This window comes from Saimiri boliviensis, chromosome 9, assembly GCF_048565385.1.
Source record: "Saimiri boliviensis isolate mSaiBol1 chromosome 9, mSaiBol1.pri, whole genome shotgun sequence".
NCBI classification, from domain to species: Eukaryota; Metazoa; Chordata; class Mammalia; order Primates; family Cebidae; genus Saimiri; species Saimiri boliviensis.
Window position 1 is genome coordinate 99,303,224 of NC_133457.1, and position 254,454 is coordinate 99,557,677.

At 45.5% G+C, this 254,454-nt stretch overlaps 6 protein-coding genes, 1 long non-coding RNA gene, 2 other non-coding genes and 1 pseudogene across 20 annotated transcripts; 2 read left to right on the forward strand and 8 right to left on the reverse strand.

Moving 5' to 3' along the window:
* The first annotated feature begins 4,541 nt into the window (after positions 1 to 4,541).
* LOC101054285 (metallothionein-1G pseudogene) lies at positions 4,542 to 4,736 on the forward strand (annotated as a pseudogene).
* A 2,655-nt stretch (positions 4,737 to 7,391) lies between these two features.
* LOC141585692 (uncharacterized) lies at positions 7,392 to 26,217 on the reverse strand. Of its 2 annotated transcripts, XR_012519340.1 has the most exons (3): positions 16,703 to 26,217; positions 12,800 to 12,917; positions 7,392 to 8,823 (listed from the first exon to the last, which is right to left on the reverse strand). It is a non-coding gene; the product is annotated as an uncharacterized LOC141585692 (long non-coding RNA). The 2 variants fall into 2 exon arrangements; XR_012519341.1 differs by lacking the exon at positions 12,800 to 12,917.
* A 503-nt stretch (positions 26,218 to 26,720) lies between these two features.
* MMP24 (matrix metallopeptidase 24) lies at positions 26,721 to 78,250 on the forward strand. The gene is made up of 9 exons (XM_039479314.2): positions 26,721 to 27,383; positions 47,026 to 47,174; positions 52,940 to 53,056; positions 55,331 to 55,635; positions 65,610 to 65,771; positions 68,655 to 68,869; positions 70,932 to 71,070; positions 72,833 to 73,099; positions 75,537 to 78,250. The coding sequence occupies exons 1-9, from the start codon at positions 27,144 to 27,146 to the stop codon at positions 75,872 to 75,874; spliced, it is 1,932 nt and encodes a 643-aa protein (XP_039335248.1). The 5' UTR covers positions 26,721 to 27,143; the 3' UTR covers positions 75,875 to 78,250.
* A 52-nt stretch (positions 78,251 to 78,302) lies between these two features.
* Positions 78,303 to 80,071, reverse strand: MMP24OS (MMP24 opposite strand). Its single transcript, XM_039479315.2, has 3 exons — positions 79,633 to 80,071; positions 79,269 to 79,357; positions 78,303 to 79,193 (listed from the first exon to the last, which is right to left on the reverse strand). Exon 3 carries the CDS (start codon positions 79,188 to 79,190, stop codon positions 78,975 to 78,977), a length of 216 nt encoding a protein of 71 aa, XP_039335249.1. The 5' UTR covers positions 79,191 to 79,193; positions 79,269 to 79,357; positions 79,633 to 80,071; the 3' UTR covers positions 78,303 to 78,974.
* Positions 80,072 to 80,161: 90 nt separating this feature from the next.
* EIF6 (eukaryotic translation initiation factor 6) lies at positions 80,162 to 85,443 on the reverse strand. Of its 7 annotated transcripts, none has more exons than XM_010342670.3 (7): positions 85,328 to 85,411; positions 84,949 to 85,060; positions 84,744 to 84,829; positions 81,885 to 82,060; positions 81,199 to 81,375; positions 80,822 to 81,003; positions 80,162 to 80,447 (listed from the first exon to the last, which is right to left on the reverse strand). In XM_010342670.3, exons 2-7 carry the CDS (start codon positions 85,053 to 85,055, stop codon positions 80,438 to 80,440), a joined length of 738 nt encoding a protein of 245 aa, XP_010340972.1. In that variant the 5' UTR covers positions 85,056 to 85,060; positions 85,328 to 85,411; the 3' UTR covers positions 80,162 to 80,437. The 7 variants fall into 7 exon arrangements, with proteins under 7 accessions (XP_010340972.1, XP_003932078.1, XP_010340971.1 ...); XM_003932029.4 differs by having other exon boundaries at positions 85,293 to 85,375; XM_010342669.3 differs by having other exon boundaries at positions 84,949 to 85,090; positions 85,293 to 85,369.
* Positions 85,444 to 86,255: 812 nt separating this feature from the next.
* FAM83C (family with sequence similarity 83 member C) lies at positions 86,256 to 104,435 on the reverse strand. 3 transcript variants are annotated; one of them, XM_074406429.1, is made up of 6 exons: positions 98,061 to 98,190; positions 97,739 to 97,848; positions 93,126 to 93,268; positions 89,647 to 89,814; positions 89,328 to 89,452; positions 86,256 to 88,436 (listed from the first exon to the last, which is right to left on the reverse strand). In XM_074406429.1, the coding sequence occupies exons 4-6, from the start codon at positions 89,803 to 89,805 to the stop codon at positions 86,990 to 86,992; spliced, it is 1,731 nt and encodes a 576-aa protein (XP_074262530.1). In that variant the 5' UTR covers positions 89,806 to 89,814; positions 93,126 to 93,268; positions 97,739 to 97,848; positions 98,061 to 98,190; the 3' UTR covers positions 86,256 to 86,989. The 3 variants fall into 3 exon arrangements, with proteins under 3 accessions (XP_074262530.1, XP_074262529.1, XP_003932077.2); XM_074406428.1 differs by having other exon boundaries at positions 93,126 to 97,848; positions 98,061 to 104,435; XM_003932028.4 differs by having other exon boundaries at positions 93,126 to 104,435.
* A 99-nt stretch (positions 104,436 to 104,534) lies between these two features.
* On the reverse strand, positions 104,535 to 214,194 carry UQCC1 (ubiquinol-cytochrome c reductase complex assembly factor 1). 3 transcript variants are annotated; one of them, XM_074406430.1, is made up of 11 exons: positions 214,088 to 214,104; positions 199,015 to 199,084; positions 195,570 to 195,674; positions 183,215 to 183,310; positions 181,067 to 181,174; positions 173,173 to 173,245; positions 165,843 to 165,900; positions 148,269 to 148,377; positions 116,354 to 116,431; positions 108,659 to 108,772; positions 104,535 to 106,056 (listed from the first exon to the last, which is right to left on the reverse strand). In XM_074406430.1, the coding sequence occupies exons 2-11, from the start codon at positions 199,063 to 199,065 to the stop codon at positions 105,922 to 105,924; spliced, it is 927 nt and encodes a 308-aa protein (XP_074262531.1). In that variant the 5' UTR covers positions 199,066 to 199,084; positions 214,088 to 214,104; the 3' UTR covers positions 104,535 to 105,921. The 3 variants fall into 3 exon arrangements, with proteins under 3 accessions (XP_074262531.1, XP_003932075.1, XP_074262532.1); XM_074406431.1 differs by lacking the exon at positions 104,535 to 106,056 and adding an exon at positions 114,579 to 114,704 and having other exon boundaries at positions 108,700 to 108,772; positions 214,088 to 214,111; XM_003932026.4 differs by lacking the exon at positions 199,015 to 199,084 and having other exon boundaries at positions 214,088 to 214,194.
* On the reverse strand, positions 188,893 to 189,028 carry LOC120367988 (small nucleolar RNA SNORA70). The gene has a single exon (XR_005582220.1). It is a non-coding gene; the product is annotated as a small nucleolar RNA SNORA70 (small nucleolar RNA).
* Positions 214,195 to 232,420: 18,226 nt separating the features above from the next.
* Positions 232,421 to 232,503, reverse strand: LOC120367998 (small nucleolar RNA SNORA49). Its single transcript, XR_005582229.1, has one exon. It is a non-coding gene; the product is annotated as a small nucleolar RNA SNORA49 (small nucleolar RNA).
* Positions 232,504 to 236,980: 4,477 nt separating this feature from the next.
* Positions 236,981 to 242,051, reverse strand: GDF5 (growth differentiation factor 5). The gene is made up of 2 exons (XM_003932025.4): positions 241,144 to 242,051; positions 236,981 to 238,404 (listed from the first exon to the last, which is right to left on the reverse strand). Exons 1-2 carry the CDS (start codon positions 241,772 to 241,774, stop codon positions 237,530 to 237,532), a joined length of 1,506 nt encoding a protein of 501 aa, XP_003932074.2. The 5' UTR covers positions 241,775 to 242,051; the 3' UTR covers positions 236,981 to 237,529.
* Positions 242,052 to 254,454: the final 12,403 nt, after the last annotated feature.

The following is a 254,454-nucleotide window of genomic DNA, read 5'->3' on the forward strand; positions in this document are numbered from 1 at the left end:
CAGAGTCCCACAATACAACAGTCAAGATGGCCAAGATACAATCCAAAAATACTTAACATACCAAGAACCAAAAAACTGATAAATGTTTAAGGGCAAAGAAAACATATAGATGTTAATCCCCAAATTACTTAGATGTTAGAATTATCTGACAAAAACTTTAAAGGAACTATTATAACCATCCTCCATGAGGTAAAAGTAAAATATCCTTGAAATAAATAGAAAGGTAGAAGTTCTTAGCAGAGAAATAGAAATTTTGAAAAAGAACAAAAGAGAAATTCTATGAAGTAAAAATATTTGCTGCAGGGGTTCAGTAGTAGGATGGAGATAATAGATGGATGAATGAGTGAATCCAAAGATAGATCAATAGAAATTATTCAATATGAAGATCACAGAGAAAAAAAAGATTTTAAAAATGAACAGTACAAAAAAAAAAAAAGAACAGTCCACAGACATACCAACCTGAATGCACCTAATCTTGGCTGATTTTTGAAGCTAGGCAGGGTCAAGCCTGGTTAGGATTTGGATGGGAAACCACCTGGGAATACTCGGTACTATAGGCTGTCAATTTTTTTTTTAATGATCAGACACCTACTATGTACTGACAAAATTTTTTAATAAAAAAAATTTAAAAACTAAATGAGAACAAATAAGAATAAAGAACATGACATTGGCCAGGAGTGGTGGCTCACACTTGTAATCCCAGTACTTTGGGAGGCCAAGGTGGTGGATCACCTGAAGTCATGAGTTTGAGACCAGACTGACCAACATGATGAAAGCCCATCTCTACTAAAAACACAAAATTAGCTGGATGTGGTGGCAATTGCCTATAATCCCAGCTACCTGGAAGGCTGATGCAGGAGAATTGCTTGAACCCAGGAGGCAGAGGTTGCAGTGAGCTGAGACTGCACCACCACACTCTAGCTAGAGTAACAGAGCAAGACTCTACCTCAAAAAAAAAAAAAAAAAAAAGAAAGAAACATGACTATATATATATGTGTGTGTGTGTATATTTTCTTATGTATGTATGTGTGCATATATATATATACACACATATATAAGAAAGAAAGAACATGACTATATATATACACATATATATGTATATATGTGTATGTGTGTGTGTGTATACATATATATATATATATATATATATATATATATATATACACATATATGAAGTAGTCCAGGTGCAGTGACTCATGACTGTAAGCCCAAAACTTTGAGAAGCAGAGGTGGGCAGATTGCCTGAGTTCTGAGTTTAGGAGGTCAAGACCAGCCTGGGCAACATGGTGAGACTGTGTCTCTACTAAAAATACAAAATATTATCAGGATATGATAGCATGCATCTGTAGTGCCAGCTACTCAGGAGGCTGAGGCAGGAGAATCACTCACTCAGGAGGCAAAAGTTGCAATGAGCCAGGATCGGGCCACTGCACTCCAGCATGGGAAACAGAGCGAGACTGCCTCAAAAAAGAAAAGAAAAAAAAAAAAAGGAAAATTAGTAGAACCTCAGAAACGTGTGGAAAAATATCAAAAGGTCTAATATTTGTGTCATCAATACTTCTGAAACAGAGGAGAAAGAGACTGGTGTGGAAAAATATTTGAAGAAATGATGGCTGAAAACTTCAAGAATTTGATTAAACACATAAATTTACAGAGTTGAAAAGCTCAGTGAACCCCAAAAGCGTAAAAGCAATGAAAATCCCACCCACCCTAATGGGTTTGGGTGGGTGGATGTGTGGGTTTTCCTTCTGAAAACCAAAGATTAGAAAAAATAATGTTAAGGGTAGCAAGCAAAAAATGACATGTTACCTATGGGGGAACAATAATTCTTATGACTGCAGGTTTCTTATCAGAGACCATGGAAGCCAGAAGACAATGGAATAACACCTTTAAAGTGCTGAAAGAAAAGAACTGTCAACTTTAAATTTTCTATCTAGTGAATATTCCCTTTGAGAATAAAAGTGAAATAAAAAACATTCTCAGATTAAGAAAGCCTAAAATTATTTGTTTCCAGGAGACATGCTCTGAAAGAAATGCTAATAGAAGCCCAAGTGAAATGATACCAAAAAGAAATTTGGAACTACAGAAATGAAGGAAGAGCAACAGAATTGGTATATAGCTGGATAATGATAGGTTATTTTTCTCTCCTATGTAAAGTTATTTATGATCATTGAAAGAACATACCTCATTTTATTCATTTTATTGTGCTTTGTAGATATTGTGATTTTACAAATTGAAGGTTTGTGGGGCAAGTCTGTCAGTGCCATTTTTCCAATAGCATATGTTCACCTCCTGTCTCTTGTGTCACATTTTGGTAATTCTTTTTCAAGATATAAAAATTTCAAAAAGACAAAAATATTTCAAACCTTTTTTTTTTCTTTTGCAGAGACAAGGTCTCACTGTGTTGACCAGGCTGGTCTTTAACTCCTGGCCTCAAGCGATCCTCCCACCTTGGCCTCCCAAAGAGCTAGGATTACAGGTGTGAGCCACTGAATCCGACCCAAACTTTTTCATTATTATTATAATATCTGTTGTGGTGATCTGTGATCAGTGATCTTTGATGTTACTATTGTAATTAATTGCTTTGGGGTATCACAAATCACACCTATATAAGATGGCAAACCTAGTTGATAAATGGAGTATGTGTCTGACTGCTCCTGATCAGCTATTCCCTCACCTTTCTCCCTCTTCTTGGCCCTCCCTATTCTGTGAGGCACAATACATTGAAATTAGGCCAATTAATACCCCTACAATGGCTTCCAAGTATTCAAGTAAAAGGAAGAGCCACACACACCTCTCACTTTAAATCAAAAGCCATAAATGATTAAGCTTAGTGAGGAATATATGTCAAAAGACTAGATAGATCAAAAGCTAGGCCTTTTACACCAAACAGCCAAGTCATAAATGCAAAGTAAAAGTTCTCAGAGGAAATTAAAAGTGCTACTCCAGTGAACATATGAATGATAAAGAGAAACAGATAGATCATATTCTGAATCATAAAATAAACGTTAACAATTTTTAATAAATTGAAACCACACAAAGCATGTTCTCTGGCTATACCAAACTTAAACAAGAAATCAGTAACAGAAAACTCCCCAAGCCTGACCAACATGGTGAAACCCAACCTCTATTAAAAATACAAAAATTAGTCAGGCGTGGTGGTGGGTGCCTGTAATCCCAGCTACTTAGGAGGCTGAGGCAGGAGAATCGCTTGAACCCAGGAGGCAGAGGTTGCAGTGAGCTGAGATCGTACCACTGTACTACAGTCTGGGTGACAGAACAAGACTCTGTCGCAAAAAGAAAAAAGAAAAAGAAAAAGAAAACTCCCAATTTGGGAATTGTTAGTATACTTCTAAATAACCCATGGGTCAGAGAGAAAATCTTAAAGGAAATCAGAAAATATTTGAACTGACGGAAAATGAAAACAAAACATATCAAAACCTATGGGCTGCAGCTAAAGCAGTGTGTACAGGAAAATGTACAGTTTTATATCCTATAACAGAAAAAAGAAAGACCTCAAATCATACTGAAAGCTTCTACCTTAAGAACTAGAAAAAGAACAAATTAAACCTAAATCAAGCAAAAGAAAAAAAATATAGAAAAACAGAATTCAATGAAATTGAAAACAGAAAAGAAATAGAGAAAAATCAATAAAACCAAAAGCTTTGAAAAGGTGTATAAATTGATAAACTTTTTGACAGACTTACCAAGGGAAAAAAAAGAGAGAAGATATAAATTACTAACATAAGGAATGAAAGAGGGGATGTCACTTCAGACCCTCCAGATATTAAAAGGATAAATAAGAGAATATTACAAACAACTCTATGCTCATAAATTTGACAACTTAGATGAAAATGAACCAATTTCTTGAAAGACACAAATTACCAAAATTCAGTCAATAAGAAATAGAGAAGAGAAATAGTCCTAGATGTACTAAAGAAAACTGAATCCATAGTTTAAAACCTTCCAATGTAGAGAAGAAAACTCCAGGCCCCAGGTGGTTTTTTTTCTTTCCCTCCCTCCCTCCCTCCCTCCCTCCCTTCTTTCTTCCTTCCCTCCCTTCCTTCCTCTCTCTCTTTTTTCTTTTCTTTCTGGCAGGAACTCACTCCTGTTATTCAGGCTGGAGGATAGTGGTGCAATCACGGCTCACTGCAGCCAAGACTTCCACACAAGCTAATTTTTTGTATTTTTAGTAGAGATGGAGTTTCACAATGTTGCCCAGGCTAGTCTCAAACTCCTGGCTCAAGCAATCCACCTGCCTTAGCTTCCTTCTGGGATTAAAGACATGAGCCACCGGGCCTGGCCCCGGATGGTTTCACTGGAAAATTCTACCAAACATTAAAGAAAGAAATAGTACCAATTCCACATAAACTCTTTCAAAAAATCAAAAAGAAGTAACTCATTTTATGAGGTCAGCCTGGACCTGATGCCAAAATTTGAAAAAGATAACAAGAAAACTGTAACAATACTTGACCACACCTTCCATGTGCCTCATAGTCTCAAACTCTTGCTTGGGATCTCCAGCCTCATCATGGCTCAAAATGGACTGTAACTGTTCCCACGTCACTGGTGACTCCTGCAGCTGCCCCAGCTTCTGCATCATCTGCAACTGCAAAGAGCGCAAATGCACCTCCTGCAAGAAGAGCTGCAGCTCCTGCTGCCCTGTGGGCTGTGCCAAGTGTGCCCAGGGCTGCGCCTGCACAGGGGCATTGGAGAAGTGTAGCTGCCATGTCTGATGTGGGGACAGTTCTGCTCCCAGATGTAAATAAACCAAATGCACAAACTTGAATTTTTTAAAAATACGACCCTGAGCCATTATAAAAGCAACGTAACAAAATACCTTAGACTAGGAAAAAAAAAAGCAACAACAATACTTCACATGAACATACACCCCAAAACTTCAACAATCTATTAGCAAATGGAATCCAGAAATATATCGTTTCTTAAAATAATACCTCACTATTAAGTGGAGTTTATCTCAGGTAATTTAATGGTGGCGTAACATTCAAAAATAGCCAGGCACGGTAGCTCATGCCTGTAATCCCAGTACTTTGGGAGGCTGAGGTGGGTGGATCACCTGATGTCAGTGGTTTGAGACCAGCCTGGCCAACAAGGTGAAACCCCGTCTCTGCTAAAAAATTAGCCAGGCATGGTGGTATGTGCTGGTAGTTCCAGCTACTTGGGAGGCTGAGGCAGGAGAATTGCTTAAACTCGGGAGGTAGAGGTTGCAGTGAGTCGAGATCATGCCACTGCACTCCAGCTTGGGGTACAGAGCAAGACTTCATCTCAAAATAATAATAATAATAACAAATGAGCATAATTCACCATATTGGCAGACTAATATGAGCAATTGGAAAACAAAACTAAACATCATTTACAGTAGTTCTAAAATAATGAAATACTTTAAGGATAAATCTAGCAAAATATGTGCAGAATCTTTACACTGAAAACTACAAAACACTGATGAAAGAAATCAAGGAAGAGCTAAATAAATGGAGAGCTATAACATGTTTACTGACTGGAAGGCTCAATTTTGTTAAGATATCAGCTCTCCCCCGATTGATATGAAGATTCACACAATCCCGATAAAAATTCTAGCAGGATTTTTTTGTAGATATTAACAAGTTGATTCTAAAATTTACACAGAAAGGCAAAGGAACTAGAAAGCTAAAACAATCTTGGAAAAGTAGAACAATGTTGGAGAATGCACACTATCTGACTTCAAGACATATTATACCGATATACGAATAAAGAACTACAGTCTCGGCAAAAGGATAGACACATAGATTAATAGAATAGAGTCCAGAAACAGAGTGACACCAAAATGCCCAATTGATTTTTCTACAAAGATCCAAAGGCAATTCAATGGAAAAAGGTTGTCTTTTTAAGAAATGATGCTAGCCGGATGCAGTGGCTCACGCCTGTAATCCCAGCACTTTAGGAGGCCAAAGCAGGCAGATCACCAGGTCAGGAGTTTGAGACCAGCCTGGCCAACATAGTGAAACCCCATCTCTACTAAAAATACAAAAATTAGTTGGGGGTGGTGGTGGGTGCCTATAATCCCAGCTACTCAGGAGGCAGAGGCCGGAGAATCACCTGAGCCTGGGAGGTGGAGGTTGCAGTGAGCCAAGATCATGCCACTGCACTCCAGCCTGGATGACACAGCAAGACTCAGTCTCAAAAAATAAAAATAAATAAAATAAATGGTGCTGGATGGGCCAGGTGTGGTGGGTCATGCCTGTAATCCTAGCACTTTGGAAGGCCAAGGTGGGCAGATCACCTGAGGTCAGTAGGTTCAAGACCAGCCTGGCCAAATCAGTGAAACTCCATCTCTACTAAAAATACAAAAATTAGCCTGACATGGTGGCACATGCCTGTAATCCCAGCTACTATGGGAGGGACAAAGTGCAGTGTACTGGAGTGCAGTGGCATGATATTAGCTCTCTGCAACCTCTACCTCCTGAGTTTAAGCAATTCTCCTGCCTCAGCCTCCCAAGTAGCTGGAACTACCAGCGCATACCACCACCATACCACTCTGGAGGCTGAGGCAGGAGAATTGCTTGAACCCAGGAGGCAGAGGTTGCAGTGAGCCGAGATGGTGCCACTGCAGGTGCCTGGGCAGGTGATAGAGCGAGACTCTGTCTAAAAAAAAAAAAAAGATGCTGGAAAAATGGGACTTTCATAGGCAAAAATGTAAACCTTGACCTATACCACATACCTTCTATTTAAAAAATTTAGTTGAAGTGGATCATAGACCTAAATATAAACTCATGAAACTTTTAGAAAAAAGCATAGAAGAAAATGATGATAGACTGGACAGGGAAAATGTGGCACATATACACCACGGATATTACGCAGCCATCAAAAACGATGAGTTCATATCCTTTGTAGGACATGGATGAACCTGGAAACCATCATTCTCAGCAAACTGACACAAGAGCAGAAAATCAAACACCGCATGTTCTCACTCATAGGCTGGTGTTGAACAATGAGAACACATGGACACAGGGAGGGGAGCACTACACACTGGGGTCAGTTGTGGGGAAATGGGGGAGGGGCAGTGGGGGATGGGGAGTTGGGGAGAGAGAGCATGGAGAGAAATGCCAGATATAGGTGAAGGGGAGGAAGGCAGCAAATCGCACTGCCATGTGTGTACCTATGCAACAATCTTGCATGTTCTTCACATGTACCCCAAAACCTAAAATGCAATAAAAAAAAAAAAAAAAAAAGAAAAACCTTTGTCACTTTGGGTTAGGCAGAGTTCTTAGATGCAACATTAAAGTACAGCTCATAAAAGGAAAATTTAATAAATTAGATTTCATCAAAACTAAATTTTTTTTGTCAAAAGGCATTGACAAGAAATAACCTTGGAGAAAATATTTGCAAATAACTTCTTTTTTTTTTTTTTTTTTTTTTGAGATGGGGATTTGCTCTTGTGGCCCAGGCTGAAGTGCAATGGTGCGATCTCTGCTCACTGCAAACTCCTCCTCCCGGGTTCAAGTGTCTCCTGCCTCAGCCTCCCCAGTAGCTGGGATTACAGGTGTCCACCACCCTGCCTGGCTAATTTTTATATTTTTAGTAGAGATGGAGTTTCACCGTGTTGGCCAGGCTGGTCTTGAACTCCTGACCTCAGGTGATCCCTCCCAAACTTGGCCTCCCAAAGTCCTGGGATTACAAGTGTGAGCCACTTCAACCTTGGCCTCCCAAAGTGCTGGATTACAGGTGTGAGCCACTGCGCCCAGCCACAAATCACATTTCTAACAAAGGACTTGAATACACAATTTATTTTTAAATATGTTTTCTAATTTTTATTTTATTTTATTTGTGATAGAGACAGGATCTTGCTATGTTGCCCAGGCTGGTCTCAAACTTCTAACCTCAAGTGATCCCCCTGCTCAGCCTCCCAAAGCACTAGGACTACAGGCATCAGCCACTGTGCCTGGCCTAGAATTTATGAAGAACTCTCAAAACTCAGAAATAATGAACAATTTTTTTAAAAGGCAAAAGTTTTGAACAGGCACTTCTCCAGAGAAGATATATGGACAGCAAATAAATATTTGAAAATATACTCAACATCATTTGTCAGTAGGGAATTGCAAATTAAAACCACAGTAAGGTATGTCTATATACCTGTTAAAGTTGAAAAAAATCCCTGACAATACCAGTTGCTGGTGAGAAGGCAGAATAACTGCCACTCTCATATATTGCTGGTGGGAGTACAAAATGGTACAGCCCCTCTAGGTTTCTTATAAAGTTAAACCCATACTTACCATAGAATCCAATAATCCCTCCTAGAAATTTGCCTATAAAATGAAAATTTATGTTCACACCAAAACCTGTATGTGAATGTTTACGGAAGCATTATTCATAATTGCCCAAACTAGAAACAACCTAAATATTCCTTAACTGGGAAATGGAGTAACAAACTCTGGTACATCCATACAATAGAATACTACTCAACAATGAAAAGGAATTAACTATTGACACATGCAGTGACATGAATGAATCTTAAATCCATTATGCCAAGTGAAAGAAGCCAAATTTGGCTGGGAGTGGTGGCTCATGCCTCTAATCCCAGCACTTTGGGAGGCAGAGGTGGGTGGATAACCTGAGGTCAGGAGTTCGAGACCAGCCTGACCAACAAGGTGAAACCCTGTCTCTACTAAAAATACAAAAATTAGTCGGACATAGTAGTGTGTACCTGTTGTCCCAGCTACTCAGGAGGCTTAGACCAGAGAATTGCTTGAACCCAGGAGGCAGAGGTTGCAATGAGCTGAGATTGTGCCACTGCATTCCAGCCTGGGCGATGGAGCAAGATTTCGTCTAAAAAAAAAAAAAAAAAGCCAAATTCAAAATACTACATATTGTATGGCTTTATTTTATATGACAGTCTGGAAAAGACGAAACTATAGGCATAGAGAACATATCAGTGTTGCCAGGGCTTACGGTTGGGGAAGGCTTTGACTACAAAGGGGTAACAAAAGGAAATTTGAGGAGGTGATTAACTGTTTTTTGTGTGTATGGTGGTGGTTATATGATTCTTTGCATTTGTCAAAACTCACAAAACTGTACACCAAAATGTGAATTTTACTGAATATAAATTGCAATTAAATTATATATATTTGCATATCTATTATGTGTATGTGTGTGTATATATATAGATATATAGATATATATATATATGAACACTTTTAAAAAGTTTTTTTTCCCTTCATATCACTATCATGTCACATCTCACTGATTTTCTATTTTACAATTATTCTTTCCTAAGCCTGAAATTAGTTAGGACTGTCTTTTTTTTTTTTTTTTTTTGAGATGGAGTTCTGTTTTTTTTTTTGAGACGGAGTTCTCCAGCCCAGGCTGGAGCGCAGTGGTGTGATCTCGGCTCACTGCAACCTCTGCCTCCCAGGTTCAAGTGATTCTCTGGCCTCAGCCTCCTGAGTAGCTGGGACTACAGGCGCACATCAACACGCCTGGCTAATTTTTGTATTTTTAGTAGAGATGGGGTTTCAACACGTTGGCCAGGTGGTCTTGAACTCCTGACCTCAGGTGATCCGCCCACCTCAGCTTCCCAAAGTGCTAGGATTTCAGGAGTGAGCCACAGGGCCCGGCCAAGTTATGACTGTCTTCATTTCTATTAACCTTCCATTTCCTCTCCTTCCACAAATCCTAAACTTTATTATTTGGAACTTATAATTTCTGAGTAAGTTATTCCTTCTGTCTCAAGAAGGCCCAATTCTTGTTACTGAGAGAGGTAAAATAATACACTATCTGCCCTGGGCACTTTAAGTGAGAATTCATTTATCGGGTTAACTGGTTGTCACTGTGGATGGCAGTGAGCATGCCTCTGAGTGGCTAGGACACAAGATAGATGTGCTTTGATGGGAGAGAAGGGAAGCAAAAGCTGACAGCACCGCAATGGGAAACTAGAGGCCAGAGGTAGAGGTAGAGAGCGGTGATCAGGGAGCAGAGATGAGAGCATGCCAAGGACATCCTGTGCTGACTTCACAGCGCTGGCTCTGGGCATAGGCCAGTCTCTTCCGGAAGCTTTCATTTTCTCTCTTCCGAATCTGTCAACTCTCTACTGCAATCTGTTTCACAGTTGAATAGCCAAAATCCTCTTCCTCTGTCTCTATTTATTCAACAAATATTTATCTTAACTGACTCTAATCACACTCCCTCTTGTTTCTCCTGCAGTGCAGCCCTTTTACATCTGCTTATCTCTTTTGATCCAAGGAAAGGAAGGAGAATTAACCCTGACTTCCAGAGAAGGAAATAGTCTCAGAAAGGTTAAGTGATTTATCTCAAGTCGCCCTTTTAATACCGAGTACTGGACTCTTTCATGATCCATGTACTCTGCTGCCCCCTACAGTGGATATAGAAATAGGTGCTAAATAACAAAAATAAACAACAGAACACTACACAACACTAAAGACTACACGACACTATAAATAGTGCTTACATTTGTTCATTTAACAAATATTCGGCTAGGAGCAGTGGCTCACACCTGTAATCCCAGCACTTTGGGAGGCCGAGGCGGCTGGATCACTTGAGTCCAGGAGTTCAAGACCAGCCTGGCCAACATGGTGAAACCCCACTTCTACTAAAAATACAAAAATTAGCTGGGTGTGGTGGCACGGGACTGTAATCCTAGCTACTTGGGAGGCTGAGGCAGGAGAATCACTTGAACCCAGAAGGTGGAGCTTGCAGCGAGCCAAGATCACGCCACTGCACTACAGCCTGTGTGACAGAGCAAGACTCCATGCCCAAAAACTAAATAAATAAACAAATATTCATCAAGAGCCTACTATGTGCCAGAAATAAGGCAGGTGTTGTCTTTGTGTTCATGGAGCTTATGATGTAGAGGGGGAGATAGAATTATACAAAATAATTACTTAATTACTATTTGAATAAATACTATGAAGTACAAGGTACTATGTAGGCTGGGCGAGGTGGCTCAAGCCCATAATCCCAGCACTTTGAGAGGCCGAGGCAGGCAGATCATGAGGTCAGGAGTTCGAGACCAGCCTAGCCAATATTGTGACACCCTGTCTCTACTAAAAATACAAAAATTAGCTGGGCATAGTGGCGGTCACCTGTAGCCCCAGCTACTCAGGAGGCTGAGGCAGGAGAATTGCTTGAACCTGGGAGGCAGAGGTTGCAGTGAGCCAAGATTGGACCACTGCACTCCAGCCTGGGCAACAGAGTCAGACCCATCCTAAAAAAAATAAATAAAAATTAAAAAATAAGGATATGTAGCCTAGTCTGGAGGCTTAGGGAAATCTTACACAAAGAAGAATTCATAGAAATAAATTATTGGTTGGCTATGGGGGAAGTTAAGGAGATATCAAGAATTCCTTCCAGGTCTCTGGCATGAACAACTGGGCAGATAAACTACGATTACTAAGTCGGGGAAGCCTAGAGGAGGAAGAGATTTTAAACGGAAAGAATATGAACTTGGCTCTGGCTTTTTGAAGTTTGGGAATCCCATGAGCTATTAAGGTATAGATGTGGAGTAAGTAATTGGATTTAGGAGTTTGGGAGCAAGGTCTATGCTAGAAATATAAATTTGGGAGTTGTTGGGATACAGATTGTATTTGAAACTGTGGTAATGGATGAAATTTCTTAGTGAGAAAATAATAGAGTAGAAGGCTTATAACTTCCCTGAGAAACTCCAGCATTTAAAAGCTCAACTGGAAGAGATGGAGCTAGCAAAAACTTAGGATAAGGGGCCAAGGAGAGGAAAATCAGAAATGTGTGATCATGCCAAAGTCAGGGGAAGCGTATTTCAAAAAGGAGCCTGGTCAGCTGTGGTGCTGATTACAAAAAAAATCAAGTACAGGTCAGGGCGGTGGCTCACGCCTGTAATCCCAGCACTTTGGGAGACCAAGGCAGGTGGATCACAAGGTGAGGAGTTTGAAACCAGCCTGGCCAACATGGTGAAAACCCATCACTACTAAAAATATAAAAATTAGCACGGCGTGGTGGCAGGCACCTGTAATCCCAGCTACTGGGGAGGCTGAGACAGAAGAATGGCTTGAACCTGGGAGGCAGACGTTGCAGTGAACCAAGATGGCACTATTGCACTCCAACCTGGGCAGCAAAGAGCATAACTCCGTTTCGTTTTCTTGGTCTACAATGATTTTCTTGGTCTGCCTGGTGAAATTTAGATTCAGTTTCAGAGGACTAGAGGTAGAGACCAGGCTACTACCTCCTAGAAGCCCTCCTAAAGGCCACCATAACCTATGGTCTTGAACCAGTGGTCTTCATACTCTTTTGTTCATATACCACTTAAAATAATTTTGATAAATAATGTCAGCTAGGCACAGCAGCTCAAGCCTGTAATCCCAGTGTTTTGGGAGGCTAAGTTTGGAGGATCACTTGAGCCTAGAAGTTTGAGACCAATCTGGGCAACATAGTGAAACTCCATCTCCACAAAAATAAAAAATTAGCCAGGTGTGGTGGTGTGTGCCTGTCGTCCTAGCTATTTGGGAGGCTAAGGTGGGAGAATTGCTTGAGCCCAGGAGTTCAAGTCTGCAGTGAGCTATGATCATGCCACTATACTCTTACCTGGGCAACAGAGCAAGACCTCCATCTCTAAGAAAATAAATAAATTAAATAAAAATGTTAAAAAAAATTAGGCCAAGTGCAGTGTTTCACACTTGTAATATCAACACTTTGGAAGGCCAAGATGGGAGGATTGCTTGAGCTCAGGAGTTCAGGACCAGACTGGGCAACATAGTATGACTTCATCTCTAGGAAAATTTTTTAAAAATTAGGTGAGCATGATGGCACCTACCTATAGTCTCAGTTACTTGGGAGGCTGAGGCAAGAGGATTTCTGGAACCCAGGAGATTGAGGCTGTAGTAAGCTACGATTGTGCCACTGCATTCCAGCCTGGACTATAGAGCAAGACCCTGTCTCAAAACAAACAAAAAAATATATAAAATTTTACAAGATAAATAATGTCACTCATAATTGAAGGATATTTTCTGAATCTTGTATTTTTAACTGTCCCCAAATATGAGATTTTTTTTTATTGCCCCAGGCAGTGTAGCATTCAGGGTGGGCCAGAGACATGCCTCTGTTTTTTCTTTTTTCTTTCTTTCTTTTTTCTTTTTCTTTTTTTCTTTTTTTTTTTTTTTTTGAGTCTCGCTCTGTTGCCCAGGCTGGAGTGCACTTGTGTGTGTGATCTGAGCTCGCTGCAACCTCCACCTCCCGGGTTCAAGCGATTCTTCTGCCTCAGCCTCCCAAGTAGCTGCAATTACAGGTGTGCCACCACCACACCTGGCTAATTTTTGTATTTTTAGTAGAGCCAGGGTTTCACCATATTGGCCAGACTGGTTTTGAACTCCTGACCTCAGATGATCTGCCTGCCTCTGCCTTCCAAAGTGTTGGGATTACAGGTGTGAGACACCACACCTGGCCGAGATATGCCTTTCTTATGAAGACTAGCAGAACTACATTAAGAAGAAAAAGTCAGCTTGGAGCCTCAACCCCAGGAACTTTCTCAGGTGGAGTACACCTGGACGTTGAGGATCCGGAAATGAATTTCCTTGAAGATATCCATGCATGAGTACCCCTTACCAAGTCTCCATGTACTTTACGGCTATTGCATACCTCATTTGAAAACCAGTGTTGCAAAGGACTGGGGGCAATCTGAAGCTACTGGGTTCCTGGAACCTGGCAATGATTGACGGGGCCAGTGGGCCCTAATGAGATTAAAGCTCCATTTTAAAAGGCTGAGAGGTATAAGGAGATTCAGAAATTGGTATAAATGGCTTGGGGAGCCTCCAAAATTTTCAGGTCCAGGTATCGGCCACCCCTTCAAAGGACTGCTGATACTACTCCATGGCTCCTGGAATGAAGAACCAGTCATCAGGACCTGCCGGCCTCTATAAAATTAAGAGTCCAATCAGATTTAACGAACTGAAGATGAGGTGTAACTGTGAAGCAGTATATGGCCGATTTTTTAACACACCCATCCAAACACATCCACTCCAGCTCATTCATTCTCTCAACTCCCATATGCTAGTAATGTATGAGGTGCCAGAGCTACCCAAAAAACAAACAAAGCATAATCCATAGGCCAAGACCTGCAGAAGCTCTAGGAGAGAAACTTTTAAACAAGTAATTATAAAAATGCTGTAATCAGCTAAGTGTGGAGGCTCACACCTGTAATCCTAGTACTTTGGGAGGCTGAGGCAGGAGGATCACCTGAGGTCAGGAGTTTGAGGCCAGCCTGGACAACATGGTGAAACCCCATCTCTACTAAAAACATAAAAAATTAGCCAGGTGTTGTGTTGCACACCTGTAATTCCAGCTACTTGGGAGGCAGAGACATGAGAATTGCTTGAACCCAGGAAGCAGAGGTTGCAGTGAGCTAAGATCGTGCCACTGCACTCCAGCCTGGGCAACAGACCAAGACTCCATCTAAAAAATAAATGGAGCAGTGGCTCACGCCTGTAATCCCAGCACTTTGGGAGGCCAAGGCGGGTGAATCACGAGGTCAGGAGATCAAGACCATCCTGGTCAACATGGTGAAACCTCGTCTCTACTAAAAATACAAAAAATTAGCTGGGCATGGTGGTGTGTGCCTGTAATCCCAGCTACTGAGGAGGCTGAGGCAGGAGAATTGCCTGAACCCAGGAGGCGGAGGTTGCGGTGAGCTGAGATCGCGCCATTGCACTCCAGCCTGAGTAACAAGAGCAAAACTCCATCTCAAAAAAAATTTAAAAATAAATAAATAAATAAATGAGTCCATTTATATTTCTGTTTGCTTGAAGCCCATTTAGTCCTTTGCCACTTTTGAACTAGGTTATATAGGTCTTTTAGTCCTTTGCCACTTTTGAACTAGATTATATAGGTCTTTTTTTTTTTTTTTTTTTTTTTTTGAGACAGAGTTTCGCTCTTGTTACCCAGGCTGGAATGCAATGGCGCGATCTCGGCTCACCGCAACCTTCGCCTCCTGGGTTCGGGCAATTCTCCTGCCTCAGCCTCCTGAGTAGCTGGGATTACAAGCACCTACCACCACGCTCAGCTAATTTTTTGTATTTTTAGTATAGACGGGATTTTGCAGTGTTGGCCAGGCTGTTCTCAAACTCCTAACCTCAAGTGTATTGCCCACCTCAGCCTCCCAAAGTGCTGGGATTACAGGCATGAGCCACCTCACCTGGCCTCATGATTTTTTTATTTTTTATTTTTTTTTACAGACAGAGTTTCTTTCTTTTCTTTTCTTTTTCTTTCTCTTTTTTTTTTTTTTTTTTTTTTTGAGACGGAGTTTCGCTCTTGTTACCCAGGCTGGAGTGCAATGGCGCGATGTCGGCTCACCGCAACCTCCGCCTCCTGGGTTCAGGCAATTCTCCTGCCTCAGCCTCCTGAGTAGCTGGGATTACAGGCACGCACCACCATGCCCAGCTAATTTTTTGTATTTTTAGTAGAGACGGGGTTTCACCATGTTGACCAGGATGGTCTTGATCTCTTGACCTCGTGATCCACCCGCCTCGGCCTCCAAAGTGCTGGGATTACAGACGTGAGCCACCGCGCCCAGCCACACATGTTCTTTTTTCCCATTATTACACAAATAGTAGCCTACAATACCCAGGATGCTGTACCTTGCCTTTTTTAAACCACTTAACATTACATTTTGGAAATAATGGCCTATTTAAAAAAATCATAAGTACTTCCTCATTGTAAAAAAAATGGCTGCATAGTGTCCCGATGTATATATTGTTTTGAATATGCTTTTAAGGGAAAAGCCTAAGTGAGAAACACTCCCAAGCCATTTGGGGCTGGACATTGAGATTGAGTTGAGGGATTGGTCTGGGGACTTCTGTAGATTCTAAACAATCAGACCTTTTCCTTCCTCCATGCCTTTACTCCTCATTTTCTTTCTTCCTTTCTTTCTTTTTTTCTTTTCTTTGAGATGAAGTCTCACTCTGTAGCCCAGGCTGGAGTGCAGTGGTGCCATCTCAGCTTACTACAACCTCTGCCTCCCGAATTCAAGAGATTCTCCTGCCTTGGCCTCCCAAGTAGCTGGGATTATAGGCGTGCACTACCACACCAGGCTAATATTTTTGTGTTTTTAGTAGAAATGGGGTTTCACCGCGTTGGTCAGGATGGTCTTGAACTGACCTCAAGTGATCAGCCCGCTTCGGCCTCCCAAAGGTGGTAGGAATACAGGTGTCATCCATGACACCCGACCTTTTACCCCCCATTTTCTGCCAATTAAAACTTCACACAGTTTTCCATTGCTTATAACTTTTAAACACATGTGTGGTAATGTTCCATGTATATTGCATACAAAACCATTAGCTTTGAAAGTATTATCAGTTTATTTAGGCTCATCTCAAATGCTATTTCCTTTTACAAACCTTCCTTGGTCTCCCTGATATCCCCAGCCAGAGTAACCTCTCTCCCCTCTGAAATCCTATAGAATGGTGTAATGTTTTGTGGTTATTTGTCATGTATTTTATGTGCTCAAATCTTAGCTTTTTTTTTTTTTTAACCTGAAGACTGTCTCATTTGCCACAGTACCTTCCAGAGTGGCTTTTTAGTAATGTTTACAGAATTTTTGAGGCAATTAATGAATAAACAAAGGCACCAGTGGTTAAGGACATGAATTTAGTGTCAGACACTTGGGTTCTGCCCGTGGGTTTTGCTGTTTTTTGGGTGTGTCATAGGGGTAAATCACTTCTCTCACCTTTTCCTTAGAATCCACTTCACTTCACAGAATCACTTCACAGTGATGAGGATTAAGTGATCTGATGCAGGTAAGTTGCTTTTCATTGACTGTTAGCCACTGCAATAGGAATTCAGAGGAAGGAGGAAACAGGTCAAGGAGACTTCCTAAGCTAGATTGTGCTTTCCAGCTGCCCTCCCATTTATATTTCCTTTCAAATCTCTACTAAGCACGTCATTCTTCTTTGTTCCTGTATTTTCTTTATTTTCATGTCTTTATCTTTTGGGTACATTTGCCTGGCTTCTGCAGATTCTTATGACCACTCAACTACTTCCTTCCTTAATAAGAAACAAGCAACTCTACCCTGTGGTTCAGCCAATGTGTCAGTTTCTTCCTATCCAAATAGATGGCATTCTGACAGCTGCAGTGAGAGGCCAGTGCGATTCGATGGGAGTAGGGGTAAGGGTGGGGGAGTTTTTCAGAGCAGAAAGAGCACAGTATCTTGGATCTTCAGCAGCTTCAGTTCTCAACTTTTCTTGCCTCATTACAACAGCCTCATAATCCACTTCCCTCTTATGTTGAGAACTGTTGCAGTCAGGCATAGTGGTTGTTGCAGCCTGGGCAACATAGTGAGACCCACATCTTTACAAAAAAAGAAATTACAATTAGTCAGGCATGATGGCATATACCTACAGTCATAGCTACTCAGGAGACCAACGTAGGAGGATCGCTTGAGCTTAAGTTTTTCAAGGAAAAAAACTCAGTTTTTTTTGTTGTTGTTGTTGCTGTTGTTTTTTTTTTTTTTGCCTTAAAAGCATATTCAAAACAATGCATACAATGGGACGCTATGCAGCCCCTTTTTTTTTTTTTTTTTTTTTTTTTTTTTTTTTGAGACATCGTCTTGCTCTGTTGCCAGGCTGGAGTGCAGTGATGCAATCTCGGCTCACTGCCTCCTGGGTTCAAGTAATTCTTCCACCTCAGACTCCCAAATAGCTGAGACCACAGGCGCATGTCACCATATCCGGCTAATTTTTTTTGTATTTTTAGTAGAGACAGGGTTTTACCACGTTGGCCAGGATGGTCTCGATCTCTTGACCTCGCGATCCGCCCGCCTTGGCCTCCCAACATGCTAGGATTACAGGCATGAGCCACCACACCCGGCTGCAGCCATTTTTTTTAAAAATGAGGAAGTACTTAAGAATTTATGAATAACTAACTTGGGAGGAGTTTGAGGTTGCAGTGAGCTATGATCATGCCACTGCACTCCAGCCTGGGTGACAGAGTGAGACCCTGTCTCTGAAAAGATAAAAATAATTAGAAAGAATGGTTCCAATATGGTTGGAAAAAAATTAAAATAGAATAAAAAAGAATCGTTGTGAGGAAAGCATCTAGCATAATGCTAGACAAAAACTAAGTGACCAGCAAATGCAAGCTCTCCCTTTAAGCTCTTCTCCAGAAAGTCCTCTTCTCTCCTCTTATTGTGGAGGAATTACCCTAGCTCCTAGCCAACCTCCCCACTCGTATACTTGCTTACCCAAGGGCATGGCTGCAGCAGTTCTCTCTCTCTCCTGCACCAACAGTTCTTCCCTCTCTACTGGATCGGTCTCAATCAACATACAAATGTTATGTTTCCCATCTTAAAAACAAACAAAAAGCGTATTTTGACTCCATTACCACTTACCACATTTTCTCCTTCTCCTTTGTAGTAAAACACCTTGAAAAAGATACATCCTGTATACTCAACATTTTCAACTCCTCTTGAACCTACTCCGATCACATTTTTGTCCCCTACGCTCAACCAAAACATCTCAACATCACCAATAACCTCCACAATGGGGAATTTAATTACCATCTATTCGTCTTCATATCATTTGATCTCTATGACATAGTTGATTATTCTCTCAACCATGGAGAGAGTAAAACACTTTATTCACTTGGCTTCCGGAGTTCTCACTTTCCTGGTTTCCTTCTTTTTGACTTTTTCTTCTCAGTGTCTTTGGCTGATTCCTCTTCCTTTTCCCAACCTCTAAGTATTAGAGTTGCCCCAGGATCCAGTCACTGGAACTCTTTGCTTTCCTATCTACATTCATTTCCTAAGTAATTTCTTCTGGTCCCTGGGGTTTTACATATTATATTGATTCTGAAAACCTCCAAATTCATACTTGGCTCTCAGCCTTTTTCCTGAACTCAGATCCAAATATCGAAATGGCGTACTTGCCACATCTACTTGGGTGGTTAGTAGACATCTGTCACTTAATACATCCAAAACTGAGCTCTTCACATTTCTACTGAAGCCTGTCCCTCCTGCAGTCTTCTTTGTGTCACATAATAGCAACTCCGTTCTAATTGCTGAGGCCAAAGAGTTTGGTAATTGACTCTCCTCTTTGTCTCATGCCTCATAGCCAATCCACTGACAAATTCTGTCAACTTTACTACTTTCAAAACCTATGAGAATTAAAAAAAAAAAAAAGCATAAAGAAAAAATACAAAAAACAAAATATTAGAAATCGAAATCTATGAGAATCCAACTACCTCTCAGTATCTCCACTTGGACCCTTGGATTATTATTGCAGTAGCCTCCTAGCTGGCCTTTCTGGTATGGCCTTTAAACCTTTTCCCAGCCCAGCAACCAAGGTAGTTCTGTTAAAACATAAGCCAGAAGACGTCACTTCCATTCTCAGAACCTTTCATCAATTTTGTTTGTTCAGAGATGGGGTCTCACTCTTGCTCAGGCTGGAGGGCAATGCAGTGATGATCCTGTAGCTCACTACAACCTCGAGTCCCATGCTCAAGTAGTCCTCCCACCTCGGCCTCCCAAGTAGCTAGAACTACAGGTATACCCCACCATTCCTGATGAGTGAGAGTATCCGGAGATGATAGATGATGATCAGCTGAGAGTATCAAGAGACTCTCCTACCTCAGCCTCCCAAAGTGCTGGGATTACAGGCATAAGCCACCATGCCCAGCCCCATCAGTTTTTAATCTTGCCCTTCCCTCCCTAACCCTCATCTCCCAATGCTCTCACTCTTCTTCCACTCCAACCACACTGATTCTCACCCTGTTCCTCAAACCTGCCAGGCATGTTCTTGCCTCAAAATGTTTGCACTTGCTGTTCCCTCTGCCTGGACTAATTTCTTTCAGATATCTACCTGCTTCACTCCCTCATTCCTTCAGATATTTACAAAAAACTCACTTTCTTTTTTTTTTTTTTTGAGACGGAGTTTCGCTCTTGTTACCCAGGCTGGAGTGCAATGGCGCCATCTCGGCTCACCGCAACCTCCACCTCCTGGGTTCAGGCAATTCTCCTGCCTCAGCCTCCTGAGTATCTGGGATTACAGGCACGCGCCACCATGCCCAGCTAATTTTTTTTTTGTATTTTTAGTAGAGACGGGGTTTCACCATGTTGACCAGGATGGTCTCGATCTCTTGACCTCGTGATCCACCCGCCTCAGCCTCCCAAAGTGCTGGGATTACAGGCTTGAGCCATTGCGCCCGGCTAAAACTCACTTTCTTACTGAGGCCTTCCCTAGCCTCTCCATCCAAAATTTCTCTCTTTCACACACACACACACGCCATTCAGATTTCGAGTTCTAAATCCTGCTTTTCTCAATAGAAAAAAAAAAAATGCTACTTAACTACATATGCATTTTAAAATCATCATTTTGTTTATTGTCTCTAACCCCCAATTTTTTTTTTTTTTTTTTTTTGAGAGTCTTACTTTATCGCCCAGACTGGAGTGCAGTGGCACGATCTCAGCTCACCGCAACCTCCACCGCCTGGGTTCAAGTGATTCTTGTGCCTCATCCTCCCAAGTACCTGGGATTACAGATGTGCACCATCATACCTGGCTAATTTTTAGTATTTTTAGTAGAGATGGGATTTTGCCAAGTTGGCCATGCTGTTCTCAAACTCCTGACCTCAGGTGATCTGCCTGCCTCGGCCTCCCAAAGTGCTGGGATTACAAGTGTGAGCCTGTGTGCCCAGCCTGCTCCATTATAATTTAAGTTCCATGAAAGCAGGAAGTTTTGTTAGATTTATTCAAAGCTCTATCATCCCAGCACCTAGAATAATGTTCAACACAAATGAGGTATTTCATAAGTATTTGCTGAACTTGTTTGTTGAGTGAAGTCAAATATTATCATTTTGCTCCTCTCTTTTGGGTCGTTCTGCCGAGAACAGAGTCCTCAAGCCTTTTGGTCTCAGGACCCTCTTTACACTCAAAAAATTATTGAGGACCAGGCACAGTGGTTCATTCTTGTAGTCTCTGGTACTTGAAAGGCTGATATGGGAGGATCACTTGCGCTCAGGAGTTTGAGGCTACAGTAAGCTACGGTTGTGCCACTGCACACTAGCCTGGGTGACAGGACAACACCCTATCTCAAAACAAAACTAAACAAAAAATCAGGCCAGGCGCAGTGGCTTATGCCTGTAATCCCAGCACTTTGGGAGGCCGAGGCGGGCATATCATGAGGTCAGGAGTTTGAGACCAGCCTGGCCAACGTAGTGAAACCCCATCTCTACTAAAAATACAAAAAATTAGCCTGGTGTGGTGGCGGGCTAACCTGTAATCCTGGCCACTTGGGAGGATGAGGCAGGAGAATGGCTTGAACCCGGGAGGGAGATGTTGCTGTGAACCAAGATTGCACCACTGCACTCCAGCCCAGGCAACAGTGCAAGACTCTGTTTCAAAAAAAAAAAAAATCAGGACTCCAAATAACTTATTATTTGTGTGGATTATATCTATTGATAATTATCAACTAGGAATCAAAACTGAGAAATTTAAAAATATTTATATATTAATTCATTTAAAATAACAATAATAAACATGTTAACATAAATAACATTTTTTTTCTTTTCTTTTCTTTCTTTCTTTCTTTCTTTTCTTTTTTTTTTTTTTTTTGAGACAGAGTCTCCCTCTGTAGCCAGGCTGGAGTGCAATGGCACAATCTCAGCTCACTGCAACCTCTGCCTCCTGGGTTCAAGTGATTCTCCTGCCTCAGCCTCCCAAGTAGCTGGGATTACAGGCATGCATCACCATGCCCAGCTAACTTTCACATTTTTAGTAGAGGTAGGGTTTTATCATGTTGGTCAGAATGATCTTGATCTCTTGACCTCGTGATCTGCCCACCTTGGCCTCCCAAAGTGCTGGGATTACAGACATGAGCCACCACGCTCCGCCATAAATAACATTTTTATGTTTAAAATAGTTACATTTCCCAAAGCAAAAAAATTAGTGAGAGGAATGCTATTGTTTTACATTTTTGAAAATTTGTTTTATGTCTGGTTTAATAGACGATAACTATATTATCCTATCTACTTCTCATTTAATCTGTTATAATGTGCCATGAAGCCCTAGAAAACTACCCAGTACTGTCATGAGAAAATGAGAGTTTAAAAAGAAAATAATGTCTTCGTTTTATTATGTAAATAGTTTTTGTCTCCATGTACATCTGTGTCTTTGTACATAGGGTTCCCTCCCATTCTATATAGCAAAACTCCTGCTGGTCACTCAAGGGCTGTCTCAACAACTAAGTACCACATAAGGTACTTAGTTCTTCCCTCCTCTCTACTCCCATGTCTCTAATATGGCACATATGATGTTATCTGGTTGTTATCTGTATAACCGTCTATCTCCCAATGGACTGTCTTCCTAAAGAAAGCAACTATAACTTGATTTTCTTTACATCCCCAGCCCACTCACAGCATCTAGCACCAGAAAGATGTTTGATAAATATTTGTTGAATAAATAAAAATGACGCTGGGCGTGGTGGCTCACGCCTGTAATTCTAGCACTTTGAGAGGCCGAGGCAGGTGGATCGCCTCAGGTCAGGAGTTCGAGACCAGCCTGGCTAACATGGCGAAACCCCATCTCTGCTAAAAATACAAAAATTATCTGATCATGGTGGCGGGCACCTATAATCCCAGCTACTCAGGAGGCTGAGGCAGGAGAATTCCTTGAACCCAGGGGGCAGAGGTTGCAGTGAGCCAAGATTGCACCACTTCACTTGAACCTGGTCAAAACAGCAAAACTCCGACTCAAAAATAAATAAACAAATATGAAATAAGGTGAAGGGAAGAGGGGATCCAGTTTCTCTACAGTGAGCTTAGGTGCTGATAAAACATTTCTTTTTTTCTTTTCTTGAGACAGGGTCTAGCTCTGTTGCCCAGGCTGAAGTACAGTGGCCTGATCACAGCTCACTGTTACCTCTGCCTCCTGGGCTCAAGTGATCCTCTCTCCTCAGCCTCCTGAGTAGCTGGGACTACAGGTACGTGCACCACTCCCAGCTAAATTTTTAAAATGTTTTGTAAAAACAGAGTTTCACCATGTTGCCCAGGCTGGTCTTGAACTCCCAGGTTCAAGTGATCTGTTCTCCTTGGCCTCCCAAAGTGGTAGGATTATAGGTGTGAACCACTGTGCCCAGTCGATATAATATTTCTTTTTTCTTTTCTTTTTCTTTTTTCTTTCTTTCCTTTTTTTTTTCTTTTTCTTTTTCTTTTTTCTTTTTTTTTTTTTTTTGAGAAGAATCTCTCAAAAAAAGAATCTCTCTCTTGTCGCCCAGGCCAGGTGCAGTGATATGATCTTGGCTCACTGCAACCTTCGCCTCCTGGGTTCAAGCAATTCTCCTGCCTCAGCCTTCCAAGTAGCTGGGATTACAAGTGCCCACTAGCATACCCAGCTAATTTTTATATTTTTAATAGAGATGAGTTTGTTTTTTTTTAAACAAAGTCCAATTTTACTCACTCTTAATATCCTTGCAGTCCATTGTATTTCACCATGTTGGCCAGGCAGGTCTCAAACTCCAGACCTCAGATGATCCGCCTGCCTTGGCCTCCTAAAGTGCTGGGATTACAGGCATGAGCCACTGCACTGGCCCCAACATATTTCTTGTTAAGATTATCAATGTCAAAGTTTTCCCTAACATCTGGTCAGTTTACCATATAGTTCATTAACTGAATCCCATTCATGTGGTCTTTTCCATGAAGTGGAGAAGGCAGAGGTCATTCATTTCATTTTACAAATGAGGAAACTAAAGCCTAAAGAAATGAAATGCCTTGCTCAAAGGCACACTGGAAGTCAGTAACAGAGTCAGTGCTTGAACCAGGTATCCCATACTAAGTCAAGTGCAATTTCCATTTTATCCCATGCTCGTCATGGTGACTAGAGGCTGAGAAGTCAGAGTTCCAGTGATTCCATGTTCAATTTAATAGTGTTGCTTTGAAACCTTCTAAACCTCCTCTTGAACTGATTTCACAGCAGTCTCTGGACCGTCCTCTTACTAAGGACAATCTTAGGGATCCATTTTATAAGTAACCATTAACTTCTGTCAGCCTCTTCTTTCCATATTATCAATACCTACTACCATCCACATCCACCATTCTTGGGAGCTAGTCAAGGTGGACCACCACAGTGCTATATCATCATTGGCAGTTCCATGAGCATTTGGCATTAGAAGAAAAGAGAGGAATAAGACAGAGCTCAGTCCGGTCCAGTCCCTTTTATTCCTTGAATATACTATTTCCTCTTTCTGGAACATATCCCCTCCCAAACCTTCCAACTTGGGGCAGTTTGTTGCTCTTTCCTCAATATTTCCACAATACTTTGTTCTCATCCATGTCATAACTCATCATGTGACCACAATAATTTGTCTCTATCATCTCCCTACTGGGACTGTGAGCTATTCAATTCAATGGTGCTAATACAGTCTTCAGTCTCTTTGATTTCCCTGAAACTGCCAACTCCTTCTTTCTCTTTCTCTTTCTCTCTCTCTCTCTCTCTTCTCTCTCTCTCTCTCTCTGCCTCTCTCTCTCTTTTTGAGACAGTCTCACTCTGTCACCCAGGCTAGAGTATGGTGGCTCGATCCTGGCTCACTCCAACCTTTGCCTCTCAGGTTCAAGATCCTCAGGCCTCAGCCTCCCAAGTAGCTGGGATTAAATGCATGCACCACTACACCTGGCTAATTTTTGTATTTTTTGTAGAGTTGGGATTTCACCAAGTTGGCCAGGCTAGTCTCAAACTCCTGGACTCATATAATCTGCCCGCTTTTGCCTCCCAAAGTGCTGGGATTACAGGTGTGAGTCACTGTGTCCAACCAACTCCTTCCCTTTCTTTGAACCTATCCTCTTCTTTCCAGTGATACTCCATAATCCTGATTCTTTAGTCTTTTTGGACAATCTTTAGACTCACTTTTGGCTTGACTTTTCTCAGGCCCTGAATATGTATGTCTCAAGACGGAACCCTTGGCCTTTTATTCTCTTCAACTCTTCTCTTTCAGCTTCAGCTACCATATTTATCCGAAGGTGTCCAAAGTATCCATTCTCCACCCTCTTCTGAACTCATTCCCATACCCATCTCACAGATCTTGTGGTCACCCCAGTTTCAGCAAGTCTAAAACCAAGCCCCTCATTATCTCCTTCAAGCCAGTTCCTCCACATTATGACTTCACATTATGATGGCGAAGATGCTGCCATCCATCTTTCTCGATTTGCTGTCACTCCAAACTCCTTTCCCTCTTCTTGTATGCCCATTGTCTCTTAAATCTCTCTCTTTTCCCACCCTCATCCTAGAAAAAAAAATGGGTTCTAAAGTCAAATTGATTCAGCATTATCATTTATGAATCACACAAGTTTGGCAGACTTATTCAGAGCCTTCTACTTTCTTAACCTAAGTTGGGGGTAATAATGGCATTTATTTCACAGGGTTTATCTATAAAGATTAAATGAGATATTGTGCAGGAAAGTGCTTAGCCCAGTAACTGGTATGTATTAGGCACTCAGTAAATGTTAATTATGCTTGTTATCCTTATTTCCTTAAACTTAGACAATTACACTAGTCTCCTAACCAATCTCTCTGCTTCCTCTAGTCATTATTCTCTCCACTGGGAGGGAAACTAACATGGAATATCAATTGTCAACCACCTCATTCTTACAGCAATCTTATACAGTAATACTAGCATCATTTTATAAAAATGGAACAGAGCCAAGATATGAAGATAGGTCTGACGCTAAAGCCTGTGCCCTTTTTACATCTCCAAATTACCGGGTAACCATAAAATACTATTTTTCACACATCATCTTGCTTAAACACACACACACACACACACACACACACACACACCCCTTTAATCACCACCCCTCCCCATTTTCCTTCAGAATACAACTCAAATTTATTATCCTAGCATTCACTGTCTTGTACTATTTCCCTCACTTCCCAATACTTTCCTGTAGGAACCTTGTGCTCCAGAGAAACGTATCTGCTGCCTCAAACACATCCTGTACACCCTCAACTTCCTACATGAAATGCCCTCTCCTCTACCCTGCCCTTGTTTAAATCCAGCCTTCCCTTCAGGGCCTAGCTAGAGTCCCCCCTCTATTACACCTTTTCCTGACTTCTCCAGCCCCTCATCAGGTCTCCCTGGACCCCTGGAGCAGCTTGCGTGTATCCTTGTTAACACGTGGTGTTTGCCATCCCGTTTTTCTTTGCGTTTATGTTTTCTCATCAAGCTGTAAACCTCTGCACTTCAGGAAATTGGCCTTCTCTTTTCTGTTTTTTGTTTTGGGGTTTGGGGTTTCTTTCTTTCTGTCTTTTCTTTCTTTCATCTTTCTTTCTTTCGGTATCCCAAGTAGCCCAGAGCCCTACAAATAGAAAGTGCTTGATAAATATGGGTTGTTTTGGATGAAAGATGATCTTCCCAGCTGGGTGAGCTCTCTCCCTCTAGGGGATGAGGGACTGAGCCTCACCTCAACTTCACCTAATGTCTCCCAGGATTGCCTCCTCTTCAGCACTCCTCAGGTCTATTCTTTCGTCTTCTCTATCTCCTTCCCCACCACCCTGGCCTAGGAGAGCTGCTCAGAGACCCCCTCCGGTGTCACCCTCTCAGACCCAGTGCTATTTCTTTAGCTTGCTCTCCAACCCCGCCTGTACCCCGGGGCCGCTCCTCAGTCTCCTCCCCTAGGCTGCCTCTCAGAGCCCCTCTCCTCTGATGCCACTTCCTTGGACCCTTTCCCCAGGTCTCCGGACCCCCAACCCCAGATATGCTCCCCCAGAGCCACCCAGCGGTTCGACCTCTAGAATTACCGATTGAGTCTCTTCCCCCTCCCGCTCAGGGCTGCCCCCCAGACCCGGACCTCCAGTTCCACCCCTTCGGACCATGCCTCTAGAGCTGTTCCTTTAGCCTCTGCGACCCCTCCCCAGCGCCGCTCCAGGGTCGCTGCCCTCTCAGGTCCCACCTGGGTGCTGCCCCCGCGCCCCCGGCCGCCCCCCACCCGGGGCGGGGCGCGCGGAGGCGGGGGCGCGCTGGCGGCCGAGGCAGCCGCGGCGGCGGCGGCGGCGAAGGCAGGCGGGCCGGGCGCGTGTCCGCGGCGCCGTGACTCGGCGGCTCCGCAGCGGCTGCAGCGGGAGGACCCGGCCGGAGCCGCCGCCGCCGCCGCCATCGCAGCCGGGCGGCCGGGCCCCGCCACGGGGATGCCGAGGAGCCGGGGCGGCCGTGCCACGCCGGGGCCGCCGCCGCCGCCGGGCTGGGCCCCACGCTGGAGCCGCTGGCGGGTCCCCGGGCGGCTGCTCCTGCTGCTGCTGCTGCCCGCGCTCTGCTGCCTCCCGGGTGCCGCGCGGGCGGCGGCGGCGGTGGCGGCAGCGGGGGCCGGGGACCGGGCGGCAGTGGCGGCAGCGCGGGCGGCCAAGGCGGAGGCGCCCTTCGCCGGGCAGGTGGGGCTGGCGCGCGGGGCCAGGGGGCACGGGCTCGGGGCCTCTGGGCAGGGTGGGGGGCGGCGCCGGGGCCGGGCCCGGGCCCGGGCCGGGCCGCGCCTGCTGCTTTCGGGGTCGCGGAGGTGGCGCGCCGGAGGTTCGCGCCTGGGGTTTGGGTCCGCGGCCCAGGGCGGGGGCCGGGGAGGGCCGCACCGAGGGCCGCCGGGCCGGCAGTGGCTTCAGCACCGCGGACAGCGGCAGCGGGCGGGGGCCAATCTCGAGGGTCCGGCTTGCGGTGGTGACGGTGGGGTGTGTGGCCTGCATGACTATGTGTGAGGGAAACCGTACAACGCCTCGGAGTAAATAGTAAGCGCAGCCAGTCTGTTGTGGGTTGGAAGAAGAAACCCAGGATGTTCAAGCTGGAAAAGGGGGAGGGGGGAAGGCGGAGGAAGGACTCGATCCCTGTCTTCGTAGCTGAAGGGCTGTCAGGTGGAGGTGGGATAGACTTTTCTAGCTTGGCCCCACAGGGCAGAACTGGGACCAGCAGGAGTGGGGGTTGCAAGAAGACAAATTTGAGCTCAATATAGGAAGAAGTTTGTAACAATTGGAGCTGCTCAACCAGCTTAGGAGGAGGCGAGCTGCTCATCACTGGCCTGTGCAAGTAAAAGCTCTCAGAGGGGATTGGATGGAGGCATGCATAGTGCTTGCAGGGATACATGCATCATCACAATAATGCCAGCTAGCATTTACTGAACACTATGTGCCAGGCCTGGTGCTATGTTTTATACGAATGATCCAATTCAATCCTCGTCACTACTCTATGAAATAGTTCCAATTATTATCCCCATTTTACAGATGTAGGTACAGACTCAAAGAGCTTAAGTAACTTGCCCAAGGTCACCCAGCTAGTGAGTGATGGAGTTGGAATTCTAACCTAGGCAGGCTGACTCTAGTCTCCTCATTATTTACATATGACCTTATCCTGTATCTCATGGAGGGGAGCAGTTGGACTAGGTAATTTCCCTAGTATCTTCCAACCTAGAGGTCTGCAATTCTAATAAATGATGTTGGGACAACGGTATTTTGCTGAGGAAAATCAGAATGATATCTTCAGTCATCCTAAGAGGTGGAGTGTGTTTGTTGAAGCAGGCAGTCTGTTTGTTTAGAAGAATCTGCCTGAAGAGAGATTCTTAATTGGGCATGGAGCTCAGGGATCATACATGCTCTGAAATTATGTACAAATTTGTGTTTGTAAGTGCAAATGTGTGTATTTCTAGGCAAGGACCCATAGACTTCTTCAGTCTCTCAAAGGGTTACAGGTTCCACAAAACAAAACAAAACGGAGTGTGTAAAAGAACCTTTAGGGCCAGTTGGCCGTTGTCCGCCAAAGATTTTAGAATTGCCGATTGACTTTTTGTGGACTTTCCATAGCCTCTTTGTGTTTTCACATGTGTTTCATCACATGTTAAAGTAATGCATTTCCTAAGTTTATACCCTAGAAAAAAGAGCCCTTTAGACTGCCTGAGTGCACAGGATGAGGTGGAAGTACCCTGGCCTGGGATTAAGGAGGGCTGGGCTCTGATCTGACCTTGGCCCCCATTGGTTTACGTGACCTTGAGCCATTTCCTTGCCCTCGCTAGGCTTGAATTTCACCATGTCTAACATAAAGAGATAGTGCTAGATGATGTCAACTCTGACATGTTTTTATTCCTATGATATTTCAAGCATTAAGAGGAAGCTATATTCACATATTCAGAATTTGCAGAGAAGATTATGTTTCCCTAGTCCTTACCCTTATCGCTTTTACAGGCTTTGATTATTCAAGTTTCCCCCTATGACACAGGACCCCTAGAATAGCTACACTCATTCTCTGGGTCATTTTAGTTGTCCTTTATCTAGGGCCCTAATTTTCAATAGATGTCAACTTGACCATTGTCTCCAGATGTAGGACCCTATGGTTTTGCATAAAGGAGGGTTGATTTCTTCTTTGGTCTCCAGGTCCCATCCTGCTTCCTCCATCCCTCTGTCAGCTTTCCTGACTTCAACTGTCTTTAGGGAACAATCTGTAATAGCTCCCTGATCCTTTTCCTGGGTCAAAACTGATAGCTTGGAACACAACACCCTGCCTGTGGATTATTTTTATCGGAGTGCATTACCTTATATTTCTCCACATTGACGTTTGTCTGCCATCGTGCATTGCACTCAGTAACTTCCTTCAAGCATTGCTCACTTGCTCTTTCTCTCTCCCTCCCTCCACCCCTTCCTCCTTCCCTTTCTTTTGGCACGGCATTTCCATGTCTGTAAGGGCTTAACATGATCTGAAGTCCTGAAATGTTCACTTTGTTCTACTTCTTCTGGATCACTTATAAAAAATTTAAGTGAGACAGGTCCCAGCATGGTCTCTTGGGGCCCCCTGCACTCTGAATCCTCTTTCATTCACAGAAGTGACCATTTATACCTATCTGTTATTTTCTAAGTGACAAAAACGTCACCCTTAATTTGACAATGACTCCATTTTAAATGTCTAATACATTGTCCAAAACTTTCTGAAAGACAGACAAATTATATCCACTGCTTCTCTCAATAATTTGTGCCTAATTATCCTTTCACTGAACACTAGGGAATCACTTGATTGAAACCTTATAGAAATATTGTTGCTTTTAAGCCAGCAGATAATGTTACTTACTCCTCTGTCTTTCAAGCCCTTTGGAGTCTGACTCCACCCTACCTCCCCATTAGCAGGCCATATTCCCCACTACTTATCAATAATATATCCTTACTTCAGACAAGCTCATCTCTCCTTTACTCTTAGACAAGCTGCCCATGTTTCTCTGGATATTGTCACATGTTGTTTACTTCTGCACCCCTGCCCATTTATTTGAACCCTTTCGTTAAAGTTTCAGCTCAAGCCCTGCTTCTCCAGTAACTTTCCCTAATTTCTCTAGTTGCTATTTTCTTCTCTCTTCTCCAGGAAACACTTTAAAGCAGCCCCACCCAGTCTGTCATTTACTTACTTACTTATTTTTATTTTATTTATTTATTTTTGAAAAGGAGTCTCACTCTGTTGCCCAGGCTGGAGCACAGTGGGGTGATCTCAGCTCACTGCAACCTCTACCTCCCAGGTTCAAGTGATTCTCATGTCTCAGCCTCCAGAGTAGCTGGGATTACAGGTGTGTGCCACCATGTCCAGTTAATTTTTGTATTTATAGTAGAGATAGGTTTTCACCATGTTGGCCAGGCTGGTCTCAAACTCCTGACCTCAAGTGATCAGCTCGCCTCAGCCTCCCAAAGTGCTGGGATTACTGCCATGAGCCACTGCACCCAGCCCTATTTATTTAATATTGGGGAAAGGGGTGTTGGTCCTTAGGCAGATCTTTTTCAACCAAAATGTTTTATCTTTTTACATTGAACAAAATCCCCAACTCTCAATGCTCACCATTAAGTATTCAATGAGCAACCAATGATTCTACTCTTTATCCTTTATCTCAAAAAGTTACATGGATCTGAAACAGACACTCATGGGCATGTGGGTCCAAGCTCCCTTCTAAAACCCTTCTTAGAGGTGGGACTCATTGCCAACCTGTACATCCTTCACTGGAAATCTAGGTTATTCATTTTGGCAGTGGTTCCACAATCTCACCCTGGAGTTCTTTCATAACTCTTTAGGTAGTCATCTAATGGTAGTGGCATCAATAGAAAGAAACTGAGAGGTAACCATGACTTTAGGGATCACCCAGTACCCACAGCAGAACTTACTAGATACTTCTTGAGTTGCCCAAGAGCACAGAACTAGTAGGTGATTTGGAACTACTATAGAATTTTTCCTAGTTCTCCTGATTTCTAAGTTGAGTGCATTTTTCATTACTCCTTATTCCAAGATTTTTGATTTCATATCTATGATTTTTCATTACCAAGCCAAAAAAAATTTTTATTCAGTCTATCTTCACCTTTGCTTTCTTTCTCTCCACGTTTCCCAACCCCTTGAAGCCCAAAAACCAAGATCCTATGCTTTCTTTAATCTTTCTTTTGTACCTTGCACTTCAGGAAGTCCCACTGATTCTCTAACTGGGTTCCTTCATTTGATTTATCAAAAGCATCACTTCTCTTATTCTTCACTGAGTAGAATGCTACTTAAATACTTTTCTGGCCTTCCTAGTTTCCTACTTGATTCTGAGGAAGGTCAGAACAGGACGAAAGAGGCAAGTCAGTTATCACAGGCCACATGAATAAGTAACGGAGTGTGACTCTTAGACCCAGGGCTTATGGACTCCTGCCCTTGAGACTGGTTTTGAGTGACTTGTGCTGAGGAGATGGAGAACAGCTTTTGGTTTGAACCTGTAGTCAAGGAAGATTGAGCCCGAATGATTGGAGGGGTGGGGAGTGACCTATTAAGAAGCACCAACATATATACTCTTTACTCACCAAACCAAAATACTCTTTCACCGTGATCATGGCCTCCAGTATATGTGTGTGTGGCCCTATTTGGTCCTGGCAACAATATCATGAGGTAGATAAGGAAGATATTGTCCTCATTTTCTCGGTGAGTAAATGGAGACTCAAAGATAATGTGAATTGCCTATCATCTTGTCCAAGGACCCAAAGATAGCTCATAAACATTAAAGCAGGCCAGGCGTGGTGGCTCATGCCTGTAATCCCAGCACTTTGGGAGGCTGAGGCGGATGAATCACCTGAGGTCAGGTTTGAGACTAGCCTTGCCAACGTGGTGAAACTTCATCTCTACTAAATGTACAAAAATTAGCCAGGCGTGGTGGCATGCACCTGTAATCCCAGTTACCTGGGAGGCTGAGGCAGGAGAATTGCCTGAACCCAGGGGACAGAGGTTGCAGTGAGCTGAGATAGCACCACTTCACTCCAGCCTGGGTGAAAGAGCAAGACTCCATCTCAAAAAAAAGAAAAAAAAAAAAAGCAAGAACAGAAGCTAGGTTTTCTGTTCTTGGGCTCAGCACTCTGCCCACTGCACAAGTTTCCCTTTCTGGACCATTATTATAGCCTTTTAGCCAATCTTTTCTACTTTCAAGTATGTCCTGCTCCAGTCCTTGAAAGAAGTATTTTTAGAACTAATAAATTATAATTGTAAATTATAATTGTACCCAAAAGACTAATATTAGGAAATGCCTAGCCCTATAGTATGGTATTGTTTGAACTCAAAACAGGAAGAACAAACCACAGCCAATATCTCCTCAGTACCTAGCACAGTGCATGACACATTCTGGACCTTTGATAAATATTTTAAAATTAATTTTGTTATCTAATCCCAACAACTTCTTTGAATGGCGCTTGGTACCCAAAAGTCAGTCCCTTTTTTGAAAAATAAATGAAAGTAAAATAAATGAATGCATGCTAGAAGTATAACAAGGTGTATGGAAGCACTGAAGAGGGAGGAGATGAGCTTTCCCAAAGAATGCTTCAGGAAGGTGGTACCTGCGATGAAACTTTGAGGGAGGAGAATGATGGAGAAGGCTGAATGGGACAGTCCAGACAGAATGAAAACTATGAACCATGGCCCTACAAAAGTGCATGGTATGTTTAGGGAACAGTGGATAATCTGATGTGCCTGGAGCACCAAGTTACTTGCTGTTTCCAGTAACAGTGTCTAAAGAGAAGAGGCTGGAGAGGGAGGTTAAGAGCAGATTGTGCATTTGGCTTTTCTCCAAAGGCTGAGGGGAGTCATTAAAGGTTTCTGAGCAGAGAAGAGACCTGCTCAGAGCCATGTGGAGGAAGTGGAGGAACTGGGGCTTGTTCTTGAGTTGTTCGGGCTGCTGGCTCCTGCCCTGAATTCTTTTAAGCTTTCTTAGCACAACTTAGGGGTAAGTACCCATTTTAAGGACTTGAATATGGATAAAGGTGTGAATTCCCCCCTGTGGCCCTCCCCTACTGAGAGATTTTGCAGCGAGACACTTGGTTTCTATAGACGTCAGGGTTAATCTATTCAAGTCCTTCACTAGTTTTTCTTCATCATTACTCCATGCATTTGTTTTTGTTTTTTGTTTTTTGTTTTTTTGTTAAAGGCAACTTTGAATAGGCTTTAGTGACACATAGAATAACAGCAAACTCCTATGTATGTGTAAAGATAACATTTTCCCAAAGATTATACATGTTGTTAAACAAAGTAAGTAGAGGAAAGCAAGGCATTATTAACCATGTATGTATATATATATATATTTAAATATGTGTGTATATATAATTAACCATATATATAATTAAATATGTATATGTGTGTGTGTGTGTGTGTGTATAATTAAGGCAAAGAACACAAGCTAGGTTTTCTGTTCTTGGGCCCAGCACTCTACCCACCTCACAAGTTCTCTTTTCCTTTCCGGATTATTATCTATCTCTCCTACCAGACTGTAACTTCCATGAGGATGAGTTCAAAGGGGACTACAGGCATGTAAACCAACATTTATCATATAATACAAACTATGCTATAAATGAGGATATATATCATGCCATTGGGAGCACAGAGACAGTCCATTTAACCCCAGACAGATAGCCCCCACGACGAAGTGGCATTCAAGTTGCATTTTGAAGTAGTACACTGGGGGAGGCCAGAGTACATGTGGGAAAGGAATTCTAGGGAGAAGGAATGAAATAAAGGCACAGAGGTAGGACTCTGCAGGATGTGTCCAGGCAACACAATGAGGTCAGTATAGCTAGAGGTTGCGGCACCTGAGGTGAGCAGTAAAGGGTGGAAGGTACAGGACAGAATATGAGGCTGGTAGAGCCGGGCACAATGGCTCACGCTGGTAATCCCAGCTACTCAGGAGGCTGAGGCTGGAGGATTGCTTGGGACCAAGAGTTTGAGGTCATAGTGAGCTATGATTGCACCACTGCACTCTAGCCTGAGCGACAGAGCAGAACCCCATCTCTACAAAAGAAGAAGATAGGGCTGGAAAGGTGCGTTGGCATCATATTGTAAGGGCTGGTGTGTCATACTAAAGAATTTGGACTTTAAGACTGGCAGTGAGGAACCAGAAGATCGGCTTCACAGTCCATCCACTTAGGCGAAAATATTGGAACTTTTTATCATTACTTATGTGTTATTTAGTTCAACCATCTCCCTATTGTAGCTAAGAAACTGAGACTTGGTCTGGGTGTGGTGGCTCACGTCTGTAACCCTAACACTTTGGGAGGCCAAAGTGGGAGACTCACTTGAGCCGAGGAGTTTGAGACCAGCCTGGGCAATGTGACGAAACCCCGTCACTACAAAAAATACAAAGATTAGCTGGGTGTGGTGGCATGTGCCTATAGTAACAGCCACTTGGGAGGCTGAGGCAGGAGGACTGCTTGAGCCCAAGAAGTTGAGGCTATAGTGAGCAGAGACTGTACCACTGCACTGCAGCCTGAGCCATAGAGTGAAACTCTGTCTTAAAAAAAAAAAAAAAAATAGGCTGAGCATGGTGGCTTACACCCTGTAATCCCAGCACTTTGTGGGGCCAAGGCAGGTGATCTCCTGAGGTCAGGAATTTGGGACCAGCCTGGCAAATGTGCTGAAACCTCATCTTTACTAAAAAATACAAAATTAGCTGAGTGTTGGCGGTGGGTGTCTATAATCTCAGTTACTCAGGAGGCTGAGGCAGGAGAATTGCTTGAACCCAAGAGGCGGAGGTTGCAGTAAGCCAAAATTGCGCCATTTCCAGCCTGGGCGACAAGCGTGAGACCCTGTCTCAAAACAAAACAAAACAAAACAAAAAAACAACTCTGAGATCTGGCCACTGGTCTGTCTTCACTTTTCCCTTTTCTTCACTCATCAAGAAGTCAAGCCTCAGGGGACAGAAAATTGGCAGATTTGCAGGAGGGCCTTGGAAAGGGCAAGGAAGACTAAGGCCCCTCCTTTTCCAGAGAGTGAATGAGACCATGGCCACACTCCTGACTGTGGGCAGAGGCCTCCCCAGAAATGCAAAACTTGGACATCTCAGTGCCGACCCAAAACCCCAAATGTGCCACCTTCCTGGGTATGGTGATCATCTGGCTTGTGGTGGCCTCCTGGGAGTGGGCCAAGGACATTCTGCGGAGCGCCAGGGAATTCCCGCTATTGCACTTACCACCCACTCAAGAGCCGATGGCAGCCAACAGGCAATGCTGCGCCATTAAGGTGTTTGTCAAGAAGCTAAGCTGGGCATTGTGGGCGATCCTGAGGGCCCTTTTTAGATTGGCTGTTAAGTGAAGAAAAAAAAAGAAAAGAAACAGCATTTGGAGGCAAACTAGAGCTAGTGCAGAGGGTGTAGCATGACAGAAAATGCTCTGAGAGGCAGAGAAGCTTGGCTCCGTTTCTGGCTTACTTATCAACTTGCTCTGTGATTTTGAATAAGTCATTTCCCCTCCCAGAGTTTTCTTTCTCTCTTCTGCAAAACAAGCATGTTAAAATGGATAATCTCTAAGTATTGTTGACCCATGCATTTTCTAGATACCTGAATGGTTATGCCTTTAGTATGAAATTTTACAAATTAGTTGTAATCAGGTGGGCTCAGCAGCAAGGCTTGGACCTCAATTATATGGGTAGAGGAGGAGCAGGGTTTTGGTGGGACAAGAGATGGAGGAAACTTACACAGTGATAGGACTGATCCCTGAGGAGTCACCACAGAGACGCAGTGACTTGCTCTGGCAGCAATAACCAAAGATGGTGGTCAGGGCAGGGGAGATGGCTTATTCAAAATTACCAAGAGTCAGGCACGGTGGCTCACACCTATAATCCCAGCACTTTGGGAGGCTGAGGCGGGCCAATCAACCGAGGTCCGGAGTTTGAGATGAGCCTGGTTAACATGGTGAAACCCCATTTCTACTAAAAACACACAAAAAATAGCTGGGTGTGGTGGCACATGCCTATAATCCCAGCTACTCGGGAGACTGAGGCACGAGAATCACTTGAACACAGGAGGCAGGAGTTGCAGTGAGCAAAGATCGCGCCATTACACTCCAGCTTGGGCAAGAAGAGCGAAACTCCATCTCAAAAAAAAACCACCACCATCACCAAGAGCAAGTTGATAGGGGAGCCGGAAATGGAGCCAAGCGTCTCTGCCTTTCAGTGGGTTATTTCCAAGGAGTATGGGAGCAGGAATAGACAATAACATTGTAAGAACACTTACTATGTGCCAGAATCTGCAAAATGCTTCATGTGCATGTGTTAGTTTCCTATTGCTGCTATGACGAATTACCAGGAACTTATGTCTTAAAGCAACACAAACTTGTTATCTTACATTTTGGAGGTCAGAAGTCCGAAATGGGTCTTACTGAACTGAAATCAAGTTACTGGCAAGGCGGCATTCCTGCTGGAGTTCCAGGAGAGGATCCTTTCCTTGCCTTTTCCAGTGTCTAGAGACCACCTGCGTCCCTTGCCTTGTGGTCCCTTCCAGCAGCAGCATTGCTATAACCTGTGTCTCCCAACACCTTCTCTGACTCAACTCATTTGTCCCCGCCCCCGCCCCCACCCCACCCCCTTATAAGGATGCTTGTGATTTCATTAGACCCACCTGGATAATCTGGGCTAATCTCCCCATCTGAAGATCCTTAAAGTAATCACTTCTATAAAGTCTCTTTACCATGTAAGGTAACGTTTTTATAGTTTCAGAGATCAGGATGTGGATGTCTTTGAAGGCTCATTATTTTACTACCACAGTGCATCACCTGATTGAGTCCTCCTAACAACCCTTCTTTAAGCATCTGTTTAACAGATGAGGAATGTGATGCCTAGAGAAGTTAGGTCATTTGCCCAAGGGCACTCAGCTGGAAACAGAAAAGTTAGGTAATATTTGGTACTATGTGGTGGCATTGTGGTTTCAAGTGAGCTGTCTTTTTAGATAGGATCCCATTCAGCTCCCAGGTGTATTGGGAATACATAGGCCTTCATGGAGAAAAAATAAAAGAGAGAGAGAATACAGTCTAACTCTCTGAGGAGGCTGTCTAAGAACTAGGCAGGGAATCTGAGACCCTGAAAAACAGATTAGGCTCACAGCAGTCTCAGCTTAGAACCTGAATGCCAGAGAGAGAAACTGAGGCAAAAACCCAGTTGTAAGCATTAAGCCAATATAGCAATGGATGGCCAAGAGTGGTCTGAGGCCACCCTTCATACCTATATACAGTGATGCAATAGTATCTCAGTGAGGGAACTGAAGCTGCTGATGGAACATTTGCTCAAGTCAGGATTGACCAAGGAGATGGGCAAGGTGAGGGACCCAGAAGTAATAGCAGATCCAAGACACAGTAGGCAGAGGCTGGCTACTGAGCCAATGCTAATAGTCTTTTCTAAATGGGTAACATAGTTATAAGTGACACTGAGCATAACGTGTCCATTTCATCATGGTTATGGCAGGCCCTGTGCTAGCTGTTGGGGTGGCAATGATGGGGAGGACATGTATGTATTTTATAGTCAAGAGGAAGAGACAGATAATTCAACATGTGGTTACAATACAATGTGATAAGAATTGTGGGCCAGGTGAGGTGGCTCATGCCTGTAATCCCAATGCTTTGGGAGGCCCAGGCAGGTGGATCACAAGGTAAGGAGTTTGAAACCATCCTGGCCAACATGGCGAAACCCCATCTCTGCTAAAAATACAAAAACATTAGCTGGGCATGGTGGCAGGCACCTATAATCCCAGCTACTCAGGAAGCTAAGACAGGAGAATCGCTTGAACCCGGGAGGTGGAGGTTGCAGTGAGCTGAGATCGTGTTACTGCACTCCAGCCTGGCAACAGAGTAAGACTCCATCTCAACCCCAAAGAGAGAGGAGGGGAGACAGAATAAAAGGAACAATGCATGTAAGGGCCTGGTGGAACTAGAACTCACTAGAACACAGAGCACTAGGTGGAGAAAGATAAAAGGGACTGCAGAGGGAGTCAGGGGCCAAATCATAAAGGCTGTTGACTGCAGAGATGGAAAGGCCTTGAAGCCATCTCAGGGTATTCACAGGGATTGCATTCACTCTTACTGTCCCCTCATCCTGGAACACTCTTTCCTAGTAGCCACAGGGCCCACTCCCTCACCTCCTTCAGATCTCTCGCTTACATGTCACCTCCTCAAAGAGATTGTCTCTGATCACCCTCTATAAATAGCTGTCCCATGACTCTCCATCTCTCCAACCTGCTCTGTTCTTCACAGCACTTATTCCCACATGGTTCTTCCACTAGTCCGTAACTGCTAGAAAGGAGCTAGAATGCTGTTCTGAGTTTTTTTTTGTTTTTGTTTTAGACACGGTCTCATTCTGTCGCCCACAGTGCGCTGCAGCCTCCAACTCCTGGGCTCCAGGATCTTCCTGCCAGAGTCTCCAGAGTAGCCAGAACTATAGGGGTGCGTCACCATGCCTGGCTAATTTTTTCAATTTTTGGGGTAGAGAGGCATCTTGCTATGTTGGCCAGACTGGGATTAGAATGTTTTTGTTGGCTCTCATAGCCGTAGTGCACTGTACCTGGTACATAGTAGGTCCTCAATAAGTATTTATTGAATGAATGGACAGAAATAAACATTTGATGTTTAGGAGGTAGGACCAACAGTTCTTTGGTAAAAGATTAGAGTGCCATGGCTCACGCCTGTAATCCCAGCACTTTGTGGGGCCAATGTGTATCAGGTGTATCACTTGAGCCTAGGAGTTCAAGACCAGCCCTAACAACACAGCGAGACTTCATCTCTACAAGAAAAATCAAAAAACACTTTTTTAACAATTAGCCAGGCATGGTGGCAAATGCCTGTAGTCCCAGCTACTCAGAAGGCCGATGTGGGAGGATCGCTTGAGCCCAGAAGTTCAAGCCTGCAGTGAGCCAGGGCTGAGACTGAGACCCTGTCTAAAAAAGAAAAAAACAAAACCTGGATGTGGGCAGTGAAGGATTGGAAAGAGTCGTGGGTCATATGAGGCTGCTGATTTGGGCACCTGGGTAGCCGATGGTGCCATACCCTGACATAGCATAGGAGTATTGTGCTCACTTTATCTGAGATAAGACATTGCACTCCAGCCTGGCCAACATGGTGAGACCCTGTCTCTACTAAAAATACAAAAAATTAGCTGTGGTGGCGCAAGTCTGTAATCCCAGCTACTCCAGAGGCTGAGGCAGGAGAATCGCTTGAACCCAGGAGGTGGAGGTGGCAGTGAGCTGAGACTGCGCCACAGCACTCTAGCCTGGGCGGCAGAGTGAGACTCCATCTCAAAAAAAAAAAAAAAAAAATTGTAATAAGGAGACAGGAGTGTCTCCTTACTCCTGTCTCCTTCCTGTATGTCCAGGAGTGTGAGATATAGGAAGGCCTGGGAAAGTGGGGCGCTGTCTGTCCAATACTCTGACCATATGGAATGCCGCTTCTTAGCTTTAGGGCTCTGAATACAGTCATCCCTTGATATCCACCAGGGGTTGGTTCCTGGACCCTCTCAGATACCAAAATCCATGGATGCTCAAGTCCCTTATAGCCTGCCATATCCGCAAGATGGCCACGGATATGGAGGGCCAACTGTAATTAAAACCTCTTAGAACCTGTTTCTTCATCTGCAAATCGGAGGTCACAACTCCTCCCCCATGGAGTCGTTGCATTCTAGGGTGCTTAGCACAATAGAGCGCGTGTGCCGGGTACATAGTGGGCATTCTAAAGACGGTAGTCAGTATCACTGTTGTTATACTCAGAACACCTCTGATTGTTCAAAATTTGTTGTTATTTTTTTCTCCCCAAGGAATAAACCTGTTTATGAGCCTCCAAACAAAAAAGCAAAGTAAACAAAACCTTGAAAAATGGGTTTCAAACTCAGGGATATCTTTGGGGTCACAGGGCCTGTAATTTCTTTCTTTCTTTTTTTTTTTTTTTAATTTATTTTACTTTAAGTTCTGGGATACATGTGCTGAATGTGCAGGTTTGTTACATAGGTATACACATGCCATGGTGGTTTGCTGCACCTGTCAACCCATCATCTAGCTTTTAAGCCCCACATCCATTAGGTTATTTGTCCTAATGCTCTCCTTTCCCTAGCCCCCCAACCCCGACAGGCCCCAGTGTGTGATGTTCCCCTCCCTGTGTCCATGTGTTCTCATTGTTCAACTCCCACTTATGAATTTGGTTTTCTGTTCCTGTGTTAGTCTGCTGAGGATGATGGTTTCCAGCTTCATTTGTGTCCCTGAAAAGGACATGAACTCTTCTTTTTGATGGCAGCATAGTATTCCATGGTGTACACATGCCACGTTTTCTTTATCTAGTCTATTATTGATGGGCATTTGGGTTGGTTCCAAGTCTTTGCTATTGTAAATAGTGCTGCAATAAACATACATGTGCATGTGTCTTTATAGTAGAATGATAAAAGTTGTTTCTTATAATGAGTCAAGATCTCTGTCCTATAATCTTTCATTCTGGTCTTAGTTTTGCCCTCTGTACCAACCAGAATGTTCTCCTTCACGCTCCTCTTCTCCTTAATGCAGTCTCCCTTCTTCAGCCTACATACCCCTCATCTGTCCTCCCAGGACATGGTTCCCGGTCCTCTTACTCTCTTGGCCATGCTCCCTTAATCAAGCTCCAGTTTGTCACAGTCCCTCTGCACATAAAACCTCCAGAACTCTCCCATGCATGCTGAGGCCAGTGCCTGGCTCCTGCTGCTCACCTCATCACCCTAGATTATGACCTCAGTTGCCCAAACTCTTCCATGGGGGTCTTTTATTCTTTCTTCCTCATTCTAGCCCCTGCTTCCAAATTTGACTTCTTCCTTCCTGGTCCTTATTACGTCTGGCCTTTCTGATAATACCTCCTAGCCCCTTCACTTCTGATCAAACACCTAATTCTGATCATTTTCGCCACTCCTTCTCCAGGCCCATGTGGTCTGGTTCAGGCTGCCACTAAGGTGTGATGCTCCCAAATCTGCCCTGGAGACCTCACTGTTTTAAATGACCCACCTTTTCTCTCCTTCCCCATGGCCATCTCTGTTTCTAGGAGCACTTGCCAGCACTGCCAGAGATCTGCCTCTTGCCACCCCCATCGCCACTTCTAATCTCACCACCACCTCTGCTGTCTGCCACTCTCTTTCCTCTTCTGTCCACATTTTTTTCTCCTTGGTACTCTCTGCTCTCTCCTTTCACTGCCACCACTCCTGGAGTTCTCAGCTTTGGCTTCTGAGGAACCCAACTCCTGCCTTTTGGCCGGCAGACTAGTCACACTGTATTGCCTATGATCTATACGTCTTTGGCTCAGCCCAGCTATTTTGGTCTCTGCTTGCACCCTGAGATTTTTCTCACTTTCCTCTGGGTTTACACATCTTCCCGCACTTTAAGGGTGACAGACGTCTTAAGAGTTGGCTAACTGACTTCTGACGTGGCTGGTGATTGATTAATGGATCCAGGTGTAAAAAGATGAAAGCAAGTTCATTCTGTCTAAAAGTGAATGAGACTTTTTTCCTTTAGTGGATTTTGTCTTTTTTTCAAATGGAGCAATGGAACCTATTGCCTCATCAAGCAAGGAAGTCAAACCACAATAGATTGAATTTCAGCAAGTGTGTTTTGAAACTTCTAATAGATACCAGGACTTGTGCTTGGTGCTTTAATGTGTATTACTCATTAAATCTTCCCAAGATGAAATCCCTTCCTTGATATCCAGACAGTGCCTCCTAGATCAACTGTTCATTCATTCATGAACTCAGTGATTACTTCTTGTGTCAGACACTGTGCTAAATACTATAACAGATACAAAAATAAATATGACACCATCTCTGTTCTCCAGGAACTGAATCTAGTGGGAAAAACAGACATATCCATGACTGGGTGTGCTACATTGTGGTAGTTGTGTGTATAAAGTACTGCAGGAGTAAAGAGGGCACCCACTATCTATGACAGGGAGGGCCAAGGAAAGTTTAACAAAGGAGGTGGTATTTGAGCTAGACCTTGAAAGATGAGTAGGAGTTTGCTAATATGCATAAAGAGAATGGGCTTTGGAGGCAGCAGAAACAGCCAGGAACTGAGAAAGGGCAGAGAGTGCTTTGGAGTTACTATGACCGGTGTGTAGAACCCTTGCTGTAGCCTCAGAGTTCTGCCCAGAGAAGGCAGAAGATTGTCTGGGTTGCAGAGCAAGTGAGTAGCAGAGACAGGAATAAGCAGCATGAATTGGAATTGTCTGAGCCCTGATCCATCTTCCTTAGCCTCCTACTCTCTAATACACACATGAACGCATGCATACACACACACACACACACACGCACACATGCACACACACGCGCACACACGCACACACTACCAGTCCAATCTCATGCCCTGTTCCCTGGTTTAGATGCTATCATGCGACTGCCCCCACCCCATTTCCCCTCCTAGGAGTCTGCCCCTGGGCTCTGAGGATTGTCCCCAGAGGACCTGGGAGGGAAACAGAGCCTAGAGAATTTTAGAGAATACACTAACGCTAGCCCACCCCACCATATGTCTGATCCATTCCAGTGTTTAGTCCTGACCTAGACATTTGCCTATACGACCTGAGTCCGGAGATCCTAACTCCTGATGTTGCCGGGATAGACTCTGTCATGTTCATAACGGATCCCAGTGGGTTGTGAGATGCTCCTTGCTTGAGTATCCCAGAAAAGGAGCTGTGTAAACCAGGTTGCCAGCTCTTTACTTAGGAGGAACTACTTTTAATTCCCCAGAGCACTGGAACGCAAGAGTGGGCTTATGCCGAAGGTCCCCTGTTCTTTACCTCCTACCATAAGCAGAATGAGGATTTTTAAACTCCATGTTAGCTTCGAAGTAGATGCTCAAAAAATACTCCATTGACTGTCTGGTTTGTCAGTAGTTATCTGTTCAGAGGTCTCTAGCTATTTTACAAATGCCGTAATTCATCTTAGTCATATTTTTAGAGAACTAATAGAGTCCGTTGGCAGATAGGGAGGCATTGAATCTATTTTAGATTTGTACCACACCTCTTTTAGGGATGACTTGAGGCAGCTTACAGATTAAAACATAATGTCCTGTGGCACTACGCCTGTAATTCCAGCACTTTGGGAGGCTGAGGCGGGTGGGTCACCGAGGTGTGGAGTTCACTGAGGCTACACCAGCCTGACCATTATGGAGAAACCCTGTCTCTACTAAAAATACAAATTAGCCGGTCATGGTGGCACATACCTGTAATCCTAGCTACTCAGGAAGCTGAGGCAGGAGAATCGCCTGAACCTGGGAGGTGGAGGTTGCAGTGAGCCGAGATCTTGCCATTGCACCCCAGCCTGGGCAACAAGAGAGAAAGACTCTGTCTCAAAATATATGTATACATATATACAAAAATTAGCCTGTAATCCCAGCTACTCGGGAGGCTGAGGCAGGAGAATCGCCTGAACCTGGGGGTGTGGGGGTGGGGAAGGAGGTTGCAGTGAGCCAAGATTAAGCCAATGCACTCTAGCTTGGGCAACAGAGCCAGACTCCATCTCAAAAAAAAAAAAAAAAAAAAAAAAAAAAATCCGCTGAGAATGTGACAATGTGCCATGCTCTCCAGCATTTCCAGGCAACTGCATATGCTGTATGCTTCAAGGCTCAGCTTAAATCCCATCTCTACCTAGAAGCCATCCTGGAGTTCCCCTATCTGTGCTGCCCCCTCCCCACCATGGATAAGACAACCTTCTTTTGTACTCCCTTAGAACTCTGTGCACACCTGCTTTTTAGCATTGTATTTTTATTTCGGGTTTACTTGTCAATCTCTATGTTCCTTACACAATGCCTAGCTGGTAGTAAGTGCTCAGTTAATGATTTTTGAATGCAGATAATGAGCAGCTACTGTGTCCAGCACTGTCCTGGGCAATGGATGAGTAAGCTACCGCCCCTTCCCTTGAGGAGGTTAAAGTCTGGAGGAGACTGATATGTAAAGTAATGATTTGAGCCCAATCTTATAATATCTATAATAGGGGATTCGGGGAGCACAGAAAAGGGAGAAAATAATTGATACTGATGAGTCAGGAAAGTCTTTCAGAGGTAGTAATTTATGAGCTGAACCTTAAAATATGAAAAATTTTTTGCCATCCTGAGAAGAATATTAGGCAGAGGGGGAAACATGTACTAATACAAAGGCAGGAAAGAGAATAAATATTTAGGGAACTGCAAGTATTGGTGTTCTGTGCCATCATTTGGAATGAAAACCATGTTTTAGATCCGACTGTGAGAGACAGAGGCTGTTACCGTCTTATGCATGTTTCGAGCCTTTATTATTCTGACAATTTTGTTTTCATCATCAGATGGATTTTATCACAAGGCAGTAAAGATGTTATAGTCACCTTTGGTGAAGCAAATAATAACTTATTTATAGTTTCTGGTCTGCTGCCTTCTGAAAACTGTTTCATTTGACTTATAATAAAAGACACATCCGTAATTAGCCTGTTCATATAGACACATGAAACAAAAGCTTTAGCTAGGAAGGGAATAATGCCATTTCTGCAGCCTTCTTTCCCTTGAGTGGCTTACTTGGCGTTCAGGATGATCCTCTGAGGATGGGAGACGGGGTTATCTAGCTTCGAGCCCAGCACATAGCTCCTGAAAGTGCATGTGGGCTCAACAAATGCCACAGATATTTCCTGGTGCTCTTGTGTCCCTGGGTCTCCATCCCCTCATGCTTTTGGGTGGGAATAATCTTTTTTTTCTTTTTTTTTTTTTTTTGGAAATTAAGTTTCTCTCTTGTTGCCCAAGCTGGAGTATAATGGTATGATCTCAGCTCACTGCAACCTCAGCCTCCTGGGATCAAGTGATTCTCCTGCCTCAACCTCCCGAGTAGCTGAGATTATAGGTGCCCACCACCACGCCAGGCTAATTTTTTTGTGTTTTAGTAGAGACGGGGTTTCACCATGTTGGTCAGGCTGGTCTCAAACATCTGACCTCAAGTGATCCACCTACCCTGGCCTCCCAAAGTGCTGAGATTACAGGTGTGAGTTGCCAACGCCCAGCTGGGAACAATCTTTGCTTGCTATCCTTCAGAGTCATTGCTTGTTTGAGTTCCTTCACCCAAGCTTCTTTCAGATTATCTTGCCCTTTTAATGATTTTCACCTCTTTAAAAAAATTACTCCACGCATAAAACGTAGAAAACAGGAAAGCACAAAAAACAAGTGCCCCGTGATACTATAACCAAAGGGTACTCAGTCAATTCTTTTTTTTATTAAAAAAAAAAGTTCTGACATTATTTCAGACTTTAGAAACATTTTCAAGAATAGGACGATTTCTCTAAATATTTATTTATTTACTTATTTTAGAGATGAGGTCTCACTCTGTCACCCGGGCTGGAGTATAGTGGCATTATCACAGCTCACTGCAACCTCTTACTCCTGGGCTCAGGCGATCCTCCCACCTCAGCCTCCCAAGTAGCTAGGACCATGGGTGCACACCAGCATGCACAAATAATGTTTAACTTTTTTGTAGAGATGGCATCTTGATATGTTGCCCAGGCTGGTCTTGAACTCCTGGCTTCAAGCCATCCTCTCACCTCAGCCTCTCAAAGCACTGGGATTAGAGGCCTGAGCCACCATGCCCAGCCAACAAAGAATTCTTGAATGCCCCTCACCCAAATTCCCCAAATGTTAACATCAAACTATACTTACTTTATCTCTCTCTCTTCTATCTCTGTCTCTCTCTCTATATATATATATATATAGAGAGAGAGAGAGAGAGACATATATGTATATTTCTTTTTTTTTTTTTAAACAGCCTTGCTCTGTCACCCAGGCTGGATGGCACTGGCACGATTTTGGCTAACTGCAGTCTCTGCCTCCTGGGTTCAAGCTATTCTCCTGCCTCAGCCTCCTAAGTAGCTGAAATTGCAGGCGTGCGCCACCACACCCAATTAATTTTTGTATTTTTAGTAGAGACGGAGTTTCATCATGTTGGCCAAGCTGGTCTCAAACTCGTGACCTCAGGTGATCCTCCTGCCTTAGCGTCCCAAAGTGCTGAGATTTTAGGAGTGAACCATGGCACCTGGCCATATATGTATATTTCTGAACCCATTTCAGAATAATTTGCTAGCCAATTGTCACCTGGGCCGATGAAAAAACAAAAAAAAATAAGTTGCAGATATTGTGCACTCTTATGTCAGCCTCAATACTTCAGTGTGTAGTTCCTAAAACTCAGGAATTCTCCTACATAAACATTAACTTTTATATGTGCCTTTCTATATTTTTTCTATGCACACATTTATTTATATCTAAATAAGATCATGCATTGTTTTATTTATGCTTCTTTATAGTGGCTTGCTTTTCACAGCAAGTTAGCAATAAATATTGTATATAATCTCCTGCCAATAAATATTCTACAACATGATTCATTGTCAGGCTTTGACAGTAGACACAATGGGTTTCTGGGTGGTACAACATTTTCAAAATACCACTCTGCATCACAGAATTAACTGAGCTGTGCTTTTTTTGTGTCTAGTCCAATGTCAGTGGAAAGCACTGAATAAACAAGTAAAGAGGCAGGGCAGGAGAAAACGCTGAATTCAAATTTAGTCTTTATTCCGTTGCCAGTAGAAAACCAATGAAAGGTTCCTAGCAGGAGAGAAAGCCAGTAAAAGCTGCTTTCTGGAGATCGATTTGACAGCGTCTGCAGGATGGAGTGAAGGAAGACGAGCTCAGAGCATGAGTCCATAGGTCACTGGGGTAAAGCGACCCCTGGTTTTAAGGGCACAGCTCTGCCCAGGTAGAGCAGAGCCTTTCCCAGCATAATGCATCCTTTTCTCTCACATGTCTTTCAGAACTGGTTAAAGTCATATGGCTATCTGCTTCCCTATGACTCACGGGCATCTGCGTTGCACTCAGGGAAGGCCTTGCAGTCAGCAGTCTCCACTATGCAGCAGTTTTACGGGATCCCAGTCACCGGTGTGTTGGATCAGACAACGATCGAGTAAGATTTGCATAGGACATTGTGCTTTTGAACTTCCTGGACTTACATTTGGGTTCACATTTGTGATGGCCTGTGTCCACCCCATGCCCATCCTCCCTTGTCTTTCATTCCTGCAGGGCCATTCTGGGAGAGAAAACCCCAAAGTGCCCTTTCCGATGTGAATGGGAAGGGATGGAATGGGAGTCCAGCCCTCCCATTAACTTGCCAAGTGACCTTGGAGACAAGTTGCTTAACCCTTCTGGATCTCAGTTTCCTTATCAGGACAATGAGGGGTTGGCTTATAGATGGGCTCTTTGGGTCATGCTCTGGAGTTCCCTGCAATGCACACATCTCACAGGATACAGAAAACTCTTGAATGATAATGAGTTGGCTCCACTTTTTCCATTTCCCAAACATTTGCTGGGTGCCTGCATGTGCCTGTTATCCGGCCCTCCAGAGGCTCACCATTTAGTGACAAATACAGTCATCTAGCCACACCAGTCTAGAGCTCAAAAGGAAACACTGAGTTTTGGGGAGACAGGAGGTAGAAAAAGTCATGAGGATGGTCATAATCACTCAAGGAGAATATAAAGATTCATGGGCAGGGTGCTGGGGATGGAACCCCACAAAGCCAGCCAAGAAGGGGAGCTGGAAAGGAGGAAGCCTGATGTGATGATGTGAAGCAGTGTTGTGATGTCACATGGTGTGTGGTGTCAATGGGACCAGCCGCTGCAGAGCTGTCCAACAGGAGCATGGTTGAAAGTCATCAGCAGAGTTTAGTGACAAAAAGGTTGTTGCTAACCTCAGCAGAATGGTAGAGATGAAGTCAGACTGAAGTGGGGAGAAGCAGAGGTGAAGAATAAAAGTGGCAAGTAGAGGGAAAACATTCAAGAACCTTGACAGGGAGGTAGGAATAAATGGGTAGCAGCTAGAAAGGATGAAGTTTTGTTTTTTTAGTTAAGACGGGAGAGAGTTGACAGGCTTAAACTTGCTTAAGAAAGCTATGAGAGCTGTTTAAGAAGAGCCATTCACATCACTAAAGCATGGAAAAGAGCAGGAGAGAGTTTCCTAAGGAGGTGGGAAGGGAGGGGAGCCTGAGGCAGGTGGAAGGAGCTAGCAGGGCTGGGTGAGGATGCCGGGGAGTTGGTGTGGGGAGGAACAGGAAATGCACCCAGTTGTGGATCAAGGATCAATTTCAGGTAAGTCACTCCTGGACAGAATCATCTCTCTGGGTCTCAGTGTGTTCATTTGCAAAGGGGAGTGTTGGATTATGGCTCTAAATTTTAGATACCACTTTTTTTTTCCTTTTCTTTTCTTTTATTTTTATTTTTATTTTTATTTTTTTATGAGATGGAGTCTCACTCTGTCTCCCAGGCTGGAGGTCAATGGCGTGATCTCATGATCAGAGGCGACCTTTGCTTCCAGGGTTCAAGTGATTCTCGTGTCTCAGCCTCCCAAGTGGCTGGATTACAGGCACACACAACCACGCCTGGCTAATGTTTTTGTATTTTTAGCAGAAATGGGCTTTCACCATGTTGGCCAGGCTGGTCTCCCAACTCCTGACCTCAGGTGATCTGCCCACGTTGGCCTCCCAGAGTGCTAGGATTACAGGCGGGAGCCACCACTCCCAGCCTAGATTCCATTATTTTAAGCATATAAGCTTTTAAACCTTGGTGAGTCTGGGTTTTAGGATCCTAAAATTCTGTATGAACATTTCCCATTCCTAGGATTCTCTGATTATAAGAGTGTGAACTTCTTGTGATGCTGTGAATACCGTGGACTCCTTGGCCCTGTGGCCTCCAGAGTGGGCTGGTTAAAGACAGCCCTGGTTAAAGGCCGGCCGCCTTTCAAAGGGGAGGTTATTTTGAGGGCTTTGCACAGGCCTCATGGCAGTGCATCCTGGGGCAGGAGCTCTGGCGTCTCTGCTGTGGCACCACCTGGCCTCAGGTTTTACTCTGTTCCAAAAAGCCCCAGGCCTGTTGGATGGTGCTCAGAGAGTGGCAGGTGGACAGTGAAAGGAGAAGGCAGAAGGAACGATCTAGGGAAAAGGATGGCCTTTCCTGCTTGCAGTTGTGCCCACACCTCCTTGTATGAAGGCAGGGGAGTTGTGTTCTGGAAGCAGGGGAAGGAGGAAGCAAATCACACTTCTTAATCCAAGACCTGAGTTGGGGAGCGTTCGGGGTAGAATTTGGAGACCTGAGTTGCAGCTCCAGCTTTGTGACCTTGGGCAATGGCTGCCTTTCCTTCCCTAGGTGCCTTCCAGCTCTAACTTAGCCAGAGGTGGTTCTTGGTTCTTGTTCCAGGGACTGTTAATGAAAGGAAGTTAGATTAGCCATTTTAAGTACTGTGTTGTTGGCCAGGCATGGTGGCTCACATCTGTAATCCCAGCACTTTAGGAGGCCAAGGTGGGGGGATCACAATGTCAGGAGTTCGAGACCAGCCTGCCCAACGTGGTGAAATCCCATCTCTACTAAAAATTCAAAAATTAGCCGGGGATGGTGGCACACGCCTATAATTCCAGCTACTTGGGAGGCTGAGGCAGGAGAATCACTTGAACCCGGACAGTGGAGGTTGTGGTGAGCTGAGATCGTGCCACTGCACTCCAGCCTGGGCAACAGAGTGAGACTCCATCTCAAAAAAATGAAGTACTATGTTGGAGAGTCTACCCTGGGTAATGTCACACATCTATTCATTCACTCATTCATTTGTTCAACAACATGTAGTTCCTCTAGCTCAGCCTTGTGTAAGCACTGACAGAAAAAAAGAAAAGCCCCAGGCTTTGTTAAATTGCATTAATTAATACCTCATTTTTTCATTCAGCTAAGTTCCAGTCCTGCCTTGCTGATTTCTATGTTTTGCAAGGTACTGGATTTATCTGTGGATCTTTTCTCTCATCTGGCTACCTCACAGCGTTGTTTTGAAAATCAAACTTTTTTTTCCTTTTTTTGAGACAAGGCTTACCCAGGCTGGTGTGTAGTGGTGCGATCTTGGCTCACCATAGCCTCAACTTTCCAAGCTCAGTTGATCCTCCCACCCCAGCCTCCCTAGTAACTGAGACTACAGGAATATGCCACCATGCCTGGCTAATTTTTTGTATTTTTAATAGAGATAGGGTTTTGCCATGTTGCCCAGACTGGTCACAATCTCCTAGGCTCAAGCAATCTGCCTGCCTCAGCTTCCCAAAATGCTAGGATTATAGGCGTGAGCCACTGCACCTGGCCAAGAATCAAATGTTTTAAAAGAATGTGCTGGGCACAGTGGCCCATGCCTCTAATCCCAGCATTTTGGGGAGGCCAAGGTGGGTGGATTACCTGAGGTTCAGAGTTCGAGACCAGCCTGGCCAACATGGTGAAACCCTGTCTCTACTAAAAATACAAAAATTAGCTGGGCGTGGTGGTACTGCATGCCTGTAATGCCACCTACTACTCAGGAGGCTGAGGCAGGAGAATTGTTTGAACTGGGGAGGCAGAGGTTGCAGTGAGCTGAGATCACACCACTACACTCCAGCCTGGGCAACAGAGCAAGACTCTGTCTTGGAAAAAAAAAAAAAAGAAAAGAAAGAAAATCCCCAAAACTGGGTAATTTATAAAGAAAAGAAGTTTAATTGGCTCAGGGTTCCACAGGCTTTACAGGAAGCATGGCTGGGGATGCCTCAAGACACTTTCAATCATAGCAGAAGGCAAAGGGGAAGCAAGTACATCTTCACATGGCAGGAGCAAGAGTAAGAAGGGCAAAGTGCTACACCCTGTTAACCAACCAGATATCATGAGAACTCACTATTACAAGAACAACGAGGGAGAAGTCCGCCCCACATGGTCCAATCACCACCTACCAGGCCCCGCCTCCAACACTGGGGATTACAATTTGACAGGAGATTGGGGCAGGGACACAAAACTATATCACCTGCTGTAAAGCAGATATCAGGATTTACATAATTTCAGGCACTGGGCTACCTTCTGGGGACATGATGATGAACAGGACATAGTTCCTGTCCTCAATTTACCATTTATTAGAGGAAACAGACCAATAGATTTTAAATCACAACACAATATATAAGTGCTGCAGAGAATTATGTTCCACATCCCACAGTTGTTTAGCCACTTCTTTTTTTCTTCCTCTGAGACAGCATTTCACTCTTGTTACCCAGACTGGAGTGCAATGGCGTGATCTTGGCTCACTGCAACCTCCGCCTCCCAGGTTCAAGCAATTCTCCTGCCTTAGCCTCCCAAGTAGCTGGGATTACAGGCGTCCACCACCACACCCAGCTCATTTTTTGTATTTTTAGTAGAGATGGGGTTTCACCATGTTGGCCAGGCTGGTCTTGAACTCCTGACCTCAGGTGATCCACCTGCCTCAGCCTCCCAGAGTGCTGGGATTACAGGCATGAGCACTGCACCCAGCCTGTTTTAGCCACTTCTTGAACAAGTCTAGTGAAAGAGAATTTCCTGTCTTCCATGCTATACTATTTCTACTGTTGGACAATTCTGATTCATTCATTCCATCAGTTAGTGGACAAAAATTATTGAACCCCTTCTATGTCAGGTACTGTGCCAGCCCTGGGGATACCAGCAAAGTTCCTGTCCTTATGGAGCTTAGAATTTGAGGAAAGAGACAAAGAATAAATAAGAAAGCAAATGCATACTCTAAGTTCACGAGTGATAAATCCTGTGAATAAACATTAAGCAGGATAAGCAGATAGCAGTGGACTGGGGACAGGGAAGCTATTTTAGATAGAGAGGATGAGGAAGTCCTCTCTGAAGGGGTAATATTTGAGCAGAGACTTTAATGAAGTAAGGAAACAAACCACATGCAAAAGAAGAGTGTTGCAAGTAGAGGGAACAGCAATGCAAAGACCATGGCATGGGAATAGGCTTAGCATGTTCAAGGAACAGCAAGAAGGTTGCCATGACTAGAGTAAAGGATATAAGTGGAAAAGGGTGACGATGTTCTTGGACAGGTATGCAGGGGCTGGATCACATGGAGTTTTGTGCGCCAGGATGATGGAGTCTTGCTCTGTTGCCCAGGCTCTAGTGCAGTGGCTCAATCTCAGCTCACTGCAACTTCCACCTCTCAGGTTCAAGCAATTCTCCTGCCTCAGCCTCCTGAGGGGCTGGGATTACAGGTGTGAGCCACTGCAGCTGGCTAATTTTTTTTTTTTTTTTTTTTTTTTGTATTTTTAGTAGAATGGGGTTTCACCATGTTGGCCAAGCTAGTCTTGAACTCCTGACCTCAGGTGATCCACCCACCTCAGCCTCCCAAAGTGCTGGGATTATAGGCGTGAGCCACCATGCCCAGCTAAAGAATTTGAATTTTATTCTGGGTGTTCAGGGAAGTCGTTGGAGGCTCTTAACCAGGGCATGCTGTGCTCTGATTGCATTTACAGAGCATTTTCACATGTACTTCATCCCTGAAGACTCACTGCCATCTAAGAACAACAAGAACTATAGTTCTCATGTTGCAGATGAGGAAACTGAGGCTCACAGTGGTTCCGTCACTTGCCTGGGGGGGTCCTATGACTAGTGGTGGAGCTGAAACTTATCAAGCCCATGTATTCTGATTCTCAGTCTTTATACAGCTGTGTTTCCTCATATGATTGTGAGCGCATGAATGAATGAATCAATCACTCAATCATGTTCCTGTTGGGGTCCATCTGAGCCAGGGTCCCAGAGTGTAGGTTGAGGATGCACATTGCTTTCCAGACTGGAGCTGGGGAATATGCAATCATTTCCTAGAGTGTTCAGTGACCACAGTGCATATGGATGTGTGTGTGTCCTCTCTCTGCCCAGGTGGATGAAGAAACCCCGATGTGGTGTCCCTGATCATCCCCACTTAAGCCGTAGGCGGAGAAACAAGCGCTATGCCCTGACTGGACAGAAGTGGAGGCAAAAACACATCACCTACAGGTGCTTGGACTCCCTCTCTTCCTCCCTGGCTTTGGTGCCACCCTCACTCTGTTTTTCCTGGTCTGAGTTTCAAAGGCTCACAATGTAGGTGGGCCTGGGGAGGAGGCTCACAACATACGCCAAGGGCCAGGCATGTGGGCACCAGTACCAGGTGCTGAGAGCCTGTGACTTTGTCCTCCTTGTGGCTTCCACAGGATGCTGTGACTCAAACCTCAGGTTTATTTGGTCCTCTGGGGGCTCCCAGTTGTGTTCTGTTTAGATGCCTGTAGTTTTTAAGTTACAGAAAGTGGGGTACGAATGGTTTAGTAACTTTCAGCTGTGATAAAGAACCACGGCTTGCAATGAGCTGTGGTCACGCCACTGTACTGCAACCTGGGTGACAGAGTGAGACTCTGTCTCCAAAACAAAACAAAAACCACAAAACAAAACACACAAAACCATGGCTTAATTCATTCTCCTTATTACTGCCTGCCAAACCCCATTCCCTCTGATCTGGATCCTTCCACCCAAAACCACCTGATGGACTTCACCTGAGATTCCCAACACAGAGTTCCAGTTGTGTCTTAAGGAATATAAAGAACTGGGACCTGAATCATAATCGTGTCATCCTTGATTGTCTAGGGGAACCAAGGGCAGAGCAGGATTCATCTCCAGGTCAGACCAGTGGCCCAAGAGCAGAGATGATGCAGCCCATCACAGCAGACTTGGGCACTGGAGTGGGGCTGGGGCAAGGGCCAGGCACTGGGAAGGCTCAGGAGGGTGCTGGCTAGCACTTCTCAAGGCTCTCCTGTCATCTCAGGTGGATCCCTTGGATGTAGAGGCAGGATCTAAGACAGAGATCCTTAGAGTTGAACTAAGGGCTCTCCTGCTGATGAGTACTCCCTACAGAAAGGGAATTTTTTTTTTTTTTTTAGAAATCTGACAAGAGAAGGGAACTTAAGAATCTGGGTTAGAAGCGGAATAGACTCTTGGGTCTTTTGAAGGGGGAGAGTGGACCAAGAGAAAGAAGCATTGGGTTCTAACCCAACGTTGACCTTAACTTCTATCACTCAGCCTCTCTGGGCCTTGGTTTCCTTATGTATGGAGTAGGTAGAATAATCCATGCCCCAACATGAACACAGTAACCCTAAATAGCCAAATCTGTAATGGATTAAATCAGATACCAGCCAGCTTCTAGGTAGACAAGCGGTAGTTGGTACCAAACTTTTTTTGTTTGTTTGTTTGTTTTTTGAGACAGAGTCTCACTCTTGTCCCCCAGGCTAGAGGGCAAAATCTTGGCTCACTGCAACCTCCACCACCCAGGTTCAAGTGATTCTTCTGCCTCAGCCTCGTAAATAGCTAGGATTACAGGTGCCTGCCACCATACCTGGCTAATTTTTGTACTTATAGTAGAGATGGGGTTTCGCCACGTTGGCCTGGCTGGTCTCAAACTCCTGACCTTAGGTGATATGCCCACCTCAGCCTCCCAAAGTGTTGGGGGATTACAGGCATAAGCCACCATCCCCAGCCAGTGCCAAAGATTTTTTAAAGAGATTTTTCACTTAAACTCCTCTCCATTATTTGAATATTTTTATAACTTTTATAAATGAACATATTTTGTATGGAAAAAAACTTAAAATTCAGAAAATTCTATCTACCAATTTATTTCTTTTTCTTTTCTTTTTTTCTTTTTTTTTTTTGTTTTTTTTTTTTTTTTGTTTTGTTTTTTGAGACAGAGTATCACTCTGTTACCTAGGCTGGAGTGCAATGGTGCAATATTGGCTCACTGCAACCTCCACCTCCCAAGTTCAAGCAGTTATCTTGTTTTAGCTTCCAGAATAGCTGAGATTATAGGCACATACCACCATGCCTGGCTAATTTATGTACTTTTAGTAGAGACAGGGTTTCACCATGTTGGCTAGGCTGGTCCCCAACTCCTGACCTCAAGTGATCTGTCAGCCTCGGCCTCCCAAAGTGCTGGGATTACAGGCATGAGCCACTGCACCTGGCCCTAATTTGCTTTTCTCAACAAACTGGAGTGGAATCCTTTACTCAACACAAGTTTTGCTGGAGATCAAATGGAAAACACTGAATAAAGCAAAGCCATCTGACTGAGGCAGGGTGGGGATCCAGAGCTCTGCCTACTCAGCCTCTTTTTCGACCCCTGGGGCAGCTCAGCAGAAGTCTAGGGTTCAAAATCAGATCACTGAGCCACATTGTCTCAGATTACCCATTTTAGCTCTGCTAGTCTCTGACTCTCTGATCTTGCCTAATGACCCTCCCCTCTCTCACCAGCATTCACAACTATACCCCAAAAGTGGGTGAGCTAGACACGCGGAAAGCTATTCGCCAGGCTTTCGATGTGTGGCAGAAGGTGACCCCACTGACCTTTGAAGAGGTGCCATACCATGAGGTCAAAAGCGACCGGAAGGAGGCAGACATCATGATATTTTTTGCTTCTGGTTTCCATGGCGACAGCTCCCCATTTGATGGAGAAGGGGGATTCCTGGCCCATGCCTACTTCCCTGGCCCTGGGATTGGAGGAGACACCCACTTTGACTCTGATGAGCCGTGGACTCTAGGAAATGCCAACCATGACGGTAAGGCCATGAGGGGACAGGGGTCAGTTTTGGCTGCTCAGTTGCTGGGAAAGAACTTGGAAGACACCTTAGATGAGCTTCCTGCTTTCTGGAGCCTCTCGTCCAAAAACTGAGACCATAAGAGGGTGGGAACTATGATTTATGATAATATTCAACATTCGATCCACCAGGGCCAGGGCCATGGAGATGAGTCAGATCACTTAGAAGATAGTCCAGTTGGCAGGAGGAAAGTAAGGTTAGGCCATGAGTAAGAAGAGAAAATAATGGACCAGAGGCTGAAGGAAAAAGTTAAAAGGGGCCAGGCACAGTGGCTCACACCTGTAACCCCAGCACTTTGGGAGGCCAAGGCGGGCAGATCACCTGAGGTCAGAAGTTTAGACCAGCCTGACCAACACGATGAAACCCTGTCTCTACTAAAAACACAAAAATTAGCTGGGTGTGGTGGTAGGTGCCTGTAATCCCAGCAACTAAGGAGGCTGAGGCATGAGAATCGCTTGAACCCAGGAGGCGGAGGTTGCAGTGAGCCGAGATCACACCATTGCACTCCAGCCCAGGCGACAAGAGTGAAATTCCATCTCAAAAAAAAAAAAAAAAAAGTTTAAAAGGCGTTAAAGCTGAACGTTTGGTCTGAAAGTAGTAGGCTCTGGCCTGAATGATGAGGGCTCCAAAAGCCATCTTATGAACAACACAACTGGCTCTCTCCTTTGTCAACCTGACAGGTGAGTAGTGGCCCCTGCAATTATTCTGGCATCCCTGGATAATTTGCTCTGCACCACTATGGTTCAATGAATATTTATGGAGGCATAGTCAATACCGTGCAGCAATAGTAATGATACCTTGCAGGTTGCCAAAGAGTTCCTTGTCAGTATTACTCACAAGGCACCTGCTTAGTGAGTAGGAAAGTGTATATCATTATACCCATTTTTAAGATGAAGAGTTGGGGCTCAAATGGCATAGCTGAAAGGTGGCATCAACCCCAGGTTCAATTATTGGCTCTTGTGACACGCTCAGTCTCCTCATCTGCAAAGTGAGGGGCTGGATTAGGTGATTGCTAAAGCCCTTCCAACTCTAATGAACATGATACAAAGTCTTACAAAGAGCAGGGGGAGCTGACGTTCAAAAAAAATGGTACGATTTAGTCAGGCGTGGCGGCATGTGCCTGTAATCCCAGCTACTTGGAAGGCTAAAGCAGGAGAATCACTTGAACCTGGGAGGTGGAGGTTGTGGTAAGCTGAGATGGTGCCACTGCACTCCAGCCTGGGTGACAGAGTGAGACTCCTAAAAAAAAAAAGGCGATCTCTGTCCTCTGGCAGTCCAGTGTCAGTCTAGCAGGGGAGGTAGGTGTGCACATAAGTAACCCTGTCACAGACAGACTCTATCCAAGGCTGTACCAAGAAAACACAGTAGGAGTTTGGAGGAAAGAGGGACAGAAGAGTCTGGCTTTTGGATTATAATAGGTGACAATTAGTGGGTATGCTGGTGTTCTAAGGCTCGTGCCAAGTGCTTGCCACACATTATGTGTGGCAATTATTATATCTATTAAATATATTGTAATATTTAATTACATTTATATATTAATATATGTATAAATATATAAAAATGTAAAATTATTATAAGTAAATATTGTTATGTTCATTTTACAGATAGGTAAACTGAGATATAGAGAAACATCCAGTAACCTACCTAAGGTCCCATAGTTGGTGAATGGTGAAATGAGGCTTTGAACCTGGGGACTGCGGCCCTGGAGCCCATGCTCTTAGCCATCATGCTGAGCTTCCATGGTTCTCAAACTGAAGGGGACATCAGAATCACCTAGAAACCACTTTTTAAAATGCAGGTTCCAGGCCAGACATGGTAGCTCATGCCGGTAATCCCAGCACTTTGGGAGGCCAAGGCAGGCAGGTCACCTGAGATCAGGAGCTTGAGACGAGCCTGGGCAACAAGGTGAAACCTTGTCTCTACTAAAAATACAAAACTTAGCTGGGTGTGGTGGTGTGCCCCTGCAATCCCAGCTACTCAGGAGGCTGAGAAGGAGAATTGCTTGAACCCGGAAGGCAGAGGTTGCAGTGAGCAGAGATCGCACACTGCACTCCAGCCTGGGCAACAGAGTGAGACTCCATCTCAAAAAAAAAAGAATGCAGATTCCAGAATCCTAATCTTGTCATTCTGACTCTCTGGGTCCAGGATAGGGCCTGGGAATCTGCAACTGGTCTAATAAATTCCCAAGGGGCTTCTGATGCAGGTGTTCCATCACCATGAGAAATGCCATCTTAATACCTAGAGTTTTCCTCCCTGGCCTGATCATAAGAACCAGCGGGGGTTCTTCCTATAAATGTGGATTCCCAGGCCCTTCCCACAGAGCTCCTGACTTAAGCTGAAGTTCCATGCTTGGGAAACACCAGGGATCCTTTTTTTCCCGCCCAGCAGCTGCTCCAGGCTGAGAGCACACTGTCAAAGCTTGTGTCCTCAGAGGCCACATTTGGTGTCTAGTTGGGGATGACCCCCTTGAGAACACTTCATATCACTGCATGGATCAGGGGTTATCTGTCAACGGTTAGACCTTTGGCAAAGGTGGTTTAGCCACAGCTCAGCCTAGGCAAAGTCATGAACCTGTTAAATTGTTCTTGGTCCTCTTCATTCTTCAGATTTTTGTCCTCTTTCCTATCAAACTCCATTTCCTTTGCACTGGTATCTCTCCCGTTGTCCTGCATGTATTTCCTGGCTCTCTGAGTACCTATTCTTTATCTCATTCTTATTTTTGGATCAGTGTCAATGAATGGTTCTCTGCGCTAACTGATATGATGTGAGAAGAAGAGAACTAACAGTTTTGAGGCCTTGTTACGTGCCAGGCACTGTTAGCAGATAAGGTTTTAGTTATATTCCTGATAGAGACAAATGAATGTTCAAAGAGTTGTTCAGAGGAGGCACCGGGAAGACACTCCCACTCCTCTGCCCTCACCTTCTGCCCAGCACTGGGGCTGTGCACTTCCCACACCTGCTCCTCATTTTTGCAGAACTTGCTGGACCCAGGCCCCAAATCCCAAGAGCTGGTGGTGTGTGTGGGAAGGACCTGGGACCTGTGGACGGGCACGATCCCAGCACCTCTCCCGTCTGTCCCATCCCAGCTTTCATGAGAGACTGCAAATCCTGATAGAAATTCCAAGATGGCTAATGTCTTCTTTGGACAAGAATCAGGGCTCTGCTCTGTTCTGGAAAGCCAAGCATAACCTATCCAGACACAGCTCAGGATCACAGCGATCAACCCCGGGCTCGTGAACTGGAATGCAGTGAAGGCAGGTTTTGGGCAAGAGGAAAGGAACCAAAGTTTATCGAGCATCCATATATTATCTCGTTTAATTTCCACATAGAGTCAGCAAGGGAGTGGTGTTTCCTGGGAACTTTTTGAACTTACAAGCTTACTTCTTTTTTCTAAACTCTCATCATGGAAAATTTCAAACTCACAAAAGCAGGAAGAATGATTCTATGATCTCCCAGGTACCCATCACCTGCCTCAGCAATTATCAACATTGTGGCATTCCTACTTTATCCACCGTTTTTTGGCTGATGTATTTTAAAGAAAATCTCAGGCATAATATCATTTCACCTTTAAATACTTTAGTATATACCTCTAACAGATAAAGGCTATTTTTTTTTTTTTTTTTTTTTTTTTTTTTTTTTTGAGAAGGAGTTTCACTCTTGTTACCCAGGCTGGAGTGCAATGGCACGATCTCGGCTCACCGCAACCTCCGCCTCCTGGTTCAGGCAATTCTCCTGCTTCAGCCTCCTGAGTAGCTGGGATTACAGGCACGTGCTACCATGCCCAGCTAATTTTTTGTATTTTTAGTAGAGACGGGGTTTCACCATGTTGACCAGGATGGTCTCGATCTCTTGACCTCGTGATCCACCCGCCTCGGCCTCCCAAAGTGCTGGGATTACAGGCTTGAGCCACCATGCCCAGCCAAGGCTAGTTTTTAACATAACCACACAATCATTATCAAATCCAACAAAATTAACAATAATTTTTAAAAATCTAATACCCAGTTTGAGTTCACTTTCCCAAAGTACTTCAGAAATATCTTTTTTTTTTTTTTTTTTTTTTGAGACAGAGTCTCACTCTGTTGCCCAGTGCTGTAGCACAATCTTGGCTTACTGCAACCTCTGCTTCCTGGGTTCAAGGGATTCTCCTACCTCAGCCTCCCAAGTAGCTGGGATTACAGACACACACCACCACACCCAGCTAATTTTTGTATTTTTAATAGAGATGGGGTTTCACCATGCTGGCCAGGATGGTCTTGATCTCCAGACCTCGTGACCACCCACCTCAGCATCCCAAAGTGTTGGGATTACAGGCGTGAGCCACTGTGCCCAGTCTCAGAAATGTCTTTTACAGTTGTTTGCTTGAATCAGGATCCAAACAAGATCCACATATGAGACATGGCTGATGTGTCTCTTAAAGCCCTTTTTATTTAAAACACCCCACCCTACACACACATTTCCCTCCATATATTTGTTGAAGAAACTGGGTCATGTGTCCTGAGTATAATCATTTGGCTTGACAAGAATCAAGTTCACTTTTAATATGTTTCTCTTCCCCATAATTCCTAAATGTTGTTCATTAGATCTACAGGCCTGACTAGATTCAAGTTCAATTTTTTGGCAAGAATACTTCATAAGTGGTGCTGGTACTGCCTATTCACCGCATCAGCAAACACATATGATGCAGACTGTCCCACTTTTAGCGATGCTGAGGTCAAGCATTTGCTTCAGGTTGTGTCAGCCTGACCCAACCATAATACAATTCACCTGGAAAACTTACCAAAAAGAAAAGAAAAAGAAAAAACATTTCCTATGTCCCATCCCAAACCTCCTGAATCAGAATATCTTCCCCATTTCCTCCATGTATTTAAAAGGCTCCCCTGGGCCAGATGCAGTGGCTCACGCCTGTAATCCCAGCACTTCAGGAGGCTGAGGCGGGTAGATCACCTGAAGTCAGGAGTTTGAGACCATCCTGGCCAACACAGCAAAACCCTGTCTCTACTAAAAATACAAAAATTAGCCAGGCGTGGAGCCATGTACCTGTAATCCCAGCTACTTGGGAGGCTGAGGCAGGAGAATCGCTTGAACCTGGGGGCTGAGGCTGAGATTGCAGCGAGCTGAGATCACGCCACTGCACTCCAACCTGGGGGACAGAGTAAGACCCTGTTCTCAAAAATAAATAATAAATAAAAATAAAAGGCTCCCCTGGAGAACCACTGGGTCATTGAGGTGGTTCTGCTTCCCCACTTAGGTGGAGTCTGAGTGAAGGGGCAAGCTAGCCCATCCCACCTTTAAGCTGGTTCCTGGGGCTACTTTCAGACATCTTCTGCCCTCATTTCTTTCAAATGAGTCAAGCAGTGAAGTCAGCAGATAGTCACTAAGCTCTGCTGGGGAGGGTGCTCAGCCCTGCCTTGCTCCTGCGTAGGGGAAGGTGACAGGACAAGAGAGTCATCCTGACCCAGACCTGCTGCACAGAGTGGGGCCCTCCACACTGACCTCACAGACTCTCCCCATCCCTGCCATGGAAGGCCAACTGGCAGGGATTATCATCACCACTTTACAGATGAGGAAAGTGAATTTCTGAACCGGGTGCACCCTGTGGTCCAAGTACCTGGGAGGATGAGGCAGGAGGATGGCTTGAGCCCAGGCATTTGAGACTAGCCTGAGCAACATAGCAAATAGCAAGACCCTGTCTTAAAAAAAATACAGGCTGGTGAGGTGGCTCACACCTGTAATCCCAGCACTTTGGGAGGCTGAGGCAGATGGATCATTTGAGGCCAGGAGTTCAAAACCAGCCTGGCCAACATAGTGAAACCCTGTCTATGAAAAATACAAAAATTAGTTGGGTATGGTGACATATGCCTGTAATTTCAGCTTCTTGGGAGGTTGAGGCAGGAGAGTCGCTTGAACCCAGGAGGTGGAGGTTGCAGTGAGCCACTACACTCTAGCCTGGGCAACAGAGCAAGATTCTGTCTCAAAAAAAATAAATAAATAAAAATAAAAATAAAAAATAAAAAAATAGGAAATTTACCCAGTTGGAAAGTGGCAGAGCCAGGTGTGACCCCAGGACTCTGCATTTTTATGTCACCCCAGGTGGTTCTGCTGCAGGTGGTCTAGGTGTTTCCCTTGGGAAAATATTGTGCTTTTGGCACTCTTCCATCTCAGGTGCTGTCACCTTTCTCTTCAACACAAGCTTACCTTCAAGGAACCCACAGTCCTGGGTGGCAAGCGTGTGCACTAGTGGCGATCATGTGGGGAGGAAGTGGTCAGTGCCATAAAGGCAGTTCAGAGAAACTGTCGGGAGGGCACAGCGGCAGGAACACTCACTGCCAGCTGGGAGGTCAAGGAAGGCTTCCGGGAAGATAGGAATGGAGCTGAACTTTGAAGGAATCTGGTTATTCCAAGTGGAGGGGCAGCACTGGCAAAGGGAAATACTATCGCCTTTTGTGGGGCTGGTGGAGTTAATGGGATGAGAACCACCAAATAGGGAGATCCTAAGAGAAAGAAATGAAGTAAAGACAAGGCCCACTTGAGTAGCCAAGCAGACTGCTGGGGACTTGCTCAGAGGCCCAGGATCTTCCAACCCTATCAGGGTTGCTGGTGCTCACACACAGCTCAACAGGACGCTGCTAATGAAGGGTAATACTTCTATGCCAAGAGCCAGTATGAGTGCATTACACACTCTGCCTCATTCATCTTCACCCCCATCCCTATGACCAAGGTGCCATTGTTCCTTCTAGCTTCCAGAGGAAGAAATTTTAAATGTCACACTGCTAGGACATGGCAGAGCTGGGATTCAAAACCAGGCAGTCTGGCTCCCAGATACTGCACTCCTGACCACTCTGCTTCCCTGCTTCGCACCCACTTTAAGAGTGAAACCCGGCTGGGCATGGCAGCTCATGCCTGTAATTCCAGCACTTTGTGAGGCCAAGGCAGGTGGATCACGAGGTCAGGAGATCAAGACCATCCTGGCCAACATGGTGAAACCCCGTCTCTACTGAAATATAAAAAATTATCCAGGCATGGTGATGTACGCCTATAGTCCCAGCTACTCAGGAGGCTGAGGCAGAGGAATCGCTTGAACCCAGCAGGCAGAGGTTGCAGTGAGCTGAGATCATGCCACTGTACTCCAGCCTGGCGACAGAGCAAGACTCTGTCTCAACAAAAAAAAAAAAAAAAAAAAAAAAAAAAAAAAAAAATGACCCTAATGGCCTCCTGCCCATGGAGCATGGGGTCCTCATCTCCTGCCCGTGGAGCATGGGGTCCTCATAGCAGGCCTCTCCTTCTCACACCTCTGCCTTCACCTCACAAGCTCAGGAAGTCCTGCCCCTGCCCTACTCCCTCCCAAGGGGTCTCTTGGGTTTCTGTGTGGCAGGATGCTGGCTCTCTGGCTCTTCCCTTCCCTTTGGTTCCTAGACCCAACCCACAGGCCTCTTTCCTTTAAGCGGTTACTCCTGTTCTCTGCAGACCCAGCACAGGGGTTAAAAGAGCAAGAGACAAGGCTGTGGACAAAGGTTTCGAGTCTCCCACGGTGCTCAGAGCCCTGTTCCCTGGTTCCCAGCTGAGCTCCCTGTGGACAGCCCCTGGGGAAGAGCCTGCTCAGGAGACAGAAGCCCTGACCACCTTGTCCCAGGTCATAGAACAGCCCAGGAGCAGAGCCAGGACTGGACCCCAGGAAGCAGAGCGGCCTTCCGCTGGCTCTAGCAGTTGCCTTTGTTTGGGCTGGAGCTCAGAGATGAGCTCACCCTTCCCTGCTGCCAGAGGGGCCAGGACCTGAGGAAGGAGCTGGGGGCGGCCTGGCCCTCTCATGCCAGCAGAAGGCCAGCCCCAGGCTTTTGGCCAACCTTGCACTGATCTTGCCCATCCCCATTCCTTTCCATTGCTCAAAGTCGGCTTCACAGAAGACACAGGTGATGTCAGTATTGTGGCAGGCATGTACTGCCCTTGGCCTGGGTCTGCTCCATGGGGTTCTTCTCTCTTCCGGAGACCTAAGCCAGGAAGACCAAATAATCCTCACCCCCATGTGACGCTAGGCTAGGTTGGGGTAGAACAACTTGCCAGTGACACTTGGGCCAGAGTGGGCAGTAGGACTCCTGACCAACTCCTAGGCTCCTAGCAGCCTCCCTGGTCTTAAGAGGTGGAATGGGCCAAGCCATGCCTTAAGGCCAGGAGATAAGAGGCAGGGCTCACAGGGCTACAAATGCCAGAGGTCAAGGCAAGCAAGAGTCTGAAACTGGGCAGATGGGAGTCAGGACTGTCGGTCCAATGGCCTATCAATTCCCTGTCCCCTGCATTTTTTTCCCCAAAGCTAGTCACTTAATCCCCCTAAGTTCAGGCCTCCTTGTCCTGTCCTAGGCACAATAAGGGAGTTGGCTTTCAGAGGTTCCTGGTGCTCCACTGGTCTTGTGCTTCCTTTCTGGTCATGGGCTTCTTCCAGTCACCCAGCTTCTGTCTGATACAGGATTACAACAGCTGCCCTTCTGTGCTATGCCACATACTTCGCGTGTATCTTATTCAACCTCACATAGCCTGGTGAGGTAGGTCTGATGCCTCCATTTTATAAGTGAGGACATTGAGGCTTAGGGGTAGAAGCCTACTGGCCATATTCACAGACTGGCAGGGGGAATGAAGGTGATCTGTCCCACTCAGGGGCCTGAGCTCATACCACAGTGCCATTGAGCTGCCTCAGTTCCACCCTCGGGATCCTGTGTCCCATTTCCAGACCTGGATTGTGTTTTCACCTACACTCAAATCCCTGCCTTAATCTTGGCCAACAGTTCCCTTCCTTCAGAACTGAGGTCCTACAGAGAGCTGCCCATGCCCAGGCCCCACCTGCCCGGAGTCTCCTGAAGCTGACTGCCAGTCTGCCAACCCTAGGACTTGCTCTCTTTGTCCCCATTCCCTCCACCTGCGCTCAGGGCCTTTTAATTATTATTATTTTCTGAGATGGAGTCTCATTCTGTTGCCCAGACTGGAGTGCAGTGGCACAATCTCAGCTCACTGCAACCTACGCCTCCTGGGATCAAGCGATTCTCCTGCCTCTGCCTTCCAAGTAGCTGGGATTACAGGCACGTGCCACCATGCTTTGCTAATTTTTTGTATTTTTAGTAGAGATGGGGTTTCACCATATTGGCCAGGCTGGTCTCAAACTCCTGACCTCAAGTGATCTGCCCGCCTCAGCCTTCCAAAGTGCTGGGATCACAGGCGTGAGCCACCGTGACTGGTCAGCCTCAGCACCTTTTCATCTCTCACCTGGACCCCAGTTTCCAAACGGATCCCCCTGCCCCAGCTCTTGTTCCCACTAATCCTACCTCCAAATGCAGCCAGAGTGATTTCATTGTATCACCACCCCACTCCGGCTTAAACTCCCCACTAGCCAAGAAGCTGATCCAAATTCCTTTGTATGGCATTAAGCACCCTGCTTGCCAGCCTGGCTGACCTCATCTCTCTCCAGCCCTCCCCTCATGCTTTGTTCCAGAGCCAGGTGGAACGAAACTGCTTGTCCCTGGACCTTGTTTATCATATTCTATCTGCCAAGAATGCCACCCCCACCCTTCCTCTCCTGCCCCCTGAATCCATTCTTCTGACTAACTTCTGATCCTTCAAGACTCAGCTTCAGCTTCACCTTTGTGAAGCCTTCCCTGAACATTTTCCCCCAAGTTTAAATGACCCCTCTCTCCTCGGAATCCCCACCCGACCCTTCCAGACATTCCTAATGCCCCCAGAGCCCTCTGCCTCACTGTTCTCTCTCTCCTTGTCCCCATGCTGCAGAGAAGCCTGGGAGGCAGGAGTTGTGTCTGATTTCTCTGTATGTCCCCAGTGTCCAGCACGGGGCCTGGCACAGGGCCTGTGGTTGGTGTTTGCTGAGGTAATGGCTTGGCTGACTGACTCACATCTAAGCGGGTGCCCTGAGCACCTCCCCATGCTCCTTTCCACAGGGAACGACCTCTTCCTGGTGGCTGTGCATGAGCTGGGCCATGCGCTGGGACTGGAGCACTCCAACGACCCGAGCGCCATCATGGCACCCTTCTACCAGTACATGGAGACGCACAACTTCAAGCTGCCCCAGGATGATCTCCAGGGCATCCAGAAGATCTATGGTGTGTGGCAGAGAGATGGGTGACTGCTCCTTCCTCAGGGCTGGGCTGTGACTGCCTACCTGTCATGGGGCAGGGGACGAGGGAGGGGATGTTGCTATCATCAACATTGCTGCTGTTTCTCTGACTGTGTGAGATCTTTACAGACTTCCAAGGGCTTTGCCTGGCCAGAGGGCAAGGCTTTCCCTGGCACACTTGGGAAACCTAGGGGAGGGTCTGGGCTATAACTGAGAGGGACAGAAGTGAGGTGAGGGCCACCCATTCCCTCTTCCTTACCCCTCCCCTTCCATACTCTTCCCTCTCCCTTCGTGCTTCATTCCATCCCTGCTCCACCAGATGGTGACTGAGCACTCCCATGGGGTCCACCTCTAGCCAGGCAGGTTAGCACATCTGCAGGAGTAACAGGGATACAGTGTGATGGGTACTATAACCAGAGCTTTGTTCTTTAAAGTGAAAAGATAAGGGCCAGGTGCGGTGGCTCTCGCCTGAAATCCCAGCACTTTGGGAGGCTGAGGCAGGTAGATCACTTGAGGTCAGGAGTTCGAGACCAGCCTGGCCAACATGTTGAAACCCCATCTCCACCAAAAATCACAAAATTTAAAAAATTTGTTGAAAAGCCAGGCATGGTGGCAAGTACCTGTAATCCCAGCTACCTGGGAGGCTGAGGCAAGAGAATCACTTGAACCCAGGAGACAGAGATTACAGTGAGCCAAGGTCTCACCATCACCCCAGCCTGGGCAACAGAGTGAGACCCTATCTCAAAAAAAAAAAAAAAAAAAAAAGGAAAAAAAGATGAAAGATTAGAAGCTGGCCTCTTACATGCCTCTCTCCCAGTTCTGTTCACACTAGTATATGAGGTTCTTGCTCTGGTCAAATCAGGTGAGATAGGGAGACCAGTTTACTTGAGCAAATGCTTGTCAAGACAGCACAGGCACCCATAGGCCTCAGGCTACAGAGCACAGGAGGAGGGATCCCTATGGAGGAGATGACCCAGCTAGAGCCCTGGAGGACACCTCCACAGGTAAAGCAGCTGAGACCAGGTGGAGGCTGCAGGTCCCAGATGCTAATCCAAAGGTAGAACAACAGGTTCCGCTGACAGATCAGATGTGGGGTGAGAGGAAGGAGGGAGGGTCAAGGATGACCCCAGAATTTCCAGCTTTTCTAATTGTATAGCAACAGGGTCCACCAGTCTGCAGCTCAAAAATCTAGGCTGGAGGCCAAGGCATGTGGATCACCTGAGGTCAGGAGTTCAAGCCCAGCCGGGCCAACATAGCGAAACCCTGTCTCTACTAAAAATACAAAAATTAGCTAGGCATGGTGGTGCGTACCTATAATCCCAGCTACTCAGGAGGATGAGGCAGGAGAATTGCTTGAACCCAGAGGTGGAGGCTGCAGTGAGCTGAGGTCACACCTTGCACTCTAGCCTGGGTCAGTGAGTGAGACTGTCTCAAACAAACAAACAAACAAAAAAACTAGGCCGGGATATTTATTTGGCATCTTTGGTGCCCAGTACAGTAACCACTAGTCATACACAGTAATGACATTTAAATTTAAATTAATTAGGCCGGGTGTGGCGGCTTACACCTGTCATCCCAGCACTTTGGGAGGCAAAGGTGGGTGGATCACTTGAGGTTAGGAGTTTGAGACCAGCCTTGTCAACATGGTGAAACCCCATCTCTACTAAAAAAAGAAAAATTAGCTAGGTAGGGCAGCATGCACCTGTATTCCCAGCTACTCAGGAGGCTGAGGCGGGAGAATCGCTTGAACCTAAGAGGTGGAGGTTGCAGTGGGCCGAGATAGTGCCACTGCAGTCCAGCCTGGGGGACAGAGTGAGACTCCTCCAAAAAAAAAAAATTATGTATATATATAGTTGGACAGTTGGCCTGGTGCTTCTTGAACATCCAGAGCAGGCGTCCCCAAACTTTTTACACAGGGGGCCAGTTCACTGTCCCTCAGACCGTTGGAGGGCCGCCACTACTGTGCTCTTCTCACTGACCACCAATGAAAGAGGTGCCCCTTCCTGAAGTGCGGCAGGGGGCTGGATAAATGGCCTCAGGGGGCCGCATGTGGCCCGCGGGCCGTAGTTTGGGGACGCCTGATCCAGAGTTTGAAAAGCTCCTCCAGGTGATCCTAATATGCGCACAAGTGGAGAAACACTGACCTAAGAACAAAAATGTAGAGAGAAAAAAGAAGAGGACTCAGGGGCATGCCAGCCTTTACAGTAGAGCAGATGAGACAGGTGGCTAGCAGAGGAGGCTGAGAAGGAACAGCCCATGAGGCAGGAGAACCACGAAGAGAGTGTTTCAGGGAAAGTGTTTCTATGAATCTTGCTGCTCAAAGTGTAGTCTTCAGACTAGCAATATCAGCATCACCTGAGAGTGTGAAGCGATACAGAATCTCAGGCCCCACTCCAGGCCCTCTAAGCCCTCATCTGATTTTAGCAACATCCCCAGATGAGGCATGTGCTCATCAAAGTCTGAGTCAAGCCTCCATTGGATGATCTTGGCAGAGCGGTTGGAGTGGGTGGTGGGTAGAAGCTGCACTAGAGTGGGTTAGAGAATGAATGAAGGGGGTGAGAAGTGGGGCCAGTGTGTGTGAAGGGGGCAGAGAGGGAATGGGACACTGACCCTAAGGAAGGACATGATTGCTCTGTAACAGAAGAGAGAAAAGAGAAGATACCAGATTCGGGGGTGGGAAGATGAGAGTCTCAATATAATGGCTATTTTCATCCCTTTTCTCAAAGACTGGGGGAGTTAAACCGGGGAGAGGGAACAGGAGGCTGGACTGGGTCAGACTTGTCTCAGAGCTGCCTGGGTGAAGCTGAGACAATGGCAGTGGGAGGCAGGGAACGGCTGCCCCCCTCTAAGATGCAGCCCCTCTCTCCAGGACCCCCAGCTGAGCCTCTGGAGCCCACAAGGCCACTCCCCACACTCCCCGTCCGCAGGATCCACTCACCATCGGAGAGGAAGCATGAGCGCCAGCCCAGGCCTCCTCGGCCACCCCTCGGGGACCGGCCATCCACACCAGGCACCAAACCCAACATCTGTGATGGCAACTTCAACACAGTGGCCCTCTTCCGCGGCGAGATGTTTGTGTTTAAGGTAGGGCCAATGGATTGGCGCCCCTCAGACGCCCCAGACCTATCCCCTTCCTCCCCCACAACATGGAGCTGGGGAAGGCTCCCGATTTGGGATTCAGTTACAATGGGGCCTGGATGGGAGCTGGCCCAGTGGCCAGGGCATGGGGTCTCTTCCTGGTGCTGCTGAGTGAATCAACTTGTTTCCAGGAGGGAGAGGGAAAGATGGGTGATCACTCACCTCCCTAGGGGTTAATGCTGGGGGAAGTGTGGATGCTGGCTTCTGGTCTGTGACCTTGACTGAGTGAGTCACCTCCCTTCTCCGGACCTCAGTTTCTCTATCTGAAACCTGGGGGAGTCATTCCTTTAGCAAAGAGTGTGTGAGGATCCAGTGAACGCCTGGCTGTGAAGATGGCCAACCTGGAGTAGGGGCTAGGTCAGTGGTGGCTGAATCTGACTCCAGACTCTGCCAAGGCTTGAGAGGCTGCTCCTGGCCAGGCTATAACTTGTCATCTGTCTTCCTTCAGCCATGGACTGACAGGGTGGCTGTCTGCTTGACATGTTGTAGGTTGGGTTCTGAGGGGAGCGAACTCTGAGGTGGGGTCTAGAATGCAGGATTTCGATTAGGGAGGACCTTAGGAATTGACATCTGTGGGAAGGAAGAGAAGGAAACAGGACAGGGAAGAGGGAGAGGTGGCAACATAGGCAGGCCCATGGAAGCCTCAGCCAACCCCGCAGGGAGCTCTGGAGCTACGGTGGCCTGCCAGTCATCCTACGCTGGGCCCAAAATATCTGGAACATTATAACCCCTCCCTCATTCAATCACAGGATGAGCAAGGGCATCCAGTAATTGAGGGAGGCTCTCTGGAGCAGAGGACATCCCCAAAGGGGCTAAGAGTTGAAAACTGCCTGCTGGCTACACTCCTAGCCACTAGGGCAAGAAGCCCTTCTCTGAAGGGGATCTGGGCAGGGCGTCTCCATCACGCCAGCTGGTGGAGAAGGCTGCCTCACTCCCCTCATGAAGTTGTCCCAGCACACGCTGAGCACCTCGCAGGAATCAGGCAACGTGGGTCATCCCCAGTCCGGCTTCTCACTGAGTGGCTCTAGGCAAATCTAGGCCTTTCTTAAGACTCCGTATATCTCAGATCAACTTAACAGAGACATAAAAGTCAAAATAAGGTCACACACCTGGATGTGAAAGTACTTTGTCAAACACCTTTTAAAACTACTGGCTTTTATACCATCTTTTACAAATCATGCTTCTTCTTCTGCACTCATTCTACTTTGATCCAACTGAACTGTTCATAGGCAGGTCTGGGTTTTATCATCCCCATTTACACATAAGAAAACAGAGGTCCTGGGAGGCTACAGGCCTTGCCTAGATTGCTTGCTTACCAGCCTGAGGCTGCAGTGGGGACAAGGCGCCAGTTAGAAGAGGCATTTTTACCAGACTCGGACTATTTAGCTGCCATTTACTCAACATGGACTGTGTGCCCCGTACTGTTCTGGGCCCTTTGCCTAGAATCTCTCATGATTCTCTGTTATAACCTGCACTTGCAGATGAGGCCCTAGGTCATGTAGCCACAAGTGGAGGAATATCAATTCATGCCCAGGTCTCAAGGGAATTCCCATGGCTTGGCTCCCACGATCCTTGCCCTGCTGGATGGAGCCAGCCCCATGAAGAGCACTGGGCCCAGCATCAGTGACCACCCCAGCCTCCTGCTCTCCTGAGGACCTAATGTCAGTGACACTCCGCTGCCCCCATGTGGCCACTCCAGGTCCCGACCTCATCCTTTCCAGCTCCCTCACACCTCCCTTCCACACCAGGCCTGTCTACTGTCTGTCTCATGGTCCACCCACCACAACAGTCAGCAGGAGGCTGAAATGAAGAGAGTGACAGGGGCATCCTGTCTTCCTCCCAAGGCTTTAAAAGTCCGAAGCAGCTAATGGACAGGCTCTGCGGAGGGTTGCCAGGCTGGGCCCCAGGGAAGGTGTTGGGCTGCTGGGGCCTAAACCCCAAGGCTGAAATCACTGGGTTCAGAGGCAGGGCCCGACACACCTTTCTCCCCATCTCCGCTTCCTCCCAGGATCGCTGGTTCTGGCGCCTGCGCAATAACCGAGTGCAGGAGGGCTACCCCATGCAGATCGAGCAGTTCTGGAAGGGCCTGCCTGCCCGCATTGACGCAGCCTACGAAAGGGCCGATGGGAGATTTGTCTTCTTCAAAGGTAATGTGCTGCAGGACAGCTCCCTGCCCAAGGTCTTGGGACCTCCTTTTTCCCATCTAAACTGGAAGAGGCAGGGTGGGAGGCAGATGTCCTCAGAGGGCCCTTCTAGCCGTAACAGAGACACTGATCTTTGATAAATCAGGTCAGAAAGTGATGCCTGAGAATCTGTATGTGCCAAGGTTGGTGGGGTGACCAGCTCCGCCCACATGAAGTAGAGCGTGCGACAAGCAAGTAAAGACCACCCAGTACCCCATGGGAGGCCATCTGGTCAGTTCTGTAAGAACCCAGAGGGAGGAGGTCACTCAAGCTGGGGAGGTCAGGGGAGGGTGTGGGAGGGAGCTAAGGTGCCCACCCTGTGCCCAGCACTGTGCTTGGTTGTTTCATGACAATTATCTTTACTTGGGCCAGGCCTAAGATGGGTGAGCTACAGACAGTGAGAAGAAAGGAAAGCATTCCAGAGGGACAACAGCTGAATAAAGGAGTAGGGTTGGGATGTGTATGGATGTTCACAGGGCTTAGAAAGTGAGAAGCAAGAAAAACATTCCAGAGGGACAACGGCTGAATAAAGCAGCAGGGTTGGGAAGGGAACAGATGTTCACAGGGCTTAGAAGGCCCACCTCATGGCCACAGAAGCCCCACTTTGGAGAGCTGTGAGAAATGGCCCAGGAAGGTCATCTGGGGGCAAATCCTGAAGAGCCCTTATTGCCGGGCCAGAATGTGGTCTTGATCCATTAGGCCAGGGCTGGAAATCCATGGAACCTTTCTGAGCAGCAGAGAGCCAGAAGGCAGGAGGTGACAGACATGGCAGGGGCAGGGTGGCCATTTCTGAGGCGGTTCTGGAGAGCGCCATTCATGAGGCCCAAACCAGGGAGGAGCTGTGCAGCTGGAGAGCAGGGGACAGCTGCCAGGAGAGTCAGAGGGCCTCAGAAGTGGCTAAATATTCAGCTGAGTATGCTGGCTCATGTCTGTAATCCCAGTACTTTGGAAGGCCAAGGTGGGTGGATCACCTGAGGTCAGGAGTTTGAGACCAGCCTGACCAACATGGTAAAACCCCGTCTCTACTAAAAATATAAAAATTAGTGGGGCATGATGGCACAGGCCTGTAATCCCAGCTACTGAGGAGGCTGAGGCAGGAGTATTGCTGGAACCTAGGAGGTAGAGGTTGTGGTGAGCAGAGATCATGCCATCGCACTCCAGCCTGGGCAACAAGAGCGAAACTCATCTCAAAAAAAAAAAAAAAAAAAGTGGCTGAATACTGAGAGGAGAAAGAGAGGGTCAACAGTGAAGTGAGGACTCCCTGTTGGGGACCTGGCAGGCAGAAGGTGATGAGGAGGGAGCCCTTCTTGGGGTGCAGATGAGGAACTCTGGGAAGCCCTAATGTGGAGCTGCCCACAGGACAAGGGAGGTCAAGGATTCTGGGTCTGCTGCTCAGGTCCAGTGGGAGAGCCTCGGAGTAGGGGTCACTGGTGGAGGTTTGAGGGGTGTAGTGCATGTGAAGTTGTGGGAGTGGCTGAGATCACCAGGGAGGAGAGAAGAGCAGGTCGCATGAACAGAAGAGGGTGGGACTCGGAGCCCAGGCAGCACAGGGAAGTAGTCCATGATCTGTGACTGGACTCAGGCTTCCTGCCCTTCCAAACTCAAACTGGGCCAACGGGCTGAGGGGATCAGGCAGGCCTAAGGCTGTTTTCACCTGACACCCTGAAGATGGGCAGGCAGCACTAAGTGACTGGAGAAGCTGATCCTGGGCTTCTCTTGGCCACAGGTGACAAGTATTGGGTGTTTAAGGAGGTGACAGTGGAGCCTGGGTACCCCCACAGCCTGGGGGAGCTGGGCAGCTGTCTGCCCCGTGAAGGTATCGACACAGCTCTGCGCTGGGAACCCGTGGGCAAGACCTACTTTTTCAAAGGCGAGCGGTACTGGCGCTACAGCGAGGAGCGGCGGGCCACGGACCCCGGCTACCCCAAGCCCATCACCGTGTGGAAGGGCATCCCACAGGCCCCCCAAGGGGCCTTCATCAGCAAGGAAGGATGTATGTAAAGGCCGGGGTGGGGTGGGAATGGGGAGCTGGTTTTATGTGGTCCTCATCAGTGCCCATGGGCATCCTCAGTGCCCATGAGCCTCCAGGCTTGAGAAGACACCTGAAGGGAGACAGTTGTCTCCTATCTCCTCACGTTCACATGGTCCATTAGTTCACTTACCAGCTGCCAAGTCACTCTTTTTCATCTGCAGGAATGATTCACAACAGAGAGATGTCATAGGCTGACATGACTCCTTCAGACAGCGTCTCTCAAATAGTTATCCTCAGGTGTACTCCAGGGACTCCTTGAGTCACCAAATCTGAAAAGCAATGATGGGCATGCATGTTTCAAAGGCACCTTTTCACAGGGCTTAAGGGCATGAAGATGAAAAGAAAACCTTAAAAAAAATTTTTTTTTTAATTCTAAGAGATAAGGTCTCACCCTGTCGCCCAGGATGGAATGCAGCGGCACGATCATAGCTCACTGCAGCCTCAACCTCCTGGGCTCAAATGATCCTCCTGCCTCAGCCTCCTGAGTAGTTGGAATTATAGCCACATGCCACTGTGCCTGGCTAATTTATAATTTTTGTAGAGACAGGGTTTCACTCTGTTGGCCAGGCTGGTCTTGAACTCCTGGCCTCAAGCAATCCTCCCACCTCGGCCTCCCAAAGCCCTGGGATTACAAGTGTGAGCCACTGCATCAAGAGAAAAACTTTTTACATTTGTGTTTCCTGAACTCCTCCTAGAAGCCATGCTGGCCACCAGCCCCCACAACTGCCATCAGTCACTCACAGCCTGTCTCCCCACCAACCTATGAGCTTCTCAGGAGGAGCAGCCAGCCTGGCCAGATGCTGAGTGAGTCTCCAGGACTGTATGTTAAGTAGATCTCCATTGATATGGTCAAAAGCACAGCCTCTAGAGCTGGAATGGCTGGGTTCACAACCACTATAGTACCACTCACTATGAATCTGAGCAAATCTCTAATTTCTGTTTTCTCATTTATAAAATGAGGATAATAATGGGACCTGCCTTTATATAATGGTTTTGTGAGGATTAAATAAGATAAATTACATGGCATACTTAGAAATAATGCCTAGCACACAATCCATGCTATATGTTTTAGCTGCTATTGTAGTCATCATCATCATCTTGTGGGTTTCGGTTTATGTGGATTAACAAGATTCATTCATTCACTCCATAATAACAAGCAGCTTGTGTGGTGGGAGCTGGGGGCGTGTCAATGAACAGGACCTGCATAGGTCCCAGTCCAGGGGCATAAAGCTAGGTAGCAACAGATGCTATAAGGGAAAGACTCCCAGCACTTTGGAAAGCCAGGGTGGGAGGATCACTTGAGGCCAGGAGTTTGAGACCAGCCTGGGTAACATAGTGAGACTCCATCTCTACGAAAAAAAAAAATACAAAAATGAGCTGGGTGTGGTGACATGTGCCTATAGTCCCAGCTACTTGGGAGGCTGAGGCCAGAGGATTGCTTAAGACCAGCAGTTTGAGGCTGCAGTGAGTTTTGACTGCACCACTGTATTCCAGCCTAGGCGATGGAAGGAAACCTTGTCTTTGAAAAAAAAAGAAAGAAAGAAATGCTGGGAGAGAGCAGTGAGCTAGAGGGGGCCATGTTAGAGACTAGAGACAGCTGGGAAGGGCTCTCCGAGGAGGCATCACTCATAAGAACGCCAATGGCCACAGCCACTATTTGTTGGCTGTTTTGTATACCCGATGCTTTAAACACAAGATCTCCCTTTTTGGGGAGCCTCAGAGACAGGTGACATCAAGGACCTAGACCAATGAAAGTCCTAGCCAGGGTGGGGAGCCGGCCAATGAGGACAGCCTGAGCAAGCTGCTTTGCCCACTGGCTGGGCTGCTCAGGCTGTTGCTGGAGCCATGGGGTGGCTGCCCAGGGAGTGACTGGCAGGGCTGCCCGCCCCTCCCCCATAAGACTCACAAAGACCCTGCATCTGCATTGTGAAGTGATATGTGCCAAGCCAAAAAAATCCGTAATTGCAGAGAGGTAGTGTCTTGCTGTCAACAGAAGGAGAAATCTTGCCCCCTGCCTCTCTTGGCTCAAGCAGGAGCTGGGCCGAGGCCTAATGGGACTCACATGGGCAGGGCGGGGGCGCCTGTGGGCACAGAGTAACAGAGCTATGACCCAGGCTGCATGCAAAGGGACCTGTCTGGGTGGCACAAAGTGAACCAAGTCCCAGTTCTCCCTCTGGTTTCCCAGCACCTGTGAGATGACAGGCAAGCCACTCCAGGTCCCTGGCAACCCCATCTGTAGCTTCACACTCCATGACTCAGTCAAGCACTGCACCCTAAACCTCCAGGTGTGCCCACCTTGCCTCCCCTGCCACAGCGCCTGATACCCTCCCTCTCATACTGCCCCAGAGCAGGTGCAGGAAGTGTCTGGTAGTGGTGACGCTGGGCTGTATTTCTGCAGATTACACCTACTTCTACAAGGGCAGGGACTACTGGAAGTTTGACAACCAGAAACTGAGTGTGGAGCCAGGCTACCCACGGAACATCCTGCGTGACTGGATGGGCTGCAACCAGAAGGAGGTGGAGCGGCGGAAGGAGCGGCGGCTGCCCCAGGACGATGTGGACATCATGGTGACCATCAATGATGTGCCAGGCTCCGTGAATGCCGTGGCCGTGGTCATCCCCTGCATCCTGTCCCTCTGTATCCTGGTGCTGGTCTACACCATCTTCCAGTTCAAGAACAAGACAGGCCCTCAGCCTGTCACCTACTATAAGCGGCCAGTCCAGGAGTGGGTATGAGCAGCCCAAAGCCCTCTCTGTACACTCGGTCTAGCCAGCCAGGCCCTTCCTCACCAGGGTCTGAGGGGCAGCTCTGGCCACTGCTCACCAGGGCCAGCAGGGCCCTAGGCTGGGGTCGTACAGCTGAAATGGTGGGTGCATTGGCCGAGGCTGAGTGTGGGACAGGGAATTATGGGGGCTGTGCTCCAGGGTGGGTGTCTGGCACCCAGCTGCCAGCCTTCTGTCCTGGGTAAACTACTTCCTACTTAAGGGAATAGGCCAGGTCTCCATCTGGAGACAGGGACCATGCCAGGAGGAGCCCCTGTGGTCACGGCTTCCCGTGGTGTCCATGAGGCACCATAGCTCCATTCCTGACTAGGACTCAGCACCCTCTGTGGGAAGCCAGCACTAGCTCTCAGCCCCCATCTGGGAGATGCCACCAGTCCTGGTCCCCTTTTGCCAACACCTGCTGGTCAGATGTCCCCCCACCCCCACCCTACTGTCCTCCAAGGCTACAGGACCCCTGCTTCTGACACAGTGGGCAACAAGCCTGGGTTTCCCTGCTGGCAGACAGCAGATCCCTCAGGAAACCTGCTCCACCTGCCAGGGTCTCTTCTGGGACCCAGGATTTAGGGTCACATGCTGCAGGCAGGGCTGTGGCCCAGCTGGGTCTGACAAGGACCCAGCTGTCACATCGTGAATATTTTAATGTCCTGTCACTACTGTTTAAAGTCCCATTTTGCAAAGGCTGCTTGAGGCTTTAGGTGAACTAGAGATGACTGTCTTGGTGATGAGGCCAGCATAGCGGCCCTCTCCCAGGCGACAAGGACCAAGGTGCTGCTAAGGCCACTCTAGCGCCCAGACAACCCAGTAGCTGAGCCCTGCTCCTGAGGCTACAGAGCTGGGGCAGAAGCTGACCCCATCTCTGGAGGCAGATCTGAGTTTGTGACCGTCCTCCACTCCCCTCTGTTGTCCCCGTCCCCAGCTTTGCTCCAGCCTGTCACTTGCAGCCTGGGGCTCAGCCTCACTAGTTAGGTGAGGTGGAGACAGCAGCAGGGCCAACAGTGGCAGGGCCTGGGAGTCCTTTGGAAGTGGCCCAGGGCATTCTTCTAAAATGCTTAGTGCCCCTACTCCCAACTACCCCGAGGCCGATTCAATGTCTTGCCAGAAGCAGTGTTTTCCCAGAGCTTGGCCCTTGCTGACCGTGCTCACTGGGCCTATTTTCCCATTCTGCTCTTAGGAGAAGGGCACCCCTATTGGTAGCGGCCCCAAGCTGAGGGGCCTCCCTTTTTGACCTTCACTGGCTCACCCTTCATGGTCTCTGGCAGGAGTTCCTAGGGCTCGGCTTGCTTGGCTCCAGTGCAGCGGAGGCAGCCCTGCTTGTCACTGAGGAACCCCAGGCAAGACCAGTGGGTTCAGTGACGCTCACTGGCTCTCTGCCAAAGCCAAAAAGAGGTGTCAGGCAGTCTCCAGTGTGCTGGCCAGGTATTGGATGCCACCCCTGCTCGCTGAGCCTGCATGGGCCTTGCCCCTGACCCTGTGGTCTCTGGGATTGGGGTAGGCTTACCCTGTAGCACAGACAGGGACTCCTGCTTCCCTGGTAGCTGTCTCAAGCAAAATCTCTTGTCCCAGAGGTGCCCATGTGGGTCCGCTGTGTCCCCTGTCATCATCCTTGTTTTTTTTCATTTTGGCCAAGGGCAGGCTCCCTGGGACAGGCAGGGAACAACTGCGGAGATATTAGTGATTCATAGGTTTGTACAGTGTTTTATACTTTGCAAAGCACTTTATTAGCTCACATCTGTCCACTCACATGAAACTCGTGTAGGCCCTGGGAGGCCAACGGTAACTCTCACCGTGCCCTCAGATGAAGCACAGAGAGGTTGTTACTTGCCCGGGCCATCCAGTGGGCTGGCTGGGCCTTGTGTCCCCATCTGTGGACCCCTCTAGGGTCTGAGATGAGAAGTGTCTCCTGTATCCACCTCTTCCTGGTCTCCTTTCCCCCACTTCCTGGTCCCTGTCCACTCCTCAGGTTGGTGCTCTCACTTCTTGAAAGCTCTAGGCACCCCCGCCTCCCACCAGGCGTTGGCTCCTGGTAGGCCAGCTGAGAATGAGCAGGAGATGGAGGCAGGCAGTCCAGGCCGCAGAGGTGAGGGATGTGGGGCCAGGCCCAGAGGGCTCAGCCTAGAGGCTTCTAATCTCAGATTCTCCTGCCTATGGTCATCTGTTTGTCCATCACCCCAGGACAGGGTGGACAGAGGGGCAAAGAACTGGGGACCCCAGAGCCTCAATTCCCCTCAGCCTGGGGGACATCACAGCATTTCAGTGTCAGTCACATTTTAAACTGATCAGCCTTTGTATAATGTTTTTTAAATCATTTCTAAATAAAACAGAAATACAGAGTGTGTCATTTCCCTGGGATGAGGGAACAAAGATCAAGTTCCAAGAGTGACCTTAAGAAGTTTCTGGGAGGAAAGCCAGGCGGTTTGGGGTATCTGGGAGCTGCCCCATGCATTTCATCAGCCAGACCGGCAGTCAGATATCCTCCCTCTACAAAAGGCTGGCCCTGGAGGCCCAGGGTTATTGGGGTTCCGGGAACACAGCCTCATGATGCCTCCTTAGGATCCAGGATGGGGAGCAGCGCCCCTCAAGAGTATGGGGAGGGTTGTTGTGGCACGGGATTCTCAGAAGTCAAGGCCCCTGATGCCATGACCTGGGACACATAGTCAAGAACACGGTTCTCAGCAATAAATATATTAATGAAAGCAGGCAAGGTCAGGAGGTCAGCAGCTTTGCAGGCTTACCAGGAGGCCTGCCCTGCTGCCTCTGGAGGCCAGTGACAGAGAGGGCTGCCCCGGACCCAGCCAGCCGGAGAAGGGATGGGGTGGGCACGAAGGGATGAGCTGGGTCTGGCTGCAAGCTGGGAAGCAGGCTGGGGTCGAGCCTGCGAAGGTGGCCCTGCCGGGACTTCATTCCAGTCCCCGGCAACCTCTTCGAATTCTCTGCTGCCTCTGGGGAGCCGCGGGAGGGAGTATAAGAGACAGAGACGTGGGGACAGGAGACCAGGCAGACAAGAACCACAGGGAACGGCGGGCAGACGGGCGGCATCCTCAGGAGGGCGCCGTCAGTACCAGGAAGTGCAGGCGATGAGGAAGCGCACATCGTCCAGCGGCCCCCACGGGCCGGGGTCGGGCTGGGGCTGGGGCTGGGGCTGGGGCTGGGGCTGAGGCTGAGGCTGAAGCCGGGGCCGCTCCGCGCCCTCCGGCACGGCGGGCTGGGGCTGGGGCTGGGGCTGCACAGGGTCCGGGTCGCCGCGGCCGCCGCTCAGCTGAGCCCCCATGGTCTGCAAGAAGAGAAACCCTTCAGGTCTGAGTCGCCGGTAATCTCCTCTAGGGCCCCGCCCCGGCCCTGCCCTCACCTGGTACGGCCACACCCGCGGGCTTCCCGGAGTCCACCTCGGCTACGGGAGGAGCTGGCGTCGTGACGTCACCGCGCACCGACCTCGCCCTTCGCGCGTTGGAGCGAAAAGTCAGGACTCGATCCCGGGCTCCGGGGCGGGGCTCCACGAAAGCACCCGGCCAATCCCGCCCCAGCACTTCGAGGCCCCGCCCCACCAAAGGGACGGCCTGCGCAGCCGCTCCCTCTAAGGCGCCCAGGCCCGGAGGCCTCTGGGAACCTGCTGTCCCGACCCACGCCCACCCAGGTAAGGACCTGCAACCTCCATCCTCCATAGACAGAATGCCCAGAAGCTGGATGCCCCAGAGCTCTCACGGGGGCCTCACCTTGCTCCGAGTAAAGTCGGAAGACTCTCAGGCTTTCAAGGACAGAGAAGACTGGAGCAGAAGTCGGGGGCCGTGGCTCACGCCTGTAATCCCAGCACTTTGGGAGGCTGAGGTGGTGGGTAGGTCACTGGAGCTCAGGAGTATCAGACCAGCCTGGGCAACAGAGTGAGACCTTGCTTCTACTAAATAAATAAATAATAGAGATAGATAGATAAATAATCGCTTGAGCCGAGGAGGTCAAGGCTGCAGTGAGCCATCATTGTGTCACCACACTCCTACCTGGGTGACAAGAGTGAGACCGTGCCCCAAAAGGAAAATAAAAACGTGAGAACTGTGAGAACTGTAGTGGAGAGTGTTTCTTGCTCCAAGATGAGGCCTCCCATCCTGATGGTGAAGGGAATGGCGTGTGTGGAGGTGGGGAACTGGGTATGTATTGTGGCCATCCCACCCTATCTTCCCAGAATGCTGGAGCAACTGGAGAGTGCGGGGATTGTACACAGGCTGAGGGCCCCAAACATAACATTCAGAATGGCCAGAGGAAGGTGCACTTTAATGGGGTGGCACAGAACAGCAGAACCCTCAGCCAGCAGCCACAGGGCTTGCCAGCCAGCACAACAGAGCAGGTTTTTGCATGATGATAAGATCCAGGCAATGAGCACAGGTGGAAAAGGGTTGGGTGCCCAGCCACTCAGTCCCAGTGAGCTCTCTGCCACCTCCCTGCCAGCATCCAGTACAGATTGGGCGGAGCATGGAGAAGGTGCCAAAGTCCAGAGCCAAGAGCCCACGGAACAACTTGGAAAGTGACTCAGGTGAGGCTGAAGAAAAAGGAAAGTGCACAGTCAGTAGCTGTTTCACAGAGCCTGCCTCACCCTCGAGGTGCCTGCCTCCGCCCTCACCCCCAGATCAGCTCTGAAAAGCTGCTCAAGCAGCTACAGCTCTAATATCCTAGCCCTGAACAAAGCCACAAAGATGAGGATTAGCAGATGCTCAATGAATTTTTTATTATCATGGTGAACTGAAAAAAAAAAATGTGCTGGCTCTATCTGCTCAGCAGTATGCAGATATGCTCTCACACTCAAGAAGCTACCAGAACAAACTGGTAGGCTCCCATTCTAGATGACATTTTCCCCCATACTCGAAAAAGGCAAGTTAACCCCCAGCCCTGGGCAGAAGGGGAAACCCCAGGTACCTGTCAATAAGGGAATCCCGCATGCTGGTAGCAATGGTGCTAGGCTGGGCTTCATTCAGCTTGAAGACACTCTCCACCACTGACAGCTCTGTGCTAGTTGTGTCCAGGCCACAGAAGGCACACCAGTCGTTCACCACCATCCCAGCGGCAATCACCTCACTGCCTCGGTTCACAGTGCCTGCCTGCCAAGGGAAGGGCTCAGTGTGAGTCATGGCACCAGTTTCTCCCTCCTCACTGAGGACTCTCCCCAAACCTTGCTCCTCCCTGACCTGCAGCTCCAGTCCCAAACTGCAGCAGGTAATGACCCAGACTCCTGAACACAGGGCAAAAGGATCTGCCTCAGCAGGAGACGGGGTTCAGAGAACAGGAAGGCTTACCACAAGGGGGACCTGAAGAAGAGAGGACAGCTCATCCTGGTCTTCAACTGAAGTCTTGGGATGCACCAGCCCTCCCTGATTGCTGAAGACACAATAGCTTCCTACTAGCACCTGGTCGGCCACTGTCTGTCTGAAGACTTCCACCTTGAGCACATCTGCCAGAATTTCTTCTGTCTCCTACCAGTTAAAGGTACTGTGTTCAGGGTCCAGAACTTACAGCCCCAGAACCGGGGCTCTCCATGCCCAGAAGCACTCAGGCCTTGGCTCCCTGTGCCCCTCATTTCTCCTATGTTATCTCATTTGAAAGCCTCACCCAGAGAAAGGAGGAAGTACAGCTTAGAGCAGAGTCAGGGCCAGCTGTGAAGCCCCTAATACTCATGCATGGAGGCTGGTCTCCATGTCACTTTTTTCCCTCTCACCTACAGTCAAAAGTTCAACAGTCAATCACCACAGGACTGGATGGTTCAATCTCCTGAATCCTTCAGGATTCATACCCTCCCCAGCTTCTTTCTGACACTGAAAAGGCCTCTGTTACCATTATTCTAATGAGTAACTGAAATTCAAGGACCCATATATAAAAAGAAACCACAAACGAGACCCCTAATTCCTGCCTGTTAGGAAAGAACAGTGACAGACCAATGACTAGGATGGCCCTGTGACGCTTGGGTCAGGTTGGGCTGCCTCACCCTGTCCAAGTCTGGGTGGACCAAGGCCACGTAGTCGTTGCAGGTGGTGACATTGCCCAAGGCTGAGAGCCTCTCCTCCACCCGCCGAATTTGCACTGAGTCTGGGAGGCTATTTCGAATGTGTTGCAGCTCCTGGTCAGTGGTATTGTTGGGCACCAGGAGACCGTGCCTGTTCCCTAGAGAAAACCAAATTAGAGTTGGGGGCAAAGGTGAACCATGAATACACAAGATGCCTGCTGAGCCCTAGGAGCTGAGGATACAACCCAACAGCCCAGCCCAATCAGCTTTCCCAGGAAAGCTTTAGGCCCAGAGCCCAGCCCTCCAACCCACAACCCACAACCCACAACCCATAACCCACTGATTCGTACAAAACCCAGGAGTCCCAACAAACACTGCCTATTTCACCATCATCAACTACAGGGGTGGGGGCGGGGGTGGGGGGGGTGCAACAGGAAGAGCTCTTGGCATTAGTTGTGTATTTTGCTACTTAAAAACTGAGATAACACTACACACATAGCAGAATGGATACTTTTTTTTTCCTGAGACAGAGTCTCACTCTGTCACCTAGGCTGGAATGCAACAGTGCAATCTCAGCTCACTGCAACTTCTGCATCCCGGGTTCAAGCAATTCTGCTTCACCCTCCTGAGTAGCTGAGATTACTAAAGCACACCACCTCACGGCTAATTTTTTGTGTTTTTGTAGAGACCAGGTTTCACCATGTTGGCCAGGCTGGCCTCGAACTCCTAACTTCAGGTGATCCACGTGCCTCGACCTCCCAAAGTGCTGGGATTACAGGTGTAAGCCACCGTGCTGCCAGAATGACTAAAATTTTTACAAGTCATCAATTCCAAGTGTTGGCAAAGATATATGGAGCAACTGAACTCTCATGCACTGAGACAGGAGCGTAAGATGATCAACCACTTCAGATAATTATCCGGCATCATCTACTATTAACTAAATAGTCATATAACCTGTGACTCTGCTATGCCACTCTTAGGTATTGTATATCCAGTAGAAATACGTTTGGGTTCACTTGAAAAAAAAACACAGTATCACTATTCCTACTAGACCAAAGTGAAAACTGCCCAAATGTACTGTCGATGGAATGTATGAATACACTGTGGTATACATACACAAAACACACCATACAGCAACAAGAATGAACAAACTACAAATACACACCTCTTAATTTCGAAATTCCAGGTCATGCCCATCATCTAATACACCAACGACCAAGCTACAGTCTCCCTTGTCACAACTTGCTCAAGTCCTAAGGGCATAGCTAGAGATCAGAGTGTTTTTTGGTTTTGTGTGTGTGTGTGTGTCGGAGTTTTGCTCTTGTTACCCAGTGGAGTTTTGCTCTTGTTGCTGGAGTGCAATGGCAGGATCTGGGCTCACCACAACCTCTGCCTCCCGGATTCAAGCAATTCTCCTGCCTCAGCCTCCTAAGTAGCTGGGATTACAGGCATGCACCACCACACCCAGTTAATTTTTGTATTTTTATAGTAGAGATGGGGTTTCTCCATATTGGTCAGGCTGGTCTCGAACTCCTGACCTCAGGTGATCCACCAACCTTGGCCTCCCAAACAGGCTTAAGATTTTTTTAAATTAAAATAAAATTTAAAAAATAAAGAAAGACTTTTAAAAGTGACCTCAATGAGCAAAACTAAGAAACAACGGGCAGTAGTAATGGGAGACAGATGCAGCTTAAAGAAAGGACCACGATGAACAGTGCAACAGGTAGGAAGGTAGGGTAGAGATGTGGTGAAGGGAATTTAAGGTTTCAATGTAACTGACCGCAAATCTTGGTTAATCTTTAGAGAGACAGAAATGGATGCTTAGAAAGAGAAAACAACTGCCTACAGTGGCAGAAAGAGATGAGACACAAATCCTCGGCTGGGTACAGTGGCTCTCGCTTGTAATCCCAACACTTTAAGGGACTGAGGCAGGAGGATCACTTTAGGCCAGGAGGTCAAGGCCAGGGAGGCCACGTGTCTACGGTCAGGGCCCTTGTATTTAAGTATCAGCCAGGTGTGATGGCACTAGCCTGTGGTCCTAGCTACTTGGTAGGCTGAGGTGGGAGAATTGAGTCTAAGAGGTTGACGATGCAGAGAGCTATGATCTTGCCACTGCACTCCAGCCAGGTCGAAAGAGCAAAAATCTTGTCTTAAAAAAAAAAGGGAGAAGCCGGGCGCGGTGGCTCAAGCCTGTAATCCCAGCACTTTGGGAGGCCGAGGCGGGTGGATCACGAGGTCGAGAGATCGAGACCATCCTGGTCAACATGGTGAAACCCCGTCTCTATTAAAAAAGTGCAAAAAATTAGCTGGGCATGGTGGCACGTGCCTGTAATCCCAGCTACTCAGGAGGCTGAGGCAGGAGAATTGCCTGAGCCCAGGAGGCGGAGGTTGCAGTGAGCCGAGATCGCGCCATTGCACTCCAGCCTGGGTAACAAGGGCGAAACCCCGTCTCAAAAAAAAAAAAAAAAAAAAAAGGGAGAAAGATAAAAATCCTCCTCCACATTAGGAACTAGGCATGGAACTTAGTGAGTCAGTTAGGCTGTCTCAGCTTCCTCATCAGTCAAGTTAGGCCAGTAATTCCTACCTTTCAGTGTCTTTGAAAAGAAGGAATAGAAGGAATGAGAACAAGTGAAAGCACTTTACATTATTTGGTATTACTCTTATCCAGTAGCCTTTGCGAGAGGGTTGCCCCCGACCTCCTGACGCTTGGCCTAAGAGATTCTACAGTGCCCAGAGATAATAGATGATACCCTGGGAATCCCTGGGTCACTCCGGGTTCCCTCCGGGGGTGTGAGTAATGGTGCTTGGAGACCCTCCCTCGGCGTCCTCCACCTGCCTTACCCACACACATGCGCCCGATGATGCGGCAGCCGGCGATAGACGCGTGCACCACGGGGATGGTATCGGAGAGCTCGCCCTCGAACACACTGTAGGGACATGGACTCGGTGGTCGCGGGGCGGAAGGGCCGGCACCCTCACCCCGCCGGAGCTCTTGACTCCCAGGTACCCTTCCCCGCCACCGCGAGCCCCGGGGCTCCCGCCGCACCTGTAGAAGTTCTCCGAGCCTCCGATGGCCACCAGGCAGTAGGTGTTGGTGAGCTTGGCAAAGCAGCCGATCTCACAGTTGTTCTCGAACGACGCTCGGACCGCCATGAAGCCTGGGGGCGACGGAGCCGAGAGTTCAAGGCCTGCGGATCCTTTCCTAAGTATGCCAGCCTCCGCCTCTCAGGCGCCGCCGCGACCCCGCCCCTGTCGGCCTCCAGGCCTCTCTGCCCTCAAGTCCTGCCCACTGGGCCCCGCCAGCCCCTCCGGCCCTGAATCCTCAGGCCCCCACCCCTCCCGACCCAGGACGGGAGCTGACCCTTCCAGGCTCCCCTCACACCAGCTCACCAAATAACCGCAAGTTCCACACGCGACGACTGTACCTTGGACTCCCCAAAAAGATTTCCGTTTCCACTTCCGCCCAGGGAGACTTCCGGGAGAGCTAGGCGCGCCCCGCCACGCATGCGGCTCTCCTACCTCCGGTCTCCGGCGGACTCTACGTTCGCCAGCACTATGGGTGGTGACCCCGCCTGGCCCCACCCCCAGCCTGTTCGCGTTCACTTACTCATTATTCATTCAGGAGCGTTTTAGGAGCTGTCATCGACCTAGACCTCTGGCTGCTCAGAGGTGAGGCATGAGGGAGAGGAGGGGCCGGGGATGGCTCGTAGAAGAAGGGTTGATGATGGAGGTTTTGATCGAAATGAAGCCGCAGGAAGGGCAGGTCTGGGGAAAGTGATGAGTCCAGCTGTGCCTTGCGTGACAGAAGTCTGGGTCTGGAGCCCAGCGTGGAAGTGGAGAGCTGAGGAATGAGATGAGGGGCTGAAGACTGGGATGGACTAGAAGAGGCTACCCATAGAGAGAGTTCCAGGAGGGAGAAGGAGGCGCAGCGAGAGAAGGAAAGGCAGCTAGGCTGCAGGTGCTGGAGAGAGAGGGGAGGACGGATCAAGCAGGGGCTCAGGGAGAGGGTGGAAAGGGGTCCAGTGTGGACAAAGATGTGGGTGCTGGTTGGCTTCCACGATGTGCCTCTCGCACGGGCTCTGTCACTCACTCAGCAGCCAACTTCTGTCCCAGGATAGTGACGAGGACCAAGGGCCCTGCTGCACGCTTGGACAGGATGAACTTGCCCCACATTTTGTAGAATCTGTAAAAGCCCCGGGTTCTCTCAAAATGTCACAGTGGTAGCCTGGAGACCCTGGACTCCCCCAGCTCCTCCTTCAGCATTCACCCTCCTCCAGGAGGCTCCCCATTATTGGCCTGGAGGGTGCCCTTCCCATAACCCCGCAAAGTTCAGGATACACCAGGCACTGTGAGTCACAATAAAATCTGACTTTATTGATGTACATCATGTTTACTGTCCTGGACAGGTGGTAAGTTCAGGAAAATGGCCCCTGACCTGTCAAAACCTGTACTTCAAGAGACACTCAGCAAGATGATGGCGACAGTGATGATGATGATGACGATGATGCGTGCATGTGTGTGTGTGCGCATGTGTGTGTGTGTTTGGGTATCCACATATGCTGCTCCTCCTCCCTCGCTCACCTCAGACCCACTCACTCAGTCCTCTCTTGGGCATCTCTTCCCCTGATTCCCTCCACCAAAAATTTCTCTAACTCCTCCCTCTGTCCAAAACGTCCTCATCTTTCAAGGCCTGGCTCAAAGGCCACCTCCATCTCCTCTAAGAAACTTTGCTGACTACTCCACCTTCTCCATGAGTCTCTGCCTTTTGTTTCCTAACACCTTCTGTCACTGGTTAACCTGTTCTCCAGCAGCTTGTGCATTTCATCTCTGTCCCCAGATCAGAGTCTGATCCACCTGTCAGTTCTATAGTATGCCCAGCACAGGGCTGGAAACACAGCCTAGCTGGTCGGGTGTGTGTGTGTGTGTGTGTGTGTGTGTGTGTGTGTGTAAGAATCTTGAGCCCAGAGAGTGTGTCTGACCTGGGCTTCTAGACACCTCCCTTCCCCAGTCTGGGTGCCGAGTGTCCAGAGTCTCAGTGGATAGAGGAGGGGCCTGCCCTGGCCAGTGCAGTCCCACACACCCTCCGGCTAGGACTCAAAGCGGCTTCGGAGCTGCCTGAACTTGGACTTGTTGTACTTAGTGATGAGGTCCAGTTTGCTGTGGCCCAGGGTCATCCGTTTCTCATCCTTCACCAGGTCATTGTTACCACCATTGAGATGGCCACCCTTGGGACCCCCAAGGAGGCCAGGCTCAGGTCCCTGCCTGGCCCCCTGCAACTGATGATACTTGGTGATGAGGTCCAGCTTGCTGTGGCCCAGGGTTAGCCGTTTCTCATCCCCAGACCCCACCCCAGCTGTGCAAGCAGGGCTTGGTATCGGGAGACCACTGGGCCCAGGCCCCTCACCCCGGAATGGGCCGAACTTTGTGATGAGGTCCAGCTGGCTGTGCCCCAGGGTCTGCCGTCGCTCATCTGGATTCTGTCTGGCAGGTCTGGCTGAGGAGCTGGCTTCAAAGGGCACTCTGGAGCCCTGGGCCTTGGGGTACTGCACCAGGAGGTCCAACTGGCTATGGCTATGGTTTAGGGACAGCCTTCTGTCCTCCAGGGCCCGATCACCAGGTCTAAGGGAACCTGCCTCAGGCGCACCCCCAGTACCCAGGGCTCTGGGCAGGAGATCCAGCTGGCTGTCTGCCTGGCTTGGCGATAACCTCCTGTCCTCTGGGGCCTGCTCTCCAGGCCGAAGGGGGCCTGAGTTGGGGGTAACCCCAGAGTGATGGTCTCCCACTTCTCGGGCTCTGGGGAAGGGGACAAGGAGATCCAGCTGGCCACAGCTCTGACTCGGAGATGCTTTCTTCTCCTTCTCCTCCACTGTCTCCAGGGCTGTGCCAGGTACCCATCGACCCCGCAGGGGGATAGGGTCTTGGCTTCCTGGGAGCCCGTTCTCTGGGAACCGGGACAGAGCTGGGACACCCCGATGGAATTGGAGGAGGGGCCGGGAGCGAGGAAGCACAGGTGACCCCACTGCCAAGGTCAAGGGGCTGGTACTATTATGGTTGAGGGCAGGAGAGGATTGGGACCATGGGTATGCACCTAGTTTGCCCAGGTTGGCCCTATAAAGCCCAGGAGGGGAGCCATGGTTAGGGTCTGACAGCTGGCGATGCAGGGAGGGCTGGCCACTGGCCTCACGGCAGGCGGGGCCGGGGGATGAGGACCCCATACCCGTGTCACTACAACCACCACCTCCTGGTAGAGCGAGGTAAGAGGAGCGGCCCATAAGTGGTGACCGCTTGATGCTGCCGAGGCTGCTGCTGGAGGGCGGGGAGGATGTGGGGCTTGGGATGCCAGGCCCAAAGGCCAGGGCCACAGGGGGAGGACGCAGTGCCCGGGGAGACAGCAGGTCCTCACTGCCGCAGAAGCCCTCCACAGGCTGTGACTCGGCGTACAGACAGCGGAACTCCCGGTCAAAGTCTTCCACGATGCGGCCCCTCAGCTGCAATACCATGCTAGTGTGGGCCTGGCTGCAAAGCCAGGTGAAGCTGGGGGCAGAGGTACAGGGGGGTCAGGAGGCAAAGTACAGGACCCTGGGAGTCGGCAGGAGTCACAGCCAGGGACACATACCAGGTCCAGCATGCTGGACCTAAACCCCACCACCGTGAGGGCTCACAGCAAAGGGGCAGAGCTTCGACTCCAGAGTCTGTGCTTGCCCTAGCCCTGCTTAGTGGGCCTGGGCACACAGCTGTCCTCAGAGCTCCAACTTCCCCACCTGTAAAATGGACGTGGGGGAGGTTCCCTGAAGTTGCTCCAGTTCAATGTGCAATAGTCATTTTCTTTTTCTTTCTTTCTTTCTTTCTTTCTTTCTTTCTTTCTTTCTTTCTTTCTTTCTTTCTTCTCTCTCTCTCTGTCTACCTCTCTTTCTTTTCTTTTCTTTTTTTTTTTTTTTTTGAGACAGAGTTTCCCTCTGTCTCCAGGCTGGAGTGCAGTGGCATGATCTCAGCTCACTGCAAACTCTGCCTCCAGGTTCAAGTGATTCTCCTGCCTCAGCCTGCCAAGTAGCTGGGACTGCAGGAGTGCACCACCACGCCCAGCTAATTTTTGTATTTTTAGTTGAGAGGGTTTCACCATGTTGGCCAGGATGGTCTTGATCTCTTCACCTCGTGATCCGCCTGCCTCGGCCTCTCAAAGTGCTGGGATTACAGGCATGAGCCACCACACTCGGCCAATAGTCACTTTCTATCCAAGGGTATTAAAGTGATCATTCCCCTAGAGTGAACTCCTCCGGGGCTGACTTGCCCCACACCCTCCCCTGGCCCAGCACGATGCCTGGCACATGACAGTTGCTCAGTCTGGGTCCCAAGGGGTGGGCGAGTGGAGGGGAGCCCACAGCTGCCAGCCCGTGGTGCAGCCCCAGGCCCCTCTCGTCTGCTCACCTGTAGCTGCCCACCACCACCTGCTCACAGTCGATGAGGACGAACTTCTCCAGGGCTTGCCCAGTGAAGCGACGGCCAGCCTTGCTGCAGTATGTGTCCCCACACGTGCTCCGCACACGCATGTTCTGGGCGAAGGGAGGCTGGGGTGAGCTTGAGAGAGTGAGGCTCAAGCCATGTCTCTGCTCCATGGGGTCTCTAACCCCAGACAGCTAAGGGAACCCACCCCCACTCCCCCAGTGCTGATGGCCACCCACTGGCTCCTCCACCCTCCCTGACTCCCCGCCCTCACCCCCAGTTACTGCCCTTGGTCCTCACTTACCGGCAGGTGCCCCCCATTGAGGTCCATCTTGTAGCACATCTCCAGGAAGTGCCTCAGGTGCTCCTGGGCCAGGAGCAGGTACACAGGGACACCACGCCGGCTGGAGGCCTCCATGAGGTCACACAGAAGCTCCATGTCGGTGAATATGTCCATCACCATGGCAATCACCTGGGTGGGGAGAAATGCATGAAAGCTCAGCGCTGCCCAGGGCACTGCCCACATCCAGCCAGGCTTGGGGTAGGAAACTTTGCCCCCGAAAAAGAGCACAGGACTGCGGCCGGGCGTTGTGGCTCAAGCCTGTAATCCCAGCACTTTGGGAGGCCGAGGCGGGTGGATCACGAGGTCGAGAGATCGAGACCATCCTGGTCAACATGGTGAAACCCCGTCTACTAAAAATACAAAAAAATTAGCTGGTCGTGGTGGCACGTGCCTGTAATCCTAGCTACTCAGGAGGCTGAGGCAGGAGAATTGCCTGAACCCAGGAGGTGGAGGTTGCGGTGAGCCGAGATCGCGCCATTGCACTCCAGCCTGGGTAACAAGAGCAACACTCCGTCTCAAAAAAAAAAAAAAAAAAAAAAAAAAGAGCTGAAAATCAGGAGGCCAGAGCCTTCAAGAGCAAGTGAACCCGAAGGGCTCTTAGCAGTGACCTAGCCCGCGGCTTCTTAACTTGGGCACAGGGACATTTGACTGTCTTCTTTTTTTAAAAAAGTCAGTGTCTGTCTTGCTCTGCTACCCAGGCTGGAGTGCAGTGGTGTGATCATAGCTCACTGCCGCCTAGAACTCCCAGGCTCAAGCAATCCTCCCAACTCAGCCTCTCAAGTATCTGGTATTACAGGCATGTTCCATTATGCCTGACCTTTTTTTTTTTTTTTTTTAAGACAGAGTCTCACTCTGTTGCCCAGGCTGGAGTGCAGTGGTGCAATCTTGGCTCACTGCAACCTCTGCATTCCAGGTTCAAGTGATTCTCGTGCCTCAGCCTCCTGAGTAGCTGGAATTACAGGCATCCACCACCATGCCCAGCTGATTTTTTGTGTTTTTAGTAGAGATGGGGTTTCTACTATGTTGGCCAGGCTGGTCTCAAACTCCTGACCTTAGGTGATCTGCCCACCTCAGCCTCCCAAAGTGCTAGAATTACAGTCAAATCAAATTACAGTGCTAGAATTTGGCTGTCTTGAACCCCTAGCTGTTTGAAAGCATTTCTGTGAATCTGTCCATGCACCGAATATTATCTGTCATCAGATTCTCAAAGATGACTGTGGGCTGGGTGTGGTGGCTCACTCCTGTAGCCCCAACACTGTGGGAGGCTGAGGCGGGTGAATCACCTGAGGTCAGGAGTTCAAGACCAGCCTGACCAACATGGAGAAACCCTATCTCTACTAAAAATACATAAAATTATCTACGCATGCCTGTAATCCCAGCTACTCAGGAGGCTGAGGCAGGGGAATCGCTTGAACGTGAGAGGCAGAGGTTGCAGTAAGCCGAGATTCCGCCATTGCACTCCAGCCTGGGCAACAAGAGCAAAACTCCATCTCAAAAAAAACAAAAGCAAAAACGAAGATGACTGTGGATTGGCTGTTAGTCCAACGCCCCCTCTGCACTGAGCCCCAGATGGGACAGCAGTGAGGCAGTGAGCAGCAGAACCCAGATTCCGATTCCCAGGCAAGCTCCTTGCACTCCCCCCACAAACTCCAGCCCAGGGACTGTCTGAGGCTCCCTTCTTCAGGGTCAGAGCTACAGGCCACTTACTGGGGTCTTCACTGCCCTTCCCTAACCCTGCCTCAGTTTCCCTGTGAAGCCACAGAGGTCTGTTGTCCCTTACACTGCAGACCCCTTTACTTGCACCCACGCTGAATGGATCCAAGTTTTCTGCTCAGTTGAGGGCTCGGCTGGGCCTTGTGCTTCCATTCCATATAAAGGGCTGCCTCAAAGAGCACCCTGAAGCCCTCCTGGCACCTCCAAGCCCCCAGCTGGCCTTTCTTCCCATGGCATATATCTGCTGTGAGAATCTCCTCTCCCAGGCAGAGTGGAGAGGCAGGAGGTACAGAGCACAGCACTCCAGCTCTGGAGCCAGACAGAACTGAGGTCAAACCTGGACTCTACCACTTCCTAGAGATACAGCTTTGGGTGAGTTGCTTCACCTCTGGAAGCCTCAACTTCCTCATGTTAAATGGACATAATGATAGCCATGTCTCAGAGTTACGGGGAACTAAATGTGAAAATGCTCAAGACATAACAGAGCTCTATAAACACTAGGCTGCAGGGAAATGCAGCATTTCCCAAGGTTACTAGGAGTTGTGACAGCCCAGTGCTTGAGCCTGGCTCCCGGCCCAGCATAGAGGGGTCTAAATCGGGGCTGAGGAGGCAGGGCACTGGGGGATGCCCTAGTTCACAGCACAGGCCCGACCAGGAGTGGGGGAACAAGGACGGGCAGGAAAGATCAAAGAGGCAGGGGTGAGGACAACAACAGCAACAGCCTCACTAATAACCCCATTCCCGATGCCAATCAGGCCTGGCCCTGCCCTGCCTGGGGCACAAGCAGGCTTGTCAGGGAGACTCTGGAAGTACCAGTGGGATCCCAGCATCCTGGCTTCCCATCTCTGCAGCAGGAGCCTAACCCTACCTCCAACCCTTCCGGGCGTCATCCTGTCCATTCCCTTGTCTCCTGAGCTGGAGGCCAGGGCTCCAGAAGTGAAGCTGTACTTGTGTGTGGCCAGAGCCTTCCTGGGTGCTGACCACCCTACCTGCCCTCCCAGTTCTCTTTCTCCTGAGCTCCTGTTCCCCATTACTGAGCCCAGCAGCTCCTCTCCTCCTTCTTCCTTGGTTCCAAAACCCAGCCCTCAGAGCCATGAAGAAGAGGCCCACACGCCAGCCCCCTTCCTGCTTCAGGCCCAGCTGCAGATGTGGTACAGGAGGGCACGTAGCAACTGGGGACCCGAGCCAGCAAGGAGGGCTGCGACTGCTCCCCAAGGCCCGAGTTGGAGACCTCTGTCTCCCTGAGCCCTGAGCTCTATGTCACCATCTGGACCTCCCTGGGCAAGTCCCAAGCCCATCTCTGGGTTCAGTTTCTTCTTCTATAAGTTAAGGAGGTGGCTCAGATGTTCCCCAAGGCTGGAATTCTTAGTGTAGGAACCATAAAACTTTCTGGGAATCTGATAAGGGAGTGGACCATCTTCCAAGGTAAAGATGCAGCGGGACTCCTCCCTCCAACCTGCACCATTTCACGTGCATTTCAGGAGAGCTGTGGAGTCCCTGACGCCCATGCCCTGTTCTATGCTCATCCATACTACTCCTGGGTACCAAGCACTTGCCCAGGTAAATATGGGGTGCCCCCTTCTAGGAGCTTGCGATCTAACAGTGCCAGAGGTACTGGTTCTCATTCTGCCCCTAAGTCACTGCGTGGCCTTGGGCTGGTCCCTTCCCCTCTTTGGGCCTCAGTTTCCTCCTCTGTAAGATGAGCGATGAAGAAATGAGGCCCTTACCGTGCGGGCCTGGCTGAAGAGGAAGCGCAGCAGGTCCTTGATGTTCTTGGCCTTGTCCCTCTGAAAGTGAACCACGGCCTGGGTGGGGCTGAAGCCCGTGGCCTGTGGCACCTCCGGCCAGCCTAGGTCCAGATCCGGGGGATCTATATCAGAGGCCATGGGGAAGTAAGTGCCTGAGGTGACTTCGGAGAGCAGGCTGAGACGGTCTGGCCCCGAGGCCTCCTGTCCCTGCGCCTCGCTGAGCTCAGGGCCCCCGTGCACGTGGCTGGTCATGTAGTCCACATCCAGGGCGCTCAGGAAGGGCAGCTCACGCTCCTCGGAGATGACCTGCAGGTAGGCAGCCTCACCCCTCTCCAGGAGGGCGTCAGCCGCCAGCCGGGCTGCCTCGCTGTGCTTCAGCACCAGTGGTGAGCTCTCCCGCCACCACGGCCTCTTCAGCTCCTCCACCCGGCCCCGCAGGGTCCCCGCCATGCCCTGGGCTCCCAGGCCCCCTGGCACTGAGCCTCCAAACATGCCTGCCCTGCGGCTGCCTCACCCACTGGCAGGCCCCATGGCCTGCATGCTGGGCTGGCTGCAGCAGGAAGAAGAGAGCAGCAGAACCGCCTCCTGCCTGCCCGCCCGCTCACTCCGTGTGTGGCAGGGCCCCCAAACTGTTGCCACCCTAAGTCAGAGCCGCGCTCCGCCCCATTGCCCCTGGCCTCTGGAACCTGTCAGGTCAGCCCCACCTGTCTGCCTGTGTTGGGACTCGCCTGCCCAGGAAGCGGCAGTGCCAGGCCCTCCATGCACACTCCTGCCTCCCTCTCTCTTCCTTCCCCAGCAATGCCTCCCCGTCCCCACCAGGCTCCTTAGCAAGTCTCCAAACATTGACTTCCTGAGACCCACAGAGGTTGAATTATAGCCGAGAGGGGCCCAGGTGTGCTCAGGAACACGCACACGAACACACATGCACACACGCATACACACTCCAGGGGGCTGAGCGACTCAAGACACCCAGGAGAAGACGAGAACACACAAGCAGGTATGCAGACGGACACACTGACAACTGTCTCACAGGCAGAGACTGCGGGCTGACACAGGCAGACCATGGATTTTCATCAAATCCACTTGCATAAACTCACCCAGATGCTGATTTAGAGACCGGCTATGACCATAAATCACCCAAATGCTGATTTAGAGACCATCCACTTACCATGGTGTATAGCACGTGCCTTGTCTCACGTGCGCAAGGCCCTAAATGAGAGCTGAACGAGCATCACATGGAATGTCCAAGGACATCACACCTATCTGTCCCGCAGCCAGCCCTCTTTTTGCTCCTATAATCGTCCTGCTACTCTCCACCATCTTAACTGTGGTGCTCACAGCCCCCAGCTCTCTCCCACTCCCACTTGGAACTGTCCTGCAGGAACCTTGGCTCTCACCCTGACCCCAGGGATGGTGAGAGGTGATAAATTGCAGATCGGTGGGCTCCACCCGCCTGGAGATTCTCATCCAGAAGGTCTCCGTGGCTTCTGGAACTTTTTTTTTTTTTTTTTTTAGACAGAGTTTTGCTCTGTTGCCCAGCCTGGAGTGCAGTGGCATGATTCTTGACTCACTGCACCGGCTCCCGGGTTCAAGCAATTCTCCTGCCTCTGCCTCCCAAGTAACTGGACTACAGGCACATACCACCACACCCGGCTAAATTTTGTATTTTTAGTAGAGACAGGGTTTCACCATGTTGGTCAGGCTGGTCTTGACTTCTGACCTCAGGTGATCTACCCACCTTGGCCTCCCAAAGTGCTGGGATTACCAGGAGTAAGCCACTGAGCCCGGCATCTTTTTCTTTTTGAGATAGGGTCTTGCTCTGTCACCCAGGCTGGAGTGCAGTATGCAACCACAGCTCACTACAGCTGTGCCTCAGTTTCTCTGGACTCAAGCGATCCTCCTACCTCAGCCTCCTAAGTAGCTAGGATTATGTGGGCTACCATGCTTGGCTAATATTTACATTTTTGGTAGAGGTGGAATCTCACTATGTTGTCCAGGCTGGTCTTGAACTCCTGGACTCAAATGATCCTCCTGTCTCAGCCTCCCAAAGTGCTGAGATTACAGGTGTGAGCTACCACATCTGACCATTTTTCTTTTTTAATTGAGACAGGATCTTGCTCTGTCACCCAGGCTAGAGAGAGCAGTGGTGTGATCATAGCTCACTGTAACCTAGAATTCCTGGGTTTTTAAACAAGTGCCTTATAAGCAAGTGCTCAGTGTACTGTGGGCAGTGGACTAAGGCCCACCCGAGACACACTGTTCCGGATGGCTGTGCTTGCAACGCCCTTGACTCCAGGGTGTTCTTGGCCTGGTGGCAGCCAGACCCCAGCCTTCCTCCCCTCCTCCAAGGCTATGAAAATGGTTGAAAGCTTATTTCAGAAACTGCAAGGCCAGGAGGCAAACAGGGCAGGCAGATTTCTGACCCCTGCCCCAGCAAAGACCAAAGTCCCAGAGCATGTACTGTGTGTCCTTGGGAGGACGGTGAGCAGCTTTGCTCTGGGGAAGAGGGTGAGCAGGTGGCAGCTGCAGCTGGGGAGCCAGGCTAGGCAGAAGTGGTCACCACCTTTCTACAGAGGTATGAGGTCCAGCGAGGACAGCGGGAGTGCTGGAGACCTAAAGCCATGTCTTGCAACCCTGTTTAGCACTAAGCATACTTGGTTCATCTGGTCTGCGATCATGTCCAGAACACAGGGTCTTCTGTGTCCAAAGAACTTTACACATGCATAGTGGGAGGGAAGTTGGTGGGATTTAGAGGCTCCTCAAGTTGAGCCGAGCCCTAGGACCAAAGATAAACAGGACTTGGGCTGTGTCTTTGAGGACCCTACAAGTGAAGGGCCTGGGGAGGTGTCGGGGGCTACAGGTCAGGAGTTATGGCCCACGCCATCCTATCCCAGGTGCAGGAGCACCGGGCACATGAAGGAGGCCCTTCCCTGGGGGTGAGGAGGCTGCAAGAGGGGTAGGAGGTTGAGTAAACAAAGCCAGATCGTGTGAGGGTAATGAACTGCGGGGGCAGCTGAGGTGGCAGGGCCCTCATTAGGGCCTTATCTCCAGATTTGTTTGAAGAGGAGGACCAACCAGGGCCTTATCTAGGTGGGAGAAGTGCTCCCAGGAGGGAGGGAGGCCTGTTTGCATGTTGCTGAGTTAGTTGTGTTTATCCCGCAGTGAGTGTGTATACATCTATTTCAGCTACATGTCTTTGGCTTTGTATCTTTTAATTGCGGTAAAATACACATAAAATTTGCCTTTAAAAAATAATTAGTGGCCCGGGCATGGTGGCTCATGCCTGTAATCCTTGCACTTTGGGAGGCCGAGATGGGCAGATCACCTGAGGTCGAGGGTTCGAGACCAGCCTGGCCAACATGGTGAAACCTTGTCTCTATGAAACATACAAAGATTAACCAGGCATGGTGGTGAGTGCCTGTAATCCTAGCTACCAGGCGACTGAGACAAGAGAATCACTTGAACCCAGGAGGCAGAGGTTGCAGTGAGCTGAGATTGCACCATTGCATTCCAGCCTGGGTGACAGAGCAAGGCTCCATCTCAGAAATAATAATAATAAAAATGAACTAGAGATGGGGTCTCTATTGCTCAGGTTACTCTCAAACTCCTGGCCTCAAGTGATGCTCTTCCCTCCACCTCCCAAAGTCTTGAAATTACAGGTGTGAGCCACTGCACCAAGCCAAAATCTGCTATTGTAACCTTTTTTTTTTTTTTTTTAAGACAAAGTCTGGCTCTGTTGCCCAGCCTGGGTTGCTTCCCTTCGGCTATTGTAAATAAGGCACAGGTGTACAAATTTGGCTCTGTATTTGTATATACCTCTTCCGACGCCCAAGTTTGTATTAGATTCCATTTTTGTACCTAAGAAACCACTGAATATTGTCAATTTCATAAGGTTTGACTAAATATATATAGGTGTACCTATGCATAATCGTACCTGTGCCTGTGTGTGCACATCCAGCCTGTGATGTTTGTGTCCCTGTGTGGCATAGCAGTGTGCGTGGACCTGTGTGTGCATGTGTGTCTGGGCAGTGGGATAGTTCTTGAGTCAGACTCTGTGTTGCAGTGCTGGGGCTGCGTACAGGGAGCGCAACAGAGAGGGACAGGGGCAGGAAGACTTAGTTGAAGGGCAAAGGGTTCCAGTGGATCCCTGACATCTGATAATACGTTTGTGCAAATCAAATACAATCCCCCAGGGCTGTGGGACCAGCTGCCCCTCCCTAGGCAGCCCCTCCCTGTGAGCTGAGTTTGTCAAGGGCAATGGGAGGGCAGACAGGTGGCTCCTGGCCTTGGGGCTGAGCCTAGAGGTGGTGGCCCAGGGTGAAGGGAGCTGTCCAGACAGACCCAAGCCCTGCCCCTGGCTGCGGTGTCTCAGGTGCAGGCCCTTAATGACTGTTATTAAGAGGAAGGAAACTGTTTTCCTGTAGGAGGTGTGCCAGGCGCCTGCCTGGCATCACTCAGCTGTCCTGGGGGCCACTTAGCCTTGTCTGCTGTCTCTCACAAGCCAAGTGGCATCTGGGCCAGTGATGTCGTGTGGGTGTGGGAAGCAGAGGCTGGGCTGCAGCCCTCCAGGTGCAGGCGGCTCTGAGACATACCTTTCCTCTGGCGCCCCAGGTCAGAAGGGACAGGGTTCCCGCAGAGTAGCAGCTGGGACTGGTAGGGGAGCCAGAATGCGCCCAGATCCCTTGAATCAAGGTGAAGTGACCTAAGAGCCAAGGATGCAAAGGGACACGTGCTGAGGAGTCCCTGAGGCTGGCTTGAGCTGGGTGGCAAAGGGTGAGAAAGATGTCAGCTGCAGAGTGGCACACGTGCCCAAGGAAGGCAGGTGGGGGCCGTGGTGCAGAGGACAATGTGAACAGGAAGGCTGGAGCTGCACTAGGACGAGCTCGAGGGCCTTCTAAGGTGCTGGTTTCTTACCTAGGAATGATGGTGCAGAGGCTGGGAAGACTCCAGAGCAGTATCCTAGGATAACGTAGAAACAGCTCCAATGGGGAGAATGAGCCAAAGCACCAACCCCACAAGCCACCCGGGTGGGTTGAACCCAGTGTGGTTCACTGTTCACTGAGTGTGACAGAGGTCTTAGGAGGTCGCCGTTCCGAGCTCTTATCTCATCCTGACATCCCAAGGGCTGGGGACACAGCACTGAGCTGTTTGTGCTACTGGACTGAGTCAGACCCCCTGGCAGGAACACAGGCTCTGCCACTTAATGGGGGAACTGAACAATCACAACTTCTCTGAGTCACGGTGGCTGACTGTAGAGTGGGATCCACGCCACCTCCTTTACAGGGTCATCGTGAGGAATATACAGGCTCAGCTACTCCAAGTGTCTGGCTGAGGGTGGCTGTGGTCGCTCAGTACATGCTGAAGTCCAGAGCTTTCCTGGCTGTGAAAGGACAGGGGCTCCGTGAGGGCTTGACCACCCACAAGCCACCAGGGGAGGCTTCCTGGTCACTCTCCCGCCCCTTCTAGATGAAAGGCTGGCACCAAGGCCAACATGGCCCCAGCCGGGTCAGTGGGGTGTGGCTGGTCACCGCTGCCTCTGAGATCTGGCCTCTTGTCCCACCCCCACTCACGTGAGTCAGGGTGTCCATCTGTCTGTCTCCTGTGTTTGATTTCCCCATTTGTTCCGAACTTGGGAGGGAAGAAAGAGGTACATCTGCTGACCCCTGGAGCCCCGTTATGGAGGCATCCTCCGCTTCCCAACCGCCCCCCGCCCATCGCATCCTCCCAGTATGGATTTAGTGCCCACCTTCAGCCAGCACTGGGAACCCAAAGATGAGTAAGAGTTTGTCTCTGCCTGGAGGAGCTCACAGTTCAATGGGGAAGCCAGACTCATAATTATAAACCACAGATTAGGCTGAGGTATAAACCAAGCACCTCGGGCTTAGAGCTCAGACGCATCGAGGAACCCCAGAGGAACCCACGGCCCCACCTCCCCGCTTCAAGCAAAGCACAGCGCAGTGGCAGGCCCTCTTCCAAGTGGGAGGCAAACGCTGTTCCTGGCCACAAGGAGAGAAAAAAGGAAGTGCACCAGCCCAGGCCCGTGGGTGCTGGTTCCTGACTGAAACCTGCAGTGAGGCCTTGCAGGGCCTCAGCCTCCCCCGTCCACCGCGCTGGCTGGGTGGGAGGTCTCTAGGCGCGTCTGGCGTTATCGCTGGAGTCCATCACTTGTTGATGCCATGGGTCGGTGCTTGGAGCTCCCTTCCTGGAAATTCCCCAGCCAGCGTCTCCGGGATCTTTTCTCCTTATTCTCCCCTCCACACGGAAGAGGGGAGCCTGTGGCCTGGTCAGGGTCTGGGTCCTAGGCTCACCAACGTCACTCCAGGGAAGTCCCCTTATAGCCACGGAGAACCTGATGGGAGAGCGGGGAGCGTAGGGGCCAGGGGTCTGAGGCCTGGCCTCCCCCTCCCTAAGGCCAAGCCCAGTGGGTAGGGTGGGCGAGCAATGGTGGGTGCAGTGGGCAGACTAGAAGTGGGAAGGAACCAGGGCAATAGGTACAGGAGGGCTGCTCCTAGGGAAGAGTTCAAATACCCCTACCAGCTCTACTTCGCTCCCACTCCGCCCCTATGACTGATCAACTCCAGATGACCAGCTGGCACGAGCTCTCCTTTCCCCATCAGCCCTCTCCTTAGAAACTCCTTGTCTCCCTGTCTGTCCTCCCAATTGCTGGTCTCAGGAAATGGTTCCCTTCCCCACCTCCAAAGCCAGGCACTTGTTCTCAAGACCAGGCTTCCGTCTCCAGAGGGGTCTCATGAGAGTCCTAACACTCATGGCAAGTTTCTTGCTTCACTAAGTGCTTAGCTGCTCATCAGAGTCCTCCCAGCCCCAAGTACATCTTAGGCGCGTTCTGCAAACCCCCTCATTCCATCCCCTCCTGCCTCCTCCCAGTTTCCCTCCATTTCTTCTCAGCATGCTGCTCTGAGTCTCCTCCTTCTAGAAGCTCTCCTCTGGCTCCACAGTCTACCTTCTGCACCGCTGCCTGCTCTTCCGGCCACCTCTTGTGAATGCTCCTTGTACTCCCAACCCAGTTTTGGGGCTGCCCTCACCTCTGGAAGCTCATTCAACTTTAGGATTTTTTTTTTTTTTTTTTTTTTTTTTTTGAGATGGAGTTTTGCTCTTGTTGGCCAGGCTGGAGTGCAATGGTGCAATCTCAGCTCTCCGCAACCTCTGCCTCCTGGGTTCAAGCGATTCTCCTTCCTCAGCCTCCCAAATAGCCGAGATTACAGGCATGCACCACCATGCCAGCTAATTTTGTATTTTTAGTAGATACGGGGTTTCTCCATGTTGGTCAGGTTGGTCTCAAATCCTGACCTCAGGTGATCCACCCACCTCAGCCTCCCGAAGTGTTGGGATTACAGGCGTGAGCCACTGCATCCAGTCCAACTTCAGAATTTCTATACCCAAGACAAGGCCAACATCCTTCGTCCCTGGGGTCCGTCCTGAGGTTCCCCCCCCGAGGTCCTTACTGCCCCATGCCCTTGCCCTCCCTGAAGCATCTGTAGCATTTGAAGTCCATCTGCCACCAGATAAACTCCCCAATACAACGAAGGTGCACCAATGGCAATGGAGTGGAGCCCAGAAAAGACTGCCCAGCTTTGCTGCAGGGTCACCTTGCCCAGCGAGCGCTTTCTTCTTGGTGCACTTATTTCCCTGGTGCATGGTGGGGGCAGCAATCCCTGCCCTGCCTAGCTCATAGGGTGCTGTAATTTCCACTTGAAAAAACACAACACGGAAAGAAAAAATAAAAGTAAAAGAAAAGAAAAGAAAAAACACAACACAAAGAGGATTCTTCTTTTCCAAAGAGGATTCTTCTTCTGCCAGACATCGCCATCCCTGGGCCCCAGAGAGCTCCCTGACTGCACTGTCTTCAGGCTCCACGTGGCCTCAAGTCCTGGTGAGATTTTTTTTTTCCGGGAAATGTCTGGGGTTCCAGTTTACCTTTGAGTTCCATCTATCATCTCCAGCATTTCAAGCCTGGATGGCTAGACTCCCCTCCTGACAGAGCCAATCCATCCTGGTACTGCTGTCTCTCCACTGCCATCACGCCCGTCTTTACCCAGAATTCGCACAGTGGCTCCCTGCTGCCTGGCAGCTGATGTGTTATCTGTGCTACCCCCACTCATGGTCCCACCTGATCTCTGCAACCCTTCCTTCCCTTAGCAGCCGACTCAACAGCTGTTGCAGTCTGAAGAGCTTCCTGTTCTGTGCCTTCACCTGGGCAGCTCCTCACTTCCTGTGTCCCAGCCTCCCTAAGCCTCACGCTTCATGTCCCGAAGCAGTGGACTGGGTAAGAGCCACCTAAGTCTCCATGCAGGGTATGTCTGGGTGTTTCTCTCTTGGAACATAAGCTTAAGAATCCTCACCTGCAAAGTGGTGAGTGAGGTGACAAGTGAAAATACCAAGCAAGCCTGGCACAGAGGGAAAACAAAAAATGCTAGCTGAAGTGCGACCTGGGCTTCAGCTTCAGTTTAAGATTCACCCCATCTCATTGTAGAGATGAGGTGAATTTCTTCTTCTTTTCTCATCAGAAGAAATCTCGATGATTTGTTATTATTTTCTTTTTCTTTTTTTTCCCTGAGACTGAGCCTTGCTCTGTCACCAGGCTGGAGTGCAGTGGCAAAATATTGGCTCACCGCAACCTCTGACTCCCTGGTTAAAGCGATTCTCCTGCCTCAGCCTCCCGAGTAGTTGGGATTACAGGCATGCACCAACCTGCCCGGCTAATTTTTGAATTTTTAGTAGAGATGGGGTTTCACCATGTTGGCCAGGATGGTCTTATCTCCTGACCTTGTGATCTGCCTGCCTCGGCCTCCCAAAGTGCTGAGATTGCAGGTGTGAGCCACCACGCCCAGCTGACTTATTATTTTCAAATTTTTAGGTAAAACAGAAATCTCAGGTGTACTGTTCACTACACTGTTCAGTGTTTCTCATTTGAAAACCTCTATAACAATCTTCTCTGAAAAGTAAAGATGTGTTTCTTCTGATGAGAAAGTGCACTTCCTTTTATGTGACAATGGGAACTCTATAACCTTAGGACTTTCCATTTTCCACCTTTGATCAGCAAGCTCTCAGCAAGGTCTGATACTCAACTGCAAATCTCCTGGCTGACCTGGGGGAGGGAGGCAGTGAGACATGGGGACAAAGCAGGGGCCGCGGGGTCTGCTGTGGGCTGCAGCACTCTTGGCCCCTTCTCACCCTCGATCACTTTCTCTCTAGGCCCCTTTAAGCCTTAGTCCCTTCACTTGTGTCAAAGGGATAATAAAAATGGTAATACCTGTTTTACCTGATTGTTGTGAGACAATGCATTTACAGTATTTCATAAAATTTTTCCAAAGTCATATGAAAGTTGCTCATTAGCAGTCCAGGTTTTCTAACGTAATTATTTTTCCCTCTCTTCCCTCCGAAGACTTGCCTATGATCTTTCAACTTTGTTTTAAGGCTTTTTGCTTTGTTTTTTTCTGAGACAGGATCTCCCTCTGTTGCCTAGGCTGGAGTGCAGTGACGCAATCTCAGCTCACTGCAACCCCCACCTCCCGGGCTCGGGTGATCCTCCCATCTCAGCCTCCTGAGTAGCTGGGACTACAGGCTCATGTCACTACACTCTGCTGGTTTTTGTAGAGACAGGGTCTCACTATACTGCTGAGGCTGGTCTCGAACTCCTGGACTCAAACAATCCGCCCACTTCAGCCTCCCAAAGTGCTGGGATTACAGGCATGAGCCATTTCGCCCAGCCCCAGCCTACAGTTTTATTATAAACAGTGTCTCCTAATTTGCTGTGATCTTTTCTGGAAGAACACAGAGTACAAATATTAATAAATGACAAAATCATTCCTACAGAGCAGTCTCCTTGAAGGCAAAAAATTGTGTCCTTCACTTGTTTTTACAATAATGATTTACATTATTAAAACATTTAGCTGCTGGGCGCGGTGGCTCACGCCTGTAATCCCAGCACTTTGGGAGGCCAAGGCGGGTGGATCACGAGGTCAAGAGATCGAGACCATCCTGGTCAACATGGTGAAACCCCGTCTCTACTAAAAATACAAAAATTAGCTGGGCATGGTGACGCACGCCTGTAATCCCAGCTACTCAGGAGGCTGAGGCAGGAGAATTGCCTGAACCCAGGAGGTGGAGGTTGCGGTGAGCCGAGATCGCGCCATTGCACTCCAGACTGGGTAACAAGAGCGAAAGCGAAACTCCGTCTCAAAAAAAAAATTTAGCTATGGAAAGAACTTTCAATTTTGGTTCCTATGCTCAGACCAAAGGAAGTACTTAATATTAGGTTGTTAAAATAAGTGGAACTGTATGGGTCACACTGAGAATGGTCCAGAAAGGGGCTTTTTGGTTGGGGTGGTACTGATAACGACTGGTGATTTAGTCACACATTCATTCTTTCATTTATCCAATTCGGCTGAGCACTGGAAAAGCAACGGTGACCAACACACACACAGTGTCCACTCCATGCCGAGGCAGCTCACAGCACAGAGTGGGAGGTGGGTAAGTAAAAAAATCATTGCAACATGGTAAATGCCACCAGGTAAGGTAAGGGCCAGGTGCAATGGCTCATGTCTATAATCCCAGCACTTTGGGAGGCCAAGGTGGGAGAATCAACATAGTGAGAAACTGTATCTACAAAAATAAAAATAAAAAGGTAAGTGCTACCTGAGTAGAGAACCGTGTGGGGAGCTTCACAGATAGTATGCCTGTACCTGGGGGTGCGGGGGGGGAGGAGGGGGGATAGGAGAGGGAGGGACAAAGGTTCTAGGTAGAAGACACTTACATGGGTCTCTCCAGGTAACCCCAAGAGGTTCAGTGCACTCAGAGAAGAAATGGGTAGACTCACAAAAACAGGACTGGAGGCAGGGGCCAAACCAAGAATCCTATAGCCTCCCAGGAACCTGGAATTGATCTTGAAGGGGTCGGGGACTGGCACAGTCAGGTGCTGACGGCAAAGAAGTGAGGGCTCACCAACATCAGACATGATAGATCCAATCTGGCTCTTTCAAAGGCAGCTCCACACTGCAAGTTGCTGTGTTTGACGATGACAAGAGTCCTGTGTAGACAGGACTCACCTCTCTAGGCAGAGGCCATCAGCTGCTGGGGGGTTCATCCAGGGCCTGCAGGAACACTGGCGGACTGGGATGCTAAGAAGAGAGTCAGGTTCTGGATCAGGGCTGGACCAAATGACCTTTCAAGTTCCTTCCAAATCTAAGGTTCCAGGGTTCTAAAGCAAGCCCGGTAGCTGAACTGGTGCCACGGGCTGGGATCTGTGGCTGGGGAGCTGCCCTGGGCAGCAAATGGGTTAACGCTCAAATAACTTTTATATATGAATTAATGTGTAGAGCTGGGAGCCAAAATCTGTTCCATTAATTTTTCCATCCATTCCAGGAGCAGTTAGGTACACACAGTAAAGTTTATTTTGGTGCATGGTATACTTCACTCCATTAAAAATAAATTAATCAGCAAATTCCTGCCTGGCTCAGCTCTGGTTTATGTAAATAGTGCCCAGCTGTAATGAGTTACAAGGTGTTATTATCTCACACACACAGGAGGCTTCACTCTAGAGCTCCGCTCGCAACAAAAGCATCTTAAATAAACTGAGAGAAGGCGGTTTGATTTGTAATGTTTTCACAGAAGTGGGATATACCTCACCCATATAGAGTTTCTTTATATGACTCATTTTATAGCAAGTTAAATGAAGGAAGTTTGATGGGGGGAGGGAGGGGCAATATGGTTCCCCACCCCTTTCTTCACTTTAAGAAAATCCCCCAAGAGATGACCGGCACTGAGGGAGGAGGGGCTGGTCCTCAGGTGCTCAGACCAAGGTGGCTCTGAAGCAAGTGGTTCAGAAGCTGGGCGGGGCCCGAAGCTGGGCACAGGTCTGGGTCTGGTACAACTAAGCCAGGAGGAATGGTCTCTTCTCCCCAGTATCTCATGAAAGGGGAGGCCAAGAGAGGAGACAGCACGTTGCTCATTCAGTTCACTGGAGTGACAAAGGTGACTTTGTTCTCAAGGCCTCCTTCCAAATGACTTAGTATGTGACAATCCTTTGGCCATCAGAGGCCTCCTGGGTCCCAGACGAGGGGCCTGGCTGAACAAAGACACATCTCCATGAACACGTGCCTTGGCCTGAACAGAGACACATCTCTATGAACTAGAGGCAAGGGCAGCAGCAGAGACCCCCCCACCCCAGCCCCTTCCCTTTCTCTGTCTCTAACTGAGCTGGGCGGCATCCTCACTTCCAGCATCCACCATCTTGGGTAAGTTTCTAAGACCCTGGAATAAAGAAGGGTCATAGCAGAGAGGTCTCTGTTTCTTTCGATGGCCAACTCGACCCCATGTCTGAAAGCTGAGGGACAGCACAAAGTTGCCCTCCGGACTCCACAGTGTGACAATCTGCTCCTAAGCCACAGCAGGCCCTGGTTGGGGGGTTTCCCTTTTGAGCCTATGCCATCCCTTCCTCGGGCTTCGGGAAAAGCTGTCAGTCACTTGTGGTTGCTGGAGGGGGTTGGGGAGTGTGTACTCCGGAGTTCTCACTTGGGGCTTCCCCTGAGGGAGAGGACACCCTGGGAGAGCTAGGGGTTCTCCTGGCCCTGTACCCCAGCAGATCAGACTCCTGGGCACACTAAGAGGAAACTCAACACAAATGGGGCCAGGTATTTGACAGATGCTGTTCGGAGGTCAGTTTGGGCCACTTTCTGCAGGGTCCCGGACCAACAGGCACTTCTTTCCTGGCAGTTCCTGGAAGCCAGCTGGCGGGCCATCCAGAGGGCCCAGCCCGTCAAAGTCCTTCATCGTTGTAAGTGGGGGAATGGGGCTTCAGGATGCTCTGAGGATTCTTCTCCACTAGAGGGCGCCAGCTCACCTCCCCTGTCAGGAGCAGATCCTCCCCGTTTATGGAGTCCAGGTACTGCATCTGCAAGGAGAGCGGGACCGAGGAGGCGAAAGAGGCAGGACAGACATGAGGAGGCAGCATCAGGAACCAGTCTCCCAGGAGAGGAAGGAAGGGGACGGGGCACAAGGGGGCTTCTGACCATCCCAGCTCCCAGGCCAGCCCGTCTGTGATCTAAATAATTTCATTAAGGTGGCTGGGAGAAAGCAGTCACTGGGGGGCTTGGCGGGGCGGCAGCTAGGAATTCCCTAGCACGCCTCAGAATGGAGAAAGACACACCTCCCAAGGACACCTCCCTACATGCCCTCCCTAGACAGCTCCTGCAGGCCAGGAAGTCAGGGCTTGCAGTGCACACAAGCCATGCTGTCCACCCCAGTGCTGCAGCATGAGAGTCCCGATTCTGTCTCTTCCCTGTGCTGCTACCCAGGGTGGCCACTTTCCGTCGCTGAGACTTAAGTTCCCTTGTCTGAGAGAGGGGATAGAAACAGGTACCTCACAGGACACATGAAGAGATTCAGCAATATGCACATATGCAGTGCTTGGCACTCACACTTTCAACATACGTATGCCTCTCTTGTCTCCTAGTGCACCCCTGGTCCGCGGGCCCGTGTCACCCCTCTAGGACAGTAAGGGCAGCCTACCCCCTAGACAGCTCTGCCATTAAAATGGTCACCATTGAGAGAAGCCACTGCTGCAGGGCCAGGCTTCATCTTAGACTTTAGGTCATTCCCCTTCCAAGAATCTACCACTCCGGCTGCTTCAGCTTCCAGCTGCTGATGCTTGAACTCAACCCCAGGCTCTCACACGTGCCTCAGCTCTGGGTTCCCATCTGCCCTGCCATCTCTTCCTTAAGCCCACTCCTCCTTATAAGTGACTCCATTTCTGTCCCCAGTGTCACCGCTCTGCCCACCTCCTGGGTTGAAAACCTCAACAGAACTTCTGGTTGGCTCTTGGGCCATCGGCTTACACCAGTCAGTACTGTGGGTAGGACTGGAGTCTGCTCAAGGCCCGGCTCCTGCTCTTCCTTTCCTGGCCTTCAGCACTCTGGCCTCCCTGCATCACATTACAGGCTGGATTATTCCAGGGTCAGCCGTGTGCCTGGGCTTCCTCGCCAATCCATGAGCTGGCTCCTCGAGGGCAGGACTGGGTCTTATTAATTGCTGCTTTCCCAAGACTGCCTGGTACAGCAGGTGCTCAAAAGGTTTGCTGACAGAACTGGGTCCCCACCAAAGCTCCCTGCTTTCCCAAGAGCCCCATCGCTGTTTTCCACTGCCTGACTCCCACTGGGGCAACACAGTACCTCTTGTAGGGACAATGGTTGTGGCAGCCCCTTCCTTGAGGGCCCTCGGAGAAGTCCCAGCTGTGTCTTGTTATGGCCTCTGGCACAAGCCCACCACGGCAGATGGAAACGTTAGGCAAGCCTCTGAGAAACAGCATTTGCTTTGCCAATTGCTAATCCTGTCTGAGGGCGAGTCCAGTCAACAGAGAGAGTCTCAGAATTCTCCGTGGGTGGGGCCCTCTAGCCATGCCATGCCTTCTCCCTGGCTCTGGCAGATTTGAAGAGTGGTCAAACAGAAGTCCTGCCTTCTGGGATTCACTACCCTGTGGGTCTGCAGAGCCCCGGTATGTGGTTTTTCCCGCAATGAACAAGCTAGTCCTATTGGCCCTGTCTTCTCAAGAGCTGAAGTCCAGCCTTGCCTTTCCTGGTTGTTGGAAGCTTGAAGACCATGGATACAAGTGAACAAGAGAGTATCTGTGGGGTGACACCCCTTCAGCTCCAGAGGCCAGGCCATGAAGCAAAGATGTGACTCATGGGACAGCCTGAGCTGTCTGAGGCAGCTGAGACCTCAGTGGCCACATGAATCACGCAGCTTGGGGCCCTAGGGCAGCTGTGCAGGCTGACTCACTGGGAGGCCCTGAAGAAGCCTCATCCCCTTCCCTGCCAATCAGCTCACTCATCTATCAAGCATGAGTTTCACATCAATACAGGAGCTGAGGGCTGAGGGCAGAGTTAATTCCCCGGGGACCCAGGAGAGCTATGTGGGTAAGCACCCCCCACTGTGGAGCTTTCTCCTAGAAGCTTTGATGTCAGGGAGCCCTGAGGAGCCAGAGGGGTGAGCAGCTGAAGTGGGGTGGGGGACCCTGCTTAACCGTGGAGAGCATCTACTGGGAAGAGGCTGAGGGGTGTCTGTGGAATGTTGCCTGCTTCCCTGTCCTCCTGAAAGTCAGAAGCAGGAAACAAATCCAAGTGGGTAGAGAAGGGGCCACAGTGGACGGCTACCACTACTCCCCATGCTCGTATCTGCCAGGACTCTGTGGGTACAGTTGTTAGCATAGCACCAGGTGCACAGGAGGCAATGAGGTACGTAGTGAATGAATGACTCAAAGTTCCTGAGGGCAGGAGACTACTCGGTGCCTCTTTCTCTCTTCCCATTTCCTGCTCCCTGGTCCAGTTCATAGGTGGACACACAGAAGGCGCTCCTCCTTCAGTGTCTGCCACTGCTGTGATCTGGTCAGAATTCTCTCATACTGGTCCTTGGTAACTCAACCACTCACGATCACCTGAAAGCCCAAGAGGACGACCCGCCGTTGCCAGAACTTCATGGGGAGGGAAAGGGCTGCTCACCTGTTTCCTCACATACTCCACCAGCAATTCAAGATGTCTAGGGTCTTCACATTTCCGGTTGAAGAAGGTCCTCCAGAGGGCAGCGGCCAGCCCATGATCATCTGAAAGGATCCCCTGAAACACACAGCACAGCTTTGGTCTCCTGAGGGGATCTACAGAACCAGCACACAGACCAGGGACACTGTGAACATGCTAGCAACCATGGACTCCCCAATGCATGGGATAGAAATGGGGCAGCCACACAGTAGAGATGGAATGTCTTATAAGGGTATCTGCCCAATCGCTTCATTTTATTACATACAGAAGGAGAACGGGGGTCCAGACGGGCCAAGCCACTGGTCAGGTGAGGCAGAGCTGGGACTCAGGCATGGCTCCTTCTACTCCATACTGTGCCTGGCCCGGGCAACGCCTGAGAGGCCAAGAAGAGAAATGGTAGCAGCAATGCTCCCCTGCTGTCCAGAGGGCACAGGCTGAATACTGTGAATGTATGTTTCTCCCAGGAATGGAGGTGGGCATGGACTGTGCCTTCTTGCTTGGTCCAAGGACATACATCTGCAAGGCAACTGGCTCTTTGGGGAAGGGAGTCAGCTATCTTGTCTTCACTGTTACCCAACTCTGGGCCCAGCCTCTCCCTAAGTAGAAAAACAGGCTGTTTAGCAGGATTGCTGGGGCCACAGTGGAGCAGCCTCAGAGCCTGCACATGTGTGTGTGCCTAACACTGCCTCTTTCGGCACAGAGGAGACTTCTGTTGAGAAGCTCAAAGATTACAGAGGCGAATAAGAGCCCCAGCCACCAGCTAGGGACATTTTCTAGCTTGGAGCTCTGGGAGGGGAGGGCTGAGAGTCTTGCTTCTTAGGGTGAAGGTAATTGATGGAACAGGCCCTCTGTCCAGGTGCCAAGGTAATGTGTGGAACCGATGTGCTGACTTGGAGTTAGAAGGCAGATCAGGTCCTAGTTCTGCCTCTGCCAAGATCAGTGATGGTGGCAATTCACTAAACCAAAGTCTCAATCTTCTAATTCTTAAAAACAGATAAAGTTACCTGCTCTACTTACAGCATTCTTGAACTATTTGTTAAGTGTGATCTGTTGGATACAAAGATTAAGAGGGTGCTTTGGCAGACAGCTGGGATACAGTCAAAACAATGGGATCTGGGAACCAGAGCATCCAAGTTCAAATGCCAGCTCTGTCACTTGATGGCCATGTGGCCTTTGAAAAGCTATTAGCCCTTCCTGAACCTCAGTTTCTCATGGGCTAAACAAGCATAACAATACCTATCCCACAGAGTTGTTGTGAGAATTAAGAGATACTGGCCATGAATGGCTCTGTAAGTGGTAAATATTACCCAAAGACCCAGGATCACTTTATTGGACATTATGCTGTGGTCAGTCCTAGTGGGCACTGTGGTATATGAGGTCTGGCTCCAGGCCTGCTGCCAGGAAGGGCCATGTCCAGTATGGGGTGCTGACAGTTTGGTGGAAAAACATTCCACCTGTTCCAAATGCCCTCTGATAAACAGTCCTTACAGTTCCACAGCTTAGGACTGTCCTGGCACAATGGCTGAGTCAGGGAAACTGGCTTCTTCTGACAAATGCAGACAAGAGCTGAGGACAAGCTCAGGCACATCACCCTTCTCGGGACGATTTGCTAGCACAACAGCGTGCCTGTGTCTGCTGTGCCTGCGCATGAGCCAGAGTGCTGCTGGCAGCAACCCACATGTACTGTGCAGAAAGGAATGGAGGTAGGAGCAAGTGTTATGGGGACCTGGAGAATGGGCAGAGTCTAGGACGGGAAAATGGCAGCATTAGCAGCAGGGCAAATGGCTGGGAAAGGGCAAATCCATAATCAGGAATTCCTGACCCATCAAAAGGAAAAGGATGACTCAGTACTCACTAATACTGAGAACAACCCAACTGTTTCAGACTGTCAGTGTTCCCTCACACACCTGGCTCCTAATGGTATGTATACCAAGTAGAACAGATATTATATTCCCATTTGATTCACTTTGTTTTGTCTTGAGATGGAGTCTCTATCACCCAGGCTGGATTGCAGTGGTATGATCTTGGCTCACTGCAACCTCTGCCTCTAAGTTCAAGTGAGTCTCTTGACTCAGCCTCCTGAGTAGCTGGGACTACAGGCATGCACCACCACAACCAGCTAATTTTTTAAAAATTTTTAGTAGAGACAGAGTTTCAGCATGTTGGCCAGGCTGGTCTCCTGACCTCAAGTGATATGCCCACCTCAGCCTCCCAAGTGCTGGGATTACAGGTGTGAGCTACTGTGCCCAGCCTATATTCCCATTTGAAAGATAAGTAAACTGAGGCTTGCTATCTAGCTAACTGGTGGCTGAACTAGAACCAGCATGCTCTGATGAGGTGGGAGATGGTGACTGACCAGCTCTAGTCGGAACACAGAACCTGACATAGAGTAGGAGAGCAATCAGAATGGCTGAATACCCAGTGCTCTGAGAGATCAAGCTGGGTGGATCGCTTGAGCCCAGGAGTTCAAGACCAGCCTGGACAACATGGCGAAACTCTGTCTCCACAAAAGATAGGAAAATTAGCCAGGCATGGTGGCACACGAGTATAGTCCCAGCTACCCAGGAAGATGAAGCAGGAGGACCACCTGGGCCCGAGGAGGTCAAGGATACAGTGATCATACCACTGCACTCCACCTGGGTGACACAGTAAGACCCATCTCAAAAAAATAAAGAAAGAAAGAATAAATCAACGAACCCAACTTCAGCCTTCTTCCCAACACACTGCTAGCATAAGGCAGTGAAAGCAAATGAGAGACTAATCTGAGGGTGCACATTTCTTTTTTTTTTGAGATGGAGTTTCGCTCTTGTTACTCAGGCTGAAATGGCGCGATCTCGGCTCACCGCAACCTCCGCCTCCTGGGTTCAGGCAATTCTCCTGCCTCAGCCTCCCGAGTAGCCGGGATTACAGGCACGTGCCACCATGCCCAGCTAATTTTTTGTAGTTTTAGTAGAGACGGGGTTTCACCATGTTGACCAGGATGGTCTCGATCTCTTGACCTCGTGATCCACCAGTCTCGGCCTCCCAAAGTGCTGGGATTACAGGCTTGAGCCACCGCACCCGGCGAGGGTGCACATTTCAAACTGAGAAAGCAGAAGAGAAAGAAGGGTCCTGGGAACCAAACATTAAGGTGAGCTGTAATTCTGCCCCTATCTAATCCGGTGCCTACTTGTTTCCCCACAGGACACAATGAAGCATCCTTCAGAAATTAAGACACCTAGGTCTAGAGTACCTGAGAGGAAGCCAAGGGGACTGTTTTGGCTTTAGAGGGTTCTGGTTCTGATTAAGGGTTTAGAGTGGCAGAGTTCCACTCAGTGAAGCTTAATTTGACATTATTATGTGTTCAGCATGATGCAAGGAACATAAGAGTCACAGCAATATGGTCTGAGCTCCCAGGAAACTTGCAATCTAGCTGAAGGGACAAAATCAGTGCACATCTAAATGCAGCACAGAGTAAAATCCTGGAGAATGAACACATGCCAAGCTGCAGAGTGAGACTCAGCTATACTCTGCATGGCTGCCTCCCAGTTCTACAGTCTTAGCTTTTATGACAACTCCTCAGAGAGACCTTTCTGGTCCACATTAAGTCATTCCCCCTGTTATTCTCGCTCACTGCACTCTACTGTAGTTAGATATTTATTGCTTGTTTATCTGCTACTTGTTTACTGTGTCTCTCAATTAGAAGATAAACTACAGCTGGAAAGAGCCAGACTACGTTTGCTTTATTCACCAATATATTCCCATGGATCACGCATGGTAGACACTCAAAAGGTACCTGTTAAATGGGTAATGAATAGATGGGAAGGGTGTTGAAATTCATAGTAAAAACACAAGAGATCCTGAGAGGTCAGGGAAACCTTTGTAAAGAAAGGGGCCTCTTAAGAAATGGGAGGATTTGGAGAGCTGCAGATTATTCTAAGCAAGAGAAAATATTCAAAACATTTACAGAGAGAGGGCCTACAAGATGCACCAGGCCCTGAACCAGGCCCTAAAGCTGACCAAGACTCAGCTACAGCCCTCAACCCCTCATTCTTGGGTAGAGTCTGGGGCACAGCATGTTTAAGGGGCAGTAAGGCAAATGGCCTCACTAAGACAGACAGCAAGAAATATAAAGGCGGATAGGGCACATAGCAATGGGGACAGTTCACAGAAGGCCTGGAAGTTCAGGGAGCAATTTGAACCTTATGTCATAGAAAACAGGGAGGTTCCCAAAGCATCCAGTGACGGGGGACAATCGAGCAAGATGCTAGGAAAAGCTTGCTGTAGAACAGCGCTGTCCAATAGAACTTTTTGTGATAATGGAACTGTTCTTATCAACACTGTCCAAGACGGTAGCCACATATAGTAACTGAGTACCCGAGGATCTGAATTTTCAATTTTATTTAATTAATTTAAATCAAAATAGTTGCATGTGTTTAGTACTGAACAGCTCTAGAACCTTGTGATTCCACATGTGGTCTGCAAAAACGGCTGCACCCCCATCACCTGCAGCTGTTAGCAATGCAGAATCACAGGCCCCACCACAGACTTGCTGAGTCAGAATGTGAATTGTACCTAAGTCCTCTGGGTGACTCAAATGCACATTAAAATATAGGAAAAACCTCTAGAATTGCACATTAAAATCACCTGGGAACTCTTACAACTACAGATGCCTACCTCCACCAATTAAATCAGAATCTTTTGGGGGATAGGGCCCAGACACTGATATTTCTAAAAAGTGCCCCAGGTAATTAGTAGATTTCCTAAACTTTCCTACTCCTTTTTTTAATTTTTTTAACTTATAACACTACCTGAGAACAAACTTTCCTACTCTTAAGAGTCATCTTGGGGTGACTTGTTGAACCACCAGGCAGCACTCCTACTGAACTGGAATCTTCAGAGAGGTGATCAAGATTTCGATTTTAAAAACACCCCAGGTGACTCTTACGGTGAGGCATAGTTGGGTAAAATGGCTCTGCCAGAATGGACTGGATCTGGGACTGGGAACAAACACAATTCAGTACATTATATTATTAATATTGCTGAAAGGACTGACTGAGCCAACAGAGCCACCTACAATAACGACATAAACACATGTGAATAGAGAGGTGTACTTCTTCACTCCTAAGCCTCATCCTTTTCTATATTGTAAGGCTTCTACAATTTCAATTTGTCCAATTTTATAACTGATATGTACACTTGAGCAATGATTCTCAATTCCCATCCCATTTCCCCCCAAAGCTCATGTTAAATTAACGATGTGTATAGTATGCAATCTAAATGCTCCCTTATAATTCAGGATACCTAGTAGACCAGGAATCAGGAGACCCTATTTTAACTGGTCCTATGACCCTAACCAAATCATTTAACTTGATTTTTTTGTTAAGCTTATCTCCTGGTTGTAATTATTATCTTCAGGCTGGTAACATTTCCTCCAGTCTGAACTCTAGTTTCTTACTTTTGTTCTTTTGTGCATTTCTCACTCTTTGACCACCACATGCCAAGCACTATGCCAGGCCATGGAAATGTAGAGTAGACACTGCTACTACCCAAAAGACATCCCCATCCAGCCAAGGTGACAGATAATGCGAGTGTAGTAAGCACTGTGAGAGTGCAGGGAGGATGGAATGAGCTGAGCCTCAGGAAGTTCAGGAACTGCTTCCCAAGAGGGGTGATGCTTGCATTAAATCTGGAGGTAACCACAACATCAGTATAAAAGCATATGGTTAGTTTAAAATATCAGGTGTTCATTACACCATTCTTTCTACATGCTTGAATCTCCACAATAAATGCTGGGGGGGAAAAAAGATAAGATAGATACTACAACATGGATGAACCTGGAGGGCATTGTGTTAAACAAAATAAGCCAGTCACAAAAGGTCAAAAATTGTACGATTCTACTTACATGAATTATCTACAGTAGTCAAATTCACAGAGGCAAAAAGTCAAATGAATGGTGATTGCTAGGGGATATGGGGCAGAGTTTCAGTTTGGAAGATGGAAAAGCTCTGGAGATGACTGGTGATGATGGCTGCAAAGCAATGGGAATGTACTTTATGCCACTAAACTGTACACTTAAAAATAGTTAAAATGGGTCAGGAGCAGTGGTTCATGACTGTAATCTCAGAACTTTAGGAGGCCAAGGCAGGCAGATCAAGTTCGAGACCAGACTGACCAACATGGAGAAACCCTGTCTCTACTAAAAATACAAGATTATCCAGGCGTGTAATCCCAGCTACTCAGGAGGCTGAGGAAGGAGAATCACTTGAACCCAGCTACTCAGGAGGCTGAGGCAGGAGAATCCCAGCTACTCAGGAGGCAGAGGTTAGAGTGAGCTGAGATCACACCATTGCACTCCAGCCTGGGCAACGGAGTGAAACTTTGTCTCAAAAAACAAAAGTGGTTAAAATGGTATATTTTATTATATGCATAGTTCACAATTTAAAAAAAAAAAAAGATGAGCTAGATACAAATGTCCTGATGTGGAAGGGCACCCAATACACAGCTCAGTGAAACAAGCAAGTTGCAGAATAGTGTGTATAATGTAACTCCAGTTGCATAAAGAAGGAAAAAACCGCCGGGCGCGGTGGCTCAAGCCTGTAATCCCAGCACTTTGGGAGGCCGAGGAGGGTGGATCACAAGGTCGAGAGATCGAGACCAACCTGGTCAACATGGTGAAACCCCGTCTCTACTAAAAATACAAAAAAAATTAGCTGGGCATGGTGGCGCATGCCTGTAATCCCAGCTACTCGGGAGGCTGAGGCAGGAGAATTGCCTGAACCCAGGAGGCGCAGGTTGCGGTGAGCCGAGATCGCGCCATTGCACTCCAGCCTGGGTAACAAGAGCGAAACTCCGTCTCAAAAAAAAAAAAAAAAAAAGAAGGAAAAAACAAAGGTGCTTGTCTATGCACAGATAACATTTGGAAAGACATCCGATAAACTATGAATAAAGTTTTCACCTGGGGCAGGATAGGAAATAGGCCTTCTAATTTCTACTTCAACCACTTGGTACAGTTTTACAAACTTTTATTTTTTATTTTTATAGATGGAGTCTCACTCTGCTGCCCAGGCTGCAGTGCAGTGGCACGATCTGAGCTCACTGCAACCTCCGTCTCCCAGGTTCAAGCGATTTACCTGCCTCGGCCTCTGAAGTAGCTGGGACTACAGGTCCCACCTTCATGCCCAGCTAATTTTTGTATTTTTAGTAGAGACAGGTTTTCACCATATTGGCCAGCATTGTCTAGATCTGTTTGCCTCCCAAAGTGCTAGGATTATGGCGTGAGCCACTGCACCTGACCTGCTTTTATAATTAAAGCAAGAAAAAAGGTGTGTACTTTGCCTGGCAGACCATGCTGTTCACATGAATGTCCTCCTCTCTCAGGGAGCACATATGCCTCTATCCCTCCATCCAGCACCCAGGAGCCGCTCAACAAATGCTAACTAGTTGAATGGTTTGACCATATTATATACTGCTTTCTTTCCCAAACATGTGGCATGTTTCCCAAACATGCTGGGCACATTCATTCTAGCTGCCCAGTCAATGAATATGAAGAAATAAATACCACAACATGGTGGCAGCCAGTGCAGACAATAGTGCTTGCAGCTTCCCTCAGAGGTGCTCATCAAAAGCCTTTGCTGGGGAAGGCCACTATCCTGCCTAAGCCTTGGCAAACAATCTTACCTCATCATATCCCAAGATTGCAGAATAGAAATTATCTGTCATGAGGATCATGTTCTTCTTCAGGATATAGGGATTAACCTACAGAAACAAATGGCAAAAACAAAAGTATGAAAGAAAGAAAAAAATCCAAAAAGTAAGATCTTTGACTCAGCTGTTACAGACTCTTAGCAGCACAGAGAGAGGGCCACCAACTAGTCAAACTGCCAGTCCATTCCATTCTCAATTCCCTGACCTGTCAGGATGCTCCCCAATTTGCCAATTTCTTTTAGGTTTTGATCTCAAATTACACAAGTCAGTTTAATGAACTGAGCCCCAACCACGTTTGATTTTGTGCTAGATCCTATCCAAGCATAAGAAACAGTTTCGTGATTGGAGGAGCACACACCAATGTAGGAAAATAGGACATAAAAAATAATTACGCTGCAACATGTTGCCTCAAATCCTATGCCAAACATGCTGAGTGATAAATGGGTTTTAATGCAAACAGCCTCTGCTTGAGGGAGCTGGTTAGGGCTCTTTAGGAGGTAACACTTAAGTGAACCTTGGAGGAGGAGGAGTTTGACAGAGGAGAGTGATGGGGAGGAGGAAGAGAGGGCATTCTAGACAAAGGGAACAAGGTGTGCAAAGGCGCAGAGGCTGGAAAGAAAAGGACTGGTGCAGTCACTTTTCTGGGTTCAAGTGATAGTTTTGCTATGTACACAGGATGTTATCTTAAGCAAGTCAACCTGAGTCCATTTCCTTTCCCTTCTTTCTTTTTTTGAGACAAACTCTTGCTCTGTTGCCCAGGCTGGAGTGCAGTGGCGCGATCTCGGCTCACTGCAACCTCTGCTTCCTGGGTTCAAGCGATTCTCCTGCCTAAGCCTCCTGAGTAGCTGGGATTACAGGCACCTGCCACCACACCCACCTAATTTGTTTTGTATTTTTAGTAGAGATGGGGTTTCACCATATTGGCCAACTGGTTTTGAACTCCCGACCTTGGGTGACCTGCCTGCCTCAACCTCCCAAAGTGCTGGGATTACAGGTGTGAGCCACTGCACCCAGCCCCTTTTCTTTTAAATGTCCTACACACAGGGCTGTTTGGAAGAGCATGTGAGTTAGCATGCATTCATTCATTAATTTAATAATATAGGTATGCTGAAAGCCTTGGTAAACTGCAGAATGCTCTGCAAATATAAGGAATTATAAGTAATAACTTCCAGTTTGTTTACATAAAACCAAAACCAGTTCCAATGCTTTATAGTCATGGATAATTTTCAAAAATGAAAGAATTGTGAAGCTCAAGGCTGGAAAATGGGAGACTGGATGTAACTAGGAATGGAAACCATGACCTATCCCACACACCTTCAACCAGGGCCACATTAGCCATCCATATTTGGTGTTCTCACAGCTCTCTGGGCAGACTTTTCGCCCTGGGTACACAACATGGTTTAGAGCTGCTTATGTACCTGTCTCTCCCACTAGCCTGGAAGTTACTCAAGGGTCATAGGAACCATGTCTGATTAATCCTGCCCCCTCCCCTTCCATCATCTGGTCCAGAGCCTAACCCAGAGCAGGGGCTAAGACAGGCTTGCTGGCAACTGAATTTTTACAAGCGCCTGAGTACTACGTCACGGACAGCATGTTCTATCCAACTGATTGGGGGCGGGGGAGTGGAGTTCTTCTTCTCCTTTCTTTCTCCCTACTGAATACGTTCTGCATTTCTGGAATTTCAGAAATATATATTGCCAAACTTCTACTGTCCCATCTTCCAGAAAGGGCTGGGGTAAAGAGAAGAGTCAAGAAACAGACCAGAGCTAGAGTTCATTCCTGTTGTCATGTGAGGATAAGACTGCAACTCAGACCTCCTGATAGCCACTTTAAGGCTTTCCCTACTCCCACGAGTTGTGTCCAACACTGAGGCAGAAGCATCTCTCAGAGGAAAACATTCACTGAACCTGCCTAGCAGAGCTAGTTTATGCCATGTATCACACCATTAAGCTTTGGAGCTGGAGGGGCCCTCAGAGATTACCTAGCTCAATACCCTTGAGCAAAAGGCCAACTGAAACCCAAAAAGCGACTTATTCAAGGTCACACATCGAGTTAGTGTCAGAGCCAGGATCGGAACCTGATTTCTGGGTGAGTGCTTTTCCTACTTTACCATCTTCAGGGTATTTCCAGAGATCATCAATACATTTATCTATAAATCTCAGTTCTTGCTTTCCAGCAAGGCCCACATACATACAAAAACATTTTCTCCTGTTGGGATAAACCTGCATTCTGGTTGGCTACTGCCCAGGAAAAACGGAGCGCAAGAGTAGAATTCCTTATTAGCAAGCCTCCTTGACCTCCTGGTCCTATATTCTAACTCTAGTGACCTGTAAGCTGCCTCTCCCTTCACCTCTAGCTGAGACAACGGCAAGCTGCCACAGCTAGAAATGGTTTTCAGATATCATCACCCAGGCTGGATTAGATTATGAAAAGAGCCCTTCCTGGAAGAGGGAGGAAGTGCAATCAGTACAGACACATGATCTGCAGGCAACAGGTGAGGGCAAGTGACAGCAGCTTCCTCAACTACCAGATTCACTCAGCAGGGCTGGCCCTTCTAGCTAGTCCAGCAGCCAAGGGGAGCAGGATAGTCCCTCTGGTGAACCCTGTTGGATTTTATTCCCTCATCTAAGTTTTTGGTTTCTGGTGTGCAGGTTCCCTGCCTCTCCACTGCCAGATCATTCTATATGGAGCACTCTGCCCACGACTACACAGCTGTACCAAGCAGAAGAGAAACTCCTTCCAGATAAAGTTGGGCCGTTCTCTTATTAAACTCATCCTTTCCATAATGCTTTGCTTTTTATAAAAACCCATACATACAGCACCACAAGGAAAAGGTTCCTTTTATATCAGTTACTCATATTTTCCCATTTATTTAAGCCATTAAAATTCATGCAGATATTTTATAAGCCATCAGGATTCAGAGACTGGTATTACTGAATGTTTAATAATAAACTAAACAGAAGAAATCAGAGGGTTAAATGATGACTGCAATTCCTGTAATGACTTAATTAAATTTTTATTGAGTACATAAACTATGATGTCACTTCTAGCCAACCATGGGCCTGCCTTCCCAGCATATCACAGGGAGGGAGCACTCAATAGGAGGCTTGGCTAAATGAGCAGCAGGTCTCAGCTGAAATGGGGAGGGGAGTGAGGCTCATGTAACACACTCAATAAATTATCCGTTCATTTTTAAACAAAGTCCATGAGTTATAATATATTTGCCATGCACTTTTTATGACATAATAAAAATGTTACCTTAAGGATTACTTAACACATACTACAAATGTTATAGCAGAGGCAGGCACAAGGGGCAAAGAAAACAAACATGAACAGGCCAGGGACGGGTCCTGGAGTTTATGTCCCAGGGGAAACAGCATAGCATATTAAAAAGGGAACGCAAAAAAAAGAAGGGGATGCAAGAGTTCAGGGTTACTAATCAGCAAATTAATGAATGAGACAACCAACAGGGAACACAAGTAAGGCAATAATGAATCTTGCAAGCCACGTGTTTAATTAAAGTAGCATTCTCGAGGACGAATATTAGCTTTAAAGAGATGCCAGTTCATTCGAGGCCAATTCGCTGCTCTCTTTCCCCTTTTCACTGTTGCTGCTCTTAAAGACATTTATGTGACTGCTTAACAGAGGAACCAGACTATGTGGATACAGGGACTGATGGGAGATCAAGTTTTAACTCTTGTATGAACTCTACAAGGCTTCTAGTGATCTGCTCTTGGTCATCTTTCCTGCCTCCCCTCCTCTTGCCTCCCCACTTTACCTCACCCTGCAATCACTGAAGTATGTGCACACATACATCATGCTCTCATCTATTTCTTAGACATACTGCTGCCAGGAATCCTTCTCTTCTTTATCCACTGATGGAAGGGATGCTAACTCCTTATCCTCTACAGCTTAGCACACAAATCATTTTCTCTACAAAGTCTGCCCTCTCCCCAGTCTACAGGTGCCCCAAAGCGATTCAAGTCTGGAGACAGGTCCCATCACTCATTTTTTTTTACCAACTGCTGTCAGCCCACTTAATCCCTCCCAAAGATGCTAAGAGACAGGAATAGTTACTGTCTCTACTTTAGAGAAGAGGAATCTGATGTTTGGAAAAGTTAAAGTTAGACAGCTAGGAAATAGGGGGGTCAAGATAAGAATACAGAGCAATCCAACTCCAATGCCTACCTGTGTTGGAACAGACACCATAGGAATGTAGCTGCCCCTTTCTGTGCCCCACAGCTCAGGCTATCTGCAGAGGCAGAATTAAGAAATGCTAATGTGGTCTTGGGTAAACACAACTCAGAGATTCCAGTTCCAGTGGCAGCTAGAGACAAGCCACCAGATGGGTCTTCAGTGGCCAGTTACTAACATATCAGTTATACCTAGTATAGCCAAGATCCACTCGTGGGAAAAACTGATGTTGGGAGTGGGTGTAATTACGGTGGGAGGATGGGAAAATAGAAGAAAGTTAGTATGGAAAACACTGATGAGCATGAAGGTGAGAATAAGCTTTAAGGTTACTAGCTTGAGGCAAAGTTCCTAACAAGGCAAAGCTGCAGACTAAGAATTTGTTTGAATGAACGACAAAGGACAGCTAGAGTTGCTGGCTGACATCTAAGGACTGTATCGAATTCATCATAAGGCGGCAACACAACACAAGATTGTAGGTCATGTTTTAGTTGTGTTTGTAGTGGACAGTAATGCCACCACCAACGCTTTGCAGTGCCAATGCCACGTTCTACAGTCATTGTGCGGCAACAGGCTGATGTGCACTGAACATCAGCTAGCCTATTTAAAGTTCAGGTTAGAAATTAGCCCACTGTGGAATATTGTGTGAGATACTTAGAAACAGAGTAAGAGTAGATAGACAATAGAGAAGGGGGACATGGAGAGACCAAATAAAAGTCTACCTGTTACCTACGTACATTATGACTGAAAGATCTACTGAGGGTCTTTTAGTAATGATGACAAAATACAAACAAAACTCTGTGTGTGTGTGTGTGTGTGTGTGTGTGTGTGTGTGTGTGTGTGTGTATACTGAGCAGTTCCAGAGAAAACTGTTAATATCAAGAATAAAAAGAAAAATATTGTAAATGAAAGACAATTTTTCTCTTTTTAGAAAATAATGTGAACATTTAAATAAAGTATGTTCCCACTGGGATGAAAGGCCAACTTAAACCTGGCATGAGGAAACCTGGCATGAGGAGATCCATTTTAAACATTTCAAACTTTTAATGTACAAGGGAATCTTACTATATGATGACATGCTTTTTAAAAATTATTCCCTTCTTGGCTGGTCAAGGTGGCTTACATGTATAATCCCAGTGCTTTGGGAGGCCAAGACAGGAAGATCACTTGAGGCCAAGAGTTCAAGACCAGCTTGGGCAACACAGTGAGATCCTGTATCTACAACATAGTAATAATACTACAAATGCCTTTCTTATTTATTTTGAAAATACCAGTTTTGCTGCTTGGGATCTACATGTTCAAAACTGCACAGCCTGACAATGTCCTGAAAAAACAAGGGATATGGTTGGCACAAAGAATTGCAGAATCAGCAACCCTAATTTCTACATAGTCACGAGGTACAGGAATTCTTCCCCCAGGCTTGGAAAATAGCCAAGAGAGAAAAGATGCATGTCCTCTTTGTCCTTTTGAGGACACATATGTCCTCAGAAATTCTAGTCCTTTGTCCAGCTGAGAAAACACGCGAACACACAGTAAGTCCACAATCATTTTCAAAAGGAGCTGATGAGGTTCATTAAGGTTTTGGGATGATCAAACTACCACAGCAATTTACTTTTCTTCTCTTTTAGGGCATCTGAGTAAGGGAAATATAGCAGCAATAATCTACTTTGGTTTCTGGAAGCTTTTTATAGTGTACCACATGACAAGTCTCATGCATACTCATTAGAGAAACCAATACCTGGCTTGAAAGAGTTGCAGTTTTAACCACAGCACTGATGGTGCGGAGACCTAAAGGAAATAATCCTGGGGCCATCTAAAATCCATACTGATAATGATGACAGTGATGGTAGTAACAATGATTACAAAACGTATTTGATAATGTTTTCATTTTATGATCTTATTTGTGCCTCATAACCACAACCCTGCCCTCAAGGAGCTCACAGCCAAACTGCTACTATTGTCCTGATTCTATAAAAGCAGTTCAAAAATGTTAAGTGACTTGCAGCCAAATCACACCCTGCTTCTAAGTGGCAGTGCTGGGACTTCTAACTCTGATGGCCAGTCTCTAAATCTACTGTCTTTTCTAAGTGATTACACCTTTCTACTTCTAATGAGTCATATGAGAAACAGAAGAATGACACAAGCACAAAGCTAAAACTGTTCATTTCTGAATTTTGGAAAACAAGAGTAAACTAGACTCCTTAAATTTAGAAAAACTGTCCTAAGAAGATGAGATTCAACAAGGTCGAATGCACAGCATTATATTTATACCCCCCAAAAAAAAGAAAAAAAAAAAAAAAAACAGGACGGAGCAAGGGTCTGACCAAGTAGATGCAGATGTAATAGCATCCCAGAGCAAATCTCTCACAGATAAATTAGAAACGTGAAAAGGTAATTGTAACTGGATATATTAAAGGAAAAGCTATGTGCAAAGGTAAAAAAGGTTTTTTTCCTCATTTCTTTCAATAGTCAAAAGTTTTTGTCTTAGCTACCATACTTAAGAATGAACATGGAGAAACCAGAGAGGTTTCAAGGAAGAATGTCAGATACATATGGTCACAATGAGTTGACAATAGTCACAGGCCAGGGTGTTCAAGATTCTATGGCCAATAGAAACACCCAGGGGCTTATTCCATGGATTGGTCAGGTTGCCTCCATCATCTGCCTCAATCGATCAGTAGATCTTAGAAGTACTCTGACACTGAGGTCTCGCTCTCTCTCTCTCTCTCTCTCTACATTCCTTCCTTTTGTCCAGGACCTACTCTTCTCCACTTCCATGAGTTGGCAGGCTGTTGTTGATCCTGGAATACCGTCCCCTCATTGCAGAGATGGGCACAGAGCCCAAGCTCAGCTAATCAGACTCTTGCTTCTGAGAGTAGAAACAACCAAACATAAAAAGAAGCTAAAGTTGGATCACCCTTGGCAGAGCATGGTGGCTTATGCCAGTAATCCTAGCACTGTAGGAGGCCATGGTAGGAGGACTGCTTGAGGCCAAGAATTCAAGACCAACCTAGCCAACATAGCAAGATCTCATCTCAAAACAATAAATAAATAAAATAGTACAATTGGGTCACCCCAAAGAGACTACAGATAAGTTCCTATTGCTTAAGATCCCTTTGCCGCCCTGTGTCTTTCCTTCTTGAGGTCTGTTGTTAAACTCCCCATTCTGTGAGCCTTAGTTACCTTCCAATAAATCCTTTGTTGCTTAAATTAGCTGAAGTCAGTCTCTGTTGCTTGCAATCAATAGATATACCATCTTTCATCAATTAGTTAAAAACTAATGAGGCTGGGTGTGGTGGCTCATGCCTATAATCACAGTACTTTGGGAGGCCAAGGAGGGTGGCTCACATGAGGCCAGGAGTTTAGACCAGGCTAGGCAACATGTCGAAACCCCATCTCTATAAAAAATACAAAAATTAGCCAGGCCTGGTGGTGTGCACCTGTAGTCCCAGCTACTGCGGGACTGAGGCAGGAAGATTGCTTGAGCCCAGAAGGCCACGGCTGCAGTGAGTCAAGACTGCACCACTGCACTCCCACCTGAGTGACATACCAAGACCCTGTCTCAAAAAACAAAACAAAAAACTAACGATATCAGCTAACATTTCTTACTTACCATGTGCCAGAAACTGTATTAAAAGTTTTATGTGTTATCTCTTTAATCTTCACAATTCCTAAAAAGGGAGTGTTACTGTCCTCATTTTATAAAAAAGGCTTCATTTCATTTTTCCTTTTTTTTTTTTTTTTTTTTTGAGACGGAGTCTCATACTGTCGCCCAGGCTATAGTGCAATGGCACAATCTCGGCTCACTGCAATCTCTGCCTCCTGGGTTCAAGCAATTCTCCTGCCTCAGCCTCCCTAATAGCTGGGACTACAGGTGTGTGCCACCACACCCGGCTAATTTTTTTGAATTTTTAGTAGAGATGGGGTTTCATCATGTTTGCCAGGATGGTATAAATCTCCTGACCTTGTGATCCACCTGCCTTGGCCTCCCAAACCGTGCCCAGCCTTCACTTCATTTTTCTATGAACCCTTTTAAGTCTCCCCAAAGCTTGTTGTTTTTTCCTTTACACATGGGTTTTAACACGTCTAGCAGGAACACTTACTGTACTATTTTAATAATCTGCTTATAGACTGACCCCTACCTTCAACCAACACACAGACACACTGCATTAGATTGGGAACTTCTTTTTTTTTTTTTTTTTTTTTTTTTTGAGACGGAGTTTCGCTCTTGTTACCCAGGCTGGAGTGCAATGGCACGATCTCGGCCCACCGCAACCTCCGCCTCCTGGGCTCAGGCAATTCTCCTGCCTCAGCCTCCTGAGTAGCTGGGATTACAGGCACGTGCCACCATGCCCAGCTAATTTTTTGTATTTTTAGTAGAGACGGGGTTTCACCATGTTGACCAGGATGGTCTCGATCTCTTGACCTCGTGATCCACCCGCCTCGGCCTCCCAAAGTGCTGGGATTACAGGCTTGAGCCACCGCGCCCGGCCAGATTGGGAACTTCTTGAGCAAAGATGGCACGCTGCTCAGCACACTTTAGAAGCATAAATTAATATAACACTGCACTGTCTGTTATAACTGCCTTGTGTGGCACTGATGTCCATGCACTTACAAATTTCAAGAAAACTCCAAGTATAAGGATTTGGGGAGGGGCTGAGCAAGTCTGTGTACCTATCACTGCTGTTTCCATAGTTTTCCAACACAACTCTAGCCTATGGAGGCCCAACTCCCATCTTTTCAGTCTATCCCTCACATGGCCTCTGAAGCCCCAAGCCCCTCTCAAATCAATCTTTTCTACTGAAATAAGTTTCAAGACCACCTCTAGTTCCATTACAGTCAGGCACCACATAATGACATTTCAGTAAACGATGCATGTACAACAGTAGTCCCACAGGATTATAACATGGTTTTTTTTTTTTTTTTTTTGAGACAGTCTTGCTTTGTCACCAGACAGGAGTGCAGTGGCGCAATCTCCGCCTCCTGGATTCAAGCAATTCTCATGCCTCAGCCTCCTGAGTAGCTGGGAGCCACCACACCCAGCTAATTTTTGTATTTTTAGTAGAGAGAGGGTTTTTCCATGTTGGCCTGGATGATCTCCATCTCCTGACCTTGTGATCCTCCCACCTCGGCCTCCCAAAGATTACAGGCATGAGCCACTGTGCCTGGCCTATAACACTATTTTTACTGTACCTTACTATGTTTAGATAAGTTTCGATAGACAAATATTTACCATTGTGTTACAACTGCCTATTCAATACTGTAAGATGCTGTACAGGCTTGTAGCCTAGGAGCAATAGGCTACACCATATAGGCTAGGCATGTAGAGACTATATCATATAGGTTTTGCAAGTATTAATACACTCTATGATGTTTGCAGAATGACAACATTGCCTAATGACACATTTCTCAGTACGTGTTCCCAGAATTAAGCAACATGGCACTATGCTACTGTTTGCTAGAGTTCTGGATATAGAGTCAAAATACCTATACAGAAGTTTGACTAAATAGAGAAAGAACTTCACAACTATCAGGGTAAGAAAATATGAAAGTAGCCAACGAGTGTCTCTCTCTTGCTGGTATCTCCAACAGGATAAAGCCCAACTAATGCTCCTGTGAAAACACAAGATTTGGAAGGTGAAAACAGTTTATCAGTTGCGACTGATGGCTAATAATCAAGGTAGAACAATTAGCAAGGTAATTCCATTTACACCCACTAGGATGGCTGTAATTAAAAAAAAAAAAAAAAAAGGCATTGGCAAAGACGTAGAAAAACTGAAGCCTCATGCGCTGCTGAAGAAAATGTAAAATGGTATAGCCACTGTGGAAAAGAGTTTGGTGCTTTCTTAAAAGGCTAAACATAGAACTACCCTATGGCAGCAATCCCACTCCTAACTATATGTCCAAAAGAACTGAAAGCAGGAATTGGAACCAATATTCGTGCACCAAATTTCATAGTAGTATTATTTATGAGAGCCAAAGGGTGAAAACAACCCAAGTATCCCATGATAGGGACAAACAAAATGTGGTACATGCATACCATGGGATATTACTCAGCCATAAAAAGGCATGAAATTTTGCTATATGCTATAACATTGATAGACATTAAAAATGCACTCATAAATACATTATGCTTAATGAAGTAATCAGACACGGAAGGAAACTATTGTACAATTTGATTTATATGAGGTACTTCGGTACCTTCAGAGACAGAAAGTAGAATAGTCTACCTGGGGCTGAGGGGAGGAAGAAAGGGAAAATTATTATTTAATGGGCACAGAGTTTTTGTTGGGGATAATGGAAACATATTGGGTATAGATAATGATGATTGTTACACAACACTGTGAAAGTACTTAATCCCACTGAATTGCACATTTATGAATGGTCAAAATAATAGCTATTATGTTATTTATATTTTACCACAATAAAGGAAATTCCATTACAAACAGTTCTTCTCAGACAGGCATTTCAATCTGTGACTTAACCAAGTGTTCTCTTAGAATACTTTAATCCACCTGGCACAGTGGTATCACGAACTAACGGATGTTCCTCACCAGACTATAAACTGTCTTGGAACAGAATTCTACATTGCATTGTACGTGTTTGATAAGCATGTATTGAGTACCTACTGTATTCTACCGTGGTAGATGCTGGAGGTAAAAAGATCCATAAAACACAGTACTTGTCCTCAAAAAGTTTATAATCTCATGTGGAAGACATACCTAGCATGTTGTATGTAAAAATGGCAATGGTATGGGGGAGCTGAAAGGCTTTAGAGAAGAGGCAACATTTATTATAGTGCGTATTAAAGGGTGAACAGGTATGTTCAGACAGAAAGAATGGTATGTGTAAAGCCACAGGGAGATGAACAAGTACAGCATTTTCAGAGGAAAGTTTGTTTTAAAAAAAAACCAAACACCACAGCAGCTCATGGTGGCAAGAATCACAAGGTAGAGCTGGAAAGGCAGTTCGAGTGAGATTGTAAATGGCCCTGCATGCCACATGAAGGAAAGAACAAGGAAGGGGTCTAAGCACAGGGAAATTGCAGGAACAGATTATTTTCTAAAAGTACACGTAGATCACAAAGTTGGGGGAAGGTCCAGAGGCAGGAAAACCAGAAGAGGCTGCTGCAATAGTCTAAGTGAGAGTTGGCAAGGAACTGAAACAATGTTAAGTGACAACAGAACAAAGAGGAAGGCATGCTTTCAAGAGAAATGACTACAGCCAGAGCAACGGGATTTGATTATCAAGTGGATGAGGAGGAAGAAAGGTGAGGCCGTGACTTGCACGTAATCAGACCTCACTGAAGAAAGTGGAGAGAACAGAAAGATGAAGACAGAATGCAAGTTATATGCAATCATACATTGACGACTTTCTGACCCTGGCAACACGAAGTGTAGACAACTAGTCTTGTATGATTTTAGCAATCGCCATGCCCTTCATGTCTCTTATGTTGTGGTAATGGAAAATCTTACTTGGATAAGATGTAATATGAGCAAGATGTGTATTTAGTTTGAGCCCGGCAGGCGTCTCCAGTGGAGCACGCGCATAACACACCAGGGCCTAGGAGCCTGAGCCCCTTTTCCAGTAATTTGTTCACTACATGTCGGTCAGTATCATTCCTCAGGGCCCTCTGCATTCTGTCTGTAGCCATGAGGTCTGATTACTGTCAGCAAGAAGATGCTGACACACTCAGGTTTCCAGAGACACTTGGAGGCCGCTAATTGCACCCTGAGCCTCATGACTGCATTTATGAGCACAGAAATGCTGCAGGCACTACTTGGCTTTTTTAATGATTTTCTATTAAATTTAGGCAGACTGGGTACAGTGGAAAACTACAGGATGCTTGTTCCCCATCACTATCAACCATGTCAACTGCATAGACACACAAGGCAAATAGTGAATACAGATCAACAAATTAGTTCTTTGCTAATAAAGCTGAGCCACTGTCACTTATCATGGATGCTGAGGCCCTGAACAACCTAGAGGATCTAAAGGCAACACTGAGATCACTGACCCCCAAGTCCTTTCCCAGTGATCCTAAAATAGGTATCATACTGCCCAGATGGCAACATTTTCTCAGAGGACCCAAACTTTAGCCGTTTACTGATCTTCAGGTTCCTGCCCCTTCATCCAACAGCTCTACCTTCTTCTTCTCCATAGTGATAAAGAGTGAAAGGGTGGGGGCCACCCTAATGAACCAAATCACAGGAGTTAACTGGAGACTCCACCTGGGCACAATGGGTCAGACCAAAGTCTAAAGCCCCAAACAGTAAAGCAGACATTTGACTGTTTTACCCAGGTCATAGAATGTTTGTCTTTCACTGCTGTGTCCTAACTACTCACCGTTCAGAGATGTACAACTGCCAAAATACTGACCCAAAGGTAATCTGAGAAAGAGGCCGTTCCCTGCTGAAGAGATGAGGAAGCAAAGGCTCAGAAAGTTCAAGTGACTCACCCAATTATCACTTGGCTAATAAATGGTCAAGAGGTTCACAGAAACAAGGTCTTCTGGCTCCTAGTCCAAGTTTTTTTTGTTTGTTTTAAGGATCAAACAGAATTGCCACTCAGCAGATAGCTTGTACATTCCTATAGAAAAATCCTGGGAATGGCTGAGCCCAGATCCCAGGTAGAAGCCATGTGATCATTCTCACTCAAGTAGTGAGGAGGTCAAGGTTGAGCCCAGGAGTGAGATTCAGATATCCCTTAAAACGGAACTGACACGGTCAGGTGCAGTGGTTCATGCCTGTAATCCCAGCACTTTGGGAGGCCAAGGTGGGCATATCACCTGAGGTCAGGAGTTTGAGACCAGCCTGGCCAACATGATGAAACCCCGTCTTTACTACAAATACAAAAATTAGCCGGGTGTGGTGGTGGGTGCCTGTAGTCCCAGCTACTAGGAAGGCTAAGGCAGGAGAATTACTTGAACCGGGAGGCAACAGTTGCAGTGAGCCAAGACTGCACCACTGCACTCCAGCCTGGGCAACAGAACAAGATTCTGTCTCAGAAAAAAAGATGGAGCTGACACAGCCTGTGAGTTCTGAGAGTCACCCCATCTCTCTACAGGGTACTTCTCTTTTGTCCTCTTTTTTCAATAAAATGTTCTTAGAAAGGTATTTTATCCAAAGGAAAGCGACAAACTCAGTTAGAATGTTGTATGTTAAAGAGATGCTCTCTTTGGTGATCTGTATTTAAGTCCCAACTCAGGCCTAGGAAACACACTGAAATCTAGGTAAATTTTGGGCCCCAACAACCCTGTTTCCTCACCTTGTGAGTCTGAAAGATTAATCACTCCGAGCCTCTGGTTTTCCATCACAACTAGGCGAAACTGCCTTTCCTTTTTCTTTTTACATAAACACATGAAAATGCTTAGCAGTAAGTAAATTAATAGCAGCAAACATCTATTTCACTCTCAGGCATTATTCAAAGACCCTCACATGTGACAACTCATTTATCCCTCACAATGCTACAAGCGATGTTAAGGTGAGTATTAGAGTTATCTCTATTTTACGAAGAGAAAACTGAGGCATAGAAAGGAAATAGGCATAGAGACCTTGCCCAAGGGTCACATAGCTAGGGCAGGATTTGAGTCCAAACTGGCTTCAGTGCATGAGCTCTCTCAACTACTCTCTGATAACTGCATTGGAAGGCTATTAACTCAACCCAATCCCCCACTTAGAGATGAGGCCTGGAGGTCTCTGAAGCTTCTCTCAGGACCTTGGGGCTTACCTACTCTCCTGCCTCATCCTCCCATCACACTCAGCCCTGCTCCGGGATAACTCCTGGAGGAAGCCTGCAGTGAACACAAAACCAAAAAAGCAAGTGAACTCCTATCTTTCTCATTCATGTATTTCATGTGGAAGTGAACTCAGAAAAGATTCAACTTCCTTTCTCAGCATAAACTAGATTGTAAGCCCTGTAAGATCACTTACCTCTGACATATTCTCTACCAACTGCATTCAGGGATTAGCATGTGGTGAGAGACAAAAATGTTCCTTGAATAAATGAATGAAACAATCCTTAATAAAACCATACAAATTAACAATGGCACTGGATCTAGAGGAAATACATTCAATATTGCCTTGATCAAATGTATTCAGCACTAACCAGGCATAAAGCACTGTTTTAGGAGCTGAGGCTAGAGCGGTAAACAAGAGACAATTCCCAAACTCTGGGAGTTTGGGATGATTAGGAAGGCTGCTGAACTAATCTGAGATGAAGAGAGTCAAAAGGCAGGAGGTTCAGTGAAGAAGCAGCTGACAGTGTGTTTAGGTGAGAGGTCAGGACTGGATCTGAGCATCAGCAGGACAGTTGAGGCCCTGATAGTAATTTTTTTTTAAAAAGGGCTCCTTATAGTTTCTCCTGCTCCTTTGAGAACCAGGCATGTCACACTGATGGCAAGGATCACCGACATTCAGAAAGACCAGCTAAACAGAGGGCAAAGAACATGGAAAAACAAGTCCCTCTGCTTCGCTGGGCCCCTTCAGTTCCAACCAACCTCATAGTGTCATTCACCCAGCATTTTAAGGAGACAAAGGGAGAAAACAGTGTTACAGCTGCCTCATCCATGGATCCAGAAGTGCTCATGGCACACCCAGGAGAGCTGCAAGAAATATCTGTCTCTACTGTATCCTGGGTCTGACCCCAGAGCCTCGAGAACTTTTTTACACAGCCCCACCCAGATCCTGGCAGAGCCACTGCCCTCTGGTGGTACCCGATGCAGGGGATAAGCCCACAGGAGAAAAGAGCACACAGCTGCCCACCATGTGGTAGGACATGGAGTAAGAGGCATAGTCAACTCCAAGAGCTCGTCACAGTGCCTGTATGTCTTAACTACTGCAATCACTCCTTTTTACAAAGATGCTATTTACAGAAAACTCCCATTAAAATGCAAGCATTATCTGGGACCATAAAACAGATCCTATTGGCATCCATTAACAATCTGGCAAGAATTTAATCGGGTGAAGTGCAATGTAAGCATAGACCTGATTCTAAGAAGATGGGGTTAGGAATAGACTCTGTGAGTTCACTCACTCATCCACCATTCAACTAACACTGGATGAAGGCTTATCATGTGCTAAGCACTGTGCTTGACACTGGAATGCTGACCTTAAAAGAAAAGGATCAAGAAGTCTTTGAAAGGAGGCTTTTCCCAGCAAAACAAAATGCAGTGTGTGTGTAGTGGCTCTAGAGAACAGCAAAGATGATAATATTATGTAAAGAGCAACAGAATGAATCCAGAGAAGCAAGTTTTAGTCTCTGCTCTGCTACTACTACCATGTGACACTGACCAAGCCTTTTTCCTACCCAGGACTGGGTGTCCTCACTTGGAAAAGATTGAATTAGGATCATTTTTGTGGCTGTCAAGCTTCTAGGAGCTTGCTGACCACTGAAATGATTAGGAGATGGTATAAAATATAAACACTGACTGCTTGGCAATTCTGACCAGTTTGGGCTAGCCCTGGTTGGGACTTCCTGCCATTATCAGCCAGGGCAGTCTAAAATTCCTTTACATAGTTTCTAAGGATCAACACCAAGTGGGATGCTTCTGACATCCATACTCAACCACTGTGTCAGACCAGATACCCCTAATACGTTATGAACCCCACATTTGTCCCCAACTACCCTAGTCTCTTCTGGTCCCTTTGAACTGAGGCTTTTAGCAGTGGAGCCAGTTCTTCCAGTGCTACAGGGCAAGAGAGGCCTGGAGAACAAGTAGGAAGTTTTGCAAACTGCTGTTCAGTCTTGTAAATTCTACGATGTGTTGGAAAATTTTGATCTCATGGATTTTTTCCAAGCAGGAAAAGCCCTTAGAAATAATCTGGTCCAGGCTCTTCATCTGAGCCTGCTGGTTAATTGTGAATTATGTCTAATTCCCTACTCTTCTAACTCCGAGACTAGTGAGTGTTTTTCAGCTCTCCCATACTGTCCTTCCTCTAGCAGGAGGCTCTTCTCTGACAGGTAACTCACCTTGGGACCTAAAGCACAGGAGACGATAAACACCTTCTGTCTTTGAAGAAGGAGTATAGCCACAAATAGCTATCGAAAATGTCAAAGACAACAAGGTCCATTTGAAATCTGAACAATCTTAGCAAAAGGGCATGGGACGGGGATGCAAAGGAGAAGAGTGGGAGACAGAAGGCCACTCAGCGCTTAACAGGAATCATCTCCTACTTGTCCCATAACCATACACATACCAAGAGCCAGCTGATTCCTAATCCCGGCAGCTAAACTGCCCAAGGCCTAGGAAAGGGGCAACATACACAGTTTACACCTTTTATTATTCTGATCAAAATTTCTCTCCTGGGAGCTGAAAGGGGTCAAAAGTCTAACACCAAAAATATATATCTTTATAAGTCATGAGCAAATAAGTATTACAGCAGACAGTTATTAAAAAAAAAAAAAAAAAAAAAGCCACAGTGAACAGAGCAGAGTAGGAGGTGTTAGAAAACTCACTCCAAGTAATTTATTCACTGGGAACCACAAAGGGCTTTCCCAAGAACAGCAAAAACACCATTAATTTCTCCAGTACCCTCCTTTCAAAGGGCTCCAAACACTTCACACATATAGTTTTAAATTGTCCTCAAAGGCTCCAAAATAAGGGGTTACTATTTCCCCAGGTACAGATGGAGAAACCAAAGCATTTATGCCCACCCTGCTCTGCCCAAGTCATCCTAAGAGATTCAGCCAACATCAACTGAGTACCTGCTATGTGTCTTACTCATGCCAGGCAGAACAGAAGACAGAAAGTTGAAAGATAAGATCTTTGTCCTCCAAAAAGTCAGAATTCAGTGAGGTGTCACAGATGCAACTATAAATCCCTTCAGAAGACGACCACTTATGCTAGGTGCTATTGAAAAGGTCCAAATACAGTACCCTGATAGCTCCCATTTATCAAGTGCTTAATGTGTGCCAAACACTGTGCTAAGCCATATTGTTTAAGTTACGTAACTGTGCATGACTTACCTTATAGAGGACGGAATGGAGACAATGAGAGGTAAAGAGACTTGCCTAGGATCTCAAAGCAACATTGTGGCATTGCAGTAGTTAGAACCCACGTCTGTCTGGCTCCAAAGCCCATGTGATGGGAGGTGAACTGCTTGGGAAACTGGGCACTGGCCTCTCAACTCCTGGCACTGAATGCCACACCTTAGAGGTGGATAGCAGAATACACAAGGGCCCTCACTAGATTTTGGGGGAATGGCCTATTTCCTGGGCCCAGAATTGCATGTGCATGTACTAATCAGGATTCTCCATTATAGGGACATCTGAAGCCAAAGGTAGGTGTGTCTTCCAAAAGGGAACAGAGCTCTCTCTGGGTAAAGAAGAGCAGAAAGGTCCTGAAATCTTCTTGCTCCTTTGGTAGGCACTGAAAATGAAGCAGGTCTAGAGGGCATGGGATCCCCAGGCTGGCTTTAACAGAAGGTCCACAGCCTGCAGGACAGGCATGGTGGCTGCAGACCACATGCAGCACAGCATCCTTTTCTCAGAGCCAGAGTGGAACTCTTGCCGGGGAAGGAGTCCTCTGCTGGAGAAGGGCCTGGCTTACTGACAGCTCTGCAGAGCTCACCTGGTGGCAGCAAGCCCTGCCTCTTTTGCCAAAGCTCCATTTTGGAGGCCAAGGAAGAAAGTGCCAGACTTGGAAAAAGGAGAGTTCCCCACACCAGACAGGTTACAAAGAACATGGTCAGTCCAGGGGAATGCCTAGGTCTTAATAAGGGCTGGACTAATAAATCGCTCTATTTTAAGCCCACAGAACATGAGACAGAGAAGGTCTTCTAAACTCTGGGAGCAAAGTTGACCCTGGAACTAAGAAGCCTAATCCCCAGCTTGGCATTCTTCCCACTTAACTCATGGCATCCTTCTGTAATTGTTTCAAATCTTAATTTCAACCTAACAAAACAACAAGAATAAAAACCCTTAGATGGAGCCAGAAACTTCTGTGTATTATTATCTCATTTAACATAAGTGATTTGTGCTTCTATCAATGGGCCAGACAGTCCATCAGTTCACTCATTAATTATTACTTATATTCTACCTATTTCCAAAAAAAGGTTCAAGTTGGATTACAACAAAAGGCACATGTTATGGCCAAAAGAGCCAATTTTTTTTTTAGCAAAGATTTTGAAATCAGTCAGATCTGGGTTTGTGACTTACTATGGCGGCCACAGCCAAGTACTTTAACTTTTCTGCCCTTCGGTTCTCCTCAGTTGTTAATATGGGGTCACTCCCAACTCTATCAAAAGGTAATTTGTAAGGATTAAATGAGATGATGTCTATAAAATTCCTGGCACAGAGTCTGGCCCATAGTATGCACCTCAACCAAAATAAGACTAAAAGAAAAGAGTTAAATAATAAAGTCTGTGGGGGGGCGGGAGAAGAAAGGGGATAATGAATATGTATATCAAAATATCTAAATAAGGAAAACTCTGTACTTTTTGGCAGTCGTGGCAAAAGGAAAGTGGGACTGCTACACCATTCTCATTGTTTAATAAAGGGAAGCATGGAAATTCATCAGGACAGAGAAAATTCTTAATTCCCAATGCAGAAGGGTACATATACACACGAGTGACTATGTATCTTACACACATACACATGCTTATACCATTTCTCTCTCCAACAAGAACAGGGCAAATGGCTCTCCAGAGTCCTGCTGCCCCTCTGACACCACACTACTGCTGTGTACAGAGAAGTACTTCAAGAGTTAAAACATTTTTGTGCCAATATTTTAAGAGTGTAGAAGGTTCCAAATTACATGTAAAATAAACAATGCCAGACTGTGAAAACTCTTGGCTGCAACGTTCTCTGATGTTAACAAGAGTTTCTTTATTACTGTAACCTTTCAGAAGTGAATAAAAATTATTTCTCTGCCCTAGTTTTGCCCTCCAGTAAAAGTGAAGAGAGCAGTGACCATGGAAAGAGCTGTACAATGACCTCTCATGAAGGCCGGGGGCTGGGAACACGGCAGTTTAGAACACAAAGCCTTCCATATATGCTTCTAGGTTAAAGGCTAGAAATTTAGTTTGTGCTGTGCTGATCATATTGTAAAATTTTATATTCCCAAGATTTTTATGTAACCAAAACTCTTAGAGAGAAAAGAAGGCATTTTTGAGATCCAACCTGAGGCTGGTGCTGCAGAGAAAACCCAAATCTGGGCCGGGACTCCTCAACTACTCAGTGAAGCCCCTTACTCAGAAATCGAGTCTGAATTGTCCCTAACAAAGACGGAAAAAGTACTATGTGTGACCAGTACTGAAGACAAACCATGTTACTTCTCAGACCCTTGAGTGGATGAGTCTATAAATATCAGACACACAGAAGGATCTCAAAACAGAACTAGTTTAGATAAAGAGAATCTGCTTTACCATTGCAGGAAAAGGAAGAAAGTCACCAAACAAAGCCAAACATTGTTTGCCCTCTCATATCAACTTTATCTATACTGTTCCTCTGCCTGGAATTCTCTTCTTGTGTAGCAAACACCTACTTATCTGAAAAGATTTAACTCAAATGTCATCTATTCCAAGCCTGTCTCGTCTGGACATTCTCAGCAATTTTAAAATATTATAATTTCTTAATACTGTAATTATCTATTTATGTTTATCTTCTCCTACTAGACTAGGGAGTCATGGAAAATGTCTTAATCATCTTTGTATCTCCAGTGGTTTTAGCACAGTACCTGGAAGCTAACAGGCCACAATAAAATGGATGGATAGATGGGTAAAACTTTGTTTGTGTCTGGGAACAGAAATCAGACAGAGAGTGATGAACTGCTAAAAAAACAGAACACAAGCTCTGGGATTTAACACAAGGCTAGCTTTTCAGACTTCCAGAGAGTTGCAGAATGTTAAGTCTGGAAGAGAATGTAGAAATCATCTAACTCTCTTCCCCAGAGAGGTGATGTGATTTGACTTACTCAGGCTTACCCTAAGAGTGGCCAGGCTGGCCAGAACTCATTCCATTATGCCACACTGTCCCTTCTTATTACTGTCTAAAATTGTAGGTAAAATAAGTAATGAATAAGACCACATATCTCATGTTTTTTTCATTATAAACAAATGAACAATAGAAATCGCCTAGGAATTCAAACAACTTGATAAAAGATACAATATCTGAATTCCTCAAAAAGTTTACAGAGTGTCACCATATGATCCAACAGTTCTACTCCTAGGCATATCCCCAAGAAAGCTGAAAACGTATGTTCAGACAAAAACTTATATAATGTTTACAGAAGCATTATTCACAAAAGCCAAGAAGTGGAAAGACCGTATGTCTATTAACTGATAATAGGTTTTAAAAATACGGTATAGCTACACAACAGACTATCCACAAAAAGGAATGAAATTGGGTCAGGGGAGTTGGGAGAAAAATAAATAAATAAAAAGAAGAAAAAGACAAAAAAGGAATGAAGTACTGAAAATATGCTACAACATGAGTGAACTTTGAAAACATTCTGCTAAGTGAAAGAAGCCAAACATAAAAGACTGCAAGACTGCATATTATATGATCCTATTTATATGAAATGTCCCAAATAGGTCAATCCATAGAAACAGAATGTAGAGTAGTGGTTTCCAGGGGTTGGGGGTAAGGGGAATGGGTGTGACTGCTGATGGGCACAGGATTTCTATCTGAGGTGATTAAAATATTCTGGAATAGTGGCAATGGGTACACAGCACTGTGAATTTACTAAAAAGTAAGCTCACATTTTCTGGGATATGAATTATATCTCCATTTTTTAAAATGGAAAAAATGGAATATCTGCCCTCTAGAAACCAACTAACTGGAGAAGCTAGGACCAACATATATAATTTACTTGGCCAGGTGTGGTGGCTCATACCCAGAACTTTGGGATGCCAAGGTGGGAGGGCCACTTGAGCACAGAAGTTCAAGATCAGTGTGGGCAACATGGCGAGACCCTATCTCTACAAACCTCCCCCCCCCAAAAAAAAACCCCAAGATGCTTAAGGACTAAAAGGTTCAATGCCACAATACAAGTGGATACTGTGGAAGTCAGGCGAAGAAAGAAAACAACACTTTGGTTAAAGATCTTAATGCCAACGCTAGAGCCATAGTTTTTAGTTAAGTACAGCGTAGTGATTAAAAGCACAGGCTCTAGAGTCCAGAAGGTTGGCGTTCCAATCCAGGATCCCATATTTACTGTGTAAGTCTAATTAAACTGCCTAACAGTGGCAGGCTGAATTTGGTCTTCCAAAAGATATCCATGTCCTAGTTCCTGGAACCTGTGAGTGTTACCTTATATGGCAAAAAAGGATTTTTGCAGCTGTGATCAAATTAAGACACTTGGGATGGGGAGGGAATCCTGAATTACCCAGGTGGACCCTAAATGCTATCACACATATCCTTTTAAGAGAGAGGCAGAGGTAGATTCAGCTCAGATAGAAGAGAAGGCAACATGACTACAGAGGAAGACACTGGAGTGACACAGCCACAAGTCAAGGAACATCGGCAGTCACCAAGAGCTGGAAGGGGCAAGAGTCTCCCCTAGAACCTCCAGAAGAAGCGCAGCCCTGCCAATACCTTAATTTCAGCCCCATGAAACTGATTTCTGGCCTCCAGAACTATAAAAGAATAAATTTTTGTTGTTTAAAACCAAGCCACCAAGTTTGTGGTAATCTGCTGTAACTGCTATGGGAAATTATCTCTGAGCCTTAGTTTCCTCATCTGTAAAATGAGGCTAGAAATGTTACCAGTCTCACAGGTAAGACTGCTGTAAGATGTTATAAAATACAAATGGTGCTTGTAAAGTGCATGAAAAAAAGAAAGTACTCAATAAATGTTAGCTATTACTATTGGGGAACTCTGCTTCTGAATTATGCTGAAATCCTCAAGTTGCACATGTCGTTAGCCCATGCCTAGACCCTGCTCCTCTTAGCAAGGAGAGCAGTAAGAGTGTAACCAGGAGACCCCAAGTTCTACTCTTCAGTCAGTTTCTAATGTGTTTGCAGCTTTTCCAGAGCCAATTTCCCAATCACCTAAATGATAGAATCAGTTTAGGAGCAGTGGTTCTCAAACTAGAGGGCTGGTGAAAAGACAAACTGTTGGGTCCCACTCCAGAGTTTTTCAGAAGATCAAGCACATGCCCTAGAGCTAGCATTCTTAATGAGTTCCCAAGTGATGCTGAGGCTGCTGGTCTGGGGACCACACTTAGAGATCTCTGGATCAGATTATTTCAGCGTTCCTTTCCAGTTTAGTCTAAGATTCCCCAGTAACATCCAACAGATGCAGCACTCAATTAAAAACCACTGCTGTACCATGCTGAAATAGCCTTAAAACTAAGTTCTTTTCCTAAGTAACAGTGGGCGGGTGAGAGGGTGACTCTGAGGTACATGTAAAGACTAGTTTTAACTTCTGAACTAAGCAGATTGAGAAATCTAAAGCAATGGTGGAAATGGTGGAAACAGGAAGAGACTGTCCCCTTATCCAACATGCTGGCCCCATTTTAATTTATCTTAATCCCACCTTTGTGCCTTTTCACCAGGCCCCTCCCCCTCACGCTCTCCTCTAGAAACACATCTAGGTGTCTCCTGAATTCATTTATTGGCTTTGCTGTGCACAGTATAATACCGCCTTTGTTAGTCTCCTAGCCCAGCCCCTTCACGGTGTTCCTCTACCCTTAAAAAAAAAACCACCAAGGAGTCTCTGAAAAATAATTGTAAAATCAACCAAGGCAAATTCAGATGATGTAGAGACATTCAGACTCTAAATGATGGAAAAAGAAACAAATTCAGAACATTGTCAGCATTCTCATGTCTTTTTTTTCTCCCTTAATCTCTGTTGAGTAGGAAGTCTCTGCTGTATTGGATTAGAAATTGAGTAAAGAGGCCTCAAGCTTGGGGCTGCAATGAAGAAATAAACGAATGCCTTTAGATTCAAGAAAAGCTGTCCTCTTAGTCTTTGGCAGTCCTTGGTAATAAAACAGGAGAAAAGGTTTCTTTCTTTCAGTTGGTAGGTATCATGGTATAGTAAAGAGGACATTGGACTGGAGATCGGCATAATCTGGTCTGGGTCCTCATTCTCCTATTCTCTAGCTCAGGCGTCCCCGAAGTATGGCCCGCGGACCGCATGCGGCCCCCTGAGGCCATTTATCTGGCCCCCCACCGCACTTCAGGAAGGGGCACCTCTTTCATTGGTGGTCAGTGAGAGGAGCACAGTATGTGGCGGCCCTCCAACGGTCTGAGGGACAGTGAACTGGCCCCCTGTGTAAGAAGTTTGGGGACTCCTGGGAGCTGTATGACCTTGGGCAAATCAATGAACTTTTCTGGGCATCTATTTCCTCAACACAGAAATGAGAATGTAAAACCTTAACCAGAAATATGTATCAGAAATCTTCAGAAATTACAGGCGTGGTGGCTCACGCCTGTAATCCCAGTTCTTTGGGAGGATCAAGTGATCAGGAGTTCAAGACCAGCCTGGCCAACATGGTGAAACCCCGCCTCTACTAAATATACAAAAATTAGCCAGGCATGGTGGCGTGAGCCTGTCTTCCCAGTTACTCAGGAGGCTGAGGCAGGAGAATCACTTGAACCTGGGAGGCAAAGGTTGCAGTGAGCCAAGATCATACCACACAAAACTGCACTCCAGCCTGGGCGACAAGGCAAAACTCCGCCTCGAAAATAAAAAAATAAAAATATTTTGGGAGAGATTTTTCAAAATGCATAAATGCATATATCTGAGCCTCTTCACAGATTCCAAACCACTGAATTAGAGAACCTCTGAGGCACCCGGTCTAACATTCCAAGGTTCATCCATCCTATAAAGCAGATTTTAAGTACAACCAGGCTTAAATGAGAGTCAGGGAACTCATGGGGCAGGGCAGAGAGAAAATGAACCTTTTTCATAAGGGGAGGGTGGTAAGAGAAATTGAATCCAAGTATAATCAGAGGAGATCATTGTTAAGTCAGTATCTGGAAGACAGGGCTAGCCAGATACTAACAAAAGAAGCAAGTATTTATCTTCATCCAACACATATTTGAGTAGTGACTACTACAATAGGGTTTAAGACACCAGAAATCCTAGAATCTTTATCCCATCTAATAGAAGTGACCTACATAAACCATGAGCACACCACGGAGGAGGGAGTGGTCAGATATATTAACATTATTGGTGAGTGCCGGGAAAAGCTTCTTGGAGGAGGTACTATCCAGCTTGTGTCTTACAGTGCCGTAAGCAGAGTAGACAGGGGATAAGACCAGATCAGACGGAATAGCATAAACAAAAGCCTAGAGACATAAAAGAACGCAGCACACTTATGGCACCCGTGAGAGTCTGGCATGAGAGGAACAAGTATTTGTGTGCATGCACTTGAACTTTTTTGGAGGGAAAGGGTATGATTTGTTGGAGATTAGACTAAAGAATGGACTAGAGCCAGAACATGAATACTTCTTTTTCCTCCAATTTTTTGCTTTGAAGAATCTCAATTTTTTTTTAAAGATATATGAGTAATACACACACAAAAAAAACTTGTATAAGTTATTTTGATATCTGCAACTTCAAATGGTTCAGCAAAAGGGTGTGTAGGTGTATGGGTAGAGATAAAGCAAATGTTGCAAAATATTAAAAATTTTGCACAATCTTGATGCACAATCTTAGATGCACAATTTTTAACTTTTTTTTTTTTGGGACGGAGTTTCGCTCTTGTTACCCAGGCTGGAGTGCAATGGCGCGATCTCGGCTCACCACAACCTCCGCCTCCTGGGTTCAGGCAATTCTCCTGCCTCAGCCTCCTGAGTAGCTGGGGATTACAGGCACACGCCACCATGCCCAGCTAATTTTTTGTATTTTTAGTAGAGACGGGGTTTCACCATGTTGACCGGGATGGTCTCGATCTCTTGACCTCGTGATCCACCTGCCTTGGTCTCCCAAAGTGCTGGGATTACAGGCCTGAGCCACCGTGCCCGGTCAAACAATTTTTAACTTTTTATGACATTTGCATTATCTCTATCCATACAACTACACATCCTTTTCTTTTGCCAAACTATTTGAAGGTAAGTTGCAGATATCAAAACATTTTACCCTTAAATACTTCAACATGTATCTGCAAAGAACAAGCACATTCTACTACATAACTACAAGGGTTCTATATGCATCCTTACCCAATCTAATAGGAGTGATCTACATAAACCAACAATTACAGCACAGCATGGTAAGTTCTATCTCTGAAGTTCGTGTAGTGCTACAGCAATGCCGAGTCCAATGTGTCACTCAAAAGGACAGGACTGGCACTGTGACTGTATGTACCCATGCATCTGACCAGTTGTAAAACTGCCTGAGGCACCTACTCCTTGAACTCTTACTACTTCTTAAGGCCTAGGCGTAGGACACGTGTGTGAAGAAAGGCATGTGTCTACCACAGGTACATTTTCAGTAGGACCCTGCTTAAATTCATAAGCCAATCCCAAAATGGAATTAGTCTGACTTCTAAGAATTTAGCCCTCTCTCCCCTAATAACTGACTATCCACTCCAACAGCTCAGGCCATTTTAGAAACTTTCAAAAGAACAACTGGTATCTGAGAATATGTATTCTTATTTTCATGGCCTCAAGCCCAAGGGACTGTCCCTTAGTTACACTCACACCTTTTTTTTTTCCCCACCCATGCTGGAGTGTAATGGTGCGATCACAGCTCCATTGCTACGCTCAACTCCCTGGTCCCTGTGATCCTCCCACCTCTGCCTCCCACAGAGCTGGGACCACAGGCATGTGCCACCATAGCCAGCTAATTTTATTTTTGTAAAGATGGAGTCTCACTACACTGCCCGAGCTAACTATACCTTTTAATGTGCTCCTTGTCTTTAAAAACAGTACCTTTGGCATGAGTTTTAATTCTGACCTGGAGATGCAAAACAATATAATTTTTTATCTCGTTGTAAAATAGAAGAGATCTGGAAATTTTTGTAGGGAAAGAGAGAGTAGATTTGGCGGCAGGCGGTGAGTACAGAGGACTGAAAGGAAATTTTCAGAAAAATTAAAGCCTCTTAAAATGTAAAGCCTTTGTTTAGAAATATAAAATACCAGCCGGGCATGGTGGCTCAGGCCTGTAATCCCAGCACTTTGGGAAGCCAAGAAGGGGGGATCACCTGAGGTCAGGAGTTTGAGACCAGCAAGGCCAACAAGGTAAAACCCCATCTCTACTAAAAATACAAAAATTAGCCAGGCTTGGTGGAGGGCGCCTGTAATCCCAGCTACTCGGGAGGCTGAAGCAGGAGAATTGCTGGAACCCAGGAGGCGGAGGTTGCAGTGAGCCAAGATCGTGTCGTGTCACTGCACTCCAGCCTGGACAACAGAGAGAGACTCCGTCTAAAAAGAAACATAAAATACCGTATAAAATGGAGCTTTAAACAATTAATTCCATTAAAAGATGGGAAAAGTATGAGAAAAACAAACTGAACAGTTGATGGTGGGGGAAACAATTTCTTATTTCCTTTTCTTCCAATATTTAAGACTAACACAGCAAGCAAACATCCTTAGAATAAAAAAGGGTATCTCCCTGCCCCACTTTTTCCACTACTTATTCTGGGCCTGCAGGGCTGTCTTCTTCATTCTTCAGATAGTTACTGGGCACCTATTCAGGAAAGGGGCAGTTAACAGGCACTTTGGAGGCAGAGGCATGTGATCCTGCGCTGCAGGAATTCACCTGGAAGACAGTCAACATATGTGAATGACAATGATACAAAATAGAAAGAGTAAGAGCCGGAAGAAGGGTAGATATAAATCATTAAAGTGGAAACTGGGATTGGCTTCCAGTTAGTTGCGAAGAAATTGAGGCTGGGGTATTCGGTAGGGCAACTAGGCGTATGTACCGAGTGAGCAAAGACACAAGACAGAAAATAGCAAGGAATTCTGCTTGGCTGGAGTGAAGGGTATGTGAAGCAAGGATAGAATGTGATGTTCACTGAGTGCTTACTAAGTGCCAGGTACATGTGCTAGCAGAAGGTTTCACATATTTAAGGTTAAAGAAGAACTAGCAGAAACAAGTTTGGAGACGTAATCTGGAGTGTGATCACAGAGGACCTTACAAAGCAAAATACTGGTTCTAAGAAGCAAAGGAGAATTACACAGGAGTCCAGTTCAGCCCACAACTCGTCTTTCCTAGGCCATCTGTACCATCAGATCAAGCAGCTCTGCTATAGAGCGAGCAGGGGACCATGAGGTGACAGGAGGTGCATTCTTATTTCCAGAAGTCTCGCTGAGGCAACAGGCAAGCCAGGGACCGCTGATAAGGGTAAACTGTATTTCTCAACTAAAGCCCACTTCCACCCCTTCTCATCTCTGTCTCCACAGCTTGGAAAGCTTGAGCCTGCTCACTGTGAGCCACAAGGTGGAGATGTCTGGCAGGGCAGAACTGAGAGGAAGTCGTTTAGCCAGCCTAAGGTTACCATTAACACTTTGAGCCACTGCCGTGAGCTAATTTTTATGTTTGTTTTTTAAGTTTGGTTGAAATGTCACAAATGGAAAAATTAAGTAAAGCGCCCCGGTTAGCCACAAGACTGGACACACCTGGCTGCAAACCCAGCAAAAGAAACTTACTTCATTAGTAGGAGAGGCAGAGAGTGAAATTTACATCTGAAATCTGCCTGCACCAGGAGAAAGTGCTGAGGCCAAAGGCGCTGTCTGTTTTTACAGCTGTGTCAGGTCTTAGTTCTTTACTCTTACCAACACTCAGGAGTGCGGCAAGGGCCCAAGGAAAAATGGTCTCCAATCTCTTCAGCTGTAACTCAGCTCACAAAGATTTTTAAGAAGCAGTTAATGAAATAAAACAAGACCAGATGAGGTGATATAATGAACTTTATTTCCACAGCTAATTTATAAGTTTAAATCCCAAATAATGTTTTTTTTTAAAGTCAGAACACTCTAAATTATTGATGTGATTTTTGTAACCTCAAATTTAACACCTGCTTTTTGTACCAACTTCACCAGTGATGAATGAGTCTGCTCCATTTTTCACAATAGTTGGACTCCAAAAAGTTAGTGCAAAGCAAATTTTTATAAAATAAAAATTTTCCCACCAAACGAGACTGGAATTCTAATTTCAAAGGAGTTCTGGATGGAAATTTATGATTCGTCACTAATTCAAAAGTGGCTCTCTTACTCCTTGATCTTCCACACACCAATCCACTCAAAGCAATAGCCTCTAAGTTTCTGGCATGAGAAAAATCACTACCACATTGATCGGTTTTATAAATTCTACTTTTTATATGAGTTTTCTTACAGAGGTACACCTGGGATGCCAAATAACACAGAGATAGATTTGCAAATTACCACCTTCAAATCACAGATTTTCAAGCTGAAAGATGAAAACTTGGGGCTCATGTAGTTAGGCCTCCCCTATCCCCACCTTTCTTTTAATACAGAAACTGAAGCACAGAGGAGGAAAGATTTGCCAGTCAGGGTGAGAACCAGGCCAGTCTGGCCCTACACTGCTTATTACTTCTCCCTAGCCACATGTCCCATTACAGGTTTTCTATACACGGAAGACTGAGATCCCCTCTCACACACGCACATACACACACACACACACACACACACACACACACGTACTCACACTCATCCATGCATGCACTCACAACTCACTGGTTAATATACAACTGTCTTGCCTATATAAGGCATGTCTGTTTATGCCATGAGGTTAGAAAGACGGTATTAAGTCAATTATAGCAGAAAAGAAATAACAGTAACTCCCAAACTCTTCCAAATCTTTATTATTTAAAAATCATCATCCTTTAAGTACAGTCTTTGTAACTAAACAGGAATTTGGGCACTTCTCCTCATGAAGGCAATTTAAGAGCCTGTATTGGGGGACCACTTAAACCTCGCTATTGTCCCCTACCCCACCCTGCGTCACTAGCAACATCCACATCACCTGGAAGCTTTTCAGAACTGCAGACTTTCTGGCCCCTGCCCTGAAACTTACTGAATCAGAATCTGTATTTTAACAAGTGCCTCAGGTGAACCGTAGGCACATTAAAGTCTGAGAAACGCTGATCTAAAACACTCCTTAATAGGGCAGCACCCTATCTACAACAATCCAAATAGAAAAAAATGGATGGATAAAATGAGATAAGGGAAAAGTCCCCCTAATTCCTTCAGGGCTGCACTGATATTGGATCAGAGACTGATAAATGTTAGCTTAAAAAGGATTCCAAAGGCTGGCATTCAATACATTCATTCATTTGGCAATTATTTATTCATTTGACAATTATTCATTCAACGTTTACTGCATAAGCAAAAAACTGAATAAGATGGTTTTCTGCTTTTATAAAACTTACAGTTAAGTGGAAGAGACCCTGCATAAGAAGTAACATGGGAGAAGGCTCAAGTGTTGACTACTGTGATGAAGAGATATACAGAGGTCCAGAAGGAAATTCATTTGCAGGGAGAGGCAACTACAAGATTCCTGTGGTCCAGAAGTCAGCAGCCTATGGCTCACTAAGCTATTCAGGATAGGGACAGCTGTGGCCCATATGGCTCTAGTCAGCCAACTTACAGCAGACTTTAGTCAACAATGATAAGAACAACAGTTTCACTAAAGGAAGTGCTACTGCATAACTGCCTGGCAATCAGCCAGGGCTCTGGCTGACCAGGAGGTATCTCTGGCCATCATTAAATGGGAATGAGATTGCCAACAGCACCTTATGTCCTCTCTGCGCTGCCGAGTGGTATGGAAAGTACTTGAGGGCATGGGCATGTGGGAACACCCAGCTGGATGAATACCTTAAAGGCTGCTGATGTCACTCTGGGCAGCTGTAACATTGTGAAATATATATTTGGTCTTCAACTCCTTTCCTGGCATACAACTCCTAAAATCTTTGGCCTCTCCAAAGTGGTGTCTTTTTGTATGCTAATGATTGACTGGTGGCTGGCAGCCCTTAGGTAGCTTCAGGGTGCTGGCTGGTCACTGGAAAGGTATCAAGGGAGGATTAGAAGGTTAGGACTTTCTGTCCCATCCCCCAACCTCCAAGGAAGGGAGAGAGGCTGATTGATTTCCAATGGCCAGTGGTTTAATCAGTTGTGCCTAAATAATGCAGCTTCCATAAAATCCCCAGAATGACTGGATATGGAGAACTTCCAGATAGCTGAACAGGTGGAGGTTCCTGGATAGCTGCACAGCAAGAAAGGCATGGAATCTCCTCACCCCTTCCCATCTCTTGTCCTATGCATCTCTTCATCTATATCCTTTGTAATGTCTTTTAAACTAAACTGTTAATGAGTAAGTACTTCCCTGAATTCTGTGAGCCACTCCAGCAAATTAACCCAAGGAGAGGGTGGGAAACCCCCAATTTATAATCAGTTGGCCAGAAGCACAGGTTAAACAGCCTGGAGCTTGCAACTGGTGTGGGAAGTTGGGGGCAGTCTTGTGGGCAGAGTCCTCAACCTGTGGAATCTGATAGTATCTCTAGGTACACAATGTTGGAATTGAATTGGGTTAGAGGACACCCAGCTGGTGACCTCCCTGAAGAATTGACTGCCTGCTTGCTTTGTGAGGAGAAACTCCCACAAATGTGTCACAGAAGCCTTCTGTGTAATTGTAATTGACAGAGAGAACAGAAAAAATACTTTTTTCCTCTATATTACACAGCAGCTAAGACAGCAAGAAAGCGTCACAGTGAGAAAAATGAAAAAGGAACCAAAGAGGATGATTACAAAGATATTCAGCAACTCAAAAATGGTTACTTTTCTCCTTCCTGGAAGGAAAACAACATAAAAAATAAAGACGTTACTTCTGGGGAGTTAGACCCGGGTGGGGCGGGGGGCGCAGGGCAAGCAGGACAGGATGGGACACTTGGTTTTTACACTCTTACTGTTTGATTTCTATTCTATTAACATATGTAACTTTTATAACATGTCTATAAACTTTGTTTACTTCTCAGTCCACAGGGAGAACTTTGCCCTGTAATGAAAGAAACCAAATTAACCCATTTCATGACCCAGTCATGGTTCTACTTTGAATGCTCCCAAGCTAGGAGGCAATGAAATGAGAAGTAACAGGGAACTACAATCTACTAAAACATGATCTACAAGCTACTAAAACACAAAAACTACACAATAGAAACAAAGGAAGATACTATGATCTGTATAACCACATATATTCTAGTGTTTTCGTTTCATTTCTCTATTGTCATCAGATTCCATGTGACATACACACACACACACACACACACACACACACACACACGATATATTCCACTTTCTCAGGTTAATTATTAAATGTACCAATGTACATTTTCAGTAGGTATCTTACCAGACTCTTCCAGGTTGCTAGTGATCAAGGAGCTTGATTTCAGTGCAGGCCCCATACCAGGGCCTTCCATGAGAACGAATTTACAGGACTGGTTCAAATATTGCATTGGTGTTAAAAGGATAGTATCCTTAACTGGATTATCATTTGATTCCCTCCATTCACCAAATCCATCCCTCCTATCACCATGATTTGGGCTTTACAATCCCATCTCCATACAAGATGACGTCACACTAGCAAATCACAATAATGTGTACATATAAAGTATCTGGGGAGTATCAGTCTCCACAGAGGCAGAAAAAGTGACTTTAGCTGAACTGCCACTTGATATCAGGCAGCATTTCATGGAAATCTAAAAGCAAGCCCATTTTAGAACAGATAGAACTCCAAACTCAAACCCTTCACTGGAATTGTCCAGGAACAGAATCTAACAGCATTCACTTACCCCCATGACTCTGCCACGCTGCTGAACATCCTCCCACATAAAATGAACTATGATACGACACATGTACTTCCCACTCCGGCCTTCCTGCTTCATTCGGACTAAACACATCCTGGGTGGGAAGAAGACAAAAAGAGTCACTGGCTGTTTGCCTTTTTCATATCACACATTTCCACTGAAGTTCTCCTCATGAAGGAGTCAGTTTAGCAAAAGGCACCAAATCAAACTGGAAGTGAACTTATTTTAAAAAACAACAACAACAACAACAACAAAAACTTTTACTGAGATATAACAAAGATACTATTAAGTGCATAAATCTTAAGTGTACAGTCTGATGAATTTTTACATATTATACATACACCCACCACAACCACCACCCAGATCAAGATAAAGATTATTAAGGGCACCCCTAAAGGCTCCCTCATACCTGGAAGGAACCACATTTTGTTGTTAGAAGATAAAAAAGTCTGAATCCTTCATTTTACTGATGAAAGCAGGAGTCCTAAAGAAGAAAAGTAATTTGCCCAACACCAGTCTATAAAACTGGGTATAGAAGTGCCATCCAATATAGTGGCTCCCTGTGGCTATTGAGCACATTAAATATGGCTAGTCAAAGCTGAGATGTGGCACAAGTATAAGATTTCAAAGATTAAGTTCAAGAAAAAGAATATAAGATATCTCATTTATTTTTAATACTGCTTTCATGTTGAAATAATATTTCAGATCTACTGGGTTACATAAAACCTATTGTTAAAATTAATTTGTTACTTTTTACTTTTTCAAATGTAGATACTAGAAAATTTTAAATTACATACATGGCTTGTGTTATATTTCTGTTGGATAACACTTGTCCAGAACACAGATCACAGAAAGTAATTGTCAAATTGTTTCTCCCACTAGAACGTAAGCTCCACTGAAGATAAAGATCAAGTCTGGTTTTTATCAACATTTTATTTGCAAGGCTTAAGTACAGTAGGCATTCAATATACATTTGCTGAATAAATAAATGAATAAACACCACAGGGCCAAGTTTAGGACCTTTCCCCTATACCATATTGCCTCTAGTCAGTTCAAAGGGCTTTCTGCTCAAGACCTCACATAATCTAAACATATAAGAATTATATTTTATTATATATAAGAATATAAGCAGCATCCCTAACTTTTTATAATTGTTCCTAATCTCATGACCATCATTCATTCTTTTTTGTTTGTTTTCTCCTTTTTGAGACAGGGTCTCATTCTGTCACCCAGGCTGGAGTGCAGTGGCACAAGCACAGCTCATTGCAGCCTCAACCTCCTGGGCTTAAGGGAGCCTCCTGCCTCAGCTTCCTGTGTAGCCGGGATCACAGGTGTGCACCACCACACCCAGCTAATTTTTTATTTCTTTGTAAAGACAGAGTCTCACTTTGTTGCCCAGGCAGGTCTCAAACTCCTGGGTTCAAGACTTCCTCCCACTTCAGCCTCCCAAAGTGTTGGGATTACAGGTGTGAGCCACTGTGACTGGAAGACCATGCTTATTTTTATTGTCTCTCATTAAATAGCTTAGTAAGCAGCTACAATAGGATTACTCATCTAAAAGACAATTCCTGTCATAATTATGGAACAGTTGATTCAACCTGACAATTCTACCTCCATACACAATTGATCTTGCCAATTAAAATCTACCAGCAATGGTACAATGAAATGATTACAGCTTGGTCTGTTTCAACATCTCTGTTAATAACTAAGATGGAGAAAAGAAAACATATTTATCAAATTTGCAGCTGACAAGAAGCTGGGCAGGAGAACAAATGTGCTAGATGACCCAAACATGAACCAAAAATACTTCAACAGATTGAATCTAACAAGATCAACTTAACAGGGATAAATTCAGGATCCTGCATTTGGGTCTAAAAGAACAACTGTAAAAGTACAACACAGATGAGTCATGCCTACTTATGTGTGAAAAGCGTTACAGGCTTGGTATTATGTGCTCGGTAGGAATCAAGAGGATAACAATGTTGCCTTCCAAATTAATGTGATTTTAGATACATGCAAATATAATATCATCCATGTATAAAGTGAGACTTTTGTTCTACTCAACACAAACCAGAACCTATTTGGAATACTATCCAAAATTTTGAACATTATTTTTTTTATTTTTTCCTTTCAATGTTATCCAATGAACATTACATTTTAAGAAATAGGAGGACCAGACGTATCTTAAGAAGACCAGAAGATATTTAACCTGGAGAAAAATAGGAAAGTTGCCTTAAACATTGTAGAAAAGCGATTAAACTGTTTACCAAAGAGAATCAGGCCAGGCCTAGTAGCTCACACCTATAATCCCAGCATTTGGGAGGCCAAGGCAGGAAGATCACTTGAGTCTAGATGTTTGAGACCAACCTGGGCAATACATTGGGACCCCTGTCTCCACAAAAAATATATATATATAAATTAGTCAGGTGTCATGGTGTGTACCTGTAGTCCCAGCTACTCAGGAGGCTGAGGCAAGAGGATCCCTGGAGTGCAAAAGGTCAAGGCTGCAGTGAGCCACCATGGTGCCACTAAACTCCAGCCTGGGCTATGGAGTGAGACCCTGTCTCAAAAAACAAACAAAACCTAAGAGTCAGAATCAGAACCAATGGGCAGGCCTTAGAGGGAGAAAGATTTACTCGACATTGAACAGCAAAATCAAAAGCTTACTAACAGGAATGTCTAAAGGATTTTTTTGTTTTATTTTGTTTTGTTTTTTAAGTTTAGAGATAGGGTCTTGCTCTGTCACCCAGGCTGGAGTGCAGTGGTACAATCATAGCCCACTGTAACTTCAAACTCTTGGTCTCAAGCCATCCTTCCACCTCAGCCACCCAAAGCCCTGAGATTATAGGCATGAGCCACTGTACCTGAGCTGCGTGTCTGAAGATTTGATTAATGAAACTGACAACCACAAAAAGTAAGGAATTTGCCTGTCACTGAGAGGTAAATCAATACTTGGTGGGAACTCGGGTGTCTGACAGAAGGTGGACTACATGGCCAGGTGTAGTGGCTCACACCTATAATCCCAGCAATTTGGGAGGCCAAGGCGGGCAGATCAACTGCGGTTAGGAGTTTGAGACCAGCTGGCCAACATGGTGAAACCCTGTCTCTACCAAAAATACAAAAATTAGTTGGGCATGGTTGCCTGTGCCTGTAATCCCACTACTCCAGAGGCTGAGGCAGGAGAATCTCTTGAGCTCGGGAGGCAGAGGTTGCAGTGAGCCAAGATCTCAATGTTGTACTCCAGCCTGAGCGACGGAGTGAGACTCCATCTCAAAAAAAAAAGAAAAAAAAAAAGAAAAAAAGAAGGCTGACTAAATGACCCCTAATGAGATGTTTTGATGTGATTCAAAATCTGTAGGCAAGGCGTAGTGGCTCACACCTGTAATTCCAGCACTTTGGGAGGCTGAGGTGGGTGGATCACCTGAGGTCAGGAGTTCAAGATCAGCCTGGCCAACATGGTGAAACCCCAGCTCTCCCAAAAATACAAAAAATTAGCTGGGAGTGGTGGTACACACCTGTAGTCCTAGCTACTGGGGAGGCTTAAACAGGAGAATTGCTTGAACCCAAGAGGCAGAGGTTGCAGTGAGCTGAGATCAAGCCATTCACTGCACTTCAGCCTGGGAGACACAGCAAAACTCTGTCTCAAAAAACAAACAAACAAACAAACAAAAAACCCCTGTAACCTCTGACCCCAGCTAATGTTTAAGAAATAGCACTTTGGGCCGGGCGCGGTGGCTCAAGCCTGTAATCCCAGTACTTTGGGAGGCCGAGGCGGGCGGATCACGAGGTCGAGAGATCGAGACCATCCTGGTCAACATAGTGAAACCCCGTCTCTACTAAAAATACAAAAAATCAGCTGGGCGTGGTGGCGCGTGCCTGTAATCCCAGCTACTCAGGAGGCTGAGGCAGGAGAATTGCCTGAGCCCAGGAGGCAGAGGTTGCGGTGAGCTGAGATCGCGCCATTGCACTCCAGCCTGGGTAACAAGAGCGAAACTCCGTCTCAAAAAAAAAAAAAAAAAAAAAAAAAGAAATAGCACTTTGTAGGCTGGGCATGGTGGCTTACCTATAATTCTAGCACTTTGGGAGGCTGAGGTGGGTGGATCACTTGAGGTCAGGGGGTCAAGATCAGCCTGGCCAACATGGTGAAACCCCATTTCTACTAAAAATATAAAAGTTAGCCAGGTATGATGACACACACCTGTAATCCCAGCTATTCAAGACACTGAGGCAGGAGAATCACTTGAACCCGGGAGGCAGAGGTTGCAGTGAGGCTAAGATTGTGCCACTGCACTCTAGCCTGGGCAACAAGGCAAGACTCTGTCTCCAAAAAAAAAAAAAACTCCCCCCCCCCCACCCCACACACACACACACACACAGCACTTTGTGACAATAATGAAACAGGTCACAGAAAAAGACATGGCTACTTTACAGGACATACAGCATATTCTAAGGCAGAAACAATCTGGGGAAAAGTTCAACAGTCCTTTTTCATAAGACTTTTCTAAAAGTTAATCAAATCCGTTATGTCAGCCTCTCACCTGAAAAGACGCTGTGTTTTGATGCTTAAGTGTCGTCAGAGGCCAATTCATCAACAGTAATAGTGAGGTAATGGAATTCTGAAGTTTGTTCATACACCTGCCCTCTGAGGTTTAAAAGGCACAGATTTTCTCAGACCATAAACTTTCTAACTGTATTGACATGGGATGAAGTGTTTTTTGTTTCACAGCAGTTTGTTCTATAGCCCTTACAGATAACAGTGGGCTCAAATGGTTATCCAGTTGAAAAGATAAGGCAAAATGAAGACACTTTCAAAATGGTGACTGACAATTTTCACTCAACGAACATAGGAGTTCCTATTGTGTGAAGGCGTACAGCTGGATGCTGTGGGGATTAGAGTGATGGCTAAAACCAGAACCCAGCTTTTAAGGAGTAGTTTCCTCTTGGGGAGATAAGATATGCTACACATAAACAGCCCTAAAACAGAATGCCATAGATCTCCCAACAGAAGAGTGCAATGGAGTTTGAGAGGATGAGTTTTGGCAGAGAAAGCTTCATGAAAAATGAAACACTGTACCTGGATCTTGGAAGAATAAGCTGAAGTTGAACAGGTAGAGATAAAAAACAAAGGGAATGTCCAACTGATGGAACGTTCTAAGCAAAGGCAGGGCCATGGAAGAGTTCAGGATGTTAAGGTAACAGTGAATTGCTAGATTGTGGGGAGGGCAGGGTATAGGATGCAGAAAACTGAAGCCAGAAAGGTCATGAAGAGCTTTGAAATGACTTGCCAAGAAAAAGTAAGGACTTTACTCAGCAGACAGCAGACAGCTCCTGGGAAGAAGATTCGCTCCTTAGCACTGAGAGCAGATGAGTCGCTGAGAAGTTAACCCTTTAAATATCATCAGGGCTGGAAAAGGAAAAATTTGGTGAATACAGTCATGCATCACACAACGACATTTTGGTCAACAACAGACCACACATATGAGAGTAGTCCTCTAAGATTATAATGGAGCAGAAAAATTCCTGTCACCTGGTCTTGATGATCCTGACCTTGTAGGCCTAGGCTAATGTGAGTGTTTATGTCACAGTTTGGTTTTTGTCCTTTTTTTACAGACACACGGTTTTACTTTGTCGCCCAGGCTGGAGTGCTGTGATACAATCATAGCCCACTGTAACCTCAAACTCTTGGACTCAAGCTACCCTCCTGCCTCAGCATCCCAAGTGCTGGGACTACAGGTGTATGCCACTATACCCAGATAATCCTTTAATTTTTTTGTAGAGACAGGGTCTCACATTCTTGCCCAGGCTGGTCTCAAATTCCTGGGCTCAAGTGATCTACCTTGGCCTCCCAAAGTGCAAAGATACAGGCACGAGCCACTGCGCCCAGCTTTATGTCTTAATTTTTTAAGTAGAAAATAAAATTTAAAAAACAGAAAAAAGCTTATAGAATAACAATATAAAGAAAGCTGTATAACATGTGCTTTAAGCTGTATTATAAAATATAAAAGTCAAAAAGGTTTTTAGGCTGAGTGCGGTGGCCCACACTTGTTAATTCCAGCACTTTGGGAGGCCAAGGTAGGTAGATCACTTGAGATCAGGAGACCAGCCTGGCCCACATGGTGAAACCCCATCTCTACTAAAAATACAAAAATTAACTGGGCTTGGTGGCGTGTGCCTGTAGTCCCAGCTACTCGGGAGGGTGAGGCAGAAGAATCAATTGAACCCCAAAAGCAGAGGTTACAGTGAGCTAAGATCATGTCACTGTACTCCAGCCTGGGCAACAGTGCAAGACTCTGTCTAAAAAAAAAAATTTTGTAAAGAAGTTTATAAAGTAAAAATGTTACAGTAAGCTAAGTTTAATTTATTATAAAGAAAAGAATTTTTAATAAATTTAGTGTAGCCTATGGCCTGGTATGGTGGCTCACGCCTGTAATCCCAGCACTTTGGGAAGCCAAGGCAGGAGGACTGCTTGAGCCCAGGAGTTCAAGACCAACCAAGGTAAAAAGTGAGACCCCACCTCTACCAAAAAATGTAAAAATTAGCCAGATGTGGTGGTGAGCATCTGTAGTCCCAGCTACTGAGGAGGCTGAGGTGGGAGGATTGCTTGAGCCTGGGAGGTCAAGGCTGCAGTGAGCTATGATCGCAGCACTAAACTCTGCCTGGATGACAGAGTGAGAACCTGTCTCAAAAAAAATTAGCTTGGTTTAAGTATACAGTGTTTATAAAGTCTGCAGTAGTGTACAATAATGTCCTAGAGGCCGGGCGCGGTGGCTCAAGCCTGTAATCCCAGCACTTTGGGAGGCCGAGGCAGGTGGATCACAAGGTCAAAAGATCAAGACCATCCTGGTCAACATGGTGAAACCCCGTCTCTACTAAAAATACAAAAAATTAGCAGGGCATGGTGGCGCGTGCCTATAATCCCAGCTACTCAGGAGGCTGAGGCAGGAGAATTGCCTGAACCCAGGAGGCGGAGGTTGCGGTAAGCCGAGATCGTGCCATTGCACTCCAGCCTGGGTAACAAGAGCGAAACTCCGTCTCAAAAAAAAATAAAAAATAAAAAAATAATAATGTCCTAGGCCTTCATATTTACTCACTATTCATTCCCTGACTCACCCAGAGCAACTTCTAGTTCTACAAGCTCTATTTATGGTAAGTGCCTTATACAAGAATACCATTTTTTATTTCTTATATTGCATTTTTACTATACGTTTTTCTATGTTTACATACATTTAGGTACACAAATACTTAGCATTACGTTATAACTGCTTGCAGTATTCAGAATAGTAATAAGTTGTACAGGTTTATAGCCTCGGAGCCACAGTCATACCATACATCCTAGGTATATTATAGGCTATACCACCTAGGTTTGTGTAAGTATATTCTATGATGCCCACACAATAAAGAAATGCCTAACAACGCATTTCTCAGGACATATCCCCATCATTAAGTGACACACGACTGAATTTACTTTAATAGAACTATTGTTTTCAGAATATTCTAATCCAGAAATATAGATTATACCTGCCTCTTGAGAAATATGCAACAAGCAAAGATTGTTAGAACCTGTACTTAATTTTGCTGATACTAACAGTTTAGAAAACATGGATTGGTGCCTGAAAATAAAAGGAGGGCAAATCCTCATTACTCCTAAAACTGCACCTAATAAGTTCAACAGACCTTTAAGTGATGTGGAACAATCAAATATCGTAACTCCTCATTTAACATCACAGATAGATTCTTGAAAACTGTAACTTTAAGCTTAACAACATACAATGCAACCTATTTTACCATAGGCTAAGTGACATAACAAGAGTTATATTCCATACTTCTGGTCACAAAAACACCATTAAGCGTCTAAATAAAGACCCAAAACACTTCTAATATTAAACACTGAAATAATGTGAGCTATGCATACATTATGGCAGGGAACACTCACACCCACACCCACTCCAATAAGGATAATGTAGACATGCCAATTCACCTCATGTGGGCACAGCTTTGGGATGTGGGAGGAAACGGGAGCACCCGGAGAAAACCCACCCAGACACGAACAAAACATGCAAACTCCACACAGACAGTGGGCCCAGATGGGGAATTGTTACTTTTTCCCTCATCACTTTTATAAGAAAATAACATTGAACAAAACAATGTGATTTGAAGAAATGCTATATAAAGCTCTATAGCAAATCTCATTACACATAAAGTTATAAAACCAAAGCAAAGAATCAGTCTTTCTATCAAAGGAAGTTACTGAAGATGCCCATGAGTTCTACCAGGAAAATAAGATTCTGATCCACAGGGCTATCGAATCACCACATTCAGCTAATTAAATGCTCAACTAATTCTTTCCCTGATTTTGTGAATCAAATTGACTAGGCAGTTAAGGACAGAAAAGTAGTCCTGTTGTGAAGGAACTTTTTTGTTTATCCTCTTCAAGGGAAAAGCAGAGCTGAAGGCTGGGCTGAAATCTCAAGACAGCTGCCTGCAATATCCAGACAAGCAGCTGAATAGCAATTCTTAGGTCACCTGACCTTGAAGCCTATCACATTCAATTTACTCTTGTTCAATAACTGTTCTGAATTGGTAATAGAGGTACATACTAATAAAAACCAAGTCTTCTTCCTACCTTCATCCTCCACCAACTAGTTCCTCTCCAAAGGCAACCTCAGCTACTAGCTACTTAGGAATCCTTTCATATATAACCTATACACACACAAGTTTATGTATGCATGTATTCTTTTTACATAAATGGTACCTTCTTTATTTTCCCTTTTGTGCTAGCACTCTACACAAATTATCTTTTTTTTTTTTTTTTTTTTTTTTTTTTTTTTTTTGAGATAAGGTCTGGCTCTATCACCCAGGCTGGAAAGCAGTGGTGCAATCTCAGCTCACTGTAAACTTTACCTCCTGGGCTCAATCCATCCTTCCACCTCAGCCTCACACGTAGCTGGGACTTCAACCATGCCCAACCAATTTTTGTGCTTTCTGTAGAGATGGGATTTTACCACATTGCCCAGGCCGGTCTCAAACTCGCTTGGCCTCCCAAAGTACTGGGATTACAGGCATAAGCCACCACACCCAGCCAACATGCTATTCTTAGACATTAAGAAAAAATTACATCTGATATTGGAATGGATTCTCTTGCCTCAGCCTCCTGAGTAGCTGGGATTACAGGCACGTGCCACCAAGCCCAGCTAATTTTTGTATGTTTAGTAGACAGGGGGTTTCACCATGTTGGTCAGGCTGGTCTCGAACTCCTGACCTTGTGATCCCCACTTCTTGGCCTACCAAAGTGCTGGGATTACAGGTGTGAGCCACCACGCCCGACCTGATGATGTTCTTAAACCCACAATTTATTATTTAGGTTTTAAGCTTCACAGTATTATCCTTGTCTCTCAGTGATTCCAGCGGTCCATACATAATACTGATCTTTTTTACATGTAAGAAAGGCAGATAACCCAGATAACAAAGTAAAGATGAAAAGGAGTGTTCAAACCTGGTACCCGAGTATCTCTAAAAGGCAAGCATGGAGACAGGAGACAAAGGAAGAAAACCTTACTCGCCAAGAGTATCAAATAATAAAGGGCTGACACTGTCAACCCTGCCTTATGGAAAACAATAATGATTACTACCATTTGCTAAGTCCTGTAACATGAGACTTGTCACTTTAAGAAACATTTACATTCATTCTCTCTCTCAGGACATTATAACTGTTCCCATTTCACCGAAAAGAAAATACACCCTGAAGAGGGTAAGTAACTTAAGGTTTCACAGTAGAGAAGAAGCTAGAATGAAGCCTGAGCTCCCCACTTTTTCCCCTATTCTGTGACAGCACAGCACCAAGAACCGCTTCCTACTAAGTACGACAACTCGGAAGGCAACAACCCTGTCTGCAGAGTTCAAAGGAACAGGAGAGTTTCCTAGCTATGATTTCCTCCTCTCAGCCTAAAACTGGGAGGGAAGATTCTTGTTATTCCTGATGCTGACCTCCTGCCAGGTACTGGCAGCTCTGAGCATCCTGTCTCCCTCGCTCTGTTTGGGTCCTCTGACAACGCCAGTTGTGTTTTGGCCTTGTTTCTCCCACATGGTAGTTTATAAGTTGCTTAGAGCAGACCTGATTTTGAATTCAATAAAGACTAGTGGGCACTTGGGCAGGTTTGTCACTCTGGCTGCTATGAAGGAATCCCAAGGGGACTTTCACGTAGCTTATTTCCCTTACTCTGTCACTAGCTGAGGCCAAGAAAGCAGAGCCTAGATGGCTACACTCAAGCCCCAGCAGTGTACTAATGAATGAGTTTATTGATCTGTAAGCTGGCATGCTGACCCTTTTCCAGGGCTGTGTACATGGCTATCTCCACCTGGTTTCCCAAACTCCCTCACCATGAAGCCTAACCCTTTTGTGGCATGAGGACCACAAAACAGACTGTGGGCAAACAGACAAGTTGGATGAGGCACTTCCTGAAGCCATCTCACCTGACAACAAGCTCCTCCAAGAGCTACACCTGGCCTACAGCTTGCCTGTCAGATCCACTATAAAGAACAAGCCACTGGGTAGCAGGTATCAGAGCACTTAGGGTAGGCAATGTTGGCAAAATGCTGCTGCATAGGCCTTTGGTTAGGGCAATAATGTGTGGGTGTTTGAACACTGCAACTCTCGCTGGGAGAGGGGAAAAGATGATGTGCACGTGGCCAGGGCTCACCATGTATAGCAGGCCTGGAGTTGCTGGAATCCAGCAGAAGCCTGAATGCCCGACAGCTACATCAAAATTGCTGTGGTGGTTTTAAAGAGCCCTCTTGCAGAGGCTGCCAGTGTCTGCCTGGGGCAGTTCTCTGGCTGCACTAGACTGGCACCAGCCTGCTTTCTAACCCCTTCCCATCTCCATACTTTAATTCCTTCTCTTCTTTCCCAAAGGCTTCTTCTCTTCAGCTTATAAAATCGTTCCAGTGTTTCCCCATTTGAAAATAAAAAACAACTAAATGCTTCCCCTCTGAACGGTTTTTCCCTTAATTGATCATCCCCTCATTTGAAACTTCTTAAAAAGTAGTTTACAATAACTTCTTCCCCTCTTAGTAATTCCTCATCCGGCCGGGCACAGTGGCTTATGCCTGTAATCCCAGCACTTTGGGAGGCCGAGGTGGGCAGATCACCTGAGGTCTGGGGTTCAAGACCAGCCTGATCAACATGGAGAAACTGTCTTTACTAAAAATACAAAATTAGCCAGTCCTGGTGGCGCATGCCTATAATCTCAGCTACTCAGGAGGCTAAGGCAGGAGAATTGCTTGAACCCAGGAGGTAGAGGTTGCGGCAAGCTAAAATCCCACCATTGCACTCCAGCCTGGGCAACAAGGGTGAAACTCCATCTCTAAATAAATAACTAAATAAAATAATCCCTCAATTCCATATCCTCTGTTCTAGCCCCCAGAAGGCCAAGGCAGCTGCTTTCCTTGACCAGCCCCAGGCAACCCCCCTGCCCCCATGTACACCACCCTGTGCTAGTTTCAGGTTTACCTGTGGGGCCTCTCCTGGGACACAGATAGTGAGCACCAAGAAACACGGTGCCCAGCATATGGCTGGTGATCCGTAAATGTTTGCTATGCTCACATGAAATGTTCATACCCGGGAAGAGACCCCTATCCCCTGACCACAAGACAGAACAATCACAAAGAAAGGAAAGAGTTTAGGAGGGGCAGGTAACTTTAGTTAATTTCAGAGTTGTCTCAGGTCCTCCACTACTGAGTAAGTGGCCTGAGATGATTCCCTAAAAATTGCCAAAACTGTCTCCCCATTTGCAAAATGAGAGAACTGGACTAGATCCGTACTTTTTCAACCGCATTCTGAGTTTCCATGGAGCTACTTAAGGGTGTTTTTTAGGTGGCATGTTGTGAAGATGTGAAGCAAGCAGGTAATTCCCACCTCCTTTAATCATATATATCATATATGGTGGCTGAGCGTAAGAGTTCGTTTTTAAAAAGGACTCTGCTGATAAAAAGTTTGAAAACCACCAGATCCCTCTACCTGGAAGGTTTTTCATCCACTCTTCACTTGCTAACTTCCACTCACTCTTGAGGTGTCAGTGTAAATGTCCTCTTCAGTGAAGTCTTCGCTGACTGACCCACCCCTAAATTAGGTGTCCTGCTTCTCCCACATAGCCTTGTCACTTCCTCTTATGGCACCTATCACAGTTATATTTTATTAGCAATTTGTTTAATGTCTCTCTTCTCATCTAAGCCGTAAGAGGGCAGGAAATAAATCTGTCTGCTGTACACCGTACCTTCAACCAAGAGAATAAATGCCCTAATTTTATGAATCTATGTTTAAGAATAAGTAGGTACTTAAGTATTCATTAATATTAATTTAAGTACTTAGTTACTTTAGTAGTTATAATTACTAAAGAGGAAAGCAACTTAATGCTTTGAGTTAGCCAGAGCAGCACTTGAATTTCCTCTCCACCGCATTCTAACCAGTTCTTTGAGAATGTTCTCTGACTTTTCTAAGCCCCTGATACCTCATATGTAAATGAGAATAAAGCAGTTGTGAGCATTTGTAAAACAATGTATATAAATAAATGATAATATATATAAAACATCTAGTAGTAATTATATTTATGAAATACCTGACTTTAAAATAATCTTTAAAAACAGACTATATTTTACTCCCACTCCATCCTACCTCCATCACAGGTATGTTCTAATTTTATTTGTTCCATTCCATTTTATAAAATTAATTTCTGCATTGAGAAGGTACTAGTGCTCCATGACAATTTGAAAAGGGGAGTCTCTACAAATCTGTTAACACAATGCCAACACAAATTTCAACGACAGAAATCCCTCCACCCAGAAGAAAGGGAAAGAGATAATAATAATACCTGAATTGGATACCGAAGGAAAAACAGGAAATTGCCAGCTGGAGAGGAGGGGGAAGGGCTTACACAGAAGAAACTCTGTACAGAAGACTTGATATTTCTACTACAAAGTTTTGCTTTTTCTTGCAGAAAAGGGAGTAGTGATGGTAATGGTGCCTAGAGTAGCAACAAAGGAGACTAGTAAAGGCACCATAAGTCACATTTGATCAGATATGAACGCCATGATACGAAACTTGTATTTTTTTTTTTTTTTTTTTGAGGTGGAGTCTCACTCTTGTCGCTCAGGCTGGAGTGCAGTGGCATGATCTCAGCTCACTGCAACTTCCACCTTCTGGGTTCAAGTGATTCTCGTGCTTTAGCCTCCTGAGTAGCTGAGACTACAGGCGCCCACCACCATGCCTGGCTAATTTTTTTGTATTTTTAGTAGAGATAGGTTTTCACCATGGTAGCCAGGCTGGTCTCGAACTCTTAACCTCCAGTGATCTGCCCACCTCGGCCTCCCAAAGTGCTGGGATTATAAGCGTGAGCCACCATGCCTGGCCAAAACTTGTATTTTATTCTGAGAACAATGGAGAACATTAAGGAGTGAGTGCATGTGCGTACTTATGTGTATGTGTCTGTGTGTACTGACCCCATTTGTACTGAGAAGGCCAATGGAATGGAGGTATAGGGAAGCTATAGACCAAAGACCACTTTTCAAGTACTGCTGGTTGCAACTCAGTGAAATCAATTTAGTGGGTGACAACTTCATTGTCTGTTTAAAATGAATTCACATGGAATAGAAAATATAGGGGATTCCCTCTCTCAGCCTTGGAGCACCCCTCCCTCTGTCTCTGTACAAAGGAGCTTCTTCTTTCTTCCTTTCCCCTTCTTTCTTGCCTATTAAACTCCCTAATCCTTAAAACTTAAAAAAAAGAAAAGAAAAGAAAAAGAAAAAAGAAAATATCAGAGATTACCTGACATTGTAAGGATAATTTTACAGAATTTTTGTATCAGATTCATGTGCCCATTCTGGTCACAAAGTAACGTGCATTTGTTACTGTGGGTCAGAGTCAAAAATAGTTTGAGTTAGGTGACTGAGCAGGTGAAGGGGTGAGGGAAGAGACAAGGAGGCCTCCCAGGTTGCTGGTGTGGGCATGATGCCACTGGTCAAGATAGGGAATAGGGGAGGAGGCCTGCTTTTATCAAGTCCAAGCCGGCATGCTGGACAGCGCAGATAGCGGCCTCTCTCAGCATTTTTCCAGCAGCCACAGTCAATACTAATCTTGTTCAGCAAAGACAATGAACACATAGTCATTGCAGCTGCAAGCTCAAGTGAATACAGAACTGATAAGAGTCCTCTAGGAGCTGGAGGGCGTCCCGTCCTAAATCCCAAACCACAGAAAAACTGTGAAACTAAAAAAAGCAGACAGGATAAGTGAAACACTATTTCCTCTGGGGAACTAACAGGATGTCAGAAATCCTGTCCTTATTCTAAGAGCCAACAGGGAATCCTCACCCTTGGGAACCTGAGCAAACCTTCTGAAATGTCAGCCACCAGAGTATTTTTATTTATTCGGAGTTTGCTTGGTTTTGGTTTTGTTTGGGGAAGGAGGTTTTCTGACTGTTTTCTAAGCCTCCTCCCCCACCCCACACTACCACCTCCAAGAGGTGCTTCAATCCCTACACCTCCAGCAAGTCCACTGAGTCCCGTAACCTTGATGTGGCTATCCTTTGGCTACCCTCCTGGAGCTTCAGGGTAAGACAGCAAGGCCGAGAGATCATGGCTTCCCCACAGACATGGGGTGGATCCATCATTCCTCCTAACACCCCCCACCCTCATCCATTAGAATAAAGATTTCTCCAATTCTTGGAAGATCACAGCAAAACTGAGCCCCAAACTCACTACTTTCTTGATGACCCTTCCACTACATTCCTCAACAAACCTGCCCCAGGCACATCAAGCAACTGGTTGTCCTCAAATACTTCATGTTCTTGTACACGTTCTGTCCTTTGCTCCTAATATTCCCTCAATCTAAAATCCTCACCCTTTCTCTGACAGAAATTCTAGTCAACCTTCATGGTGCATCTCAAATGTCACCTCTATCGCAAAGCCACTCTTAATCCAATACTCCACCCCATCATCAAATCTGAATTTAGTTACACCACTTTGTGCTTCCCAGCATCTGCCTGTGTCTTGGGCACAGCATTTCTTTCACTGTCATGCTTTACAGGCAATTGTGCTTTATGTCTGTTTTCCACTAGACTTTAGTTTCATGAAGATACAGACAATCTGTATCTGACGTGCCCAAAAGAAATGACCAGAAATGAACACATGCCTTACTCTTCTCTCCAACATCCCATGGTCCTGAACACACAGGAGGTCCTCAAGAAGAGTGTACTGATTCAAACTGAAAAGCTACAGATTCTTTCCACCAAAACCTGCAGATCACCAGAACTAGGGGAGAGAAAGAGTGGAAGGGGAATCAAGTGTAGATTTGAAGCAGACAACCTTCCTCTCTTGACTTAACTGGGGGTGGTATACCCTATTCCTCAGAAATTTAACCAACCTCAGTAAGGGATTCAGCAAGCACAGTTTGGAAACTTTAAAGAACTATAAGTAGTTTCAAGGTTCTCCCAGCTGCTGTTAGTTGGGTATTGACCTTGGGATGTGGTCACAGGGATTATATATTTTATTTTGCCATCCACTCCCTCTAACACTGATACCTCTGGCTATATGGGCAATAAAGAGTCTTTCATACAGGTTCTGAATATTATCTTTGAGCTCCTCTGGGAACAGCCTAGCCTTCTTGCAAACCTCCCACCTTTCCAGAGAGTAATTCTACAGTGCCACCTCTGCAGTCCTCCTCTCCTGAAAAAGCACTTTTTCCCCTCAGGATATCCAACTTCTCTCCCTGAATGCTGTTCCCTAACCTTCTAAGACAATAAGAAGGCAGCTACCTGATGCATGGCACATTTCAAAGAACTAACAGGTAGAAGATAGTAAGGGTTTTGATACTTGCAGCTTCTTTTGTGATCCTATAAGTAATTCTTACTCATATTTATTACATAACTTAGGCATTCTGATTAATGATTGACTTTTTCTTTTTTTGAGACAAAGTCTTGTTCTGTCACCCAGGCTGGAGTGCAGTGGCACGATCTTGGCTCCCTGCAACTCATACCTCCTGGACTTAATCAATTCTCCTGCCTCAGCCTCCCGAGTAGCTGGGACTACAGGCGCGTGCCAACACACCTAGCTAATTGTTGTATTTTTAGTAGAGACGGAGTTTCACTGTATTAGCCAGGATGGTCTCAATTTCTCAACCTCATAATCTGCCCGCCTCAGCCTCCCTAAGTGCTGGGATCACAGGACAGGCATGAGCCACCGCACCCAGCCTATAACTGACCATTTTACACATCTTATCTCCCTTACTAGACTGAGAGCTTCTTGAGAACTATTCCCTAGTTCCCACAAAGTACCCAAGACATGGTGCACACTTAATAAACTACTACTTAGAAAAAGATTAACATAGGCTGGGCATCGTGGCTCACACCTGTAATTCCAAAACTTTGGGAGGCTGAGGTAGGAGGATCACTTGAGGTCAGGAGATTGAGTACAGCCTGGCCAACACAGTGAATACCCATCTCTACTAAAAATACAAAAAAAAATCCAGGCGTGGTGGTGGGCACCTGGAAACCCAGCTACTTGGGGGGCTGAGGCACAAGAATCACTTGAACCCGGGAGGCGAAGGTTGTAGAAAGCTGCAATTTTACCACTGCACTCCAGCCTAGGCAACAGAGTAAGACTACATCTAAAAAAAAAAAAAGGGGAAAAAAAAGCATAAAATAAACTGCCACCTTAGGCCCCTAAGCCAAACTCAGTGTAACTGTATGAGTATAGAGGAAGAAACATTTCAGAGGTGATCAAAACCAAAAAGTATATAGTAGTCAGTTGTGTGATGCAAAGGCTCAGCTGAAGGCAGTCTCAAACAAGGGTCCTTTTGACAGGGCAGCCATTCCCAAGTTCCTCAGATACTCACTATGGTCAAAGTAGTAAACTTAGTTCTCCAGAATTTACTTTCCCAAGATCTGGCAGTTCAATAAATACATTCCCCAGCCCCCACTTCAACGACTCTCCTATATCCTTCTGACCTTTAATACTGTGTAACATTAGATGAAAAATTGATTTTTTTTGGCTACTTATTTCACAGCTGAAGAAAAAATATACTGTTTAAGGTGTTAAATATTTTTACATGCAACAAACCTGGCATGAAGCTAACTTGTATGCACATTTTAGAGGTACAGGCGTAAATGTCAGTGCTATAATTTGTTATAGGTTTCTGATGACCAGCAATGAAAATGACCACGGATTCTCACAATTCAAACCACTTTTACGTAAATGTGAACTTTCCTAAAACAGCCAAGGGAGAGAAAACTTTCCATCCAAGCTCATGGAGTCTCTTAAGAGATACTGATAGCATTGTTCACTGGGTTAGGTGTTCTTTGAAAAAAAATCCTACAAATATTAGTTTCCTTCTGGGCCTATGCTTTGACCTTTAATAAAAATGTGCTTCAAGACACCAGTTATTAAAATGAAAGGAACAGTTTTTAACACCTGAACGCCATTTCATATAATCAGCCCTGCTGAAGGCTATACCTTACAAGTCAGCAGTGTTTAAAAAAAATACATTTGGTGACTTCATTTAAATTGCTCACTTACCAGACGTGGAGCAGGGTTATAAGAAACCATGAATTGAATGTATCGGGCATCTGACACCCTAGAAAATAACAATAAGTTATAAGTATGTGAGGGTTTGAAGGAGGCACATTGACTATATTTTAAATACTGGCAGGCATGGCACTTACAGTGCCCTCTGATTATGCTATTGCAGAAAAGGCCAGTAGAACAATAGGGCAAGACTATGGACTAAAAGAACATTGAATCATAGTGCACCAGGAGTAAAAGAAAAAAAAAAAAACCCACTGAATTCAGTCAGACCACCAGCCTTCTAGTTCCAGCTTGTTATATGGCCTTGGACAAATCACTTCTCCCCTCTGAGTCTTGGTTTTCTCATTTTGCAGCATGTGGCCAAGATGATCTCTACAGTTCCTTCCAGCTTCGGTGTGATTCTACAGTATTTTCCCTCCATGGGCTTGAATTCTGAAAAGCTAGGCAAACATTCCCTCACTTTTTTCAGTTGGGCTCCACTGAGAAGCTTAAGTTTTTCTAGTATCCTTTTCCTGTCTTCTTTCTGTAAAGTACCCATTGTGCTATGGGCATGGGTGTGCTAAATGATTTGCCCAAAACAAATCACCAGGAGCTGGGTGCAGTGGCTCACACCTGTAATCCCAGCACTTAGGAAGGTTGAGGCAGTAGACTGCTTACGCCCAGGAGTTTGAGACTAGCCTGGGAAACACAGTGAGACCCCGTCTCTATAAAAAAAAAAATACAAAAATTAGCTGGGCATGGTGGCATGCACCTGTAGTCCCAGCTACTTGGGAGGCTGAGGTGGGATGATTGCTTGAGCCAGGGAGGCGGAGGTTGCAGTGAGCCAAGATCATGTCACTGTACTGCAGCCTGAGTGACAGAGCAAGACCCTATCTCAAGAAAGAGAAAAAAGAAAAAGAAAGCAGGGGTCTAGGGAGCTGCAGCTAAGTAAGAAAGCATACTGTGTCTAGTGAAAGGCTGTTCATCACCCCCCAGAAATGACAAAACTGGGAAGGACTTCTCCTTAGTTTCAGATCCATCAAATTAGTTCTGTGCTCAGACATCAAAGCCTCTCAACTCTCACACAGCTAAGAAATCCCTCTGGCTGAACAAGGGGTCCTCGACTGAATGTGCCCTCCTTACTACATGACGGGGAGAAAAGCCAGAGCAAGAGGAAGATGCAAAAAGAGAATAAGCAGGGAATTTGGGCCCTTATGGTAGAATTTGTCCTTTGGGGCAATGACTCAACAAAGAAATGCTCTCCTCTGCCTTTCAGCAATCATAGGGGTACATGATGTACTAAATGATAACAAAGAGGGGTCACTAGGAGATAAAACACAGGTCTGGATCCCCGTGAGGTACATTAAAGCCATCAATAATAAAAGAGCTGTAATTCACTGCAGGCTTGCAATATGCCAGACGTTCTACTGGGTTCTTTACATCCATAAGCTCAGTGAATCCTCCCAACAACCCTGAGGTGGGCATTGATATTATCCCCACTTAACAGGTAAGAAAACTGACTCAGAGAGACCAAGACAATTGCTGCTCAAGGTCATACAACAATGAAAAGAGACACCTGAGATCAAATTCAGATCTACTTGATTCCAAACACTGTGTTCTTAATCCTGCTCTAACAGCCTCTCTAACACTATCAGAAATTAACGCTAAGGGTCCATCTGCATACCAGGTCTCCTGCAAGCCAAGTCAACACATTATCTCACTCAATCCTCACTTTAACACTGGAGGGAAGCATTATAATCCTCATTTTAGAGATAAGGAAACAAACTCAAACTAAGAAACTTGTGGGCAGCCCACAATATTAACAAGCTAGTGGCAGGGCTGGGGTTTGAATACAAGTCTGTCACAAATGACACCAAAATACTCTGGTGAGCTTACTGGGAGGTGCCTAGCAGCTGTCAAGTGGACTTCCTCTCAGAGCCCAGCAGGAGGGAGCTGAAGGCTGGCCTGGCCAGCCATACAGCTATTAAGACACATGCCATCTGAGAATGGGCCAACCACCCTCCACCTAGACAAGAATAGCCCTGAGAAACTCTCAAGCCCGGATCTGACGTTGGGTCTTTTTTGGATGCTAGAACAAAACATTAAAAAGAAAAGTTTTCTTGGAAGTCTGTCTTTCAATCTGGAAAATGAAATTTGGCTGCTTCTAAAGGACAATCTGTTCAATTGCTACCTCTACATCAAAGCTCCTCAGCAGCCTCCAGGAGCCTTTCCAATTTTCTCAGAGAAGGAATCAGTTCTTGGGCTGGAAAGCACAGACAGACAGACAGGCCAGCAGCTGGACTTGGGTCACAATTTCCCCTTCTGGGGTCACCTCAGGGCTGAAGGTGGGAAAAGTGCTGGCATATATTGAGTCCCTATACCCACTGGTGTCAGAACAGAAACCCACAGGGTAAAACCCTAAAAAGTAACACCAACGAATGCTGACTGTGAACTTCACAAAAATACAGCAGTCTTTAGTTCAATGAAATGCGTTTAAACACTTCAAAGTTAAAACCTGCTGTAGTATTTTGCCATGATCACACTCTTGCTCCAGTGTACATTCAGTGCTTTAGTTTGTGAAGCTAGGCACTTTCTTTCTTGACATAATGTTGGATACAATTAAATACGTAGTTCATTACTGTTGTGGGGAGGCAGCATGACACAGCTGTACATTTAACATGGGGTCAGACTGCCTGATTCCATACCTTAACTCTAGCTCTCACTCACATTGTGACACTGGGTAAAATTACTCAATTTTCTTCTCTGTAGAAATGAGAAAAACCAGGTAACTGACCTTGTAAGATTTTTGTGAGAATGAGATAAGGCCTGTAAAATGTTTAGCAAAATGGTTAGTATTAAGTTAGTAGGTACTCAATAAATCTTCACTATTGTTGGTTTTCAGCAAATTATTTAAGTAGCAGAATTGAAATTATCTTTGAAAAACCTCACTAATTATTTCAGATTGTATCAGTAAAATGACAAACCTCAATCACAGACTCAGAATGTATTCATTAAGGAACCTCTTCTCCAAGGTCTCCAGTCTCTTAAGGGTTAAAGACAAAGCAGTCTACAGACAACACTGTGGAATTAAACAGGAGCTCTACTGACTGACCACCTCTACTCCAAAGTGCTCTTCACGGTAGAACATCTTTAAAAGACCTGCCAGCAAACCGCTGCGTATTCAGCGGTGCAACATGCTTAGACAAATGACATACTCAAAATATCTAAGAAACAACAGCAGGAAGCTGAATTCTCAGGACTCCAAAAGTTAAGCCCTAAAATAAATATCACAAGTCCAAGTAAGCAATGACCACTTTAAAAAGTACAATCTTAGGAAGGAATATATATACTGCTTTCTCTGGTTTCATTTCAGCTTTTTGTTTTGGTTTGGTTTGGTTTTTTGTTTTTGTTTTTGTTTTTTTGCCAGGCTAGTCTCGAACTCCTCGGCTCAAGAAATCCTCCTGCCTTGGCCTCCCAAATTGCTGGGATTACAGGTGTGAGCCACTGCACCCAGCCCCTTTCTCTGATTTCAAACCTGTCTGGCCTATTCTTTAGAATTCAAGCCACAGGAAAGTCAGTGTAGTTATTCTAAAGATATTTGTAATTTCCTGCCTCCAGATGGTATATTCCAGATTTGCTCCCTTTTTATTCACTAGCCACAGTTTGGAACTACTTTGGTTTGATTTGAAAACATAATCTACCCACAAATAACAAAGATGGGCCACAATAGAACATAACACAAATGAACATGCTATAGGTCTCAAAAGAAAATTCTCAAATTGAGTCTCAGAAAACCTCAAGTAAGAGTGGCATTACTGAAAAATTTACTTCCTCCCTACGTACCTACTTCAAAGACTAAGCTAGGACAAAGCTCACCAACAGGTACACACTATAGTTAGTATAAACATCAGTTTCCAGTACTAATAGAACATCTCACAGAGGTAGTTTGCATTTAAATATAATAAAATACAAAAAAAATTTAAATGGATTACATTTTCTAATTTGTAATTATATTCATTAACAGGCAATATGTTATAGTGGAAAAATCCCTGGATTTTAAACCAGACAACACAGGCTCAAGGCTTGGCTAAGCAACCCTGGGTGAGTCACTTAGCCTCTTTAAGCCTCAATTGTTTCTGAAAACAAAATAAAACAAAAACAATAATACAAGTCCTTTCTAGCCCACAATATTTTGTAACTCCTAAGTGAGACAAGTGTAAAAGCATACGATGTGAGCTACTAGTATAAAACAGTTACAACTTTTATAAACTTTTCTTAAGTTTTATAAGTAGTTTACAACAGTCTATGAATTGAAACATGATATGTTAAATAAAAAGCCTTATTATTCAATACTATAACATTAATATTAACTCAAGAACTTTCAGTAATGAACAGCTGGCTGAGACAAAGATATCTAGTAAACATCCTTTCAAAATAATTATAAGAAATTTCTGAGTTATTTATTGAATCAAATATTAAATAGACATCTGAAGATGAGGGTTTTTGTCTTTGTTTTTGAGACAGAATCTTGCTGTCACCCAGGCTGAAGTACAGTGGTGCAGTCTTGGCTCACTGTACCCTCTGCCTCCTGGGTTCAAGTGATTTTCCTGTCTTGGCTTCCCAAGTAGATGGAATTACAGGTACCCGGTACCACACTAAGCCAATTTTTTTTTTTTTTTTTTTTAGTAGAGAGGGGATTTCACCACATTGGCCAGGCTGGTCTCAAACTCCTGACTTCAAGTAATCTACCCACCTTCGCCACCCAAAGTGCTGGGATTACAGGCATGAGCCACCGCGCCTGACCTGAGGATGAAGTTTTAAAAAGATACGATGAAAAATACTTCACACATGAATTCAATAAGGCACTTAAAGAAAAAAAACAGGCTGGGCATGGTGGTTCATGCCTGTAATCCCTGCACTTTGGGAAGCTGAGGCAGGACTGCTTAAGGCCTAAGACCAGGAGTTCAAGATCAGCCTAGGCAATACAGTGAGACCCTGCCTCTACAAAAAATAAAAATAAAAAAAACACCCAGGCATGATTGCATGTCCTTGTAGTCTCAGCTACTCAGGAGGCTGAGGTGGGAGGATTGCTTGGGCCCAGGAGTAAAAGGATGCAGTAAAAGGGCTGGAGTCACTTAATCCAGCCTAGGCGACAGAGCAAGATGGTCTCTAAAAAAAAGAAAAAGGAAAAATCTATTTCTAATATTAACAGCTTCATCAGGTAGAGAAAAAATATTTTTTCCATCTGGACTAATTTGCCCTAAAATGAGAAACTGTTAGAAGACTAACAAAGAAGGAGGATTCTTTCCAGGCTATGAATAAAGAAGAAATGAAAGGTGGACACTAAATTGGAATTATAATTCAGTCTGATATTTTAGTTTCTGGTATCAATGTGCTGAGACAGTAAAATAAACAAAACATCTTGTATTTATTTGATTTTTAAAAACCAAAATAGGCCAGGCACCATGGCTCACTCCTTAATCCATGACTTTGGGAGGCCAAGAGTTTGAGACCAGCCTGGCCAACATAGCCAAACTCTGTCTCTACTAAAGAAACATAAAAATTAGCTGGGCATGGTGGCACACACCTATAGTCCCAGCTACTCGGGAGGCTGAGGCACAAGAATCACTAGAACCTGGGAGGTGGAGGTAGCAGTGAACCAAGATGGCGCCACTGCACTCCTATCTGGGCAACACAGCAAGACTCAAAGCAAGTCTCAAAAAACAAGACGAAACAAAAAGATAGTTATTAAATAACCAAAACTGCATCCAGCTTTCTTCATTGTTGTGAACATAATTATATGTAAATATTTGCTGCTAAAGAAAAATATCAAATGTATACACTTAGGTGTATGCTGCTTTGAGGATATGACTATTACAGCAGAAGTACACAGCATACACTTCCTTCCAAAATCTGTGCAACTGGAAATGGTTTAATCTCTCCCAATTACAAGTACCTGCTTTAATTAACTTTGTTAATAATACAACTGTTTACAGCATCAAAATTAATACTGTGATAACAATCAACTGCTTCTGACAGTCTAAACCAGCAAAACCCTTTTGGAAAGCAATTTATCAATGAAGTATACATAATAAAATTATATATGCCTTTTGACCCAATAGTCTTTTAACATGAGAAAAATCATAATTAACCCAGGATTAATTAAAACAATTAAAAATTTAAAACAGAAGAGGAATAACTGCCCAGAAGTCCATGTCAAAATGCTAAGTAAAACAACTAGAATGGGCCAGGCGCTGTGGCTCACGCCTGTAATCCCGGCACTTTGGGAGGCTAAAGAGATCAGATCATGTGAGGTCAGGAGTCTTGAGACCAGCCTAGCCAACATGGTAAAACTCCATCTCAACTAAAAATACAAAAATTAGCTGAGTGTGGTGGTGGCACATGCCTTTAATCCCAGCTATTAGGGAGGCTGAAGCAGTAGAATTGCTTGAACCTGGAAGGTAAGAGAGGTGGAAGTTACAGTGAGCCAAGACAGCACCACTGTACTCCAGCCTGGGCAACACAGCAAGACTCTATCTCAAAAAAAAAAAAAAAAAAAAATCCAGACTGTAAAACAGAATATGTTTACTATGAATACTCTTATGTAAAAAGATGCATGTGTGGACAAGGGAGATAATGTCAAAGTACTTTTTTATTTTTATTTTTTTAATTAACCAAAATGTTTTATTTATAGAATTCTTTTGCTCTTTGTTTACTCTATTAAAAAAGAAAAACAGCTGGGCACAGTGCTATGTGTCTGTAGTCCCAGCTACTATTCAGGAGGCTGAGGTGGGAGGGCTGCTTGAGCCCAGCAGTTTGAGGCCAACCTGGGCAATAGAGCAAGACCCTGTCTCTAAAGAAATATATACAAAAAAAAATTTTTTTTTTTTTTTGAGACAGAGTTTCACTCTTGTTAGCCAGGCTAGAGTGCAATGGCATGATCTCGGCTCACCGCAACCTCCGCCTCCTGGGTTCAGGCAATTCTCCTGCCTCAGCCTCCTGAGTAGCTGGGATTACAGGCACACGCCACCATGCCCAGCTAATTTTTTTGTATTTTTAGTAGAGACAGGGTTTCACCATGTTGACCAGGATGGTCTCGATCTCTTGACCTCGTGATCCACCCGCCTCGGCCTCCCAAAGTGCTGGGATTACAGGCTTGAGCCACCGCGCCCGGCCTACAAAAATTTTTTAAAAGAGAAAAATAGACAATTTGGATTACATGCTTTATGCAGGAAAAACTGTTTAGGTACTGAAAAAAAAAAAAAAGATCCTATTAAAACACAACCATGAAAATGAAATGTAGATTTGTTCTCCTTTTCAGTACTATCAAACAATAACTTACTTAGAAAGAATTCCTCGAAGTCAGTTTTCTCCACACAGCTAGTATACATGCGCAGGGCCGCAATCTTAATCTTCTAGACAAAGAGAACAAAACCAAACTCAAGACATGACCAAGTGGATGTTCTACTGCCATTAGACATGGGTCACAGGATCATATTTCTTCAACTAGAAGGAAGGGTCCAAACCTCTCTCTAGGTAATTTAAACCAATATAAATATTTTTTTATTTTCTTAGAGCTTAGCCATTCATACAGACTTCACATAATTTTCACATTTTAGGACTTTAGCATGAAAATGTCAGAAAGGCTTTTCCAATATTTAAATGAAATCTCTCATTTAATTCCAACCTACTTCACCACATTTGTGGACTTCAGCATGAAAATGTCAGAAAGGCTTTTCCAATATTCAAATAAGATCTCTCACTTAATTCCAACCTACTTCACCACATTTGTGCCTCTAAATCACTGTTAAGCATTATCCACGTTAACTCTTTAGAATCTGAAATCCTTTACAATCTGAAATCCTTTATAGTAAAAATTGACCCATTCTTCTGGTCAAAATCAATCAAACAAACAAAACTCTCAAGCCTTTAATCTTTCCTCAGAGGCACTACTACCTATTCTATAAATCTTTGGGGGATGGAGTAAGAGGTATCTTTATTTCAGATTTTCTTTAGTTTTATAGTTTGCTGATTAACACTGTGTCTATAAATAAGAGTTCCTAACGAGTGTAAAATGCAATATAAGAATCAATCTTTTATTATTCCCAAAGCACTAGAAATTCTCTCTCACTTTTAATATGAGTGGTGGTTTTAATTTATTCACGGAGCTGCATCTTAAGATTTTGTATATTATACTGTATATAAATTATGCCTTAATAAAAATAAATCTAAAAATAAATTATTTAAGAGTTAACTTATAGGTCTAAAGACCAACTCAGCACTATAGGGACAAGCATTTTAAGATCTTTCAAAACATTTCATTAAAGATATAACTAAATAAATGAGCACATCAACAAGGCTTCTAGAAGCTTATTTTTCCTTAAAACAGCAGGGAAAGTTACAAATTCAAATATGCATAGACTAAAAACAAATGTGTACAGGCTGAGAATGACACAGCAACTGAAGAAAAACCAATCTAGAGTTTAGCAGAGCTATGATATTAAGGTTTACAGTCACCAAGGGCATACTATACCCTAAACTATATAATGTTCATATTTTTCTATATTCTCGAGAGTTAAAACAAGTATCTCTGATGGGTAGAAATACCCGTAACAAATTAAAAAAAGACTGCATCTCTTATTGTAATTAAGATTTTTTATTTGCTAACTTGAGATCTGGTGTGTTTTTAAGAGCTTCCAGTCTAAAGTTCATACTGGGAAAAATACAACATATAGAAATAGACAAACAGAAATCAGATACACCTATCTGGGGAATAAATCAGCATTAGAAGCCCACATTTAAACAAAACCCATGGTAAAACACTAAAAAAAAGCAAATTAAACCTAAAAGCAAGCAAAAAGAATGATATCATAAAGAGCAGAAATCAACAAAATTGAAACAGAAAAATAAAATATAAAAAATCAAAGCAAGGTTAGGTGCGGTGGCTCATGCCTGTAATCCCAGGCTGAGGCAGACAGATTGCCCGAGCCCAGGAGTTGGAGACCATCCTGGGAGACATAGCGAAACACTGCCATCTCTACCAAAAATACCAAAATTAACTGGCCATGGTGGTGCATGCCTGTAGTCCCACCTACTCAGGAGGCTGAGGTGGGAGGCTGAGCCCAGAAGGCAGAAGTTACAGCAAGCTGAGATCACACCACTGTACTCCAGTCTGAGTGACAAAGCCAGACCTTGTCTCAAGAAGAAAAAAAAAAGGAAAATCAAAGTCACAGATGTTTCTTTTAAAACATCAATAAAATTAGGCCGGGCACTGTGGCTAACATCTGTAATCTCAACACTGGGAGGCTGAGGCAGGAGGATCAACAGAGGTCAAGAGTTTGAGACCAGTCTGGCCAACAGAGACTGGTTTAATAGAAACCCCGTCTCTATTAAAAATACAAAAATTAGCAAGGTGTGGTGGTAGGCTCCTATAATTCCAGCTACTCAGGAGGCTGAGACAGGAGAATCACCTGAACCTAGGAGGCGGAGGTTACAGTGAGCCGAGATGGTACCACTGCACTCCAGCCTGGGTGACAAAGCAAGATCAATAAAACAGAGAACCTGTAAGAGTTATCAAGGAAAAAAAGGCCCCAAATGGAGAAGATACAAATTTTCAGTATCAGGAATCAGAGGGCAGATATCACTACATATTCTAAAGATGTTAATAGGATAGTAAGGAAATACTATGAACAACTTTAGGCCAATGAATGTGATTACTTAGATGAAATGGACAAATTCCTTGAAAGATACAAACTATCAAAGTTCACATAAAATAAATAAATAAGTAACATGAATAGTCATATATATATTAAAGAAATTGGATTTGTGGTTAAAAACCTTCCCACAATGCAAACTGCAGACCCAAATAACATCACTAGAGAACTGTATCCAACATCTAAAGAAATGTTACCAAATCTACACAAACTCTGCCAGAAACAAGAGGAAAGGATATCTCCCAGCTCATTCAATGAGGCCAACATTATCCTAATATCAAAACCAAACTTACTAGGAGAAAACAAAACCACAGAACAATAGCTTTCATGAATATAGATGCAAAATTCCTTAACAAAATATTTTAAAATTAAATCCAGCAATATTATTAAGAGAATAAGATATCATAATCAAGTGAAATTTATCCCAGGAATGCAAAGATGATTCAACACTGGCAAATCAATCAGTTTCACCATATCAACAGACAAAAAAAAAGAAAAGAAAAATAAGTCTTTAATTTTGCTAATTCTTGCAGTTCTAGGAAGTATTTGACTACAGAACACATACATCTTGGAAAGCATTGGTCAGTGCCATGACCAAACTAACTATAAGCTAACAATATCATGATCCTAATAATTTAGCCTTGATAGGCCTACTCCTATCCTGAAGACAGGGAGTTCAGTACATCTGGCCTAGCTCCTCACTTCATCCAATCATTCATTGAGTATACAACTCAGTACCTGGCACTAATCTAGATGCTGAGAATAGAGCAGTAGACAAAACAGACAAAAATCTCTGCTCTTACAGAGCTTATGGCCCAGTTCAGCTATAGATGAGTATGTAACTTTAAAATTTCTAATCACTTGTTTCTTGATTTTTTTTCTTATTTTTTTACCTTGTAGTCTCCTTCAGATTCCTATATATGAAGTCCTCTGGGTTCATAATTAATCGCCCTGCCTGAGGAAAGGCAGACTTGCCTTCAAGGTCCAAGCCCCAAGTCTTTCCTTGAGAAGGAAGCTTCCCCAAAAACACATTTGTGAAAATGCATTCATTACAAATAATGAAAACTTCACCAGATGGGCCAGAGTATTTTGTCAGTGCTCATGCTATGGCAATCAGGGGCATTTGATAGTTCTTCATTTTTCCTGCTGCAAGGCCAAGGCTTTACACTTGGGTGAGCTATTTTTCTGGACAAATGTCTAAAGCAAGTCCCTTAAGACCATCACACAGAACTGAAAACAACAACTTGAAGAAAGAACCTCTTCAAGAATCATGCACTGATATAAGTTAATGAGGTAGAGGGACTGAATTTCCGGCCAGTCAATACAAGCTGTTCTGGTCCTTGGATGACTTCATATTTATTTCATTTTAACTTTAGAAGACTTCAACAGTCTACTTGAGTAAAAGAGAAGCACCGTGAACAGCTTCAGGAAATGAAAATCTGCTCTTCCACGAACTGATGCATTTTTTACATCTTAGGATGAAAAACAAATCTAGTAAAAGGCTCGCATTAACAGGTATGTAAGAGTTAGAAGAAACCAGGTGCGGTGGCTCACGCGAGTAATCCCAGCACTTTAGAAGGCCAAGACGGGGAGATCACGAGGTCAGGAGTTCAAGAGCAGCCTGGCCAAAGACCAGCCTGACCAATAAGGTGAAACCTCATCTCTACTAAAAATACAAAAATTAGCCGGGCATGGTGGCGGGTGCCTGTAATCCCAGCTACTCGGGAGGCTGAGGCAGAAGAACTGCTTGAACCCAGGAGACGGAGGTTGCAGTGAGCCAAGATTGCGCCATTACACTCCAGCCTGGTGACAGAGCGAGACTCTGATCCAAAAAAAAAGATTTAGAAGGGTCTTTTTAGTTATTCAAACCTTCTATTGTCTACTAGAAATCCTTCTACAACATTCTTGATTCACAGTCAACCATCTCGGCCTCTGTTCAAACAAGACCAATGACCTTGTAAGGCTACCTATCCCACCAGAGGACAATTCCTGTTAGATTCTTGTTTTGCTAAACTTAAAATATGCTTCATGTAATATTCATTGAACATTATTTTGCCCACTGAAATATCTTCTTTTTTTCACATTTGCCCCTCAAATACCTGAGAAGAATCACCCTGTCTTCTCTTTTCCAGGCTAAGAATCCCTATTTCCTCCAACATTTCTTTATTCAACAGTTTCTGAAGCTTTCACAAGGCTCACTGTCTATCTCTGAATACATCCCAGTTTGTCAGTGTCCTTCAGAACAGGAATAATTTTTTGGCTTAATGCTAATATGGAAACCTATTCTACGGTATGTGGCTGAGTTGGGTAAATGTTGTCCTTATCTCACCTGATATTGCATATAAAAATAATTTTTAATACTGATGATTCCAGGATACTTAAATAAGGAAAAGCTATATTTAAGATCCTAAATATGATTATAGAAGAAACATAGGAATAATACATGAAAACATTAAAGAAAAAGAAAGAAAAGATAGTTAATACTGCTGATGTGGACAGACATGCAGGTATTTTGCTCCATAATCAAATACATGTGAAAACACAAAACAAATAATTTTGCCAGTGCAATCCAATACAAGTGTATTGATTTGAGTCAACATTGCTGAAAATGGTTCTCAGTTTTTCAAAATGAAAAGAGATTTTCTCATTTCAATTACACTAGAATGTTATACTTTCGATATTTTGATGTAACAAATTTTAAAATGAAGATTATAGGCCAGGCACAGTGGTTCACGCCTATAATCCCAGCTTTTTGGGACGCCTAGGCAGGCGGATCACTTGAAGTCAGGAGTTCGAGACCAGCCTGGCCAACATGGTGAAACCCCATCTCTACTAAAAATACAGAAGTCAGCCAGGTATGGTGGCATGTGCCTTTAATCCCAACTACTTGGGAGGTTGAGGCAGGAGAATCGCTTGAACCCAGGAAGCAGAAGTTACAGTGAGTTGAGATCACTCTACTGCACTCCAGCCTGGGTGACAGAGTGAGACTCTATCTCAAAAAAAAAAAAAAAAAAAAAAAAAAAAAATATATATATATATATATATACACACACATATATATATATAAAATAAAATGAAGTTATAGAAAGTAGACACTACCACATCACAAAAGTTTTTTAAAATGCAAACATCAGAGATTTAGTTGAGGTCACAAGGGAACAAAGAAAAATCCGAGGCTAACTTAGGTTAAAAGAGTGAAGGAGCTGGGCGCGGTGGCTCAAGCCTGTAATCCCAGCACTTTGGGAGGCCGAGACGGGTGGATCATGAGGTCAAGAGATCGAAACCATCCTGGTCAACATGGTGAAACCCCGTCTCTACTAAAAATACAAAAAATTAGCTGGGCGTGGTGGCGCGTGCCTGTAATCCCAGCTACTCAGGAGGCTGAGGCAGGAGAATTGCCTGAGCCCAGGAGGTGGAGGTTGCGGTGAGCCAAGATCACGCCATTGCACTCCAGCCTGGGTAACGAGAGCAAAACTCCATCTCAAAAAAAAAAAAAAAAAAAAAAGAGTGAAGGAATTTTCCTGATGATTTAGTAATCCTCCAAATGGTAGCCAATTTTCCCTCTACAATCACAAAAAAACAGCCTAGACAAAGCATATGGTAGCAACCAAATGGAACCCAATCACCAAGAAAAGAATAACACTGTAAATGTTTCTCTTTTCTTTCTTTCTGCTCTGACTTGCCTCTTAATTTCTAATTTTCAAACAAAACACATCCTTTAAGTCTGTAAATCCAAATGCCATAAGCACAACATTTTTTTAATAGGGGAAAAGGTTTTGGTTAAAACCAAATATACCAACAATTATCAAGCCTCAAAAAATTAAGATCTAAAAAAATACCACTTTAAAGAACATAACTAATATTTCACTGACAATTAAGAAGGTACTTCATAACCTTAGGGTCTCAAGAACATCATTATCAGTATTTGTGTTCTTTCTATATTCCTTCAAAGCCCGTTAAAAACAAAATGTGTGTGGAATTACTGCTGACTCTTCAGAATTCAAGTAAAATAGTGATTATAGTGATAAGCTTATATTTGCTGTAGTGAGAATTGTTCAAAAGAGAACCTGACACCATAAGAAGAAACCACAAGTAGAAGTCCATAATGAAATTGAAATTCTAATTTGAATCCGACTTGTTAAAATGGTGTAATTGGCATTACTTGGGGAGTAAAGCTTTCATATTTTCTAGAAAAAATTTTCCCTACTGCTTTGAGTGAGCTTGCTTTGACTTAAGACTGATTAGGCTTACCCAACATTCTAGCAACCCTAAAAGGCGTTAAAAGGTAATTCTGCTGTAGCAATAGAAATAAATAGTAGTAAAGGTTGACTACTTCTCATCTGAAATGTGTGGAACCAGAAGTGTTTTGAGAATTTTGGATCTTGGGGCATTTTGGAATCTTTGCATTATGCTTACCAGCTGAGCATCCCAAATTCAAAAATCTAAAATGCTTCAATTAGCATTGGGCATCATGTTTAAAAACTCCAAACACTTTAGATTTTGGATTTCAAATTTTCCCATTTATGATGCTCAACCCGTTCTAGGAGGTAAGTGGGCTGAGAAGAAGCCCACTTGATGTTTGATTTCCATAATTGGTTAGAGGTATTCTTTTTTGTTGTTGTTGTTGTTGTTATTTGTTTTTTGGTTTTTTTCTTTTTTATTGGTCAGAGGTATTCTTATAAAAGCCCAGGGGCAGAATGCATCTGAGGCAGAGAGGATATTCATTCATTTACGGCCACTACTATTATAACAAATAATGTGCTGTAGGCCAAGAGTTGACTGGGAGTGACACAGCTTAACAAATATTCCTCCATAATAAGAATTACAATAAACCATGGGCTTACTTAGTTAATAAAAACAGGCTGATTAGTAAAATTTTAGTGAAAATCCCTTACAAAATATGGGTTAATCAGAGAGTAATGCTTCCTTAAGGTGTTGCCCATCAGAGTATTTGGCCCATCTGACTCATCAGAAGTCATCTATATGGCACACCATGCAGCAAGGGCCTGGAAAAGCCCAGTCTTGTTGCCATGCCTGCTACCATGAGATGCTTCTAAAGAACCAGGTGGAGGGACTCGTTCAGCCCCACATGTTGTACAGATCAGACTGGAAGCAGCAAGGGGTTGTGGCATGTGGGCAGGGACACTCTGAAGTTCTCAAAATAACATATGGACCTTGAGAGCTTACTTGGAGGTTCTGGCAGGAGAGTGCAGCTACTGATATATTCTTGATCAAAGAATGGTCCTCCTCTATTAGAGAAGATCATCCTCTTCAACCAAGAACACAGCTTCACAAGGGCAGCACATGGAGTGGTCAGGAGGAAGGGGACACCTGCCTATCCAGCCAGATCAGCCAGATCAACCCTGGCAATCAATGGGATAACAGATGTCACAGCCAGATCATCCTCACATCTAAAATAATCTATGAATTCCATTAAAGCAAAGCAGAAGCTTTAAAAAATTTATGAGGAGCAGAAAGCACAACACTCAAAAGGAAAAATGAGAAGAACTTAAAGGACTTTACCCATTTACTGTATTTCAAAGGTCCAGTGAATCCCATGGCTTCTATTATCTTTGTGAGAGCACCAACCTTCTCCTCAACAGGCTGTGGGGAATCTTTGGTAGTCGAAAGCTGATTAACCAAAAAGAAAGAAACTAAAATCAGTTGCAAAAAAATTTGAATAGAATGGTTTGTTCCTCATCAGGTCTGAGAGTGTTTTTTTAAAAATACAGTCATGATGTCCTCCTTTCACCCAGGCTGGAGTGCAGTGGCACAATCATAGCTCACTGCAGCCTCAAACTTCTGGACTCAAGTGATCTTTCTGCCTCAGCCTCCCAGGTAGCTAGGATTATAGGTGCACGCCATCAGGCCAAGTCAATTTTTAAAATTTTCTATGGAGTGGGAGCCACAGCCTGTTGTCCTGTGGAGAGAAGGGATCCACAGCTTGTTGCTCAGGCTGGTCTCAAACTCCTGGCCTCAAGCAATCTTCCTGCTTCAGCCTCCTCAAATGCTGGGATTACATGTGTGAGCCACCATGCTTGGGCTAAGGGCATTTTTATTGCTTAGATTTTTGTCATCACCTACAATTTTTAATTTTCTTTTTTTTTTTTTAGGTATCTTATCATTCAGTAAAAACACATTTGGAACTGTACCTAATAGATATCTTCCAAATTTCAGAGCAAGACATGCCTATCTCATTGACTATAAGTCTATTAACCCATATCTAGCAGATGACAGTTCTGAGGTATTAGAACAAAAGTTCTATCAACAAGAGGACTTTTAAAAGGAAATCCTTTCCTTGACATGTACAGGTAAAAATAAATAAATAAAAGGAAATCTTGACCCCCATCTCTCAAAGAACAATTCTGAGAAGTAAAACATTCTATGCTTATTGATGTAACCGGAAAAGGGGAAAAAAATATTGTCTGCAAGCAGTCAAAAGTCATTCAAAACTGCAATCAAGCACTGAATAAATATTTTTAAACTCTTGCATTTTTTAGTAAAGGTATCACAAATTTTATTAATGACTACAGAAAATAAGTCTTGTACTTGCAAATAACCTCCAAGGAAAGTCTGCTCTAATGTTAACCTCTCCAAACAAAGGCAAGCTATCTAACCAATAAAAAATTCTCCAGAACTTAAATATCACTTTATTTTTAACACATAAAAAATTCATACTTCTTCCTCTTATGTTCCAAGCAAGACAATGGAAGAAACACAGGACAGAGGCTCAGAAGGCTTAGGTCCAAATATTCAGGCTGGCGTGGTGGCTCACACCTATGATCTCAGTAATCCCAGTACTTTGGGAGGCCAAGGTGGGAGGATCACTTCAGCCCAGAAGTTCAAGGCTGTAGTAAGCCATGATTGTGCCACTGCACTCCACCAGGGCAACAGAGCCAAGACCTCATCTGTTAAAAAAAAATTTTTTAAACAATTCCAGTACTTAAGGAGGCTGAGACAGGAGGATCACTTGAAGCCATGAGTTTGAGGCCAGCCTGGGCAACAAAACAAGACCCTGGTCTCTATAAAAATTTAAAAATTGGCCAGGCACGGTGGCTCACACCTATAATCCCAGCACTCTGGGAAGACGAGGCGGGCGGATCATGAGGTCAGAAGTTTGAGAACAGCCAGGCCAATATGATGAAACCATGTCTCTACAAAAAATACAAAAATTAGCTGGGCATGGTGGCACACACTTACAGTCCCAGCTACTCAGGAGGCTGAGACAGAAGAATCGCTTGAATCCAGGAGGTGGAGGTTGCAGTGAGCCAAGATCATGCCACTGCACTCCAGCCTGGGAGACAGAGCAAGACTCCATCTCAAAAAAAAAAAAAAAAATTAAAAATTAGCAGGACACAGTGGTGCATACCTGTAAGTCTCAGCTACTCAGGACGCTGAGGCAGGAAGATAGCTTGAGCCTGGGAGCTCGAGGCTACAATGAGTTATGATGGCACCACTGTACTCTAGCCTGGGTAACAGAGCAAGACCTTGTCCCTGAAAAACAAAATTCATTTGGTCTGCCACTTACTTATCATCCTTGTGACCTTGGGCAAGTCACTTTACTCCCTGAGCCTTGCCTTCTGCATTCGCTATAGCTCACCTAGCTAACAATTTTGTTGAGATCCTGTGTGAAAGCACTTTATAAACATAGAATGCACTGATAACTCTCACCTTATGTGTGTCGTGATACTTCCTACTCAGCTGTATGTCTATTCCAGGAATCTGTTCAGATCCACCACATGCTCGGGACTGGCTTATCCGGGGCCACTAAAGGATAAAAACACAGATGTAAGCAACACTGAGCACTTAGAGGGTTAATCTGAGCAAAGCTATTTTCAGAGTAAAGACTATTGGATCTTTCCAACCTTACTTAGCCCAGTTCCCAGTGATCAGCTCACAAAGAAGATCCAAGACCAACACCTAGAAGGGTATCTAGCAAATGGTAGATGCCCAATAAATAGCTATTGAATATTTGAAGAAATAAAATAATTTGGGCCAGGCACAATACCTCACACCTGTAATTACAATACTTTGGGAGGTCAAGGTGAGAGGATTGCTTGAGGCCAGGGGTTTAAGACCACCCTGGGCAATACAGCAAGACTCCATTTCTAAAAAAAAAATTTTTTTTAATTGGCTAGGTGTGGTGGTGCATGCCTATAGTCCTAGTTGCTCAGAGGCTGAGGTGGGAGGATCACTTGACCCAGGAAATCGAGGCTGCAGGGAGCTATGATCACACCACTGCACTTCAGCCTGGGCGACAGAGCAAGAGCAAGACCCTGTCTGGAAAAAAAAAAAAAAAAAACAACTCAAAGGCCAGGCATGGTGGCTCACACCTGTAATCCCAGCACTTTGGAAGGCCACGGTGGGTAGATCACTTGAGGTTAAGAGTTTGAAACCAGCCTGACCAACATGGTGAAACCCCATCTCTACTAAACATACAAAAAGTTAGCCAGGTGTGGTGGCACACACCTGTAATCCCAGTTACTCGGGAGGCTGAGGCAGGAGAATCGCTTGAGGAGGTAAAGGTTGCAGTGAACTGATTATCATGCCGCTGCACTCCAGCCTAGGAAACACAGCAAGACTCCGTCTCAAAGAAAAAAAAAAAATTCAGCCCTGGAAACCTGGAACTACATCTAAGTCAATTCTAGGAAACAGAATTGCAGTAAGCAACTATTTAAATATAGGCAGCAGTGCAGTATATGGGGGGAAAAAAGACTCCAGTCACTTTTATGTTTAAAACCTGCTTCTGCCACCTATAAGCTCAGTGGCCATAGAAAACTTACTGAACCTCAGCTGCAGTAAGGATGAAAGAAGATATATAAAGTGCCTTTCACAAAATAGGTACTCAATAAATAGCAGAAGTTTCCATCATCACTTTCTTCATCAACACTATGTTTGATCACAATCACCACCTTTTTTATGTCCACATTGCATTTCAAAGCAATTTGGCAATAAAATAGCCATTATTTATAATTATGTGCCAGATACCTATACAGTATGAAAACCAGAGGAAAGTCCATTAAGGAAATGGCTAATTATAGTCACTCAATGGAAAATCAGGTATCCATTGAGGTTTGTTTTTTGTTGTCAGTGTTTTGTTTTTGTTTTTGTTTTTGTTTTTGAGACAAGGTCTGGCTCTACTGTCCAGGCTGGAGTGCAGTGGCACAACCTCAGCTCACTGCAACCTCCACCTCCCAGGCTCAAGCAGTTCTCATGCCTCAGCCTCCTGAGTTGCTGGGACTACAGGCACCTGTCATCACACCCTGCTGATTTTTGTATTTTTGTAGAGACAGTGTCTCCCTATGTTGCCCAGGCCGGCCTCAAACTCCCAGGCTCAAGTGACCCTCCTGCCTTGAACTCTCGAAATGCTGGAATTACAGGCATGAGCCACGGTGCCTGGCTGAGATTTTTGTCACTAGACTACTTTTTTTTACAGCAGTTTTAGGCTTATAGCAAAACTGCCTGGAAAGGGCACAGTTCCCACTACCCCTTCCCCAACAAGCACAGCCTCCCCAACCATCAACATCCCATACCAGGATCACGCATTTGATACAAAGAATGAACCTACACTGACACATCATCTTCACTCAGAGTGCACAATTTACACTAGAAATTATTTTTAACAATGTAAAAAAATGCTTATAATATGTCTAAAATTATAGATAAAAACATGACTACATATGGGCAAATCTAGAAGGAACACACAAGAAACCAAAGGGTTATTTTCTTAAGTTAGAATTATGGTTAAGTTTAAGAATCTATAGCTAAAATAACTGGCAAAAAAAAAAAGAAAAAAGAAGAATCTAGTTTCCAAACTCTCAGTAATGCTATATTACCTTTACAATAAAAAGGGGTGGAAAGGAGCAAGAAGAGGACTGACCCTTCAATTCTGCTTTATTCCAAGAAGAAATGGAACACATGGAATGAAAATGATTTTTTTTCTTTAACCCTAACGAAGAAAAATAGAATTTCGAATTGTGGAATGTTACTATTTACTTTTCTTTCCAAACAAGGATATTAAAAGATCAGTCAGGATTCTTCTGGTCAGTCCCAAGGACACTTATGCTTTAATTCATAAGTATCAAGAAGGCTTTGTAAAACATAGACTAAACACAGAACACCTCCCCATTACATCACATACATCAATGTAATGGTCCATCTAAAACACAAAGCATTTAAACTGGTTCAAAGAACACAACCAACAGCAGTTTCCACAAGCTGTGCTTTGGGCTGGATCCTCTTCTATTAGGTTCTATTAGATCCTTCTTTTTCCCCACAGCTCCAGGAGTAACCTTCTGTGGTTGTCCTACCATCTACTCTATCTCTATCCTGCCACTATTCATGAGCTAACATTTCATACTATAGATTTTTTTTTTTTTTTTGAAGCACTGTGGTTTGTAACATTTCACACTATATTGAACTACTGAAGTACCTATGTATCCAGTATCAAGTACATCTAATTTCTCCACACCTACACACTTATGAACACACACATTTACTTTTTTATACTACTCATTCTTGCCCTTGCACTTCACACAGAAAATTCACTCAGCCCTTAAAGACCTCAATTTTTCCTTTGCTTAGATTAAAAAATATCAATAGCCTGGGCGTGGTGGCTTACGCCTGCACTCCCAATACTTTGGGAGGCTGAGGTGGGTGGGTTGCCAGAGCCCAAGAGTTACAGACTAGCCTGGCCAACATGGCAAACCCCCGTCTCTACCCAAAAACCTAAACAAAAATTAGCCCAGCATGGTGGTCTGTGCCTGAGTAATCCCGGCTACTTGAGAGACTGAACTTGGAAGATTGCTTGAGCCCAGGAGGTGGAGGTTGCAGTGAGCCAAGACTGCACCACTGCACTCCCACGTGGGCAACAGCAAGATCCTGTCTCAATAAAATAAATAAATTTTTGTAAAAGAGAAAAAATACTCTGAAATACTCAAATGTCACCTTTTCAAAGAGGCTTTCTCTAAAAATAGGTTATCGTTCCATTATTCTCTACCACAGAGGTAGCCTGTTCACTTAACTTCAGGGTATTCATTATAATTTATAATTATGTATTTAATTATTGCTTATTTCTATCACCACTACCAAAATGATACATGAGGATTAAGAATTAGGTATATTACCAAGTATAGTGCACTGCACCCTAACCTGTACAATTTTTCTTTGATTATTTCCTCTCTGTTCTTGTCCACACACGTATGCTTCATTCAGCCAACCTCTACTTAATGCCCACAATATGCCAGCCCTTGTGTCAGGTTTTGGGATACAAACAGAATCCCTTTTCTCAAGGAGCTCATAATCTTGTGAAGAAGAGAAAGAAGATTTACCACACAAGAAAAAGAACTGAATGTCACATTCTAAAAATGCTGAAAAGGTCACTCACCACAAATAAACAAACAAACACAACCCCAGTATTAGCAAGGATGTAAGCCTATGATAACTCACACACTGCTCATAGTAGTATAAAATGGTACAATCACTTTGGAAGAATATTTGGCAGTATCTACCAAAGCTGAATGTATATACATCCTATAAGACTCAGCAATTCCATTTCTAAGTACATATCCCAATAGAAATGTGTACATATCCTCACCAAAAAAACACATACAAGAATGTTCATAGCAATACTATTCATAAAAGCCTCAAACAATTCAAATATTCATCAAGAGAATTAACAGATAAAGGAACTGTGGTATATTCACATAATAAAATACTATACAACAAGGAAAACGAATAAACTATTACTATAAAAACAACATGGCCTGGGCACAGTGGCTCACACCTGTAATCCCAACACTTTTGTAGGCCGAGGTAGGTAGATCACTTGAGGACAAGAGTTCAAGACGAGTCTGGCCAACATGGTTAAAACCCCATCTCTACTAAAAATACAAAACTTAGCCAGACATGGTGGTATATGCCTGTAATCCCAGCTACTCAGGAGGCTGAGGTAGGAGAAATCTCTTGAACCCAGGAAGCAGACATTGCAGTAAGCCGAGATCGCGCCACTGCACTCCAGCCTGGGTGATAGAGCAAGACTCTGTCTCAAAATATAAAAATAAAGATAAAAAAGAATGACAGAGGCAGAGAAGTAGAAAGGGGGTGCTGGGAGGAATTCAAGCAATCCTTGAATACCACAGGTGTGTGCGTCTGGTCCTTTTAGCAACTGTAAGCTCCAAGAGGAGACAGCCCATCTTCTCCATCTTTCATTTTCTGTTCCAACGCTCAAGATCATTCTGGGCAGGAACTCACTACTCAATAAAAACTAGGTGGATTTTTTTTTTTCAAAGAAGACAACTTTGGAGAAGGTCCAAAAAAAGAACCACAGGAATGATCAAAGGGATGAATAAAAGGTCCTAGTGGAAAGGTCAAAAGGAATTTAGGCTGTTTAGCTTGGAGAAAAGGCAACTGAAGAACTAAAGAGTAACTCAGAATAACAACACTTAAGTTGGAAGAAATCTCAAAGATATTCTGGTCCAACCTTTTCACTTCACAGATGAGGAAACTAAGACCAAGGGAGAGGTTGCTACTTGGTAAAGGTAATTTTAGGACACCAAATTTTTTTTTTTTTTAGTTTCGTTTCATACAGCAAGGAGAAGAAACTTTCCCAAGTAACAGGAACATAAATAGCAACAAAAACAGCAGTTGCAACCTACTGAAGATCTCCTATATGCCCAGTACCTACCTACATGCTTGGTGTTTTACTTATGTTATCTCATGACAATCTTATAGATACTATATTTTCTTCTATTTTTTTTTAGATGGAGTCTCACTGTTGCCCAGGCTGGAGTGCAGTGGCATGACCTCGGCTCACTGCAACCTTCACCTCCTGAGTTCAAGTAATTCTCCTGCCTCAGCCTCCCAAATAGCTGGGATTACAGACAAGTGCCACCACACCAGCTAATTTTTGTTTTGTTTTTTTTTTTGACAGTAAGTAAATTTACTGGTGAATATTAAGATGGGGCAGCACAGTGGAAGCCCTCATGAATGCAGGGCCTGCCACTTGTCCAGAGGGCCACAATTGGGGATGTACTTAACCCCACAGCCATCTGGGATGAGCCGCTTCTCAGCCACCATGTCTTCAAATTCATCGGTATTGAACTTGGTGAATCCCCACCTCTTTGAAATGTGGATCTTCTGGCAGCCAGGGAACTTGAACTTGGCCCTGTGCAGAGCCTCAATCACATGCTCCTTGTTCTGCAGCTTTGTGCACCCAGTTGGACATGATAACTTGGCCATTGTGAACCTTGGCCACAGTGCCCTGTGGTTTTCCAAAGGCACCTTGCATGCCTGTTTAGAGCCTACACTGGGGTAGTACAAGGTCAGAGACATGAACATACGTCTGAAAGTCTTGTCTCTAAAATCCCTTAGAGCAACCCATACAAGAAACAGGCTGCATTACACTACCAAGGAAGCTGCTGTTTGCAGCCATTGCACACTGGGCCCCTATGACGAAAGGAAGCCAGTCGGCTTAACTGGCTGCAGAATTTTTTATATTTCTTTAGGAGAGATGGGGTTTGACCATCTTGGCCAGGCTAGTCTCAAACTCCTGACCTCAAGTGATCAGCCTGCCTCAGCCTCCCAAAGTGCTGGCATTACAGGCATGAGCCACCACACCAGCCCTCCCATTTCATTTTTTATTTTTTTGGAGACAGGGTCTTGCTCTGTTGCCAAGACTGGAATACGTGGTGTGGTCATGGCCCACTGCAACCTTGACCTCCCAGGCTCAAGGGATCCTCCTGTGGGAGATCCCACAGAGTAGCTGGGACCACAAAGATCCAGCTACTCTGGATTTTTGTAGAGATTGGGTCTCACTATGTTGCTTTGGCTGGTCTCAAATTCCTGGCCTCAAACGATCCTCCCACCTTAGCCTCCAAAAGTGCGAGCCAGGGTTTCACCATGTCAGCCAGGCTGGTCTCAAACTCCTGACCTCAGGTGATCCGCCCGCCTTGGCCTCCCAAAATGCTGGGGTTATAGGCATAAGCCACCATGCCAGGCCTTTCTAATATTTTCTTAGGAGATTGAGGTTATGCATTTTTGGCAAAAATGTTGTTATTCCCTTCTTGGTGCATCATATCAGGGGATACATAATGCTAGTAGGTCTTACAACTTTTGCTACTTGGCTAAATCGGTATTTGTCGGGTTCCTGTGCTCTAAAGTTAGTATTTTCCCTTTGTAATTAGTAAGTATCTTGTCAGGAGATACTTGGAGACTGTGCAAATATCTATTTCTCACTATACTTTTGCTTACTAATTTTAGCAATCATTGGTTTTTTTAAAATGATATAAATAAAAATAAATATTTTAATTGTGGTAATAAATATATACCATTAAATTTATTGTAATAACTGTTTTAAAGTGTACAGTTCAGTAATGCTAAGTATATCCATATTGTTTTGCAAGAGATCTCTAGAAACTTTTTCATATTACAAAACTATGCTAAACATTAATTCTCTTCTCATCCCACTTTTCTACTTTCTGTTTCTGTAATTTTTTTTTTTTTCAGATGGAGTTTCACTCTGTCACCCAGGCTGGAGTGCAGTGGTGTGATCTCCGCTCACTGCAACCTCCACTCCCAGGTTTAAGCAATTCTGCATTAGCCTCCCAAGTAGCTGGGATCACAGGTGCTCACCACCATGCCTGGCTAACTTTTGTATTTTTAGTAGAGAGGGGGTTTCACTATGTTGGCCAAGCTGGTCTCAAACTTATGACCTCAAGTGATCTGCCCAACTTGGCCTACCAGAGTGCTGGGATTACAGGTGTGAGCCACTGCCCCCAGCCTTGTTTCTATGATTCTGACTACTTTAGGATATTTCATGTGAGTGGAATCATACATTTTTGTTCTTTTATAACTGGCTTATGCTTATTTCACTTAGCATAATGTCCTCAAGGTTCATCTATGTTGTAGCACATGACAGGATTTCCTTCTTTTCTTAAGGCTGCATACTCTTCTATTTTATATATACATTCTGGATTTTTGGGTTTTTTTTTGAGACAGAGTCTTGTTCTCTCAACAGGGTGGAGTGTAGTGGCACTATCTGGGCTCACTGCAACTTTCACCTCCCAGGTTCAAGCAATTCTCCTGCCTCAGCCTCCTGACTAGCTGGGACTACAGGTGCTCACCACCACGCCCAGCTAATTTTTGTATTTTTAGTAGAGACAGGGTTTCACCATGTTGGCCAGGATGGTCTCAATCTCTTGACCTCGTGATCTGCCCACTTTGGCCTCCCAGAGTGTTGGGATTACAGGTGTGAGCCACTGTGCCTGGCCCTGATTCCTTTTATTGGAGAGTAGTATTTAGAAATCAAGATCTCTGGGTACCAGCGTGCATAAGCCTATTGTTGAACTCTACTCAGGCTTTTGAAGGAAGCTTGATATAGGGAATAGAACATAGCTTTGAGTGCATATTCTAGTCCTTAATGAACTTTACTTCTTTGAGCCTTTGTGTCCTAATTTCTAAAATAGGAACAAATAGCCCAGGCACAGTGGCTCACGCCTGTAATCTCAACACTTTTGGAGGCCAAGGTGGGAGGATCGTTTGAGGCCAGGAATTTGAGATCAGCCTAAGCAACATAATGAGACCCCATCTCTACAAAAAATCCAGAGTAGCTGGATCTTTGTGGTCCCGGCTGCTCTGTTGGATCCCCCACAGGAGGATCTCTTGAGCCTAGGAGGTCAAGGTTGCAGTGGGCCATTACCACACCACGTACTCCAGTCTTGGCAACAGAGCAAGATGAAATAGGAGGGCTGGTGTGATGGCTCACACCTATAATCCCAGCACTTTGGGCGGTCGAGGCATGCAGATCACGAGGTCAGGAGGTTGAGACCATCCTAGCCAATACGGCGAAACCCGGTCTCTACTAAAATACAAAAAATTAGCCAGGCATGGTGGCGCGCACCAGTAGTCCCAGCTACTTGGAAGGCTGAGGCAAGGGAATCACTTGAACCCAGGAGGTGAAGGTGCAGTGAGCCGAGATCGCACCACTGCGCTCCAGCCTGGTGATAAAGCGAGAATTCCATCTCAAAAAAATAAAGCAAAAATTAGCTAGGTGTGGTGACAGGCATCTGTACTCCCAGTTACTTGGGAGGCGATGCAAAAGAATCACTTGAACAGGCGGCAGAGGTTGCAGTGAGCTGAGATCGCACCCTGCACTCCAGCATGGGTGACAAAGTGAAACTCTTGTCTCAAATAAATAAATAAATAATAAAATAAAATAAAGAAAAAAGAAAATATTACACAAACTAAACTGAGAAACATTCTACAAATAACCAACTCTTCAAAAGTGTCTAAATCTTAAGAATAAAAAGAATAAGAAAATGTGGCCAGGCACAGTGGTTCATGCCTATATTCCCAGCACTTTGGGAGGCCAAGATGGGTGGATCACTTGAAGTCAGGAGTTTGAGACCAGCCTGTTCACCAAATGGTAAAACCCCATCTGTACTAAAAATACAAAACTCAGCCAGGTGTGTGGTGGCACACATGTGTAATCCCAGCTACTTGGGAAGCTGAGGTGAGAGGATCACTTGAACCCAGGAGGCAGAGGTTTCAGTGAGCCAAGATAGTGCCACTACACTCCAGCGTGGACAACAGAGTGAAATTCTTGTCTTAAAAAAAGATTAAAATGTAACAGATCAGAGAAGACTAAGAACATATGACAAGTGGATTTGTTATCACAGACCAAAAAAGGACCTTTATGAAAAAAAACTTGGCAAAATTGGAACAAATAGACTAATTAATAGTATTATTTCAATGTTAATTTCCTGGTTTCATTAACTGCACCATGGTTATGTAAGATGTTAACATTAGGGGAAGCCAGATGAAGGCTATTTGGGAATGCTACTACTTTCACAACTCTGTCTAAAATTATTTCAAAATTTAAAAAATATTTTTTAAGTAGACAGAACTTCAAGAGGCTATTTAAGACAAAGCTGCAGACACAAACCAAAAAAAAGAAAAAATAGAAAAGACAAAGCTACAAATACAATATTGTTAGCTCTTTGAAAACAATAATAGGATTATAGCATTGGACATTATCTTACAGATACCTGATACTACCACTCGTCCAAGGAAGGATTCCTTTATGTCAGGACCTTGACATACATTCATCCCACCACTGCCTGAATATTTCTAGTAAGAGTAAATTTACTATGTGAAAATGCAGCCCACACATCCCATTACACACAATTCTAATTAATAAAATTATTCCTCATTCTGAGCCAAATGTTCCTCCATGTGAGATATATGCCTGAGGATGCCATTCTGAAGCAGAAGTTTCCAACCAGGGGACCTCAAAGATTTGGAAGATACTCCAGTAAGTTACAGTTGATATGACAAAAGATCCAGTTTATTTACAATGACTAAAATTACATCTGGTCAGCATGAGATAAATCACCTTGAGTTATTTACATAAATGCTTTGCTATAATGTTGTACCAGAGGCTAATATAGTACCCAGTACATATTAGGTACTCAAGAAACATTTACTGACCCAAAGAGTAGGACACAGGTCAGAGATTCATATAACGACTTCTTTTCCCCTACCATCTACGCACACACAAATAAATTAAAATTTTATACAAAAAAATAACAGAACACAGCCCCAACTCTGAAAAGAAATACCTGCATAACTACCCAAAGTAGATGCCTCTTCTGCATGCATATTCTCCATTCATTCAACATACACTTAGTGACTACAGTGTGCCAGGCATAGTGAAAAGACCAGGAAATACAGGAAAAAAACAAGACATCCTCAGAAGGGCAAGGCTTACACATTAATTGGAGGGAATTTGAAGGTAGATTTTACATATAAGTTACATAAATAAATTACATAATACATACAATTACATATAGCAAACATTTTTTTTTTTTTTTTTTGAGACGGAGTTTCGCTCTTGTTACCCAGGCTGGAGTGCAATGGCGCGATCTTGGCTCACTGCAACCTCCGCCTCCTGGGTTCAGGCAATTCTCCTGCCTCAGCCTCCTGAGTAGCTGGGATTACAGGCACGCGCCACCATGCCCAGCTAATTTTTTGTATTTTTAGTAGAGACAGTGTTTCACCATGTTGACCAGGATGGTCTCGATCTCTTGACCTCGTGATCCGCCCGCCTCGGCCTCCCAAAGTGCTGGGATTACAGGCTTGAGCCACCGCACCCGGCAGCAAACATTTTTAATTGCATCAAATATGAAAAAGAAAGTTAAAGGCTACAGGTAAAAATCATAAATTGGTAAGAAAAATGAGTTCCCAATAGATGAATGGAGAAATGCTATAAGCATACAATTTTCACAAACTGAAAACAACTGATCAACACAGAAAAAATGTATAGCCCTGAGAGCTAAACAAAGAAATACAAGGTAAAACAAGGTAACATCTTCTATCCATTTATTTAAGTTAAAAAAAAAAACTCATTGAGGGAGGTAATAATGAAAAACTAGTTATATATACATTGCTGGTGGCAGCATAAATTAAAACAACCTTTTGAAGAGGCAAATTGCTCACACTCTTTTAACCCAAAGTATGCCTTCCTAGGAATTTAATGGGGTGGGGGAGAAAAGGGATTTAATAGATAATTAAAAGTAAGAAAAAGGTGGGGTACAATGGCTCACACCTGTAATCCCAGCACTTTAGGAGGCTGAGTAGGGGGATCATGAGGTCAAGAGATCGAAATCATCTTGGCTAACACGGTGAAACCTCGTCTCTACTAAAAATATAAAAAATTAGCCAGGCATGGTGACATGTACCTGTAGTCCCAGCTACTCAAGAGGAGAATTGCTTGAACCCAGGAGGTGGAGGTTGCGGTGAGCCAAAATTATGCCATTGCACTCCAGCCTGGGCAACAGAGCAAGACTCCACCTCAAAAAATAAAAAATAAAATTAAGAAAAAAGTATGTGCTAAGACAATGGTAAGAAAAGTAAAGCTTACAATGGCCAAAAAAAAAAAAAAAAAGAAATGATTTTCATGTCAAAGGCTAAGTAAGTAAAATATGTGGCCACTAAATTTTTATTTACGAATCTATCGAAACAATATGAATAATGTCCATTCTAATAAATGAAAAGGTACCAGAATATAAAATTCTGTGGCCATTTGTTAGGGTACTCCAGGAATAAAATTACACGTCCACACATCCACATCCACACCCCCACACGAGGGCTGAAAAAGTACTAGCAGAGATGAAAATATGTTTTCATGGGCCGGGCACGGTGGCTCAAGCCTGTAATCCCAGCACTTTGGGAGGCCGAGGCGGGTGGATCACAGGGTCAAGAGATCGAGACCATCCTGGTCAACATGGTGAAACCCCGTCCTTACTAAAAATACAAAAAAGTAGCTGGGCATGGTGGCACATGCCTGTAATCCGACCTACTCAGGAGGCTGAGGCAGGAGAATTGCCTGAACCCAGGAGGCGGAGGTTGCGGTGAGCCGAGATCGCGCCATTGCACTCCAGCCTGGGTAACAAGAGTGAAACTCCGTCTCAAAAAAAAAAAGAAAATATGTTTTCATATTTGAAGTTGTAGGTGATTTTTATTTCCCTTATTACTAAAAGTATTAACAAAAATCAGGAGGGAAAAAACTTCTCATGCAAGGTCCAAGGTAAACTACATTATAATGAATTAGGTTGTCAATGGTAAATGAATATTTCAAATAATTGTTTCTTGGATTTTATATTCATATAAAGGAAAAAGAAATAATTCTCACGCACAGATAAAAGCAGCACAAGGTGGCTACAAAAAGAAAACTGAAAAAGGTTAACTCTGAGATGAATATCTGGAAAAACTCCCTAACAGTAAAAATCATCAGACTGTAGCATGGTATCCTAGGCTAAGTTCCACTGCTAGGGTATTTAGAAGCAACGCCCTAGACACCATACTTTAGGAATCAGTCCTAAGCTGACACCACAGAGACCCAGAGTGGTCTCATGAGGTTTTTTTCCATCACACAATTTGGTTGGCTAATCTATAAATACATGACATTTGCACATAAACATTCAGGTTTTCTTTTGAAAATACTAAGCCAAAGAGCAACAAATCTTACCTGGGGAGTGCCAGACAGAGCCCTGCCCCACTGTCCTTGAGTAGGAGACACAGGTAACAATCGGCTGCATACTGGAACCCACTGGGATATGCTAGTCTGATTCCTCTAGGGAAAGAAAGAAATAATCTGTCAGGAATGTAAATCATACTAAATCCTACATGGAAGGCATGTATAAAGGATACAACGTACCTGTGACATTGTAATATAATTAGAAATACATATTTGGTCTTCATCTTTAGTTCCTGGCACAGAGCTCCTAAAACCCTTGGAATTTCTGAGTGATGGGGGTGTCTGTAACTCATAATAAGCCCCTGTCAACCATACCTGAGTTTACGCTAATAAGGTGATTCATGCAGGATGGAGGCTGGTTGCCAGAGGGACCAACCACAGGAGTAGAGGGTTAGAACTCCCTCACGGCATCCCCACCTCCAGGAGACTAGAGGGATTAGAGACTGAGCCAATCACCAGTACCCAATGATTTAATCAATCATGCCAACAATAAGCCTCCATAAAAATTCTAAACGACAGGGTTCAGAGAACTTCTGGTAAAGATGAAAAAATCTTTTTTCTATACTCAACACTCCACTTCTGACACCAGGGGCAGGGGGTCCCCACACCAAGCAATTCTCCAATTCTCTGCAGACACCAACTGGGTGTCCTACAATTTAACTTAATTCTTACACTAACTGCCTGGAGACAGCAGAGGCCTCACAGCTCCAACAGGATTGTCCCACACTTCTTTTTTTTTTGGAGATGGAGTTTTGCTCTTGTTGCCCAGGCTGGAATGCAATGGCGCAATCTCAGCTCACCACAATCTCCACATCCCGGGTTCAAGCGATTCTCCTGCCTCAGCCTCCCAAGTAGCTGGATTACAGGCGCGTGCCTGTCCCCTACTTCAGACTCCAATCACAAGTAGTGAATCCCCAGGTTATTCACACTTTTGTCCAACTTGTCTATAAATTGGGGATTCCCACAACTGCCTCCTCAGATTCAGTAATTTGCTAGAATGGCACAACAACTCAGGGAGGCACTTACTTACCTCCTCTAACCCCTATCACTCTGCAAGGGTTTCAAGAGCTCTGTGCCAGGAGCCAGGGATAAAGATCAATTATATATTTCTTCTCTCATAATATCATATCTGGGTTGCAGCCAACATGCCAGGAGGGTGGCACACTCTAATTCCACAGGGACAGAAACAACTGCACTCAGGACCATTCCAGACTTGGTCTTTAGCACCTAACTTTAGAAATCCTGCCAGAATGGGGTACCACATGAATGAAGAACTTACCAGTTTATTACAAAGGATACACTTCAGGAACAGCCAAATGGAAGTGATGCAAAAGATGAGGTATGGGGTGAGAGCTTGGTCTCCGGGTGTGCCAACCTCCCTACATTTCGATATGTTTACCAACCCAGAAGCTCTCCAAACCCAAGGATTTCTATGGAGGCTTCATTACATAGATATGATTGGCTATCACTAACCATTGGTGATTAGCTCAATCTCCAGCCCCTCTCCCCTTCCAAAAGTTAGGAAGGAGTGGGAGAAGCTAAAAGTTCCAACCTTCTACTCATACATATTTATTCCTCCAGCAACCAGCCTCTACCCTCCAAAGACCATTCCAGACCTGGCCTTTAGTACCTAAGTACCTTCAGTATCTCTAAGTCACCTCATTAACAAAAACTCACAGCAGGGCATAGAAGCTCCTGCCTTCAAGTCCTATTATCTCAGCACTTCTGAGAGGCCTAATCAGCACTAATCAAGTCCTATTATCTCAGCACTTCTGAGAGGCCAAAGCAGGATTGCTTGAACCCAGGAGGTCAAAACCAGCCTGGGCAACAAAGTGAGACCCCCAACTATACAAAAAAAAAAAAACACCCATAAACTCAGGTATGGTTGAAAGGGACTTATTATAAATAACAAAAGACACTCCTCTCACCCCTATCACTCTGCAAGGGTTTCAAGAGCTCTGTGCAAGGCCGGGCACAGTGGCTCAAGCCTGTAATCCTAGCACTTTGGGAGGCCAACGCTGGTGGATCACCAGGTCAAGAGATCGAGACCATCCTGATCAACATGGTGAAACCCCGTCTCTACTAAAAATACAAAAAATTAGCTGGGCATGGTGGCGCGTGCCTGTAATCCCAGCTACTCAGGAGGTTGAGGCAGGAGAATTGCCTGAACCCAGGAGGCAGAGGTTGTGGTGAGCCAAGATCGCGCCATTGCACTCCAGCCTGGGTAACAAGAGTGAAACTCTGTCTCGAAAAAAAAAAAGAGCTTTGTGCCAGGAACCAGGGATAAGGACCAAATATATATTTCTTCTCTCACAATATCGTAGCTGGGTTGCAGCCACATGCCAGGAGGGTGGCACACTCTAATTCCACAAGGACAGAAGCGACTGCACTCAGGACCATTCCAGACCTGGTCTTTAGTATCTAAGTTTAGAAATCCTGCCAGAATGGGGTATCACATGAATGAAGAACTTCCAAAATGGGACCAAGACCAAGTCTCCACATGCTCATCTCTCCAAAGATAAGATATACCACTGCCTACTACTGGTTCCACAGACTAAAATAATTCTGGTAATAGGTGACTCAAGCAGTGGCCATGGACTCCTTCTGGGAAGAGAAACAAAATAAGCAGACTTCTGGCACTTTACAATTAGATTATAATTCAAGTTACAGTTTGCAATGTCTTTTTTTTTTCTTTTTTTGAGGCTGAGTCTTGCTTGCTCTGTTGCCTAGACATGAATGCAGTGGTACAACCTCGGCTCACTGAAACCTCCACCTCCCGGGTTCAAACAATCCTTGTGACTATAGGAGTGAGCCACCACACCTGTCTAATTTTTGTATTTTTATTAAAGACAGGGTTTTACCATGTTGGCCAGGCTGGTCTCAAACTGCTGACCTCAGCTATCCACCCACCTCGGCCTCTCAAAGTGCTGGGATTATAGATGTAAGCCACTGTGCCCATCCTTTTTTTTTTTTTTTTTAAAGAGACAGGGTTTCACTATGTTGCCCAGGCTGCTGGAGTGCAGTGCCTAGTCATGGTGCTAACACTACAGCCTCAAATGCCTGATGCCTGGGCTTGCAATGCTGTGCCTGGCTTACAATGTGTTTTCCTTTCTTTCCTTTTTTATTTTTGAGATGGAGTTTCACTCTTGTTGCCCAGGCTGAAGTTCAATGATCTTGGCTCACTGCAACCTTCTCCTCCCAGGTTCAAGTGATTCTTCTGCCTCAGTCTCCCAAATAGCTGGGACTACGAGCACGTGCTACCATATCCAGCTAATTTTGTATTTTTAGTAGAGACACGGTTTCTCCAAGTTGGCAAGGCTGGTCTTGAACTCCTGACCTCAGGTGATCCACCCACCTTGGCGTCCCAAAGTGCTAGGATTACAGGGGTGAGCCACCACGCCCAGGCTACAGTGTGTTTTCATAAACACTGACTTACCTGATCTTCACAGAATCCCTTTATAGTAAGCAATGCTGGAATCATCATCATCCCCAAAATGAAGAGGAAACTAGGGGAGAAGTTTTACAGTGGGAAAACACACATGGGCAACTTGATTTCCAAGACAAAAGAGATTAAATGACTGTTCAAGCTAAAACTGAGATTCACATTTTCCCTCTAACAGAAGCTCACTTCAGAAAGGTCTCTTGGCCAAAGTGAGAGGCTAGGCTGAGAGCTCTGTCTTGCTAAATGAGAAGTCTGCTTTATTTTATGAATTTGCTTTATTTTATGAATCTGAAATACATTCCACTGTATAAATGATAGCCATATACATAGCACTGGAAATTTTTATTTTAGGAACCAACTCTAGGGATCTGAGGGTTTTCTTCACTTGACCTGTAGATGTTATAGGACCATAATGAGGACCGGATTAAATTGCTTGAAAATCCTTTGCCAAGTATAATGTACAATACAGTCGGCCCTCCATAGCTATGGGTTCTGCATCCATGGATTCGGCCACCCACAGATTAAAATATTCAGGAAAAAATATGCCAGGCATGGTGGCATATACCTGCAGTCCCAGATACTCAGGAGGCTAAAGCACAAGACTTGCTTGAACCCAGGAGGCAAAGGTTGCAAATGAGCAGAGACTGTGCCACTGCACTCCAGCCTGGGCAACAGACTCTGTTTCAAAAAAAAAAAAAAAAAAAAAAAAGCCATACTAAACATGTAGACTTTTTTTTCTTGTCATTATTCCCTAAATAATACAGTATAACAACTATTTACATAGCACCTACATTATATTAAATGTAAGTAATCTGGAGATTATTTAAAGTACATGGGAGGATACATATAGGTTATATGCACATACTATGCCACCTCCTATCAAGGACTTGAGCATCCATGGATTTTGGTATCCAAGGGAGGTCCTGGAACCAATCCCCCAGGGACACTGAGGGACAACAGGGACAACTGTACTAGGAGTTTAAATTCAGCTACTCTAATTTATCTTTTCAAGTAATTTAACCTCTATGACATTCAGTTTCCTCACAGCAATGATCAGTAATACCTAATAAGCACTTGATAGCAGGCACTTTTCTGGTACGTTACATATATGAACTCACTTAAACTTCACAATCACCACTAATGACCTAGATATACAATTATTCCATTTACACAAAAAAAGGAAACTGAAGTATGGAGAGGATAAGCAACCTCGCAAAGTCACATAGTTCTAACAGCAGTATTAAGACAAGAACCCAGGCAACCCAACTCTAGAATCCATGCTCATTTATAGGATGAAAGGCTAAAGAGAGTATCTGCAAGGTACCCTCTAGTTCTAACACTGTATGACCTAGTCTGGAACCAATTAAAACAGCATATTGTGGAAAGTGCCACACACTTACAGGCAGAAAGCACTGTTCAGAATCTACGTATTGAACACCTCTGTGAGCCTTGGTTTTCTCTTTTTATCAAAAATAAAGACAAAATCCCTATTTCTCAGGATTTTCCTTAAAATTAACAAATGTACCTTGCAGTACATTCAGCACAATATTAAGCTGAATCTGAATCTCCATTTCTTTGAGTAGTCAGAAACAAGTAGAGGTGGGGTGGAAAAAGGCATTCGATTTTTAAACCTACAGATGCTTTCTACAGTGTCTCACGGTTCTAAAACTGTATAATTGCCACTTACAGCATCTTACATTTCAAATGAAAAGTGGAGCTAAAAATATTTTATTTGAGCTGAGGTTTGATCGGTTGAAATGGTTTTCCAAATGAGAGACAGTCACTGGTGTTTTGTTTTACCAACACTGACAGATTTGCCAGAATCATTCAATGTCAGATGTTCCTGTCCTAAAAATGTTAAGTATGGAATAGGAGGAAACAGCTTCAGATTCAGGGCCAAAGGCAGGGGGTGGGAGGGCTGCGGGGGCAAGAGGAAATTACAAGTTGAAACAATGCACACTTTTGCAAGATTTTCTGAAGAATTTCATCATGTTATTATTTCCAATGTCAACAAAATTTTTCTCTGTAATTTTGGCCCCCGTTGGTCTTACGCCAATACTTTTAAATCAGTTCTTACTAGACGAAAGGAACAATCAGCTGTTCTTTCCTTCTCCAATCCTACGACAATTCTTGTCCAAATTCTTAATTGAAACCGCTAAAGTGTAGCAGAAACTGTAATCCCAAATCTTCCATCAAATAGCAGTGAACTGGTTACTCAACAATCTGGGCCTCCATTTTCATTTATGAAAAATGGGAATAATAAAACATATCTCACAGGAGTGTTCCCAGGAACGTTTCTAAAACCACTTTGATAACAGAAAATCATACACAAAGGCATCATTGTTATGAACAACTGTTACCAAATTGTGCAAGCCCCACTTTCCCCAGCAAACTGTCAGAGAAGCAAGAACCATTTTCTTAAAATATTGTTTGGAACCTAGCATTCATTCCCTTTCTCAAAAGCTTGCAGTAGTTCCAAGGACCTCTTCATTGAAACCTAAACCCCTAATCCTTACGGGTCTTTAACAACTGGACCCCTCTAAACTCATAATACTTACTGTGTTCCCCACTTAGCAATTTCAAAAACCTGACTCAGATTCTCTGGTTTGGGAATCACTGCTCCACTCCATACAAGCTAACTGCCTTGAGGCAATTTCCTCTGGGACTCTCCTCTTCACTCCAACTCAAACCAAAAACTTAAGAGCTTCAAGAAATCTCTCTAGGCCAGGCAAGGTGGCTCAGGTCTGTAATCCCAGCCTTTTGGGAAATCAAGGCTGGCAGATCACCTGAGGTCAGGAGTTTGAACGAGCCTGGCCAACATGGTTAAACCTCATCTCTACTAAAAATACAAAAATTAGCCAGGCATGGGGGCAGGTGCCTGTAATCCCAGGTACTAAGGAGGCTGAGGCAGGAGAATTGCTTAAACTTGGGAGATGGAGGTTGCAGTGAGCCAAGACTGTGCCACTGCACTCCAGCCTGGGCAACACAGACTCCGTCTCAAAAGAAAAAAAAGACTGGGTAGAGTCAGTAGAACCGGAAGCTGGCCTCTAGAAATATATATATTTTTTGAGACAGAGTCTCTCTCTGTTACCCACGCTGGAGTGCAGTGGTGTAATCTCTGCTCACTGCAACCTCTGCCTCCCAGGTTCAAGCAATTCTCCTGCCTCAGCCTGCTGAATAGCTGGGATTACAGGCAATAGCTGCCATGCCCAGCTAATTTTTGTATTTTCAGTAGAGACGGGTTTCAACATGTTGGCCAGGCTGGTACTCAGATGATCTGCCTGCCACAGCCTTCCAAAGTGCTGGGATTACAGGCATGAGCCACCATGTCAGCCTCTATTCAGTCCTTTTTCTTTTCCACCTCTTCCAACACTTCATCTATAAATATAAATCTGTGGAAGTACTTATCTCTCTCTTAAGGTATTAATATATTAGGCCTATAAAACAATTAGCACACCTCAACTTCTCCCAAGGTCAAAAAACATTTATAGCCATTTCCAATGGCAAAAAACATTCCTTTATCTTAGGATAAATGCACTGTTACTAAGTGGGAACTCGTTTTATTGTCATTTTGCCTTGTCAACACTTCAAAACCAAAATTTTTAAGAGAGGCTTCATGTTTTTGTTTCCCATGCATTTGTTAATTGCAGTGATTTGACATACCACCTCTTGGATTGACCAACCTTTAATCAGTCCACTGAAAGGCGTGTTTTTACATGCGGTTTTGTAAGATACATAGTATTTTCCTTGGCTCATTCATGAGCTAGAAAAAGATTTACAGGTGTAGTGGATTCTAGTTATTCACCATAAAATCACCACAAACACTGAGTTAGCAAATATGAAACCATTGCTTCTAAAGAAAATGCCAGTCTTAGGTTCCTACAAGCCTCTGGTCACAGCATTCATCAAGCAATCAATATATGACCTTGTTTTATGGGTTTCTGCGGAAAGACATCCTATTTAATATACATTGTTGATACATTAACACAACTGACAGCCAACAACATGATAACTCACTCCTTAACAAAATTTAATAAATATTTTTCCATAAGGTACATTGTGGCCTTCTTGTACTCAGCAATGCTAGACAACATTTTCATACTACAGTTGGAGGACATTTTAAAGAAGGGGTTCACCAACTGAAGCACAAAAATATGAAAAATATCCACTAAAAAGACCATGAAAAGAATACTTGTTTACAGTATGAAAACTGAAGGCTGAGCTCAGTGGCTCACACCTGTAATCCCAGCACTTTGGGACGCTGAGGCTAGCAGATCATGAGGTCAGAAGTTCAAGACCAACCTGGCCAAGATAGTGAAACCCCATCTCTACTAAAAATACAAAAAGATTAGCTGGGCGTGGTGGCGGGCACCTGTAATTCCAGCTACTTGGGAGGCTCAGGCAAGGAGAATCACTTGAACCTGGGAGGTGGATGTTGCAGTGGGCAGAGATCATGCCATTGCACTCCAGCCCAGGCAACAGTGCAAGACTGTCTAAAAAAAACAAACAAAAAAAAAAACTAAAACAAGAAGGCAGACTGTTATCCCATCTCAGCTAGGAACATGCACATTGGCAGCTCAAATCTCTCACCCCTCTGCAAATCTCCACAAATGACTACAAAAGTGCCATGAGTATTGATTTTGGGGTTTCAAATAAATTTTAGCAACTAGGTGAGTTCACAAATATAGAATCTGTGAAAAATGAAAATCAATTATAAACATGAAATCCACTGTATATAATCACCAGTGGTGCCTGTATTCTGAACGTCATGGATACTAATTCAAATCCATAGTCCAAACAACAGTTTGATACTCTGGTAACAAATTTTCCTTCCAGTTACAAAGTGGCATACTATAATGCAAAAGGATATTTCCACAGTGGTATTAGAATGGATTAAGAATAACTGGTGTGGGCTTTTAATATATAAAGCAAAAGATACAGGCATGTTTATGTGTATATATAGACACAGATATATATCCTACCCGCATCCTGATAGGGCCTGTAGACCTTGACACTCCAGTAGCAATGAGCACATGTAGCACCCAGATCTGGTTTCTAAATAGCAGCAACCACTAAAAGGAACTAGTCTCCTCTGGGAGAAAAGTTGACTCCAGAATGGGGATAATGTTCATCAAAGTCTTACAAAGAACTGGCATTATTTGATCTGCCTGATAATTCTTTAGAAGGCCCTATTTCAAGACTGTCTTAGAACTCACCCAGTATGAGAAAATCTTTTCCCCAGCAGCACAAGTTGAAAACAAATAGAGGTAACTGTTTGACTTCATGCAGTGAATAACAGGTGGAGAAAACAAAAAGCTAACCAAAAAGCTTTAAAGGAAAACCTGGGGAATGAGATGTCCACAGGTGGTTAGAAAGGCCTCAACAAGGCCGGGCGCGGTGGCTCAAGCCTGTAATCCCAGCACTTTGGGAGGCCGAGGCGGGTGGATCACGAGGTCGAGAGATCGAGACCATCCTGGTCAACATGGTGAAACCCCGTCTCTACTAAAAATACAAAAAAATTAGCTGGGCATGGTGGCACGTGCCTGTAATCCCAGCTACTCAGGAGGCTGAGGCAGGAGAATTGCCTGAACCCAGGAGGCGGAGGTTGCGGTGAGCCGAGGTCGCGCCATTGCACTCCAGCCTGGGTAACAAGAGCGAAACTCTGTCTCAAAAAAAAAAAAAAAAAAAGAAAGGCCTCAACATATTCCTGGGCGTCTAGGAACCCATGAACATACCCAGGTCTGTGCACATACCCAAAGCTGTGCACATCCTCAGGAAAGACCTAAAAACATCTCTTACTTGTGGTTGACCTTGAGGTTCTGCACAGCAGGAAGTGAAGATTAAGGTAGAGCTGTCAAATGCCTGGCAGAGTGTTACAGGTGCATCCCAACACGCACACCGAGGCCCACAGCAAAAACTGGGATACTCACTGCTTCCAGGCAGGGAGAGTCAAATTTCAAGAAATTTAAAGAAATTAGTTAAATCATTACCTGACCACTAAGCCATGTAAGCAGAGACTTCGGTGGCCACAAACAACAAAGAATACAGACTACAGAATCAATTCAGAGAAGTCACTAAACAAAAATACAACAACCTTGGGAAGGGAAACAATTTGATTTCCAGAGTTGCCACATTATTTTAAATGTCCAGTTTTCAACAACAAAAAAGGAAAGTATGAGAACAACATCTCACCAAAGAGAGTATCAACAGAAAGAGAAGTTATTTTTTTAAAGACAGAATAAACTAATTCTAGAACTGAAAAGTCCAATAACTAAAATTAAAAATTCATTTGTCCTTGCCAGTAAAAATAAAAAAACAGAAAAGAGAATTATGAAAATAAATTTTAAAGACAAAATTAAAAAATAAAATAAAATAAAATAATAAATTCATTAGAGGGGCTCAACAGCAGATTTGAACGGGCAGAAGAAAAGAATCAGTGGTCTTAGGCCAGGTACAGTGGCTCCTGCCTATGATACCAGCACTTTGGGAGGCTGAGGAAGGTGGATCACAAGGTTAGGAATTCGAGACCAGCCTAGCCAACATAGTGAAACCCCATCTCTACCAAAAATACAAAAATTAGCTGGGTGTAGTGGTACATCCCTATAGTCCCAACTACCCAACTACTTGTGAGGCTGAGGCAGGAGAATCACTTGAACCCAGGAGGCAGAGGTTGTAGTGAGTGGACACCATGCCATTGCACTCCAGCTTGGGTAACAGAGTGAGACTCCCTCTTATAAAACAAAAAACAAACAAAAAAAATCAGTGGTCTTGAAAACAGATCAATTTAGATTATCCAGTCTGAGAAATGGAAAGAAAAAACAATAAAGAAATTAACAGCCTCAAAATGAAAAGAAAAAAAAAAAGAACAAATTTAACAGCCTCAGATTATGGGACACCATCAAACATACCAATACACATATAATGAGAGTCTCAGAAGGAAAGAAAATAACAGAAAAATATTTGAATAATGGCAGAAAACATCCCAAACATAACGGAAAATAGTAATTTAGGAATCCAAAAAGATCTACTAATTCCAAATACAATAAACACAAAGGGAGCCACAGACACATCATACGCAAGCCGCCAAGAAACAAAGACAGATTCTTTAAAGGAGCAAGAGAAAAACTCATCACGCCGGGCGCGGTGGCTCACGCCTATAATCCCAGCACTTTGGGAGGCTGAGGCAGGTGGATCACGAGGTCAAGAGATCGAGACTATCCTGGTCAGCATGGTGAAACCCTGTCTCTACTAAAAACACAAAAATTAGCTGGGCATGGTGGCACGTGCCTGTAGTCCCAGCTACTCGGGAGGCTGAGGCAGGAGAATTGCTTGAACCCAGGAGGCGGAGGTTGCGGTGAGCCGAGATCGTGCCATTGCACTCCAGCCTGGGTAACAACAGCGAAACTCTGTCTCAAAAAAAAAAAAAAAAAAAAACTCATCACATACAAGGCACCCAGAAGAACATTAACAGCTGATTTCTTCTCAGAAACTGTAGCAGCCAGAAAAATGTGAAAACGCAAAAAGACAAAGATTTTCAAACAAGAATTCTATATCCAGCAAAACTATTATTCAAAAGTGAAGAAAAAAAAAAAAATGAAGACTTCCCAGATAAACAAAATGGAAAGAATTTGTTAATAGCAGACCTGCCCTGCAAGAATAAGGGAAGACCTTCCGGCTGAAATGAAAGTTAAAACTAAAGAATAACTAAATCTACATGAAGAAATAAAGTAGACTGGTAAAGGTAACTGCTTAGGTAAATAAAAAGTACAGTATAGGCTGGGCACGGTGGCTCACGACTGTAATCCCAGCACTTTGGGAGGCTGAGGCAGGCAGATCATGAGGTCAGGAGTTCAAGACCAGACTGGCCAACATGGTAAAACCCCGTCTCTACTAAAAAATACAAAAATTACCTGGGTATGGTGGCTCATGCCTGTAATCCCAGCTACTTGGGAGGCTGAGGTAGAAGAATTGCTTGAACCGGGACCTGGGAGGCAGAGATTGCAGTGAGCAAGATCGTGCCACTGCACTCCAGCCTAGGATACAGAGCAAGACTACATCTCAAAAAGAAAAGAAAAGAAAAAAGTACAGTATAAATGGACTTTTTATTTGTAATTCTTTTTATTTTTCTAATTTAAAAGACAACTACAAGAAGAAATAATCATAAATCTACATTGGTAGGCATATAACGTATAAAGATATAATTTAGATGGCAATAACACCACAATGTTGGGGAAGGAACAGAGTTATACAGAAAGAAAGTCTACATATTACTGAAATCAAGTTGGTATTAATCCAAACAAGACTGTTAATGAATTAAGATGTTCACTGTAATCCCAGGGCAGCCACAAAGAAAACAGCTGATAAAATACAGTAAAATATATATATATATATATATATATATATATTTTTTTTTTTTTTTGAGACAGAGTTTCGCTCTTGTTACCCAGGCTGGAGTGCAACGGCGTGATCTCGGCTCACCGCAACCTCTGCATCCTGGGTTCAGGCAATTCTCCTGCCTCAGCCTCCTGAGTAGCTGAGATTACAGGCATGCGCCACCATGCCCAGCTAATTTTTTGTATTTTTAGTAGAGACGGGGTTTCACCATGTTGACCAGGATGGTCTCGATCTCTTGACCTTGTGATCCACCCGCCTCGGCCTCCCAAAGTGCTGGGATTACAGGCTTGAGCCACCGTGCCCGGCAAAATATAGTAAAATCTTTTAACATGTACACAAATTAACTCGAAATGAGTAAAAGACCGTAATGTAGGATCTAAAATAAAACTTTTAAAAGAAAACTTAAGGGAATGGCTTCACGACATTGGATTTTGCAATGATTTATTGGCTATAACATTTAAAAAGTAGACAATAGGCCAGGCACGGTGGCTCACACCTGTAATCCCAGCACTTTGGAAGGCTGAGGCAGGCGGATCACTTGAGGCCAGGAGTTCGAGACCAGCCTGGCCAACATGGCAAAACTCCTTCTCTACGAAAAATACAAAAATTAGCCAGTACATGCCTATAATCCCAGCTACTTAGGAGCAGTAGGTTCAGTTCTTCTACTGAGGTAGGAGAACTGCTTGAACCCAGGACGCAGAAGCTGTAGTGAATCTAAATTGTGCCACTGCACTCCAGCCTACATGACAAAACAAGACACTCTCTCAAAAAAAAAAAAAAAAAGAGTAGGCAATAAAAGAAAAAAATAGGTTGGACTTCATCAAAATTAAAAACTTTTGTGTACCAAAGAATAGTATCAGCCAGGTGCTGTGGCTCACAACTAAAATCCCAGCACTTTGGGAGGCCCAGGCGGGCAGATCACCTGAGGTTGGGAGTTCGAGACCAGCACGACCACTATGGAGAAACCCCGTCTCTACTAAAAACACAAAAAATTAGCCAGGCATGGTGGCACATGCCTGCAATCCCAGCTGTTCGGGAGGCTGAGGCAGGAGAACAGCTTGAACCTGGGAAGTAGAGGTTGCGGTGAGCCAAGATCACACCATTGCACTCCAACATGGACAACAAGAGCAAAACTCCACCTCAAAAAAAAAAAAAAAATAAGAAGAAGAATGGTATCAACAGAGTGAAAAAGCAACCCCTAGGATAGAAACAATACATGCAAATCCTATATCTGATGAGGGATTGATATTCAAAATATATTTTAAAACTTGCCAAGTGTGGTGGCTCATTCCTATAATCCCTGCATTTCTGGAGGCAGAGGCAGGTGGATCACCTGAGGTCAAGAGTTCAAGACCAGCCTGGCCAACATGGCAAATCTCCATCTCTACTAAAAATACAAAAATTAGCTGGGCGTGGGGAGTACACACCTATGATTCAAGCTACTCAGGAGACTGAGGCAGGAGAACCACGTGAACCACAGAGGCAGAGGCTGCAGCAGGCTGAGATCGTGCCACCACACTCCAGCTTGAGTGACAGCAAAATCCCGTCTCAAAAAATAAAAATAAAAATGTTTATGTGTATATATACATATATATATATACACATACACACATATATACACATATACTTACATATATATATACACACACACATATATATATATAGTTCTTTATATATATTCGTGTATGTATATACATATATATAGAACAACTACAACTTGATTACCAAAAACTCGCTTGAAAAACAGGCAAAGGACTTGTACCTTGGACACTTCTCCAAAGAAAATATACAAATGGCTATTAAGAACATGAAAAGATGCCCAATATCACTAGTCACTAGAGAAATGTAAATCAATACTATAATGAGATACAACTTCATACCCATTAGAATGTCTATTGTCAAAAAAGAGAAAATAAGGCTATGTGTGGTGATTCATACGTGTATAATCCTACTACTTCTAGAGGCCAAGGCAGGAGGATCACTTGTGCTCAGAATTTTGAGACCAGCCTGGGCAACAAAGCAAGACCTCCTCTCTACTAAAAATTTTAAAAATTAGCTGGGTGTGGTGGCACACACCTGTACTCCCAGCAACTTGGGAGGCTAAGATGAGAGGATCACTGAGCCCAGAAGTTGAGGTTGCAGTGAGCTGTGATTGGGCCACTGCACTCCAGCCTGGGTGACAGAGCAAGATTTTGTCTCAAAAACAAACAAAAACCAGAAAATAACAAGTGTTTCAAGGATGTAGTGAAACTGGAACCCTTGTGCACTGCTGGTGAGAATGTAAAACAGTATATCTGCTGTGGAAAACAGTAGGACAATTCCTCACAAATTAAACAGGCTAGACACAGTGACTCATGCCTGTAATCCCAGCACTTTGGGAGGCCAGGACAACAGGACTGCTTGAGCCCAGGAGTTCAACACCAGCCTGGGCAACATAAGGAGACCCCATCTCTACAAAGAAGAAAAAAAAACTCGCCTGGTGTGGTGGTGCATCCCTGTGGTCCCATCTACTCAGAAGGCTGAGGTGGGAGGATCGCTTGAGCCCATGAGGTCAAGGCTGCAGTGAGCTATGATTGAGCCACTACACTCCAGCCTGCGTGACAAAGCAAGGCCCTGTCTCCAAAAAAAAAGACAGAAAATTCTGACACATGCTACATGGATGAACCTTGAGGACATTATGCTAAATGAAATAAGCAGTCATAAGAGTCAAATACTGTATGATTCCACTTACATGAGGTACACAGAGTAGTTAAAACTCACAGAGACAGAAAGTAGAACGGTGGCTGCCAGGGGTTGGGGAGAAAAGACTCGAGAGTTAATAGGTTCGGAGTTTCATATTTTTATTTTTTTGGTTTTTGGTTTTTTTTTTTGAGAGAGAGAGAGAGAGAGTTTTGCCCTGTCACCCAGGCTGGAGTGCAGTGGTGCAATCTCGGCTCACTGCAACCTCTGCCTCCCTGGTTCAAGTGATTCTCCTGCCTCAGCCTCCCAAGTAGCTGGGATTACAGGTTCATGGCTAACTTTTTCTATTTTTAGTAGAGACGGGGTTTCACCATGTTAGCCAAGCTGGTCTCGAACTCCTGATCTCGTGATCCACACACCTCAGCCTCCCAAAGTGCTGGGATTATAGGCATGAGTCACCACACCTGGCCCTAAGAGTTTCAGTTTTATAGAATGAAACAAATTCTGTGGATGAGGGTGGTAAAAATGGCACAAGAATGTAAATGCACTCAATACCACAGAACTGTACACTTAAAAAGTTTAAAAGGTAAATTTCATTATATGTATCTTACCACAATTTTTTTTCTAATTTTCTAAAGTACAGGGTAGCTTTCTACAATTTTTACTATTTCCAAAGAAAAGCAAAAATGATGACCAAATGTCCAGGACAACTCATAAAACCATAACCATGTTCAGTTCCACTGATCAAATGTCCAGTCTCTCTGCTGCAGTCACTCAACAATAGCAGCGTTTCAGTTTCCTCCTCCTTCCCAAATCCATCACTAGAGAAGGGAAAATATTGGCTGACAAGACAAAAAGAGGAAAAAATAAGGCAAGACTAACAAGAATGTTTCAGAGACTGGGCGCGGTGGCTCAAGCCTGTAATCCCAGCACTTTGGGAGGCCGAGGCGGGTGGATCACAAGGTCAAGAGATTGAGACCATCCTGGTCAACATGGTGAAACCCCGTCTCTACTAAAAATACAAAAAATTAGCTGGGCATGGTGGCGCGTGCCTGTAATCCCAGCTACTCAGGAGGCTGAGGCAGGAGAATTGCCTGAACCCAGGAGGTGGAGGTTGCGGTGAGCCGAGATCGCGCCATTGCACTCCAGCCTGGGTAACAAGAGCAAAACCCCGTCTCAAAAAAAAAAAAAAAAGAATGTTTCAGAAATACTTTTTTTTTTTTTTGAGACAGTTTCACTTTCACCCAGGCTGGAGTGCAGCAGCACTATCTCAGCTCACTGTAACCTCCACGTCCCAGGTTCAAGTAATTCTGCCTCAGCCTCCCAAGTAGCAAGAATTACAGGTACCCATTACCAAGCCCAGCTAATTTTTGTATTTTTTGTAGAGATGGGGTTTCACCATGTTGGCCAGGCTGGTATTGAACTCCTGACCTCAGGTGATCTGCCTTGGCCTCCCAATGTGCTGGGATTGCAGGAGTGAGCCACTGCATCTAGCCAGGAATATTACCCTATGCTTCGACTTCTTTTTTTGAGATGGAGTTTCGCTCTTGTTACCCAGGTTGGAGTGCAATGGCGCGATCTCGGCTCACCACAACCTCCAGCTCCTGGGTTCAGGCAATTCTCCTGCCTCAGCCTCCTGAGTAGCTGGGATTACAGGCAGGAGCCACCATGCCCAGCTGATTTTTTGTGTATTAGTAGAGATGGGGTTTCACCATGTTGACCAGGATGGTCTCGATCTCTTGACCTCGTGATCCACCAGCCTCGGCCTCCCAAAGTGCTGGGATTACAGGCGTGAGCCACTGTGCCTGGCTTAATTTTTTTAGACGGAGTTTCGCTCTTGTTACCCAGGTTGGAGTGCAATGGCGCGATCTCGGCTCACCGCAACCTCCGCCTCCTGGGTTCAGGCAATTCTCCTGCCTCAGCCTCCTGAGTAGCTCGGATTACAGGCATGTGCCACCATGCCCAGCTACTTTTTTGTATTTTTAGTAGAGACGGTGTTTCACCATGTTGACCAGGATGGTCTCTATCTCTTGACCTCATGATCCACCCGCCTTGGCCTCCCAAAGTGCTGGGATTACAGGCTTGAGCTACCGCGCCCGGCCTGCTTCGATTTTCTTATCTGTAAAATAGAGGAAATAACATGCTCTCCTTTCCAAAAGGATGTTGTAAGGTTTAGGTAAATTCACATTTATAAAGTGTTCTAAAGTGCTTAGCACATGGTAAGTGCCCTATAAAATGTGGCTCACACCTTAAATCCCAGCACTTTGGGAGGCTGAGGAAGGTGGATCATGAGGTCAGAGTTCAAGACCAGCCTGGCCAACATGGTGAAACCCTGTCACTACTAAAAATACAAAAATTAGTCGGGTGTGGTGTTGCATGCCTGTCATTCCAGCTACTTGGGAGGCTGATGCAGGAGAATCACTTGAACCTGGGAGGCGGAAATTGCCATGAGCGGAGATCCTGCCACTGCATTCCAGCTTCAGAAACAGAGCAAGACTCCATCTCAAAAAAAAAAAAAAAAGCCGGGCGCGGTGGCTCAAGCCTGTAATCCCAGCACTTTGGGAGGCTGAGGCGGGTGGATCACAAGGTCAGGAGATCAAGACCATCCTGGTCAATAAGGTGAAACCCCGTCTCTCCTAAAAATACAAAAAATTAGCTGGGCATGGTGGCGCGTGCCTGTAATCCCAGCTACGCAGGAGGCTGAGGCAGGAGAATTGCCTGAACCCAGGAGGCGGAGGCTGCGGTGAGCCGAGATCGTGCCATTGCACTCCAGCCTGGGTAACAAGAGCGAAACTCCGTCTCAAAAAAAAAAAAAAAAAAAACTAAAGTGGGGAGGAAAAAAGAAACTAAATTCAGAACATCCTAATTGCTACTTTCCCAACAGTCCTCACTTCTGAATCAATTTCTGCCCTGAAATCAAACACTTCACCAAATGAATCTTTCTGGCAGTTATAGGGGCTATTCTACAAACAAATATTTATTGAACAGCAATCAAGGGTATCTCACTCTGCTAGGCTGGCAAGGAATACAAGAAGTAAAACTGTTATCCTTGCAAGCCACATATAAAAAGATCAAAAACACAAATGTAAAATAACAATTCAAAAAATACCCAGAGGCAGGAATAGACCATGTCTACTATGAAAAACGTCTTTGACTCAGTTTTTGAAGACTCGCTAAAATTATAAACTCTCCCATCCCTCCATGATAAAAAACCAAGCTCTGTACCCTAATGTTTTTTCTGCTGCCACTTTCTTTTCTCCTTTAACTCCTAGAGGAAAAAGCATGCTAGAAGGATCAGGACTGAATCTCAAGAGATGCAGTAGTTCCATACACGGGTGCCAAAGAGCCTAGCGGTCTTTCCTTACTTCATTCATTTATTCAACAAGTAATCACTTAACACCTATGATGTGCCATACACCATGCGAAGCAAAGTGAAAACGACCGAGACAGACATGGCTCCAATTCTCACGCGACTTTCAATCTAATAATCTAAATTTCATTTAACTGATACAGTTAAAAACTGACTTACGACCTATGAAAGAAACTCAGAGAATTTCAGAATCTAAAGGGACTGCAGGAGATAAATCTCCTCGTTTTTCACATGGGGACAATGAGGTCCAACAGTGACTTGCTCAAAGTCACTCTGTGCATCACTGACAGACAAGGACTGGAACCCAGGTCTCCTGAAAAGCAATGTCCTACGTGCTCCTCTCCCTGAGGGGAACCAGTTACACGGGGGAAGGAAGGAAAAGCACACTCCATCAAATAAAGGCCAGATGTCACTCTTCCCTTCCTCGAAGGAGGGAGGAGCTAAGGTCAAAACGGGGGTAGAAAGAGGTAGGAAGCTGCCTCAGTTTCCCCAAGGAAAAGCGGCCACGCAGCCTAGCTACAACACAGGTTCCCCTCCTGCACTTCCTTCCAATTCCTCCCGCCCTGCCTTGCCGAACTCCAACCCAGGACCCAGAGGGCTACCATAGAAAATTACTCCACTCACAAGGACTCGCACGAGCAACGCCATGTTCCTCAATAACCATTTCCGGGTGAAGAGTGAGCTTCCGGTGTCCCCGCCGCGACCACCCCTTTTCTACGTCCTCTTTTTACTGGCGAAACACGGGCAAGAACGGCGCAGGCGCAGAGAGTTGGTGTGCGCACGCGCTCTTGTACTCTGGCTGTGTGCGAGGTTGTAGTGCACGGGACTCGCATCCCCGCTGTCTCTCCAACTACACGTCACAGTTGCTCAAATCATTCCCCTCCGCCCGGCTCCTTGGCCCCAGACCTCGGTGCTTTTCATATCCGTCTCTTATTCCCCACCTAACCCAGCCTCACTCCTCAGCCCCTCCTTCCCACACTCCACCCCAGCAGTTTTCAATGGAGGTTGAAAAGAACGGGACCTTGGGAAATCCCAATCTTTAAACCGAGCCAGCGGGTCGGGCGCGGTGGCTCCTGCCTGTAATTCTAGCACTTTAGGAGGCCGAGCTGGGCGGATCACCTGATGTCAGGGGTTCGAGACCAGCCTGGCAAACACGGTGCAACCCCCGTTTCCACTAAAAATACAAAAAAATTAGCCGGGCATGGTAGTGTGTTCCCGTAATCCCAGCTACTCACGAGGCAGAGGTTGCAGTGGACCGAGATCACGCCACCGCACTCCAGCCTGGGTGGCAGAGCAGTACTCTGTCTCAAAAAAAGAGAAAAATTAGCCAGAGAAGGAGGCTATAAGAGGCATACAGGGGACAGCAGAATCCTGAAAGTCAAGGGAAGAAAGTGGTCATGTGCCGATCTGAAACCTTTGGGAAGAAACTTTTGGGATTTGTGGTTGGTTGGTTGGTTGTTTAAGGGGAACATTTTTGAATATTGATAGGAAAGGATTAGTAAAGAGTATACAATAGAGAATCAAGGATGCAAGGAGCTTCCTGAGGAAAGTGGCAGAGAACGGCCTTGGTAGAAGACTCCTCTTCCATTGTATCCCAAGAGAAGAAGAGAGGACAAAGTGCTGGTACTTTGGGGGTTGAGGGAGCAGAGGGGCAGGATGTCAAAGGACTTCTTTCATTTCATTCAGTCAACAGAAATCTACTGAGTCTTGCCTATGTACTGAATACAAAACATACTGACTTCACGGAGTTCTTAGACTGGTGGGGAAAGCATAGGAACCCAGTGAAAAAAATAGAAACTGGAGAACTGCTTTAGTTAGGTCGGTAAGGCCTCTCCAAGGAAGTGACGTGTAAGATGAAATCTAAAGGAAGAGGAAAAGCTAACCATGGGAAATAACTTCACTCTACTATTCTTTTTTTAATTAAATTTATTGCTTTTTATTAATCTACCAAAAAAACTACATATTGTATACAACAGTATGGTTTCTTTTTTGTTTGTTGTTTGTTTGTGACAGTGTCCGTCTCTGTCACCCAGGCTGGGGTGCAGTGGCACAACTCAGCTCACTGTAACCTTTGCCTCCTGGGTTCAAATGATTCTCCTGCCTCAGCCTCCTGAGTAGCTGGGATTACAGGCGCACGCTACCACATCCTGCTAATTTTTGTATTTTTAGTAGAGATAGGATTTCACCCTGCTAGCCAGGCTGATCTCAAACTCCTGACCTCGTGATCCGCCCACCTTGGCCTCCCAAAGGGCTGGGATTACAGGAGTGAGCCACCACACCCCTGGCCAGGATGTTTTAAAATATGTATACATTGTGGAATGGCTAAATCAAGCTAAGAAGAATATGCATTACCTCGGCCAGGTGTGGTGGTTCATGCCTATAATCCCAGCACTTTGGAGGCTGAGGCAGGCAGATCACTAGGTCAAGAGTTTAAGACCATCCTGGCCGACATGATGAAACCCCCGTCTCTACTAAAAATACAAAAATTAGCCAGGCGTGGTGGTGCATGCCTGTAATCCCAGCTACTCAGGAGGCTGAATCAGGAGAATCACTTGAACCTGGGATGTGGAGGGTGCAGTGAGCTGAGCTCATGCCACTGCACTCCAGCCTAGGCAACAGAGCAAGACTCCGTCTCAAAAAAAAAAAAAGCATTACCTCGTTTTGCTGGAAATGCTTAAAATATGTTCTTTAAGCAATTTTGAAGAATACAATACAGGCTGGGCAGGGTGGCTCACGCCTGTATTCCGAGCACTTTAGAAGGCCAAGGTGGGTGGATTATCTGAGGTCGGGAGTTTGAGACGAGCCTGGCTAACATAGTGAAACCTTGTCTCTACTAAAAATACAAAATTACCGGCCGGGCTCGGCGGCTCTAGCCTGTAATCCTAGCAGTTTGGGAGGCCGAGGCGGGTGGATCACGAAATCAAGAGATCGAAACCATCCTGGTCAACATGGTGAAACCCCGTCTCTCCTAAAAATACAAAAAATTAGCTGGGCATGGTGGCACGTGCCTATAATCCCAGCTACTCAGGAGGCTGAGGCAGGAGAATTGCCTGAACCCAGGAGGCGGAGGTTGCGGTGAGCCGAGATCGCGCCATTGCACTCCAGCCTGGGTAACAAGAGCGAAACTCCGTCTAAAAAAAACAAAACAAAACAAAAAAAAAAACCACAAAATTACCGAGGAATGGTGGTGCATTCCAGTAATCCCAGCTACTCAGGAGGCTGAGGCAGGAGAATTGCTTGAACCCGGGAAGTGTAGGTTGCAGTGAGCCAAAATCATGCCATTGCACTTCAGCCTGGGCAACAAGAGCAAAACTCATCTCAAAAAAAAAAAAAAAAAAAAATACAATACAATACAAATGTATAGTAGCTACAGTCACCATGTTATACAATAGATCTCTTGAACTTATCCCTCCTAACTGAAATTTTGTATCCTTTGATGAACATCTCCCCAGCCCTTAGTAACCACCATTCTACTCTCTACTTCTATGAGTTTGACTTTTTTAGGTTCCACATGTAGGATAAATCAAGCAGTATTTGTCTTTCTGTGCCTCATTTACTTTTCTTAACATAATGTCTTCCCAGTTCATCCATGTTGTCGTAGATGTCAGCATTTCCTTCTTCTTTATGGTTGAATGGTATTCCATTATATATATAAATAACTTTTTTTTTTTTTTTTTTGAGACAGAGTCTTGCTCTGTCACCCAGGCTGGAGTGCAGTGACACAATCCCAGCTCACTGCAGCCTGTACTTCCTGGATTCAAGTGATTCTTGTGCCTCAGTCACCCGTGTAGCTGGAACTACAGGTGCATGCCACCATGTCCGGCTAATTTTTGTATTTTTAGTAGAGACAGGGTTTTGCCATGTTGACCAGGCTGGTCTTGAACTCCTGGCCTCAAGTGATCTGTCCACCTCAGCCTCCCAAAATACTGGGATTACAGGGGCAAGCCACAGCACCTGGCCACCACATTTTCTTTATCTGTTCATCCACTGTTGGACACCTAGGTTAATTCCATATCTTGGCTGTTGTGCATAGTGGTGCATGTTAGTACAGATGCCTCTTCAGCATACTGATTTCATCTTCTTTGAATGTATACCCAGTAGTGAGATTGCTGTCTCCTATGGTGGTTCTGTTTTTAATTGTTTGAGGAGCCTCCATACTGTTTTCTATAATGGGTGTACTAATTTTTTTTTTTTTTTTTTTTTTGAGACGGATTTCTGCTCTTGTTACCCAGGCTGGAGTGCAATGGCGCAATCTCGGCTCACCGCAACCTCCGCCTCCTGGGTTCAAGCAATTCTCCTGCCTCAGCCTCCCGAGTAGCTGGGACTACAGGCGCACGCCACCACGCCCAGCTAATTTTTGCATTTTTAGTAGAGATGGGGTTTCACCATGTTGACCAGAATGGTCTCGATCTCTTGACCTTGTGATCCACCCGCCTTGGCCTCCCAAAGTGCTGGAATTACAGGCTTGAGCCACCGCGCCCGGCCAATGGGTGTACTAATTTACATTCCACCAACAGTGTGCAAGATTTCCCTTTCCTCCACATCCTCAGGAACACTATTATAGTCACCATTCTTTTTTTTTTTTTTTTTGAGACAGAATCTCTCTCTGTTGCCCAGGCTGGAATGCGGTGGCACAATCTCAGCTCACTGCAACCTCCACCTCCTAGGTTCAAGTGATTCTCCTGCCTCAGCCTCCCAAGTAGCTGGGACTACAAGGCACACACCACCATGCCCAGCTAATTTTTGTATTTTTAGTAGAGACAGGGTTTCACCAAGTTGGCCAGGATGGTCTCGATCTCTTGACATTGTGATCCACCCTCCTTGGTCTCCCAAAGTGCTGGTATTACAGGCATAAGCCACTGCACCCAGCCTATAGTAGCCATTCTAACAGATGCAAGGTAATATCTCATTGTGGCTTTAGTTTGCATTTCCCTAAAGATTAATGATGTTAAGCACTTTTTCATATACTTGTTGGCCATTTGCATGTCTTCTTTTGAGAAATGTCTATTCATAAATTTTGCCCATTTTAAAATTTGGATATTAGCTCCTCATCAGATAGATGGTTTCCAAATATTTTCTCCCATTCCATAGGTTGTCTCTTCACTCCATCGATTGTTTCCTTTGCTGCGCAGAAGTTTCTTAATTTTATATAACACTATTTCTCTGTTTTTCACTATTTTTGCCTGTACTTTTGGGGTCATGTCCAAAAAATCAATGCCCAGACCTAAGTCATGTAGCTTTCCCCTATATTTTCTTCTTCTAGTAATTTTAGTTTAGGTCTTGTGTTTAAGGGTTTAATCTATTTTGAAGTGATTTTTATTTGAGACAGGATCTTATGCTGTTGCCCAGGCTGGAGTGCAGCGGTGCAATCAAGGCTTACTGTAGCCTCAAAGTCCTGGGCTCAAGTGATCCTCCTGCCTCAGCCTCCTGAGTAGCTGGGTCATAGACATGTGCCACCATGCCCAGCTAATTTTTTTGTTTTTAGTAGAGACAGGGTACAGGGGTCTCCCTATGTTTCCCAGGCTGGTCTTAAACTTCTATGCTCAATGATCCTCTCATCTCATCCTCTCAAAGTGCTGGGATTAAAGGTGAAAGTCACAACACCTGGCACTTAATTTTTACATATGGTAGGTGATGAGAGTCTAATTTCATTCTGCATGTAGATATCCAGTTGTCCCTACATTACTTATTGTAAAGACAGCCCCTTCTCCATTACATGTTCTTTGCACCTTTTTTGAAAATCGATTGACCATAAAGGCATAGATTTATTTTTGGACTCTATTCTCTTCTATTGGTCTATGTATCTGTACAATTGCTATTCTGGAAGTGGAAGAGGTAAAGATTTCAAAACAAAAGTCTTGAGGTGGGAAAGAAAACAATATATTTTAAGGCCAGGTACAGTGGCTCATGACAGTAATCCCAACACTTTAAGAGCCCAAGGGTGGATCACCTGAGACCCTCAGCCTGGGAAACATGGCCAAACCCTGTCTCTACCAAAAAAAGGGCCAGGCATGGTGGTGGGTGCCTGTGGTCCCAGCTACTTGGGAGGCTGAGGTGGTAGGATGACTTGAGCCTAGGAGGTAGAGATTGCAGTGAGCCTCGATCCAGCCACTGCACTCCAACCTGGGTGACAGAGTGAGACCCCATCAAAAAGCAAGCAAGCAAGCAAGAAAATGTATTTCAAAAGTTCAAAGAAAACAAAAGAAAGAAGGAAGGAAAGAAAGAAAGAGAGAGAGAGGGAGGGAGGGAGGGAGGGAGGGAAGGAAAGAAAGAAAGAATGAAGCCGGGCGCGGTGGCTCAAGCCTGTAATCCCAGCACTTTAGGAGGCTGAGGCGGGTGGATCACGAGGTCAAGAGATCGAGACCATCCTGGTCAACATGGTGAAACCCCGTCTCTACTCAAAATACAAAAAATTAGCTGGGCATGGTGGTGCGTGCCTGTAATCCCAGCTACTCAGGAGGCTGAGGCAGGAGAATTGCCTGAACCCAGGAGGCGGAGGTTGCGGTGAGCCAAGATCGCACCATTGCACTCCAGCCTGGGTAACAAGAGCGAAACTCCGTCTCAAAAAAAAAAAAAAAAAGAAAGAATGAATTCAAAGAAAACCAGTATGGTGCTAAAATTATTAACTTAGATAAAGAGATAGGCAGAAGTTAATTACACAAGGACTTCTGGGTTAAATCTACATTTTATTCTTAGTAGGAAGCCATTGAAGGATTTTTTTTTTTTTTTTTTTTTTTTTTTTTTTTGAGAGAATATCGCTGTGTCACCCAGGCTGGAGTGCAATGGCGTCATCTCGGCTCACTGCAACATCTACCTCCTGGGTTCAAGCAATTCTTCTGCCTCAGCCTCCCAAGTAGCTGGGACTACAGGTACGTGCCACCACACTTGGCTAATTTTTTTAATTTTTAGCAGAGACGGAGTTTCACTATATTGGGCAGGCTGGTCTCCAATACCTGACCTTGTGATCTGCCCACCTCGGCCTCCCAAAGTGCTGGGATTACAGATGTGAGCCAGTGTGCCAAACCTGAGGAATTTTTTAAGAGACAGGATCTCTTTATGTTGCCCAGGATGGTCATGAACTCCTGTAATCAAGGGATCCTCTTGCCTCAGTCTCCTGAGTAGCTGGGACTATATGTGAGAGCCACCATACCCAGCTATTGGTGTATACTAAGTAGGGAGGGCTACTTAATTCATGTTTAAGAAGTTGACTTTGAAAAACAAAAAAGAAGTTGAATTTGGACCAGGAATGGTAGCTCACACTTGTAATCCCAACATTTTGGGAGGCCGAAGTGAGCAGATCTTTTGAGCCCAGGAGTTTGAGACCAGCCTGGGTAACATGGCAAAACCCTGGCTCTACTAAAAACACAAAAAAATTAGCTGGGTGTGGTGGTACAGGCCTGTGGTCCCAGCTACACAGGAGGCTGAGATGGGAGGATCACCTGAGCTTAGGGAGGTTGAGGCCGCAGTGAGCAGTGATCGTGCCACTGCACTCCAGCCTAGGTGGCAGAGTGAGACCCTGTCTCAAAAAATATGTATATTAACTAATTAAAATAAAAAATGAAGAAACAAGTTTTTTTTGTTCTTTTTTTTTTTTTTTTTTTTTTTGAAACGAAGTCTCCCTCTGTCACCTAGGCTAGAGTGTAATGGCATGATCTCAGCTCACCACAACCTCTGCCTCCTGAGTTCCAGTGATTCTCCTGTCTCAGCCTCCCAAGTAGCTGGGATTACAGGTATCCGCCACCATGCCCAGCTAATTTCTGTGTTTTTAGTAGAGATAGAGTTTCACCATGTTGGTCAGGATGGTCTTGAACTCCTGACCTCAGGTGATCCACTCACCTTGGCCTTCCAAAGTGCTGGGATTGCAGAGAGATAGAGGCTGGTCTTGAACTCTTGAGCCCAAGTGATCTGCCCTCCTTGGCCTCCCAAAATCCTGCAATTACAAGCATAAGCCACTGTGTCCAGCATTATTGTCTTTTTTTTTTTTTTTAAAGATGGGGCTTAAGCCGGGCGCGGTGGCTCAAGCCTGTAATCCCAGCACTTTGGGAGGCTGAGGCGGGTGGATCATGAGGTCAGGAGATCGAGACCATCCTTGTCAACACGGTGAAACCCCGTCTCTACTTAAAATACAAAAAATTAGCTGGGCATGGTGACGCGTGCCTGTAATCTCAGCTACTCAGGAGGTTGAGGCAGGAGAATTGCCTGAGCCCGGGAGGCGGAGGTTGCGGTGAGCCGAGATCGTGCCATTGCACTCCAGCCTGGGTAACAAGAGCGAAACTCCGTCTCAAAAAAAAAAAAAAAAAAAAAAAAAAAAAAAAAAAAAAAAGATGGGGCTTTACCTTGATGGCTAGGCTGGTCTTGAACTCCTGACCTCAGATGATCCACCCACCTTGGCCTCCCAAAGTGCTAGGATTACAGGCGTGAGCCACCACACCCAGCCATTATTGTATTTATAATAAAATCTGTGAAGATATATTATAAACCCACTTCCCCTCAACTATAATATTTTGAGGGTAAAGATCAAGTCTTACTTCTTTGTATTTTTCCTGGAGCCAATGCCAATTTTTGTTGTTGTTGTTGTTGTTGTTGTTTCAGAATAAGATTTAGAGGGTAAGAGGGGTGTTCCTATTTAATTTTTTTTTTTTTTTTTGAGACAGAGTTTCTCTCTTGTTACCCAGGCTGGAGTGCAATGGCACAATCTCAGCTCACCGCGACCTCCGCCTCCTGGACTCAGGCAATTCTCCTGCCTCAGCCTCCTGAGTAGCTGGGATTACAGGCACGCACCACCATGCCCAGATAATTTTTTGTATTTTTAGTAGAGACGGGGTTTCACCATGTTCACCAGGATGGTCTCGATCTCTTGACCTCGTGATCCACCTGCCTCGGCCTCCCAAAGTGCTGGGATTACAGGCTTGAGCCACCTCGCCCGGCCAAGGCCAGGAGTCTTACACTAGCCTGGCCAACATGGTGAAATGCCATCTCTACTAAAAATACAAAAATTAGCTGGATGTGGTGGTGGGCACCTGTAATTCCAGCTACTCAGGAGGCTGAGGCATCAGAATCACTTGAACCTGGGAGTCAGAGGTTGCAGTGAGCTTAGATCATACTATTGCACTCCAGCACTGCCTGGAACAAAAAAAAAAAAGAAAAAAAAAAAGATACAGAATGAAAGAATATATTTTCTTTTTTTTTTCTTTTTTTAATTGAGTTGGAATTTCATTCTTGTTGCCCAGGCTGGAGTGCAATGGTGCGATCTCAGCTCACTCCACCCTCTGCCTCCCGAGTTCCAGTGATTCTCCCGTCTCAGCCTCCCGAGTAGCTAGAACGACAGGTGCCCACCACCATGCCGGGCTAATTTTCGTATTTTTAGTAGAGATGCTTTACACCACTTTGGCCAGGCTGGTCTCAAACTCCTAACCTCAGATGATCCACCTACCTCAGCCTCCAAAGTGCTGAGATTACAGGCATGAGCCACTGTGCCCAGCCAGAGGAAACTATTTTCAAAGCATATATCTGATAAGCAACTTGTATCCAGTATATTTGAAGAATTGTTATAACTCAATAATAAGAAAATAAACAGCCACTTATAAATGGACAAAAGGGGCCAGGCGTGATAGCTCATGTCTATAATTTCAGCATTTTGGGAGGCTGAGGTGGGAGGATCACTTGAAGCCAGAAGTTCAAAACCAACCTGGCCAACATAATGAGACCCCATCTCTTATAAAAAGTATAAAGTAGGCCGGGCGTGGTGGCTCAAGCCTGTAATCCCAGCACTTTGGGAGACCGAGGCGGGTGGATCACGAGGTCGAGAGATCGAGACCATCCTGGTCAACATGGTGAAACCCCGTCTCTACTAAAAATACAAAAAATTAGCTGGGCATGGTGGCACGTGCCTGTAATCCCAGCTACTCAGGAGGCTGAGACAGGAGAATTGCCTGAACCCAGGAGGCGGAGGTTGCAGTGAGCCGAGATCGCGCCATTGCACTCCAGCCTGGGTAACAAGAGCGAAACTCCGTCTCAAAAAAAAAAAAAAAAAAAAAAAAAGTATAAAGTAAGGCTGGACAATGTGGCTCATGCCTGTAATTCCAGCACTTTGGGAGGCCAAAGCGGGTGAAGCATGAGATCAGGAGTTCAGGACCAGCCTGACCAACATGGCGAAACCACGTCTCTACTAAAAATACAAAAATTAGCGGGACGTTGTGGTGAGCACCTGTAGTCCCAGCCACTCAAGAGGCTGAGGCAGGAGAATCACTTGAACACAGGTGGTGGAGGTTGTGGTGAGCCAAGACCGCACCATTGCACTCCAGCCTGGGTGACAAGAGCAAAACTCTTTCTCAAAAAAAAAAAGAAAAAGTAATCAATAAAATAAAAATAAAAACTAAAAATGAACAAAGGATTTGAATAGACATTTCTCCAAAGAAAATACACAAATGGCCAATAGACAAATGAAAAGATGCTCAACATCATTAGTTGTTAGGGAAATGCAAAACACATACATACACCCACACAATGAGATCACATCACATCCACTAGAAGACTATAATCAAGTTCTGCCAAAGATGTGGAAAAGCTGGACCCCTCGTATATTGCTAGTGGGAGTATAAAATGGTGCAGCTGGTTTGGAAACAGTCTGGCTGTTCTATGAATGTTAAACATAGTTACATATGATTCAGCCATTCCATTCCTAGGTATATATCCAAGAGAAATGAAAATGTGTGTCCACACAAAAACTTGTACCCAAATGTTCAGCACAGCATTATTCATAATAGCCAAAAGTAGAAGCAACCTAAATGTCCATTAACCAGTGAATAGGCATAAACAATGGTATATCCAGACAATGGATTATTAAGCATCAATAAAAAGAAATGAAGTACTAATATGTACTATGACATGGATGATCCTCGGAAACATTAAATGAAAGAAGTCAGTCACAAGGTGACACCTATTGGATTATTCCATTTCTATGAAGTGTCTCACCCCACCCTCTCCCGTCGCCAATTTTAGACCTCATCACCAGAATTGTTTGAATTCTGAAATTTTTAATTTATGTCATTCTGTGCTCTCACCATTCTATTGTTTTGGTTTTCATTCATTATTCCTAGTACACCTGTCATTATACCCCATTGAGACCACTACACTTTTTATCTCTTCTCTTTATGGTGCGTTGACCCTCTCCTCTCTTTACTTCTCCCATTTAGCTCCCAACTCATCTATCATTTTAATTTCTCTCTTGCCAGTATTAACTCCCTTGCTCAATTGTCTTCCTATCTTGCCCACCTAGAAAGACTTCAACACTGCAATTGTCTATTTATTCCATGCCTGCCTCTGTATTCTTTTATTTATTTATTTACTTTTTTGAGACAGAGTCCTTCTCAGTCACCCAGGCTGCAGTGCAGTGGCATGATCTCAGCTCACTGCAACCTCCACCTCCTGGGTTCAAGCAATTCTCTGGGTTCAGGCAATTCTCCTGCCTCAGCCTCCCAAGTAGCTGGGACTACAGGCACATACCACCATGCCTGGTTAACTTTTTGTATTTTTAATAGAGACAAGGTTTCACCCTGTTAGCCGGGATGGTCTCGACCTCCTGACCTTGTGATCTGCCCACCTTGGCATCCCAAAGTACTGGGATTACAGGCGTGAGCCCCCATGTCTGGCCATCTCTTCTCTTCTTATTAGGACTCCAGTCACATTGGATGGAGTCTACCCTAATAACTTCATCTTAACTTGATTACATCTGCAAAGACCCCTATCCAAATAAGGTCATATTCCCAGATGCCAGATGTTAGGACTTCAACATATTTTCCGGGGACACAATTCAACCCATAACAGGAACATTTTCCACAGTCCTCAAACCTTGACTTTGACCTCTTCCTACTGTCCCTCAACTGTCGGCTTCCCATATTATTTCACTGAGAAAATTGTAATTAGAAACCATCAAAAGGAAACTCAACTTTTTACCACTAAACCAACAAACCTGCTTTTGTCATGTGAATTTATCCTTCCTTTTCTTTTCTCATTTCATGGAAGAATTTCTGCTTTTCCTATTTAAAGCTAACCTCTCTCTCTCTCTCCCTCTCTCTCTCTTTTTTTTTTCTGAGATGGAGTCTCACTTTGTTACCCAGACTGGAGTGCAGTGGCGCAATCTTGGCTCACTACAACCTCTGCCTCCCAGGTTCAAGCGATTCTCCTGCCTCAACCTCCTGAGTAGCTGGGACTACAGGTGAATGCCACAACGCCCGACTAATTTTTTGCATTTTAGAAGAGACGAGGTTTCACTGTATTACCCAGGCTAGTCTTAATCTTCTGGCCTCATGATCCACTCACACTGGCCTCCCAAAGTGCTGGGATTACAGGTGTGAGCCACCGTGCCCAGTACTAATCTCTAAAGAGCACTTCAAACTTTACATGTTCATAACTGATCATGGACTTCATCTTCTCAAAATCTGTTTCTTCTGTGTTGCTTTTTTTTTCTTGCACAGCATTCACCCAATTGCCCAAGCCCACAAACCCATAAGACTCCCCTTAACATTGCTTCTCCCTTTCTGTCTATCCTAACACTTCCTAAGTCCTGCCAGTTTGATCTCTTGATACATATAAATTCTATCTGCTCCGCTCCAATCTCCAATCTCCACTGCCTCCTTCCTAGATAAAACTAACATCTTCTCTCACCTGGACTACTATGACTGACTTGATCAGCAAGTTATGTGGATAGCACATTTCAGGAAGAAAGGACAGCACATGAAAAGGCTATTTTTTTTTTTTTTTTTTTTTTTTGAGACGGAGTTTCGCTCTTGTTACCCAGGCTGGAGTGCAATGGCGTGATCTCGGCTCACCGCAACCTCCACCTCCTGGGTTCAGGCAATTCTCCTGTCTCAGCTTCCTGAGTAGCTGGGATTACAGGCACGCGCCACCATGCCCAGCTAATTTTTTGTATTTTTAGTAGAGACGGGGTTTCACCATGTTGACCAGGTTGGTCTCGATCTCTCGACCTTGTGATCCACCCGCCTCGGCCTCCCAAAGTGCTGGGATTACAGGCTTGAGCCACCGCGCCCGGCATGAAAAGGCTTTGAGCTAAGAACTGGCTTGATGATTTTGAGGACAAAAGGAAAGTCAAGGTCAGCGTGACTGGAAGGTAGTGAGTGAGGGTGGCAGTATAAAAGATTAGTCTGAGAGGCAGGCAGAGTCCAGATTTTGGAGGCCTTGAAGGTCCATGATAAGGAGTTTGCATTTTATTTTATTTTATTTTAAGCAAAGCAGTGACATGTTTTAAAAGGGCTCTCTTAGCTGGCTTCAGAGAATAGATTGTAGATCATAGCATAGGTTACTTCTAGCATGCTCTCTAGGCTTGGCAAGGTGAGATGTTAATGCGACCCCAATTTTGGGACTTGCTCTAGCTTGCTTTCACTGTATATAAAACAGGAAAGCTATCCAAGTTGTTTTAATTTTCTTCAAATAAGGAAACCTCTTTTATTCTCTGTTAACTGCCAAGGACCAAGAATCCCTCCCTGGAAGAAGCAAGGTGATGCATTCTTTCCCTGGAGAAAAAACTGTTACAGAAAGCCAGAAAGAAGAAGGGAAGGGGGCCAGTGTCCCAATCCCATTGGATTAGGTAATCAAGCCAAAGGTACCCATCTCCAGTCAAACAAAGTGATCGTGCTTTCCTAAAACGAAAAGCCATTGTCTATCAAGAAATTATAAATTTATCTATGTGAAAATATTTAGTAAAGTTAAATATTTAATAAATCACTTTTTTTTTTAGAGATAGGGTTTCCCTGTTACTCACACTGAGTGCAGTGGCATGATCACGACTCACTGCAGCCTCAAACTACCAGCTCAAGTGATCCTCCTGTCTCAGCCTCCTAAGTAGCTGGAACCACAGGCATATGCCACCAGGCCCAGCTAATTATTTTTACTTTTTGTAGAGATAGGATCTAGCTATGTTACCCAGGCTGGTCTCAAATTCCTGGACACAAGCAATCTTCCCACTTGAGTTTCCCAAAGTGCTGGTATTATAGGTGTGAGTCACTGTGCCCAGCCATAGATCACAGTTTTGTTTTGTTTTTTGTTGTTGTTGTTTTGAGGCAGAGTCTCACTCTATCAACCAAGCTGAAGTGCAGTGGCATGATCTTCACTCACTACAACCTCCACCTTCTGTGTTCAAGAGATTCTCCTGTGTCGGCTTCCCAAGTAGCTGGAGTTACAGGTGCGTGCCACCACACCTGGCTATTTTTGTATTTTTAGTAGAGACGGGGTTTCCCTATGTTGGCCAGGCTGGTCTCAAATTCCTGACCTCAAGTGATCCGCCTAACTCGGCCTCCCAAAATGTTGGGATTACAGGAGTGAGCCACTGAGCCTGGTCAAACGACCTTTTTAAAAAGATGCATTTTATACTGAAACTGTTCTAGAACATTCAGAATATATATTCTCTATGACTACAGACATTATTTGCCAATGGGATCAGTTGTATTGTTTGTTCCTCTTCAAGAAACAGTCTGTGCCCTTTACCTACCAATTAACCCAGCAGATAGCTGGTTTCTGTGTCTTTTTGGTCCCCACAGAATTGTTTATTTGCTCCTTAGTGCAGTGCAAACAATTTTATTAAGAAACCATTCTATCAGCCAGGTGCAGTGGTTCATGCCTGTAATCTTAGCACTTTGGGAGGCTGAGGTCACCAGATCACTTGAGGTTAAGAGTTCAAGACTAGTCTGACTAACATAGTGAAACCCCATCTCTATTAAAAATACAAAAATTAGCCAGGTGTGGTGGCATGCGCCTGTAATCCCATCTACTTGAGAGACTGTGGCACAAGAATCTCTTGAACCTGGGAGAAGGTTGCAGTGAGCCAAGGTCACACCACTGCACTCCAGCCTGGGTGACAGAGTCTCAAAAAAAAATATATATATATATATATAAATGTATATATATATGAATCGTATTGTTGTTTAATGTAATTGAAGATATTTGTTACATTAGTTTTCAAGTATGGCTGTACAATTTGTCTGCTGAGCAATGCTTGATTAACTCAGATGCAATGACCTATGCATAATAAGCTATTTTCTTGCTTTGTATTTGTTGCTAGACAGCTTAAATATTCCCCATCTGTAGCAGACATAAATCATTATGATCCACATTTTAGCCCCATTCTTGGCTTCACTTTGTTCGCTTCACTTTTTTTTTCTATTGACTCACATTTGATTTATCTTGTCTTGCATTTTACGTATCTTACTAAGACTCTTAAATCAACTTTTTTTTTTAAAACCAAGTCTCTCTCTGTCGCCAGGCTGGAGTGCAGTAGCATGGTCTTGGCCCACTGCAACTTCTGCCTCCTGGGTTCAAGTGATTCTCCTACCTCAACTTCCCAAGTAGCTGGGATTACAGGTACACGCCACCACACCCAGCTAATTTTTTTTTTTTTTTTTTTTTTTTTTTTTTTTTTTTTTTTAGTAGAGACAAGGTTTCACCATGTTGGCCATCTCTTAACCTCTTAACCTCATCATCTGCCTGCCTCGGCCTTCCAAAGTGCTGAGATTACAGGTGTGAGCCACCACTCCCAGCCTTAAATCAATTCTTAAACATGGCAAAATAAGAAGGGGTGAACAATATTGAAGATACTGAAAACTTTTCCAAGCAGGCATGAAATCCTTTTTTTTTTTTTTTTTTTTTTTTTTGAGACAGAGGCTCACTCTGCTGCCTGGGCTGGAGTGCAATTGTGCAATCTGTACTCACTGTAACCTCTGTTTCCCAGGCTCATGCCTTGGCCGGGCATGGTGGCTCACGCCTGTAATCCCAGCACTTTGGGAGGCCAAGTTGGGCACTTCATGAGGTCAGGAGCTCAAGACCATCCTGGCTAACATGGTGAAACTCTAATAAAAATACAAAAGATTAGCCAGGCATGGTGGTACATGCCTGTAGTCCCAGCTACTTGGAAGGCTGAGGCAGGAGAATCGCTTGAATCCAGGAGGTAAGGTTGCAGTGAGCCGAGATCACACTGTAGCACTCCAGCCTGGGTGACAGAGCAGGACTCCGTCTAAAAAAAAAAACCAGGCTCATGCCCCAGACTCCTGAGTAGCTGGGATTACAGGCATGAGCCACCACACCCAGCACATTTTTGTATTCTTAGTAGACAAAGGGTTTTGCCATGTTGGCCAGGTGGTTTCAAACTCATGGGCTCAAGTGACCCATCCGCCTCGACCTCCCAAAGTGCTGGATGGTATATCACTTGAGCTTAAGAGTTCAAAACCATCCTGGGCAACATGGCAAGACCCTGTCTCTACAAAAAAAAATAAAAAAACTAAAAATAAGATAAATTGTTGGCTATGATGGCACACAACTGTGGTCTCAGCTAGTCGGGAAGCTGAGGTGGGAGCATTGCTTGAGCCCAGGATGCAGAGGTTACAGGGAACCAATATCGCACCATTGCACTCCGGCCTGGGCCACAGAGGGAGACCCTAACTCAAAAAATTAAAAATAAAAATATGGCTAGGCTTACACCTGCAATCCCAGCACTTTGGGAGACTGAAGCAGGCAGATCACCTGAGGTCAGAAGTTCAAGACTAGCCTGCCCAACATGGTGAAACCCTGTCTTTACTAAAAATGCAAAAAAATTAGCCAGGTGTGGTAACAGGCACATGTAACCCTAACTACTTGGAAGGCTGAGGCAGGAGAATATCTTGAACCTGGGAGGCAGAAGTTGCAGGGAGCTGAGACAGCACCATTACACTCCAGCCTGGGCAACAAGAATGAAGCTTCATCTCAAAAAAATAAAATTAAATTAAAATAAAAAGCAAGAAACAATGGAAATTATTTGTTTGCATGCCTGTCTGTATAACTAGACTGTAAACTCCTTTTGACGACAGGTATTGTCCATTCATTCAACAAATACAATGGAGTCACACTATGTACCCATTTGACTTACTTGATTTCTTTCTTTCTTTTTTTTTTTTTTTGTGAGACAGAGTCTCACTCTGTCTCCAGGCTGGAGTGCAGTGGCATGGTCTCAGCTCACTGCAACCTCCGCCTCCTGGGTTCAAGCCGAGATCAAGCAATTCTCCTGCCTCAGTCTCCAGAGTAGCTGGTACTACAGGCGCGTGCCACCATGCCCAGATAATTTTTGTATTTTTAGTAAGGTTTCACGTTGTTGGCCAGGATGGTCTCAATCTCTTGACCTTGTGATCTGCCCACCTCGACCTCCCAAAGTACTGGGATTACAGGCATGTGCCACAGCACCCGGCTGACTTACTTGTCTTCTTAGGGAAAACATAAAAAAAGTAGAAGGATAAATACTCTGTGATTCTGCTTATGTAAGTCACCTGGAGTAGTCACGTTCATAAAGATAGAAAGTAGAAAGATAGCTGCCAGGGTCTGGGGGGAAAGGGAAATGGGGACTTACTTGCTCAATGGGTATAGAGGGTCAGTTTTGCAAGATAAAAAAGTTCTAGAGATCTGTTGCACAGCAATGTGAATATAGTTAACAGCATAAAGTATGCACTTCAAAATGATTAAGATGGTAAATTTTGTTATGTGTTTTTTACCACAATCTTTTTAAAAAGAAAAGAAAAAGAAGAATCAGCTAGCAGTGCCTGAGATGAAAGCATGAATCTGTGCTGTTTCCATGGCTGGTCTTGGTTCTCTCCTTCACAGAGTATGCATTTCATTGGTCTGAATGTGATTCTATTGTTTAAAGACAAATGTTTCTGGCCTGGCACAGTGGCTCACACCTGTAATCCCAGCACTTTGGGGGCTGAGGTGGGAAGATCACCTGAGGTCAGGAATTAGAGACCAGCCTGGTCAACATAGTGAAACCTCATCTCTACTAAAAATACGAAAATTAGCTGGTCATGGTGGCGAGCACCTAATCTCAGCTACTCAGGAGGCTGAAGCAGGAGAATCACTTAAACCTGGGAGGCGGAGGTTGCAGTAAGCCAAGATCGCACCACTGCATGCCAGCCTGGGCAACAAGAGCAAAACTCCATCTCAAAAAAAAAAAAAAAGATAAATGTTTCTTAAAACATGGCCCCTACCTGCAAGCCAACTTCTTATATGAGGCTTAATCAAAGAAACTATTTTCCTTTTGGAGGGAAAAATGGTCATACAGTTAGTGCTCAACTTAACAACCACGATTGGTTCCGACAGACGGGTCATAACATGATTTGGTCGTAAGTTGAGTAGGCTATATGTACAGTATTCTTTCTTTATCTTTCAAAATTGTCGACACAGTAGAGTGTGATAACTTCGTATCACGTGCGATCACATTCACTTTCTCTCCTCTTTCGTTCTGCTTAATTACCTTCATTTTCGTGTGGAGATCGATGGCCTTTCTTTCCTTCTTGGCAGGCTGAGGCGTCGACAAAGACAATTTCCTCTTGGTAGACATCTTGGGAGGGGTTTGATGAAAAATATCCAAGACACGAAACACAAATTGCTGTACCGAGTCTGGGATAACAGTTGAAATGGTACATGCGGAGATGGTAGTGCTGCCGGAAGCTGGTCTGCACTGTCCTACGCCCAGCTGGGCAACGTTTGCACTGCCAGATGCAGAGCAGTCGTGGCTAGCGATTGTGGTCGTAAAGTTGAATGGTCGTAAGTTGCATCGGTCGTAAGTCAGTCAATACCTGTACTAAACTTATTAACAGAAGAAAGAGTTAAAGAGTCTTCAGGGATCTTTTTTTTTTTTTAATTCTAAGATGAAACAGAACATCTGAGTTAGTATTCTTGGAAAATGTTGGGAAAGCTTTGACATGTTTCGACATTTATCAATTAGAAATTATTGCATAGCAAAACTGCTTGGTTTGTATTCCATGCAACATGAGGCTCATGTTAAAACAACATCAAGGTCCCAGCATTGTACTCCAGTTCTTCCATGCAGCCACCATCATCTTACATGCACCCACCACCTCCTAACTGCTTAAATAACACAGCCATGAGTAACAAGAAGGAAGAAATTGATTCCACCTTGTATTTACTGTCAGCTTAACTTGTAGGCCCCAAAAGAAAACAGCTTCTTGCTGGGGAGGGATATGTGCTTTCTCATCTATATATATAATGGAGTTCCTGGTAGCAGGTTTTACTACTGTTTTCCTTCCGAACCAACTCTCAAGTGATATGTCTGACTTTTGAGGCCCTGGCTGTTGGGTTTTCTCTGTTCTCCAACCTCTCAGAAGGCAGGTGGACAGCCTCAAGTGCACACCTAAGGGACTTGGCAGCTCCCAGATGAAGCCATCCTTCATAGAGTCAGTGGAACCAATCATCAACATGATTTGAAGGACGGGAAGATATGTCCTCTGCACTTCACAAACTCATGTTATTCATTTCCTCCTATAGTCCTTATGCTGAACATGTCTTCCTTGAACCTTGCTATGGCTTGAGTATTTTAAGCATGTCCTGCAAAAGTTCATGTGTTGGAAACTTAATCCCCAATACCATAGAATTGGGAGGTGGGCCCTAATAAGAACGTGATTAGGTCATGAGGGCAGAGCCATTGTGAATGGATTAATGTTACCACAGAAGCAGGTTAGTTATTATGAGAATGGGTTGTTATAAAGCAAATCCAGCCCCTGATGTCTCTCTCTATCTCACATATTCGCTTCCACCTTCTGCCCTTTGCCCCTGGGATAAAGCAGCACAAGGCCCTCACCAGATGCTAGCACCACACTCTTTAACTTCCCAGCCCCCAGAACTGTGAGCTAAATAAATGTCTGCTCATCACAGATTACCCATTTTGTGGCATTCTGTTACAGCAATAGAAAATGGATCAAGACAAACTTCACCCAAGTTTCATTAAATCTTCAGGACCCAGCTCAGTCCCTCATCCTCCGTGAAGCCTTCCTACTATTTTCTCCATTGTTCCACTCTGTCATGTGAACATTTAATTATCTTTTTTCTCTTATTTACCTGAGTTAAACTATTACATATTTCTTTTTTTCTTTTATTTACCCATTCACCAAATACACTTAAACATATTTCTTTTTTTTTCTTTTTCTTTTTCTTTATTTATTTTTTGAGATGGAATCTTGCTCTTTCACTACACTGGAGCTTGGGTTCAAGCAATTCTCCTGCCTCAGCCTCCCAAGTATCTGGGACTACAGGCTCCCACCACCACACCCAGCTAATTTTTGTATTTTTAGTAGAGACAGGGTATCACCATGTTGGCCAGGCTGGTCCCGAACTCCTGACCTTGTGATCCGCCCACCTCGGCCTCCCAAAGTGCTGGGATTACAGGCCTGAGCCACTGCACACAGCCAACCCTGTCTTTAAAGAAAAAAAAGAAGCAGAGTGCAGACCTGCAGGAACCTGTAGTTATCACTCTGCCTTTTTGAGTATCAGCTTCCCCATCTGTAAAAAGTGAGGGTGGAGTTCTTGCCTTTCCTGCTTCTTAGGACTATTTGAGGCATGGTAATGGTAACAGCTAACATTTCCTGAGTGCCACCTCTGTGCTGGCTTCTGTGTTGAGTGCTTCTCATATTCTTGCAGATAGTGCCATGAAATAAGCAGCATATTGTTTACCCTCACTTTATTTTGTCTTTATTTTTTTTTTTTGAGATGGAGTCTCATTCGTTCTGCTGCCCAAGCTGGAGTACAGTGGCGTGATTTCAGCTCACTGCAACCTCCACCTCCCAGGTTCAAGCAATTCTCCTGCCTCAGCCTTTGGAGTAGCTAGACTACAGGCACATGCCACCATGCTCGGCTAATTTTTCATAATTTTAGTAGAGACAGGGTTTCACCATGTTAGCCAGGATGGTCTTGATCTCCTGACCTCATAATCCACCCGCTTCAGCCTCCCAAAGTGCTGGGATTACAGGCGTGAGCCATCATGCCCAGACTTCTTCTTATTCTTCTTTTTTTTTTTAAACAAATGAGGAACCCAAGGTTTATGGAATTAAGTTACTTACTCAAGGCCTCTAACTCTAAATGACAGAACTGAAATTTGAAACTGTACAGCCTTTTGAGTCCTTCAGAGCTGAGAGACATGGGTGGGAGAGTATTTGTGAACTCTCAAGTATGATAGATGCCTTATACCCTTTGGGGCAAGAATGAACAGAACCAGTTTGCAGTTTGTTGTGGTTGTGGCTGGAGGTGGGTGGCTGGGGGAGAATGTTTTCCAAGAAGGCAGTTGAATAGATCCAGCAGTTAGCATGGATGCCCAGATCACATCCCCAGAGTCTGGGTGGGAAAAGGCAGGAGGTTGCACAGTCCGAAAGAGAGCCCTGGGGCAGGTTGAGGTGGTAAAGGAAACTCCTAGGGTGTGGATCCAAACAGTCCATTGGAAGCCCAGGCCTTCAGCAGGAGGAGCACTGTGGCTCAGATGACCCGAACCTCTCTGACAGGGCTAAGGCAGAGAGAAGCTCCAGTTTCAGAACTTCCTTCTTTTTTTTTTTTTTTTTTTTTTTTTTTTTTTTTTTGAGACGGGGTCTCACTTTGTCACCCTGGTTGGAATGCAATGGCACTAACTCGGCTTACTGCAACCTCCACCTCCCAGGTTCAAGTGATTCTCCTGCCTCAGCCCCCCGAATAGCTGGGATTACAGGTGCACGCTGCCACGCCCGGCTTATTTTTTGTATTTTTAGTAGAGATGGGGTTTCACCGTGTTCCCCAGGCTGGACTTGAACTCCTGAGCTCAGGCAATCCACCCACTTTGGCCTCCCAAAGTGTTAGGATTACAGGCATGAGCCACCGTGCCCAGCCTCAGTCAGAACTTTCCAAGAAACCAGGGACACGCAGCCCAGGAGATAAGTCCCTGTGGGAGCCAGCCCCACCTACAACCCTTTCATCTTGTCTCTCTGCCCTTGGATTTCTGGCCCCCCGGCTTCTCCACTGCTTTCCCTGGATCCCCAGCTCCCTCGTTGGCTTCTCCAGCACCTCCCTTCCAGGCCATTCTCCCCTCACACAAACCAGAGCTCTGTCTGCCATGGTGGCTCCTTTGTTTACCTCCAGAGCTGCCAGGCCCACCACTAGCCAAACACAGCGAAGCCCAGCCAGCGAAGGGATGCTCCAGGCTCAGTCTGGTTCCTCAGACACAGGTAATGGCCTCCAGCCCAGGGAGGCAGCTCAAAGGTAGGCTCCCCCTTCACTGTGCTCTTGGTTCAAGTCCTGACAACCCCAAGCTTCATGCCTAGAGGGAAAGTGCACAAGGTCTGCCCATAGCTGGGCAGGAGTCCCTCTTGTTGAAACAGCTTTGGCGAGGAGCCCCGGGAATCAAAGACCCAGCTGGAGAGAGGTGGGGGAAAATGCTGAGGCCCTCTGTGTGGGAAGTGGAGGCTTAGCCTGCTCCTGGTTCTCCCTGTGTCTCTTCAGCCAGGTAGAACTCGAGCCCTCAGCCCAAGACACCCAGATGCCTGTTTCCCCACCAGAGGGCTGTGTTCCTCTCCCAAAACTCTGTGTCCTGTGCCTCCCCTACCATTCCAGCTGAGAAAAGGAACTGAGCATTTACTCTGGGCCAAGCCCCAGGCAGGAAACATTGTCAGGATGTGCCTGGCATTGATCTGTCTGAGGTTAGTGGGAGCTTATTTATCTGATTTATAATTATGTATTTATATAATATGTAACATAAAGACAGGGGCTCCAATTCTGTTTTGGAAGCTGGGGGCTGATGGGCAAGCAGTGAGGAGTAGTGAGGGTGCCAAGCTGGAGGGCAACAGGGTCACAGGCAAGGTCATCTGAGGAACAGTGGTCGGTGGTGAGAGGAAATGCTCCAACAGGGAGGAGGAGAGCCCTGGCAGCCCAGATTCCCCAGGGGAGAGACAGAGGACTCTATTTATTTATTTATTTGAGATGAAGTCTTGCTCTGTCGCCCAGGCTGGAGTGCAGTGGCACTATCTCAGCACACTGCAAACTCTGCCTCCCAGGTTCAAGTGATTCTCCTACCTCAGCCTCCCGGGTAGCTGGGACTACAGGGGCCCACCACCACCAAGTCCAGCTAATTCTTGTAATTTTTAGTAGAGCTGGGGTTTCACCATATTGGCCAGGCTGGTCTCAAACTCCTGACCTCGTGATCTGTCCGCCTCAGATTCCCAAAGCGCTGGGATTACAGGCATGAGCCACCAAGCCAGGCAGAGAACTCTTTCAATGGTGCCCAGGTAATTCTATGAGTATGGGGGTGGCAGGGGCAGGCAGATATTGGTGAATGAAATAGGAATGATTTTAGAAGAAACAAATGCCCAATTTCGCTCCTTTTTAGGGATCCATTTTGAAGACAACTAACTTGACTAAGGAATGTCAAGAAGAAAAGCTAATTCTGTTGCCAGGCCCCAATGGGGCAAATACAACTCAAAACCCAGGGGCCTTTGGAAGGAACAGGAATGGGGTTAGAGGCGAGCCCTGGCCCTGCTAAGCCATACTCTCTGTCCCATTCTGCTTCACTAATGTCAAACACGTTAGTTTCCAGGAGCAGGGGTGGGGATGGGGCTCTGAAAACTGAGTTCATACGTGAAGCAACCAAACTCCCCACTCCAGGTCAGTAATTCTTCATGGGGTCACTGGGTCCCCTGGAGTAAACAAGAAATTTGCCACAGTTTTAGGCACAGTTCTGCTTTTTATCTCATCAATATACATTTTAATCTAACAGTCTAACAGCCTCACACTCCTCAACCCTGTCCAAGCCCTCTCCCCTTCTCTCCCACCCTTGCCCAATCAGCTTCTCATCTGTTGCAGGGACAGGAAGTCACCAGGCACAAAGGTGATTTGAGGAGGCAGTGGCACCTGTGGCTCTCCCGAGAGGTGCTTAGGAGATGCCAGAGACCAAGGAGGCCCAGGTGAGGAGAAGTGGTGGGCTGAGTCTAATGGGAAAACACTGTCTCCTGGGACTCAGTCCCATTCAGAGTCTGTCTCCCTGGGCCTGGGCCTGCCACTGGTCACATCAGCAGACGGGCAGCAATCCTCAGCCAGGGGAACTTGTGGATAAAAGGAGGCCTTTAGCCCAAGGCACACTCAGAGAGCGAGCAAGCCTATTGGAATCCCCTTTCACGCAAGCAGTGGAGATGCTCCTGCCGCAGCTTCCCCACCCCTCTGTGATTCCAGGAATGCAGGAAGGGGCTCTCCGGATGTGCCACCCGGGAAGACAGAGGGCCAGTGCTGCTACCTGCAGCCACATGACTCCACGACCATGTCCTCATACTGCTTATACACCACGTTGTTGGCAGAGTCAATGAAGAGGATGCTGATGGGACTCAGCCGTGTGGGCACACAGCAGGTGGGTGGTGTGGACTCAGGGTCCATGGAGTTCATCAGAGTCTGAATGACTGCATGGTTCGTGGGCTCCAGGTGGGAGCGCAGAGGGAACTCGCACAGCCCCTCGCAGTGGAAGGCCTCGTACTCAAGGGGTGCGATGATCCAGTCGTCCCAGCCCATGTCCTTGAAGTTGACATGCAGGGCCTTCCGACTGCAGCGAGCCTTGAGGTTCTTGCTGGGTCGCTTGCCCTGGCGAGTGGCCAGTGGGGCCCGCCGTTTTCGCCGCTGGCTGAACAGGTACTCGTACACAGTCTTATCATCCTGGCCGGAGCGGGCCTTAATCTCATTAAAGAACAGGTCCCGTTTCTTGGTGCGGCCGAACACCAGGAACAGGGCCTTTTCGTGGACCTGCCGGGCGGCACGATCAAAGCCCAGGCCACGGAGGTCCACGGCCCGGCCCCGTTCCCAGGCCTCCAGCTCCAGACACAGCTGGGCCGAGTTCTTAAAGTTTCGGAAGAGCTTCCAGATGTCGAACACCTCCCAGCCAGACCCGTCCAGACCTGGCACGGAGCGCACATCCAGCAAGGCTGCCGGCTGCCGGCCGCTGGGGCAGCTGGACAGCTTCAGCTGGGCAGCCCGCCCGCCTCCGGGGGCCGCTGGCTTGGCGGTGTCCGAGGGCTTCTTCCGCAAGATCCGCAGCTCGGCCCCCAGCAGCCCATCCTTCTCCAGGGCACTAATGTCAAACACGTACCTCTGCTTCCTGACCACGGGACCTCGGTCATCTAGAGAGAACACCCAGAAGTCATTCCCTTCAATCTCACAAGGGAGCCAGCCAGTCACCTCGAGGCTGTAGGGGAAGGCCCCAGCTCTCTCTCCCTCCAGAGAGCTTTCTCTCACCTCTGCCCTATTCTGACAGAAGCCAAGAACCAAACCACTGAGAGCCTTTTTCAAAATAAGGGCACTTCCTACACAGCCAGTCAAGTAGGGGTGTTCATCTGCAGATGTGGGTGGGAATGATCGGAGTGGTTCTGGGTGTTTGTGTCATGATCTATGTGTATCAGAGATTTATCAGCCTTGTAACTGCCTTCTATCTCTCTCTCTCCCAGCCACAAGCTAACGTGATATCTCATTTCCGAGATAGGTGGAGTGGGCATTAAAATTACTCCCGTTGACTGGGCACAGTGGCTCACATCTGTAATCCCAGCACTTTGGGAGACTGAGGTGGGTGGACTGCTTGAGCCAGGAGTTCAAAACCAGCCTGCAAAACATGGTGACACCATGTCTCTACAAAAAATACAAAAATTAGCTGGGCATGGTGGCATGCACATGTAGTCCCAGATCCTCAGGAGGCTGAGGTGGGAGGATTGCCTGAGCCCAGGGAGGCTGAGACTGCAGTGAGCTGTGAACATGCTACTGCACTCCAGCCTGGGCAACAGAGCAAGACCCTGGCTCCAAAAAGAATTACACATTTTTTCCAAAGGAGAATCCCAAGGTTCAGAAAACTTAGATGACTTGCTCAAGGTCACCCAGCTAGAAAAAAACAGAATTGGAACTCTAGTCTAGAGCTTTTTTTTTTTTTTTTTTTTTTTGAGACGGAGTCTTGCTCTGTCACTCAGGCTGAAGTGCAATGGCGCAATCTCATCTCACTGCAACCTCTAGTTCAAGTGAGTCTCCTGTGTCAGCCTCCCAAGTAGCTGGGATTACAGGCGCCTGCCATGATGTTGGTCTATTCTTTGTATTGTTAACAGAGGCGGCGTTTCACCATGTTGGCCAGGCTGGTCTTGAACTCCTGACCTCAGATGATCTGCCCGCCTCAGCCTCCCAAAGTGCTGGGATTACAGGCGTAAGCCACCGCCTAGAGTTTTTTTATACTCAATTCTCAGCTTTTTCCACCATCCCTTAAAGGAGATCTTAGTGTCATTTTACAGATGAGGCACAGAGAGAGGGAGTGACTTATCTAAGGTCACACAGCAAGTTAATGATAAAGCTGGTCCACACTGACATACAGCTCACTCTTCCTGGCTTCCCAGTATAAGGATTTTGTTGCCTATGTGTTTACCCTCCTGAGTGTGTGAGTGTGTGACAGTTCGTATGTGTGTGTGAGATTGGGTTCATGTATGAGTATAAAGAGTATACATGATTGGGCTTGTGTGACTATTTGAAGGGCACATAGATGTATAATGTGTATAATCGATCTTGTGTGTGTATGTAAGAAGGTGTGTGTGCACATGCATACATGTGTGATTCAGTATGTGTGTATGTGTGTGCTTCAGCACATGAGTATAAACATAAGGCTATGTGTGTGTGTGTGAGAAGCTCAGTAGTATCTCCGAATCAGCATGCTGTCCTTCCTAAATACCAATTTGGCATTGGGGAACTTTCATATAGTACTCTAGAAGGTGACTAATTAGGCCTTTAAACTCCCCATCTCCCCCTCCCCACGCTTCCTTAGTGCTGGGGGGCACAAGGACTTATTTTATGAGCCCCCAAGGGGTCACAGCTTTCCCTGGTTGGGCAGGCAGCCAGGCCACCTCCCCCACCTCAGCCAGACCTGCTGCCTCTGTGCCTCCCCCGCCCCCTGGCAGCCCCCTCCGGGCCAGCTCTAATGAGGAGCCTCTCCCACCCTCTGACCCCTCCCCCACGCTGCCAGCCTAGGACTCGGAACAAGAGCAAATGAGCTGCAGGCATCTTAAGCGACCAATAGCCCACCTCCCTCTTCACACTAGAAAGAAACTGAGGCCCTGAGATGGGGAGGGACTTGCTTAGATACCACAGCAAGTGGAAAGGAAAAGCTGCGACAGTAACACCAGGTGGGCGGAGAGAGACAGAGGGGAGCAGGTATTCTCCCAGGTTAATGAGAACGAGGCATGTTCAGGACAGGAACTAAAGTTTTTGTGTTGGAAGGGCTCTCAGAAACCACCCTGTCCAACCCCTTGTAGGTGTACAGATGGGAAAATGGAGACCTCAAGTGAGAAGGGGCTTTCCCAAGGTCACACTGTGAGGCAGAACCTAGGCTACTCCCTCCCCATGTATCCAAACGTCATTCCATGACTCCAAGATGCCCCGTTTACTGTGTGCACCTATCTCGCCTCCTTTATCCCCTTTGTTGCAGAACCATGGGGAGCTCAAGATTCATTTCTTTCTCTGCCATCTGAGACTACCTACAAACCCCTGGAACCTGGAAAGTTGGGCCAGCCCAGCAGGTACAGATGCACAGCTGGGTAATCAAGTCTTGGAATCTGGTCTCCAACGCTGCCACCAACTGGCAGGTTTTGTCTCCTCTCCAGTTTTAGTGCCTGCTCTGCACCTTGCAGGCATAGGACCTAGTGATTCCTACGTGCCCTCCAGCGCTGATGTGCAGGCGGCCTGGGATCCGCTATGTGTCAGTGTCCCCAGACCCCCAACCCGGGCCAGATGCACACAGCGTCTCCCACCAGGGCTGTGCCAGGGCTCTGAAAGCCCCTCCATTCATGCAGATGCCCCTCCCTCTGAGCCGTGCCCCTGCCACCCCGCCCCCTCACCTTGCCCTTTGTCAATAAAGCTGGTGATGGTGTTGGCCAGGCCAGCCTCCAACTTCACGCTGCTGTTGGCTCCCTTTCTGTCAGCATCGGACAGCGTCCTGTACAGCGAGAGCATGTACTCGTGGGGTGTGACGGGGGGCGGGCGGAACGGCTCCTTAGGCTCTCGAGGGGGCCCGGGCTCCCTGGCCTTCTTCAGCAGGAAGGAGCTGGGGACAGATCCTGCCTTTGAGGGTGGCTTGCCCCCGGTAAGCTGTCCTTTTGGGGTCACAGTCCGTGCTGTAGCCTGCCTTGTTTGGGGAGGGTGTCCTGGCTTGGGTTCAGGGCCACCCGGTCTGGGGGGCAGCTTTTTGGGTTCATCCTTCTTGGGCTGTGTCAGGCCTCCTGTCTGCCCGGTGCCTCCCTTTGCCCTGGCATTGGCATTGGTGGACCCCCCACCATAGCCGTGACCCCCTGGCCTGAAGACGTTCCGGGCCAGAGGGGGCCTCTCCTTGGCCTCTGCTTTGGCCAATCCGGATCTGGCCCCCTGGGGTCTCTGGCCGAAGTCAGGGGCACCCAACACAGTGCAGATGAATTCCAGGTCCAGCCAAGCCAGGTACCAAAGCAAGCAAGTGAGGAGTTTGGGGAGTCTCATCCTCTGGCCAGCCGCTGAATGACACCAAAGAGAACAGCGGCAGCAGCGAAGGTGCCTCTGGTTTGGCAGGAAAAACCATGAAAGGAGTGGACTTTCAAAAGCAGCGGCAGCAGCAGTAACAGCAGAAGGAAAGGCTTTCTCCTCAGTCTGAGACTCTTGAAGTCTGCCGGGCGTGTGTCTGTACCCAGTCCCATAGTGGAAATGCTCTCTATCCAGACGCACACCGTCTCCAGTCAGCGGCTGAAAATAACTCGTTCTTGAAAGGAGAAAGCCGACCGCCCCCTTTCTCCTGCACAACTGACTGAGGGCTTGAAGGAGGCTTGTATAAGGCTGAGGGATTTTTCCAAGAAGGAAGAATGGCGTAATACTGCCCGTGTGCTCCAGTTTTTTTTCCCCCTAGTTTTGAATCCTTTCCAGTGAAAATACTACACACACACACACACACACACACACACACACACACACACAGGCCTGCAGGTGCTCAGAAAAATCTTTTACAAACCTGAGCTCAGGAATTGGAAACGGAATTCCAACCCAAACCAATTTAATTACTCTCTGATGTCATGCTGTCTAAACTCATTTAAGTGCGATATATTTATGTGAAAAAAATCACCGCTGCCCTTTCGAGGCTATGGCTCACGGGGGCTCTTGGCACAGAGCCCCACAGTGGGACTCTAGGCTTAGGGGGCCTCCCTCTCCACGGAGCAGACTCAGGGGTCTTCACCTCCACCCCGTGGAGCAGCCCACCCCACCTTCCCGAGGAGAGATGCTGAAGAATGAGCTCAAAGATCTTAAGCCCCAGAAGCATGGGGAGTGTGGGTTTGTAGTTAAGTCCTTAGAGGGTTTTTAAAGCAGTTTCAACTCCTGCGTCTAGTCTGGGACTTGGGGTGTGTGTGTGTGTGTGTGCGCGCGCGTGTGTTTATGTGTGTCTGTGGGTGTGTGTGCCTGTTTGTGTGTATTAGTAGTGGGGACAGCACAGATGGCAGCATTTACCCACAGTTTCTTTTATTTTAATAAACTTGTGGTGACCCAGAGACTGAAAAATATCAGTGCCAGCTACACCCCCTCCCTACTCCCAAATGCCATTGACTGAGTGCATATTCTTCAGTCTTGGGGGCACTGCCACCCTTGAGCCACTCCTTGGATGGTGGCAGGTCCAGGGTGCACCCCACCACCACCCTGGCAAAGACGTCCTCAAGAGTTTTCTTAGAATAGACTGGCTGAGTCTGGGGCAGCAGCGACCCCTACAGGAGGCTGGAAAAGCGATTTCCCACACGAGGCTTTTTTGGTAGCTGTGGAAGGTCTGAATTCCAACTGAACTCATGTGTTTCTTAAAGTGCCTCATGGAAGTATGGAAGCTCCCTTGCTCTTAGGAGCCTGTGCCGTTGAGCCCTTGAGCAACTTACCACCATGGGGAAAGCTGTTCGCTTCACCTGAAATATCCTCCTCTCTCTCTCCCACAACTAGAGGAAGCACTCCGCATCCTGAGAAGTTTAGCTGAAAATTCACCTCCTTCGGGAAAGGTTTCCTGATCCCCAGACAGAGCCAATTACTCCCTCTGCACATTTCATTACAATAACACTTATGCTGTGAGAAGGATGGCAGGGGAGAAGCAATAGTCAGGTAGGCTTCCTTCTTTTTTTTCTTTTTTGAAATGGAATCTTGCTCTGTCTTCCAGGCTGGAGTACAGTGGTGCAATCTTGTCTCACTGTAACCTCCGCCTCCTGGGTTCAAATGACTCTCCTGCCTCAGCCTCCAGAGCAGTTGGGCCTACAAGTGTGCACCACCATGCCCATCTAATTTTTGTATTTTTTTTTTTTTTTTTTTTTTTTTTTTTGAGACGGAGTTTCGCTCTTGTTACCCAGGCTGGAGTGCAATGGCGCGATCTCGGCTCACCGCAACCTCCGCCTCCTGGGTTCAGGCAATTCTCCTGCCTCAGCCTCCCAAGTAGGTGGGATTATAGGCACACGCCACCATGCCCAGCTAATTTTTTGTATTTTTAGTAGAGACGGGGTTTCACCATGTTGACCAGGTTGGTCTCGATCTCTCGACCTTGTGATCCACCCGCCTCGGCCTCCCAAAGTGCTGGGATTACAGGCTTGAGCCACCGCGCCCGGCCTTAATTTTTGTATTTTTAATAGAGACGGGAGTTTCACCACGTTGGCCACCCGGGTTTCGAACTCCTGACCTCAAGTGGTCCACCCACCTTGACCCCCCAAAGTACTGGAATTACAGGCCTCTCAACTAAAAATATGAAAAGTTAGCCGGGTGGGGAGGCAAAGTTTGCAGTGAGCTGAGATTGCTCCACTGCACTCCAGCCTGGTGGACAGAGCTAGAGTCCGTCACACACACAAAATAAATACCTTTTTTTCTTGAGACAGAATTTCACTCTTGTTGCCTAGGCTAGAGTGCAATGGCACGATCTTGGCTCACTGCAACTTCTGCCTCCCAGGTTCAAGGGATTCTCCTGCCTCAGCCTCCCCAGTAGCTGGGATTACAGGAGTGCCCTACCACGCCCAGCTAATTTTGTATTTTTAGTAGACATGGGGTTTCACCATGTTGGTCAGGCTGGTCTCAAATCCCTGACCTCAGGTGATCTACCCGCCTGGACCTCCTAAAGTGCTGGGATTACAGATGTGCGCCGCTGTGCCCAGCCAATAAATAATACTGATAAGGCTGGGCGCGGTGGCTCAAGCCTGTAATCCCAGCATTTTGGGAGGCCGAGGCGGGTGGATCACAAGGTCAAGAGATCAAGACCATCCTGGTCAACAGGGTGAAACCCCGTCTCTACTAAAAATACAAAAAGTTAGCTGGGCATGGTGGTGCGTGCCTGTAATCCCAGCTACTCAGGAGGCTGAGACAGGAGAATTGCCTGAACCCAGGAGGCGGAGGTTGCAGTGAGCCGAGATCGTGCCATTGCACTCCAGCCTGGGTAACAAGAGCAAAACTCCGATTCAAAAAATAATAATAATAATAATAATAATAATACTGATAAAATAAAAAATTTAAAAACATAGACTTGTTCCCACTGCACCAGTCCTCTCTGGCATCCCTCCCACCACTCCCTCCTCATTGCCACTGTCACTGCCCTGTCCTCCTCACTGCTTGTCCTGCTATATGATTCTCCCCTGTAACTGGCTTCTAGGCCTCCAGGCTCTCTCTGGTTCTACTCTCCCTCTACTAAAAGCTACCCATCAAGCAAGTGCTAACCCACGTGCCACCTCCTCCATGAAGCCTTCTTGCATCCCCCAGAAAAGGCATACCCCCCTCAGCTGCCATGACACATTTTCTGTGCTCCTTTTACATTTTTGGCAGCTGAAAGTTTATTCAGTCTCTGCCTCTGCCTGCTACGCCAACACAGTTCATTTCTTCCACTCTGTATTTTTTCATATTTTAAAATCATAACCTAATTCCTTATAACTATAATAATTTCTTTACATACCTGTCTCTCCCATTAGATTATGACTAAACTGTACCATATTTATCTTTCAATTACACCCAGTGCTTGGCATAGGGCCCAGCACACAGCAGATCTCAGTATGTGTTGTATGAATAAATGAATCTCTAACTGGCCTTTATTTACAAAAATCATCATTTCTACCTTGAGTTGTAGTTATTTGTTGACATAACCTGCCTTCCCCATTAGACTATGAGTTATTTAAAGAGAAGGATTATCTTATCACTTCTTTTTTTTTTTTGAGACGGAGTCTGACTCTGTTGCCCAGGCTGGAGTGCAGTGGTGTGATGTTGGCTCACTGCAACCTCCGCCTCTTGGGTTCAAGCAATTCTCCTGCCTCAGCCTCCTGAGTAGCTGGGATTACCGGCATGTGCCACCACACCTGGCTAATTTTTGTATTTTTAGTAGTAAATGGGGTTTCACCATGTTGGTCAGGGTGGTCTTGAACTCCTGACCTCATGATCCTCCCACCTCAGCCTCCCAAAGTGCTGGGATTACAGGTATGAATCACTGCGCCCTGCCTATCTTACCACTTCTTAAGCATTTTGTAAACTCAGAGAGTGAATAAATGAATGAATTGAACAACCATGACGTCTCTGTACGTGGCCTGGTAAAGAGCAAGGATTCTGGAGACAAACAGACCTGGTTTTGAATCTTCGTTCTGCTATTTATATATTGTGTGATCTTGGGAAGCCTCTAAACCTCTCTGAAACTCTAAATAGGGATGATAGTGCTTACCTCACAGGACTCTTGCTGGAGAGTCGATGGAAGTAAATTGCATAAAGTGATCAACTATTAATGGCAACTATTAATAATAGCTTTTTTGGGGGGGTGGGGAGAGTCTTGCTCTGTCCCCCAGGCTGGAGTGCAGTGGCGCCACCTGGACTCACTGTGATCTCTGCCTCCCAGGTTCAAGCGATTCTCCTGCCTCAGCCTCCCGAATAGCTGGGACTGCAGGCACGTGCCACCACTAGCATGCCCGGCTAGTTTTTTGCACTTTTAGTAAAGACAGGATTTCACTATGTTAGTCAGGATGGTCTCGATCTCCTGACCTTGTGATCCACCTGCCTCAGCCTCCCAAAGTGCTGGGATTACAGGAATGAGCCACCACCCCCAGCCATTAATAGCTATTTTTTTAAGCACTTACTCCAGTCAACTAGACTCTGGCTTTTGTACTGCATTGCATTTATGTGTTACTTATCTTGACAATAATGCTACGAAGGTACTGGTTTTCATTGTTGGTTTTTGAGACAGGGTCTCACCTGCTGCCCAGGTTGGAGTGCAATGGCATGATCCTGAGCTCAGATGATCCTCCCACCTCACCCTCTCAAGTAGCTGAAACTACAAGTGCACACCACCATGCCCAGCTAATTTTTGTATTTTTTTGTAGAGACAGGGTCTCACTGTGCTTCCCAGGCTGATCTCAAATTTCTGGACTCAAGTGATCTACTTGCCTTGGCTTCCCAAAGTGCTGGGATTACAAGTGTGACTCACCACACCTGGCCGAAAGTAACCCTTTTTATTTTTTAATTTGAGATGGGGTCTCGCTCTGTCACCCAGGCTGGAGTGCAGTGGTGAGATCTCAGCTCACTGCAACCTCCACCTCCCAGGTTCAAGGGGTTCTCCTCTGTTCACCATCCTGGCTATGAAACTCTGTCTCTACTAAAAATACAAAAAATTAGCTGAGCATGGTGGCACCCACCTGTAGTCCCAGCTACTCGGGAGGCTGAGGCAAGAGAATCACTTGAACCCCGGAGGTGGAGGTTGCAGTGAGTTGAGATCGTGCCACTGCACTCCAGCCTCCTGAGTAGCTGGGATTACAGGTGCACCACCACGTCCGGCTGATTTTTATATTTTTAGATATGGGTTTTATTTTTTAATATATATTTTATTAATTTTTATATTTTTAGATATTTTTAGAGAGATGGGTTTTTGCCATGTTGGCTAGGCTAGTCCCAAACTCCTGACCTCAGGTGATCTGCCCACCTCAGCCTCCCCTAATGCTGGAATTACAGGCATGAGCCACTGTGCCGGGCCCACAGGTAACTCTTGATTCCCACCTGTTTTTTGTGACAGAGTCTTGCTCTGTCACCCAGAATAAAGTGAAGAATGCAGTGACCCGATCTCAACTCGTTACAACCTCCACCTCCTGGGTCTTTTTTTTTTTTTTTTTTTTGAGACAGAGTTTCACTCTTGTTACCCAAGCTGGAGTGCAATGGTGCGATCTCGGCTCACCACAACCTCCGCCTCCTGGGTTCAGGCAATTCTCCTGCCTCAGCCTCCTGAGTAGCTGGGATTACAGGCACGCGCCGCCATGCCCAGCTAATTTTTTTGTATTTTTAGTAGAGATGGGGTTTCACCATGTTGACCAGGATGGTCTTGATCTCTTGACCTTGTGATCCACCCGCCTCGGCCTCCCAAAGTGCTGGGATTACAGGCTTGAGCCACCGCGCCCGGCCCCACCTCCTGGGTTTAAGTGATTCTCCTGCCTCAGTCTTCCGAGTATCTGGGACTACAGATGCACACCAAGATGCCTGGCTGATTTTTTGTATTTTTGTAGAGACAGGGTTTCGCCATATTGGCCAGGCTGGTCTCGAACTCCTGACCTCAAGTGATCTGCCCACCTCGGCCTCCCAAAGTGCTGGGATTACAGGCGTTAGCCACCATGGCTGGCCCAATATCCTCATTTTAAAGATAAATAAATTGAAGTTCAGAGATGTTAAATTATTTTTTAAATCTAATTTTTGGCTTCAACCGATTTTATACCAGAGAAGCCTCATCTGGCCCCTAGAAACACTAGAAGTAATAGGGCACTGGGAGAAGTGACAGTATTCCTTTCAGTCAACGTCTCACCCAGTGGGCTGGGACTTTGGGGACATGGAGGAATTTTGGGGCCAGAGCTATTGTTTGAGGACCAGGGAACTCCCAGAAATGGGGTGGGGGCAGGGAAAGGGGACTCTGAGCTTGGTTAGAAGCCCCTTCCAGAGAGGAGCCCAGGGTTCCTGCCTGGCTCTCACTATAAAGGTGACTAATCACTTTGGTTCCCTCTGGTAATTGCAACCAGATGCTGCTGCTGGCAGTGCTTCAGTCCCGACATGTTTAATTACTGGGACACAGTGTCCCTGAGTCCCTCGTGTCCCCCAACCTCCCCCTCTCCTGTCAGCAATATTAATGTCAAACTTAAGGGACAGGATGGGAGCCTTGGGAAGCCACTGTCATGGATGCAATCTCTGCTGTCCCTTCTACCATGTAGAGCCTTTGGCTTTTAGGATTCCCCATCCATTATCTCATTGCTATTCCACAAAACATCCTTATAAAGTCAGTAGGCAAGATTATCATTTTTTGTTATTTTATTATTACTATTATTATTTTGGAGATGGAGTGTAGTTCTGTCACCCAGGCTGGAGTGCAGTGGCATGATCTCGGCTTACTGCAACATCCACCTCCCAGGTTCCAGCAATTCTCCTGCCTCAGCCTCCCAAGTAGCTGGGATTACAGGCAAACGTCACCACGCCTGGCTAATTTTTGTATTTTTAGTAGAGATGGGCTTTTACCATGCTGTCCAGGCTGGTCTTGAACTCCTGACTTCAAGTGATCCGCCTGCCTTGGCCTCCCAAAGAGCTGGGATTATAGGCGTGAGCCACTGTGCCCAGCAGGCCAGATTATTATTAACCCTTTTTTATGTCCTCAGATGAGCAAACAGTGAACTGAGTAATAATAATAATAATAATCCTTTTTTTCAAGCACTTGTCAATTTTCAAAATGGCTTCCCATTCATGTTGCTATTCAAACCTCCTGAGATCACTCCAAGAGTCAGTCCTGCACAGCACAGCAGCTGACAGCACAGGTACAGGGACCAGACAATGCAGAGTCCCAGCTCTGCCATTTACTAGTTGGGTGGTGCTGGGTATTCATTTCTTTATTCACTTAATTATTCAGCAAATACTTATTGGGTACCTACTACAGGACGGGCCCTGGGTCAGAGTTCTGGGTATCTAGCCGTGGATGAGACGAACAAAGTGGTTTGTCTGAAATTCCTCTCATACGTTTGTTTGTCTCTTCTCACATTCTGGTGGAAGAGACAGACAAACACGTAATTTCAGAGAATGCTGAGTGCTGTGAAGAAAAATTAAGCAGGGTCAAAGAGGCGTCTATTTTAGAAAGGAATGCCCTTTGAGGAGGTGATGTTTGGGCAGAGACCCAGATATAGTGAGGGAATGAGCCACACTAAAGTCTGGAGAGCAAGCATCCAGGTGGAGGGAATAGCAATTGCAAAGGCCCTGAGGCAGAAATACCCTCGGTACACCTGAGGAAAGGAGGGGCTGCTGTGGCTGAAGCAGAGTGAGTGAAGGGGGCAGTTGTAGGAGGTGAGGTCAGATCATGCAAACACATCATGTATGGCCTTGTAAGCCCTGGAAAGGGAGTTGGATTTTTTTTTCTTTTTTTTTTTTTTTTAAGATGAAGTCTCCCTCTGTTGCCCAGGCTGGAATGCAGTGTCGTGATCTCAGCATACTGCAACCTCCGCCTCCTGGGTTCAAGCAGTTCTCCTGTTTTAGCCTCCTGAGTAGCTGGGATTATAGGCATATGCCACCATGCCCGGCTACCTTTTGTATTTTTAGTAGAGACAGGGTTTCACCGTATTTGTCAGGTTGGTCTCAAACTCCTGACCTCAGGTGAACCACTCACCTCAGCTGGGATTACAGATGTGAGCCACCACGCCTGGCCTGGATTTTACTTTTGGTGCACTGAGAAACCCAATGGGATGTTTTAAGCAGGAGAGTAATGATATAATGATTGAGAGCTAAGCCACTCACTGTCAAATCCTGGCTCCCCGCATTTATCAGCTATATAATCTCCAGCAAATCATTTAATCTCTCTCTGCCTCCATTTCCTCATGTATAAAATGGGAATAATGATAATATACCTGGCTGAGAATACCTGTAAAAATATACTTGGTTCACACCTGTAATCTCGGCACTTTGAGAGGTTGCGTTGTGAGGATTGCTTGAGCCCAGGAGTTCAAGACTAGCCTGGGTACATAGCAAGACATGTCTCTCTAAAAATAAAAAAGTAGACCGGGCGCAGTGGCTTACATCTGTAGTCCTAGCACTTTGGGAGGCTGAGGCTGGCAGATCACTTGAGGTCAGGAGTTTGAGACCAACCTGTCCAACATGGTGAAAACTCATCTCTACTACAAATACAAAAAAATTAGCTGGGAGTGGTGAAGGGCACTTGTAATCCCAGATACTCAAGAGGCTGAGGCAGGAGAATTGCTTGAACTCAGGAGGCGGAGGTTGCAGTGAGCTGAGATCACGCCATTGCCCTCTAGCCTGGGAAACAAGAGTGAGACTCCATCTCAAAAAATAAACAATAAATAAATAAACATACAATATACCTACCTTATAAGGTGTTTGTGAGCTAAGTTCCTCAAACAGTGTCTCATGTAGAGTCAGTACTACATAACTGTTAGCTATTATTTAAATTTTTTAAAAATCACTTCTCTGAACCTGTTTCTTCACCTCTAAAACTAGAACAAAAACACCTGCATTGGAGTTGGAGACCAGCTTGGCCAACATGGTGAAACTCCGTCTCTACTAAAAATACAAAAAAAATTAGCTGGGTGTGGTGGTGGGCACCTGTAATCCCAGCTACTCAGGAGGCTGAAGAGGGAGAATCACTTGAACCCAGGAGGCGGAGTTTGCAGTGAGCTGAGACCCTGCCACTGCACTCCAGCCTGGGCAACAAGAGAGAAACTCCATCTCAAAAAAAAAAAAAAAAAAAAAAAAAAAAAAAAAAACCTGCATCACAGAGTGGTTATAAGAATTAACATGTTTATATATTAAAGCACCTTTCTTTCGATGACCAAAATATATAGTATATGCTTCATCAATTATATTGCTTTTTTTTTTTTTTTTAGCGACAGGGTCTCACTCTGTCACCCAGGCTGGAGTGCAGTGGTGCAATCTCTGCTCACTGCAGGCTCGAACTCCTGCGCACAAGCAATCCTCCCATCTCAGCCTCCTGAGTAGCTGGGACTACAGGTGCAAGCCACTGCACCCAGCTAATCATACATTATAGTTTTGTTTTGTTTTGATTTTTTTTTTCAAAAAGATTCTGCTGTTAATATTGTCCTTTTATTTTTTCAGACAGAGTTTCGCTCTTGTTACCCAGACTGGAGTGCAATGGCCCGATCTCGGCTCACCGCAACCTCTGCCTCCTGGGTTCAGGCAATTCTCCTGCCTCAGCCTCCTGAGTAGCTGGGATTACAGGCACGCGCCACCATGCCCAGCTAATTTTTTGTATTTTTAGTAGAGACGGGGTTCCACCATGTTGACCAGGATGGTCTCGATCTCTTGACCTCGTGATCCACCCGCCTCGGACTCCCAAAGTGCTGGGATTACAGGCTTGAGCCACCGCGCCCGGCAATATTGTCCTTGTTTCATAAATGAGGAAATCGAGTCTCTGAGTAGTTAAGAGACTGGCACAAGTTCACATAGCTAAAGACGACAGAGCTAGAATTCAACCCAAGCCTCTAATTCTGAGTCCAGTGTCGTTCCCCCATAAAGGGAGGACTGATCACCCTACAGGTTAGGAGCTGGCTGGGAGAAAAGCCCAGAGTTCCTTCCCTTTTCATTTGTGTTATTTCTAATCTGTGGAGCCTGCCTGGGCTGCCCAAACCCGGGGGTGCCCTGAGAGCCCCAACAAGAGCAGAACCGCCTCTGCCCACCCTCACCCCACCGTAAACCTGGTTTATTTTCTAAACTCCGCAGCAGCGACCACTGCTCAGGGCACCCTCTCAACGGCTCCCCCTGCTGAGCTCCTCAGGAGCTGCACCTTGTTAGAGTTGAGTAGGTCCGTAGGTCAATCAATGTCCTTCCCTGGGCTGCAAATACCTGTACTACAATCTGAAGATGGAAATTGGGTGTGAGTGTTGCATGTGTGTCTGTTGTGGGTAGGGGGGTGTGAATAAAGTAACCACATGTTTTTCATATTTATTCTAGAAAATGTTTCTATTTTTAAAATAATTCAAAAACTTTTAAAAAGTCGTAGATATTAGGAAGAAAAGTACTAATATGAATTCACGATTTTAAAAAATTCGAACAGTAGAAAAGAATGTGAAAGGAAAAATCTTTCTCCTACCCCAGACCCTGGGTCTTTCAGTCTTCCTCAGAAGCAACCTTTTTTTTTTTTTTTTTTTTTTTTTTTTGAGACAGAGTTTCGCTCTTGTTACCCAGGCTGGAGTGGTGCAATGGCGCGATCTTGGCTCACCGCAACCTCCACCTCCTGGGTTCAGGCAATTCTCCTGCCTCAGCCTCCTGAGTAGCTGGGATTATAGGCACATGCCACCATGCCCAGCTAATTTTTTGTATTTTTAGTAGAGACAAGGTTTCACCATGTTGACCAGGATGGTCTCGATCTCTTGACCTTGTGATCCACCTGCCTCGGCCTCCCAAAGTGCGGGATTACAGGCTTGAGCCACCGCGCCCGGCCGCTATTTTTTTTTTTTTGAGACCAAGTCTTGCTCTGTCGCCGAGGCTGGAGTGAAGTGGCATGATCTCCGCTCACTGCAACCTCTGCCTCCCGGGTTCAAGCAATTCTCCTGCCCCAGCTTCCTGAGTAGCTGGGATTACAGGCACGTGCCACCACACCCAGCTAATTTTTTGTATTTGTAGTAGAGACGGGGTTTTGCCATGTTGGTCAGGGTGGTCTTGAACTCCTGACCTTGTGATTCACCTACCTCGGCCTCCCAAAGCACTGGGATTACAGGCATGAGCCACCACGCCTGGCCAGCAACCACTCTTATCAGTCTTCTGGATTATTTTCCACACAATATAGTAACATAAGCTTTTTTTTTTTGAGACATGAGACAGCGTTTCACTCTTGTTGCCCAAGCTGGAGTACAACAGCAAGATCTCAGCTCACTGCAGGGTTCAAGCAAGTCTGCTGCCTCAGCCTCCTGAGTAGCTGGGATTAAAGGCATTCGCCACCACACCCAGCTAATTTTGTATTTTTAGTAAAGATGGGGTTTCTCCATGTTGGTCAGGCTGATCTCAAACTCCCGACCCCAGGTGATCCACCTGCCTCAGTCTCCCAGAGTGCTGGGATTGCAGGTGTCAGCCTCCACCCCCAGCCAACATAACTTAATTAGGCTGGGCACAGTGGCTCATGCCTGTAATCCCAGCACTTTGGGAGGCTGAAGCAGGAAGATTGCCTGAGCCCAGGAGTTCAAGATCAGCCTGAGCAACGTGGCATGACCCCGTTTCTATAAAATAAAAAATTTTTTTTTGAGATGGAGTCTCTGTTGCCCAGGCTGGAGTGCAGTGACACAGTATTGGCTCACTGCAACCTCTACCTCCTGGGTTCAAGCGACTCTCCTGCCTCAGCCTCCTGAGTAGTTGGAACTACAGGCATGTGTCACCTGGCTAATTTTTTATTTTTAGTAGACAAGGTTTCACCATGTTGGCCAGGCTGGTCTCGAACTCCTGACAGGTGATCCTCCTGCCTTGACCTCCCAAATTGTTGGGATTACAGGCGTGAGCCACTGGGCCCAGCCCTAAAAATTTTTTTTTAAATACCTTTTTATTGATGCATGCTATTCATACCAAATATATTTAAATACAAAATTATATCATGTTCATTGTAAAAATATTCAAATAATAACAAAGGTAATAATAAAAGCCCCTTAGACTCCAATCTCTACTCCCAGGAAACCTCTCTAATCACCGGAATCCTTGTTGTCATTCTTGAGCTCCTCCTTCCCTCCATCTAATTCCAATTCCCACTTTGTGTATAAGAACCCTAGTAGATAAGCATTATTATCCCCACATTGCAGCTGAGGAATTTGAGGCTCAGAGAGGGAAAGAGGGTTGTTCAAGAACATAAGTTAAGCAGGACATGGTGTCGCACACCTGTAGTCCCAGTTACAGTCTCAAAAAACATATATATATAGTTAAGGGCCCTCCTTTTTTTTTTTTTTTGAGACAGAGTCTTACTCTGTCACCCAGGCTGGAGTGCAGTGGTGTAATCTCAGCTCACAGTAGCCTCCTCCTCACAGGTTCAAGTGATTTTTGTGCCTCAGGCTTCCAAGTAGCTGTGATCACAGGTGCATGACTCCAGGCCCAGGTAAGTTTTGTATTTTTTTTTTTTTTTTTTTTTTTTTGAGACGGAGTTTCGCTCTTGTTACCCAGGCTGGAGTGCAATGGCGCGATCTCCGCTCACCGCA

Excerpts from the sequence above, each read along its gene's own strand:
- GDF5 (XM_003932025.4), bottom strand. The coding sequence starts at position 241,774 with ATGAGACTCCCCAAACTCCTCACTTGCTTGCTTTGGTACCTGGCTTGG. Across the intron at positions 238,405-241,143 it reads CTTTATTGACAAAGGGCAAG|ATGACCGAGGTCCCGTGGTC; the intron begins GTGAGGGGGCGG and ends TGTTCTCTCTAG.
- MMP24 (XM_039479314.2), top strand. The coding sequence starts at position 27,144 with ATGCCGAGGAGCCGGGGCGGCCGTGCCACGCCGGGGCCGCCGCCGCCG. Across the intron at positions 27,384-47,025 it reads AGGCGCCCTTCGCCGGGCAG|AACTGGTTAAAGTCATATGG; the intron begins GTGGGGCTGGCG and ends CATGTCTTTCAG. Across the intron at positions 53,057-55,330 it reads CAAAAACACATCACCTACAG|CATTCACAACTATACCCCAA; the intron begins GTGCTTGGACTC and ends CTCTCTCACCAG.
- MMP24OS (XM_039479315.2), bottom strand. The coding sequence starts at position 79,190 with ATGGGGGCTCAGCTGAGCGGCGGCCGCGGCGACCCGGACCCTGTGCAG.
- UQCC1 (XM_074406430.1), bottom strand. The coding sequence starts at position 199,065 with ATGATGATGATTCCAGCATTGCTTACTATAAAGGGATTCTGTGAAGAT. Across the intron at positions 173,246-181,066 it reads CTTTGAAATACAGTAAATGG|AAGATTAAGATTGCGGCCCT; the intron begins GTAAAGTCCTTT and ends CTCTTTGTCTAG. Across the intron at positions 116,432-148,268 it reads AGCGTGGCAGAGTCATGGGG|GTTAATCCCTATATCCTGAA; the intron begins GTAAGTGAATGC and ends TTGTTTCTGTAG.
- FAM83C (XM_074406428.1), bottom strand. The coding sequence starts at position 93,638 with ATGTTTGGAGGCTCAGTGCCAGGGGGCCTGGGAGCCCAGGGCATGGCG. Across the intron at positions 89,453-89,646 it reads TCAATGGGGGGCACCTGCCG|AACATGCGTGTGCGGAGCAC; the intron begins GTAAGTGAGGAC and ends CCCTTCGCCCAG. Across the intron at positions 88,437-89,327 it reads GTGGTGGTGGGCAGCTACAG|CTTCACCTGGCTTTGCAGCC; the intron begins GTGAGCAGACGA and ends CTCTGCCCCCAG.
- EIF6 (XM_074406432.1), bottom strand. The coding sequence starts at position 85,408 with ATGCGTGGCGGGGCGCGCCTAGCTCTCCCGGAAGTCTCCCTGGGCGGA. Across the intron at positions 82,061-84,948 it reads GGCTCGGAGAACTTCTACAG|GGAACAGGCACGGTCTCCTG; the intron begins GTGCGGCGGGAG and ends GGTTTTCTCTAG. Across the intron at positions 81,004-81,198 it reads TTCTTCAGGTCCCCCTTGTG|GCAGGCACTGTGAACCGAGG; the intron begins GTAAGCCTTCCT and ends TTCCCTTGGCAG.